This window comes from Alternaria infectoria, assembly GCF_024043175.1.
Source record: "Alternaria infectoria strain BMP 0036 chromosome Unknown scaffold_33, whole genome shotgun sequence".
In the NCBI taxonomy this organism is placed as follows: domain Eukaryota; kingdom Fungi; phylum Ascomycota; class Dothideomycetes; order Pleosporales; family Pleosporaceae; genus Alternaria; species Alternaria infectoria.
Genome location: NW_026250722.1, coordinates 1 through 245,879, shown reverse-complemented (window position 1 = coordinate 245,879; position 245,879 = coordinate 1). Strand labels below are relative to the sequence as shown.

The window sequence follows — 245,879 nt, the reverse complement described above, 5'->3', positions numbered from 1 at the left end:
CAAAAAATCCTGCATACTCACCAAATGGGCCGTCGGCATGGTGCACGGCGTATATATGAAGGGTACATTTCACCAGGCGCTTCCCCCTCCCCCCCCCCCCAAAAAAAACACGTCATCGCTAACAAACCCCCCACAGGTAACACCTTCTCCTGCTTCGGCTCCATGTACCTCTTCTGGTACCTAATGCGCTGGATGATCTCCCCGAGCCCAGAAACTTACAACGCAATCCCCGAATGGTTCCGCCCCACGCCCAACCAACTCTTCATGCCCCACATCAACATCGTCGACTTCATCGTCTGGCCCGCCTTCCGCGAACTCGTTACCCAGATCCCTGCTATGCAGGAGCGCATGGAGTGGCTCATGGATATGAGTTTGAATATCCAGTGCGATTGGAGCTTTGCGACGGACCAGGCGCTGTGTAGTAATGAAGAGACGGGCCAGGTGGATTTGTGCGATGCCGCGAGGGATGTGGTCAGGGAATTGGCGAGTTGGAGTCTGGGACCGAGTTTCAGGGGGTATGTTAGTAATGCGGATAGTTATGTGAGGATTAGGACGGAGGGGTACTGATGGAATTCGTGGTGTTGGACGGTGAGAAGATCGAGAGACCGATACGAATTACGTTATGCAGAAGGGTTGCGACGGGAGGGACGAATTGGCTCTGGATCGCTAAGCACGGCACGCTGCGGGGCAGTTCATTTTTTTCGCGATCGAGTGTGCCGCGGAGATGTCCGCGGAGATGAATGTTGTAGTGGGACGGGCCGGAACCTTGGCAACCCGAAGGGCGAATGGGGCGGACCACTTGTTGTTGTTACTAGCGAAGCATATTACACGGAGTTCGCTTTTAGTTCAATGGTCGCGTTGAATGAGAAGCTTATGGGGCGACCCGGCGACGATATACGGAGTACGATAGACGAAGAATCGAGGAAATTGAGTGCACTCTGCTTTTTATTTGCTGGTTTTGGTGCGGTTGGATGTGCTGCGTCTCTTGTGCTATATGCTGTGTCATGTATTTCGTGCATAAGTTCAGGGCAGCTTACGTGAGAATGAAGGCGTATGACGTGCTCACTGACACAAAATTGTCACCCAGGAACTTACTCGTATATCATCGCAACGCTCGAGATCCAAATGAATGTAATGTATTGAGCATACCAGTATTCGTAACCATCGTGTCGCGTTCAGCGTCATGAAAACGTATCCGTTGTGCGCGAATGTGTGCGTGTAGCACCACCATAAGCTCGTGTCGTGTCGTGAAAGTAAGGAAAAAGAAGAACAAGAAAGACAAGGCGCTTTTCCTCCACCGACCATTACCACTGCCATGAAGCATAATTCATCGCTGTCCATTACCACACTAACCTCTGACCATTACCATCATGCTCATACTCATCGTATCAACCGTTTGGAAAACACACTGGGATGCCACAGGCGGCAAAACCCTGTACACAACTCTCTTCCAGTATCTCTTACACAAACCCAGCATTATAGTCGTATCGTGATCATCGTATCATCAGCGTGGTACAACATCTCGGGGCCTCAGACGACCCAGGGGATGAGACCGTCGCGGTGGTACTTGATGCGGAGGTCCTATAGAGGTCAGTATGTGTCTCGTATTCCTTTCGTACAATTGAGACTTGCCTTGTCCATCAACATGTCCTTGACGGCGTTGATCTGCTGCATGTCCAGCGTTGCGAGCTCCTTCTGAGCTGGAGCTACCATGTCCGGGTGGGTTCTACTAGCGACCTTGCGGTAGGCGAGGTTGATACCGATGGAGCTGATCCTCCAGTTCTGGATACCAAGCATGTTGTAGGCAAGCATGTTGACCGGGGGGAGAAGATTGGCTAAGGAAGAAGCACGATCACGGCGAGGACGAAGAGCGCGCGCGGACAGCGGAGGAGGTGGGCCGACCGAGGCGGTGGGACCGAGGGGCGTGGAAGGAGGACCAAGTGGGGTCGAAGGAGGAGTCTCAGTCCAAGGCTCATAGTTCTCGGTATTCTCCCAGAGAGGGTCGGTAGGCGAGAAGCGGAACGGGGTGTCGGGAAGACGAGGAGACGGCGAGGGCGTTGAAGCAGTAGAGAAGGTCCTGTCGCCGAGCGGAGTGCGTAGGCTGTTGGTCTTGGACCGCTTGGGCGTCTGAATGGGCCTCGGGACGTCGTTGGCGGCCTCGGTGTCGACGAAGATGGTGAATTCAGGTTTGCGCTTCTTGTTTGGCTTTGTACTCGACTTCTTGGCAACGGGTGCGGAAAGGACAGTGGGTCGAACCGTGAAAGGTGAACGAAGTGCGGAGACTTGAGAGCGAGTGCGAGGTAGCGGAGGCGCGAGGTTGCCGTTGTTGATAGGGTCTTGACCCTCGATAGAAGGAAGCGGTGTTGCCGCCGCGATCGCGAAGAAATAGTTGTTGACAGAGTCCGACATCTTGACAAGCTCACTGTAGAGCTATAAACCACTGAAGCTCCGGCCAAAGCAAAACGCTGAACGCTAAACAGAACAGAACAGTACAGAAAAGAGGAACTTACCTAGAAAACGTAGAACAGAACGGTTGACTCGTCGTCTCCGGAACAGAAGCAAGGGAGTGGCCGAAGAAAGGGAAGACGACTACGGGAACAGCGGCCTTTATAAAGAATGACAAGAGGCTGAACGGATGTTTCGAAGCTGAATGAGAGTCGTAAAAAGAGAGTATAATCGAAGGTGACCGCGAAGACGAATTTGAACAGGCAGGGTGGGCGCTCGGGCACCGGACCCGAGCTACCGTGGTGAAGCCGACAAGACGCTTACAGAAGCTCACAACGCGTAAAAACGCGTAATAGGCGCGTGTCTTATGTTTCGAAAGCGTTTGTATATCCCTTAAATGGACTTCAGCGCGTCAGAAACAGACGCAGATGACGTACTGATAATCTTGATGGGCTGAATTTTGTCTTGATCAGGGAGGGGTCGACAGGTTTGGATGACTCAACGGGTCAGCCGTGACCGTGATTGTGAGGAGGTGATCTCTTTCTTTGCGGCAAAAGGGTCTCCTGATCAGCTAGAACCTGGGCGGCTTCCTATTCCAGGTGTGTAGTACGTTCTCCGGACATGCTACCAAAAGTGAAAGAAGCCACCGGCAATCGTTCTTCGACGAGTACTTTGTAATGATTGAGACATCCAGTATGATTACCGACTCGAACTCGGTTTCTTGTAGAAGAGGATGTTGTGTCGTTGGTATTGGATTAGTTCTGACTGGCTCGCAATATGCCGATTGTCGCGAACCAGAGGATGGCTACCAAGATATGGCAACGCCAACAGTAGGCGCACACAACGAGCATCCGGTATACGCAGCGAAACTGTCCATAGCTCAAGGTCGATCAGAGTAGCGCATTCTTTGATCTAGATGTAACTAGACGTAAGACCTCCGAAGGTTTGATGCGGAGTTGGCGGATGAGGCAACAGGTGCGATGACAAGAAGGCCGTCGTCCAGTAATACTGGCGAAATCAAGTTCATCGAGACTTGTCTCGGGAATGGCCATCAAGATCAATTCGTACTACGTGAAAGCCTACGTTGGGTGTTAGCTGTATTTAGCTCTTGTGGATGCAGGCTTAAGAAAATATGACCGAAAGCCTATAACCCCCGAGAATCAGTGAGGAGATGTATGGAAAGGTTGATAATGCGCAGTGATCGGTAGATGGGGGGATTATGGTAGATAAAGGTCGTAGCCGGTAGTCAGGTGCTTGGTCGTCTCTTACCATGACCTGTATCCTGGTTGACGTCAAGGATCGATGGCTTACTGCGACAGATGTTTTTGCCCGGCAAACGCCTGTGAAGTTCGTACATAATAGCAACAGTGACAAGTGGCGATGGTCGGGCCTCGCATGTCACATCAAGCGTACCTTATGAAACCACCCAGTGGATCCAGAGTAATAAAGAAAGATGCGTGTTGAGGCCGCTGTGTGTGGATTGAGTCCTGAAGTTGTTTACGAAGTACTGTTATCGACGTTTGAAGATAGACCTGAAGAAGGCGGCATGACATGTCATAGAGTAAAGTCAGCAAACGATCGTCAGTTGATATGCCTCACACGCAGAAGCTCAGTCGCGGTGAGGCAAGCTTTCCAAAAGCCTGGTGACCTTCTGTCAAGGTCTGTAAAGTAAGAGATGTGTCAGTCGGTAAGTAAACAGACCCACGTATACGGAGAAGCTGCTTTTCGTGATGCATCGTCAAACCTAGTCCGGAGATGTTCGCAGAAGCACCTGACGATAGGAGATCGATCTAAGGGGTTTGTGTACCTCCAGGCTACGGTGTGGTCTTGCAAACAACTCATTGGAGCCCAACCATCTCCATGTTGTGGGTGATGTACGCGAGAGGCGTACGAAGGAAGGAGCGCAATTCGTGTCGTTTCTTCGCCGTGATGACTAGATGAATTCACTTGTGAATGTCGATGCGCATCAGCGGCGGAAGTGAAAAGAAGGTTGTTGTTGTGTTGTTGGAAGGCGCGTTGGAGATCAGACGAGAGCATCGGTGCTTCGGCACTTCGGCCCGACCAGGTGGCAGTCGCGATGAAACATCGCAACATCACGCCCTGACGACGTCACAACACCGCTCGGGATACGTATCTCAGTCGATACCTACGATATCATCCATCGTTCCGTTGATCTCAATTGATGCTCTACTAATCCAGTGCACTAACATTGTAGCTTCCGCATTAGGACGTGCCGCGGCTGCTGATGCGGGGAACAAGCTACTCGCTGCTGAGCCGCTGAGCTCGAGTAAGCGTCAATGAGGCATTACGCGTCCCGAATCCATCGTCTCGCTCTTTCAACTGGATCGTAGGCCATTCGATAGCTCCTTCGGAAAAACCTCAAGCAGACATGGCTCTTGCTCCGGCACCAACGCGTCTACGCCAGATTGCACTTGTCGCGGAGGATATCGAACGCGCGAAGCAGCTTCTTGTAGGCCAACGATGCTAAGGTGGGCATATAGAGAACTAACGAAGATGCTAGACCTACGTTCTAGGAACAGAAGTAGTCTTCGAGGATCCAGCGGTTGAGCAATGGGGATTGAAGAACTTCCTCAGTACGTTCGCTCTCTCTTCCTAGCTCCAGCTACTAACATGACTGCAGTACCAATCGGAGGCGACTTCATCGAGGTGGTCTCGCCCATTAAACCAGGGACGACTGCCGGACGGCTGATCGAGAAGCGCGGTGACGGCGGATACATGATCATCATGCAGACAGAAGATGCGAAGAAGCGACGCGAATACATCGAAGCGAAGGGATTGTCCAGAGTCATCTTTGAGCATAGTTACGCGGATTCGGTGTGTATTCAGTACCATCCAAAGGGCATCAAGGGTACGCTAGGCATCTACCAATTGCAAGGTTATACGGCTAACGAGGTGACAGGCGGCATGATGCCAGAACTCGATTCCCACGTACCGGGTCCGAAGAATCCAACGCCAGTTCAGTCTCGCTTCTCCCCATGGCATGCTTGCGGTTCAGACATCGACCGCTATAGGGCCGCCATGGAGCGGACCGAACACCTTACGCTAGAGGGCTGTGTACTGCGCCTGCAGCCTGGCGACCTTGGCCACGAAGCGGCCGCACGGGAGTGGGAAGCGATATTTGGCGTCGTGCGAAGTCGCGACCTGCTGGCTTTCACGAACGCCAGGCTGAGTTTCATACCAGGGAGACAAGGGCATCCAGAGGGCCTTGTGTCGATCACGATCGGCGTCAAGGGTCAAGATGAATATGATGCAATACTGGAGAGGGCCCGACAGGCGGGCGTTTGTGGGAACAACGGGATCGACATGTGTGGTGTCAAGTGGTACCTTGCCCTGACAGGTCACAGTCCGACTAAGGGGAAGCTGTAGCTCCATGCACCATCACATCGCACGAACTCTGGCCAGAACCCGTTTCACGTTGCTGACTGCATGCAGCGTGCGATACGCTTTGACACTGCGTTGAGCGTGCCACGTACGAAGCCAAGATCTTATCCGAAGACTGTTGAGATAGCCGTAAGCGCCGTCTTCGAGCGTCACGGAGTCGGTACCCCTCACCCACCGACGTCATCCGTCGAACAAGATGAATTACCCGTCCTTCGCCAGCATGTTTACGAAGGACGCGTCTCGACCTTCGTTCGGGCATTGTTTCATGTTCAGAAAATTTTCATGAGCGAAGCCACGACGCCAAGTTGGCTGGCGTGCGCAGGACAGCAGTTGATGGAGATTACACGCTCCACCCACACCACCCAAGAAGCTTTGGTAAGAGTCCCCCAGCCTGGGCGCAAAGAGCTTCCCATAACACCAAACAGCTGCGCGCATTCTGAAAATTTGCCACTATCCTTCGCTGCTCCGCCTCCCGCTTGCGATCACGATAGGTCCACAGGTGCCTCTGTTGCGGTCTGTGCATTGCACACCCCGCTCGCGGTGACGCCAGGCACTCCCGCGCTCGCGATGGGGACGCGTCCATGCCATTATGGATCCTCTCATCATTCCTGCTGCATTTCTCTTGCCTCTGCAGTGCGGCGAGCGGAAATGAGATCTGAGGCGCAAAAGCTTCTATGCTTCCATGCTTCGTGGTTGCCTTGCTGTGCACCGCCTCGACTCGAAGCATACTAGCCTGAGTGGCTTGCGCTTTCCTGGTACCACGTCCTCATACGACAATTCCCTGTGACGTACAAATCGCGTTTTCCCCAGTCGCTGAATTGCTAAGCTCCCTGCATGGCTGCGCATTCGCCCCGTCCATCCCTCTACGAGATACCAACGCGCGACTTCAAATTGCCCGTCCTCATTGCTCCACCCTGCGAGGTCATCCTAGTTACGATCTAAGCTCCAAAGCCCTCGGCATCCTTCCGGCATCCTTCCCCTAGGCTAGCCCTACGAATTCTCCCCTCATACATCAGTCCCCGCACGGGGCATCGGCTAGCCTTCTTGTGACGAGCATGCAGCGTGGGAGGACGAGCAAAGGAGCAATTACACACTTACGGGCTGGAGGCGCACCACATTGGCTGTCGTTGGGACTGTCTCCGTTCACGGCTTCGCAGCACCTTTCCATGCATAAAGTCTGCTGCCCCAGCCCTCCTTCGGACGTTTGTTTCACCCACCGATGATGCGCCTCGACCAGATCGCATTGGACCAAACCGCGACACATACCTTCAAACCCTCCGCTGACCACCTTGGGTGGTTCACCCCCCTTTCGTCCCACCTCATACAGGACTAGAGGGAGGGCGACATCTCAGCATGTCGCCGCCGATATACCCCAACGATGATGAACGCCTCGAGCGTCCCTTGCGCTCCTCCATGGGCGCCGGCAAGTCGGCATACAACCTCACTGGCGTAGGGTCGCATTGTGTCACGGCACCTCCCCCTAATCCTTGGTCGCAGCATGGCATTCATGTAAGCCATTCTCTGCTTCGTTGCGCATCCATGACTAACCTCCCTACCAGCTCAATAACACGCCGCCTTCCGAACATCAAGCCAACGACATCCCTCCCACCGTACACGCGCACGCGAACTCTAGCCACGGCCTACCGCTGCAACTCACACAAGGCTCAGCCAATCCTCGACATGGTCAGCCGCTGGTCGATACAAACGCACCCGAGCACCTCATCCCCTCCACGCCTTCGCCGCCACCATCATCCCCTGATGAGATTCGGTGCGGACAGTGCAATGTGCCGTTCACTGGTGACGACATGACGAACAACCTCGCACGACACATACGGACCCAACATCCATCGGCCAATGAGAGCCCTTTGATGTGCAAGAAGTGCAAGGTCGTGTGTACTCGCAATGATGCCCTGTTGAAGCACGAGCGCAAGTGCCAGCCGGGTCTACACCCCGATCCCGTCAAGAGAAAGAAGAACAAAACGGACACTGCTACGACTCCCTCACGCAGAGCCAACAAGAGCTCTACACCTCGTCGCCGACCAGCCAAGAGGCCTACCCCAACCAAGCTCGGCTCGGCACCGCAGACCCCTCAAACCCATGCACCTGCAGCACACCCAAACCAGGTCTCGTATACTCTACCCGACATACAGCAAGCACCAGCTGAGGGTTCACTCGCACACGACTTTTTCAATATTAGGGGCGCTGGAAATGGGCTTTCGATACCATCCCAATCGTACGATCCTGCAGCAGGCGAGGACCAAGCCTTTCAGGAACTTCATAATGATCTTCAGCAAGCCGTAGAAGCGGCATCACTCCACCGAACTGTGTGGCCCTTCCAGTTCGGCCAACAGAATCTTGCGCCATACAATGCCGTCCGACAGGAAGGCTGGCCATCGCCTCAGCATTTGTATCCTCTTCGCCCTGCCCATGGTTTCGGGCACCCACTTTCGCCAGTAAATGTAAGCGGCAATCTTGGGTCGACGGATCTGAGTACCCTACCGAGCAACCAACCGTTCGACGCCGCCTCTTCATCGTATTTTCCTTCGACACACCTATACACCGGACCTACATCGATACACGGTCCAGCGGCTCAAACCCATCACAGCCCTCTAGCGTCGCCTTTTTCATTCTATTCAACATCGCTACATTCCGCAACATCACCTTACAACACACATCAGGACATTCCGTCTGCGCAAGGATCATTTTCCGGGTATCATCACCAGACTCTTCCAAGGTCTGGTGAAAGTTTCGTCCATAGTCAAGACGATAACATCTCATTCCTGGATCTATACCCATGGTCTCCACAGCTTGGCGAAGATCTAGGGCAGCAAAATTAGAGCGGTCACTAAGCAGCGTTCACTACGACCTCGTTCAAAGCAGAAACCGAACAGATGCTATGCAGTCTACGTCGGTATGAAAACTAAAATTATGAGATCACGAAGGCAATGTAGACTTCTGGGCTGTCTTGCAGGTGTGCGCTCATCCCCCGCATGGGGTCTTGTATTCTTTTTCGCATCACGTCATTTCATAGACTTCACCTCTTCTTGTATATATTACTTGCTCGATACCCCATCATCAATACATTCTTACATATTCAAATCCACGTCGCCGTCTAGCGTATTTCGGGCTCACGCATCACATGCTACACCACACTCATAACCCCACCCTGCACCAAAAAACGACTCAAGATGCTCCCGATTCGGGACAAACAATCTAAACTTGTAATACTAATCCTCAGCCAACTCCAACAGAATCTCCTTGTTGAAATACACCTCGTTGAAGAACGTCTTATCCGGCTTATAAACCCTGACATCGCGGCGCTGTTCCTCGAATCCCGACAGCGACATCGGACTATACGCTTCTTCGTCGTTGCGATTGGAGTAGGAGGAGGAGGAAGAGGGGGAGGGGGACGCAGGTGCAGCACACCATATCCATCGGATACGCCAGGGCTCTAGTTCCGCCTAGAAGAGCGTGTATAGATCATGTCGCGGCCAAGCTACATCATAAAGCGCCAACACAAGTCCAGGTATCGGCCCAATATCTGACGCATTGTAGCGATTCCAATCCAAGAGGATGTCGAAGAAGATGCGCGAGATGTTGTAGACAGTGTGGTCACTGCCGGCGTGGAAGAAGGTATGGGGGAAGTTGAGGTAACCGGCGACGTTGTGGAGGGACGAGAGACTGGCGTAGAAGACGACCCGGAGCTTAAAGGAGTCGGACATACCACCGCCGATAAAGCTATCGCAGAATAGCTGGGTTTGGTACCAACTTCAACGCAGTAGCTATGGCCAACTTGGTAATTTCCGCATTCACTAGTAAGGGAGGGGTTCTGTCATCTCATCAGCTCTTCCAAGTCATAAAGCGCATACACTAATACCGACCCACGCAAATAGTTCTTCAGTCGTGATGAGGTAAAAATAGGTAAGGATACAACAAGGGAGGCTGTTGTCCAGATTCTCGTGCCAATATGTGCACGCTGGATGCGCACCCGGGTCGACGATACCAGTTGGTATCTTGTTTCGGGGACTGATCCCCGTGCTGCGCGGGCAGGCGATGGTCATGTAGGCTGGGTCGGAGGATCGCGAGAGCATGTTGCTTGTGGAAGAGTTTGAGTTGTTTTCACCTTGTGTAGACGTGGTCTCTTTCTCAAGGTAGGTGAGGGACGACGGGGTGTGTTGACGAGCGATAGGTTCATCCTTCCTTAAGCACGCGGTACAGCCCTAGAGCAAACACAAAACTTCTATTGGTGCACAGCCGACGTCTTCCAACCAGATTGGCTGTTGCCAGACAACAGCGTTGGTTTTAGATTACGGGTAAATTTCAATCAAAAGAAAGGCTGCAATTATGAACAGAATCGTACCACGGGTTTCCAGATCGCTCTTCCTAGACGCTTTCGACATGCAATTACCCATCAGCCCAGTGGTATCGGGCCAAGTGCAATTAGGACACCTAGCTGCTATATTCTTCACGGCCTCCGCCCATCTCGTCACCTTTGCATCGATGGGTAGCGCACAAGTTTTCGTAGGCTGTACACCAGGGTTGAGAACCTGACAGTCTTGCTCCGAATTGCCGAAGGGCCGCTTCTGAACCCCAACAGACCCGATCGGCCTGCCGCAGCGCCCCTTCCTTGCGAGGTATAAATACTCGTTGTCTTCGTCTGAGTAGTTTGGCAATATCGCAAAGAAACTCTCTCCCTTAAACTGCACTGTGTTATCTGAACCATTTGTCGAGAGTCCAGTCGTGTTGCCGCAAGCGTAAGTTAGACCGAATGTGTAGCTCAGACGAAGAAGGTCCATGGTATTGTTCCATAACTGAGAAACAGGCTCAATTATGAGAAGTACATCAGGTGACATTTCTACGCCGATGGTATCGGGACGGCTTTGACCTGAGGCAACGACGGTGGTTGATTCATAGCCCTTGACGGTGTTAATCGCAACAGTAATGTTCCAGCTCCAGAAGAAAGTGTTCTGGCCGATGGCGGAGAAGTTGTGAACCGCAAAGATGACGGGTGATGGGTAGTAGGGTTCGATCAAGGAGTAGTTTGGGGGGAAAACGAGGTCAAATTGTACTGTAGCCGGTGGGTCTTCCGTTTGGAGTCCAGTACATGCGCCTAGGAGGCACAGCAAGGTTGGTACTTGTTGGACATGGCGGCGCATGATGATGCGATAGTGACACGGTGATTGGGAAGGCAAGGTCGGGAACGCAAAGCAGAATGATGGAATTATACAAGATGGATGGCGGTGGTTGTATACACATGTATGCGGCGCATCTGTGCCACCAACACGAGAGTATAGTGGATGCGCTTGGCGAATCCGTACATGGGCGTCCGGGTAAAGAGTGCGGCTTGGCTTATCTTCGCGTCTTCTCGAAGCATTCAGAACTATACCGAGTGAGCGGCCTGGTAGAGATAAGTGTCATAAGATCAGAGACCAATACGTTGTAGTTTGCCATTGCCAAAAAGGTCTTGGACCACAATTTGGGAAGAAGGATTATCTTGATACTTTATCGATAGACTGCCTGTGCTGACCGACTGTGTATACAGGCATGTTCTACAGCCTACATCTACCACATTTACTACAGCAGCCAAGGGCGAGGGGAAAAGGTGGACTTCAAAGTACTTGCCGCTGCGCTCTTATCCCTCGTGCCTCCGCCCGTACATCTCATCATGGAGCAGGGTCAAAATATTCTTCCATAGGAGGCTCTTCTACTACTGGCATTCTATTCGCCGCGTCTCCAAGCATACAAGGACCAGAGGAGCGTGGAAGTGGTGAGCTAAATCTTCATGTTACTGATACGGCTACTCTTCTTTGGGACCGCGGGCTTTGGTTTTGGTGATGAGCTGCCAGAACTACGTTGGCGTGAGGAGGATCTAGAGTGACTCTCTGAGCCACGGGCATAACCCCCATGTACCGATGTCTCGATGACTTTCGCCATGAAGCCGATCGCGTACAATATGAGGTGGATGAAGCGACCAAGGAAGGAGGGTTGCGAAGTGATCGCGGTACAGATCGAGACCGTGGCGAGCGCGGCGGTGATGGGATGAGCACCAGGAATGTACAAGATGCCCTGGTAGACTGCGAGTATGAGGAAGACTACCACTGCGACGAATATGGCCATGAGTAGTTGTGAGGGGGTGTATGTGCCGGACGTTTCGCCTTCTGGTGTCGGGATTTCGGAGCCTCGTGAGTCATTATCGCTTCGGTCGTCGGTAGAGGAAGCGTTGGACTCATCATGTTGGTGTGCTTCGCTACTAGTGTCGATGAGATTGGGATTCGTGGGTACGAAGGATTGTGGTGCCGAAGACTGGCTTGGGGTTGATGAACTTTCCATTTGGTGGCCTGCTTCTGTCATTGTATTTTGGAGTCTGCGAACTAAATTCATGGCTTGTTATGTATTAAGTATGTAGAAAAGGTGGTGGCGCGATCCGGTATACATACCCAGCTGACGGAGAAGTTTGCTTCGTCTCAAAGAGAACGCGCGATAAAGCGCATGGAAGATGAAGCAAACCATGCCACAAGCAAGTCAGTTCTCTGTCGTCCATTCAAGCATTGCGCTAGGGTGGGTAAAAACCGAGTGGCAGATCAGGTCCAGTTCCTGTAGACCTGAGTATCGGTTGGCGTTTGCATGCATACAATGCGGACCAGGCTACGCCGCATCAGGTCTATACAGCAACGTCACGAAGTCAGTTTTAAGTTAAGAACACCCGTGCAGCTAGTTACCGAGAGTCAGAGCTGTGTCGCGTACTCGAGGTTTGACAAGTCGACGACGCCAAACGGCAGGCTGACGACAAGAATGTAAGAAATAGACATCGGCCCCAGAGATGATCACTGATCAGGACCAGTAGTGATACCTAGGCTATCCATCGTAGCCCCATAGGTGTAGTAATCACCGAGCTTATTGCATTGACGCTGACAATGTCGAACGTTTGATTGCTCCACGGAAGTGCGGAACGCCCAGTCAGCAGCCGCATATTGTGGCACCGCCCAGGAAACACAGCGTTCGCTGCAGTGGACACAGGTTCGTTTCAGACAGCAACAGACAGCGGCGTCGGATGCGGGGTGGTTCTGCATGTTGGAAAGGAGGCGTTGGCTTATCGGGAACAGCGAAGATGTCAGGAGGCGGGATGGAGATGTCGAGTGGGGCGGGTAGCCAGGCGGGGAGATTACCAGTTTCTGGTAGGCGTCGCCCCAATTTGGACCCTTTGCCACCATCTTCGCTCGTCCGGTCGCACTGGAAATGGCCTCGAGCCCAACACGTACAACAATAGCTGTTCCATGATTCTCGGAAAACATCGACAGCTTCGACTTTGTCTATATTGATGCGCTGTCAGCCACAGCGGCACATGACCGCCAACTGCACTGTGATGCCGTGCCAGCCGTTTACCAGCGCGGCAGGAACCGTGCATCAACACCATTTGGAAAGATTCACGGCTCAGCAGCGGGCCAGCATCTGATTCGCCCCAAGACGGGATCCAGAAGCCACTTTAGCACCGCCAGTGGATCCAGGTTCGGGGGCGTCTGGCTGCAGGGACACCGCAAAAGGCTGAAGGGCCTGCCAAGCGCAATCTCGCCGGCCCCCAGCGCCCCATGCCACCTCCTGCGCGTCTTGGCTGGTGCTGACGAGCTGGCGGGTCTGTCGTCTTTTAAAATGTGCTGATCCCCCGACGCCCTGCCACAGCACGCTGTACCCCCTATCGCCATCGTAACATCTCCGTCTGCACTCTCGCGTCGCTCGTTTGGATCTATCCTCTTTCCTGGATCTACGCCGCCCAAGATGATGCTACCGTCGACTGGAGGTCGGAGCCCGTTGCTCGCGCTCTCGGTGAGCGCTGGCTGTGTCCTGGTATTCATCTTCGCCTTCATGGCTTGGCAGAGTCCACCCCGGGTGACTTTCCCACATGGCCAGTCTAACTTGTACGTGCTGTCATTTCATGGTTCTTGGGATGGAAGGGCCATGGCCTAATCAATGCTTTTCCGGCGGAAGCTAACAGACCCTACAGAGCAGCAGCCAGCGCGCAGACCGACTCGACCATTGGCGATGTCATTAAGCTACTGTACCAGAACCTGAAGGTGTCACCGACTGAGCCCTTCATTCGCGAACCAAATGGCAGCCACATCACGTTGCCACCGAACCCGCGCTACAAGAAGAACCTAGGCAGCGACGTCCTGATTCTGGATCTGGAGACCCGTCCCCTCAAGTCTACTGAGGAGTACGAACGGGGCGAATATGACTGGCGCAACATCAACCACGTTTCTGGCGGCATCTTCAACCACTACACGTATGCACTTGTCCACGGCTACGACTACAAGTTCGTTCAAGCCCGCGAATTCGAAGACCGACACGCTACCTGGATCAAGCCCTCTGCACTTGCAAACCACATCAAGGACTACAAGTTCATCATCTTCCTCGACGCCGATGCTGCTTTCCGCTTCCTGCACGTCCCTGTCGAATGGATGCTCAACCACTGGGACGTAAAGCCACACCACTCCTTCGTCATGGCCAAAGACCCTTGGAGCGCGAAAGAGCCCCAGTACAACTCCGACCGCTTCAACCGCACCTACACCAACACCGGCTTCATGATTGTTCAGAACAACGAGCAAACCCTGCCCATTCTCAAGGCATGGCACGAGTGCCCCGACGACACCCGCTACGCAAACTGCTCGCAATGGAAGCAACCCCGCTTTCACGAGCAATCCGCTTTCGGCGAGTACATCCGCTACGACTACGAGCAATACATCAAGGAGCTTGAGTGCGGAGAGGCCAATGGCTTCCCCGGTGTCGAGGTCAGCAACTGCCAGGGCAAGCTCATCCGCCATTACTGGTTCGAGAAGAGCAACGTCAAGATGGACTTCCGCGAGAACATCATGAACGCACTCACACTTCCGATACAAAAGATCTTCGCGCAGAACACGAGCGGCGTCGTATACCAGCAGGAAGAGAATGTCATACTACAATAGCAACGGCTTGCTCTACTGGCAAAGCAAAGATAATACGTTTACGAAGAAAGAGGAAAGGGCTTATCGCATAGCATAGCGTTGCATTATCAAGGCGTTTTCCAGATATAGGATGGGCAATCATTTGTTATCATGTTTTCGGTTTTGGTTCGGTTCGGGCTGGGTGGTTTTCGCCCCGATTCATTTTACCGTCGCACTTTCGATCTGGGTCTTCCGACGCGATGATACCCCAATACGAGTCTCCAGTTCACACAATCAATATTATTCACACAAGACTGATATCCCGTCCTTGCCCCAGATTACTTTGCCTTGTTTCGAGTTGCTGCGCTTGGCTTCCGACGCTGTGACACCCGGGGCCAGTGTCACCTGCCGAACGAGGTATACTCCCCCCAGCCGATCCTACAGCTTACCACGATTGAGACGCCCATCAAGCGCATCACCAACGGCACGCCTGAGAGCTACAAAACAGGATCTCTTGCCCAGCCCAGCCGCTTATCACCGCCACTTGACCCTAGCCACGCGACTGCATATCTGCCAAGGCGCTAGAACGTCGTTAGCGCCGATGATCGGCGGTCAGCCACGTCCTCGAAATTGGGTTCGGCTGGCAGGGCGGCGTCCTATGTAGGTTGGCCGACCGGAGTTGCGACGGCGCTGTTCAGGCGGTCTGTCTGCGGAGACTACTCGATCTGCTTTGGGATGGAGAATGGCGAGCTTTCGCGACAAGTGTCCCGAAATAGGCTGAATGCGCTTGTCGATCTATACGAGGCGCTTCGGATTGCGCCGGACGCTGGAATTGGCAGGTTTGGTCGGCGTACCCGGTCCCGGTGCTAGCAGGTTCTGACACGACGCTACTTGGCCTCTGGACGATGCTTCTTTTGGAGATGTAGCCTTAGGGTGGAGGCTAGGGATTTTGGTGAGTACGACAGTTGTGGAACTGTGAGCGGTACACGAACATTCTTAATCATATACCGGACGACACGCACTACTTACCACCAAACCACCTTTTCTTTCGCATCCAATTTCCGTCTCACATCAAGTTGAACTTCAACATTCGAGAAAGCCGCCACCTACTTACGCTTGCCAGAAGCTATTAGCGGTTCATGTACCCCGAGTTGCATCGGTCCTTGTCGTTTCCAAACTCCACCTTCAACACGAGACAAAGTCGTCATCCACATACGCATCCAAGAAGCTATTAGTCGTCCGTCTACCCCGAGTTGCATCGGTCCTTGTCCACCCTGCTCTTGTATCGACAATAAGCGCTTGCCCTCGTAACAAACTCGGTGTACATATGAAGCCGAAGTATCACCAACAATGCCCTGGTGGTCTGCGTCTCAGTGCTCGGAGAACCTTTTCCTTGGTAACTCCTACGCCTGAATCGTTTGTATATGCAAACATGGTTTCGGTTGGACTCGCTTCTGGAACGTGTTGGCCTGCGTTCATCTCTTTGGAGATTGATGTAGTAGGTAGGAACATCAATAACGTCTCGAGGCATGATACGTCTCCATTGTCCAGCTAGGTCCTGCGACAGCTTTAGAGACATGCTTGGAAAAAGAGCTGTGAACAGGAGACATTTGCTTGCTTGCTCGGGTCACCAGACACTGTCGCACACAACAATCACTAACCGCCGCTTAAAGCATTGTATGAAGTATTTCTTTCCCTACCCATTTCTTCCCACCTTTGCAGTCAGAAAAAGTCTTCTGAAAACACTACCGTACATCCAGGCATCTCTCACGCTTTCCACATTACACCGCCATTCACTATGGCATCACCCAACGAAAAACCCAATACCAGCCAGGATGACATCGATGCCACTGTGACATCACCCAACGCAGAACCTAGTTTCAGTCCAGAATTCCTAGCAAGAGTCGCACAGATTCTGAACCCTCGCGCAACAACGTTTACACCACAGGCACAAGCCGAGCCTTCCTCGGCTCACTCATCGGATGGGCGGGAACGACCTATACGTCAACCCACCATCCCACCCACAGCTGAAGACCTGCGAGAAGGCAAGGCAAAGAACTTTGTGTGGCCATCATCACAATCGAAAGACGCGAAAGGATGAACATCACACAACTTTAGATAAAGTATAACATAGATACATCAACATAGTAAACCCCATCACATCTCCAATCACAACCACTTATACCCTCCCTCCCCACCCGTCTGATTAGTAGTAGCACTAGCCATCTCCTCATACTTCCTCCTCACCTCCGCCATCATCTTCTCTCGCTTCTTCCTCGCCCTATTCTTTTCTCTCACGCTGCGCACTACTTCTACGATGTCATCGACGCGACCCTTTGCTGTGGTGTATAGGCCGAAACAATCTCCTCCGCCACCGCCACTGCCACTGTCTTTTTTGCCATTCGCCCTAGCAGGCACTATGAGTGCGCCTCCGTCAACATCAGCGGTCGCGCGTCTGCGAAGCGCGATCAGTTCCTCGAACGCTTCATCTGGATCGCGCATCCTGTTCACGGTGATGTGATGCGTGGCTCTGCGCTGAGGTAGTGTGGGTAAAAGACGAATGTCTGAATCCTTCCGCAGTTTATGAGAGCTTTTCTGCGCTGGAAAAGTTTGCGCGCGCCGTTGTTTAGTGATAGGCAAAGGCGGCGGCGAGCTTTCTTCTTCGAGAGGAGTCGCGCTCTTCCTGGGTAGCAATGGCTCTTCCAATGTGATACTCCTGCCTCTCTTGCTGCTTTTCCGGGGTATGGGCGGTGTCTCATTCCGTCGTTCTGGGACTTGCGGCAGAGGTCCTTGCGCATCTTTTGGCGGGAAGAGACTCCATCTCATCATAGATGCGCGTGCTGGTCTGTCCTTACGACCGTGCCCGTGACTCATGCGCTTCGTGTAACTGCGACGATTGGCGAGGGGCTCTGGTGCGGTTCTAGGCTCGGCGAACGTCGTTACGATCTGGAGTGAAGGACGGCCGCCTAGCTCTAGCTTGTTGTACTTGTGCGTCGGCGGTAGGGCGCTACCACGGGGTGAAGGCTTGGGCTTGCTGGGTATACGCAGGGGAGGTGGCACGGCGGACCGGGTAGAGACCTCGTCTAGCACTCTCTGACGCGGTAGTCGTGGCGCTTTACCGGTTCCCATGATCTCGCTGAATAGATCGGCAACGGTGTCGCGCTTTGTGACCTTCGACTTGACTTCGCTGTTGGCATCCTCCGATGTTGCTTCGCTGGAGGTTAGAGGGCTGAACACGTCGACCCCGCTATCTTGAACACTCTCCCGGAGAGCTACAAAGCTTCGTGGGGGTGATGAGGTCGACCTCAAAGCTGGATGTATGCAGCTGGCCGGTGACCTTCCCTCCCGAATTTCGCTTTCATCTATCGCCCTCATACTCTTCGGTGAGTATTCTTGCCTCAACTTATCTTCACGTGCCAATGTCGGCTGGATGCAGTCGTTCAGCATCCACTCTTTCTCCAAGGCAGACAGAGTGTCTCTTGTCTCACTCATCGCTGTTGAAGTAGACGCCGTCTTACACGGCTCGTCCTTTGGTGGAACCGGTGGCGCAAAGGGATTGCGCGCCGTAGAGCTTGTCGCCGTGTCGCGCTTGACATCACGGTCGTGAATTGGGATTGCAGCGGACTCGGATCTGCGGCGTGCTTGGGAGTGAAAGAAGTGAGCGAAGGGGTTCTCCGGCTGCGGCATGGCTGCGTCGTGCTGAGAGTCACGAAGATTGACAACGTGGGGCTTGCGAAGTCTGGATCGATCATTCCCCATATCGCTGACCGCAGAGAGCTACGGCGGGGATGATGAAGGGAGAATACTAGTGCTGCGAGAAGCTGATTAGCAATGAGGATGTAAGTTTATGGGAGTCATGCCCGATGACTCAGGTATGATGACATCGAAAGGCCGAAGGGAGATGGGATGGAAGGTATGTTTCCGATTGGTAATTTCTATAAAGAGACGTGGCGATTTCCGTGCCAGTATATCGTCGTGGAATGAAGGAAAAACGCCTTAATGCTGGTAATGGTGGCGTACGGGTATCCGATACATGTGAAAGACCAAGAAAACGCCGTTAACAAATGCTAACACTCGCTGGTGTAAAACGCGATGAGGACGCTTCGGTGCTGAAGATCGCTGTATGCTGAGTGCCGGAGAAAGGAAAGATGCCATAACCGCAAATTGCACGCGACATGCTCGCTGCAATCATGCCTAATCATGGTTGTTGTACAACACGCACTGACATCATGGGAAGTCCACCATATCCTAGACCTAGTAGTAGTACCACGTAAGCCTCATTCCAGATGACCAAGATTGTGCCGAGTCAAAAGCAGCTCAGGCGCAAAGTTAGTCATGTATGAAATATCAGCATCATTGGCAACGTGATGAGCGGTCTCCTCCAGATTGCCAAATATCGCCTCCATATCATCTTGCGATATGTCTTCCATCTCTTCATCCTCATCATCGTCTTCGTCTTCATCGATTTCGATGTCGTACGGGTGTTTCGGTTCTTCCTGTTCCGCTGCCTGTGTTGAGGCCTCCCATTCTTCGATGTCGGCGCCAGAGAAGAACGATCCTTCATTCGGGTGCTCCATAGACCCTTCGTCGTCGGTAGTAGTATCGGAGTTGAGATCGAACGACGTCACCGAAAACATGTCCAGATCTTGGAATGGTGAACAAATCGAGGAAGGAAGAGAAGATGGCGTCCGGGGAGTGTAAGCATCGTCCGAGCAAGCGTTGGCCATGACTTCGTCATCGACACCTAAGGTGGTCAGATGAGAGCTTGAAGAAACGCCAGTGAGAGACCTTTCCATGCTGAGTGGGTCCCTGATAGAATTGCTGCCACCCACGAACTGGAGCCGAGTGCCGTATCGTACGTGAAGATCTTGGGCGATACCGGGCGCGAACCAGACTTTGTGGAGATCGAGGCGCAAAACTTTTGCCACTCCAGAATCGAGCAGTCGTCGCAATGAAACCGTGATGGGATGGTTGGCGTGCAATACGGAGTCGTCGACGCGTGAATTCGTAAGCCTCGATAAGGAGGATTGAATGCAAATTTCCAGGTCCTCGAAGGCTGCGCCGATAGTAGCTAGTGATGCTATGGTATCGGCGATCTTGCGCTCTCTTTCCGGAATTGCTCTCCCAATCGTGACAGATACGTTGAGTCGACTTAAGAATCGAAGGTACCTATCGGCGATAGGAGGAAGCACGGTGGCGCTGGCGTTTACAGGCGATTCCGGGGCGCAGATGCTGATGGGATTGTTCTTGTAGAAGTAAGAAGTAGACTCTAGATGCACTTGGTGTGAGACGGTGAAGAGTGCAAGAGAGTTGTGAGTTGGCTGCTGGATATGACGATCGCGGAGAAGCTGGTCGTATACCATGTTGCGCAACTCTGCCGGGAAGTCGTCAAATCTCGCCATGACGGCTACAACGGGTTTGAGTAATTGTCGCGGTGGATTGAAGTACGTGTGAGAAAGATACAATCGGATCGGTGACTGGTGATGTCCTTTGACGATGTTCCTGTTTCAGGTGGCGCGATGTGGGGTGGGTTCAGCCAACGCACGACAGGGGTGAAAGCATGCGCTAATCGGGAGCACTAGGATTCACCAGGTAGAATGCCGCGACCACAGGGTGTAGTGTTGAGGGATAATGTCGTGCGGAAGAAGCAGGTCGACTGTTGCTTTGTGTGGGGTGCGGGATGCAGTCGTGCTTGACGCGACAGCGCGGGAGTTGAGCAGGCTTTATGTGCGTGGTGGCAGTGCGATGAGGTTGGAATCAGCGAGGACGGTGCGGCAGGTTGAGCTGTTATGCGGCTTCCGAAGACTGATCTACGCTAGCGTGCACACGTGAATGGCTTGGGTTCTGGCGGCTGCACAAAGCATTCAAGGGGCAGGTATACTCGCTAAGCCGCCTTTACCATGGAACGGGACTTTATATGTACTCCCCCACCACACTTGATGACTCCACGGTTCCACGCAATTCGACAGAATCTCAAATCGCAGCTGCCTGATAGGATATGCCGCATGCCGCTGGCCTATTCTGGAATGAAGGCCGTCAGGACTGAACGCTTTCTTTACTACTATATATTGAATGCGGAGGTATGCGCTGCATGCTGCATCAGGTTTGCAGCCTACATCAAGACGAAATCTTGCCGAGTAGATGACCTAACGTCAACGTAGGCATCATAGCGTCAGGTTTTTCTTCGAATGAAGTGTTGCCAGAATATTGCGATGCGCCAATCGGGAAGCGGGATATAGCAGGCGTATGAAAGGAGCATAGCACAGCCGCCCTTTCTGCCTTGAGGCTTCCTCGCTCTTGTCTGCTACCTGAATGGACGGCCCAACAAGGTGCGCTCCACACGGCGATTATCCAGCATGACTGGAAAGTCACCATCGCCGAATGTGTATTGAGGATGGTGGGGCCCGCCCTTTGGCGACCTCAGCGCCGAAGCAGCATGCATTCAGCATGATCTCCCGTAGCGATCTTGCGGCATTTACCAGCGCGAACCGGCTTCCCACCACTCGAGCGATATATTCCTATCCGAATGCGCTCGTATGAGCTAGGTGTACGAGACCGATGCGTCAGCGGCAAGCGAAAGGGACTCGATCGTGCGTTCCCGGCGGCGGAGCTGGTAACTAGCGGGACAGGAACAGGACAAGCGCGTGTCACCCGGTCAGGGTGTCACTCCATACGCGCACACTACCAGAGAAAGAGGAAGCAGGTGTCGTTGGCATATGGGCAGATCGCGATTGGGGACAAGGAGGATGAAGGCATCCATGGCACGCGTCGTGAGGTGACGTTTCGCGGTGCCCGCGTCAGGATGTTCCGGCGCTAGCTTATCGATAAACGTCCACGTGACGTCCACTTTGTCCACGCGTGTCCGAACACGCACCTGCTGATGCATCGTCCTTCAGCATCTCGATTGCCTCGTGTGACTCAAAAGCGGGCCGGCGCATGATCTAGCCGATTACTACGTCCCGCACACCATCTCCGATGTGACTCACGCCCTTGCTTCCCCGACTGTTCAATCGCTGGTGGGCATGTTCAGCGACACGACGTCATCGACATGAGTCGTCAGTGCCACGCCGCAAGCATACATACGACGTTGCGGAGTTTTGAGCTATCTTGCATGTATCGTCCGGTGGGAAGCTGTTATCAGCTGCGGGGTTGGCCTACAAGAGCGGCTGGGCATAATTCACCTGCGCCTGCGTCGGAGAGCCCGATGGAGATGGCACATGGAACTGATGAAGGGCGCTGACGCTCACATACTACTGTAAGCTACAGACGATTGCACCTTCTATCATTCATTTCTAGTAAACCGATCGTATGTCTTCCGGCTGGGATATCACAAATCATAAGAGCTAGAACTTTCCCAGAGCAACAATCTACTGAAGAGTGTTGAGCTCGTCGACATCTGGCTGCAACGGGAACCCATAGGATGTGATGTGCGATATCGAAGATCGAGGACAGATCTGTTACGACGCACCTGCTGATGGGCACGATCTCATTATGATACGTCACATAAGCTCGTCAATCGATACACTGCCCCTCATGATAAGTAAGGGGTTCACTGCTTTCGTGACCACCATTCACCTATACAGCGGTTAAATCGCGACTTCGTCCTTCACTCGTCGGCAAAGTCATATGCCGTGATAGCGCTCGCGCCGCGGTTGACGCATTATTACTGGTACCAGGAGCCTCCCAACTATAAGAAGAGCCTGCGCTACGTCTCTCCAAAGACAATCATCACAGCAATTTGGAAGAACTCAATCTTCAACCGAACGTCTAACCACCAGAACTTATTCCAATAATAGAGACCGACCATGCGCTTCCTCCCCATCATCACCACCTTCATGGCCACAACTGCCATCGCAGTCCCTGCATCATTAGCCCTGCGCCCCGATGTCACTGCAATTGACGCCGCAGTCGACGCGGCCGTCGCGGCCGAAGCCGCTGACGGGAAACCTCTCTTATGGTGCTACATCTGCGCACTCTGGTACGAGCAATGTCTTGATGTAAGTGACCTGCAATCCGGAGTCTCCTAATGTACTCTCTAATCAACACTAGACACAAGCTACCCCCGATATCTGCAGCTGTTTGACAGCTTATTACGGCGACGGTAGATGTCGTACCACGGATTGTGGATTTAGTTGCTAGAGAAAGGAGTGGGGAGATTGTTGTTGATGCATTGATTGCACATTAGAGGGTGTATTTGTTATGACCTAGGGTACTGGGCTAGAACTAACCCATAGAGGGTGGGCTAACTATTGTCAAAGTAGCCTTTAAGTTCGCATTGCTTTAATCCTCCCCTCGAATACCTGTCGATATGCTAGTACCTTCTCAGCCCACGAATCATATGTGATCTCCTCTTTATGGTTGACCATGATCTCCAGATCGTGACCCGTATGATAAGGGTCCATATTAAACTCCAGTAGAAGTCCAGCATCACAAAGTCTCCTGAACGTATCGAAAAGTCCGCTCTCGAGATCCTTGACAATCTCCAGTATCTCTGTCTCGTTGCGTGCCCAAAGACCCCATGCATGCGGTACCCGTGAGACTATGTTACGCGACGAAAAGGCGCTGCTGATGAACCTACTCCCAGGTGGTGAGCTGGTCCGGACCGTGAACTTGATCTTTGTACCAGGATTGAAATGCAGGAACTGCTCCAGTCCCTTGCGTAGCAGCGGCAATTGCGGTGGCGGAGCTCCCTGGCCATCTCGCTCAACGAAAGCCATGTGAATGGAGAACATTATAGTCTTGATATGGTCGCGTGGCACGATACCCAGCTGCCAACGATCTTGAATAGTGAAGTCCGGGATAAGCGATAAGTCATCGGGAAGCTCGATGGCGAAGGTGTTGACTCTGTACCAGTGCTGCACTAGTTCAACTAAGAACTTGTGACCGACATGCTCGCACTGGAAGATCTCTGGTAACCCAGACTGCTTGCAGAGGAAGTCGAAGCTCCAGTACTCTTGGTCTCGTGAAGATAGACATGCTTGTCGGCGGCTACCCACATATCTATGGTCTTTCTCACGCTCGTCCCTGAGGCTATCCGAGGACTCAACAAGCGTGACCAGACCAGGCTCAACCAGGTATCCGTATATTTGGTCACGAATCTCTTGCGCTGCGATCTTCTCGAGAAGTCCGTGACATACGTAACGACGTACTTCTTTGTTGTAGTTGTAAAAGCTGTATTTCTTCTTCAGTACTGCAACGGAGTTCTCGTACGGGAGGAATTTCGCGTGTCTCTTCCAGGCTTGCGCGGCGGCGTGTATAGCGGGTCCGTAAGGGGTGTCAGCAAGGCGCTTCGATCCACGCAACAGCGCGTTGGCAATGAGAATCGCTCGCTTCTGTTTGCGAATTTCGGTCTTGAGCTTCTTTCTGCAGGGCTCCGCATCAGACCAGTCCCTTTGGGCTATCAGCACAACACACGTGAATTGTGAAGATTTGTCTCACTTGTCGAGCATGTTACGGAATCGCTTGAGCGCTCCAGCAGACCGCACTGGATTCTCTGGGTGAGATATCGCCATAGTCGAGAGATGTAACTGTCTGAGTACACCAAGTTGCGCGCAAGGTGAACTCTGTGACATATACATATCCAGACTCCTACTGGGGTGCGGCGCAACTTCGGAAATGACGAGTTGGCTCATCGATCGGGTTTCGTGGTAGCGACATCCTATACAAGAAGAGATGTATAGCCCTCCCAGAAGCCCTCATCACATTAGGTTTTGGCTACTCCTTTTCGTTCATAAAGATGTAGACGGCAGCGCATCTTTTCAGGATCTCTCTTGCATACGTAAGATGGCAATGTCGTCTCGATCGCTCAGTCTGGACGTGCACCACATTGAGCAACGACGGCTGAACTTCGTGAGTGTTGCAACGTCAGTTGTCGCGTCCAATGTAGCTGATGATCGTGTTTGGGGGTGACTAGGCGCGTGATCACGTGAACAAATATCGCCAAGAATACTCCCATGATCGGCACTGTGACCTGTCAGTGGCAGCGGACACGAACGACGTCGTATTTGGCTGGACGATCGCATTTTCCGCCGATGCAGAACAGCTCCATGCGCGATTGTTGTCACCTCATCGATGGGGGGCAAAGAGAGCCCTTCGAGAATGTTTATGGATGGCCGGAGACATGCATGTGAATGTGAAAGCCTCGGTCTTAAACTTTCAGGGGCGATGACGCCATCGCAGGGGAGTCGCACCCCATCGCGCCTGCACCACGCGTCTTTCAATAATTCTCACGACCTTACTTCACCATCATTGCAGTGCGTTGTCGCATTGATCAGGCATTATTCATTGTTATGCTGTTTATCTAGCTTTTACTTTCTTCTATTGGGCCATCTAGATGGAGATCCACCTTCCCATCCAGGTATCCACGATTTGCTTCGCCTCGTCGACCAGACCCATGTCCAGCAGCAGTTGCGAAGTGCCGCGCACGGCGGAGTCAAGTGCTGAGAAGATCCAGGCGTGTGTGTAGCTGGTGTGCTCACCGATGAAGATGGTTTGGGCTTCGGTCTTGTAGTAGGCGGGCAGGAACAGGTCTTGTTGGCCAACGAATGGGGAAGCCCAAGCACCGGCTTGGTGCTCGTCGGTCTCCCAGCACTGGCGCTCGTATGCACCAGTCCACTGCTCGGAAGCCACATCGCCATGAATCTCCACCATCGCCCGCTGGACCATCGCTACGTGGTCTTCTTCGCTGAGCGCACCCACTGAGCGCGCAAGGGTACCAGAGATGTACGATCCGAGGATGACACCGGGCCCAGTTGAGTTGACCTTGTACGCGGGGTAGCAAACGCTGCCGATACCTGCGATGTCGACTGAGCCGCAGCCACCGATGATGGGCTCTGGGAGGTGTTCCCAGAATCGAGTCTTGTAGTGCAGAGAGACCTTGCAGGACTGCTGGTAGTTCATCTCGCTGATGGCGCGCGACAGAAGCGAGGAGTACTGGGGGAGATCCCATAGCCTGACCTTGGAGAAAGGCACCGCAACGACTGCGTAGTCGTATTCCTCGCTCTCCGGCTCCATGGCGAAAGGATCTTGGCGCCATTGGACAGCGATCTTGCCGGTGCTCTCATCGTGCTTCAGGCCGGTTACCTTGCGCCCTAAAGTCAGACGGTCCTGGACGTGGGGGTAGAATGCACGAGGCAATGACTCCAGACCCTTGTCAATGGTTCGCCAATCCGTGGCCTTGAAGTATACAGTGTCGTATTCCCAGATCGGAGCGTCGGCGTTGCCAGTGATGTAGTCCACAACATCATCGCTGGCGTTCAGCGCGTACTTGATGTACGCAGCCTCGGACCAATGGAAGAGACCCTTGTCGACGGCATTCTTATGGGCCTTGAAGACATTTGTGGCGATCTCACGCTCAACCTCCGGTGTGTATCCAACGAATTCTTCGTATGCCTCCTCCGCCTTCTCCACGGCCTCCTCATCTGGGCCCTCAGCTGCTGGCAATGTGTAGGCTGTTGCGTTGCTCTTGATCTGCGCTGCGCTAGGAATACGGCCGTTTGGCAGACGGTACCCATTTGAGTTAGCGGGCAGGTTTGGGCTTGATTGGATCCAGTTGATGAAGTTGACGGCAAGATCGCTGGTGTTGCCTCCGTTCATCTGGTTCAGGACGTCTCCGAGCTGGAAAACCATCTTGTGATCATTGATTTCCAGTGTTTCGTTCTGATCCGGGTAGGTGATGGAGACAGGGAATCGCATGGGCCCCATCTCCTGGTACTGGTATTGCTCGGGTGTGCTGCCTGCCAGGTATTTAGTCCGGATACGGCCACCGATACGCTGCGAGGACTCATGGATGTGCCAATCGTGGATGCCTACGGAGTCGAGGAGAAGACTTGTCATCAACCCCGACATACCTCCTCCAACAATGGCGATCTTCTTGCTCTTCTCGACTGCGGCATATGATGCGTTGTTTTGCTTCGCCTCCATGTAGGCCACACCGTCGAACCAAGGACCCATGGCGTCAGCCACGTCGGAGATCTCCTCTCGTTTCCTTGGTGGATGTTGGATCGAGATGGGCGCTGAGCGGCCAATCAAGTTGGAGCCTGAGAAGGCGTGAAGGCATCCGCCGTGGACAGCATCATCCGGCACGATCCAGACGAACCGCTCGGGACGACTTGAACGCTTGATGTAGTGGGATGCCACATCGTGGTGACCGTCGGCATGGCTCTTCATGCCGCATTCGCCATACACGAGACGAATTTCGCCCTCGAAGTCATCGTCTCCGTAGCCGACATGGACGTTGTGTACCGAGTTGGACGTGACAGCCAGGGGCTTGAAGAAGACAACTTCCGAACGAGGAGCAACTGGGCTGGCAATAGCACCACCAGCCAAAGACAGGGCAGCCGAAGAGGCTGTGAAAAGACCCTTCATCGTTGTGTAAAGAAGAGATGGATATGATGAGGAGTGTGAGATGAAAGGAAAGATGCCCTGCTCATATACAGATCTACATGCACGACAACAGCGGGCAGTACTGCACAAGCTTACACCTTCTTTCGCATTCTCGTTGGTCACCAAGCCTTATCGTCGTAGGGCGTGGCTATGATCATCGGAAGTTGTCGTTGCGACGGACCGTTTGCCGTTGGCCTAACAAAAAATGCTATGCATTCGGCCGCGATAAGGACCACAGGGCGTCGCCATGCGCGACTTCTACAAGACTTTTCGTAAGTAAGATGGGGTACGCGACACGCCCAAATGCCTGTTACAGTTGACCCGCAGTATACCCTCGAAGCGAGGTGCAGTAGCGCTATGCAGTACGGGTGATAGTGTGGAGACTCAGCTTACGGAAGAGATGGCATTGTGGACTGAGGTTCCTACCAACGAAAAGATAACCCACATCGGATAAGACAGGAGTCTCGGTTTAGCCACGACCGTCATTCCGAGCGATCTCGGCTCTGATACCAGCGCTGCGTATGCAACTTCACGATGCTACCTTGAACCATCCAATGCGGTCCTCCTCGACGCCAGATATCATGGACCGCCAGTACGTTCGAACAAGAACGAGGGACACTATTCTCACAGAACATACCTCAAGATGAAGGCTACACACCCTATCGACTGCGTTGTTGCGAAGGTGACACAGAAGCGAGGTGCGTGCGATGATGTGCATGTTCGTCCAGCGCGACCCTTCAACGCACTGAACGCGTCCATGTGGGGCTGAGCTACCAGCATGAGTCGGACACAGAATATGCCAAAAACGTGGCATAGAACTTCGTCCGGGAACAATGTCAAAACTCCGCAGGGAAAGCTTGTCCCTTCACGGTAGCAATAATTCCGACAGGGGTCTGGATCCTGTCGGCAAATGAGCGGCAAGCCATGGATACCCCAGGTGGAGCCACGATTGCGATAACGCGCAACGGCTGGCCTAAACCCCGACTCTTATCTCAACACCCTGCAGCCTTTATCTCACGTTACGTCAGGACGAATGCGCGCTTCACAATGCGCGTTAAACGCAGGATACAAATGCAGAGATATCTCGGCGCCCAGGCGAACTACATCTTCGACGGCCCTTCTCGCGATAGCTTAGCTGACCTCTGCTCCACCTCGCCACAAGTGCTATCCTCCTTCCTTTTCTAGTGCGTGCTGGATATCTACGCGATTTTGAACCCCACGATGGCGCCGAAACGGTTGCGCGAGGCCCTGCCGAGCTGAGTGTAGCGCAGGTAGTACAGTTCCTGGTGGACATTCCGGTACCTTGGAGCCGGCGGCGGACCGTTAACCATTACAAACGGGTCTGACTGTATCGCGGATCCTCAGCCGTGGCTGGAATCCAACAATACTGGCTGCATGTCGGAGGAGCATTGGCAACGAGCTTTACCTGGTACATGGACACTCGCAGCTCTTGGAAGCCATGGCATTCGGTACAACGCGGGCGGTCAAACTTGACCGAACACGAAAGAGTCGGGAGATGATGATCCGCGAGCATTGCCAACTCTTATAAGACTGTATAGGGCCAACGATATCGGAATACTCATATCATCATACTCGAGTATCTACGTTCATAACCTCGCAGAACTCAATCGCTGTAATTCATTCACCATGGTCTCTTTCACCTCCATTGTCACTACTTTCCTCGCCGTTACTGGTGCCGTAGTTGCCAAGCCAACACCAAAGCTCGCTGAGCAACCGGTTGTGACCTATCTTGGTACCCAAGGTCCCATTCTCTGTATGCTACCAGCCGATGTCTGATGACTACGTGCTAATGACTGTCAAGCGAGCGGCGCATGGACATCAAAGGGCATAGTCTACACCTCAGGAACAGTACCTTCGTTCAATGGATCGATTGTAGCAGGTGGCATTGAAGCCCAAACGGTACATAAGCCAAATAAAGCTTCATCCTGGACTCATACTTACGCAATACAGGCCCAAGTCATCAAGAACATTGCAGTCATCCTCGAAGAAGCCGGCACGTCATGGGACTACGTTATGAAGACCACCGTCTTCCTTGCCAACATGTCGGATTACAGCGCGATGAACGAGGTGTATGCTGCTATGCTGCCCACTCCCAAGCCAGCCCGCACTGCTGTTGAGGTTGGCAAGCTACCGGGTAACTTCTTGATCGAAGTTGAGGCCATTGCTGCCATTCCGGACTCATGAGGCGGAACAGTTGTCAAAAAGAGATAGAAACTAGAAGACAGTACTCAAAGCTGTACTGACAATGCGAAATCTTCCTAATCGATACGAGTCAATCTTCATTGACCTTCCGTGTGAGAACCGGATGTGACTGTTCAATATGGCGGTATTCATACCTCTCGAAGTCTTACATCCAAATGATCGTACGATGCAAATCTGTGCAGGTGGAATGCCAGTGGATTTGCTTTTGTTTCTAGGGCGGAATTGGCTCCGCTCACACATCGGTGAACCATGACGTTGGATGTGGGGTAGAACCACCACCATACTGCTGGAACAACCCAACGTGGTACAAGACCAACAGGCCCGATAGGATCGTACCCAGAATAACTGCAACCTTCTTGCAATGCCCGAAATACACGACCACGATGGCAAGCCCGTCCACCACCACATGGCACGTGTAAACGGCATCCGCCTGCACTACATCAAATCCGGATCCGGCCCACCCTTACTCCTCCTCCACGGCACACCCAAAACACACTACTACTGGTACCGCATCGTCCCCCTCCTAACCAAAAAGTTCACCATCATCGCGCCCGACCTCCGCGGTTTCGGCGCAACCGACAAGCCCCCCGCAAGCGAAGGCTACGATGGGCGCACCAACGCCAAAGACATGGCCGAACTCATGACCCAACTCGGGTACGAGAAATTCGCCGTCCACGGCGAAGACCGCGGCGCAACATATGCATTCTGCCTCGCGGGCCTGTATCCCGAACGCGTAACCCACCTCTCCTTCTGCGAAATGCTGCTTTCCTACGCCCTTACCAAACAAACTTTCTTCACGCGCAAAAACATCGCGGCGCAGTATAACCAGGCCGGTGTGTGGAACTGGCATATCCCTTTCTTTTGGCTGCCGCATGTACCCGAGATGTTGATTCAGGGGAAGGAAGAAGAGTTTTGGACGCATTTCATGAAGGCTGAGTGTTATAATCCTAGTGCGCTGGATCAGGTGGCTGTGAATGAGTGGGTCAGGTGTTTGAAGGCGCCGGGTGGGTTGAGGGGTGTGTTGGAGAGTTATAGGGCGCATTGGGTTAATGTCGATGTTGAGGAGGAGATTTTGACTGGGGAGAAGCTGAGGTGTTGTGTTATGACTGTGGGGGCGCCGGAGTAAGTTTTACGACGAGAAGATGTGTTGATGCGGATTGATGCTGACTAGTTCAGGTTCTTCGGCCCGCTGGTCAAGGAGCAAATGGAGTCTGCGGCGGAGAAGGTGCATATTTCTGAGGTTTTCGAGGAATGTGGGCATAGCTTGGCACTTGAGCAGCCTGAGAAGCTGGCCAATCTTTTGAAGAAGTTCATTCTTTAGACTCTATACGCCTCTCGCGTGATAGCTGAAAGATCAGTGTGTCCACGCGCACACCCACCTCATACACGAACAAACGTTAAACTGGTCTGCGGGCTACATTAAGACAAAATCCTGCAAAGTAGGTAGCTTAACGGCAACGTCGGCTCCAGGCTGTTCAGGCTTTTTCTAGGTTGGCGTGACTGACCTGTAATCCACATATTTCACTCCGTAGGTTGAGTCTCTGGCCCGTGTCTTCTTTCCCTTCACGTGCACTTTAGATGACTGATCGCAACGCCGCGTTGAGAAAAGCACCCACCCCTCGGTCCCTACAGTCTCAACTACCCGCCCCGACATTGCTTCAACCACCTTCTCTACTCACTTGTTATCCAGCCATCGCCATGGAGGTGCGCACTCCGCCCGCTGTAGGATTCTTTCTCGACCATGAATACGTTTCCCAGTAAGTTCCGTCCGAGGTCTACGAATCTAGCAGCTGCTGATAACTTCAGTACCCTCAGGCACATTCAGATTCTGAAACACATCGAAGTACCCGACCGAGCTAAGCTCAATCGCACAAGGCCTCATCAAAGGCGTAGTAATCTCACGTTGAAGACCCGACAACGATTCCAAAATCTCAAGCAGAAGCTGGCCAAAATCACAGCAAAACTAGACCAGCTCGAGAACGTTCTCCAGCAGTACTTGGAGGATTTCACCGCCTACCGTCAGCGAGTCGTTCTAGAACTGCTAGAGACGAAGTTCGCCCGAGAGCTTCGCGATGAGGTATACAGCTACATCATCGACGACCAGATGGCGATCAGTATCAATCATCATGACCTAATGGCGTCTGCTTCGCCAGCATTCGCCATCCCCGGTCACACGAGCGCAAGTCGTTCCAAGCACTTCCAGACGTCACTCATACGCAATGGCTACGGCCACTTACTCGAAGCGAGGGCAATACTCAAGGACACGATGTTGGAGCTAGCTCTTGCATGGTACAGACTGTCCACGTTTCGCTTCATGCAGGCCCACCACGTGAATTCGTTCCTTGAAACCGATTTTCATGGCTTCGGCCTCGATACGCAGAAGCTGATCCGGAGTATCGAGGGTAAACTAGCCGCCACGAACAGCTCTTAAGGTATTTTGCTAACTTCTTACTAGTATGTATTCTCCTTGCAATCAGATCATCACGAGACGAGCGCGCAAACAAGAAGATGTATTCCCCTTGCTACGCTTTAGCTAAGGCAATTTCTCGAACATCTTACTATCTGTGCTAACAGCTTGATAGCTGTTCACCCCTGTTATCTCGTCAGGAGATTGCGACAAACTAGCTAAAGACTTGGCCGAGCTTTACACGCTCAAGACTGGTGCCAACATTCTGCTCAGCTTCCAGGCTATACCGACAGACGCAGTGATAAGGGCAATGGCAGATCCCAGCGCAGCAGTCCCGCCTCCGGATCTTGCACTCCTATTCCCGGGCATCCAGAAGCTGGTTACAGCCGAATACCGCGTCACGGTGAAGCTGGGCTACCACTTGAAGTTCAAGGTTGTGAGCGAGGAGCTGACGGAGGAGTGTTGGAAGCAGAAACTCGAGGATCATCACAAAGTAAGTTACATGGTGTGGTGATAGACACTCGCTAAATTTGTCCCAGGTCATGCTTGCGAAACGCGCCCGCCGTGAATGAGCGGCCAGTGATTCGTATGATTCGTCTGACGAGTTTTATGAGTCTGTATTATAGACTACAGGGTGATGGAAGAGGAAAATGTGCAGGTAATAGCCTGTGTTGGAGATGACATGGCGATGCAAGGATGCGGCGGAGAAGATCCAAAGTCCCTGAGACGTTCCAGGCGTGGTTATCGTGTTTCTTAGGTACACCCTAGTACCTTTGTATTCTCCAGATCGAGTTGTACGATGACGGAATCGAATGCCAAGGTTCTGTCCAGGCTCTTACTACATTCATTACTATCACGTTACTATCACAAGATTCACTGTCCATTGCCACCACCCGACCGAAAGAATAGACTGCGCCTATGACTCAGACTGCGGTCTGGTTCTGATTCTGTTTCGGTGGATCAATTCAACCCAACCAAATATCTCAGAACTTCAACCCCATCATCTAAGCCCCCAAAAGGCGAAAGCAACATGGCTTACACAGTCGATTTGACTCGTGAAAACGTGTACATGTAAGTCATCTCAAAAGCCTCATACAAGAATCTGAACAGGCGAGCTGCAGCATACATGGGGACGGAAATGAAAATTGCGATAATCCCGAAGGCAATGTAGACACCTGGGTCATTGATGAAGTGGATGTTTAGTGCTAATATGAGAACCAGCACACTCAGGTATTGCGCACTTATCGACCATGTTCTGGACAAGAACAGTCCACTACTCACGGCGTCCCAAATCGCAAATCTGGATCGTACGCAGTCAGAATACGAAGACTTCGCCGATGCTCATGTCGAACACTACGCCCAGCAGTCCTGTCGAGCATTGTGTGCCTCCGTGCAACACAAGCTTCCCCTCGAGCTCCGGAACATGATATACGACCACATCCTCTCCCCTGCTCGAGATGAACCGATTTTCATCAACAACGAATACTTCGAAGACGTCGACGAGCCATACCGGGATATTATTGCGGGTTATGCCGAGGAACGCGGATACGGATACGCGCATATGTGTAGCGAGAAATTTGTCGATTTGGAGACTATGAGCGAGTTTGCACGTCGCTGGTATTATCATACCAAATTGTGGCTATTTCTCACACCTACGGAGGTCGCCGAGTTCTTCGAGACTGATATCTGGGGTCTCGGTCTGGAAGGCGATCGTCTGCTGCGCCATGTCGAGGTCGAGTTGTGCGAACAATTCGACGAAGACGACGCCACTCCACTCCGACAATGCCTATTCAAGCTCGCGCCTGGCGCATCGATCGTTTTCCACCTGCGAGTAGATTACCTTTATGGCCCAGGTGAGTACACGTATGACGAGGAATTCACCATGTGTCTCCTCTCCGAACGCGCGAGCGAGCTATTTCCTCTGATGCGGCAGCTGATCGAGGCTGGCTATGAGTTGTATGGGGCGCTGGATGGGTATGAAGACTTTCGCGTCACTCCCGCCACTCTGGACCGAGAAATTTGGAAAGACACGCTGATGGCGCATTGCGAAGGCCGTGATTGTGGGTAGATCCGCTGGTATTGAAGAGCTTTACTGACCACGAACAGGGGCGTGATCGACACGTGACTGCAGGTGGTCACAATGGGACTGGGAGTAAACATCCTCGCAGCTTACTGCAAGTGACTGGGTAAGCGCGATTGAACGGGCGTATGCTATATGTAGCGTGCAATCAACTACTTGTTCTCATAATCTCGAGGGTGTACGCGTATGTATGCGCCTTCCTCACCTAAGTGCTGCCATTTGAAAAGGGCAGTCGCGGTGACTACCTCCTCACTTCTGCATCGCGGCATCCATTTGCGCATGCCACATGTTCCAGGTCCAGCGCGGAAGGTGGAGGTGAAGTCGTCGCGTTGTCGCACGGTGGTTGGGTGGTGTCGGCGTCTAGGGCGCGAGGGGTCGCGAATATCTCCGAACGTAGGACCTGTTGACTCAGAAGGTATATTGGGAAGCTGCTCGCCAACATCTGCAACCACACACTCTGAATTATCAATTCAAGCACAAGATGGACTCAAAAATCTTCCAATGGGAGCGCACTCTCGCTTCGGGCACCTACCTCATATCTTCCGACCGGTCGCTCCTTCCGTACACCTTCGTCCAGGAAGCCTACGCGACGGACGCAATGTTTTGGGCGAAACCGCTCTCTTTCACGGACCTGTCGACCATGCTTGACAACAGTCTCACCCTCGGTGTATACTCTGTCTCGGATGGCGTCAAGAAGCCTATTGGCATGGCGCGCTTCATTACCGACTACACAACGCTCGCCTACCTCACAGACGTCTACCTTGTCCCCGAACAACAGGGCCAAGGACTCGGCAAATGGCTCATCGCATGCTGTCGCGAGATCTGCGCCGGAATGGAAAACCTCCGGTGGATGGTCCTGTTGACCGGCGGCGAGCAAGCGCAAGCGCTCTACAGGAAGGAATTGGGCATGACAAAGCTTGACGGGGTGGAGGAGGGGCTGGTTTGTATGGGGGCTCGGCGGGCAAAACTCACCGAAGCAGCGGGCGCTCCGCCCTCAGCATAGCGGGACCTAGCGGTTTGCCGTCTACGCACGTATGCAGTTCCCTACCTTAAACATGGACGACTATTCCTCGCGATCAGACGCTACAGTGACAGAAACGTGGTTTGATGGTTGGTCTCGACTGATGACAACGGCTATCTTTGCTTCCGGCCTAGTCGCGGGCCCATGCTGCATGCATGTCATCTCTAGCGTAGATATCGCCATCCATTTTTCTTTATCACCATAGACTACTGGTCTGGCTCGCGCCCTCGGCCTCCTGGTATGTTCCGAGTAAGCGGACGAGGCCTGAAGCCTGTTTCGAGCCGGCATGCGACGAATTGTCATCATGGAGGGGCTGCCAGGCCCTCCAGGGCTTGTTGCAACTCCGTCTGGTGGTTGTGTCGCGTCGCGCTGCTACATCGATAAGTGTATTACGCCTACTAAACTGGGATCCGCCTCCGATGCTGCCCGAGGAAGACTAATCTAGATCGCGCATGTGTAGACCTGTCGCATAGATCGCCAGGGCCTTGTTGATATACAGCAGCAGTTGACCCTGCGTTCACGTCACGTCCGCCGATCTTCCACATTCCACACCAACATGACCGCGACATTTGAGACCTCTCCACTATCACGCACATCGTCCCCGCCAGCATCACTGAAGAGAAAACGAGCGGGTTCTGATACCCAACCTCTTACCCCGCCGTTAGCCGCAAGCGACTCTGAAGGATCGCGTCTGCTCTCGCGCGCCGTCCACGTTCTTTCGACTGCTGCCACCGCGCTCTCGCAGGTCACTTTTCTCTATGAGTCCGACCATGTGGCGCGCGATGGTCTCCTTCAGGCCGTCGAAGTCATTACGAAGACCAGCCAGACTGGTGGTAAACTCATAATATGCGGAGTGGGCAAGAGCGGCCTGGTGGGGCGCAAGATGGTCGCGACGATGAAGAGCCTGGGCATAGCGAGTTCCTTCATGCATGCTGCTGAGGCACTACATGGGGATCTCGGTGACATCAGGAAGGTGAGTTATATCCAAACCCTAGATGTCAAGGGCTGTACTGATATAAGTAGAACGACGCAATCATGTTCATTTCCTACTCCGGCAAGACAGCAGAGCTCATGGCCCTCCTCGAGCACATACCCTCCCACACGCCCATCCTCGCCATCACATCGCATACGAAACCCTCAGACTGCCCGCTCCTCGACGACCGGCCTAACTCCATATTGCTGCCTGCGCCCATACATGAGTTGGAGGAGGTCTCATTTGGCGTCTGCGCGCCGACTACCAGCACCACTGTCACCATTGCGGTGGGCGATATGTTGGCGTTGACTGTCGCGGAGGCGCTACATCAAGATGAGACGAAGGCTGTGTTTAGGACGAATCACCCTGGCGGTGCAATCGGTGCGAAGTCGAGACGGATAGAGAAGGAGGATGATACCCAGGTGGAAGCGAAGGAGTGCGATGGGCTGGTTACGCCGCCGGCTACCTGATCGTGCTCAGGAGGAGATAATGCACACGGGGAGACCATGCTCAGGAAGATACCATAGGTGAGGCATCTGGAGTCGTGTAGATCGTGTAGATCATGTACATGCGCAAGGAACGGCCATAACGAACCAGGAGGACTTTTCCTCATGTTCTTCCCTAAAGACAGCACAGTGATGTTGCGACCCCGCGCGGCACCTTACACACAGGAAGATTCAATAGGTGCGCTACAGACTACATTGCCCACAGAAACGAAGGCCAAGAAGATTTCAGGGTAACGTAGACATCTAGGTTACTTACCCTTCTTATCGTCTCCAGGGCCGTAGTGGGTGTCCGGCTGTTTCCTTCGACAAAGGTGCAGGGTAGTGGGTGGTACCTTCCCGTTCTATATGCGGCCTGCACTCGCTGTCCACTCACTTTCTACCCTGTCCACTCCACTCCAGCTCACTTTTCGTATGCGTCACCATACAGGTTTCTCGCACACAGCCTGCATTACCGTGCATAGATTGGACGGCAGCGCTGATCGACGCGCTCACATTGGACAACTGCATGATTGCGGCACAGTCTCGCCATGGGTGGTACAATGAGGGGTTGTCTTGCGCGCCTTCCAGTTCCTGTTCCAAGTATCTTCGAATTTTCACACCCGCAGTGTACCCTCAGCTCACCAGAGCTGTAGCCTTTTGTTCCGGAATTGGACACTGGTTTGTTCCCTGATATGCCGTTCTAGCTCGCATTCCGCCCTAATACATGGAATTCTGGATCTCGCGCATCGCCCACCATGGAAGCCCTAACAGCGATTGGCTTGATCGCCAATATCGTTCAGTTTGTCGATCTCGGCGCAAAGCTTGTCGGCTCTGCAAGGGAAATGCGCGACTCTGCCAGCGGCATGACGTTGGAGAACAAGAGTCTGGAGGAAGTTACCATTCAGATGCGCGATCTAAGTTCGAGCCTGGACCCTCCCACCACGGACGCGGAAAGCTACGATGAACGAGTCCTCCGTCAGTTAGCTCAGGAGTGCCGTGAGCTGTCAGACCAGATCCTCCGCCTTCTGAAGAAGATTGCTCCAACCAGGCCGGGCTCGAGGCGTCAAATCGCAGGCTCATTGATAATGAATCAGAAGTACAGAAAAGAGAAGAAAGAACTCGGAGAGAAGCTAGCAGACTGCCGCAAACGGCTGCATCTGCAATTCGACAAGTTCACCAGGTTAGTCAATGTCACAATGTCGCTCTTGGGCCCTTTCTCTGATACGGGAATAGTTCGAAAGTACATGCGCAGCTCCAGGCCCTTGGAAATCATGCGCAATCAAACCAAGCAATCTTGCAAACGTTACCGCAACAGATCGAGCGTATTCGCCGAGGCACATGTGTTGCTTCCTTGGGTGTTGAAGCCCTAGATCAGTTGAAAGACCTACTTGGATTGACGGAAGTAGCTCAAGAATCGGTTGTAGCTCGGAGTTTCCTCAAGGATCTTGCGTTTGAAGGAATGGAGGCCAGAGTTGAGGTCATTGCGAAAGAGCACAGCGAGACCTTTCGATGGATTGTGGAGCAAGATGCAGACGTCGACGATGTTACATTGAAGACTGACGCTCGCGAACTATACCTTTCATGGCTACATCGTGCTTGTGGAATCTTCCATATCGCGGGAAAGCTGGGGTCTGGCAAATCCACACTCATGAAATTCCTGTACAAGCATCCGGAAACACGTAAACAACTGTTGGCGTGGGCAGGTACGTTGTTCTTCCCTGACGTGTAACGTGTCCATTGACAACCACAGATAACAAAACGCTGGTGATGGCAAGCCACTTCTTCTGGAAACCCGCGAAGCTGAATTTACAAAAGTCACTCACCGGATTGGAGAGATCGTCACTTTATCAACTGCTGTCATCCCACCAGGAGTTGACGAAGAAGGCATTTCCAGGAATTTGGGAACATAGGATGAGCATCAAAGACGGTCGGATGGAGCTACCACACAGTCTCTCCTCGGAGGAAATTCGCGATGGCTTCATGGCCCTCCTAAGGGATGAGACCGTTCAGCAATCATATCGATTCTGTTTCTTCATCGACGCTTTGGATGAGTACGAGGACATACCCCAATATGATCAGAAATACATGGTCGACACACTCCGCAAGTGGACACATATCTCTCCAAACTCCATCAAGCTATGTGTATCCAGCCGGGAAGAGAATGTGTTTGAGAACGCTTTTGCTGGAGATCCAAGGATACGATTACAAGATCTCACCAGGCACGACATGGAGTGTTTTGTACGTTCTAGGCTCGAATCTGTGCAAGAACACAACACCCGAGAACGTCTTACAAGTGAGATTGTCAAGAAATCAGATGGCATCTTCTTCTGGGTTGTACTCGTCACCAAACAGCTCCGACAAGCGTTGGAAGACGGTGATGATGCCTCTGTTTTTGAGAGGGAGTTGGCCACACTGCCTACTGAGTTGAAGGAGCTGTTCAATCATCTACTCGACTCTATCTCCCCATTGCGTAGGGAAAGAGCGCATCGAATCTTTGCTATGGTGCTAAAACACGAGACATTGCCGATCAAACTATCGCTGCTGTCTTGTCTACACCTTGATGCAAATGAAATGAACGCACCATCATCGGTGGAGGAGCCTTCTATATTGCCTGTCAGGGACTACCAAGACGGACAAGACCCACAAAATTGGTACGAAGAGCATGAAAAAAAAGCTCGGAGACAACTACATGGGTATTGTAGGGGACTGGTCGAGGATCGAGACCACCCTGAAGTCTGCAAGCAAGAAGGGGGGTCCGAGGACCCCAGACCTGAACCCGACCCTTCTAAACCCGCTGGATCGAGATGCATTCTGTTCGTACATCGCACTGTTATCGAATTTCTTGAAGAATCATCAATCCTGAAGCATGAATTGGGCGAGTTCGATGCGATTGACGCAATCTCACAGTCGCATTTGGCAGAATTCCAACGCATACCTTCTTCTCTTATCAACCCGCTGTACTGGGCATACCTATACGGGAAAATAATCGAGCTACGGTTCCACTCTGGAAAAGATAGGTCGCAGGGCGACTTCATTGTGCAGCTGGAGCATTTGATCTCACGAAAGTTCCCGGGTTGGCTGGAGAAAGAGCTACCTCCCTCCGAGGAATGCGTCGACGATGCTGCAGACGATTACTGTGCTTTGAGTATTAAAGGAACAGACAGTAAAAACACGTGGGATAGACGTACACGTAAATTCCGACCCAAAGCTCCGGCTTCGATCTTGGCCTGGCTAGGTAATACTTCATATATTCTTTGGCGGGTTTCAAGACTTGACGAACCACCGCTACCTGATCAGACCCGTGGCATCGTCCTACACTGTTTGATGAGTTGGTTGGACACGACCGAGAAAGCTGAAGAGCTTGAGAGAATCGTGGCCTGCTTTGGAAAACTCTTGGATGAACGCCCATCTCCTGTTACACGCTTCTTGTGGGTCAATTTTGTCAAACTTTGTTCTATATCCCTACGCCACAGTGATCCCATTTGGTCTCGTACTATAGGTCAACTTATCGTCCTGTTCTTGCAGAAGTACGAGAGGAACGTTGTCCACAAAACGAAAATTGAATATGGTGGACAGGGGGAATTCGGAGGATGGGAATGTACAGTTATGAAGGTAAAAGTACCAGGCAAGGTGTCAGCGGATATGATTTTCAGGGGTTTTACACCTGGAACTACTTGCCATACTATTAGCAAGGAACTCGGCCACAACGCCTCAATGGAGCAGCTGGTGAAGCTGTGGCATCTCGAGAACGAGCGAGAAATTCTCGAATTGCTAGAACAGGAGCGTAGGGCAATGGACAGGAAAGAACATGCCGCGGACCTGGTCGTCACGGCCAAGGAAACCTCCGAGAAAAGCTCGTCCGATGGCACTCCAGCTTCCGATACAGCGTCTAGGTCACTTCAGAGGGTTGACAGTGCAGCCGAGATTCGAAGCGAAAGTGGCGTAACGGCGTCTTGTCTGCCCATCGAAACCAAAGCAGACGTCGATCCACCCCAACCCAAGGCCGTCAAAACCCGCTCTATTCATGCACTGGGTATCGCGACAATCTTCGCCCTTCTAGGTGAGAAGATTCTAATGAGAAGCCGATGGAATTTCCCTGACATGAACTCTAGTGTTGCTGTTAGCTTTCCTCATCGCTCACCAAGAATATTGGGTCCGATAGTCTTCTAGCATGGTCTATAAGCCCGTCCACATCGTCGCAGAAGCGTACCATCAAGTCAACCTAGGAAAGGCCTGAATACCGTAGGGCCTACATCGACGTTGGGTCACTCACTTCGCATGTTTTTATCTCAATTTAGTCCGCAGACCTCTTCGGGTTTTTCCTTGTTTCAGGTACCATGCACTCGGGATAGCACTGGTGGTGAACGGCTTTGTGCTAAAGCGCTGATTGTCCGGGCGCTTTGACTCTGATCGAGTCTTTGTTGTCCTCAGCATGATAGTCGATGAGTGAAAGACGCAAAGCAGGTGAGCGATTGTCTGCTGAAGGTGCATAGTAAACAAAGACTTCAACATACATAGCAAGTGAGCGAGCGTCTTGTTCGTCGCAAGAGCATGCTTCTCGTATAGCGCATCTAAATCTTTCTGTATAGCAACGATCATCACCTCATCTTGCACTCATCATGGCAGAAGACCAATCCCCCCTTGCAGGATTCTCGCACCAGGAGAAGAGCGGTTTCCTCCGTGTTACTCCCTCGTCAGACAAACCAGTGGACAAAACACAGCCAACCAGTGCACAGCCCCCACCACCATCGAAAACCGGGAAAAGGCCATTCGGCGGCGGTGAAATACTCGGAGAACCTCTCATAAAACGATCCCGGGTGAATGAAAACGATGAAGCAAGGCCTTCCAAAGAGCGCAAACCAAGAGAACTAGACCCAGCGATGATATCCAAGCACTTCACCATGGCCAACAAGAAAGAGATCGAAGAAGTAAAAGCGCGTATCGCAACTGCAACACCTTCCAACCCCACTGGTATTCCGCCTCGCTCCACGCGTCACGCAGAGCCCGTGCCACTATCGATGACAACTGGGAAACCGATAGCATCAAAGTCATTGCGCGACGCACCTCCTCTTCCACGAGACACGCCGTCCAAAGAGCGGCGAGACGCAATGGTACCACCCCGAGAAAATACGTCGAAGCAACGTCAAGACCCTTCCGCTTACCACCAAAAAAGAATGGCGGGCGCACATCACGACACACCAACACCAACACCAGGCACAAAAGCCAACCCAATATCCTTCAGTTCAGGCCTGCACGCACTAGACCGCGAGTTCCGCTCTGGATCAGGCTATTACCCTTCGCAGCAAGACGACGACGACGCACTCTCTCTTCTCTCATACTTATCCTTGAGTGAAGGCCCGCGGGGGCCTAGTGCACGTCGGGGACTAGGGCGAGGACGGGATGGTCCTGGGAAAGGCTATGACCGCTATGGGAAAGATTGTGATCATTACCAACCGGCCCGGCGTACCACAAGGTCTGAAGAGAGGAGGAGGCGTGGGGCTCTTACTAGCGGGGAATTGGAGAGGATGGCGAGGAGACACCGGACGATGGGGATGGGGGGGAGTTGTGATGTTTCTCCTAGATCGGGGGATGGGAGTCGCAGTCGGAGTAGGAGTAGGAGTCGGTCGAGGTCGTTGGTAAAGAGGGATGATAGGTACAGAGGAGAAGGCCATCATGTAGAAAAGCCACGAGGACGCTCTGCAAGGCCTGATCGCGCTTCATCGCGACGGCCCCCACCGGTATCGCAACGGCCGCGTGAACAAAGTCCACCACCTTCTGGGCAGGTTAGGAGGGAGGAGGGGGTGAGGAGTAGAGGGGTGAGAAAGAGTCGAGAGCGGAGCCGTGGCGCAGACCGGCAGCGTAGTCGAGGGCGGGAAAGAAGTGCAGAGCGAAAGCGAAGTAAACAGCGGAGTCGCGGCTCTTCACATGGCCGTGGTAAAGATCACCGGCGTAGTCGAGATCGTCGAGACCGTCGCCTCAGTCAAGACCGTCACCACAAAAAACGCCGCAGCCGCAGCCACAGTCCCCATCCCTCCAAACCCTCCAAACAACCCCGTTCAAATCCCCCACACCCACCACCTTCCCCTCCCTCCCCTTCCGACTCCTTCTTCGGCGCGGATGAAATCCCCGAACCGCACGAGAGCCTCGGTGTGGGCGAAGGCGAATACACGCAAGAGCAGGAAATGGCGTTGTTTGATCTTGCGGTTACTGTGTATGTGCAGAGAGAGAGGGTGGCGGAGCTGATGTTGAATCGGACGAGGTTGCAGTTTGATTTGGATAATAGGAGGAAGAGAGAGGAGGGGGAGGAGGGTGGGGATGGAGATGGTGATGGTGATGGGGGTGAAGGGGATGAAGGGAATGATGGGGATGGGGATGGGGATGGGAATGGTGACGGTGACGGTGACGGGGAAAGGGAGAAGCGTGGAGGGGATGGGGCTGAGAAGGGTAGTAAGGAGAGGAGTAGTAGAGAGAGGGGGAGTAAGGAGAAGGATGGTGGAGGGAGCAAAGAACGTTCATAATATTAACTCCTTATGCGCTTGCGGCGTTGACTAGGTACATGTGTGTTAATGGCTTTGTATCGCTAGACGAGACGGAATCGAGCCTTGGTCGGGTATAATCGTTGACAAGACGTGTATAATTCCTCTACATACCTTCATTACCATTGCACCTCATCTCTTATTCGCCCAAGGCGCCTTCGTGCCCTCTTGTACACTTGGCGCATTTCCAGCATTCCCCTTTGCCCAGGGTGCTGCAGTACCACTTCCTGGCGGCGGCGGTGCAGGTGTCCTACTTGCCCAAGGCGCTTTAGTAGGCTGGTTCGGACCACTGGGTACACCTGCATCTGCACCTCTGGCAGTAGCCCAGGGCGCAGCAGTCGCAGCTGGCATGCCACCACCCGGCCTTGTAGTACCAGCACTAGCCCATGGCGCCGCGGTCCCAACCGTACCGCCAGGCATGCTTCTAATTGGCATGCCAGTCGCTGGCTCAGCCATCGGGCCTCTTAACGCGGGCTGCGGTCTTGCAGTTGGTGCCGTGTTAGATGGTGTACTTGACTTTGGCTGACTAGTTGTGTGGACGCTTGCTTGAATGGCCTTGGCGTTCGGATCGGCAGAGAAGGAGAACAGCGAGCCGAAGGGGAAGTGCTGAACCACAGGGAACTTGGACAGTACTTCTGCATTGTACATCTTGATCATTCCCTGATATTGGGGTCAGTCAATGCACGCAATCAAAGGTGTCGCGATACTCACCTTGTTGATCTTGGCCCATCCCGCTTTCACGCCAGAGACGTCGTAGAGAATATTGCTGTGTTCCCAGAATGGACCCTTCTTGACGTCGTAGATGAAACCTATGGCACTGAAGTACATATTCCGGTTTCGTTCGCGAGCTACTGCGGGAGCTTTTGCTACGTCGCCCGGGTGGGGAGCTGATGGCAATGAGCCTTCTGCTGCCACGTCTGCTGGTGTGTTGATGGCTGGTGAGAGTTGCGCGCTACCGAATATGTAAGGTACGAAAGAATGATCGTCTAGTCCCCATACACCATGCGACCCGGCAGGTTCAAGGGTGTATGTCAAGATGAGTCGGCGAATCAATTCGAGGTACGGTTCGATGACCCCAAGTACAATGCCGCGTTCTTGCTCGCCATCCTGCGACGCGGGAAAAGCTCCGAGTTTCCAAAGACAGCCGAGAAAAGCGAGGAAGCTCAGTTCATGACCTGAACCGTAGTCTAGGCGCTGAGAGCTTCCAAAACTGCCGATAAGATACGCTTCCAACTCGGTTTTGGCTGAGACGTCGGATGAGGATTTGAATGACAGTACTTCTTCCGGCAGATACTGATCCAACAGTGCAGGGACTCGTTCTCTAACGATATCGTACCACGTCCTGAAGCTTACATTTCCGAAACGACGCGGTCCGGGATCTGGTGGCGCTTCATCGATGATGGAGGTCAGGCTGGAGATAAGCTTGGCGAGGCTTTGCACAACGGGTGGATGGGGCACATCCGGGTCATGCAACTTCCACTCTTTCGCGGTTTCTGTGCTGTTATTGTCTTCGCTCTTGATCCTCCGTGGTATCATGGCCGTGTTGAGCTGGAAGATGAAAGTCATGATATCGGCATAGGCTCTGCTAGCCAAGAAGAAAGTGACGTCGTCGCCATCGTGGATGCGTTTCGCAGGGACTTGGAAACTGTGCGATGCATCTCTACTCAGTACTTCGAGTACAGGTGCTTTGGATGGATTTGATGACATGGCGGGGTGTGTGATGTGGTGGTTGTTTGGGGGTTAGTGGGCAGGGACGATCTCATGTGATAGCGTGTTTCGGGGATGGGCCCACTCTTTCGCGCCTTGACAGCGTTGGATGCTTTTGGCCGCGGGGATGACTTCACTCTCCCCCCACATCGCCGTCATCGCTCAGATATCTTCATTAGGACCGATGCGCTAGTTTTCTTGACGCTCACTATATGGCGCGGCTTAAGGATGCGCCCAAGCAGGCAGGTACGTCGTGTCGCAGCTGCCGTTGAGCTGGCGGGTAGACGCGAAGCTCTCCAGCATGCCCACCAGCTTTCATCCAAGCTTATATAAGCTGACACTCATACTACAGGTCCCAAGCCTTCCACGCCCTCCTCAGACGACAATGCTGCAACCCAACAGCTCCTCGCAGAGTCCAACTCTCCAAGCGCAAACCCACCCTCATCGTCCGCAGTCCTCGGCGCCAACCTCCTCAATGCAGCGCGCCCTGGAAAGCTCAAACGAGTCAGCATACTCCCCGAGGGAGCCAGACAGAACCTCGCGATACGGGGTGACCCATACGAGATTGAGTTGAGCCCTGAGAAGGGTCGATACGCGTTGCCAGAGAAAGTCAATCACAAACCGTTGAAGATCAACAGGAAGAAGAAGGAGAAAAAGAAGCCAGCCAAGAAGAAGGTGCAGGCCACTGTGGAGGTAGTCGAGGAGCGGAGTGAAGTCCCTGCGCCTTCGTCAGAGCTCCCGGTGCACCATGACGCTGAGCCGCAAGTGGATGAAGAAGAACGAGTGGAGGATCTGGCAGTAGCAGGACCCGAAATACGTTCCTCGCCGCCAGAGCTCGCACCGCCGGAAGACACCCCATCTAAAGCCGCCTCGCCCATACGCGACAATGTCGTGGTCAATCCCAGTGGTACGACAAGACTAGATGGAGAACCTGCTAGTGCGCAGGAGGACAATAGCAGTACACGACGAACGTCGAAACGGAAGTCAGAGTCGGACCACAGCGAAGAACAGCCCTCCAAGATCCCGAGGAAACAAAGGCGGACGACTGGCGAATCGAGCGCATCGAGAAAGAGTCACCCACAAGTACGCATACCGGTCCGGCGCAGCTCGCAACAGCAGGATGTGGCGACTGCAACCGGGCATGACGATGTTCAAAGCACGCAGAAAGGCGCCGAACGGACTTACGCGCAGAGAGAGGAGGATCTCCTAAAACTCCTAAATGGTCCTGCACGAAAATTGAAACCACGGAAACGCACCAACTATACCAATGAATCAAGCCAGCAGTTACCGGCTAACGTGAGAGGATTGCAAAAGCACGCAGAGCCGCCCAAGCAAGCTCCGGAAGTTGCTGATGCTCCAGAGACTGAGCACGCGCCTGTCATTGACGCGTTTGGGGATGATTCAGGCGAAGACGACGCTAGTAGCGTCGCTGAGGAAGCTGATAACATAACGCGCCCTGCAGGAAGGCCCGGGAGCATCGACGCCGTCTTTGAATCTCTCAACCTAGAGGTACGGCCAGGAAAGTGCCGAACCAAGCTGGCTACCACTATCAGACGCGCATGCAAGACATACAGAGCCCACCTCCAGGAAGGTGACCTTTCCATGGACACTGTCGTCGATGAAGCCGACGATTTACGAGGAGCGCTTGGACAGATCAGTATCGATGTCGAAAAGAAGGACCAGCGCGCCTTCAAACGAGATGCTTATCGTCACGTATTCCGGGCTCTTACACTGTATCTCGAAGCATTGTACACATGGCTACAAGACAACGTCGGTGAAGTGACAGATTCTCTGGAGGCTATGAGAATTTTGTCACCCCTCATAAACCGGATACTGGCTTTCAAAGACACCATTACTGAGTGGAATGTTTCCGTGCCTCAACGCTCCAAGGGCGACCGAGTCATCAAGGGTGTTGATATTGGTCTCATTGCTCATCTTCGACAGGTTGCCAAGACGTATCGCGGACATCTTAGTAGACTCGAAGCTAGGGAGGACCATCGCAAGATCCAAGAAGACTTCGAGCGCAGGATGCAAGAAAGAGAAGAGGAGGAGAGCCGCAAAGCCGAACTTGAGGAAGCACGAACGCAGCGGTGGAAACGTTGGCAGGCTCTACACATTGTACGCTTGACATGCGAGCCCGATGCGCGCAGAAGGAGTAAGCTGGCTATCACAAGGCTCGAGGACCTGGAGGAGAGAGACGCCAACGGTGTTATCTTCGAACGATTGCCGGTTTTCACGCCTCGCTCTGCGCCGCCACATCGTCAAGCATCGGCGTTGAGCAATAAGCCGGAGTGGACCGAACAGGAAGAGACTGCTCTGCTCGAAGGTTTGAGACATCTTGCCGGTACGTTGGAAGTCATTGTTCACAGCTTATCTCCATCACACTGACATGTACTCCAGGTTCTCAAGTCTTCGAGAAGATTTTCACGACGTATTGCCGGCCCGACTCATCTCATCCACTTAGCGGCCATTTGCGCGATCGCAGCGTCGCGGAGATTGTCACAAAAGCAGCACAGTTCCGGTCAGATTTCCAGAAGTTATATCAAGATAACGGCTGGGAGATCGAGGAATGGATTACGAAGATACCAGTATTGCCGTAAGTGCGGGTTACTTGGATGCTTTGATCCACCTCTGCTCCACACACGATCCCGCCCCTTTCCCGCTTGGCGAGAAGAGGCGTTTTATCAAGTTACGCTTTTTGTCGTTTGTCTCTTTATGATACCCCCTGTGTGCTACATTTCTTTGATAGCAACGCAAACGACATCATTGGTGCCTATGTCTCCACCAGCACTGACAGTGGCCGTCCATCTACCAAATCCCCCTGTGCTCCATATTCAAAATTACCACACAATATAGCACCCAACAATATGGGATAAGTACAGTTCCCACTGCATGTCTAGTGAAAGCCCGGATCTACCCTTACGCTCGTGGGGTACGTGGCCAGATCACTGGCCGTGAATGACAATTACGCGAATGCTCAACCGCCCACCGGTAGACATAGACTTTGGTACTGGTAATCTGCCTCCACTTCTCCACTCGCTATCGCACCTATACACAAAGCGCAATATTCAACCTGGATCGTTTTCACTTTGGGGGTTCAGCGCACGCGCCCCTCTACCGCCCACAGTCGCAAAGTCGCTCTCTCACTTTAAATTCCTCGTACACCCTTTCTTCCTCCTGACTACTCAACCCGCCTCTCACTTTCAACCAACCGCGACCAACACCTTAGCTTCAATATTCTCACAATCTCAAGTCAGCGATCCTGACGCACACACGCAATACCTTACCACAACACCAGCACCCACAATGTCTCCTCCCTTCTCCCACGCAGCCAGCCTCGCCCACTACGAGACCAAGAACTCGTTCGAGCTCATGGTCATGGCGAAGCTGCGTTGCGTTTCTGATGCGGGTGAGAACCAGGAGATTATCGCGCGGCTGATGGCGCAGGATAGGGAGAATGGGACTTGGCCTGGGAAGTACGAGGAGTCTGGGGCGGCTGCTGCGACGAAGACAGATGGCGAAGCTGAGGAGATGAATGGGGAACAGGGGGTTGTGGTGCCGGTCGAGAGAGTCTTGGGGAAGGAAGAGAGGACGCCTGAGACTGGAGTTGGTGGTGCGGGAAGGGCGGATCACGTGCCTGTTGCGATTGTCTCCGGAGATAGACGCGCGAGGGCTGCGACTACGGGCACCACTGCGACTAGCACGAGGAGCAGAAGCCCGATAATCCCCCTGTCACAATTGGCAAAAGAATGGGATCAGGATTGGGGCGCACCTTTCGCTTTCCCTCTCGCCGCTACCAACACCGGCTTGAAACTCCAAGCGAAGCCCCAAGCCAAACCCGTGACGCCTACCGAGAGTGTCTCCAGTGGCTCAAAGTCACCCGTTACACCCACATCCCCCGTCTCGCAAATCTCCCCCGTCTCGCAAACTTCTCGCATGTCCCTGGCAACTCCTGCATCGTCCCCTCCACCCATCCCGGCTTCGTTGAAGTCGAATCCGTATAACCTTCTCATGAGCAATGAGCAGGACGATGAAGAAAAAGAGGACGACGAAGAAGAAGAGGAAGAAGAGGAGAGTGAGAACGAGGGGCTCATCATCCCCCTGAAGATGTACACGGAGAAGGCCAGGGCTGCCGCCGAGTCTACGGGAGTTGAGGTCACGTATGCGGCGACGTTCAGTAAGGATACTGTCGCTGCTGCTACGGAACGACCTGAGAATCTCCCGGCTCCCGATTCGTTGGCCAGTTCTGAGCCGTCTGCTGAGGTTATGTCGGCGCCTGGGGGAGGTGTGGTTTTTGAGGCTCCTGTTGTTGTGAGGGACTTTGGTGCTATGATTTCGGCCTCGCCCTCGCGGTCATCCTCACCCGAAGAGGCAGCCCACAAGTCCGACGTAGCCGCATTCTACAACATGCCTTCCCCCTCGCCCGTTCAACCAGCGATGTCAACGAAGAACACGCCCGTCAAGATCTTGGTGAGCGCTCCCCCATCGCCACCATCATCGCCACCACAGCAAACTCACACCGTCCCGTCCTCTCCCGCGCCCACCAAAAAGACTCACCAGCCGCACAACGAGAAACGCAAACAAGACCAGGCTGTTGTGTCGTCGAATATGTGGGACGTGCTGGCCGCTGACGATATCGTTGACGCCAGTGACACCGCTTCTACTCCTGTTGCTGTTGACACTGATGGCAATGACGAGGACGATAGCGAGGACGAGGTTTCACAGGCTCCGAAAGCGCAGAAGAAGAAGAACAGGAGGCGCGGAAAAAAGGGTGGGAAGAAGGTGCAGGGGATGAAGCAGAAGGTGGAGCAGGCTGTGGAGGTTCCTGTTGTTGTTGCGCCTGTTCTCCAGCAGACGGTAGCGATGTCGGTGAAGATGGGGAAGAAGATGGAGATGTCGCAGGCGCTGGGTGTCGCGGCTATTGTCATGATTTTAGTTGCGCTTTTGGGGGCTCGCGTCCTAGGTTAGAGGTGCTCGGCGTTTTTACCATTTGGATGAAGTTTTCTGAGGTTCAGCGGCATTGTTTGGAGTCCTGGGGTTCTACGAAGACACAATGGTTGATGGGGCGTCCTGGCGCTCTGGTGGTATTAGCATAGTCATTTTAGACACTTCTCGTAACGCTTTGTGTGTGCAACGAAAAATCGAGTGTGCCGATGAATTAGACTGTGGCCTGGTTCTGATAGATGCCATTGACTTAGTAACATGGTCCTTTTGGTATCCAATATGACTCCGATAGCTTGATGTTGCTCGCTCGTGTGCTTGCCCAAGTGGTGTGTGTTTTGTTACCGCGATGAGCTTCACGCCACGTCGTTGGCGTTGTATCAAATCCGCGATAACTCGTGCGCCTTCGACTGCTCCGCATACCGCGTTACTAGGACTGCGTTTCAGGGCCTCCACGAATGCGAAAGAGAATAGGTGCGTTCGTCAAGTGCGACGGAATGGGATCGAACAGCACAATCATAACTACCTGGGCGGTGTGAGCTTAATCAAGCGCGCGTAGCCAGGAAATCCTGTCTCGTGTTGCGCGAATAATCAGAAAAGGGTGAGGATTCTAAACGTAAAGTCTTCCGTTCCTGGACTCGCCCTGGAGGAGATGGCTACGGCTGAATGGGATGCACTAGCACCGCACGTCGTGGCCCTTTTGCGGTCATTTGAACTGCCGTGGACACCCTCAAGGCCGTCACCAAGCAGTCATCCCACAGGTTCCGCAAGCCATCGCGAGCTACGCGCGACAACGCCTGCATTACAACCAGCGCAGCCCACGAGTATACCATGTGAAATAACACCCCCACCGTGCAAGCGATCGCGCACCTGCATACACGCAAATCAACCGACCAATAACAAGCTTTCACGCAGCGGGAGGGGTCCGCGCTAGTCCGCAGCCAGAAGCTTGTAGGCAAAGCACCGCCTTCCCACAACCACGACATCATCACAATGCGCGAATTATCCCCCCCTTGGCGCACGCCGGCGAAGCAAGTAAAATGTAGCCCATCCTACTTTCACGTGCGGTTTCGTCGCCGCAATAGGCAAAACCAGGCCCACGATGGCAGTGGCTGAGCAACACCGCTGATCGCGAGATAAATCCCTCATACAATTATTTCGCTGGGCCTTTGTACCCAGGCCGTATTGCGCTGTAGCTCACGTGTTTTCTGGGTGATTCTGCACTCCTCTTCTTCTCCTTCTTATTCCATTCCCAATACACTGGTAAATTCCTGTACTCTGGACTTTGAACACGAAAGAGTTATTTTCTTCCTTTCGCTTACCTCGCCCTTGCGCTTTCGTTGCGTTACTGCACGTACCGATAATCCCTCAGTGTGTCACTGCGGATTGAGCGCATAGCGACAAAGGCAATATGTGGAAGCCGCCAATCAACTTCATTACGCTGCATTGTAAGTTGCAGACGGTTCCGTCTGATCCGGGAACGGCATGGCTAACGGGGTGTAGATGCATACATTCTCAGTTTCGGGATTCTGGCCCTGATCATCATCTATCCCTATGGCAATCTCTCGGCTATCGATGCGTACTACTTCGGTGTCAGCGCGTCGACTGAATCTGGCTTGAACCCGTAAGTTTGGGTTGATGTACTGGGATGGGTGCCGTGCTGACAGTGCGTTAGTGTTGATGTCAAGGCTCTCAAGACATACCAGCAGATCTTTGTTTACATCACGCCTATCGTTACAAATCTGGGATTCATCAATGTACTCGTCGTCGTTGTGCGACTACGCTGGTTCAAGCAGAAGCTCAAGGGCATTGGTATGTTAGATGTCGCTCTGATCCTGCAGCTGAAGCTAACCCCCAATAGCGGCGGCACACAGTAGGCCCAAGAGCTTGCAGCTGTCTATGAGTCGGGCTCAAACAATCGACAATACCGCCGATACACGAAAGATCGAGGAGGGTCTCACCGGCGAGACCACGGTCTCGGAAAAGAAGCCTGTTACCACTACAGACGAGTCGAACGACCAACCTTCCGCTCCTGCTCCTCGCATCACGTTCGCCCCAGATCCTCGACCTCATGTCAACGAAAAAGGCGCGTTGTATGTCCCTGGTCCGCGAGAACGTGATAATGGCGAACACATCACTTCGATGTCAGATGGTAAGCTCGCCGGTTGGACTTCCATGAGAACATACCTAACATGATCGCTACAGAGGAAAGCGAAGACGAAGATGAAGATCGCATCAAGCCCGTCGCAGAGTCAAGCAACCCACTGCGTCGCCTGCGGTCAGAGACAAGAAGTATGAACACGCGTACCATGAGCAAGGCTACCTCCGTAGACCGCGCTGTATCCTCCATCTTCGTTCTCGGAAGTACCGCAAGCGGCGCCCGTCGTAGCGAAGACAAGCCGGCACGCAAGACACCCACCATTGACCTGAGCTCCATGACCCGGGAAGAGTTGGGTGGTGTTGAGTATCGCGCGCTGCAGGTCCTGCTCAAGGTCACCATTGGTATGTAGCAAGAGCGATGTATCTGGCGCGCTCATGCTAATCATCATAACAGGATACTTTGTCGGCCTACACACACTGGGAGTCGTTTGCCTACTCCCATGGATCCACAACGCACCTGCTAAATATCAAGACTACCTCGCATCACAGGGTCAAGATAAGACGTGGTGGTATGCTTCACCTCCTCCCCTACCGCATCGCTATCTCTAACATCTCCTAGGGCGTTCTACTCCGCTCAAACCATGGTCGACAACCTCGGCCTAACCCTCACACCCGACAGCATGGTCACCTTCCGCGACGCCACCTGGCCCATGCTAGTAATGTCCTTCCTCGCCTTCGCCGGCAACACATTCTACCCAGTCTTCCTCCGCCTGCTCATCTGGTCCATCTACAAAATCGCACCCGCCGCTTCTTCCCTCAAAGAATCCCTGCGCTTCCTCCTCGACCACCCGCGCCGATGCTACACCCTCCTTTTCCCCAGCACCGCCACCTGGATCCTCGCCTCCATCCTTTTCGCCCTAAACTTCATCGACACCCTCCTCATCATCGTCCTCGATCTCGACAACCCCGAAGTAAACAGCCTACCCGTCGGTCCCCGCATCCTCGCCGCTATCTTCCAATCCGCATCCTCGCGCCACACTGGTACCGCGACCTTCAATCTCGCCGCCGTCAATCCAGCTGTTCAGTTCAGTCTGTTAGTCATGATGTACATTTCCATCTACCCCATCGCCATCAGCATACGCATGAGCGAGAGCTACGAGGAGAAATCCGTGGGTCTCTACGCCGGGGATGAGAATCTCGATGAGCAGAAGGGGGGCAAGACGTACCTCATCAGCCATATGCGGAACCAACTCAGTTTCGATTTGTGGTATATCTTCTTGGGCGTTTTCATGATTTGTATTGCTGAGAGCGATAGGATTATGAGTCAGGAGGACTATGTAAGTCGATTAAATCCCTGAAGCGGGGTTTCTTGGTTGTTAGGAACGGTATACTAACGTTATGAACAGGCTTTCAACGTCTTCGCCATCTTCTTCGAAGTCGTATCTGCGTACGGTAACGTCGGTCTTTCGCTTGGTCACCCTTCGAATCTCACGTCGCTGTCTGGCCACTTCAACACGTTTGGCAAAGTGGTGATTTGCTTCATGATGCTGCGTGGTAGACATCGCGGTCTGCCTTATGCGCTTGATCGGGCGATCAATTTGCCTCATGACCTCATTACGGAGGATGAACAGGAGGACAAGTATAGAGATGAAGATACCACGACGGCTGGGGGCGTTAGTGGGTCTGCGAGCGAGAGTGAGGGGAGAGGGAGGAAGATGATGAAGAGTTTTACGCAGTAACATTCACATGGACATTTTCGATTAGAGGGGATTGAGAGGGCTTGTTGTATAGAATAGACCGCGATGTATTTGACGAATATGTTCACAGAATACACACGAATTGAAATGTGAGGTTTACGTTTGTCCGATGATACTTTGACTGCAAATAGCTGACTATCTGATCACAGAACTCCAAAGCAACGCGGCGATGAAGTACGAAGCAGCTTATACAAGCCCAACTTACCTACCGTTCAGACAAGACATGGAAAACTAAGGCAAAAAGAAGGACCAGGGTCTACGAGGGTTTCGCATCGATGGCCTTCCCGCCCATGAGAACCTACCAGTTCATCCAGCCAAACCCGCCATTGCTGAAGTTCGACCCCATCTGCGGCCGACGCTGAGTCCCTAGATGAGCTCCATACTCACCATCGCTACCCATACGGCGCGGCGCCTCGCGGCCCTCGCTACCACGCACTGCACTACTACGATACAAACCGCCACCACCGTAACCGCCAGACGTCGAGGGACGCTCGTATCCGCGATCGATAGTAAAACTAGTTTGCTGGGGCTCGCGGAAGCTAGAGGCGTACGACGGTGTGGCGTATGACGAGGAAGTGCGAGAGGAGGAAGAGGAAGTGCTGGGCCTACCCATGCTAGAGAGGAGACGGCGAGTAGTAGACGGTTGCTCGAAACGAGAGGAGCCTAGAGGGCTGACAGAGCGGTGGTCATCGTAAGAGTGCTTGTTAGTATAAGCGCGGGGGCGCTCAGAAGCGCGCATCGGGCTCAGATCACGGTACTGGTACCGACTATCATATGGATCGCGCTGGGATGCAGCGCGGCCGAGTCTAGAGCTACCCGTTGTCTCACGACGCGGTTGACTAGTGTAGTCGCCATAAGGTTGAGAGAAGGGCTCGGTCATTCTGCTGGAGCTGGATGCGCCATAGCCGTAGGGATCACGGCTAGAAGACTCATACGTGTCACGGCGTGAAGATCGACCGGAGCTAAAAGGGTTGTCGCCACCGAAGAAGGATCCGAAGGGCATGTTGGCTTACTGAAATCGGGATTTGGTTGGTGTGTTTGTTGGAATAGGTGGATGAAGACTGTATTGGTCTTCGAGGTGTGTAGGTGCGTGTGTGCGTTGATGCGATGCCTTCAACTAGGAGCCATACTGGGGACTCTTTTATACAATCAAGTCCATCGTATTCGTGACGAGACAGTGCGGGTGAGACCATGGTGTTGATGAACGATATCTTGGGCCAGCGTGTGGTGTCGAAGAACATACGGCAGAGTGCTAGATCAATGTGTCGTGTGAATGTATATACCTGCGCCACTGTGAATGAGGAATGTGTGTAGTGAATCAACGGCGGGAATGAAGCAGTGCAAGGTTGAAGATGCGGTTAGGCACTAGAAGGAGAGAGAAGTTGTCTCATCGAAGGGACAGTCATTCACTAGGTGATTGCGTCATGGATCAGCTTTGTGTTTGGCGAGGCTACGACGTAGTATTGTAGAACATAATACGCGATCCATCCTCGCATGTCGTTCAAACCCAAGTTAATACGAGTCTGCGATGGAAAGGGGCTTCCGTCTTCGGTCTTGTAACCAGTGGCCAGCTCATCATCAGAGTCTGGGATGACGGGTCGGTTCCTCTTTCCCCGAGTACGATGTCTGGGAGATGTCAGCGGTTATCGAACATGGTTGTGGGTATGTGCTTACGATACGGGCGTTGGGATGGTGTCGTGGTCAAGAGTCGCAGTAGAAGAACTCGAAGAACGGCGCGAGCGGCGCTGCGTCATAAGGCCACAACAAAAAAGGTCCATGGAAGGTGAATGCGGGTCGGTGCGCTCTTAATCCTGATCATAGGCTCGCGAGGACTCGCCAGCATCCGAGACTGGAGGGCGCGTGACTTTGACACGCTTGTTGGCCTTGGACTTCGTCTTCGTCCCAGGTGCCATTGTGTGGCTGTGAGGTTGTGAATGATTTGGTGGATGTGAAACAGAGTTCGAATGAGTGAGCTATACTCTGATAACGAGGATATCAATTCGGGAGTATCAAATAGGACGAATACGAAAGAGGTGATGGATGTGAAAACTGCGCAGGAAGTGAGGAGCAGAACCAGAACCAGGCTGCAGACGAAGACAGCCCCGGGGCCAGAGACTAGTGCCACAACCGCTATGACCATGCGTTGACGTAGCATCGGACGATTGCAAAGCGTTGAGGCAGACCATTGACCGTGTTGGGTTAGTGAATCGACAGGAGGCAGGTGCGAGCGATGGATGCGGCAGCGAGCAGCCTCGCTCACCCCGAGAAGCTGCTCGAACGAGAAGCGACCTCTGGTGCCAGGTACGCAATGTCTTCCCAGCTTCTAAGAGGTCCTTGATGCAGTTGTCGTGATGGGGAAGCGTTGTTAAAAGAAGTTGTAAAAGATATCGCATCGATGGGAAAGCGCATCCACTGGGCTGTTTGGTGATTGAATTTGTGTTCCTTAGGATAACAACATAGTCTTCGTAGGATACCGAATGCCCTCCGTCCCCGACTGCTCCGCGACGAAGATCGCTTTACACATATCCTCTCTACAACTCCAATACCCACCTTGCATCTACGTCTACGCAACATTCTCCATCAACCCCGCCCCCACCGTCCTCCCCCTCTCCCGAAGCACAACCCTCATCCCCTCCTCCACCGGCAACTCCCTCTCCAACTGCACCACCACCCTCGCCACCTCACCCGGCTTAACAATCCTAGGTTTCTTCTTCACAACCTCACCCGTGAACTTATTCAGCTTAGCACTCAGCGTCCTGATCCCCGCAGGCGAGTTGAGAGTACTCCGAAACACCTCTACAGGCATCGGCAGAACGTGTTCGAAAGCGAGGAGCTTGGATGTGAATGCCTTGACGAGTTTGACGGGGTCGCTACGGGCGCATACGATGTCGCCTTGGCGGAGGTGGACGGGGTCGATGTCTGTGAGGTGGAGGGTGGGGATTTGGCCGCATACGGCCCAGTCGACGGGGGCGTCTTGTACTTCGATTGACTTGATGGTGGCGGTTTCGTTGGCGGGGAGGGCGAGGATGACGTCGCCTACTTGCAGGGTGCCGGCGTCGATGCGGCCTGATATGCTGAGTGGGGAGCGAATGTCGCCGCGGAAGACGTCGGCGACGGAGAGGCGGAGGGGCTTTGTGAAGTTTCGGGATGGGAGGTCGATGCGTTCCAGAGCTTCTAGCAGGGTTTCGCCGGTATACCAGTGGGCGGCGGAGTTCTCGATCTTCTTGACGACGTTCTCTCCTGTCAGGCCTGCGAGCGGGATGAAGGTTATACGCTTTTCGAGGAAGCTGGCTTCTGTAAGGAAGGCAGTCATGCGTTTTGAAATGTCGTCGAAGCGTGCTTTTGACCATCCAACAGTGTCCATCTTGTTCACGGCCACGATGATATGTTGCATGCCCATGCTGCGCGCGATCAAGATGTGCTCTTTGGTCTGCCCCTTAAGACCAGACTCAAAGCTGTTCGTACTTGCGTCGATGACCAGGACGGGAAAGTCGGCTTGTGATGCACCTGATATCATGTTGGGGATGAAATCCTTGTGTCCGGGCGCATCCAGGATGGTGAATTTGGTCTTGTCGGTCTCGAAGTAGTTTGTAGCAATGTCAACGGTGACACCACGACTCCGCTCTTCGCTTGTTTCGTCCATGACCCAAGCAAGCGCGAACGAAGATTTGCCGATGGTCTCTGCTTCTTTCCGTAACTTGTCTATTGACCGCTGGTCGATGACTTTGAGATCGTAGAGCAACCGCCCCATGAGCGTACTCTTGCCGTGATCGACGTGGCCTGGCGAAGTCAACACAAGATTTTCATAGCATCAACGATGAACCTTCACTCACCAAGTACTACAAAGTTCGCCAACCGCTTCGAGGCGCTCTTCTCAAACTCATCCACGACGTTTAAGTTCTTGCTCTTCACTCTCGGTTCGTCGGCCACGGTTAGCTTCTCGACCGATTCGGTCAGGTCACCGTTCGTTTGCCTTTTCTTCTTCTTTGGTGTTGTTCCTGTATGATTTAGAGATGTTCAAAAAGAAGTTGTATCAAAATCTAGTGACGTCCGCCACCTGCGCCCTTTGCCTGTGCTGCCCGCACAATGTCATCCGGACTCGGCCCAGCAAAAGCACCAGTGCCGTCATACGATTTGTACGCAGCAAAAGGTAGTGGAACCTCTTGTAGCGGTGCTTGGGGGTGCTTCGATGACTCGTCAGAGCCGCAAAGGGTGGAAGCGAACATTGAGGCGGTGGCGCGTTGAGCTGGCGATTCGACGACTACAGCAGGCTGGGGTGCTTGGGGCTCTTCTATGTCGGGTTCTTTCGGGGCTTCTGGTGCTGGCGATGGCGACCGTCTGCGGATAGGGTATCGAGAAGGCCGAGCTGGGCCAGTGCCGCAGAGAGAAGGATTGCCACCCTCCTGGTTCTTCATCGAAAGCTTATCCAGCATGGCGATCGCCGAATCCGCGTCATTGTTGGCTTTCGAGGCAGCAGCTTCCGCGTCTTCTCGTTCCTTTCTCCGCTTCGCCGCAAGAGCAGCCAGCTTCGAGGAGCCTCCCAACAAGCCGCATTTGTAGTGTGGAGGATCGACGGCGATGACGCCCAGTCGCTCGGGTGGTACGTTGCCCCAGGGCACATCCCAGAAGAAGTCTGTGACAGCGTTGGTAGGCATCGCATCGAGATTGAGGCAACGGTGGAGGATGACAGCGGGGCAGCAGACGCGTCTACATAGCTAGAGTGGAGTGCAAGTGAAGAGATGAGTGCAGTGAGCGTGCTTACCTGTCGTAACCGGCGCCTTCTCCTCCGCCACACTAGCAGCCTGATCGAACCTCGACACCGGCTTAACCTTCTCCTTCTCCTGCTTGGCCTTCTCCTCCCTCGGTTCCCCCACCCCAAGCCTATTCTTCAAATAACTAACACTCTTCCCAACATCATAGTAGTAATGCCACAGCGCCTCTTGTATCTGCTCGTCGCTCGTAAAGTCGCTCTTATCCCCCAGCGCCTCGCGTACTCTTATGGTACCTGCACGCATCTGCTCTTTATCGTCTTCTGTCATGCCGCCGTCTCCTGCATCGGCTCCACCAGCTCCGGCTTCTTCTTCCTCGTAGTAATCGTCATCGTCGTCGTAGATGTCGTCGTCATCGTAGTCGACGTTGCGCGTGCGTGAGAAGCCGCTTTTGGGAGGCATCGTGGCGGTAGTATTACGCTAGTAAATCGAGGTATGTGGGAGATGTTGGTTGCGCGCGTCGTGGATGAGTCGTTTCGCAGGCGTGTAGAAATGTTTCGCGAGAGGCAGCTTTCTAGTGTGAATTATCGCGTCCCTTGGTTGACGTCGGTGGTGGGGCTTGCCTTGACGTTTAGCGCGGCTGCTATTTGCCCCGCGCTAGCTGGGAGCTTTGGGCAAATGCAATGACGATGATTCGTTTACTTTTCACTAAGACAAGAGAGCAGCAATCATCATGGAAATTGTTCGATTCAAGTTCAAGCTCGCCAACAGCTCGACACACCCGTCGAAAGATACAGCAGTGGGGTATAGTATTAGTGGAAAGAGACAATGCTGAAAACCCTGGCCCGACACTCGCCCTTCGCCCGCTGTATTCAAAAAGATTGTTTTTGTGGTTTTCTGACCCTTTTCTGATGCGGCGTCTCCTCAACTCTGCGGTGATGCCCAGTGGCTTCTCTTAAGCCGAGAAAGAAGCTTCCTATTTCTCCGCCTTCTCCTCAACGGCGGCTGGGGCAGCAGTGGTAGCGGTGGGCTCAGCGACAGGCGCAGGCGCAGGAGCAGCGGGAGTAGGATCCGCAACCGCAGGGGTTGGTGCAGGGGCGACGGGCTCCTCAACCTGCGCAACGGGAGCTGGTGCCGCAGCTGGTGCAGCGGGCGCAGCAGCCTTGTCCTCGCCAAAGTTGGGCTCGTCGAACATAGGACCGCTTGTAGCGCTCATGCCGGCAGCGGGCTGGCTGGTAGGCACAGCAGGCATTTCCACGGGGGCAGCAGGTGCAGGTGTATCGGTGGCTTTAGCCTCAGTATCCTTGGGGGCCTCGGTGGCAGTGGGCTGAGATTCGGCAGCAGTCGGGGGAGCGGGCGCGACGGCACCAACGGGTTCGGGGGCTGGAAGATGATGCGTTAGTCTGGGTATCCTGAGCGATAAAAGAGATATAAGAAATACTAGTGTAAGCAAATGTCGTATCTCGCATAAGTCGTAACGTGCTGGTGGAAGTGCGCTGATGCTAACACATAGCCATCCATCTGGTGCAAGAGTCCCACACCTAGATGGGGCCGTTCCACTGGTTGTCTAGGTCGACCTTCTGTCGCCGCCTAGAGCCATCGCAGGCTTCGTTCCCGCGGTACGGTAGTGGACTGGAGTGTGAACGAGATGTAAACCTACTGGACGTGGCCTTCTTGACCTCAGTCAGGGCCGCAGCTTCATCCTTCTTCACCTCGCTCTGAGCTGGATCTGAAGCTGGAGCTGCAGCGGGCTCAGCAGGCGCTGGCACTGGCGCAGCGGGCTCGGCGCTGGTAGCCGCGGGTGTCGTCTCGGTCTTTGCGGGCTCGGGCGCAGTCGCAGGAGCTGGGGCAGCTGGCGTAGTCTCGGTGGGCTTGGTCTGCGCAGGCGTAGCAGCAGCGGCTTCACCCGTGGCCGTGGGCTTTGGCTCTTCCTTCTTGGACTTCTTGCCCCTGAAGAGACCCTTGAAGGCCTTCTTCATCTGGTCCATGGCGTCGAGTGCTGTATGAAAGATGTGTCAGATAGCGATTCTGTGGGTGTGCTCGTGATCACACCGAATAGCGTGGACGATCATGGCTTGTGGGGGGTAGGAGTTTGCGCGGATACAAGCAGACATCCAAGTAGCCAACTGCCACGACAAAGTTTGCAAAGATGCAAGCGCATCGAATCCGGAGATGGACTCGATTTGAAGAGTGGAAATGGATGAGGATCGCACTTACGAACTCCCGGCATGCTGACGACGGTCCTAGCTAGCTGCTAGATAAGCTATTGAGGGTTGAGGGATAGCACAAGCGTGCGTAAAGAGAACCGGGAAAAGAGATGCAATGGATGAGTCGCTAACGGCGGAGGATATCTAGGTCGCGAAGGAGCGTGATGATGACAGCGAGGCGCGCGGAGGATGTCGAGTTGACGAAGCTCTGTTGTTCTAGCCGGGACCCTGACACGCTAGCCAATTCTCCACCTCCGCACTATGCACGCCAGATGCACACCATGCCACCAAAAATAGCGCCTTCATGCAACGGTGTCTGCACGCAATCAGCCACCGTTGGTGTTTCACCTGTCGCTCGAGTACACTACAGCCATGCAGGATAGCCTCGAGTTAAACCATCGCGCCTTCCGTTCCCAAGGCTGCCAACGAGGCCGCCGATGCCACAGAGATTAGACGCCGCTTCTGGTTAGCGCTGACTCGCCCTGCATCGACGACGATCGGAGATTTTGTGGTTTATCGTAACACGTGAGCTGCACAACACCACACACAATATCTTCCTCGAGGTAGTATACCTTGCGCATTGCAGACGTCTCAACATGTAGTGTTTTTGCGATGCTACTATAGCATCGGCTTAAGTTTACGCAGCACCGAGGATACACATGGATAACGTCACCAAGCACAGGGCAGAGGGCCTGAATTCTGGCTCATGCTGATGATGATGAACCGAAAAGGCCCTTTTTCTTTTAGATGTCCATCCGTTGCGGAGGCTACGGAAATGTCAGTCAAAGGATGCGTACTCTAAACTTGGCGAAATGTCGCCTTGCTATCTTTGGACTCTCCTTGCATTAAGATGACAATGTCATTGTAAGCCGCGGGGTATCCTCAAAAAGGTGTCCAGTCCAAGGCTCTCTTTGCAACGATATGGATTTCAGCAACGCGACACGGGTGGACGATCACTTGAGGCCGGCGTTTGCAGTATTGGAGAGCAGCCTCATCGTACAGTGCGTCGTGGCCATAGCTGCGATATGTGTCTGCACGAGGATATGGTCGTCGTACGTCTTCAGATCCATCAAGTACGGCAAAGGCCATAATGTGTTACCACCAACACTGCCGTATTGGATTCCAGGGCTCAGACATGCTTTCTCTATGGCCTATGATTCACATGGCTTCCTGGCCAAGTGCATGCAAGTACCCATGGACAACTGTGCTAAACTGTCACATCATAGCAGAACTAACATGGTAGCAGGAACGAATACGGCGACGGCTCACCCTTCTTCCTTTACGGCGCGGGCGAAAGACTACTCTTCATCCTCGACCCCGAGCACATCAAAGGCGCCCTCAACAACTCCGCCGAACTAGACCCTAACCCCTTCATCCACGACAAGATCATGGGCGCACTAATGAGCAGTCCCAAAGCCGCCATCGACTACTACAACTCCCCAGAAAGCAACACAGACTACATCCAGACGACACACATCCGCCAGCACACCACTGGCTCCAATCTCGGTCTCCTCGTCCAACGCCTCTTCGACGTCATGAAGCGCACCATCTCTGAAACCCTCGCCGAAACCCCTGATGGCACATGGCACGAAATCCCCGACCTTTACGCCTTCCTCGAATACCATCTTTCGTATGGCATAACCAAGACACTGCTGGGCAGTTCGATTATCGAGTCTTATCCAGAAATTATAACAGATCTCTGGATCCACATAGAAGCCACTGATCAATTCTTCATGGGCCTCCCCCGTTTCGTCATCCCAAAATCATACGCCGCTCGTGACCGCCTCCTCTCCGCAATCCGCAAATGGACCATAAAATCCGAAGCCTTACGCCAGGCCAACGCCGTAAACACCGTGTGGGACCCAGTCGCGGGTTCGGGCTTGCTCCAAGAGCGCGAGAAACTGTATAGCGAAATGCCTGGCCACGGCATCGAAGGCAGGTCCGCTCAGACTCTCGGTTTACTCTACGGCGGAACTAGTTTAACCGTACCAGTCACATTCTGGTATCTATTCGAAACGCTGCGGAATCCGGAACTACAACAGTGTGTGTTGTCTGAGATGAAGAACCACGTAGACGAGGAGACAAAAGCGTACAACTTCATGCAACTCACCTCGCGCCCGCTGTTCCAGAGTCTCCACGCCGAGACGACACGGATGTACAGTTCCAACCTCGCGGTTCGAGAAGTAACGAGTGACGTGTGGAAGTTAGATGGGAAATACACCGTACCCAAAGGAACCCAAGTCTTCATCAGCCATAAATTCGCCGGCCAATTCACCCAGGGTTGGCGTTCCATCCGCCCTCAAACTCTTGCCAAACCTCTGGATACCTTTTGGCCTGAGCGGTATCTCGTCAACACCTCCACCTCCACTCCCTCCGACAAAACCGATAACCGCTCAAAATTCAGCGACGCAGGTCTAAGCGGTAGCTGGACTTCTTTCGGCGGCGGCGAACATAAATGCCCCGGTAGGCATTTCGCACGTAACATCGGCATTGTGACGTTGACGGTTTTGATGGGCGTGTTTGAGATTGAAGTGAGTGATTTGGAGGCGGCGAGGAGGTTGGATCCGGGGAATAAGAGGAAGGCGTTTGGGACGATGAGGCCGAGGGAGAGGATTGCGGGGAGGGTTAGGCGGAGGGTTTAGGGGAGGGGGTGGAGTGGGGGGAGGATGGGGTTCTGGGGTGAAGTATACATGATCTTCTCCAGCTCTCAATAATCAAAGTCTTCAAACACCACTTTCTGTCCATCCAGCCACCCAGTCACTTCCTTTCTCATCCCCTTTCCAGCACACACATACCACGTCTCAGCCTGCACATCCTGTACATCGCTTTTCATCATCCTCCTCTCCACCACATCCGCCTGCGCCTTGATCTCATCTCTCATCGTAGCAAGCTCACCCTCTACAGCCCGGCCAGTCAAGAACACCTTCGCACACTTCCCCAGCCCAGGATACCGCTTGAATGTATCCAGCACCAACCCCACATCCTCCCCCCTCACCGCCCACAGCAACACGAACCCGCCGTTTTGTAAATCCAGCCCACCGATTTGACCAAACAGCGGCGTGACACCCACACCCCCAGCCACAAACACGTTTCTCCCCTCTCCAGCCCTAGCACTCACGACTTTAAACTCCCCTCCCACCCCCAAAACACCCACCTCCAGCCCCGCCCGCTCATTCTGCTGGAACAGAAACTTAGTCACAGCCCCCACTTTTCGGATGGTAATCTCAAACTCCTTCTCTTTACCCGCGTCTCCTCCATCCCGTGTCGGTGCAGAGGAAATCGTAAACGTCCTAACAAAATCATCGTTCAAACTCGCCGGATCCTCATCCCGCATATGCTCATATCCCACATCGAGGTCTTGGCTGAAATCCAGCGCGATCCACTGACCAGGCGCGTATGTGAGGCCGCCATTGACGGAGAAAGTGAAGCGCGCGATGGTTGGTGTGAGGATCTCTTTTTTTGTGAGGAGGGCTGTTTGGCGCGTGGATTGGGAGGTGCTGGATAGTGCGCCGCGGATGTTGCCTTCGGTAGCTAGTGTGCGGACGAGTGGGTTGTACGGACTTGGTGTTTTCTTTGTGCCGCGGAATGGTAGACCGGTTTTTACATAGCGGCATTCTGAGATTGTGATTGTAACGGCGAGGTTGCTGCCTGGGAGGAGGGCGGAGGCGTCTGCGCCGGCGAGGATGGAGGTTGTGCCTGTTATATACACAACATCTCCGGTCTCGTAGTCTGGAAACACAAGCCCGATTTTCGGGTCTAGCATCAGGTTGCCGAGGGATTGGTAAAGCCGGTTCCCAGAATACTCGGGGTAGGCGAGGGTAGTTGGGGAGATGATGCGGACGAAGCCCGGTGGGCCGCCGCGGTGGTTGACGTCCATGTCGTCTTCTGTGCTGGTGGAGAGGAAGAACATGTCGGATCTGGAGATCAACGTCGTTCCTTCGGCGGATAACGATGAGTCTTGTGATACGAGTTCTGGGTTTGTAGGCATGGGTCGTATTTCGTACTGATTGAGGTATTTTGGGCAGTTCCCGAGACTTTGTTCGATCTTGGTAACGAGTTGGAGTTGTGTTTGTTTCCTGTTTTCCTCGCCTTCTACTTCGACTTCGACGTCTTTTATCGTACCTGCGATCATGCGTCCAGCGGTTTTGACTCTCTTTCTTGTCATCAGGTCGATGGCTAAACCTGCTACTAGCTTCCCACCGTCTTTCGCCTGAGTTGTCTTGCTTTCCCCACCTTTCTCGCTACCGCCCACGAGCGCTTGCACAACAGGATCATGCTTGCCGTCAACCAGAGTGCGCGTACCGATGAACCCACCACCAAGCGGCTCTGAGAAACCAGGTTCGCCACCCCATAGTGTCGTCCAAGGTCGATCCTGTGCATCTAGAGTCCCGAATGCGAGCAGAGGAGCGCGCTGGAACATGAACGCTGCTTGTGGTGTGAGCATGGCTGATGTTGGATTGTCTTGAGGCGGAATGCGGAGGAGGCGGTGCATCTTCTCCTCGCCCTCATTCCAGGGCATGCCTATCGAGAAAGACATGTTGATAGCTTGTGAAGTGAACCTGAGGGACGTTTTCGTGGTGTGTGAGGTCAGTTGCTCGGAGTGTTGGGTCCCGGCTCGAGGTTATATAGCTTGTGCTGCTAGAAAGAACCATTGGGTGTTATGCTCTGGCGAAGAGGCTCATCTATTGATGTTGGTGCCGTCGGCATTCATTCTAATAACGCTTTGCATCGACTTGTTGAGGTGTCATCCGCAGGGCGCATTGGTGGTGATGCCGCGGCATGTCGCCATCGGCGGCATCTGAATAGTAATGGTTAAGGTCGGCCCTACATGCGGGGGAAGGGAAGCTAGTCCAAACTAGTGGGGAGGCCTTACAAGAAGGAAGCAGCACGCTTATGAAGCATGACCGGCATGGAATAACGCGTCAATTACAGACACCTGCACCTTATACAAGGAAAAAGCCGAACATGTCTGCAGCCTACATTAACATGAAAACCTGCAAAGTAGGTGTCCTCACGTCGATGTAGGCTCTAGACCTGTTCAGATTTTTCTAAGGTTGGCGTGCCTGTGAAATCTGGCGCAGCTGTCTTGCCGCCCAGTCAACATCTTTGATCGAAGTATCGTGGACATATTCACTGACAACCTACCACCTAACTATGCTCACTAACAATCATCTCCGCAGCCCTCTCCGCAATCCCATAAACAAGCGTCTGCAAATGCGCACTCGGCAAAAGAGGAATAACACTCGCATCCACCACCCTCAACCCCTTAGTACCATAAACCTTCAACTCCGCATCCACAACACCGCCATCCTTCTCCGGCAGCAGCGCCGCAGTACCAATAGGATGATAAATACTCAACGTATTCGCCAGCGCGTATTTGCGCCAATCCGCATCCGTCTGCACAGCACTGCCCGGTTCGTACTCATTTGTCCAGACCTCGCTCATGGGCGCGGTGGAAGCGATCTTACGCAGGTATTTAGCAAGGTTTGTGGCGGCTTCGAGGTCGTAGGGGTGGGAGAGGTAGTTTGGGTTTATGAGCGGTTTGTCGCTGATGTTAAGGGAGGAGATGTGGACGTTTCCTTTGCTGAGGGGGTGTTGGACCACGCCGATTAGTGCGAATGTGCCGATGCCGAATTGGGTGGAGTTGGCAGCGGGATAGCCTTTCAGGCCTGTGTAGCCGTCTGAGAAGATGACTTCTAGTTGGGGTACCTTTGTGCTGAGAGCGGGGGAGAAGTATGATTTCTTCAACTTGTCGGTTGCGGACGTCAATCTCGCGTCGCTGTCAACGAGGTTGCGGAGCGTGGATGCAGTGGAGTTGCTGACGGTACCCCATGGGAAGTATGCGTACCCGCTGGCGGTGTAGTCGTAAAGTGAGACCTCATCCGCGTTGTAGAGGGCTAGCTCGGCAGCCGCGCGAGTGGCGTTCTTGAGGACGTCGAAGGAAGAGTATTCGGGTTTCAGTTGGTAGGAGATTTGGATGCGGATGTGGTCTTGGAGGTTCTCGCCAACCGAAGGTAGGTGCTTAACAACGGGAATACCGAGCTTCTTGAGCAGAGTAGAGTTGCCGACACCGGAGTGTTCCAGAAGACCAGGAGTTTGGAACGATCCAGCCGAGAGAATGACCTCCTTTCGCGCGGTAATTGTTGTACCGTCTTCCAGGGTGACGCCAACGGCAGTCTTTCCTTTGAAGTTGATCTTCGCCACACGCGTGTCTAGTTTCAAGACGAGGTTATCCTTGGCGAGTTTGAGGTATTCTGGGGCGTAAGAGCGAGTGTAGTTGGGGCTGACGTTGCTCGGTTGGGTCGAGACGCCGATGGGGTTACCGTTTAGACTCTCTCGGTTTGTCGCCAAGCCGAGGCTGTTCATGGTGGGATACCATGAGGACTGGTGACGGGGAAAGATCCTGTTGATGAGCGTGCGGATGGGCCCCGTTGTGCCGACTCCCTCGGTGCCGTAGGCGGGCGACGGTAGGAATGTCTCGCACTTCAACATTGCAGCGTACAAGTTCTTCCAGTTCCATCCTTTGTTGCCTAGCTGCTTCTCCCATGCGTCCAGTTCGTACTCGGAAGTCCTGTCCCATGTCATGAGATTGAGCGCAGAGGATCCTCCGAGGACTTTGCCACGGTTCTGCGCAAAAACGCGGTTGTTGGCGCCGGGTTGGGCAATGGTAGTGAAGTTCCAGTCATATTTGCCACCAAGTGTTGACCCTTTTCTTCCTGGGACGCTGATACCTGGTTCCTGACGGCCATCGGGTCCAGCTTCTATGACGAGGACGTTGAGATCTGGGAGTCCGAGACTAATGCGTGAAGCGACTGCGAGACCTGCAGTTCCACCTCCAATTACAACCTACATCGTCTGTTAGATCATCTTCGGAGTTGGGATGGAACCTGTTTGCCTCGCGAGACAACATACAAAGTCATAAGAGCTGGCATTAACCTCTCCCTTTACCTCCCGCTCAACAACTGCAGCACTACCACACTCCAACAGCGCGAACGCTAGCAAAGTGGACGTTTGTAACTTCATAATCGCGTCCCGTGGAAAAGCAGCACTCTCTCAAAAGACTGAATAGCCGACGCAGGACTTGGAGACCGGTAAATCGCCGCCCTCGAGCATACCAGCAGAATATAAATTGCTTGTCAGCGCTACTGAACTAGGAAAAGCATGCTAGCGACATCGAGATCTTGGGCCGAGATTCAAGATTCCATATGCAGGTGCGGGCCTGATATCGTGTATCCATTTTATCCGATGCGAGACGGGACAGGGGATGGGCACAATACCCACTCTTTGCCTGCGTCCTTACGCCGTCTACCGGGGATCTCGTATGAGTAATCCGGATGCTTCATGGGAGCTTCAGTGCTTTCTGGTGCTCTCGAAGCGGTGCGGTCGCGATCCCTGGCGTTGTCGCTATGCTGAGAGCCATCCCATCGGGAACATGATATGGCGCCCGGGGACATGGTGAAGACTTGTTCGACTACTCAGCCGCAATGTGGGTCCGGGAGTTGATGAACGGGAACTAGACGCTTTATTGCATGATGCGTGAGCCGTATTCCACACTGGTGGCAACGGTCCATGGTTTTTGAACACCCCCAAATCTGCCGCCAACGCTACGTTTCCGTTGTTCCGAGCATGCGCGAGCGGTAGAAGTGCGTGTAGCAAGAACGTGGTAAAGAGGCAATCATCCGTCAAATGAAATCATGATCAAAAGCTGTAGAACACCGAAACGCCCAAGGGGGGAGGCGCGCTAGTCGGGTGCCTGAGATCCTCTATCAGCAGGAACGAACAAGGCTATCCTCACGACAATACACCGCAACTGCGAGACAACATTCTACCATGGGATATTGATACACTTATAGCTGTTACACATGTCTACCGTCCAAAAGGTAGCATCTCGGCCCAACCGCCGCAACACGAGAAAACTGAGCTGCCCAGACCAGCCAGCTGGACCCCTAGTTTAGTCAAAACTCCGCGTCTCAACATGGACATGACGGAGATGCGATCTTTGCTCTACCACTAACACCTCTATCATTGTCTTCTACATACTTCATCTTTGCCGACAACGCCAAACAGCACGTCACATTCTAGCCCACGATGGCACCGCGCAAGACGCGGGTGAAGCCCACAGCCTACCCATTCCTACCCTTCCACGTCATACGATGCGCGCAACTACTTTCTTCGCTCGTAGTAGCGAGTATAATGTTTTACTTCCTGCGTGAATTGGCGCATGATGGGTATAGGTTGCCGTGGACGTTTATCTTGGTGAGTCGTTACCTTACTTCGTCCTGGCTATTTACCTACTACATGCGTTTATTGCATTACTAACTCCCACCCAGCTAATGACTGTATCCCTCCTCACCCTTGCCGCACTCACAACCACGATCGTCCTACACTTCCGCCACGGCCTATCCGCGTCCCTCAACCTGATTCTCAATAGCGTCCTCACGCTCCTCTGGGCTGTATCATTTGCTTTGCTGGCGTGGTGGTGTTCAGGTACATTGGCACACGTCTGCGACGCGGACAGCTGGGAATCAGACACCGGGGTTAGCGTGTGCAGGATGTACAAGGCGCTATTCAGCTTCGCGTTGCTAGGCTTTGTGGCAACCGGGTGCGCGTTAGGGTTGGATGTCAAGGTCATGAGGGGCACGAGGACGAGGGGCGTGTTTCAGCAATTGGATGTGCTAAATGGAGGGGAGGCGAAGAGAGATGAAGAGGATACAGGAAGGGACATCAACCCTAATCCCATCGCTGTGCGGGCGCAACGGGGTAGAGGCGGAGACGGGTACGCGCTGCCTGAGGAGCAGTTCGAGTACAACGACATTGGATATCACGGGGCAGCGGGCGAGGTTGGACAAAGCAGGATATAATCCCTATAAAAATGCCATGAAAAATAATCTCATCTACTCAAATGCCATCTCAACGCCGCCCAAATGCTGGCCTGAAGCCGGGTATCACAGTACTAGAAAACTAGAAAACGTCGTCCATGATGACATCTCTGCTCATGGCTGCCGTCGCGGCATGCTCAGTGCCCACATCCGCATCCATGGACATGGACGGAGCTTCGCGCGCGGGAATCTCGTCCTCGACAAAGACACCCAGGCCACCGAATGCTTCGCGTAGTGTCCGACTGCAGTAGTCTTGCAAGCTGTGTCCTCCCACCAGATGCGCCGGATCTCGCTTCATACGCGCGTACCAGTCCACCTCGTAGCTGTCCTGGAGGACGTAGTATTGTGGCGCGATGGTGTAGCCGCCGAATGGGTCGAAGGGTGCTTCGACGGGTGGCGCGACGCGCTTCTTCAGTCCGCGGATTGCGAAACCCGGGTCCACGTCGTCTTTGATGCCGGTGCTCTTGTTGCGGGCGGCGGCTTCTAATTCGGCTTTTTGGAGGGCCTCGAATTTCTTTAGTTTCGCCCACGTTGCGTCTACGTCGATGTTGAGGATGAGGTTCCAGTTGATTTCTTCGACTTGCTCGAGGTAATCGTTGTAGTCGCGGAGGGACTCGAAGTCGTCTTCTGTTTTGTGCATGCTGTAGTTTGTTAGCCAGACGTCGTTGTTATGCGTCAATAGCACCTACATCTTCATGACCTTCTTCCTCAGATCCACCTCCCGCTCCACCTTCAGATCCTCAAACGTCGCCCTCCGAAAGTTCCGATACGCCAGCGTCTTTGCACATCCAGCAACAGGACATATACTGTTGCCCTTGCCAAAGAGCCGATCCACGCAGGTATCGCACATTTTGTGGTAGCATATCGGGTTGATCTTGAACTGCATGTTGGAGTTGAGGAAGCGCGACGACCTGCATACGGGGCAAGAGTCTGATGCATCGTCAGCGAGGGAACGTGGGGGTTGTGACTGCTGTAAAGACAAGTTGTAGAGGGTTTTGGAGAGAGACGCACCGCCATCTGGTTTGGACGCGTCGGCGCCGCGCGCGGATTTCGACATGGCGGGTATGAGGCGGAGGCGAGGGAGCTGCGAGGATGGGGCCGAGGGATCTTGAGGTTTGGTGCTGACTCAGCGGGTGGAAGTCGCTGGTCGTCTTACGAGATTGGGAGCATGACTAGAAGTAGATAGAAATGTAGACCAGGGGAAACAAGACTGAGTCTGAAGTCCAGGAACCGCTCCTGTCTGACAGACGACATACCGACGATCTGTATGCGTGGCTTGCATGGTTTCCCTTGTGGGGCCTAACGCCAAGACAGACGCTTTTTCTCGTACTCAAAATTCCTGCACCTTTCCTTCCTCTCCAACCCACTCACCACATCAGCAAAAATGGCAGCCTCAACACAGAGCGCCCTAGAGGAGATTGAGCGCCGCCGTGTGCAGCTGCAGCAAAATGTCGATAAGCTGCGCAAAGCCCTCTCCCACTGGACGACCTGGGAGGCTGAGTATGAGGCGCTCAAGGAAGAGATCCAAGGCGCCAGCGACCCTTCACCCTCACAGATACGTGAGATGGCACGCGACCTCGACCTTACCCTGCTGGACCACAAGGAAGTCGAGGAGCTGCTTTGCAAGAACTCGCCCAAGGAACGCACTGCTAACCAAGTTATTGACATGATCTCTAGACGCATTGACTATGTTCGGACGAGCAGTGCTACTATCGAAAAGAACCTTGATGCTGCCGAGAAGAAGCTTGCTGGTGTCGATGTTCTGTTGGAGCCAGGCATGGACAATGAAGAGGGCGAGCCGATGATGGACATTGAGGAAGAACTGGATGACGAGGGCAACGAAGTTTCGAGCTCTGTGAATCAGACGGGCAAGGCTGCAGCTGAGCTTGTTGAGGTCCTACGCAAGGCTGGTGTCCAGAAGGCGGAGCTAGAGAAGAAGAACGCAGCAGAGGCGCAAGAAGCTTCTCCAGATGCGCCGTCCACGTCTACGCCAACTTCACACACCACACCAGAGTCGAAATCTAGTCCGTCCTCCTCCGAAAACACGCCCACTCTACCCTCCTCCCAACCCTCAGACCCAGAGCCTGTCAAAAAGTCAGTGTCTTTCGCCGAGGAGATCGACGTCGAACCCACCCCGAAAGCTACGCCACAACCTGCACAACCTGACTACGAAGCAAAATTCTCTGTCGATGAGGATCTCACGCAGGACGACTACGAGAGCTTGGCCAATGCCATTATACCAGACGATGAGTCTGCAGAGGAAGCTGAGCTGAGACGGCAAATGCTTCAGTATGGCATGTCGGAAGTCGGACAGATTGTCGCTGAACTCGACCTGGACCAGCCTACTGCGTCATACTCTGACGAAGAGGATGATGACGACTATGGCGACTACGACACTGAGGACGACGAAGAAGAAGACGAGTATGGCCGCAGCACCAAGCCTGTCATCACCGAGGACTATCGCAAACAGATGATGGAACTTGAGAAGAAGCTGGGCGCTCGCATGCTTGAGAATGTAGGGCCTGAGTCGGGCAAGCCATCTCTCGAAGACCACATCGGAGACATTCGCACCATGAAAGTGAAGAGCGACGATCAGTTCGATGAGTCCATGGCTTCTCCTGCGACAATGCCGGCGCCGGCTGATACAAAGGACTCGAAGAAGAAGGGAGTGCGCTTTGCCGACGACCTGGACATATCTGAAGCGCCAAAGCCAGTACAAGAACCAGCTGGGGCCGCGCGGTTACCTATTAGATCGACAACGACCATATCCGATACCATTGTCGAGCGGTCTGCCGTCCCTTCAGCCCCGGTAGAGCCACCCAAACCCGCCAAGGTGTCCAGGTTCAAGAGTGCCCGCGCTGCGACGAACACTCCTCCCCAGATGCTGCCAACACCTCCGGTTCCAGAAGCACCGCCTGTGCCAAGTGGCCCTGCTGGACGAACACTAGCCACTACCATTACCGAGCACGCCCCTCTTCCCTCAGAGCCTCAGGCACCTGATGAGTTTGATCCAGTCCTTTTGGACCGCGAGATCAAAGCAGAGTATCACAAGGCGCGCAATCGCTTCATCCAGCGCCAAGGCGGATTCAAGGCAACTGAAGAGGACGAAGAAAGTCCCATTGTAGAAGAACGAGATGGCAAGACCAAAAAGGTGAGCCGTTTCATGGCGGCTAGACTCAAGGCCGAGGGTATGTAATATTCCCGTACAACGTCGTCACCACGTTCTCATCGTCGTTCCCTTTCTATACTTTCACCACCGACCCTTGTGAGGGTCACGCGTGCATGCTTAACGGCACAGCGCAAAGCTGAAAGGCTTTGCCAACGGAACAATTCATGTCCGTGGGAGATACTATTACCATGTATCATGACCACATTACATTGCTTCCAAGATTGAGACAAGCGGTACCACTAGACTCGCCGGGCCAAATACTATGCCTACTCGAGGTTCATATGCTCCGTACATATCTCGTAATGCCAGTATTGGTATGAATGAAAAATGTTACAAATCGACTTTTTATGATTTTGATGCGAGTAAACACGTGAATGCAATGAGATGACCTAAGAAGTCTCGAGTGACTGCCATGGACAGCTGAGGGAATCGCGACCTCGTCCTGCATACGTCAGGTGGGGGGGGGATCAGGTCCATGGTGGGGCAACGTCTTGAGGCGACAGTAAATTTTTGGTCAACGCCGCCGCCATCATGACCTCCGACTCGAGCTCCTCCACGCACTCCGATTCGCTGCCTGCTGCTCTGCATCTCCCCTCGCCGTTTGCAGACACGGGCAAAGAGACTGCCCACCTCGCCTTTGCACCCATAGCGCTGGCGCAATACCACAACATAGTCGAAAAACTGGCCTCCAACAACGTCTACCGCATCCTCCGCGCACCCGGGCCCATTCGTGTATGGGTCTACCGATCGCTACTCGCCGAGCACCAACTGTGGAATGACTGGGACCGCCGCGCGCCATCACCGCCCGACGTGAAGCCTGAGACGGAGCCCGCCATGGCCGAAGACAGCATCAACGACACGGAGAGCGTGGGCGACTCGGAGCGGCCCGAGAGCTCGTCCGGCATGACCGCGCGCCCCTACCTCACCCGCCTACGTCTTGCGCTCGCGCCCTATACCGTGCATTTCCACAACCCCGGCTATGTCCGCGACGATACACTGCGCATGCTAGAGCGCGACGTGGTGAAGAAGACGCTGGAAGAGTCGCGGAAGAGCCTCGAGTTGCGCGAAGAACTCGGCCTCTCGTGGGAGTTCTGGGACGATCTCGCGGGCGTGCTCAAAGCCGCTATCCCCTCGCTCGAACGCCGCTGTTTCGCTGCGCCGGATCCTGCTGCGCCTGAATATGAGGGTCTGTCGGGTCCGCTCATCGCAAGCTATTCGCCGAGTCTGCTGAGGGATTTGGAACGGCTGAATCAGCTTGTGTGCATTGCAAGGAATGTGCAGGTACATGGCGAGCGGGTGCAGAATTTGAGTGCAGACAGGCTCTTTGACAAGGACATTTTTGCATTGATCAATGTCTGCGTGCGCGTTACGGCGCGGGGCTATGATGGCGAGGCTGGAACCCAGGACGAAGACAAATGGCAGGGCGTCATTAATGCGTACAAGAAGCTCCTCATCACTTGTTTGCAGTTCCTCAACAATCTCATCGCGCGGAACGAGCAGCGGAAACTGATGCTCTGGATCGAACTATTTGACAGTCATCTCGACAATGAACTGCCCAACTTCGCAGACATGAAGTACAAAATGGACGAGTTTCCACAACAAGATCAAGGCCCGCCACCGGAGGAGCAGCCTCTGCCGACTCATGCAGCGCGAAGTCTGGACGCGTTCAAGATTCCTCAGCAGCCTGCGTCCTCGCCATTCCTGCTCTACATTGGCGAGACTGGCAACGACGTCAAGAAAGCTCTGATACATCATGGTGTCAAGGCGGGCGCAAACGAGATTGCTGCCGAATGCAGGCGGAGGTGGCAGACCATGGGCGAAGAGGAGAAGAACGTAAGTTACGTCTGTCGTATGACCTGATTCCTGCTAACACTGTCAGAAATGGAATATGCTCTATGCAGACGTTGTGGCTAGGTACCGCGACCAAATCACTCAAACCAGCACATACCGCAAAGTCGTGGATCAGCATGCCAAGAACGAAGAGAGTGTACAGGCGCTGGCGAAAAGCATCAACCAACTCCAAGTGGAGGTCGACAGGATGCGGTCATCCATCACAGCTCTCCCTGGCGACGAGTCCAACAGCGAACAACCATCCCAACCCACAGCGGAGAAGCAATCCCCGAAACCAGCATTGGATGACTCGTTACTAGATCCCAGCATCAAACGGTCTCCCCCGGCAGGTGAGATCGATTTCCGTGTGACATACCCGCCATCCTTCGGTGCGGAGATACTCCAAAATGGCAAAGAAGATCTGCTTAAGCGGCTGGAGCCAGACCCCGACCGTCCATCAGGGCTAATCAGTGACGTAGCGTCTCCTACCTCTCCTCCGCCAGAGGATGACGATGACAATGATGACGACTACGATGACATACCTGGTGATGAAGGCCGAGGGTTGCTCACAGATGTTCCGCTTATTCTGGGTCCTACCGAGATTGAGGTTCTACCCATGATCATCATGGCTGGAATCGTTGAGCCTACGGAGGGACAGCCTGGTCATCATTCCGATCCGACTGTTTTCAGCAGTGTCAGGAGCATGCATGGGGTTCGGTGTCATTTGCTTCTTGCGCAGGACAATGGCCGGAATCTGCTGCGCGAGTTGTTGATCTTTGTTGCTGCTTGGGATCTGCGCGAGGAAGAGTTGTACTTCAAGTTCATGGTCAAGATCATGGAGGCTATTCTTGCGAACCAGCTACTGCCGTTTGCTTACCATGCCTTTAGAGAGTCTGAGTAAGTGTACCCGTTGGAAGCAAAAACTTTGGCTAACATTACGATAGATCCAAGGACATCATCTCTCCGGCTCAGGCAGTCATCATGAAGCTCCTCACAAATATATTCCGCGCCAGACAAGCCCGTGCTCAACCCACCAAGGGCCATCTCAAGGCGAACCACCCGCAAGTTGACCAAGGCGATGTCCATATGGTCAACTTTCTACTCACCGAGTTCCGTCGCCACATCATTCCCCAAACATGCGCCCTGATTTTCCTGCAAGGGCAGATCCGCGCTGGACACGCGCAACCCGAAGACTTCCCTCTCAATCTGTGGGACATGGAACGCATGTATGAGGGCGTTTACCAGTACCTAGAGTTCTTCGCCATTCTTACAGAACACGAGACATGGAAGAGAATGCTGAGCAATTGGGAAATCTCTCACGAATTGGTGACCTTGTTGAAAGAGCTAGATGCAGCAATACCCAAGGGTCAGCTATCGCCGCCTCCTCTGAGGAATGTCCAGCACGCGCCACCACCTCCAGCCCCAATAGAGGTCCACATCCCTCCGTCGCACCAGCAGCAAGACCAGCAGCAGCCACCACAACCCCAACCAGTCGCCGTCGAACGACCGTACGACACCACAGCCGGCGCAGCCGAAGCCTACATCCCTCCACCCACCTCACCCTCACCCCGACCCTACATGGACGAAGCAGCCGACGAGCCCTCCGACTTCGAGTGGCGCAATCTGAAGAAGCTCGCCGTTCTCGTCCTCAGCTCCCTGGTCTGGAAGAACAAGCACGTTCAAGATCAAATACGGCCATTGGGTGGTATTGAGGCGGTGTTGAACTGCTGCTCCTACGACGAACATAACCCTTATATCCGCGAACACGCTATCATGTGTCTCCGGTTTCTTATGGAAGGCAATAAAGAGAATCAAGATCGGATTCACGCGCTGGAAAAGTATAATCAAGATGCCAATGCGAAAGCGAAAGCCCCCGCCGCCCCAGCTGCGACGTCAAGTCCACATCCAAATCCGAACCCTGCTGTCCCAAGCGAGAGCAGCGGAAGTGGCAGTGGCAGTGGCAGCAGCAACCGATCACCAGTCAACGTCCGCGTCCCCGACGAAGTGCTCGACCAACAAGGGTACGAAACCTACATGGACAAACAAGGCCAGGTCATGCTGAGGAAACGTCAACATGTGCCGCAGTCTTCGGCGTCGCATATGATGCACCAGCAGCAGCAGATATTGCCGATTCAGAATACGGAGCTGACGATGGGGACAGATAATGGGGGTGGTCAAAACGTGAACAACAATAATTCCAACCCCAACAGCAACAACCTCACTACTACTATCAACGCAAACAGTAATAGTACTGGTACTGGCAACACTGGTAATGGCAGTCCAAGTAACACCAACACTCCCAATACCACCACCAAAGGCAAAGCCAAGTCAGACTCCGCCCAAGCTGTCTGGGATAACATGCGCGCTACTGCCCTGGGGGGTATTGGCGGTACGATGACGGGTGTCGGGGGTGGTGTGCGTGATCCAAAGGCACTGGAGGAGATGGTTGAGCGCGTTATGCATAATCTGCCCAGGTTGCAGGGACTGAGGGGTGGGGAGGAGAGGGCGGTGGAGGTGGAGGAGGCGCTGAAGAAGTTGGATAGGGGGTTTGATGGGGGGAGTTAGGGGGGAGGGGTATGGGGGGATGTGAGGGGGGAGGGGAGGATGGGAGGGAGACGGGGAGGGAGTTCTGAGAAGCGTTGGTGTGCACTGGGCTATGGCGTTCATCGGGATTGGTTACTTTTGGGTCGGTTTGAGATCGATGAAGGCAGGGTCTTAACGCCTTCAAAGCCTATGATTGGGCGAGTGCCGGGAGATGAAGCTATTCCTACATTTGTATTTGCATTCGGTCGTAGATTTTGAGCGCACGATGATCACATTCATTTACGAACTATCAAGATCAGTGTTTCCCTTCGTAGACAGTTTGAAGATGGAGACAAGGCGCTATGGACTCTTGACGGCTGCTCGACTCATGACTCCCGCAATACATCACCACCACATACTCAAAGATAGTTCTCATCAAATGAGAGAGATCTCGATCCTCAGACTCCGTCCTTGTCCTTGGGGCGGCTACTGAGCATATCATACACAGTAAGGTTTAGTTGTCTTTGTTGTTGAAATTGCGAACGTCCACGGGTAATCTGGCATGCTGTCGGCTATGACTCTTCCAAGCACAGTCCTGTTTTCCACGGGCTCAAATCTCTCTATAGAAGCATTTCCGCCTTGCTTTTTGCGCTCCACGACTTGAGCGGTAATGAGTATGGGTTTTTGCATGGCACTTACAATCCGCGATGATAGTGCAGTTTCATGTTAGTAACCACCATCCTCACGAAATTCGTATTCAGGTTGACAAGTTACATGAGGAGAGTGCATCGCGCGCATGCTCTAACTGGTTCAGATTTCTCGATGTATCCAGGTATGATGAACAGTAAGTAGCCCTAGGTATGTAGGCATCTAGGATGCGTATTAACTGACGTTTAGATACCTCGCTCGCGTGCGAATTCTCCAATCCATGTGTAGGCGGGCCGCGCCTGTTCCGCGTCCAGCCTAGCCAGCCAGATGCCTTATTAAGTTGCTTATGCGTACGTTGATGCTCAGATGCTCAACCACCACTCACACCTTGACACGGTCCTGGAGAGCGCTAGCGTAGGCAACGCGAACGCCACAATCAACCCCGCCATCACCATTCCGCCTTGCCGCAGCACATTTCTAGTACACAGCCTTCGCTGAACATGAACATGACTTTCATCGCTCATTCTTGCGACCTGACCTTGGGAGCGTCATTCTTCGCGGAACTAAGCAATGGCAAGCTTCGGGTTCTCCATCGGGGATATCATCCTAATCAGCAACTACGCGTATTCGGTCTACAAGTCGTGTCAGAATGCTGGTGACAACTTCAGAGAGATCACGTCAGATGGTGGGTATTGCCCGTAACACGATTCGTACAAGCACTAACGCGGCGCACAATAGTGGCTTCTCTACGCACACTCCTCATCGCTCTCGACGATGAGTGCAAGAACCCCCTGTCTTCGTTCCAGCAGCTTCCCCTCGCGCAGAAGGGCGAGCTCGCTGCGCGCCTACAGGACTGCAAAGCCGATCTTCGCTCGGTCAAGAAGATACTGCACGACTTCCGGTCGCTCAACTTACGCGATGCGCGGTATTTCGATCGGCTCGCTTTCACGACTGGGAAGCAGGCGGCAATACGGGAGAAGATTGCGACGCATAGTGTTCGGTTGCAACAGCTGTTGACCGGCATCAACGTCGGCACGTTTTCGAGAATCGAGAGGAATACTGAGGCGCATTATCTGTCGCTTCTCGAAATCCGGGCGAAATTGGATCGGATTCATATGGACGTGCTCGCGGGTAGACGTGATGCCACGGCATTCGTAAACTCGGAGGATGTGGTAGCGTTGGAAGACGAGGTCCTCGACGACCATATGACAGAGGTTGATGTTGACGTATCATATGAAGTTCACGCCTGGGTGGAACGAGTACACGCAGAAACCTCCCAACCGCTATCGATGCCAGACAACGATGTCGCCGCTATCGAGGGTGATGGCACGGCAACAAGCAGCAGTTCGGACACATGTAGCGTACAAGAGCCGTCGAACACCAAATCTTCCAGAAACGACAGTCACATACGCGGCGACAGCCCCAACTCTTCAGGCGACGGGTCTGACACGGATGAGCAAAATAGTCAGTCTGAGGATATGCAAGAGTCTCTGGAAGCCCATGAAGCTCCGGAGGGTGGCTATACTCCGCGCTTTCTTTGTGAATCAGAACGACGCGCACTTCAATACCAGACGGAGACCACGCCCAATGAGAAATCCGGAAAGGAACTGCTCGCACTCGGGTACTATATGAAGAGTACGCCGGCTGAACCATTCAATCTCGAAACCCACGAAGCTCCAGAGGATGGCTCTACTCCACGTCTGGTTTCTGATCTAGAACAACGCGCACTCCGGTACCAGACGAGTAGCAAGCGCACAAACCCATCCGAGCCAACTGAACATGAAAGCACGCTTATCGACCTGACTAATCATGGGTGGTATTACGAAGTTGTGAAATCCGAGGAAATATATCACTTTGACGAGCAAGATAGGTGCTGGGTCGACCAAAGCCTTTGCCACGATAAGTCGCGCGGGCCACGTGTGGTCCGGGAGTATGTCGATGTAACTCTTGAAGAGGTATTCACCGGAACGAGCAAGCAGTTCACTCTCCGGCGCAGTACTGTCAATCCAGAAACCCACGATTCGGAGTCCTTCGAAGACATCGCGATCAGCCTACAGATCAAGCGGGGAGTGCTCAACGGAAATGCGATCTGCTATGTTATGCAAACAGACCCACACCTCAAGCTTAAAACGTCCATCGTGTTCAAGATTCGACGTGTAAGTCTCAAGATCCTGAGACACGAATTCGACATACTGATGCTTCGTAGAAACCGCATTTGCTATTCCAGGATCTTGATGGAGATCTGGTCCACACAATCCACCTTACATCAGCAGAAAAGAAAAACGGCTGGAAGAGGAAGATCCAAAATGTCGATGGTAAAACTATACTGCTCCATGCGGAAGGGCCAGTGAAAAAGAAATTCTTGACTTTGAGAGGCCAAGGACTTCCTCGTGAATCGAGAACTCACAAACGAGCATCACTCTATTTTCGGATAGGGTACCCAGCCTATTACGAACACTCCCATTTCGGGAGCAGCTCAATTTGGAAATTCAAAAATGATAACGGATTCAGCGCGCAGCTGGACGAACCAAACGCAACAGCGATGTTCTCAACAGCTTCGCTAGATTCGCCATGGCATATGCATGTATTGACTACCGTAAAGAGACCGAAGTAAGCATCCAGGACATCGGCAATCAGCTGTAGGTTGCGGCGCAGGCATAGTCACGGGTTCTTTCCAAAGACATGCCTTTTTTGGTTGTGCAGAAGACGACGGAAGACTGTTCGAAACAGACTTTGCAACGGTATAGATAGCAGGAGCTCTTTCATGCCCTTTGAAGGCTCAGTATGTCTGAGGCCAGGTCAATATGGCACATACCTAGGTACGTCTAATACTAGTGGACCAGAGTAGGCAAGCAAATGCGTATGCAGCTGGCAGGACCGCATTCTAGTGAACTATCGCGACAATGATATTCGACTGTCATGGTCAACCCGTCTCTTTGACATCGATACCGCCGTGGCTTGGGTGCTCGGCCCCCGGGGTTTCGTTACCCGGACCCGGCAAACTTCCGCTCGCGCAACCTGCATCTCCCAACCTCACCACTTATCCGTCCTCACTTATCAACATCCGTTGCCGTCGGATGCCATCCGATCGGCTGTCAGATAAAGTACCGACGAATTGCCGATGACAGATAACAGCCGACAGAACGCGTATCTCCGCGTTGTCGTACGTCGCCGCCGTATGTAGCAGGTACCAAGACCATCGCGTCGTTGATTACTAGGCAGATTGTGGGGTAGTGGAGTCGGGAGTGGAGACGAACGTCGATACGAATGCAACGCAGTGCATGGTATACGACCGATCTCGGAAGTATAGCATACGTCGGATGTTGGTATATGAGCTTCCACCATGGCGCCGCTGGACGTAGCTTCAGCGTTGTGCGAACGCGTCGCGTCAATCCTACATTCCCGCATCGACGCCATCATGGGCCACACCAGCATGGCTCAGCGACTACTCACCAGCTTCGCGCTGCTCACGACCAGTGTGTCTAGCGTTTCTGCAGCATACAACACCTCATCTGCAGTCACGCTTCCTGGCTACGGTACCTTTGTCGGCACTACGGTCTCGCAGACTCTGACGAAGAAGCCTCTACCACGCGCTGTAGACGCCTGGCTCGGTATTGACTATGCTTCTCAGCCTATTGGAGAGGCACGATTCGCGCCTGTTAGTGCGCCTGAGCCTTTCCATGGGATCAAGAATGCGAGCAGTTATGGATACTCGTGTTTCCAGGATCCAGACGAACTCCCATACGAACTGGATGAGGCGTGTCTGAGCATGAACGTTTTCCGGCCGCAGGGCGTTGCGGAAGATGCGGAACTACCGGTGCTGATCTGGATTCATGGGGGTGGCTTCGTTGCTGGAAGCGCGAGGAGCTTTGACGGTGCTTCTTTCGTGGCTAATTCGAGGGAGCCGCTTGTTGTTGTCACTTTCAACTACAGGGTAAGCATAGCTATCGTCTTCACACGAGTCAGGCTAATGTCACCCAGGTCAACTCTCTGGGTTTCCTCCCGTCTCCAGTCTTTGAGCGCGAGGGACTTCTCAACCTTGGCCTCCGCGATCAGGAAACCCTGTTCAAGTTTGTTCAGAAATACATCTCTGTTTTTGGAGGCGATGCTTCTCGCGTCACGATTGGAGGTCGCTCAGCTGGTGCGCACTCAGTCGGCATTCATCTCTTCCACAACTACAACAAAACCGAGGGTGCACCAGCGCTCTTCTCGCAGGCTCTTCTCCAGTCCGGCAGTGTGACTGCTCGAGCGTTCCCGAACGCATCTTACCCACTGTACCAGGAGCAATTTGCGCAATACCTTGGCTACACAGGATGCAGCGCAGTAGCCAATAGCACCGATGCCGAAATCCTCAGCTGCCTTCGATCCGTCCCCATCGATGCGATCCAGAACGCCAGCGCTCTGCTGTGGCGCGCTTCAGAATACCCCATCACGTGGCCATTCCAACCCACGCGAGGCGGTCCTCTCCTCGAGCAAGCAGGCTCAACATCCGGGATCAACGAACAATTCTACCGCATACCCACCATCACTACCAACGTTGTCGACGAAGCAAAGTATTACTCTCCAGGCGACATATCCACCAACGAAGATTTCCTCGCCTTCATCAAGAACCTGATCCCCGGTCTGACCACCGAGGATCTATCCGATCTCGAGGAGCTATACCCTGACCCAGCGGACGACATCAACGGCCCTTACGCCCACAGCCCTAATTCCACACAATACAACCGCCTCTCCGCCGCGCTTACCGACTACATGTACGTCTGCGCGGGCCAAGAAACCGCCATGCGCATGTCGTCTGCCTCAGTTCCCGTGTACAAAATGGTTTTCGCCGTAAACAACACATTCCCAACCTGGAAAGGAATACCCCACACCGCCGACACAAAGTACACATGGGCTGAACCCGCCGGTAGCGGTGGTGTACAGTACCCAGAAGTAGGCAAGGAGTTACTCAATGCGTACTTCTCCGACTTTGTTGCCTTGGGCGATCCAAATGCGGGGAATAGGACTGGTGTACCGGTTTGGCCGAAATATGAGGATGAGGGTGAGGGTAGGCCGGGGTTGCAGTTGAGGATGGAGGCTTTTGGGAATAGTAGGGTTGAAGGAGATGCGATTAGGAGGCGTCAATGCGAGTGGTGGAGGGATGAGAGTAGGGCTGCGAGGTTGGAGAAGTAGGTTGATAGGATGGAAGAGTTGGGTAGTTGACTAGATTCCGTAATGTGCTATCAGACTTGCCTTTTAGACAAAGCCTATGAACGGCTTGGTCGGCCATGTGCTTGTCTTCCATTTCGAGTCCTGAATTTAAAACATATGACCACAATCGCCGTCGCACCAGACCGATCCCTCTTCGCATACCGTATCGTCGTTCGCGGGTTACCACGCGGGGACGCACCAACCCACGCGCATGCGCCCCGCCCCACATGCGCTAATCGATTGGCGCAATCCCAACCGATTACACCTGCGCGCGCGTTGAACGACACCCGCCTATCCTGCCCACGTGTGACTGCAACCTGTCGGTGTCTTCCGCTTTGCACACCGTTCTTGACGTAACTAAGCTTTTCTCACGCTGATGAAGCTCACGCAAGCTTTTACCAAGCTTTGGCGACTGGGGTATATCCCACTACGTGCCGCGCACATGGGATAGATGGATGGCTAGTACGCGTCCGTTCCTGCAGCTTATGGCTAGGGTTGTGGATTGGGCGCGTTGTTGACGTAGGGGATCGTTGGTTAGCGAGCGTAGGCTGACGACGTTGGGTATAAAAGATGGATGACTTTGGCTGGGATTGAGGGGTGGTGTGTTGGTTTCTTCTCGTCCTTTTGTTCCTACAAGAAGTCACTTTCTATTCGTCAATAATATGAGCCAATTCCTGGTACTGGGTCTCGCTGCTACAGCTCTGGGTTACCCGGCTGTTAGCAAGCACCATCATACGCCTCTGGAAAATGCGACGGATTATCTCGTTTCTGTCGGGCCGCGACCGTACTACATCATCAGCAATATGACTGATAGTCCGTTGAAGCGGAAACTGCAGTCGTGTGAGAATACTCCGGTTTCTATCTCCCCATTCACAATCGGTCACCGCGGAGGAGGCACACTCCAATTCCCAGAAGAGTCGATCCGGTCTCAAGATGCCGGTGCGCGAATGGGCGCCGGTATCTTGGAATGCGATGTGGCATTCACAAGCGACAGGGGATTGGTGTGCAGACACGATCTATGCGATCTACACCGAACAACAGATATCCTGCTCAGGCCCGAATTAGCAGCAAAATGTACCACGCCATTCACACCAGCGAATGCAACGAGTCCTGCGAATGCGTTATGCTGTACCTCCGACATTACGATCGATGAATGTATGATCTCACCTCCACCTCAACAACCCGAACCCCCAACCTCTACTAACAAAACAAAGTCACCACCCTCTGCAGCAAACAAGACGGCTTCAACGCCTCCGCCACAACCCCGCTCACCTACCAAGCCGGCACCCCCCTCTGGCGCACAGAACTCTACGACACCTGCGCACAGACCCTCACTCTAAACGCATACATCGACCTCGTAGACTCCTACCCCGGCTACCGCAACTTCACTCCCGAGTTAAAAACCCCCCCTTCCGCAGTCCCCATGCCTTTCCAGGGAAACTACACTCAGGCTCAATACGCGTCCGACATGATATCTGCGTTCCGTCTGAAGGGGATAAGTGCGGATCGCGTGTGGCCGCAGAGTTTCTTGTTTGAGGATGTGGTGTATTGGATTAACAATGATGAGGAGTTTGGTGCTCAGGCTGTGTATTTGCAGGAGTTTGATACGCCGGCTGATCTTGCGGCTGGGTTTGCGAATCTATCCGACGCGCGCGCTGCGGGCGTGAATATCATCGCGCCTTCCCTCCCCATGCTGCTCTCCATCGGCGGATCGGATAACAACACGATTGTGGAAAGCGAGTACGCGAAAGCGATTAAGGCGAATGGAATGGACATTATTGCTTGGACGTTTGAAAGGAGCGGGCCGTTGGCGAATGTGAAGAGGGATGCGGAGTATTATTTTGCGAGCATTGCGGATGTGGTGGATCATGATGGACAGTATTATGAGGTGTTGGATGTGCTGGTTAGGGAGGTGGGGGTCAAGGGGCTTTTTACGGATTGGGCGGGGACTGTGAGTTATTTTGCGAGTTGTTTTGGGTTGGAGGGGCCGGTGGGGGGGAGTTATCGGTGATTGTTGGGGACGGGAGGGGGTGTGTGGGAAGGGAACATGTTTCCAAAAAGCGAATTGGCATGTGCAAAGACACACGAAATCAGAACTGAAGACAGTGCAAAACTCCAGGAACCCAATATAATAGATCGAGAACTCCCTCGAAGGCCTCTTGTTTCCATGCCCGTCGCCAAACTGAGCACGTGCGACTAGTCGTCAATCCAGCAGGACAGTCCATACGATAGACTACTGCAAACTTACATTGCAACATATACGAAACAACTTAGAAACCTCTCTTTCAGTCTCTATTGCGCAAGCAATGCCATCAGCGTGCCTCCATCGCAACTGCCAAAACTACATCCAACCGCATTTACCTACCCACAATCATCACCAACCCTCATCTCCCCACTCCATCATGCCAACCCACTTCCGACAGCCCCATTTCGACTCAATCACGAAAGCGACCGTACCCACCGTAAACCGGATATCACCGAATAGTTCGCGGTTCCGAGACGGTCAAAGAGAAAAACAGCCGAACATGTCGATCGCTATTACGGCAGCGACCGAAAGAAAGAAAGAGTGGACAAAGCATGAGCTAGACGATTGCTAGCACCAGGGCACGGAGGTCTAGAAGCGAGACTGTGGGGAGGTGTTCGGCTATGGGTGCCGAGCGGATAGGAGGATGGGAGATTGATGCTGTGGTCGGTTGGGGAGTAGGTGAGTTGAGGTGAAGGATAGGCGGTGAAGATACGGGAATTCTGGGATCACGATGTACTTTTTTCTGGGAAGCATGTGATCACATTGATGAAGAAAGAGTCAAATCGATGGAACAAGTAAGTTCTTCATTCTCAACTATACTATCCTATCCTATCATCTCCTCCACTCTCTCAAACAAAAACACCAAGCTAAATCGCACTCTCAAAAAAAGTAGGTATCGGGGTATCACCAAACTCCAGCTCCACCAGAGAAGAAGGCAGCCGCAAATCATAGAGACCGCGCAGAGAAATCAAGCGAAGACAGACACACAGTACAAACGAAGAGGTGCGCGGCAAGCCGCGGTCAACCAGGTACAAAGTATGGGACCTCCAAGTAGTACGTGTGTCGTGTGATGAGATATCGCATTCGCATAGCAGCGTCCTGATCGCGCGCCTAAAAGGGGGGTATAACAAAACAGAGTCGAACCAACGTAACAAAAAGGAAAATGTTGGTCGACTACAAACAAAGACAAGATTCCAAAGCTCCAGTATTACCCAGTAGTTGTTGGTATAATCCCACGAAGTTTCGTCAATCGTCGCAGACAAGAGAAAGATAGTGTGATTACAAAGGAGTGTGTGGGTAATGTGACGGGAGGATTCGGGTAATCCTAGAAACGTGAATGTAGAACAAAGGTCCCGTGGACAAGTCCAGGGAAAGTAAAAAGGGGGTATGATGCAAAGGCGCAAGACAAGACGTAAACGGACATACATCCTCGTGATATGGGTTGTTTAGAAAACGATGTAACATGAGAAAAGGGTTTGGGTTGAAATCAAAGACATGCGCTGCCAGTCTCTGATGGCGAAAAACCATTTCTCTCACGTTCATAGAACGAGGTACCCGACACCAGCCGCGAGCGCAACAACCATCCCGTTGATCTGGAGCGACGAAGCAGCGCCCTCGAATTGAGGGGGCATGGAAGCGGAGGCGCTGGCCATGGGGCCGGAGGCAGTGGGCATGGCCATGCTGGCGGTGGTGTTGCCGGCGTTGTACGAGGGGACGATGGTGGGGTGCGTGGCGGAGATGGTGCTGGTGCTGTTTGCGGCGGTGTAGCCGGCGGGGGATGACGAGGACGCCGTGACGGTGTTGACGCGGTAGACGGTCGAGGTGATGTAGACGGTGGCGTCGTACTGGTCTTCCTGGGCGAAGGCGCAGACGAGGAGCGCGAAGAGCGCGGTGATGATTTGGGTGAAGGAGCGCATTTTGGTGGTTGATTTGGTGGTTGGTGGTGAAGGAAGGTGGTTGTTGTGGTGGTTGGATATGCGACTGTGAATGCGCAGTGCTTCGATGTCGAATCAGAAGAAGTGAGGGTTGCAAGTGTTATGCAGGTGCGTTTAAGATGAGCGACAGTGCTTTGTTTTTGTTTGGAATGCGAGAGAGCAGTGTGGATAGTCTTGGACCAAGTGATAGAGAGAGTGAGATATCAAGGATAGTACTTGTCAATGTAATGAGTGTGGGTAAGCCTAAAGCTTTAAAAGATCGTGAGTCTCGAGGATGAGAGAGAGTAAAAGAGGGTTTGTCTCGCAACGTTTGAGGAGGGTGAAGGGGAAACAACGGGCAAGGCAGGGAGGGCAAGGTGGGCCGCCCCCGGCGCCTTGTATCGTGTTCCTAGCATCCTTGCCGCCAGTGCAATTTCCCACTGCCAAAGCGCAATTTCGGTCCCCCTGGGCGCGCTAACGCAGGTTCGGGCGTGCTAACGGGAGTACCTGAGCAAGGAAGCTGCCGATCTGGCGCTTGGCAATGGGGCCCACGGCAAATCTCTGCACTGCATCCCTGTCCGCGCGCGCTCCTGTGGTTGGCCTGAGGTGCAGCGCTGGGCCTGAACTACCGAGGTACCCACTCTATGGCCAACGTGCTGCACGCTTGCTGCATCCTCGTGACGGGCGGGTGGTGACCTCACTTCTCACTCCAATCGCTAGGGGCAACCTTGGGAAAGTCGCTGCCCAGGTGAGATGCTGTCATCGCCCATCTGCGAACTCAAGGTTCACGCCCCATGATCCTCACCATGCTCAAGACCAAGTTTCAACGCCCATCACCCCAGGCAACTTCTCTCACCCCATGCGTTCCACGTTCCTCTCCAGCCCGAGTAGCCTGAGTCCACAGTGTCGCGCCTCAAAGCACGGACGCTGAAACAATGCGCAGCGAATCGAGGCGTCTGTTCGGCCTCCAAGGCGGAAACGCGACTGGAGGCAGCTAGGCCAGCACGACCGACTGCTGGACGCTGTACACCGGGGCGAACGTGACTGGAGCCAGCACGACAAATCTCGTCTAGCTATTACACCGCACCTTTCTCAGCTCGCGCACTCGTGGCACGCTACCCGTTGCGACATGTGTTCTGAGTAACACCATCAGCCAACCAGCGCCCTTCGTCTCAGACCCATCCCATCTATACCCATCTATAGCCCTCGGGGTGAGGTTAACAACGTGGTCGGCGGCAAGACGAGGCTATTGTTGCCTGGACACCTTGGCGCGCTGTGCTGGACGCGGAAGAGACGGTACGGTACAACGAAGCGATGGAGAGAATTGCTATGATGGTGGTGTGGAACTGTGTAGAGAATTTCTTGCAAAGAGTTTTGCTTGCGTAGTACTGCCCAACATATGCACGCAATTGCATCTTGTGACTCAAAGTAATCTTCACAGCAGCATGTGAAGCGTCCAGATGCGCTCGCCAACACATCCCCATCAATGCAAACTCGCATGTATCGTGAGGAAAATCAAAAAACCAACCCACTGACAGTGACACACAGGAACAAGTAACGATCTCCGCGCTGCAAGATTGAAATTACAATTACACAAGCGAGCATGGCGCATGATTGGCTCCCTACCTAGCCCGCACACTACCCCTACCATTACTAGTACACAATATGGGCTTCTTTCTTGTCTCATTTCCGCCTTTCGCATCGTGACCCATCCATCGCATTGAAGCGCCATTGCAAATCCAGCTCCTAACTTCCGCTCTTTCTCAAATGAAAGCAAACCAGGCCAAGCAAGTGCGCGCCTGTGCAATGCGACCTAGGAGGCTCGCATGCTTGCAATTCGGTCGGACGGCGCAGATTGAAATCGAGGGTGCGCGCGCGCGCAAATTTGACAAGAAATCATCTCAACCATCGCACTCGCTTTCGTTTCCTCGATCGAACCAACGGTCGTGTGTTGTGTCGTGTCATGCCAACGCCCCTCCGCCAGTCGCAAGGTTTAGGACGGGGAACCACGACTCTGTGCCACGCGCAAAAAGTTAGTTTGAGCGCAAAATGCAAATGCAGCAACAGCAACGACCACCACCACCACGACTTGATGCATGTCTCTTCGGCTTCATTGCCGGCGCGACAATATTCGCAAATGCCCTCTTCCCCAACACCATGCTGTTTCCAGCCAGACTAGACAAAGCCCCCTTGCGCCATAGCAACCCGTGTGTGCAATCCACGATGGGAGAACAAAGACGCTCATTCCCTCATCCCCCAGCGCAGACTACGGCAAAATGCAGAGAAAGGGAAGCAAGCGAACGCACGAACCTGCACAGTAAAACAGTCTCGGCAATCCCCTCACACAATAGTCGCAAAGACGCAAACAGAGGCGCCGCGCTGCGAGTCGTGAATGTTTGATCAGCGCCGTGCGCCAAACAAACCACACTATTGTCTTCAGTCGGCTTCGACTACTTCGGCACTCTCCCATAAACGGCGACAGATCTCCTCGGCTTCGTTTCGGCTGCGCGCCTGGTCACTCTCGAAACTCTGTTGGAAGTCGTTCTCGTCGCGACTAGTCTTGCCGCGACCTGCATCATGGTCGAAACTGACTCGTGATCTCCGCGAGCCCGTCCCATCTGTTTCGACGCCGCTTTCGTTGAAACTTGTGCTCAGGCTGCTGGCTCCTGTCGTGAAGCCGTTTGCGCCGTGCGACTTGGGTACGCGGATTTTGCGTGACATGCCAGGCGTTTGGTAGATTCTTGCGAGCGCGTCTGCAATTGGGTTGCGGTATCTTCGCACGACATTGTACTCAACCGCGACGTGGTTGAACTGCTGCTGCAGGCGTGGATCTAGACGCCCCTCCCCATTGCCATTGTAGTGGATGCTGGACTGAAGGTATGTGGGACCGCCCGTGCGGGGTAGCGTTACGGGAACGAGCTTCTGCGGTTCAATGTTGGACGACGCACGTTGAAGCATGAGCTTCTGCTGTGTCCGCGATGGGGGTAGGTTGGTTGGCGTGGTCGTGCCAGAGCGCTGAGGCGTCTTGGAGGGTGTGTCCGCGCCGCCCTTGAAGTTTGGCATGGACTTGTTGCGCTTGATCTTGTCCACCTCCCCTTCATCGGTGTCGTCTTTGAGCTGATGCGCAGCCATGTACTCGCCATCGTGAGGTGTCCCAGCAGAACCATCTCCGTCCATGAAGCGCGACACCAGGTTGTGCCCCGGTGTGTCGACCAAGGTAGATCCAACAGACCCAGCTGTGTGACTGAGCAGATTATGACGATCGGAGGAGGATACGACGGTCGCAGCGACTGACGATGTCTGAGGAGCAACATGGTGTGAGGCGCTGCGCTGTAGTAGTCGCGATGTGATCATATCAGCATCTGGAGGCCGAGAATGTTGATAGGAGCTCCCGCCGTTGACCTGCGTGTTTGTGCGCGTGCGGTCGGTGAGCGTTTGAGTCGCCTGGCTGGGCGCTTCTCGAACTATACCAGCCGACTGTTGCGGCTCTCCTCTATTCTTCTCCATGTTGATCTCCGCCGCTCTGTGTTGTGCCTCGAGTATGACCGAGTTGGAGCGCGTGTTGGATCGGGTAGTAGTGGGCGACTGTGACGCACTCTCTTCGGTCCACCCGCCCTCGTCTCCTTCCTCGTCGTCATTGGGCATGTCAAAGTGGACCGCGGCGTGTGGCTCCGGAGAACTTTGCCGAGACCGAGAGGGAGTCGCGAGCGCACGCTTGGAAGTAGCGTTCTCGTTCTTGGACCCCTTGAGCGCGTGTTTCGCATGCCCTTGCCGCGGCGGGAGATGGCCGCTCGAGTGGTTTTTGCGCAGATTCGCTTGCTGCGTGTTTGCTCTCACAACGGCGCCGGAAGACGCATGGCGCTTCATTCCGGGACGCGCGTGTGGGCTGCTGGGCGCCGAAATGGAATTGCCCGACTGCGAGCGGCGGTGGTGTCGCCCGGTGTTTTCTGCGCCCTGGAGCGCCTGCTGGGCCTGCTTCTCGGCTTTGCTCAGCTTGTTGAGGTTCTTGCCGAAGGACGTATTCCGCTGCACGCGTTGGCCGACGACATGATGGCGCTGGCTCTTGTGATGGGCTGAGCGCTGGGCGCCCTCGGACGGCGACTGCGAGATGTGCGACTGCGACGACGACTGTCTGGTCATGGCGGCTGGCCTCTGGGGCCGCGAATTAGAGTCGTCTGCCGAGGCCATGCTTACGTTCGCCTACGCGGGCGCGCGGCGTGTCGAGGGAGGTGAGGTCGGGGAGCCGTTTGGCTGTGGGAGCTGCACGTAATGATGCAAGTCTGCGGATCGTGGGAGTCGAGTGGAGCAGCCAGCTGGGTTTCGTTGTGCTGGCAGGCGAGCGGATCAACGGGCGGCCATGGAGATTCAATTGTGTGCGTTGGAGCGTTAGACGTAGTACAGCGTGCCACGTTGGGCCCAATGATGTTGATGGAGATGGTGGAGTCCATGCCCGGCCATCAAATGAGTAGGCGGTGAAAACGCCCCAACCGCTTTAGGTTCACCGCGGCCCGTCCCCACGTCATATGACCGTGCTCTCACCTCTTCACTACCGCGCATTCCAACATCACTTCACGACACATCCTGTGCTGTATCTGCATTATTTATTATAAACTAAGGCCCTACGTTATATCTGATGCAGTTGTGCTAAATACCGCGCGCCTGCGCATCCCTCAGTGTACCGACTGACAGAATGAACCTCCCTGTTATGGGTATGAAGATGCCAGCTCTCCAAGGTAAACAGTCGTATAGTCATGTACTCGTATATAGTATATGTCTTCCCGTCATCCCTTCTTCAGTCATCATCGTGGTCTCGTATTCCACCCTGTACAAGTCGTTTGCTGCTGCCTTCACCTCGCTCTCATGTTGCAAGTCCTTGAGCGAATCTCTTCAGCTTGCACCTCATTCCCCGTTGTAGTGCCGCTCGCTGCTGACTGATCTGTCGTTGTGTAGGGTTCATGCCATCGATGCAGCCGAAAGAAGAAGTGCTGAGCAGAGACTCAGGGCGCGACCGGTAAGAAGGCGGTGGAGGTCCCGAGAAGTATGTCGGGGCATCGGAAAGGTCGCCCATCGAGTCTTCGCGGATGAGACCGGCCGCTGCTGTCGATGGCCGGGTACTGTCTGCGCTTCGTGCCGTGCGCATAAATATGGCATTGAGACGGCGCTCAAAGACGCTCTCTGTATCGCCGAGTCGTGCACTCGCTGGCGTGCCCATCCGGGAGGGTAGCTGCGACTGTTGGTCGATTGACAGAAGCGCACTGGCGCGCGTCGAAGGATGTCGTGTCGATGGCCTTGTGACGGGGCGACGAAGCGATCCAGATCGGGACATGAGCATGGTACCAGGGGCTTCCGCAACGTCCTCGTAGGAAATAGCTAAGAGTGGCATCGATGCTGACTGTCTGTTGATTTGCTTCCGACATGCCTGGCGCTGAGACTTGGTTCGTAAAAGCGAAGGCATCTGAACCTGCATCTTTTTGGCGCAACGAAGGAACGACTTTCCGTGTTGACTGGTGGCTGTGGATGGTCTGACGACATCGGGTGCTCCAATCACGGGAATAGCATGCTGAGCCACGGCTGAGTCTTTGGCTCCTACATTTGTCGCTGCTCTCCAATACGAAAGGCCTCCCATGAGCGGGGGTGAAGGCGTGTTCATGCTAGCATCGAGCCATGCATTGACGTCCCGTCTCACGCCAGAATCAGGTCTCGCTGGGCGAAGAGGAGGTAGAACCGGCGGTCGAGGCGACACCCGCTCTACAAGTATCGGGAGCGGGGGTACTGCTGGCGCGTCTTGCAGGCTCGGTGTCGCTCCTGTTGAAGGTGCCGTACGCGGCCGCCTGACTGATGGTTTTCGCCGTATCTCAATTGGTCCCTCATCGTTCTTCAAGGTCTGTCGCGATGCCACTTTGCGCAGATGCCGTTGCAGCCACTTCTTCGCCGTTCCATGCTTGCTATTGGTGGTAGTAGTTGTCTGTTCTGTAGTGGTAGCCGTCATGCTGTGTGAATTTGGAGGAACTGTTTGCGAGAATGTCGTACGCTGAGTGATGCACGGCGGTAACAGTAATGTAGAAGAGGTGAAGGCGGAAATGCGGAAGTGACTTCGTGTGGGTTGAAACGGTTGTCGTCCATTGCGGAAGGTGCAGATGAGCTGCCATCGTAAGTTTCGGACGTCATGAGCCGAATGAGGAAAATGCTGTCATGGAGTTGTTGAAGGGGCAGTCACCCCCAACGATGAGGAAGGCACATTTCGGTGACCTTCACTTATCGGCGCAGTGCCTTCCTTATCAACATTGCAAGAGCTCAGACACTCGCGAGAGACGTGATTATCTTTATACCTAGGTATGACGAGAAGGCTTAATCCAATTCCACTGGAAACAACGTATGAGATACCGATCTAACCACGCTGAATGTCCTGCATCGCATCGCCCAGGTTTGGACCGGACCATGGCGGGACCAGCAGGCCCCTATTATGCTCATTGATTTCCTGCCGTATCTTCTCTTTCTCCTCTTCAGTCTTGTTTGGATCGTAGACATTGCCATCATCACCCTCCGATGAAGCCGATGGAGTCGACAAGGAGTTCGCGCTTACTTTGCGAAACGTCCTCTCCGTAGGATTGGTCGAACACGCTACTCTCCCAGCAGGTCTGGCAGATGGAGCGGCAGATGGGGTGACAGATGTTGGTGGTTGGTTCAGCGGCGGTGGACGTGGGTTCGCTGCTGGTGATGGGGGAAGTGGAGGGAAAGAAGAGAGAAATTCTCGTTCTTCTTCGGGTGAGCGTGAACGACTGTGTGTTGGGATAGGACGTGCGTGGATGCTGTCCCGGCGTGGGTGCTTCGGTGTGGGACGTAGCAGCACGTATGCCCTTCTTGCGGCATCTCTGTAAAGATCTCGTTCAATTTCTGTTTGCCGCCTCTTCGCCAGTCTGTCAGCCCGTGGCCCTGTGGGTATTCGGTGTTGGTTTCCCTTGAACCGTTCGTCCTCGGGACGTGCATCCTGTTCTGGAACGAACCTGGCTTCTGCCTGCCGATTCCTAGCCAGTCTGTCAGCTTTGGGTTCCGTAGGTATGAGTTGTTGGTCCTCCTTGATCCAGTCGTTCTTGGGACGTGCAGCTTGTTTGGAAACGAGCTTGGTGTCTGCTTGCCGACTCCTTGCCAGTCTGTCAGCTTTGGGTTCCGTGGGTGTTGATTGTTGGTTATCTCTGATCCCGTCGTTCTCGGTACGCGTGTCTTGTTGTGGAACGGGGTCAGTTTCTGGTTGCCGACTCTTTGCCAGTCTGTCGGCTTTTGGTTCCGTGGGTATTATGTGCGGGTTATCTTTGAACCAGTCCTCGATCTGTGCATTTTGTTCTGGAACGGATGAGGGCTCTCCTCTCCTAATACCGCGTCCCATGCCTCTGATCGGAAGGCCGTTGCCAACTCCTCTACCCCTTCCACCCTGGGAAGTATTGAATGCTCCACCAGTCCAAGTGTTATTGAAGTTTCCTCTACCTATTTCACGGAAGCCGAAGTCAGTGGAACTTCTTGCTCTCCGGTCATTGCTGTTTCCCCGGTTTCCACCTCGTCCGCGCGGCGCTCCGGACATGCCGTCAAGTTCTCCAATTCTGATGTCAACCCAGTTGAGATGGACCAGCGGTAAAGTATGTCGCTCCAACTATAACAACGATCAGCGACTTCCATTCAGCAGTTTGTATCACCAGCCCATCATTCCGGTGCCTTCGTCACCGGTCCACGTCTCACATCACATGCAATACCCAGCCGCTTCTCCACGCACCCAGCAAATAAGTGCAAGGCCTCACCTATCTATTTCAGATGTTAGCTGCCTTCCCATCCACCAACTCTCCCCTACTCTACCCTTCCACATTTCCCCACTGCCTCTACACGCTCCATACCACCATGGTCCCCCTCGCACATTTCCGCAAACGCATCCTCTACGCCCGATCAACCCTCCGCCTCACCCTCTGCGCAGACGGGAAACGACGCTGCCGTAGAAGACGACTCCGCTACATTATTACCAATTTACCTGATTTACGCGATGCAGCAATGAAGACCGCTGACTCCGTATCAAGGCAGCTAGACCACCTGTTGTGCTGAGATGAGGGTGGGTATGCTGGCGGCCATCTTGGTCTTCGTCACAGGGCTTATCTTCTTGTACGTGACGGCTTTACTGTTGACGGACTCAGGATGAATGCGTGGGGCTTGTTTTGATTCTGGATGTCGTCGTTCGACTGAGCTATTCGCGTCGGAAGTATGAAGGTGGCATCTGTGTCCACCTAGAGTGGATGATGTTGATGAAGAATTCGGGCGCCATCTTAGCTTTGTTGTCGAATTCGTTCAAACTGCTCCGCGTTGGCGGTAAATGGCGGCTGCATTCTGAATATCTCATCCCGTTCTGTGCGACATTAGCAGTACACGCGAAATCTCCATAGCCCCAAGCCAAAAGAATAGACACATTCAAAGATTTTAGTATATTCGATTCTTCCACCCACTCCACCCCCCATCCTATCCTATCCCCCCATATTTCTCTAATATCTAACAAGTGAAAAGTTTGGTGTTGGGTATATACAACTTGAAACAGCACAAAAGACCTCCCAAGATACGGTGCAACAACGACATTTGCCCGCCAGTGCCAACGAAGGCATATTTGTGTAGACATCTACATAGGAAAAACAAGAACGATGCTGATAACAATCTCGATGCTGAGTACAAAAAAGGACAAGAGGAAAAAGAAGAGGCTTATTAGTACGTATATATGTGTAAGAGATGTTGCGGTAAGTAAAAGTACCGTTCTGTTATTGATAAAGGAAATTGAACTGGGGGTATCAAGCTGTCAAGGCTGGGTATAATGGGTATAGCGAAAAGCCGAGCTGAGTAGTAGTAGCTAGAAAGATAAGAAACGACAAACGAAAATTTGCGGTAGATATGAGATATGTCGGAAATGGAGAAAAGGGAAATATCGCAGTAGAGTGTGGACTGTTCCGTGTATCGCGTTCCGTGTATCACGTTACGCCTTTGCCCGAAGAGTCCGACGCCGGTTTGTGGTGACAATTTCTGCTGTTCTATAAACAGCATCAAACAGTTTCGAGAGTTCGATCAACCCATCGAGACGCTGGGGTCGTTGGAGCCGACAAAGCCCGTTGACATGCCCATGTCCATGCGCAGGAATTGGTCTTGGTGGCTGTCGAGGCCGTCCATGCCGCTTGACATGCCCATGGAGTTGCCCATGCCGCTCATGTTGTTTTGGTTCATGGCGTGCGGGTCCATCATGGCTAGCGATTCTCGGCGACTGCTGTCAGCTGAGCCGACGTGCTGCACATGGGGCGAGAGCTGGTGCTGCTGGTGGGGCCGGAAGTCTTGGTTGCGCGACTGGTTCATGTGCTGGCGTGCGGCTGCCCATGCTTGGGCTTGAGCCTGCGCTTGGGCAATCTGGGCTTGCGTGATGTGCTGGGTGGGTTGCATGTGTGGCTGAAACTGTTGCGAAGGATGCGGCGGGGTGGGCTGGAGGGGTGCTCCGTGGTGATGTTGGGGCTGGGGGTGGTGCAAGGCCTGTTGTTGGGCCTGGTGCTGCATCTGATGCATCGAGTCGTCCTCCTCAATGGTTTGGGGCGTCAGGTCAATGTCGTCGTCGTCATCGTCGCCTTCCGCATCAACCTGATCGCAGTCTCCATCACCACAGACGGTGGGCGGCGCGCTAAAGGGCATGTTGGACTCCACCTTGATCGGGCTGCCTTGCCTGGGCTGGTTCACAGTAGCGAATTGTGGTGGGATGCTAGCCATGGAGCAGCTTCTGGTACTGGTACCACCGGGCAATGGCTTTTGCGCGCCCATACCGGAGACCGAGGCCCTATTCTCGCGTATAGCGGTCCGCCACTTGTCGATGAGGCGGTCGTAGTCCCAGTTGCGGTAGTCCATGCCGTGCTTAGCAAGCTCCCTAGCCGTGTCGGTACCAAGATTGATGCTGATAGGCGATACATCGGGAGCGCCTGAGGTCCAGCGGTTGGCTTTCAGGTATTCAATCTCCCTGCGTGCGTTCCCCAGCTGCACCTCGGCTTCCCGTCGCCTGTCGTCGGCACGGGCATAGCAGCGCAGTATCTCAACCTGCCAGCACTCCTGCCTCGTCTTATCTGACTGCTGTGTCCAGTGGTGGAAGGCGTCTGCAATGTGCCCAAAGAGGCGTTGGGGGTCGTGGTCGAAGAGCGGTGGGGTGGGCAGGGGCGAGGTGGTGGTGGAAGGAGCAGAGGAGTGCGAGCCCGAGGGATAGACCTGGTTGATCTGGCGCTGGCGCTGGTAGGCAAGCAGACGCTCGCGAACCTGCTTATTCAGCGCTTCGAACTGCTTCTGTCCCGGCGGGGTGATGGACCATGACTCGGACGTGGGAAAGGGCGTGGGGGAGAAGAGGGTAGAGGGCGCGGGGAGGATCTGAAGGCACAGCGAGGGGAAGCTCTGGGTGTAGGGGTCGAATTCGAAGAGGCCGGAGCCGGATGCTTTTGCGCTGTCTCTGTTAGCAGGATATATGGTGAGTGAATTGAGGACATACTTGGCTACTTGCACACTCTTCAGCAGCTCCCGCAGTGTCATCTCGGTGGCACTCGCAATCTCAGTCTCCTCATTCGACTTCTGCCTCTGGTCCAGCTCGGCCTTTCGCGACTGCCGCGATACGTCCCGGCGTGGGTCTGGTGTTTTGGTGTTGAGTCGTGAGGGCCGGTGGCCGCTTCCCCAGCTGACATCCTTGAACTGCCCCCTCGTCTTGCCCACCTCGAGCGGCTCATCGTCGTCTTCCGGGCTCTGCACGAGGACCGAATCCTCGCTCGCTATGCGCTTCTTGTTCGCGGGCGTGCTCGTGCCGCTGTCATCTCTCCGCGGTGTTGACACGCTGCCCTTGGCCTGCCGCCGTGTGATGCCGCCGCGCAGCTTCCGTATCTCGTCGACATTGTGTACGCCATCGGGCGCCTTTGGATTCTTGGGGCGGATGTACAGGTCCAGATGGCGTCCCAGGCTGGACGAGGTGAAGGCCTGGCCGCAAAAGGGACAGTTCTTGTCCTTGGCCGCCTTGAGCTGTGGTTCGGCGGTGGAGCGCGGTGTGGACGATTCGGTTTCGCCCATGATGGCTTGCAGATATTATTACTCAGGGTTCCCAAGCTCGAGCTTATCTCGATACGCAGAGTCGTTCATGCGTGCCTTGGGTAGAAGGATTATAGCTGCAGCTATGACATTACTATTACGGTCAGAAGGGGTAGTATACAAGGAAAGATGGGCATAGTGCACGCCAATGGCTAATGAGAGGAGACCAATTGGACGCTGCAGGCAAAAGGAGCGACGCGTTCGTTGGAGCAATATTATCTCGCTGCGGCTTGGCGCGAAAAGCTGCCCCTAATGCCTCTGCCGGGCACTATGATGCGCGCGCAGGAGGCGCGCAGTCAGCCGTGCGTGCAGCGGGAAGCCAGCCCGCCCGAACCAAAGGGCCCGACCTGTCTGACAGGACTCTACGGACTCTGGACGCGACGCACAAATTGCACTCGCGTCTATTTTGGCTCTACTTACTTTCCGCCCTGGCCAGCCTCGCCGCTGTCCGCGCCGCAATGTCCTCATACTCGTCCATGCCGCCGTCAAGCTTCCTGAGCTGCCCTCTAGTCAGCCGAAAAACGTTCCCCGGAGCTAACCCTGGCGCTTCATCCTCCGACTCGCTGCTGTCGTCAGCCTCGCCCTCGGACGCGTGAACCCCTGGCGCTAGCTTGTACGCCGACTCCCTCTGCACCACCGTTCTGCGGGGTGTTAGTAAGAACTCTATTTATTGACTGCAATAATCTCACCTCATGAAGAACCGGTCGTGTGTCACTACCAGCAGCGCTCCATCGTACTCTCGCAGCGCCATCACGAGACCCAAAATAGTATCAGCGTCCAGGTGCGTCGTCACCTCGTCGAGAATGAGCAGTTGCGGCGGCGGCCATAGCAACTTGGCAAGTGCGACCCTGACCTTCTGCCCTCCCGACAGGAGCACGAGCGGAACATCCGACACCGTCTGGCCATGGAGTCCCAGTCCACCCAGCACTGTCCGCGCATCCTTCTCCTGTGCGCCCTCGCCAATACTTTCCATCACGTGCCGGAGCGCTGTCGTCTGAGGGTTGGCAGCCGCGGTCGCAGTGAGCTCTTCGACCGACTGCTGCGAGAAGCGGCCAATCTTCACCCTTGCATGGCGCGCGACACTGCCAGATGTGGGCTTGAGACCGCCCTCGCTATCACCGCCCATTATTATGGAGACCAGCGTCGTCTTCCCTGAACCGTTCAGGCCTGCTAAACCTACCCGGTCCCTCGGATGTATGGTCAGACTGACGTCGGTCAAGATGGGCAATTTCTTTCGCCCAGGGTATGCAAATGACACCTTCTCTATACTTACCAGTGCCCCGGGAAACTTCAACTCGGCCGGCTGGTGTGGGAAGGAGAGGTGCACTGGGGGATCAAAATCAGGTATCTCAATCTCCGCCCGCTGCGTCGTGTGATAGCCTGCGAGATCGCGGTTCAGCTTGAAGCGACCACCTTTGGCACTGACCTGCAGCCCCATTCTATCATCAAGCTTTTTCTTCCGAGACGCAGCCTGTTTCAATTTCTTGTCGTCTCCCTTGTCCTTGGCGGCCTTGATGTTGCCTGCGATGGTCTTCTCAATGTGCTTCTTCTGCTTGTCCTGGGCATCCTTCATCTTAGTCATGTACCTGACCTTCTTCCATCTTTCGCGCTCGTACAGACTGAGGTTACCGCGGAAAGTCTCGAGAACCTGGTTGCGGAGGACAATGAGCTCTTCGGCTACCGCGTCTCCAAAGTCGCGATCATGGGTCGTTATGAGGACAGTCGTGCCTTTGAGATTGCGGATATAGTCTTGTAGCCAGATAATTGACGGCAAGTCTAGGAAGTTGGTGGGCTCGTCCAGAAGTAGTACGTCCGCATACTGTGTGAGAGCACAAGCTAGATCGCACCGCGTCTTCCATCCTCCTGATAGTTCCGACACGGGCCTGTCGATGCGATCCACCTTGAAGCCAAGGCCTAGCAAAACCACGCGCGCTTTTGCTTCTGCCTCAGCTGCATCCATGAGTTCGAGAGATGCTTGCACGCCAGCAAGCAAATCCGCAGCTGCTTGTGTCTCTTCGCTGAGCTTCGTGGCATCGATCTCGGTCTCTTGCAGCCGCTTCTCAGATTCTTCGAAGCGCTCTTCAAGCTTAATCAGCTCCTTCCTGGCTGCTTTGCCCCGAGCACCACTCCTCCTCTCAGCAATCCGATGACCCTCTCTCAATTGCAAACCTAATCTTTCATGCCCAATACGCCTGTACGCCTGAACCGGTGCCATGGAATCAACAGAGTTCTCGACCGCCTCACTAAGCAATTTCGCTTCTCGCACGTAGCGCTCTCGAACCCGATCACTCCGGACAACATGCTGCAGGACAGTCTCGCTCTCCAGGCTCAACGCAGTCATCTCATCTCCCAAGTCGTCCTCTCTCGTCTGACCTAGAAGGAGAATGCGCGTACTCCATGGTATACCCGGAACCAGACCATCGGCGATGGCTTTGAGGAGTGTTGATTTTCCTGTTCCGTTCCGACCTACCATTACATAGTGGCGTGCTTCTACCAGGTGAAGCGTCGTACGTGATAGTAGTTCTCGGTTGGCGACTGTGATGGACAGGTCTTTGACTAGTATCTACATGGTTCAATATGGTGTATGTGAGAGGGCTCGGCTGCCTGCTAACCTCTTTTGACGCAGGTGCATCGACAGAATCGACTGCGTACCGCGATTGCTGCGCCGTGACTGTTATGTGTCCACCGCCGTGATGCTCTTCCGCGGCTGGTGCTGCCTCTTTCCCTTTGCGTACCATTGTGAGAGGGATTGCCGACTGTTGAGCTTAGCAGTGTCGTCGCTGCAATGCAGTCTTCAGGTTTGGTTGTCTTGGGCATCGGCGACCTTCTTGCTCATATACACGTAAAAGGACATGGCCAAGCAGGGCGCGGTGCTAAGATGGATGGCGCTCGGCTCAGGATGAGTCGACGCCGTGGCTTCTGATTGGCTAGATGGATGATGACTAATTGTGGAGAGAAGGCGCAATGCGACGACCAGCGACATCATCTCAACGCTTGCTTACGGCTACCGACAATTTCTCCTATTGATCTCCAAACTCTTCCTTCAGCTCCAAAAATTCTGTTATATAACCCACCAGCTCCTTCAACTCCTCATCATTATCATCCTCGTATGTCGCGTCTTCCGGCCACCTCCCTCCGGCTCGCAAGATGGCGCTTCTCGACTCTCCGGTCTCACGTACTCGCTCTTCCCAGTATGGTTGCTCTAGTCTCTCTTTCAAGAACGTGTAGCGTTCTTTTCGGGCCTGCTCCTCGGGAGTGGTGATGGTGTTCGAATTCCGTGATCCTCGTCGCGCCTTTTTCCTCTTCTTCTTCGACGTGGCGTTGACTTGATTTGTATACACCGCCCATAATATACGACGTTGCTCCGAGGTATGGACCTCTTCCCAACCTGGGATACCTTCAGGGAACTCATATCCCATGGAAAGTGCTTGGCGCTGTAGGTCCGCGATATGTTCGAGGTACTGCCGGTCTGCTTCTCGTTGCTGGATCGCTTTGAGTCGTTTCGTTCGGGCCGCTAGTCGCTTCGAGGCCAGCGGCGTCTTCTTGCCACTGCTTCCATCGCTTTTAGGGGAAGGAAGAATGTCGGTGTAACCCATACTAGCCAACCAGCCATCCCATACCTCGACATCTCCTTCTAATCGCGTCACCTCCACATCCTCCAATACTTCGTAGCCAGGGATGTTCAACGGGAAGGGTACCTTACCCTCCTCAGCGTCTTTTCTGTACCCCGCGAGTTTCAACATCCACGCCCTTTCCACTTCAGCATTTCTATCCAGACTCAACGCCTTCCTCGTCGCATTCTCGTCTTGCACGTCCGAAAAGTACGGCGCATTACCTTCCGGGATCTGCACCCCATTCTGCCTAGCCATTTCCCGCCGCTCTTGCTCCCTCGCCTCCCTCAAACTATCATTCTCCCACGCCTGCTCCCTAGCTCGCAGCAGTCGACGCCGTTCGTCCGGCGTTATTGCCACGTGCGTACCAGACGGAGTTAAGGTACCGGGTGGCCCGGCGCCACCTGTACAGAGATAGTCTTCATCGGGGTCTTGATTTGATGTGTAGGTAAGGAGTGTAGCTGGTTGGCCGTCGATGGTTGAGGTGTAGATGTCGGGAGATTTGTCATACGAAACTATGCCTTGAGCGTGTGATTTGGGTGCCGGACCGGGTGGGTAGGGGGTTAGACATGTGGTGCAGAATGGGGATGTTGATGGGCTGTCGAGGTTGCAGAGGGGACAGCGGGTTGTGGGTAGCGTGGGTTGGCTTGATGGGTTTGACGTCTTCGCGTTCGGTGCATCCCGCTTCCGAGACCGCAAAGCCATCAACTCCGCATCAGAAAAAGGCGTGAAAATCATCCCGCGCCTCCGCTCTTCTCCCATCTCTCCCATCTCTCCCTTCCGCATCCCTTCATCCACCTCCCTCCTCTCACTCCTCGTAACAGCATCCCCCACCCCCTTCCCTCGCTGCTTATCCCTGCCCTTCACACCCTCCCCATCCCCATCCTCCCCCCTCCCCGCCAAATTCAATTCCCTCATCTCAAACACCCCCCTCACCACACCCGCCCTATGCACATCCCTCACATATCCCGGAATACCCCTACAAATACCTCTACACACCCTAGAAACATGTTTACATACACAAACGCCCATAGCGGTGCTTGTCTTCCCCAGGTGCGTGATGTGAGCGAGGGTACAGCGTGCGGTTGCGGGTATGATGCCGAAGCGGGCGGTGGGGGAGGTGGGGTAGAAGGAGTTGGGTATGTGGCGTTTTTGGCGTTTTTGTGGGGGTTGGGAGGGTTGGTTGGGTTCGGAGTGATGGGAATAGAATGGTGCGTATGGTACGTATGGTGGAGGGGGTTTTGAGGGGGCTTGGTGGTGGTGGTGGTGGTGGTGGCTGTGATTTGGGGTGATGTCTGGGCCGGGATGGTCGTCTACGTCGGTTCTGGTTCTCTTCCGTGATATTTTCTGGGAAGGAGGAGGGGTGTAGCTTCTGAGAGACGCCGTGGCTACTTCGGTCGTCACGACATTTGGGGGTTTCCTCTGGTACAACCCAACACCGTGGTCTTTGCCAAACGCAGCGTCAACATCCGCTATCGTCACGTTTCGTACGCGACTCGCATCAGATATCTTTGGAGGAACATGTACCCTTGAACTCGCGATGCTTGTCAACCGAGCGTATCTCCTCGCGTAGGGGTCGCATGGAGCGCTGCAAATGGATTTGGCTCGTCGTCGTTGGGTCATCGTACTGGCAGTGAGAGGATGTAGGATGAGCATTTCGGTACCATGGCTCACGAATGTTGGTGATGCGTGCTAGATCGGGATAAAGGTGAGTGTGTACAAAGACTTTGTATGATATAGCGCGAGTGATAAGAGTGGCGAAATCGAACAAAGGGTGGTTTGGCAAGACAAAGGGAACAAAAGCCTGGATAACGGAAAGATGGCATAAGCCTCGTCGACGGGAGGCACTAGAGGCAGCATAGATTGGTGTCGTGATTCTAAGGTTTGCTGCATACACACTTCTATGTCTCAAAAACTAGATAGTCTCTAATGTAATGTATACTTCTAGCTATATCAGCTTTTCATCTTTCTTTGCAATGCGACAGGCGAAATTCATCACAGTGAAACGAATTATCGGGGTAATTACGAAACCCTCAACATGAGCGAAATCTCGCCAACGCAACACAAGACAAACTCCCTACTCCTCCACAGCCACTCAACTCCCCCTAGCCCTCAAATCCGCCTGCCTCCCCCTCATACTCTGAAAGAAGCCCTGCATCAAGCTCTGATCAATCCGACTAAACTCCCACCACCCCTCCTGCGCCGCATCCGTAGTCCCCACATAAACCTCCCTCGGATGCAGTCTCGCACAGGGCCAAAGTCCAAATGGACGGACAGACAGCGTCGCAAGCAGCGGATACACTTCTTCCAGAAGCAGGCTCGACAAGATCTTCATCTCTCCTCTGTATCCCGGCGATACCTGGTCAATGAACTCCTGGGAAAGCAGGTCTAATGTTGTGTCTACAAGGCGCACATGCCCGCCATTACTTCCCCACGACGCGCCGTACGGCGGCGGGGGTCTTGTTTCCTCGGTTGGGGGGTCGACATGCGATTTGAACGCTTGCTTGTCCACGACGAGGAAATCTTGCGTCCACATACGACCTAGCGTGGGTAGCATGGTGAAAGTCCGCTTGAAATGCTGTTTCGCAGCCGCGATGTCGCCTTCCGCGATCCCAGCCTCCCGGCCATCGATGAACATGATTTTGGCCTTGCTCTTGATAGCGTCGAAGCCTGAGATCCACGTCCCAGATCGCATGACGTCTTTGGTGAAGTTTTCTTCGAAGGTAGCCCATTCTTCGTCGGTTTGCTCATAGGTGAGGCGGTAGCATACGAAACCCCATGCATCGGGATTTCTCTCGAGATTCCGTGGGTTCTTTGCGTAAAAGTCCATGCGTTCGCGTAGGATGGTGATCCAATGTTCTTGCGCGACGGGCTTGGGTGGACCGCAGAGGGCGAGGCGGGTCTCATCGCGGTTCTTCTTGCCTTCCTCGTAGTGGCCGAGGAGGTTCTCGGTGTCGCGGAAGCGGGGGTGGGCTGGCTTGGTGAGTTGGCCCATTATGTCCATTTGTTCTGCTAGGGAGGGTGGGTTGGCGGCTTGGTCGGCGGCGGCTTTGTCTTCGGCTTCTAAGATGGCTAACTGGTGCTTGAAGGACTTGCTTCCCATGATTTGGGACCAGGTGTTTTTTCGTTGGGCTACGGGGAGGTCGGTGAAGGCGTTGGTGGCTGTGTAGCCCTTGAAACCGGTCATCGGGACGCCGATCGTGTACTCGAGTCTGGTGAGCATCCCTCTGAGATCTTGGACACACTCGTAGTACTTCTTGCCGGCTTCGCCTATAGCTACTTCGTCGGTTCCAGCGGTTTTGAGTGCCTCTTTGTACTGCTCGAAGGCACGTGCTTGAACTTCATCCACGCGATCTACAACCCATTGATGCGTTCGCGTTGACATGTTTGTCATCCCGTCGTTCCAGTACTCTGCCCACATGCCAGCAAGATCCAATCTCTCTTCGACGCCATTTTGTTCGCGTCGCAAATTGGCTGCCTTTTGGAATTCGACATATCTGTCGACCATCCAGTTGAAAGCGTCGCGAGTCCGGGTGTGGACCTCCTCGTGACTGAACCATTCAAATATCTTGGTGAGGTCATTGATCAATTCGAAGAGGTTCCTGTAGTTGGCAGGATCATCCATCTTGCGTTCTACCCAGCGATCTCCGCTGATTGGCACCATACCAAGCAAGAGCTTTGCTTTGAGAGGGCGTAGACGCGCGAGGAAGCCCATGTGTGGTGATCTTCGGAGCTCTGGGATTTCTTGCCTCTTCATCAGCGGTGCAATGCGGTCCATGCAACTGTAGTTGTTTCTGTTGAAAGGTGCAGGAGCCCATTGACTGTATGGCGCGGTCAGCAGCCCGTATTCTTCTTGTGTCATGAGTGGGAAAGACGGACGGCCGCCGCCGGGTCTGCGACCGCCAGTACTGTAGTCACTAAAGCCCTGTAGGTTTCGCACTGATACGAGGTCCTCCTCTTGTATTTGTTAGTGTATGGTCATGAGTTGAATGAAGGTTTAGTACCATAAACAAGATTGAGCAGCTGCTCGTGACTCCATGATGCATGGTCACCGAACCAGTCCTTCATGTGCTTCTCCGCCGCATCAAGATTCATATTGCGAAGACTTTCTTCCATTGTCTCTTTCCCTGCAGCGGTAGCGGTATGTGACGTTGAGGTGAATTGTTGATAGCGGACTATGGGAATCTGTCTTTGCATTTGTAGACTCGAAGACAGGTACGGTGTAGAACGAGCTATGCTACATCTGGGCACGCGCCAGGCTGCAATGCGCGAGGCCTGTCGGGTCAGCCTGAACGAAGCCATGAATAGAATTTTTTCAAGGCAACGAACGCTCGAGCGCGGAGCCCAGAAGACGTTCACGGGCGGCTGCCTCAGGGTGAATGTAAGGCGTGCCGCGTTATGACTGAAAAGGGAAAGGCGGATCACCGCTAGTTACCGCGGCGCCACTAGGCAGCGATCTGGACCCAGATCACTTCCCGTCCCAAATCGCTCATTGCTTTTCCCTCGCGAGAGATGCTCTGCGGATGCACACTTCCACTCTCACCCATGCGACGCGTAATGGGTATCATATATGCGGTTTCTGGAGTGCCCAGCTCGTAATGGAAATGTATTGTCATATCCGTGTCTTCCCGTTCACGATATAGCCAAGTTGCTTGCCTTCTCCGTTGCTTCTCTAAGCATGCAAGATGGGGAAATAATACAGACAGCACACTCTGACCTCAATGGCTAATTGGCGCAAGAACTCTCGCAAAGCTATGCTTTTGTCTATCTCTTTTGCTTAGCACCAAGCTGTCCAGCTTCATTTGTGACTGCGACTCCCAAATGAGCTAGTGTTGCGTCACGAAGACCGCGATATCCCTGCCCATCTTGCTTTCAGGTCGCACAAAAGCTTCCTCGCTTTCATTCCCAAGGTCTGTGAGCCCCTCAATGCCATACTTCCTATTGCTGTTTGACTTGTTCGACGAGATGCCAAAACGCTTCATCTCAAACTTGCCACTACGCGATCGGTCGGACTGTGTACGTCGAGATGTGCCAGAAGCCTTGTCGTGACTTCCGGCGCTGCTCCAGACTTTAGGAAGGTAGGTCTTGATGAGAACTTTGAAGGTGGATGCCGAGCTGCAGATGATAGCTGCGAAAACATAGAGTTAGCCTTGAGGGATCTCATCAAAGATATGAGAGGAGACATACCTGCGTAGATCTCGATGCTACACCAGTTCAACGAATCGGCCATGTAGTACCAAATATCGGCTTCATCGGAGAGAAACAGCACGTAATAGAATCGCACACAGCCAGCTGCAACTGCGACCAGTCCGACACCCAGAAGAGCGCACAGAGCGATCTTTTGACCGCGCGGCATTTGGAGCTTCCAGACTATGTGCATTGGTAGGATGTATATGGCGAAGTCTTGAACGATGCTGTAGGACGCAAGGGTCAATCAATCTGCATCCAGTCGGGATTTTGGTTGCAATGCTTACGTCATAATGCCGTTGATGTTGAAGAACACTTGCTGCGTGTCCTGCTTGAGGCATTTCTCTGGATGCAGAGCCTGACTCTCAAGGTCCCAAAACAGAGATGGCGGTGTGCAGACGAATAATAGCACAAAGAAAGTCACAATAGATAGGGCGGCTACCCATGCCATTAAGAAGTACACAATCCACCTCGTGGGTCGTCGAGGGTCTAGTCGGTGGTAGAAGACGAGTATGCTGAACTTGACGAGACATATCGCTACAACGTAGAGTAGGCGTGTCGCGAGATTTGCCTTCAACATAGGAGTGAGGTCTTCGTTGGAAATGTCGGGTGCTGTAAGATCGTCAGCTGAAATTCGAGCAGATGATCGGTATTGACTGCTTACTGTGCTTGCCTACACCGTACCAGCCGCCTACGAACGGGCTGTTAGTCAATCTCAAGCTCGATCACGCCTTCGATGTGAGGTTCGTAAACTTACAAACCATATTAGCGACTGACAGCGAGATGGTGAAGAACGCGCCAGAGATTATCAAATCTGAGTTGAGCTCTGTCAGTATGCCGTTTGCTACAGTCAGCTATTGGGTGGAACTCACAGTCGTCGGTAGCTAGTTTGAGCCGTATCAAGCGTACACGAACATAGACGCGTAGGAATACTATGACACTGGAGATTGCGATGAAGGGGATGCCGATTGCGAATAATGAAGACTGCTTGGTATCACTCTCGAGCCCGCGAGGCTGCATTTGACGAGACATGTTCTGCAGTGGAGACATCTGCGGTGGTCAAACACCAAAGAAGAACTGATGCGTGTGGAGAAGATGTCCTATCCAAAGCCAAGTGCCACTGCAGCCACAGATCAAGACACAACTACAACTATTGGCCTACTCGGGGCCACCCGCCGTGCCTCACGGCGTGGGAGAACAGGCTGGCGATCGTTATGTCTGTTGGTAAATCACATGGTAGTCGTTTCGCCCCGGTGCAACGGTCTTGGACGCCTATGCAGTCGCGGCTCGAAATGGTATCTCTTTCGTGTCTGATCACCATCTCACTGGAGCAAGTATGGCTATCCCCTGGCCGCGCTAAAATTGCCGTTGCATTATCTGAATAGAAGCAACTCTTGGTGGTCTGTGAAGCTCGGTTAGAATTTTGACGCAAAGATGAGCTCATACTCGGTAGTGTCGCATAAATGTCCACGCCGCACTGACTCGAGGGCGGACATTACCCCACGCCGTATGCCGTGGCTAAATCCTACACAAGGGACCTGCCGCTTAGGATGGCAGGCAGCTCCGATGGGATGTTATTCCCGACTGAAGGATTCGTGAGCCGCGTACGCTGTTGCATGGAACGTGTCGAGACTATCCTGAGCAGGAAGCGATTTTCATATTTTGCAGACATGATCGCGATGAGAACGAAAGCGGGGATGTCGGAACGTAGTTCTATTCGCATTTTAGGATCACCAGAGCACCCCATTCAAGGGAAAACCCGAACGCCCAAGAGCCTACATTAAGATAAAAGCTTGCGAAGTTAGTAGCCTAACGGCGACGTAGGCTCCTAGGTGTTCAGTTTTTCCCTTGTATGAGGTGAGAGGAACTTCAGGATGGCCAGCTGAAAGAGACCGTCCATGCGCAGTATGGATCCTCTCGCTCCATGAGCAGGTCTCGAAGATGGCATGCTCAATGGAAAGCCCACCTCCTCGGTGCTCACTTTTTAGTCGCACCGATGCAGCTCTCCATAGTTACCATGCGTCTGTTCTCCTTCAGTGCAATCAACTCAGCTTGAAATTCATCTTCCCAAGCATCTTGCTGTCTTTTTGGCTTCCAGCCCAATAGCTTGCGTGCAAGTACAGCTTTCGTAGCTTTATGTCCACCCCAACCCCGCTCCGCAATATCACGACGACCCGCAGTGAGCTTATCGGCAATCTCGTACAGCGGCACAGACCGAATCTCCCTCTCCTTGGGGGTACCTTCACGTGGCAAGATACCGTCAGCGAATGCTGCGTCCAGACACCCTTGGTTGATGTCCTTGATGAGTGTGCGCCCGACGGCCGCGAACATGACGCCGTTCTTGCCGGATGGGAGGTAACCGACGCCGCGATCTTCGCGTTCGAGGATCTTGCGTACGAGAAGAACGTAGATGTCGGCGAGATCGATGACGTGAACCCAATCGAAGTTCGCTGTTTCATTGAGCTTCCAACCGTACCCATGCTGTACAACGTACATCATGATCAAGGGAATGACCAGGCCTTGCTTGTTGAACAAGCCGGTGCCTTCGCCAAAGATGCATGGTGTGTTGATACTGATAGCTTGTACGCCAGTAGCATCAGCAGCCTCCAAGACGCCCACTTCTGTTGTCCGCTGTGTGTAGGGCTCCATCTCATCGAGCGCTCTCATGAAGCTGAAGATCCTGCCTTTATCCGTCTCGTCGTTCCATTCTCGTATGGGTCGTGGAGGTTGCGATATGGGACGGTCGGACAGATTGGTGCAACCTGATATGTGCAGTATCCATGGCGCCGGCTTGCCAGCATTGATGCCGCGAGCGAGTCCATTGACAAAAGCAATGGCGCCTTCGGGAATGAAGCCAGAGCCTGTGTTGATGATGATGTCGTAGTTGGATGCTGTGTCTTCGATGAAGGCTACGTCTTCCAGACCGGACCACTTGATAGTGTTTACACGGGAGCCGTATACGGTTTTGAGCTTCTGAGCTTGCGTTTCGTCGCGGATGAGGAGGTCAAAAGTGAGATCTTTGATACTCGGTGCTGTGCTTGCAATGAGCTGGGCGAGAACAGTGCCGCCAACGTATCCTGTAGCGCCCGTGAGTAGAATCTTGCTCATTGTGAGATCTAGAAGGATGTCCAACAGGTTCGAGAGATGTATTGATCAACCGAAATCCATTTGCTCTCTCAACCAGTCTTGTCTGTCGAGACAGCTCCTCGGAAACTGACTCGTACTCATGCTTCATAGTGGGTACCATGCTGGGGGAAGCGACCCCGGCCATATAGAATCCTTACACATTTGGAAATAACGACGTCGCGTGGGGTTGGGCAAGGAGCTGAAAGGATTCTTCCGGTTAACCGAGTTGCTTTGAGCATGCATCAGCCGCCTGTTAACTTCCGATATGCGCCTTGAATCAACAGTTGTGACCGTGGGAGGACATGACCAGGTAGCCGACACTCAGAGAAAGAACGGAACGTCTGGTCGTTGCGGTCAGGCAAAGGGCGGCTATAAATGCGAGCCACATCTTGTCTACCAGACGGTCGAGTTGTGGTCGACTTCTGCCTCAACACACTGTTGAGCTGAACTGTATGAGGCAAATCCTCCGCTATTCCAGGGGGAGATGCGTTCGTGAGGCACAGCAAGATCGGCTCATGTGAGAGGGACGGGGTGCACGACCGTCGCTAGTCAGAGTCGAGCTTCCTGGTCGCGGCAGTGACATCGACGAAGGGTTGTGGAACGCCTGTGATGTTGATGTGTCGGTTTCGCGAGAGCAAGATGAGTAGACGAAGGTTGGATCTCACTACCGTGTGAGGACCAGTGGCCGACTGGACTCTTTCGCGTTAATACAGCCGCAAGCCACAACAGCTTTGGAGTGGTCGCAAAGCAGCTTCAAACGAAATAGCATCCGGTGGTTGATTGGAGTTATTCCCACCATTTGCCCTTACAGAGCGTGGACCGGACGCCGCATGACCATGCATACTTTATGCATGTTGTCGTCCATCACAACGCGTTGTTATCTGGGTTTCTCATCCCATATTTGGTAGAGTAATGGCGTAATGCGACGGTTGCGCGTGCTGGGCGAGACAAAGTCTGTCGTGTAGATGATGGTTTGAGATGGATGAGCGATCGATCACACGACGCGTCTCCTTGCAAGCCGACTAGCGCGACACTGGTTCGCGTCAACATGACGTAACCGCCGAGGCTCACAAAGCCACGAGGTGAAAGTGATGAATACTCACCATACTTCTATACTTATATCGCGTCGGATGATGCATCTCAAATCCAAACATTGGAACCAAGACGATAAGTAGCGAACAACAATTGCCGTGCGCATCGCTCAGCAGAACTGTTCACTTCCTTATGAGAATTGACCCTTTCTTCTTGCTACGCTTACCTGTCTCTTTAGTCCAACTTCGTCCTGAAGTACGATATCGCGCTTCGTAGTGTTTATCGCATAGCTGCATCAGCGTATGTTCGCAAATCCTGCAAACCAGGCCGACAACTCTGACGAGTGTCTCTAACCGTGTAGCGCAGTGTGCTGGTGGTCTTGTACCACATCCAATGAATGTTCAGCCTCCCATGATGTCGAAAATCAGGAGTGACACTAGATGCGCCAGGAGAACGAATTGTCTCGAGAAAACGGGCGGAACGGAATTGGAGGAGAGGCGAACTGCCAGATCCTGAAGCGGTTAGACGATGAATTAGCGTCCGCGCTCCTGCCGCCGACTAAACCAGATACCAGTTAGACTCTTCCCCAACCTCCACAGGTTGACCAAATCCACGGCATCATCTGTACGCTTGCACCCACTTATACGATTCACTCATTCAACATACGGTTGTCGTTTCTTGTACAATTTGCTGGAAGCAGCAGCTAAGATACATACCCGACGACAACTTCGCTATACCTGCCGTCCTTGCCGGAACCGCCATCAATCGGCACTCACATCCGGAGAGATCCACACAACACCGTATTGCCAAGCCTGTGACAGCAGTCAACGTCATATGTGTAGGACATGCTTTTTCATCATTTGCCATGCCTTCAAAGATGGGGTTTGCTCTAACTTTGCTGCAATCCAACTTCACTGAGTCGAACCACCTACACGCTTTGTTACACAGCGTGCCATGTCCAACATCAACATCACCAACGAACGAGAATCCTACCAAGCCGTTTTCGCCCTCGATGTCATCACCGCAGCTGGCGCCCTGATCTTCCTTGGTCTAGCTTCGAGACCTACCTTCCAGCGGATCAAACAGCGCCGCTTCACCGCACCGGGCAAGAACAGCGCGCGTGATGGCCCGCTGAAGACAACACTGGGAACTTATCTCTTCCTCTGGCCGGCGCTTCTCTGTCTCTTCGTCGCGTACCTATGTCGCTTCATATCCGATGTCCTCAAGACGAGCGGGACGATCGACTACGATGCGGACCTGGGATGGAACGGCCGTCGCGGCTACACTCTCACAGGCAGCGACTACGCTTCGAGTATCTCAGCGCTTACTTTCGCTACGACGCTTGCAACCATCTTCTTTACCGTGCTGCTCAACGGCGGCGTCTGGATCCATTCTAGTCATGTCCAAGAGAACGGTACTGGCATCTCGACGCCGAAGACCATGTCGCGTATCTGGAACACGTTCATCATGCTTGCCATGTTGGGTACCGGTATTGCAGCGTGGGGCCTGGGTCTAGAGGCACGAGACATCAGTACCGGTAGCTCAGGCCCGGATGCGCTGTTATCTTGGTCGAACGTCATGCACCATGACCGTGCGACAAGAATTACCTACATCGTGCACGAAGCTATCGTTGTCGCAGCCAGTCTGAGTGTTTCCATCGAAGTGTGGAGGGAGTATGGTACCACGAACAAGAATGCTCATGGTGTAAGTCTCTATTCTATAGTACTATATCACGTTCCGTCACTAACGCTCTACAGTCACCCGAACGCAACGATCTCGCTCGTTTTGTTTTCACCGTTGTACCTCTCATCTGGCTTCGCGACATCTTCATCATCTACGATATCATCCTCCTCTACGTCGACACCTCCGGATGGTCGGACAGTTCCGTCTTGGCTACGACCTTCCTGCTCGTCATCTGCAGGCAGTTTGCCAACCTAGCGATCTTGGGCATGGTGCTTTGGGGTGCTTGGCGAATGGGCCGCAGTGTTAGTATGTTTGGTGGAAGCTATGCTTGAGTGAAATGACTACACGTTGCTTGAAACATTGCAAGACTACGGTCACATGTCACAGTGTTTGAGACTCTCGATCGGAGACACAGCAGAGCGGTAGATACTCTTCTTTGTATGAGTAGGTGCGTGGGATACTTATGATACGTATAAAATTGTAATAGACTGTGGTTGTTTCATTGCTGCATTGTCATGTGATCCTAAAGTACGCCAAAGTGAAGCCTGGTGACATGACCGAGCTTTAAGACAAACGAAACATAGCCTATACAAGACAATGCTGTCTCGATATAGCACCTCAGTCGACTTTAAATACTTCACAGAAACTGTCCTCCTTCAGATATTCACTCCTGTCCACATCAGCTACTCAAATCATAAAAGCACCATCATCCACCAAAAATGTGCGACAGCGAGATGACCGACCTAGCGGACCAAGTCAACGATATCGAGGTCCCGTTTACCGCTCAAAGCAAGGCACAGCGCAAACGGCAAGAAGAAGTTACAAGCCTCCTCGGTACCGACATGGCAGGTCTAGCGGAGGAGTTCATGGACATCGCAACAGTCAGCCACCCTTCTCCGTCCTCCGAATTACATGACCACCAAGATCTAGACTCCTCATCTGCTCCGCTCTCACCCCTAGCCATCGATCAGTGGATTAGCGAGTCCGAAGATGACGGGCGAACGCCGGAGGAGGACACCGAAGTGCTAGAGATGGCGTTGCGGGAATTAGAAGAAAAGCGAGCTAAGTCGCGAGCCAAGGAAGCGAAGAAGCGTAACTATGGTCGAGTTGGTCGGAGCGGTAGAGTCACGAAGCTCGCAATTCGAGGTGGGCCCCCGAGGGGAGTGCAAGATAGCAGCAAGCTGCACACGGAGAAACGTAACTATGGTCGAGTTGGTAGCAACGGTGGAATTATAAGAGAGACATGGTTATTCGTGGTGGGCGCCCAGGGAAGGTGCGCAGTGAAACTAAGGTTGGTAGTAACGGTGGACCTACAAAGACAAATTTCGTAATCCGGGGTGGGCGCCCGAGGAAAGTGGAGGATGACAGTAAGGTGCACGCGGATAGGCGGGCAAGCCAGGCACCAAAGGGGGCTGACCGCAAGCGAATACCTCCTTTGGAGCCAGATGCTGATTTTAACTGGGAGCCATCGGACTATGAAGCGATGCAGCTTCGACGGGGGTCTCACTGGTCTACTGAAGCAGTCGCTGATTTTGGCCGAGACGAGAGGGACGTGTACGCGTGCTTTAGGTAGGCGTCTTCCCTGGGGCAAGGAAATACAATATTGGTATGTTGTTTGCTGTGTGTAGCGTAGAAGAAACACCTATGGTTGAACGTTGTTGAACCACGGATAGATGTTCTTACCATGTCCCAGTTGGTATTTTCTAGCGAACTTCACTGCGCGTGCTGAAAACGCTGCGTATAAATCATGCTCGCCAACATCTGCAATCTTATTAGCAACATTTTTTTTTAACCTTACTGACATATCTTTCCCTGGTAATCTAACCATTCAAGATGGCTCGCAAACGTCGCAGTGCAGACTCGACACCACCACCACCGCGGCGACAACGGCCGCTTCTTCCGGGATCGCCAAGGGCAAGACGGGATGCCCACGGTAACATTACAAATGCAGCTTACCTGAGTGAGGCCACACTCGCGCGCGAGCAGGGGCTGAATAGGCCTCAGGTTCTGCCAACCAACGCGGCTCCTGGTCCTCCTGCTCATAGCCCAGCTTTTCGACAACAGTTGGCCGCCATCCATACGCGAGGAGAGCATGTGCACCACCCACATGTAGCGACCAATGTGCAGTATGGTCGTAGGTCCGCGCCGCAGAATAACGTGCGCAGCCAGCGATATGCTCCGTATTCGCTTGCACCTCGCAACTCTTTTGCTGCCCATCCCAGAGCGGGATATGCGCCGCCTGCCGTTACGGCACCAGCCTCGCACATGAACTTCGTGGAGCCACAGCAGCAATACCAGCAATACCAGCATTACCCGCAACATCATTTTGCTAATGTCCTCCCTGATACAGATCTGATGAGATTTCCTTCAAACTCGAGTCAGGCTACTTTGGGCCATTGGCCTTCGAATGCTTTGGGGCCTCTGCCTTCAGGGAATACCGGCCAGGAAGATGCCTTGCGAGCCGAGGACTTTGAGTCAGCCGGACTGAACTTGGACGCAGTTCAGAGTGAGGATTTGGATCTATCCTGGGATATGGCTGCTGTTGGACCGGCGAACGGGTGGTACACCCTCGATCAAATGGCTTCCCGTCCAATCTTCTACCCGATGGAGCCACCCATCTCTGCTCCTGTACCTGCTCCTGTACCTGGGTACCACCAGCCTCATGGTCACTATGGGGTTCTCAACCAACGTCCCCTTCCGGAACCCACCTTTACAAACTACAATGTTCCTGGGGCTTACCAAAGTCCATATGCACCTACCATGTATGCTCCACAGCATGCGCATTACCAGCCTACTTTCCAGCCGGTCCCGATGTACACGCCAGGCCCCATCAACAACGTCGTCATACCGCAGCCAGGCTTGATGTATGCGCAGAACTTCGTCAATAATTTCCCGCCACAACAGCATCAGCCCACCATGCATACGCAACCATACCCGCGACACCCAACCGCGCAACAACCCCAGGCCAACTCCAACTACCCTGTTGCCGCCTACAACCCACCTGCTCCTTACACAGGACCGTCTTCACACCAGCCAGGAACTTACAACGGCAGCACCGGGCAGGCACAACAGCAGGATGCGGGACCCAGACGACGGTCAAGCTTGTACCTTACTACTGAGGAATGGGTTGAGGCACAACGCAGGCAGCATCCTTCTAGTGAGGATGCGGATCGACGAGCTGGATGAGAAGTGAACACTTGGGCATGGACGCGGGATAAACCTTGGAAGGAGACAGTGGGAGATAACCATGTGGTGTATATGACACGACGTCCTAGAATGGATAAATAACGAGAATTGGAGAAGGCTAAAGAAGAGAGAGAGAGAGAGGGCAGACAAGACACGAAGACATGCAGACGGGAGCTGCGAAACTGGAGAGGATTCACGAGGAAGATGGAAGGAAGAGAAAAGAAAGACGACGAGTACACACCACTCAACCATAGCCAAACGAAACACACGCCCCACATACGAATTTCAGTGCATCAAGAACCAAAAGCTGATGAATATGCGATAACCTATATCGCGAACCTGAGTGCGACGTTCGACATCGTGGTAGCGAGCCGATATCGGGACGCTCGGAAGAGCTTCAACCCCCGTTTGGATTTAGTGCTTGGCAGTCGCGACAGCCAATGAGGTTGCTGTAGTATGTTGGGTCTTTTTTGGGTTACATGCTGGAGGCCGTATGAACGTATCAGGGCAGCTTAGGGTAGCTTTGGCTGAGCTATGTCAACGGTATGGATGCTATGTGACAACAGGCTCAGTAGATCTTTCATTACCAGACAACACGTCTTCCACATGTCCAGATCAGTAGTATGACTTTTATCATTGGTATCTATTTTCATCTCATCATCGTTCTCATCATGAGATTGCTTCCCCCATCCTAACCCGCCTTCCCCTTCGGCGTAACCTCAGGCGACGCATAAGTAACCTGATCATGCATATTCTCACGATGAAGCCACCTCCGCCAGTACGTCAGCGTCGTATGCATATCAGAAGAAGCCTTCTAAGCCCTCGACATGTTCTCGCCCTCCTCCGCCTTCTGGAGACCGTACTTCTTGAGACTATCATGTGTTAGCGCAAATGCCCATCTACCCGCACCTATGCACCGGACGTAAACTCACCGAATGCTCTGAATAGCAATAAAGCCCGTAGTATCCATAGGACTAAAGTTATCCAACGTATCCATACTAGCCTCCTCCTCAGAGTACAGCTTCTCCGTCTGACTGGACCGACCAAGCACATACGCGTTACCCTTGTACAGCTTCATCCTGACCTCGCCGTTGACCCTGCGCTGGGAGAAGAGCAGGCTGTTCTCGATGAACTCGCGTTCGGGCGAGAAGTACATGCCGTTGTAGAGCTGGTAGCTCCAGTTGTGGGACACGAACTGGTCGCGCAGGTTGCGCACCTGGGCGTCCATGACGAGGCCCTCGAGGTCGAGATGGGCGAGGCGGAGGATGGTCATGGCGGGCGAGTCGTAGCAGCCGCGGGATTTGAGGCCGATGAAACGGTTCTCGACGATGTCGATGCGGCCGATGCCGTGGGTGAAGCCGAGTTTGTTGAGCGCGGTGAAGAGCTCGACGGAGTCGGTGTACGTCTTTGAGGGGGTGGTGAGTTTGATGGGGATGCCCTTTTCGAAGTGGACGGTTATGTCGGTGGGCTCGTTGGGGGCGTTGAGGGGGGAGTCGGTCATGGTCCACATGTCGTCGGGGGGAGACACGTCGGGGTCCTCGAGGATGCCTAGATTATTAGTTTCATACGCAATCTCTAAGTATGTGCTGTCTTACCGGCCTCGTAACTGCAGTGAGCCAAGTTGGCGTCCATAGACCAGGGCTTCGCCTTGGTAGACGTGACCGGAATACCATGCTGCTCAGCATAGTCCAGCAGATCCTGCCTGCCCTTGAAGCGGTCGCAGAACTCCGGCAGCCTCCACGGCGCAATAACCTTGATAGTAGGCTGAAGTGTGTAGAACGCCAGCTCGAAGCGGACCTGGTCGTTGCCCTTGCCCGTGCAGCCGTGCGAGACGAACCCGCAGCCTTCTTGTTGCGCGACGCGGATCTGTGCGCGGGCGATGACAGGGCGGGCCAGCGAGGTGCCGAGGAGGTAGCGGCCTTCGTACGAGGCGTTGCACTGGACGGCGCGGAAGCAGAGCTCCTCGACGAATTCCTTCTGCAGGTCTAGGATGACCATCTTCTTCGCGCCGATCTTGAGCGCCTTCTTCTCCACCTCGTCCCACGGCTCTTCCTGGCCGACGTTGGCGAGGAAGCACACGACCTCATAGCCCTCCTCTTTGTCTACGCGTTAGATTGTGTGGTGTGTCTGAATGTGCTTCTGACGTACCGATGAGCCATTTCAGGATCGTGGAGGTGTCGAGACCGCCTAATGACTCGGGTTAGTTTATTGGCTCTGAGCAAGGTGAACGTAGGTGAACGCAGTCGAACGCAGTGAGACGCCGTTGAACGCATTCAGCGTGGAATTGTTAGTTGCAGAAGTACTCACCAGAGTAAGCAAGGCAAACGCGTCCCTTTGACATATCTGCAAGTGTTTGGGTATAAGAAGTTTCGAAGGAAGAGTCAAGAAGAGTCAATTGAAGAGGGGTTGCGGCGTCTGGGGAACGACGTGTGGAGAGTCAGAAACCTTATCTTATCGCACAAAAAATGTTCGGCCCTCACCATCCCTGCCGCCCGATCATCGGCTGTCAGCCTCACGACGACCTGAACTATGACATTAAGGTAGCTAGAGTTCGTGTCGCAAACATCACAGTAACTTTACCCATAAACGTAACAAGCCACTGCTGCGTCTCAACGGAATGATATTCAACAAGGTATATAATCCCAACGCCAAGTATGCAATGCCCCGTTTCGTCCCAGAGACATAATTCGTCGCACGCGCAAAGTATAATCTTAACAAGACTGTCGCTTACCCAAACTTCCCAAGATGCAGCAACAAAAGTCAAATAACGCGTAAAAAAACTTTAGGCTGGAGCGTTCAATGTGTTTATGAACAGACGCTGTGCTAGAAAGCACCACCAGCAACCCTCTCCCTCTCATAGAAAACAATATACGCCTTCTCGTTCTGCAGACGGTTATGCGGTGGCAGGTTCCCGGGATCAAAATCCGTAATCTTATCGTCGTTAAAACTGCGCCAACATCCCCTAGACTTGTCCTTGACAAAAGCGATGTAATGCCCGCTTCCAAGCGTAGCACCAATATGCCAGATAACAGCGTAGGCGTTATAGACATACGGCCCATTCATAGTAGGATCGCTCTTGACACCAGCAAGTTGCGCAGGTCCATCTCGGGCCTTCTCACTCACGTATCTTTCTTGTTCTGGCGTCATGGGTGGTTCGACAAAGGGACCCATGTCGAGGCGTTGGAGCGGGAAATTAACAGGCGTACGGACTTTCCGGGCGCTTTCCGTGCGTGAGGCGCTGAAGCGTTTGAAGTGGATGACGAGGGTGTCGGGGGCGCGGGTAATGGTGATTTTCTTTACGGCTTCGCGGTCTTTCTTGCAGCGAGGGCAACGCCATAGTTCGTCGCCTGCTAGACGCTCTGGTGCGCAGTATGAGTTTAGACAGTGGCGTAGATCGCATTCGCCGTCTCGAGGAATCTCAACGCTGATACTCCAGAAGGCTTCGTATGTTGTACTTGTCACGCCGCATGTCTGGCACGTAAGCTGCGAAGCGTGCTGGCCGGCAAACAGGCCACCGATGACCGACATGTCTCGGTGCTGGTATCGCCGCCATTCGATCATCGCTGAATACTGCCTCGGGAATCTCTCTCGTTGCAGCTCTTCCTGGTCCGAAAGTGGCTTGAGTGGCGGTTTGTTCCAGGTCAGGTTGAGGTCTTCGTGCATGTAGTCTAGGACAAATTCCAGGAACTCCTTGGCGTCTTGCTGCTCATCAATGCCCCACTGCGAGTTGAAGTGTCCGCAAATGCGCTGTTCAAAGTTAGCAATGCCTAGTTACTGTTTCCATTTCTTGACTTACCCTGAATGTGCTGGGGCGCACGGACGTGACATCCCCCTTGTACAGATTGGACAGCAGCGTCGCGTACGCCTCTGGTAATATCCCCTTTGTTCCCTTCCAGTTATCTCGTTGAAGATCTCGCTGATATCGTCCGGTGAGGAACAGGTCTGAAAGCAATAGATGCCCACTGAGACACTGCACCACCGAGTTCATGTAGCACGTGACGCCAAAGTTCAGCAGGCCCGTCCTATGTAGCCTCAGGTTACTAAACTGAGGTTGTCCGTTGTAGACGACATTGCGGTTCTGTTCTTGCCGATCGTGTACGCCACTGTAGCTCACCCTAGGAACAGAAGGCGGCGGCCGCGAAGGTGCAACAGGTATGGCAGGTGCGACGTATTGATTGGTCGACTGGAACTTGGACGGGTACATCATGGATGACTGCTCGGCTTCAACATCGGGGTATCGACGTAGGAACTCTTCTGTCGAACGGTAGAAATCCTGTGTAGGCTCTTCTTCCTCTTCACCATCTGCCGGAGGCACTTCGACTGCAGCACGCCCCTTTCGAGCTTCTTCCAGCCACTGTTGCTGCTCTTCTTGGTCCATTGGAACGTATTCGCGTTTCGATCTTCTCTGCGTATTGTTTCTCGCGATATGGCTGGCGGCTGGGGATCGTCGTATGGCCCGAGCCCGCGTCGGACCAGCAGCCACTTGTCCAGCAGTGTTCGACGTCTTCAAAGCCTGTGGGCCCACCAGGTCCATCCAAGCGTCAAGACCGCCTTTGAGCAGAACCGGAGGACGCCTGAGCGGTTTATCGGCGTTGAACTCGTGCAGGGTATCGAATAACCGCTTCAACGCAATTTCGCTGTCAGATCGGTTGTGTCTATGCATGAAGTCGATGTTCTTTGTCGACTCATCGTAGTATACAACCACGTCGAAGTCGGCTCTCTTGTCGAACATGTCTTGTTCCTCATCCGGCGATATGATGAGACGATCCAGAAGCTGCTCGGCGGAGTCGCCATCGCGCAAGGTCAAGGGCTCTATGCACATGATGTTCCGCACGAAGATGTGTCCCGCGTCGAAGTCTGTCCTGTCTCGTACGTCGATGGTGAGTACATTGTACATGCGGTAGTAGTCGTAAAGCATGCTAGCATCAATCTCAAGTTCGACCGTCTTGCTGACAGACCTTGTCCTTCCATTGCCGTCTCGGAGGGTCTGCGCGGGAAAGTATGAGTCGGGCACACTATTCGCATTCGGTGCATACGCTGATGCACTGGACGCGGCGAGTGAGTTGGTACGACCCCCGGTTCCGTTCAAACTCCTGGGCGTACTCCGAGGTGCGTTGATGCTCGAAGGACCTGAGATGTTCCTCGCTGGACTATAGGTAGGACTAGGCTCTTTCGGTAGCGAAGCCGCGAATTGTGTATCTAGAGGCAGTTTCGGCGGCGGCGGAGGCATGTGAAGGGGCGGTGGAGGCATACCCCGCGGACCCATAATCCGGTTTGTAGAGTGGTAGTCTGCAGGAGAGGGCATCTTGACAGACAGATCTTGGCTGGGGCGAGGCGATGTATCAACTAGCGGACCGGTCCCTCTAAGATTCGCAAACCGCTGAGCAAGGTCATTCACTCCATTCACATTCGATATGCTCTGGTGCACAGCCCGCCCATGCAGCGATTGTGGCTTCGGTTGCACGGGGGGTTTTCTCCGTGAAGAATCCAGAGAGGCTGCAGGTGACGCTCGACCGTTTGGCATTCCGGTGGGGACTTCGGGAAGCATCAGCTCGTCGTCTTTGCGCATCGCAATCATGCCATTGCGATTGCTCTGTGTTGTAGAGGGGGGTGTAGAGGTCGTCCTGTGGTGTGCGCCGTTCCTCTTGTTGTCGTTCTTTATAATGTCCTTTATGCGCACAAACCGCTCTTCGTTTGACTTGATCTCTTTCATAAGCTCGTTGAAATCGCGGTGGATCTGGCTTCGGCTGCCGTTGATCTTGTCATAGTAGTCGCGGTGGGTGGGTATCAGTTCGGCGACGATCTGGTATGCGACAATGTATTCCCAGTAGGCGCCGGCGGGAGAGCGGTTGTTGAGCATGTTTTTGGCCGAATTGAAGTGCCCCCTGGCTCGTTCGAGGAGGAGTTTGATCTGTGGATGGTCAGCGACCGCATGGTGATCGTGTTACCTATGAGGCGGTGTTGGATGAGTACCGAATGGTGTTTTAGCGACTCGGCCGTGTCTGTCGCAGAGGCTATGATTTCGGCGATGGGCGGGAATGGGCCAACTGGGCCTCTGGAGTCCCCAGCGCCGTCGCCGCTTCCCCATCCGTCTGCGCCGACGCCGTGCGCGCCATTGGTGTAGCCGTTCATGGCGGCGGTGGTGGTGTGGGTGGGCGAAGGAGGTGCTGAGGGCGGCGGAGGAGGTGCCGCACTCACAAACACACTTTAGTCGGCGGGCAGGCGTGCATGTTCTCGAGTCCGAGCAAGGCGCACCTGGAGTCGAATACGCGTACGTGTGGCCAGAGAGGCAGTGTTGATCGGGAATGCGGGGCGGATCGGGTAGCGCGTGATTGGGCAGTGGCGTGCAGTTACGGGCGGCGATTCTACAGCAGCGGGCGGGATCCAGGGGAGATTTGGGTATCGTGAGTGAAGGCGTTGGGCGTGTATGGCCGTCCCGCGATTCGCAGGGTTGAAGCATGCGTCGGTGGATGCGGCTCAGAGGCGTCCGGCGTCATCGCCAAGCCCTCACCTCGGACAGCTTGCTACCTAACCACCACAACGACTATCCCCACGCGCTACTCGACACCCAGCCACAACTCTAATTCGAAGTCGAAGCAGCTATCAAGATACGTTGATTTACATCTGACTCCCACAAAACCCACTGGGAGCGCCCTACATCATGGCGGGCTGGTTCGGGTCCTCGACCACCGGCGCGCTCGACGAGCAGATCGAGCGCGCCACCTCTTCGAGCTTGTGAGAGATGAGCCGAGACGTAATTCATGGAATTATACATGCTAACATACGTCAGAGAGGACATGCCCCTCAACCTCGAGATCTCCGACGTTATTCGCTCCAAGACTGTGCAGCCTAGAGATGCCATGCGCGCATTGAAGAAGAGGATAGGGAATAAGAACCCCAACGTCCAGCTTGCCACTTTGAACGTACGAATTACCCTCCAGGAACATCACGAGCTCTGCTAATCGTCTCAGCTCACAGACACGTGCGTTAAGAACGGCGGCGCCCACTTCATCCAAGAGATAGCTTCCCGCGAGTTCCTCGATAATATGACGTCCCTACTCAAGGCACCCCCGACCGTCGCACCCAACAACGATGTGAAGAACAAGATGCTCGAGCTTATACAATCATGGGCGACTGCCGCTGAAGGGCGCCAAAACCTCAGCTACATCAACGAGGTCTACTACAGCCTGCAACGGGAGGGCTACCACTTCCCTCCAAAGGAGAACATATCCAGCAGTATGCTTGACAGCAGTGCAGTACGTTATCAATACATGCGCAATTACTACGGACTAACACATTCCAGCCTCCCGAGTGGACCGACTCCGACGTCTGCATGCGATGCCGCACGCCCTTTACCTTTACGAATCGGAAGCACCACTGTCGCAATTGCGGAAACGTCTTCTGCGGCGCGTGCTCGAGCAAGAGTATTCCCCTACCCCATCTCGGCATCATGGACCCTGTGCGCGTCGACGATGGCTGCCATGCGAAGCTCACCGAACGGTCGCGAGGAACACCGCTCCCGAGAGTGTTCGACACCCCCAAGCCACAGAGGACGCTATATCAGGGCTCGATGGAGCCGCGGAATGCGCGCGTGGAGGACAGCTTCGATGCTGACTTGAAGCGAGCGCTGGAGATGAGTCTGGACGAAGCCAAGGGAAACAGCTCTTCTGGCTTTGTGCCTCAGTCGCAGTTGCAGTCACAGTCCAAGCCAACGAATGGAACGAGCAAGAAACAGCCTGAAGAGGAGGAGGATGCTGACCTGGCTGCCGCTATTGCAGCTTCCTTGGCTGACATGGAAGAACAAAAGAAGAAGTATGCCACGACCTTCCGGGAACAGGCCTCCAATGCGAACGGATCAGCACCTTTTGTTGCGCCTAAGAACGATTACGAGCTCACGCCTGTCGAAGCCGAGAACATCAACCTCTTCTCCACATTGGTCGACCGGTTACAACACCAAGCGCCTGGCACTATCCTGCGGGAACCACAGATACAAGAGCTGTACGAGAGCATTGGAAAGTTGAGACCGAAGCTTGCCCGTACCTATGGCGAGACTATGAGCAAGCACGGTATGTTACACCTCCCCGCCATCGGAACTGTACTAACGGGAGCAGACACACTACTTGACCTACACGCGAAGCTGTCAACCGTCGTTCGATACTACGATCGCATGCTCGAGGAGAGACTTTCGAGCACATACAACAACCAGACCAACGCCATGTACGGTCTCCCTGCTTCATCACAACGGCCGGCATCCAACCTATACCCAAGCATACAGCAGTCAGGAGTACCGGGATCCGGTGAGAACTACTACACAGGAAACGCAGACCCATCCAGTGCATACGGACAACCGCAATCGCAATACGGTGGCGGTTACCAAGCACCCTACCCACAGTTCGACAAACGACCACAGTCCTACGCTCCACCGCAAGATCAATATCAACAACCCTCACAACCATACCCCAACCTCGCACAACCGCCACCTAATACTTCGTACCCGTACCCTGCTTCACCACAACTCCAGCGTCAAGTATCAAATCAACAGTACCCGCCACAACAGTCCTCGGGATATCCATCGCAAGCACCTCCGGTGTCTGACGCAGAGAGCGCTAGCTTCTACTACGGAGACAACGCTGCAGCCCAATCTTCTCAACCGCCCATGCAACGAAGCCAAAGCTACGGCTCTCAGCCATCCCAACAACAGCAACCCCCCTCTCCACAAGCATACACACGAGCTCCACCACAGCAGACGCCCATCTCACCACCCGCACAACCTACGACTGCGTGGCAGAACCCGCCGTATCCCAGGCAAGATCAGCCACAGGCTCAGCAGCAACAAGCGCCTCCACCACAGCAACAGCAGCAGCAGCAGCAGCAGCAGCAGCAGGCACCTCCCCAACAACAACCAGCGCCGCCACCCCAACAGTACTGGCAACAGCAACAGCAAGCGCCCCAGCAGCAGCAGTCTTCGGCGTGGCAATCTGCGCCTTATGCGACGGGTGGGTATGGGCCTGAGAGTTTCCCGTCTGCGCCGCAGAATCAGTTGCCGGTTCAGCAGCAGAAGGTTGTTGATGAGCCTTTGATTGATTTGTAGGTGATTATATCGAGATGGGCTATAGTATGCGTTGAGCTTTATTTCGCAGAAGATTCATAGTCTAACGCACCCATTCTACGCGCTGTCATCATGGGACGGCACAATTTGATAGTCATTAAAAAAGGCCAGGGACAGGATTGTTCACTCAGGCCTTTGTGCGTTTCATGCGTCAAGAACGACCTTCATCGTCGCTTATAGATACTGGGATATCAGAATAATTGCAACACTAAGATATGTCACGTCTATCTGCAGTAGGACTTTGTAGCACAAGTCTCATTTTCAATGCTGAAAAATCAGATGCCTAAGTTCATTGTCTTTCCTGTGAAGAACGACGAGACGATACTTGCATATTTGTTCCCTTCATAAGCGAACAAAGCCATACGATACGCCGGATCTGGTCAAAATGCCGCGACCTCCATTGACGGACTGATCAAACAACGAGAAACCACAAAGACAAATCACTTTACTTGTCCAACATGCACAATGCAGTCAGCTCGCATCGTTGAATTGAAGGATGACTACAATACGCCCGTGGCATACCCATCGCGACACCAAGAAGACATCCACACACCGAATCCAGCATGGCAACAACAACAACAATCACAGCCGTCCTAACAACAGCAACAACCTACGTCGTAGACCACGCAATCCATCCCGGTTCCTCCCAACCCTCCCAACCCTCAACCCCCCTCTTCACCCTACCCACCCTCCTGCACCTCCTCATCCTCCTCTCCATCCCCCTCTTCCACTCCCTCGCCTCCACCCGCCGCCTCAAAATCACCAAATCCGACCAAGAAGCACACGACCTAGCAACCGCATGGCGCGTACCCTGGTTAACCTCCGATTGGACGACGTTATACGGGTTGATCGGTCTGGCGCAGAAGGGCGAGATAAGAGTCGAGCATACGCCTTTCCATCACGAACGTCTCTCTACGATGCAGGGGCGGTTGAGGAATGAATACGGGACAAATAGGAAGTACCGGTGGGCGTTACACCGGTTATTAGAACGGGGTGTGATTCCGCTGAGGGTTCAAGATGGTGGTATAACGACGGAGTGTACGCGGAGATGGGGTGTGAGTTTGACGTTCCCCTTGGTGATATTGCCGCGATGGCAACAAACCAAGAAGAGGGGGTTCTTTGAGTTTTTGGTTCCACATCCTGAGCGTGTGGAAGTGCGTGCGTTGCTGGGGTTGTTGGAGGAGAATCAAATGAACTACAGCATCTCATGCCGTACGCACAACCTGAAGACGAAAAAGCCACGCACTTCGATTACCGAACCGGCTGTGCTGCATCGGGGACATCACAATCCCAGTGAGCCCATCCCTTCTTTCCCGCTTTCCGTGGGCGTGGAATCGAGTTGTGAACTCCTCCTCCCTTTCCTACCCGACAAAGAAGTGGAAAGTGCGCGTGGGGAGCGGGTAGCTGGGCTGGGTGATTACATCAAGGAAGGGGAAGGGACAGAGGGGAGGCCGCGTGTCCCCTTGTTGCACTGGAGTAGTTGGGCTGTTATCAGGGTTGAGGCGGCGCATTGGGGGTATGTGGAGTTGGATCATTATGTGCTGGGTGCTGTGCAGGATACTGGGATGGGGGTTACGTATAAGAGAGAGATTTGTGGGAAGACGAAGAAGATGGTTGTGAAGGAGGTGGCTGCGTGGGAAAGAGGTGTTTGTGAGAAAAAGGCGCTGGGGGAGATTGAGCGGTGTGGACTTTGGTTGTGAGGGGGGGGGATGGATTGGGAGATATTGTGATGTTGGTTTTTTTGATCGTCTAGAAAGAACCAGGTTCTAATTGTTTCTTCATCCATGCTCCGATTTCTTCTACTCGTGGTCTTGTTGCTGGATCGGGGTCTTGTTGAGACCAAAGGCCTACGCCTTCGTAGGAGGTTAGTTCGACTCTGTCTTGGGCGATTTCTTCGTATTGCTTCTTCTCTGCTGCGTCGTGCCAACGGGATCGCCCAGAATGCGTTTTCAAGATCTGGCGGGCGATACTGCGTCGGAGATGCTTGGCTAGATCATTTGTGGTATCGTTGAGCGGACTCTGCAGTCCGGTTGTGACGTTCCAGATGGGCAGACTGAGCCGAGTACCTGCTGGGGGATAGTTGCGGGCGTAGGCGCGGCATCTACTCAACGTTGGTACTGCCGGTGGGGCTTTGATGGCATCTTCAAAGGTCGCATAGTGGTTCATGGCCATCTGCGTCTCGATGTCGAGGAGCTCGTCTGGTTGCTGTGATGCGAAGATGTCGTCTTGTGGCGGCAGGGTAAGTTGCGCATGAGGAGAACGGAAGAAGTGCAATGGAGATGCAAATCGGTCGAAGTAGTCTTGCGGCTTCCTAAATAGAACGTCACGCCTTTCCGACAAAATCATCGTGGGTATGATTTCGTTCTCTCCATAAGCTTGCCAAGATGTCGGCGGCGGTATTTTGGGCACTCGTTTCCTGCCACGCTTCTTTCCAGTTTGCAGATTCTCTATAGCCTCGCGAATCGCCAATGAACCAGCCATGTCTTCATCAGCTGGAAGTTGGGTTTCGTCGCCATATTGCGGCTCGGGGAGATCCTCCGGCTGGACGACTGGAAGCTCATCTGGGAACACCCAATCTACAATCGGGTTGTTGATGGCTGCAGCGCCGATTCGACTCTCCCCAACACGACACTCTGTCAGAGCCAGCATCGTTGCCAATGAGCCGCCTACTAGTTCTCCGCATACACCCATGCGAGCTAGATAAGGCCGTTCGAATTCATCGATAAGGATATGCTCGCGGACCCAATCGTAGCCAAGCAGCACATCGTGACATGGGGTCGGATACTGATGCGCCGACGACGCGCGGTAGTTGATACGCACGATAGTCCCAGCACTTGACTCTTTTAGCGTTGTGATAACGCGCTCGTCTTCATCTGAGCTCTCTGGCACTACTGGTCCTGGAGGCAGGTAAAGCAAGACCGGAGCTTTAGATGCTGATGCATGGAATACGCTAAAGAGGGTTAGTACTAGAAGAAGCCAAGATGATGCCCAGAAACTGCGATCTGAGGTATGCTCGCTTAGGGCGGGGCATGGTGTTGGATTGCGGAGGAGCAAAGCGCTGTGAGGTCATCGCACAGCAGGCGGAGGATTCCCCGGGCAATTGCAACGACGAGAGGCAGGATCGAAGGACACACAACGTCATGTGAAGACGAGACGGAAGAAGACTTACTCAACCGTAATGGAGCCGTTTGACCGACAGGGGATCTCGATGCGTTCACATCGTGGGAGGGCGGTGACGGCCGAGTAAGGTCGTCTAGGGGCGAGGAGAGATAATCGGGGCGGTGATAGGGCAGTGAAAGCCTTCAGACAGGAGTGTCGCAGCATTAATGGGGACCATGCAAGCGATGGTGGGCACAGGTGTAGTCACAAGTCACCAGGCGGGCAAGGCGTGCAAGATGAGAGACCTCAGTTCGCTTGGGGCTGTCGCTTCCGCATGGGGACGGGAAGACGGCCCTAGAGGAAGGAGCCACCGCCGCGAGGAAGGCGCATCAACACAGCACAGACGTGAAGGGACGGAATGCAGAATTTGCGTGCGCGATATAAAAACCGGTGCGACAATAACAAAAGCCGTTAGCAGAGCTGTCAAACATCAACAGGTGTGCGGTAGTGCTCAGGGGGAGTGGTGGGCGGGTCAGCATGGGGCGCGGCGTGCAGGGAAATTAGGCTAGCTGCTTTGAACCCCGAACTGTCGTGGTCTGGTGCAGTCCACAACCCGCAGCCTGATTTCATTTCTACGCCGCCTCCGCTCCTTGGTGCCGACCTGTCTTTCATTCCCGTCTGTCCTTGACCGTTGTGCACTGTGCGATCCTGCCTGTGGTGTCGAATTCCCCGCAGGCCCCTCGAAACCTATCACGCTCACGCCCATTCGCGCCTACGACCCGCTTTCACAGCCTCCCAGACCCGCGTAGGACCAAACTCCGTATCACCTAATGCACGCACCTGCACGCTGCGCCCGATAATCCTCCCTAATATATCCTTTTGCGAAGAGTGCGTTGTGCGACAACATCGTGTTTCCAACATTGCGACCCCAACGCCTTATCGCGAGGACCTCGACCGCCCTTTCAACACGTGCGCCTGCTAGCCTCCACCTGGGCACCGCAATCCTCGCACCTCCACCGAGCCTACACCAAACCTATACACCAACGCGAAACTGGCGACTGTCGAATAATACCTGGGAAACGCTGCTTCGGGTCGTCGCCCGTTAGCCGATCGATATGGCGGAAGGATCCAAAGTCCGCGCAGTCTTCACTCTGTGCAAGAACCTGGTACTGGCGGCACTGCTCTATGCTGCTATCTACGGCGTCATCACCTTTATAAACGACCCCTCCGTTGCTGCGAAGGGCAAGATTGGCATCCCCGCCTTCCTGGACAAGGCTGGACCCACGGAGCTGATCGAGACGACCAAGGCGGGCGTCAAGGTCAAGTTCGCCGGCACCACCAAGACTGTCACGATCAACCCGCACGCCAATGTGTTCAACCGCCCCATTACCGCCGTCAAGAACAAGGACGACTACCTGGGTCCCCGCCCGCATGTCGATACCGAGGCCGACATTGACATGCTGATTGAGGAGTGCCGCGGCACCTATGCTGGCATTGAGAAGATGAGGAAGCCCTTTGACTGCCTCAAGTTCTTTGCAGAGGGCGAGGACCGCTACTACAGCCTCCCAGAACCCACCGCCCGCGCCAGCGCCCAAGACCCCCGCAACGCCGACTTCATCAACGCAGACGGACACGGCAAGACGCTCGAGAGCTATACCCCTGTAAACGACGCGATTGCTGCCAACGGAACCAACATCGGTACCTGCCCCGGCCCTATCATCCCATACCACACCTACTGGACTGGTCCCGCGACCTGGCGAGTCGAGGTCTTCATCAAGAGTTACCTCTACACTCAGAACCTGGCTTGCTCTCGTCTTTGGCTATGGCTTGACACCGACCACAACCCGAACGCCGTCGAACACATGCTGAACAAGGATGCTCTATTTGCCCGTTTTCTGCCTCTGGTCGAGCGAGGTGACATTGTTGTCATGCCCTGGAAGTTCCCTAACCGCATCCCACTGGCTACTGACAAGGAAGACAAGAACGGTTTCGACTACTACAGCAAGCCCGGCGCCGTAAATGCCAAGGGAGAAAAGGACGTGGCCGAGAACATTATTGAAGACAAAGATGGCCAGCAGTGGCTCGTTCTGACCCAGAAGCAGATGACATTCCTTCCGGTCGCTGTATCCGATGCTGTTCGCTTCATCGTATTACACATCTACGGCGGTGCTTACTTCGACATGGATGTTCTGATGCTCCGGGACATGCGACCACTTCTACTGCCGAAAGAGCATGCCTGGGCAGAAAGATGGGCGGCACATCCTCACCCCGGTGATTACAACACCGCCATCATGTCCCTCTCGGCAAACTCCTCCCTCTCATCCTACTTGCTCTACGGCGGTATCAGAATGGGCGTCAACTTCCATCCCCGCGTGCTTGGTCGCATGGCCTGGAAAGACGGACGCGACCAGGAGTTCAAGATGTTCGAGACTGCCGCTTTCGATCCCATCTGGACAGAGTTCAACTGGGACCGCGAAGGACGCTGCACAGTGCCATGTATCCGGGACTATAGCGCAGTCTTCAAGGGCAAGATTGGTGGCGTCAAGGACGAATGGGAGAGCTACGACGGCCCACAGCTAAACCGCATCGACCTCAAAGACGCGCAACGCAAAGAGCTCAGAATGCCTGCCAGCGACTCCTTGGCCAAACGCGGGGAAGAGAACGTACCCGCCTCCGCTGCCCTGCCAACTCCCAATCACGGCGACAAAGAGCACCCCGATTCGTTCCAAGCCACGCTTGACGAGGAGGCTGAGCTGCGAAAAGCTGGTGTGATTACTGACTACATCTTGTCGGAAGACAAATTCCCTCCCAACAACCGCACGCTGGAGAACTTCTTCCGGGGTGCCTGGACATATCATATTCACAACCAGGTAAGTCTCAACAGAATTTCCAACATGTTGTTCTGTTGCCACCCCAACCCCGCTTCTGCGCATCTACATAGTCCGATGTCCCTGCAGCAGTATCTTGGCAACGGCTTCTTCCCCACATAAAAGACGGAAAAGCAAAGAACCACACGCTAACAATGCATCGCAGTGGATGAAGCATCCCGAACCCTCGTCATGGATCTCAGTCCTCGAACACGCCCACGACGGATTCATTGCCGGCAAGCGCACGAACCCTTACGGCGAGAAATGGACGGGACCTACCCTCATGCCATACAACTACTGGCCTGAGTACGTGTGAGGCCCCGGCACCCACCGAACCTTAACCCCCCCTTCTGCGACATCGAGCTATACCAGCCGATGCGCAGAGGTTGCCGTGTCGAGTGCTGTCGCTTCGGGAGAGACAAACAATCCCTCTTCGTCAGGCGAATGTCCCATCGGAGAATTTGTGGTGGCCAGCTACAGATCCCCCCCTGTGGCTTTCTGCTATGGAAAAACGGCCAGCGCACTTCGATTACCCCATTTATGGATCACGATACGCTCAAATTCATTTTTCGTCAAGAACATAAGCGCAGCATAAAAGCCAGATTCACAATATATCTGTCTTTTTGGAGTTTCTGGTGTTGATTTTAGTACTACTTCTTCAATTGGCTCGCTTTCGCGGCATATACCCTTCGTTTCTTGTTAATTGTTCTTGACTTTCCTCGGCCAGTGTGGTACTTGGTGAGGTCCTTTTTGGTGTTGGAGTATTTTTTTGGCAATAAGCTATGGTTGCTGGGTAGTAGGGTAGGCAGATCTAACGATGTGGCGTCATGGCCAGAATTGAGGGATTAGAAATGGAATGAATCTACAGAGTTTGTTTGAAGCTGTTATTGTGTACATGTGTGGTGATTGGTTTCCCTGTTTTTGAGTATTGTTTGTGTGGGATTCTGCGTGACGGGATGAGATGGTGGTCTTTGAGTAGGGGAGTGTTGATGCACATGGTAGAGCTTGAATATTGACACGGGTTGAGTGATGCCACATATACATGTAATGTACGTGTATTTTCTATCTTTCTGCTTTGACATGGGTTAGCGTAGCTTACCTTGCTCTAAGTACTTAGACTCGCCGTGTAGATTGCAGATTAGAGCTACTAATCAAACTAGATTGAACAACAAAGAGGGGTAGACGCTGGAGTCGATGCAGATTGATAGTTTAGATACAATAGACGCTGAAAGTTAGCTTGTATCTCGACCTTATTACGGTAGAGTGTTAACGCAGAGTAGAGCAACAAACGCAGTCGGACACCTCTGTATAGTAATCGTAATGCAAGTGCATCTTCTAAACACCTTGTGCTTATTGTATACAGGTATCTCGACCTTATAGAAGCCTCTTTGCTTAGTAATTAGAGTTAATTCGGAAGTAGAGTCTATAATGTGGTGAAGTTTTAGAAGAGACAGCATTCGGTACTTAAGAAGCAGCAGACAAACAACTTTAACTCGCACATTATTCCCGTTCTTAGAAGATAACTAGCGATAATATATAATCGGCTTTCTCTATATATAGATCTCGTAGCTAAAAAGAGAAGCGTAGAAGTCTCTTTACAGGTTAAAAGTGTCTAAATAAGGCTTTATTTCCTCGAATTGTTTGTAAGAAGAACTACTCGTAATTTATACAGAGCGTGTAGTAGCTGCAAGCAGCAAATTGTACTTGCGACTTTTCTTAGTTGTAACAGCATGTAGCTGCAAGCAACATGATTACAGACTAGATATTTAAATAGATAAATCTTAATTAAAGCACGCATATAGGTTAGAGAAGTCCAGGTACGCATATCTGAAGCATACTTGTTATTCGAGCCGGGTAAGCGAGGTCCAGAAGTATGCAGTCTGGCCCAAGAGATCGCCATCGCGGTAGCGATTCGTCCAGGTTAACATACACTCTGTTATGTCTTATAGGTACTATTACACGCGATACTACCCGTCACACACCTTAGTATCGTTATACTTGACGTGATGCGAAGATACATAGTTTCCGATTATCACGGCAATTGTACGAGCCTGCTCAAAGTCCTCAACCGGCGACTCTTCTGATGGTAATAAGCCTTGACAGCAAAATCTACTGCCCCCTACCGACAATACGAGGTGATGGCCCATGCAAGGAGTAGCAGACAGGGAATTTTGCCTACATCGTTCTTGTCCAGAGAAAAAGAAGATAGCAGCCATAGCGGTCACGCGGAGTCGGAGTGATATCACCAGAGCCGCACCACAATTAACCAACGGGCATCGGATAAAAGGCCATGGTCGTGGAGCCGCACACTAACACATCATCCAACGGGACGCATGCGAACAGCCGAGAGTATAGAAGGTTTTCAAGATGAAACAGTATCAAGTGCCCAAGTCTCAGTTGGAACAATACGGAGTATCGTCCACAGGTATTATGTTTATGACCTGCCTGTTCGCGATACGATCACCCGATGGGCTGCAGTCCGCCTCGTGACGAGCCCCATACAACGCGCTTCTATGCCAGCGGAAGAGCGCGATACTTTGTAAAGGTCCGAGAGTGTTCCCGTTGATACGGCTACAATACGGCTACGCAATGCCATCCCACACCAATCTGTCCATGATCATCGTCTCACATGCGTCAAGAGATCCTGGCCATGTCCCGACCCCCACGCGTGTCAAACGGGTTCCTCGTGCCTTGCACCGTGGAAGTAACGTTCCAGAATGAAATCCGCCTGTTCTCCGGAGTCACTTGGTAGGGTATCCTTGCTGTGGAGCCAGATCTGACAAGCGCTTTTCCCGAGATTCGTCCTGTACCTTGCTGGTGAATGCCAGCAGGGATGGAGCATGACAAACGTCTCGAGTGATGCGTGCCAACATGTCAAGCGGATCGGCATGTACTGCATTTTAGACTTCCGTCCCGGTGCTTTGGTGGCGGTGCGGCTGGGAGAAGGGCGTTGCAAGCGTCGTTGAGCGCAGCTCCTACCTTCGTGGACGTTGAACCATCGCGTCTCTTGGAACAATGCACGTCGCCGAGGTACCAAGTAACCAAGACCCGGGGACACCGACGTGGAAGCTGATCTTATATTCTTTTGCGGCAGGGACTGACGTGAGATGAAGCAAGTCGGGATGTGGTGGGAATCGGAGATCGGTTAGTAGACGCCGTAAGGACACTAGTCCCGAAAGGGGATCGCGCAGACTCTATCAATTTAGTTGACGTTTTTCCAGAACCCAACCTGCCAGCGCGGACCGATTCACTGACACTCCTGCCTCAGCTTTCCCACGCGAGGCGCTCTCAAGCACGACTGTCACATTCCATGGTTTGATGCATGCCGGGAAGTGACGGAACTCAAATACGCTTTTCACCACTCAGACGGACGAGATCTTCACTATGACGTCCAGAAGAGTTTTGAGGCTTCTCATCCTCGTAGCTGATCCTCCGCATGGGATAAGATGAATGCGAAAAAGCGGGGTCGCGGCAAGGGCCTGTACGCGTCCGCGCTTAGCAATATTCGCATACCGGGTACCATGTATACACTGAGGTGTTATGAACGGCTATCGCCAATTTATCCATCTTCACCCCAGGGTTCCATCGTCTCCTTTGTTTACAAACTTGGACCGCAACGATGTTGAAGACGTTTGACAGCAGCACTATGAGTGAGGTGACAGGTAAACCTCATTCAAAGGGTTCCGACAATTCGGCGACGCCAGCGAATCCATCATCCGCGGTCCCACAGCCTACGGCACCTCCCGAGCCCCCTCGCCGCCAACAGATGCGCAGCTGCGACTCATGCAAGCGCGGAAAACGAGCTTGCGATGCAGACAAACGCGTCGATTTTGCGAACCAGACATGCTCCAACTGCCTTCGAAAGAACCAAGTTTGCACCTTCAACTGGTTGAAGACAGCATCGGTGACTCACCCAGAGCGAGAGAGAAAGAGGAGGCGCTCAGAGGAGAAGAGTGATAGCGATCAGCTCGAACAACATGCAGCAAGTAGCTCTGTCAGCTATCAGTATCAAATACCACCTGGAACCATCGCGAACGAAGCTCAATACGAACTGCAAGATCGAGGCACACAGTGGTCATCGTCTCAAGACGAAGACGAGACGCGCGAGGACTACTTCAACAACCCGCCGAGTGACGACGTGGATAACATATCCGACGAATCGATACATTCGCTGGATCTAGACTCAGTGCAGTTGGGCAGGAACAATGAGCAAGGATTGCTCCAGCCGCGATACTCGCGGAGAAGCTCTTTCGCTCTGCGTCCTCATCGTCGAAGCCAGAGAGACGACGCCTCATCTCCATTCATGGACATACTGTTGGGGGAGAGAACGTCTCGGGGGTTTGTGACCAACGGGCTATTGCGCATCTACAACGACAGCATGGAAAACTCTCTTTCATGTTGGCTCACAGAGCACAACTGCCCGTACACGATGACGCGCTACAAGCCGTCTCTCCTCTCGGCGAGTAAGGCTACACGGGAATGGAGTGGTACCTGGTCAAACAGAATGTACAACCGTGTACTTCAACTTGATCGAGCCTACGCATCCCTTCGCATACGAAAACCAACAAACGCGGAGGAACGTACAATCTCAAAAGCGCTCAACATGGTCATTATGTCTTTCGCGTCACAATGGGCTCAAGCGGGCGAAAGAGGGGCAGGACGTCGTGCGACTGACCCCCAGTTTACGGCTGACAGGTTTCCTCAGTCGAATGAGTTTGAGCGATCCATGCAAGAGACACTCTGGCATCAAACAGCTAAGCTGCTGCATCAGGCTGCTGACATCGGTTCTTTCCGTGTTATCTTTGCCTTGATCATCTTCTCGCTGACCCAACGGCCATTAGACACCACTCAGCTGCATACACGTACGGATCCAAAGCTCAGAACGCATTACGAACATTTCCAAGCCTTGGTACAGGACGATGACGCTCCCATATTCTTGGAGATAGCTTTGCGACAGCTGCTCGCCCAACGACGGAGACTGGAACGCGTGGAACAAGACCTGGGACGAGACCCTCTTCAGCAAGAGGACCGAGATACTTTCAATCTGTTATACTGGTTTGGCGTTATGTTCGATACCCTATCCGCAGCGATTTCCCAACGACCAGTAGTGGTCGACGATGAAGATAGCGAACTACCACCTCCGACCAACGACGCATATACCGAGCCGTTCACGTGGCCTAACCCTCCTACCACTTACACGGACCAATTCGCAATGCCGACACATCTTTCCAACCTTCCCACTGAGCCTCCAGTGACTCAGGCCCAGGAAGGCAATGCGGTGTGGGGTGATCTCTTCACACGCGATGGCACATTGGAAGTGGACCCTGGAGCGGCGCGATGGCCATGTAGCTACAAGGTCGCCGCCGCAACACTCAGCTCCGCCGCACCAGTGAAAGTACTACTATACAGACGCGTCGCACATCTCCAAGCGTTGGTATCGCGGAAGGTTTCGCCAGCTAGGATTGAGGTGAGTACAGAGATATGCCATTCCCTTCTTCGTGGCCTCTAGCTGACAATCTCACGCGCAGTCAGGTATAAACGGCGCATTCCACGTCTACAACCACTGGCATCGCACGTACGCGCCCTTCTTCTCCGACTGCGTAAAGCACCACGCCACCCTCCCCACACGCGTACAATCCTGGTACACACTGATAGCAGGCCACTGGCATCTGGCCACCTTCCTGCTTTCCGACTTACTCCTCACAATCGACAAGACGAAACTCTCTTCCCCGAACGAGCGCACCCTCCGTCAGTCATCAAACCTCGTGGATACGCTGCGCCGCCAGAACGCACTGGCAGTCGCCGACCTGAGTCTTGCCAGCATACACAGCGTAAAAGAAAAGGAAGGAACGGATGAGTTCCACTTTGCGCTCAGCCAAGCCGCGCTGTTGACAGAGCCGTGGACTGTGGCTTTCGTGCGCTCGTTATGTAGAGCAGGCTACGTCTTGGTGCAGGTCGTGGCGTCGGAAACCATCGAAGAGGAACGCGATCAAGCGATACGGAGATGTCGGGACTGTATCGAGGGTCTCTGGTATCTGGGTCGCAAATCAGACATGGCGTTTCTTGCTGCGCGCTATCTGTCGGATATGCTGGATGAGGCGATACGCGATACGAGTGCACGCACGATGGCGGAGGAGATGGGCAGTGATTCTGCGACTGTGTCGTCTCAGTTTGGTACGAGCTCGAGCCCTGGGACGGATGCGGGGATACCGGGGTATCAGCAGCCGTTTGGCTCGATTGGTGCTTTTCCGTCGTGGTCGGATGCGGATTTGATGGGGAGTTGTCAGCCGGGTACTAAGATCGACGAGGGCGATGTGTTGAACATGGAGACTCCTTTGAATGTTGATAGTGCGTTGCTTTGGGACTTTAGTCTGCAAGGGTAGCAGCAATTGCCTGACGAGGCTAGAAACATCTGTGAGATCTATGAACGACTACTTCCTTCCAGCGTGTTCACGACCGGCAGAGCAAACGACGCAACGGAAAAGCTCGGCCATATATATTTGCACTCTCCAGATTCTCTGTTGAGCACCGCAGAGACTACGTAATACCGATAACACCATGCCACTAGTCTTTAATTTCTCCTTTCATGACGAGCGCTTTAGCATGATCAGAACCATCAAATCTCAATGGAAAGTCGCAAACCCCACAGACGTCATCCCAGCGGACATGCGATACCCTGGACTCATTGGCACCTGGCCTCTACCCATCTTACGAGCCATAACCTATCTAGCCCGTAGGATGCCGGGTGAGGAGGGACGGGACCGATTTGTGAATCTCCTCAACACCGGCTACCTGGAGAGGAAGGCAACCGCAGAACAGTCGGCTACTTTTGAACCGCAGCTACAGCTATCTGATCTGGAGCATGTCCGGGAAAGCGTTGAATTGGAAACAGCGGGCGAGAGTGTGGTCGAGGCCGATCAAAGTTCCAACCTTGAAGGGAACAGTGATGCTGCAAGCAAGTCTGGCAAGCCTTCGAAAGATCCCACCATACAGCAAAGAATTGACAGAGCCGCCTCAGTCCAGAATGATGTTGCAACCCCCCAACAGCGTCCAGAACGAATACTTTCAGAAGATGAAGATGAGCCGGAGACTTTGAAGTTGAAGTTAGATCTGTGGATCCAATACTACTGGAACGTCACTGATATCAAAGCCCTTGTTCCCCCGAAGATGCGGCAGCTAGACAAATTTGGAAAGCCGACCAATCGGGCGCTGCACAGCTCCAGCGACCACAAGGATCTGTTGAAGGTACTTTACCAGTTAGCTCGCATCACAAAAGGTCGAAAGGATGCAGCATGGGCGCAGATGGAAGAGGCGTGGAAGGCAAGAGGAGGCAAAGCGTTTGCAGAATCAGACGTCAAAGTCGCTCTTGATTACTTCCGTGACCTACGTGAAGAAGAAGAAGACGAAGACTCTGTTACCAACAGTCGAAAACAATTACCTATTGCACCTTCAAACCCCGACGGCACTACCGGCGAGGAGGGTCAGGATGGCGCGATGAACACCCAGCGGGGAATCCAGCATCGCGATGGAAGGCAGCGGAAAAGACGACGACGCGAATCTCGAGCCACCGAACCCGACGCCCACGACAGTGCTGATCACCAAACGCTACTGTCCGACGTGGACGTCGCAGAGGCGGGACTCTCGATGGCTCGCAGCCGACGCTCGTCAGTCATGGTAAGACGTGACAACGACCGCACGAGCATAGCGACCCACGACGCTACGGTTGACGAGGCCGCCTCGAGCTCAGAAGGTGCGCGTGGAGCATCGACCTTACCGCTAAAGAGGAAGAGACGGTATTCACTAGACGGAGATGAGACAGATGTTGTTGAGGAAGGCCGCAAGACGGGTGATGACGGAAAAGATGAGCGTGAGCATGCGAAACAGGAGCACGATGAGCTGGAGCCAGAGGAGATTCTCAAATTGCCAGAAAACTAAGCCGTGTTATCTGAGACAGAGAACGCACCGCAAGATGAGGACGTCGGGGATTAGACAAGAAGTTGAAGTAATGTAGATAAGACATACTGCAAATCATGTCTCAGGCTAGTACATGACATAAATAGCGGTGCCTGCGACTGTCACGTGTAATTGTAGCATTCTAAGTTGTTTATTACTGTGCCTCAATGGCGAGTGGGGCTTAACCGATCCCGATATGTGCCAATAGACGTGTAGCACACTGCAGATCCAATGTCGCACAGCGGTAAGAGTACGAACATGACCAACTCGAAGCCTCTATGAGCTGTTTTCTCCAACGAAGCGCAAGTTTGGGGGTTGGAAGCGAGTTACCCCGCATTATTCGCTGTTTCGCTCTTGCCAAAACCCCAACCGCCTCAGCTTCAGAATGACGAGCGAGAATCCCGCCCCAAATACGCATACACCAACTCAGGTAAACAATTTTGGACCTCAAAGAAGCGGACGAGACTGATGCTATGCTGTAACTCCGCAGCATACACTTTCAGAAGTGGATACTACACCCAAAGATACTCTTGTCACGATCGGAGATGTCAAATACGATGTCGACCTCTCGCAAATACCTTACCTGTCGTCCTTTGCCGACTTCCAAGCCAAAGCCCAGCCGGACGCCACCGAATTGGTCCACGGCCCAATACCTCTTTTCGACGTAGCTTTGAAGGGCATTCAATCAGGTTATCGACAATGCTTCAGGAATCTTCCCCCCGAACTTCAACAGTACCACGTTCTATGCGAAACATACGAGTTTCTCGGCATTAATGTCCTCGACAAACGACGTATCGACCAGATCTTTAGCGATCTGAGGCTCTGCAGGATAGATTGGGACCCAGAGGATGAAGATACCAAGGGTGTTAAGTCGAGAGCACGCGACGCTGCTTTCAGGTTGCTGTATCTCATCCTGCTGGGCGAATTTGAGGATGATAAAATGAATGGCGACAAGGCGTACAACGCAGTGTTGTTCGTGTTATCCCATCCCGCGACGTTTAAGTCAAGAACAAGAACCGTAGTTCGGGCGGCGTATGAGGAACGTTTTGTTGTCTCGCGGAAGCAGATAAAGAGACTAGATCAATGGCTGAAAGGAGATCCTGCTGATGATAGCGAAGAAGCTACCACTACAGACGAGGAACCGCTCGAGGATTCGGATGAGTACTATGGATCGGATTGGTTGTAGGGATTGCGGAAGTTTGTGCGACGACTTAGGGAATCATGATTTCATTGTCAAAGCCCCGGCGGTCACGTTCCTTGATCAAAAGAGATGTGATACGTAACCACGGATGCTTGTTGTCTTCTCAGGTAGTCACAGTCTTTTGCATTATCCCGCGTGACAGTAGCAAATAGAATTCTGCCATCTTACCCATCTATATCAGTAGTAGGAACGCTCTCCTGTCAGTATCAAAATCCTCATACACTGTCAATAGCACCATGTATCTACCAAAAGAGCATCCCGACCGTCAAGAGCGACTGGATCTCGAGAAGAAGATCACATCTCAATGGGAAACCACTACCAAAAGCACTGCATGTATTCCTTCATCTATGCGCTACCCGAAAGACCTTCAGTGGTGGCCCATTGAGATCTTGCGGGCCTTGGGTGAGCTCGCCGACGAAATGCCCGGTATCGACAACTGGAACAGCGTCTACGATCTACTTGTAGAGGGCAACAAAGAGAGGTTAGAAGACAGTTCGAACACTTTATCAGCAGAGATACAGCTGAGCGACATATCGTATGTTCGAGAGCAGAGATATAACAAGGGAAAGCAGAAGATGATTGACACAACTACGGATGATGACGGTATGTTCATATCTCATACAACGTTCGAAGTCGCAAAAAGAGCTAATGTGTGCAGAAGCAGATATAGCTGAGCTCACATCTGATGATGACGATGTGGTCGATCTGGCTGCTGATACAGACGACGTAGATGACACCATCAAATCCGGTGAGACTTCTGGAGTAGCTGCCACACTAGACACGACCGTTGCAACCATCAATCAGCAAGATGACGACCCAGATGCTCTTCCAGCTGATATACTCCCCACGGATAGCCAAGACGTCAAAATCAAGAAGTGGAACCTCTGGATCAATCATTACTGGCAAGAACGAGACTGCAGGGTCCTGATTCCCGAAGAAATGCTCCAAAGACATAACAACAAGAAGACAATTCGAGGTCGGGAGTTGAAAAGTTACGGAAAGAAACGAAATGGTGAGGTCAATGAGCTGCTCTACGAGCTAGCCAAGATAACTCGAATGCAGCGGAAAGATGCAGCGTGGGCGAAGATTAAGGAAAACTGGACCAACAGGAAAGCAGGCACAAACGGGCACAAGGCGCTTTCGGCTGGAGATGTCAAGTCCGCTCTTGATTACTTCCGGAATCTACCGCAGGGTGAAGGAGAGGAGTCTGCCGCTAGTGGTGGACTGGCATCTGCGGTGACGTCAAGTGACATCGAGCCTGAAGATCAGGGAGGACTTGGGGAGGAAGCTTCGTTGGCTGGAGACAATGAGCAGTAGGAGTAGAGAAGATGCGGAAAAGAAAACCAGAGATCAGCTGGTGACATTACATGGGTGACGCAGCGCTTCACTAATCTGGCAATTTGCACCACATTCTGAAGACTATGTCGTTAAACTCGGGATATTCGTTCTACGACGAGTTAGAAGATGGCTGATCCACAGGCCTTATTTGAACTCACCTTGTTCAGGAATTCTGTCCAAAGATCCGCAGCCTCCTGACGTCCTGTCTCTGGACCTACTTCATCAAGCCATCGCTGCTCGTGCTGTCGTAAGAATGTGCAAACGGGTCCTTGGCCAGAGTATAGATGAGCCGTGATCTTATCTTTGCTGCGTATGGCATGAGATGGCCAATAACACGCGAGGTAGATAAGATGGATTCCACCGTATGTTTCCCCTCGTCGATACGGTTTCTGATAAAACTGTGATAGCAACTCCATGGACCGAGCTACTATAGCAGCGTGAATGACCTTTTGTCCTTTTGGGAATACGATCTTGCGAGCGTCACCTGTGAGATAGTCTTTCGCCGACTGGTGGACGAAGACGACCCTCCCATTGTGGAGCGACAAGAACGATCCACAGGCGCCGAGTATATCCCTTGATTCCGCTTCTTTATCAGCGATATGGTCGAGCTCCTTCAAAAGGCTTGCTAGTTCTGAAAGATGCAGAGGTCGGACGGCTATTGTTACAACCGAGAGTACGAACTTGCAGAGATTTGCTTCGGGCTCGTCCAAGCACTCAATCTGCTGGAGCATCCTCTTGTACAGCTCTTTAAGCCCAGGGGGAAAGGCTTGCATGATCTCTTTATAACGTACGCCCGTATGGCCTTCGAGCTTCTGGCAGACCAAGGCTACCCACAAGAATGTCCCTCCGGCATTGTCAATCAAGTAGTCCCGGATAGCTGCTTCGTTCGACGGATCCAATCTCTTCTTCTTAGCCAAAACCCTAACTTTATACTCGATGTAGGTGTTGATCGCCTCCAGGGTTACTTCAGATTTAGGATTTAGTGCAAGGCGAAGCATGGGGCGATGATCGGCAAGCACATCGCGAATGTCGTTCCAGCCGCGTGAAGAGATGATCCACTTGACGTGTGGAAGCTTTCTGGAAAGCTGCACAATCAACTCCAGAAGCCTTTTGCGATCTTCGGACACGACGCATTCATCAACAGCGTCTACCATGAGGTAGATGTTGGACTGGCGTATATCCCAGTCGTCTAGCATGTTGGTAAGAATCCTGGATAGAGCCATCCATGAGTTCTTGTCGGTGAATAAGTTTTGGCCCGCATGATCATACTCCAGTCGTACATGGCGTATAAGCGATAATCGTTGACTGATGAGATGGTGAATGAGACCACGCAAGACTGCACTGGCATCGTTGTTGCGTGGCTCCGAATTCTGACAAAAGAAGAACGATAGTAAATCAGCATCTAGTACCGTTCGATTCAGAACGCCGATGATTCCGCACATAAGCATGGTCTTGCCCTGACCAGGTGCGCTGGATGGCATTAGCGCCTTTCCTAACCATAGGATCGCGGATCACTCTCAACTTACCCTTCAATCCATAAGAGTCGCGTATCAGGGTCTTCGCACCACCGCTGATAGATCGCGTTGTCCAGAATCCATCGAAAAGAGCCATCTAGTAAACCCCCTTTCGCATCTTCCAGACGTTTCTTGTCGTCGCTGGGATTGGTCAAATACAAGTCACGAAGACATGCGTTGTCCGCAGCAGTCTTCGTATCTTCCACAGCGCGCCTTGTCTGCTCTTGGATACTAGACACGATGTTATGCAAGCTGGTATCCTGTGATTCGGCCTTCTTGGCGATAGTCTGAAGTTGATCGCGAATCTCAAGCGTGTTGAATTGCGCTGCGTCTTGCCGTATTGACTCTTCCGTGTCCTTGATCGCTGCCAGCTCGCCTTCCCAGTCATCCCACTTGATAAGGTCCCTTGCGAAGACGATGCCACGTCGCCGATGGTACGTGATTATGCTCTTTATCTGGTATTCCAGGAGACTGGCGTAAAGTTCCACGAGACTCTTCTCAAGTTGCTCTTGCAGAGGCTGTGATCGTTGTACTTCTTGATTGTTCTCTAGGAGAAGATCGGCTAGGTGCCAGTACCAGTCCATTCTCGACACGACGTAGGCGATTCCTTCTCTATTTGAAGAAGCTTGAGTGAGCGGGTTCAAAAGTATCTGCATAGGATCAGCCACCTGCTCACATCATCAAAGTTCGCCAGCCATACGTCAAGAGCAAAGCAGATCGGTACCCAGGCCACGGAAGCTTCTGGTGAGGCTCTGGTAGCTGTTGCGACGCTATCCTTGACAACAGCGAATATCTGCAGGCCTTGCGCGACTGCTTCTTTGGTGGCAGCTTCCTTCTCTGTTCTTTCCAAACTGGTATCGACAAGCTGTTGCATTTGAAGCGATCTGTGAAGCCCCGAGCTAATCTTATTGGTCTGAAGGTCAACGTCTGTTGCATCGAGCGCTCGATCGTCGAGTCTACTTGAGAGTATAACCTCATAGTGTTCGATCAATCTGGGGTTCTTCGCTTTGAGCTGATCATAGGCCAGATTCCAGAGACGTCCGGGTACGCTCTGCGCTGCGGGTTCCGGAGTCCCGGTGCTCTTAGAATGAAGATCAGTCGTGACGGAACTTTTCGGCCGCTCCTCGCTCCGCTCCTCGCTCCGCTTCTCTTGTGAGTCGTCACTGATCGGCACAGGAACCGGCGGTATCGGTGTTCCAGGTTTCTCTCGCTGCTTTCGACGTGGAAGCTTGAATATGTTACAACACCCCATAGTAGCGGAAGGAACTAAAGGTGAGCACGCCAACCTAGAAAAAAACTGAACACCCTGGAGCCTACGTTGACGTTAGGTCACCCACTTTGCAGATTTTTGACTTAATGTAGTCCGCAAGCCTGTTCAGTTTCTTCCTTGATGGAGGTGTGAGTAGGAAGAAAGGGGACTGGAGAGGAAGTGGCAAGATGCAATACAGCCTTGCAGCGACTGTGCCGCATGAAGCATGTATGCGGGGGCCTACCTCGACATCATTGGCCGTCCACCCACCATCCGATAGCATGCATAGGGAAAGTATGTCGTCGCAAATTAACCAAGGCTGTACTCATCCGATTTAGCATTCGATGATTGGATCAGAAGGGCTTGTACACCGAAGCGTGCATACATGCCGTTGACTTCGGGTGCAGTGGACGCCACCGTCGAAGAGTGCGCCATTTTATTGGTGTCAGATCTTGCGCTGAAGTTGGATGCCGTCGCGCGGTGTTGGGGTGATCGAAGTGAACGACGTGGACGCGTCGATGTTGTCTGAGGGTTGCAGCGCGACTTCCTGCCCATCTTATCAGCGACTAGCGGCGATAACGTCATCGATCACCAACACCGAGCCTCACGTATCCCATCCCATCCACACCGAGCCAGCTAATCATCCCACAACCAAGATGTCGCCCAATTCTTCCATCACAGAGAAGATAGCCCAAATCTACACCCCCAACCCCTCCGGCACCGAGCCCGCCAGCACCCAAGCCGTCATCTCAGCCCTCAATCTCCAAGTACACGTCGAAGGCGGCTACTATGCGGAAATCGATCGTAATCCGCTTACAATTCCCAACCCTTTCTTGGCAAAGAATGGAGGCGATGAAGAAGCGGATGTGAAGAATACAGCGGAGAAACCCATGTCAGGTGACAATGCGATCAGGAACGCGAGCACGAGCATATACTATATGTTGAGTGCAGTGAATCCGCAGGGACACTTTCATCGGAATAAGGGGAGAACTGTACGTATGACCCGACCATCATTGCCTACACCTGTGCGCGGCAAATGCAAGGCGTTGGGGACTGTACCTTCATTAAGGTTATTGTGTCAACTTGCCTGGCCGCGTCTTGCGGCCCTGCCCTGTATCGTTGTTGCTGGAATAACCCTATCATCCACCGCTTGACATGCGTGCGGTGGTTGAAACATATTACCGATACTAACTGCCATATGAAGGTGCACACCCTCATCTCAGGCCGAGGTCGTTACGTCCTGATCCACGCCGATGAGCCTGGCACTAAGAAACGCATCGAAACGTTCGTTGTTGGGACCGACGTCACGAAAGGAGAGAAGAGTGTGTGGATTGTTGAGGGCGGAAAGTATAAGGCGAGTTTCCTGCTTGACGGAGCGGAAGGGAAGAGGTTGTTGATTAGTGAGGTATGTGCTTTCACACATGATCGTTGACCACGTATTTCTGACTAACGCGACTTTTCAGACTGTAATACCCGGCTTTGAGTTCTCGGATCATGACTTCTTGACGATGGACAAGTTCAAGCAGATTGTTACGGATGAACAGGCGAAGGAATTGGAGTGGTTGGTGAGGAAATCATGAGACCACACCCAATATCAGACGCATCACGTCGGATATGCAGATTCACCTGCAAAAAGCAAATGCGACGCTGATAACCTGCATTGACTGCCCAGGTGTGGCGAAACGCGATGTCGCGTCTTCACGTGTGCGTGATGAAATAATGGCGGGGCGCTATCGATAACGGGCAAAATTATCGATATTCCGTCACGCAAACCCACGCTCAGCGATTCCCTCAGCAACACAACCCAAAATGACTTCAGCATTCGGCCCAATCGCAGGTGAGTAGTCGCGCCGATTTACACACTCATTTTCTAACGTTCCCCGCAGAGCAACACCAGGACAAATTCGACCTCGGAATCTGGCACGCGCTCTTCAACTGGAACAACCTCACCGTCGCCGTCCAAAACCAATGGGGCGGCCCCGACTCCTCGGATAAGCGCGACTGGCTCGCAGGCCAAATTTCCGAACTCTTCGCCGCAGAGCCCCTCACAGACCAAGAAGATGTGGAAGTCGTCCTACTACAAGTCCTCGAGGACGAATTCGGCGTGCGCGTAGAAGACGAGACCGAAGTCGCTGTTGCGCGCGAGATCATGGCGATACGGAAGGAGATTGGCGAGGGCAACACAGCGATGGTGGATGCGCTACAGAAGAAGTGGGAAGATAGGAAGGGCAAGGAGGTTGCGACTGGGAGTGTTAATGTCAAGGAGACGAATCAGGATTTTGAGGGGGATAGTGTGGATGAGGAGACGGATGAAGACGAGGACGTCGATATGGATGATGCGCCTGCGCTTGTGCCTGCGAAATCGAAGGCTAAGCCTGAGCCTGAGATTGATGAGGATGGCTTTGAGACGGTGGTTAGCAAGAAGAAGAGGTGAAGCGGAGGGGCGAGGAACGATGAGCAGCGATACCAAGCCAGCTGAGGCAGTCGAAGTGTTATGGATGATGTGGGTGGCCACTACATAGATCCCCATCTATGGGTGCACACAACAGACACCGAGCAGCGAGCAGCGAGCGCGCACATCAGCAGCAAGTGGCGACGCCATTAGGCCGGTGTGATGACCACCTTTGAGCACATCAGAAGAGGAAGTTCAGATTCAAAATGAATTCACTATCGTCGCGTCAACAGTCCCGACCATCGTTTGTGTAACGCGAGCGTGCCTGAGCTGGTGATGTCCGCCCAACTGCTAGCGGCAATTGCGGAGCTTCATGCATGGCCCCGCCCGCATTTGACCTGCACCCTTGATTGACCCAACCAGCCTGTGTCTCACGACCACAACAACATCCTTAGCCCCCACCCTATACACAACCTCCCCTACACCTCGCCTCCCTTCTGGACAGTCGTAGCTATGGATTCCGCCTACGATCACATCCAGGAGGAGAGCTACCCGCAGGACCCCACCAAGCAGTCCGCCGGCGGAGATAACACCCACCAGGAGACGACCAACAACTTCAACGCCGAGTTCCAGGATGCTTACAAAGCTATATCGAGCAGCCCATGGGCGGCGCGTTTGGGAGGGTTTCTAGGCAATGTGCGGAAGCAGGTAAGACAGGCGTGTGGGATCCAAGCTACCCTTCCTGACCATGTGCGGTGTAGGGCGAGCAATACTACGACAACGCAAGCAAGCAATATGCGCCACAGGTCAAGAACGCCTCCGCCAGCGTCTCCAACATCATCAGCCACGCGCGCAAGATCTCCCTCCAACCCGGCGACGCCTCGAGCTCCAAATCCGCGTCCACCTCCCAAGACGCTGCCACCGAGAAAGCGACCGAAGACACAGAAGCCCACCCCGACCGACCCGAATCCCTGACCGCAGACATTGTAAAGGAGGCAGAAGGCATACTATCGCGCTTCCGCTCCGAAGCCGCAAAACGGCTCAAAGACGTCGAAAAAGCCGAAGACGCCGCCGACGAAGCGCTCCTCAAATTCGGCAGCAACATCCGCAACTTCCTCCGCGACGCCGTCACCATCGCGCCTCCCGAAGCCGGTTCGCAAGCCGCCAAAGACGGCGACGTGCTATTCGAAAGCAAAGACAGCAGCGGCAAGAAGGTCGTTCACGCCACGCGCTTCGACGCCCAACTCCACGTCATCCACTCGACGCTCGATTCCTTCCTGAAAGACCCCGCGAGCCCGGAGTGGGAGAACTGGAAGGCGGGCTTTGATGTGGAGAAGAAGACGGAGGCTATTGCCAAGGATTTGGAGAAGCACGAGGAGTTGAGGAGTGCGATGGAGAAGTGTGTGCCGGAGAAGGTGGAGTATAAGGTGTTTTGGTGCAGATATTACTTCTTGCGCCATGTTATTGAGAGTGAGGAGCAGAGGAGGAGGGAGATGCTCAAGGGTGAGTTGCATCTTTTGCTCTGAAATGGGGTGGTGAAGCTAACATGTAAACAGCATCCACACCCGCCGCCGACGAAGAAGTAGCCTGGGACGAAGACTCGGAAGAAGAAGACGACGATGACGAAGACGAAGAAGAAGATGACGACGAAGACGATTCCTCCGAAGAAGACGACTCAGACGACGACTCCGACGACAACGCCACCGTTACTAAACCTACAACTAAATCCACCACCGCCACCGCCCCATCTACCACAACCACAACCACAAAACCAGTCTCCTCAACCAGCACAACAACCAGCACAACCAAACCCCCAACCGACCTCGCGGCCTCCGTCAAAACCCTCAAACCCACAGACGACGCTAAGCCCGCACCTGCGCAACCCCGCCGATCAAACGATGAGAAAAGTGTCGCGGATAGCGACGCGAGTTATGATTTAGTTTCTGGGACTACGACGAGGGCGCCGGGGAGTCCGCAGGAGGGAAAGGATGGGAAGGATGGGAAGAAGAAGGTTGTGGCTGAGGAGAGTGATGAGGAGGAGGACTGGGAGTAGGATGTGTCCGGATGAACTAGGAATGAACATGTGAATATGAATGGCGTTTTCGGGGAATCTGGTGTTGTTTTTTCGTTCATTTGTTGTGTGTTGGTTTGATGGGTATGAGATAGGATGATGGGTATCTTGATAGGACAGTAAAGTTATCTGACATTATCTTACTTTTTGCTATTCTATGGAAGATGATTGAGTGAGGAGTACTCGCTCGCTATGCTACGCTAAGTCATACTTAATTGAAGGTGCATTCTGTGAACGAAAAACAAGTGGTATCTAGAACGCCATTCTGATGCTGGAAATCGCTCCCTCTTTTTGATCTGAATATGAAACGATCTGCACACATTCGCCCATGATACTCTTCTGTCATCGTAATCGTCGTCTCATAAGTCTCGAGCACTTCTAACCCAGCCTAGCCACACTACTAGGCGGAGTATCAGGCGGCACACTCCCCGTACGCGGTATCGCTGTGTTATTACTTGACCTCCGCGAGAAGTTGGGCTGTTTCATCTGATTGAGGTGCTGACCCGGTTGTGTGGTTGCTCGTCTGAGGAGAGGGCTTGGCGAGGAGACGTTACCCAGACTATGTCTTCCCGAGAACGAGATATCGGCAGATGATCTCGAGCGGTGATCTGAAGAAGGCATAGGCGTAGAATTGGACGGAGTTGGTGTACCGCCACGTGACCGCGAGTACGGCGATGAACCGCGCTGACCAATGGGATAGCTGTCGTAATCGTAACCCCTACCGTCGTTCGCAGTTGATGTATCTGTCCATCCATCGCGGTCGTGGTCGTGTACTTGGTCATGGCCATGTTCGTGTAACTCATGCTCTAGGTATTCTTCTCCTCTCCTTTTGATCGGACTCTCGTCGTAGGGATCGAAGCCGACTCTCATTCTCGCTTCTCTCCTCACTCGTCGTCGTAACTCAGCATCACCACCGGCGCCCACTGTACTGCTATCCGAGAGGAAGAAGTTGAGGAACTCATCTGGAATGGCGAGATGGGATGATTGCTGGAACTGCTGGAGAGCGGTCAAGCGGATGAGCATTTCCAGAAGAGACAGCGAGGTTTTGATAGCAGGGAGGGATGTCGGGGCTTGTTGCTGATGTTGTGGAGTGGGCGCAGAAGCCTTCTGCGGCGAGGGAATCATCTGGTTGCTGGAATTCGGTTGTGGGGAGGTGGGTGTGCTAGGTCGGAGATTGAGGTTGGAGAAGCGGCCGAGGAAGTCGGGTGGTGTAGGTGTGGCTGCTGGGGATGGGGGAGAAACGTCTTCAGTGAGGTCTTCTGTTTCGTCGATCTCGGAGTCGGTGGTGGGGTCTTCGGTGTATACTTCAAAGGCCATCCACTCCAAGTCCAGCGTTGGAGGTAGTCGCCAGGGGTATGTGGACTGTTCGGGCTCTTGCGGGGTGGGCTCTTGTTGGGTGGGCTCTTCAAGGTGCGGTGTCGACTCGCGTCGCAATTGCTCTTCCAACTCTGTTTGCTCTGGATCTTCTTCATCTTCAGCAACGGTATGTGAGTCGTCCGACTCATAGCCGGGCTCCTCGGTATCGCGCTCCATCATGCGGCGTGGCGGTGCTGCATTAACGTCTCGCTTGAGCAGCAAGATGGGGTTGTTGCTTTCGTTGTCGGAACCGATGTTCAGTATCTTGCCCGTGTCGGCGTAGAAGATCTTGGACACTTCATGTATGGGTATGATCTCACGTACGCCTGCTTGCTCGACACCGTCATATGGTCCTGGCTGGGGTTCGCCGTCTTCGAATTCATGCATACGACCGTCGTCCAAATCTTCAACAATGAGCAGCTGGTAAGCAAACTCCTGCAATACGCTGTCGGATGGGATGTGACGGTGGTTAGCCTCATCAGCGCGTCGACTGTCCTGCCCAAAGGGCGTCGGATAGTCATAGACATTGTCCAGTGGAACTCGCATCAGTGTAACACGCGCCTTATGCATGACCTCCTTCCATGTTGTCTCTCGCACGTCTTCTTCATGAGCTCGATGCGCGTAACCAGCGAACAACATGTACATGGAGAGTGTGAAGGTCGGACCAATTTGCTGAGCCCTAGGCTTCGATGCGCAATATTGCATGTCGCCCGAAGTGAGAAAGGTGCTAGCTTGTAGAAGTCGTGATGGCGATACAGTAGCTGGGAGCGTAGTTGAGAGACTGGTACCGGATGTGGTGATTGCCAAATTTATCAGCGGCACCGCGTCTTCAATCCGCTCCAGCAACCTCTTCATCTCTTCGATGATGATCTTGAGCTCGGTGTCGTTTTGGTCGCGTGACTTTGCTTTAGAGCTGCCTCTTCTTGCAAGCTGCTCTTCAGCGACGGCCTTCTCGACACGACTCCCTAAGGTCTGGATGTCCCACCGAAGAGATTTGGTGAGACCCACTGCGGACTCAAGCGAGGTGTTTCCGCGTGCCGCAATCAGTTCAATCATATCGATTGCCGGTGAGATAATCTTGATCTTGGAGTCGAGTCTAAGTTGCAGAGTCGCGAGTTCCTGCTTTTCTCGACCATCGACCGTCTTCATCAGTCGGCCGCATTGCTTGAGCGCATAGTGGCTGGTGATTGCTATGCCGCTTCGGATAGCATAGCTCATAGCCTGTTGGGTGACCTATCACGTGTTAGCATAATTCAAGAATACGAGAAGATGACTCCCTGTCTGCTATGACGCGTTGGGGGTCAGAGCATAGTCATACCTTTGCTAAGATTGCCTCCATCTTGCCCTATGGGTTGGGCTTCACCCTTGTATGTGAGGAAGGGGCGGTTGATGAAGTGGTTGGGAGAGAGGAACCATGAGGTCAGATATCAGGTTGCCGGGGAACGCAACCGGGATTAAGTGCGGCAAGTGACGACAAAGTGAATGTTTGAGGCTGGTGAGTGCCTTTGTTGCTGGGCGCCCTGGCCAATGTTAGGCAGCGAGGCAGCGAGGCGTTGAGTCAGCCCCACACAGCCACCCAAAGCAACCCCGCCAAATCCTGCGTGGGCAGCAGCGACCCGGCACATTTTCACTTTTCGCCGACGACACTCGACGCCCGTCCGCTTATATACCTGACAGTCGCTCCCTGGCCGCGGGTCGACTTCACACATTCTCCAATTTACGAGCGACTCGACCGCACAAAATTCGCACGCCGTCGCACTACACCACCCCGACGACACGACCCATCCCCGCGAGACCGACGTCACCATGGCCGACAGCTGGGAGCAAGAGGAGGAGCGCCTCGCGCAGCAGGCGCAGGGCATGAACCTCAACAACACGCCCACGTTCACACCAGGCGCCCAGACATTCACGCCCGGCGCCAGCACATTCGTCCCCGGCCAAGCCTACGGAGGCTACCAGGGCTACAACCAGTATGGCCAGCAGCAATATGGCGGGTACAACCAATACGGTGGCCAGCAATACGGTGGCTACCAACAGCAGCAAGGCTACCCGCAATACGGGCAGCAATACGGCGGCCAGCAAGGAGGATACCCCAACTACGGACAGCAATACCCCCAGCAACAAAACTTCCAGCCCCAGCAGGCGCAGCAAGGCCAGGCGCCCGTACGGATAGCGAAGCGAGGCGACACCGATATGGCTGGCTCAGAGGGTGCCGCACCCGCCGAGGCTAAGAAGGAGGCGCCCAAGGCAAAGGTTCTCTCGATTGGTGGCGACAGCGCGCCCAAGGCAAAGGTCCTCTCCATCGGAGGCGACACCACAACACCAAAGGTCGAGAAGGCAGGCGGCACCAAGGTCCTGAGCCTGGGCACCCCCGCCGCTCCATCGGCAGCGAAGGAGAAGGCAGACAAGGAGAAGGGCACCGCTGATGCCGGCACCAAGGTCACCGCTGCAAAGGCCATTGAGAAGACTGGAGAGCCCACCCCGGCGTCTGGAGGCTCTGGCCGAACCTCGCCAACACCTTCCTCTGGCCGCAACAGCCCGACACCGAAGGAGAAGGCTGCCGAGAAGGCCAAGGCACAGGATGTCGAGAAGGAAATGGACGAAGTCGTTGATGAGGCCACCCTTGCCGAGATTTACGGAAAAGAGCACGTCAACATCATCTTTTTGGGTCACGTTGACGCAGGAAAGTCCACCCTCGGCGGAAGCATTCTCATTTCCACCGGCATGGTCGACGAGCGTACACTAGACAAGTACAAGAAGGAAGCCAAGGACGCTGGTCGTGAAACCTGGTACATCTCGTGGGCGCTTGACTTGAACAAGGAAGAGCGACAGCAGGGTAAGACTATCGAAGTCGGCCGAGGTTTCTTCGAGACGGAGAAGCGACGATACTCCATCCTGGACGCGCCAGGCCACAAGACATACGTACCGAACATGATCAGTGGTGCCTCGCAAGCCGATGTTGGTATTCTCGTCATCTCCGGACGTAAGGGAGAATACGAGACAGGTTTCGAGAAGGGCGGTCAGACCCGAGAGCACGCCATGTTGGCCAAGACACAGGGTGTCAACAAGATCCTCATCGTCGTCAACAAGATGGACGACCCTACTGTTGAGTGGTCAGAGGACCGTTTCAAGGAGTGCACCAGCAAGGTGGTCATGTTCTTGAAGGGTCTCGGGTACAACCCCAAGACAGACATCAGCATGATGCCAGTCAGCGCGCAAACTTTCACAGGTATCAAGACCCGTGTACCCAAGGATCTGGCTCCCTGGTACGACGGCCCATCTCTGCTTGAATACCTAGACAACATGCAAGCGCTCGAGCGTAAGCTCAACGCGCCTTTCATGATGCCCATCGCCGCCAAGTACAAGGACATGGGTACCATGATTGAGGGCAAGATCGAGTCTGGTATCATCAAGAAGGAACAGAAGTAAGTCCCGGTGTTATCAGATTTGATATACTTTGTACTAACGATATCAGGTACCTCATGATGCCTAACCGACAAACCATCCACATCTCCGCTTTGTACGGTGAACAAGAAGAGGAAATCCCAGGCGCGACCTGCGGTGACCAGATTCGTGTGAGGCTTCGGGGTGTTGAGGAGGAAGACATTCTGCCTGTAAGATAACCCAGATGCTGTTTTTTGATCGCTTGCTAACTTCAACGTTCAGGGATACGTGCTGTGCTCACCCAAGCGCCCCGTCCACTGCGTCTCCCAGTTCGAGGCCCAGGTCGTACTGCTCGACATCAAGTCTATCCTAACAGCCGGATTCAACTGCGTGCTCCACGTCCACGCCGCACAAGAAGAGGTTACCATCACCGCGCTGTTGCACAAGCTGGAGAAGGGCACTGGACGGAAATCGAAGAAGGCACCAGGTTTCGCTACCAAGGGCATGAGCATCATCGCGCGCTTGCAGATCACTGGTACAGCCGGAAACATCTGTGTTGAGCGATTCGAGGACTACCCACAGCTGGGACGTTTCACTCTTCGTGACCAGGGTCAGACAATCGCTATTGGCAAGATCACGAAGCTCATCACCGACGAGGCTTAAATGGTTGATTAATCCACGCATGATGATCCCACTAGGAGGAAGAGGAGGAGTCGGATATCCGTATTGACGAAAAGCTGTCGCCATTGAGGCAACATAGCCTGAGGTTCCACGGCGTTTGGACGCAAGGGTAGCATAGACCGAGCATCCGAACAATGTGATCACGAATATTATTCCATTTCTAGTGATCGAAGTTTCTGTCGTGGTGATTTGCATGTATGGATTCTAGGGCTCGGAGATAGGCGTCGCGGGACGACTGTGAGACAAGCCTTTTAGTGCCGCAATCAACAGCAACCTTAATTGACCTTCCGAGTCAGGAAGTTAGATGCATGTGCATAGAGGGCTAGCAAGCCGCACATGCAGAAGTCAATGACGTCACGCCGCGTCTATCAGTGAAAGAGCCTCGTCGCGTGACAATCGCGACACAGTCCTAGATGGCAAGGCTATGCTTACGTCATCCACTCCCGCGGCCAAAGTTCGCGACACCATCCATGGATCACTCACGCAACAAAGTCTCCACCACCACGAACCTGCGCACACCGCGCAAACCTCCCTCCCCCACCCCTCACGATGCAGGGCTTCAACATGGGGCGGTACTACCCGCCCGATGCGTCGAACCCACCCAGCTTCAACAACTCCTCACACCCTCTCGGCAAACGCGCCAACAAGATCACCCAAGGCATCCTAACCGTCCGCTTCGAACTCCCCTTCGCCGTATGGTGCAACCACTGCACCCCACCCGCCATAATCGGCCAGGGCGTCCGATTCAACGCTGAAAAGAAGAAAGTAGGAAACTACCACACCACCCCAATATGGAGTTTCCGCATGAAGCACAGCGCGTGTGGCGGGTGGTGGGAGATACGAACCGATCCACAAAACAGCGAATACGTAGTCGTTGAGGGGGCGCGACGCCGCGACTATGGACCTACCGTCAAAGACGATACAGCGGATGGCGAGCTGAAGTTTCTGACAGAGGAGGAGAGGCAGAAGAGGAGGGACGATGCTTTTGCGAATCTAGAAGGGAAAATGGAGGATAAAGGGGTTGAGAAGAAGAATAGGGAGAGGGTGGAGGAGTTGTATGATAAAGCGGAGGTTTGGCGGGATCCGTATGATGTCAATGCGAAGTTGAGGGAAGTGTTCCGGGGGAAGAGGAAGGTGTGGAAGAGGGAGGATAGGCACAAGGAGGGGATGCAGGAGAAGTTTAGTTTGGGGCTGGATATTGTGGATGAGACGGAGGCGGATAGGACGAGGGCTGGGCTTGTGGAGTTTGGGGCTAAGGATGTGGGTGTGGGTGGGGAGGGGGAGGGGTTGGCGTGGAGGCCGCTGTTTGGGGAGGCGGAGGTGGGGGATGTGAAGGCTGTGGAGTCGGCGAGGAAGACGAAGAAGCTTAAGGCGGAAGTTGCGAAAGAGAAGTCGAGGCTGGGGTTGCAGCAGACACTGGTGGGTAATTCGAGGGCGGTGGTCGATCCGTTCCTGAACAAGGAGGCTTCAGCGACACCGAGGGTCAACCTCGGCATATTGAAGAGGAAGAGAGTGGCTGAGACGAAAGACACAGTTGCGATCCCGACAGCATCAGAACAAGAGACGGAGAAAACAGAAAGCGTTGTGCCGACGAAGAAGCAGGCCTTGCTTGGGGCCTTGGTGGGTTACGACTCGGATTGATCGCTCGCCTACGCATTGATTCACGGCCGCCTCTCGACACTACTCTTGCATTTACTGGCGTTTGGGTGAAGGAGCATATGATACCTCATTTCCTTTTCATTAATTATCAGCAATCTACGCATACCGGTCTTCTGTTGCAGGTCGGCTTTCACACCTACTGCGGTCAGGAAGCTTCACACAATGACATCAGCTTACGTTCACCATTGCAGTCGCCTGCTCTCTGTTCATCTAACACGATGTTCAAGATCCCTCCATCGCCTTTACTGCTGGTACAACCTGGAAAGTTACACTCGCCAATCTTCCACATCGTCAGCATCTGGCCAATACCAAATCCTTAGCAGTCATGAGTTCAACACCAACTCACGATGATAACACACTACAGGTAACCACTGGGCACTCACCTAGGGGTATCGGGGATCTACCACCAGAGCTGCTTCTGAAAATCGCCGACTTCGCTGCAGTCACCGATGCGAACTCCAAGAAAGTTCTCTGCAAGCTCTGTCTAGTCAAGCCTCTCAACCCAACCGCGACGGAAGCGCTTTACGCCAACATTCATGCCGGTGCCGACTTCAACCCCGTCCTTCTCATACGAACCCTCCTCAGTCATCCCTCTCTCGCCGCCCTGGTGCGCTCGCTCAAGCTAAATGCAGTCTGGAACGGGTATCGGAACCAGAAATACCGGATAGCGATACTAAACAGCGATGACCCTAACACCCCTCCAGTAACCCTCGAAGACTTGCAGGGTTTGACTACAGATCCCGTTGTAAAACGGTTGCTCCAAGCTCCAGATCTTCACTTCGGGGCTGCAGCGTGTGCATTGCTATATCTCCACACACCAAATATACATACTTTAAAGTACGCCGTAGAAGGCCACTACCGAAAACTCAAGCTCCCAGAGCTCTCCATAATGGTATCAACGCGACCATGGGAAATCCCCTTTCTCCCCGGACCGCTCTTACAGACACCACCAAACTACAACCTCCTCAAAAATGTCACCATACGAACCCCCCACATAGACATCGACCGCATCGCAAAGCTCCTCCAACTACCCAACCTACACCAACTAGAAGTCTGGAACCTGCGCGAACTCCAACCTCGTCATGCCTGGCACTGGGACGCTAACCTCTTCCCCGAACACACATCCACGGTCCGCCATCTCACTCTGCGCGGCGGCTACCTCCACACCGATGTTTTGAGTCTGGTCATACGGTGCTGCAAGTCGCTGTCCCACTTTGCTTACCACATGGCGCGGAATCATAATCACCGGTTTCAGCTGTGGACTAAGTTCGACAGGTTGACGACTATTCAGTTTGGTGTTGTTGTGGATGCGCTGGGGAAACATCGGGAGACGCTAAGGCATCTGGCGCTGTATAACACCGGGGCGACGGATAGGCGTGTGGCTCCGAACTGGATCCCCGCGTCACTCGCTGACTTGTACAAGCTTGAGAGTCTGTGTATAGACGCCAGCGTCGTCTTTCCCCGCTACGCATGGGGGAGGCTGCAAGATTTACTTCCTGCCTCGCTCAAGCGACTGCATCTGCTGCATACATGGTATGACCTGATGACAGACTGTGTGTTTGTCAGTGGAGCGTTGTATAAGATGTATGATCGGTACCTTTTTCCGAGCTTGAGCTTTGTTGAGATGGAGGTGAGTAGGGAGTTTTGGCGTTGGGCGGAAGAAACGGAAAAGGAAGATGAGGGGTTTGTTTATAGGGCGAGCGCTGTTAAGGCGTTGAGGGAGAAGGGGGTTAGGGCTGTGTATAGGACTCGGGAGGATGGGGAGAATGCGTGGGATGTTGTTCGGGGGTGGGACGGGGAGTGATGGGTGTGAGCAGGCGGAGTGGTTTGATGGGAGAAGATGTTTTGGCGCATTTCGAAGTTGTACATTGCGTTTTGATACAAAATGCGGTACTATAAACGCCGCGGAATAGCGTCATGCTTCGTCGAGGGCTGAACTGCACTTCTTTTACACCTATGCTTAGTGTCGGTGAAAGTGAAGGCACTAACTGCTCCTTCCTCTTTCGTCTCTCGGGTGCACCTCGGAACCTTCTGCCTGATTCCGTATCACCAGTACGTCATAACCGCCCGAGCGCAGCAGGCACGAGCTTCGCCAACCGCCAGTACATAATCTGCTCGTCCCCCACCACCCTTCTTCCCCTCTCATTCCTGCCGTTTACAGTTACGAAATGGCGCACTCTTTCACACACCCCTCTTCACCCTGCTTGTAATGGAGCTTTCCAAATAACAGGGGGCTCTCCGCCTACAAGTGCGAATTAACGTTTGCGACCTTTGGGGAGGATCGGAGGCTTATTACTTGTTTTTGCACTCTATCAAAGGGCGGCTGCGGCTGCCCGCCACTGTCTTCCTCCGAGGACGGTGGCTGAACTTTTTTTTTGTGAGTTCGACTCTTCTCATTTGTTGTTCTTGCGAGATGCTAACAGCTTTATATTACGATCTTGTCGGCTTCCGCTCTTATCACTAGTGGCGATTGGATGATAGGTGAGAGTGACGGACAAGGTAAGTGCTGACTGGATGAGCGGTGCTAGATTGCTACATATCCTCCTCATACTCTTTTTGTGATCGATACATGCCACCCAGGAAGTAGTCGCAGTGATTCTGTCCAGTGCAGATTATCATATCGTGCTAATGTCTCTGCCTGGCATCCGTTTGGAGTTACCACGCACGCCTTTTATGGTCTATGTAGAAGTCTGCTTGTGCATATTCATCATGTCAATCTGGCTACTCGCTGCTTATTCTGGAAGTGACTGCTGAGTTAGTGGGGCATATCCTGAGATGGCTACTGCAGCCATGAACGAAATCGACGACCCGCCGGTTATGGCAGACCTTGATTGAGCGCTCAAGGTGCCTGATCTCGAGAACGTAGCCGAAGGGTTTTTCACCCTTGGATTTGATGACAGGCGGAAGTTGGAGATGGTCGCCACCCAAGACACCTAGGCCCACGTCCAAGAACCATTCCGTGGTCAGTATCAGCATCTAAGACGCCTCAGTCGCTTGCGAGGCTTCATAGAAGAGGACCATATCGAACTTATCTACATTTGACAGCCCTAGAATACGCTGAATGACCTCGCGCTGAGAGGCTGTGGAGGTGGCAGCGACTAGTTTAGGCTTGCCGATGCATGCCTTCATGAGCTCCCAGATGGCTGAGCTAGGAGACACTGTAGCGCCAAAGATCTTGACCTGGCCGGTTTGGAATTTGCGTTTCTGCTCGGCTCTCGCGTCGGGGTTCTTGGTGTAGGGAAGGCATGACTCCTCAGTCGGGTTAGAGCGAGCGTACTTGGCCATCTTGTACGCGGAGCAGTCGGGGATGTTGGACGCGGTAATGGAGCTCATCAGTCCACCAAAGGCGCCGTCATCGTCGCCGGCATCGCCCCAGTGACGCTTGAGTTCCTCGAAGAGCACCTCGTCGACAATGCGAGCTGCCACGCGACACAAAATGCGTTCCTCGATCCATCGCGAGCGGTTCTTTCGTGTGCATTTGGCGAACTTCTCGGAAATCGCGTCAAAACCATGGTTAGATTGGGTGTTGATGAAGGCGTGGTAGCGGTAAGCCATCGCGATAGCATGCCGTGCTAGAAGACTACGTCCATCTTTGTGTGTGTTGAGGTAGATGGGAAAGGTGGGATAGGTAGCCGCAAATGCGCCTCTGCCTATCGAAATCTATGTTGTGTGGATGCGAAGTGAGTACATTGGTGCCAAACTAGAAGGTTCAATCAGTAAGTTCGCTGTGAGTATCTTCTAGATGCTTTGTGTTTATAACGAAAAGAACGAATACGATGCTACATATCATCCCAGCAGAAAGGACTGTACCATCACTTTCGATCAAGCAAAAGGATACATAGGAAAACAAAGGAAACATGTACCAGTCCAATGCCACCGTCCCGCACAACACACCTTTACAGCGCCACATCACCAAGCAACCCCCAACACCACAACCTACTCCCCACCCAACCCCAGCTTCCCCACAACCCCATCCACCAACCCCCCAATACTCGCACTCTGCAAAATCTCAAACACACTAACCGTTGCCTTCGTCTCCCTCTGAATCCAGTTCTTGATCTCAACAGCTACCAACGAGTCCGTCCCATAGCTGTTCATCGAACGCGTAGCATCAAGGTCCGATACATCCATCATCAGACTGCGCGACAACTTCTTGAGCAGCGCTGCGAGGATAAACTCCTTCGCTGCCTCCGCAGACGGACTGGAAGAGAGCTGCGCGGAAAGCGATAGCGATGTAGTCGTCGTACCATCGTCTGACGTTCGAGCAGGCGCATCGATCTTGAGATGCGGGCGCAGGTACGGCAAGTGACTCAACACGGGATCTCGCGCGAAGAATGGCGCTTCTCCATCATCCAGGCTGCTAATGTCGAGGTCGGAGTCGAGACCCGTGACGACGTGCCCCATCATTGGTTCACGAATGCCCAGCTCGATGAGCGCCAACATCTCCTTCTCGTGAATATGTTTGAACTCCTGGACTTGCACTTTACGACCTTGAACTTTCTTTTCGACGACATAGCCCACGTCGCCGACGATACCCAGATCGATGGCTGTGGCTGGCAGACTGAGCGCGTTGCGGTATTTGGCTAGTGCGACTTGATACGCGCAGCCTGCGGCGTAGTTGGATTGACCGGGGTTGCCGATGAAGGAGTGGAGAGAGGAGAGGAGGACGAAGAAGTCGAGTGGTTGGGATAAGGTTGTCTCGTGGAGGTTTTTCGAGCCGTGGACCTTGGGGAGGATAGTCGAAGTCCATTGGTGCGAGGTCATTGTGCTGAAGAGGGAGTCGTTGAGGGTCATTGCGCCTTGTATTACACCCTTGATCGGTGGGAAGGAGCGCAGGGTTTCGGAAAGAAGGTTGGAAAGTTCGAGTGCGTCGGATACGTCGCACTTCAGAATGGCAGTGCGGACGCCCGAGGTGTGCAGGGATTCAAGGAATGCTTGCGCTTCTTCTGATACTGCGCCGAAGCGGGAAATGAATATGAGGTGTTTTGCGCCGTGGGTGACGAGCCATTGCGAGATGCTTCGTCCGAGACCGCCAAGACCGCCAGCAAGGAGGTAGGAAGCTGATGGATCGAAAGACATAGCGGGTGGTGGTCTCTGGGCAACCTGAAACTTGTTAGTCGCATCTTCGAAGTTGATACATGGATGGTAACTTACAAGAACTTGATCGTCAGCCTGCGGCACCATTACCACCTGCTTATCGTGACTCGCATCTTGCAACGTCTTGACAGCCTCATTCAGTTTGGACCAAGGCAACACACCCGCAGCGCTACGGTCGAGCATCTTCATCTCGGTGGCAGCGCTCATAGCCTCATGGAATGCTCGACTAGCAAGCTTGGGCTTCTGCGTATACAGCAACGCCATATCGACCGACGAGAAGGATGCGTTGCGGCCGAACGGTGCCATTTCCAGTCGGCCAGTCCCTGGTGCATTGAGATTTACGAATCTGCCAAAAGGCGCGATGCAGCTGAACGTCGCTTGTAATGCCTCGCCAGTCAGGGTGTTCAGAATGACATCAAGACCGCGGCCCTTGGTCGCGCGCCGAAGTGCAGTGACAAACTTAAGATCAATACTGGAAAAGATACATTCTTTCTCGATGCCGAAGAGCTCTGTGAGGTAGCTCTTCTCTTCGTCGGATCGCACGGTAGCAAAGACTTTTGCACCCGCCTTCGAGGCCGTCTCGATGCTAGCCTGGCCAACAGCGTCCGCGGCCTCGTGGATGAGAACAGTTTCTCCGGAATGTAGATGCGCGACGTGGTTGAGCGCATAGTGAGCAGTCGCATGCGCCTGGGGCAATGTAGCTGCGACTTCAAAAGCCATGCCATCGGGAATCGTGTGCGTAAAGGCTGCTGGCACGCGCACTTGGGTGGCGAACGTGCTTGGATACCATGCTACCACTCGATCGCCAACCGAAAGGTCCAGCACTCCATGGCCAAGCTTTGTGATGACACCCGCACACTCTTGGCCAAGCTTGCCATTGGAGTGTTCAGCATCCAATATCTCGACGTCGCTGGAGCTGAGACTCGTAGCGCGAACCTCGATTTCGACTTCGTCAGCTTTAATGGGTCGCGCAAAGCGCACATCCTCTTCGAAGACGGCCACGTCTGATGCGCCTTTGCTGACGTTGTTGAGTTTAAGTGGACGACCATTCTGAAGCACGTTCTCCATCTGCGGCCGCAAAGCCGTCGCATCAGTCCGACCAACCAGGAACTCATTCGACTTCTCATCTTCAATCGCACGCTTGATGTGAAGAATGCCGTCCTGCTCGACGAACTCGCTGTCGACCAGGGTAGCGCTCTTCTCAGTACCGAGCTGCTTCTCATATATGCTGAGAAGCAAATCCGCGACATTAGAAGCAGGTAGGTTTCTTCTCGCGTCCAGGTCCACTGTAACGCAATTGAAGCTCTCATTCTCAGCTCGTAACGTACGCGCAAGGCCTTGGAATACGGCCAGTTCAGGACGTTCAACATCCGAAGATGCCGCGCCTCTTGTGACCCAGATCAGACCTGCCGATGCATCGGCGATGTGTTGGAGGGTTTTCATGTCTTCTGAAGTGGGATCAGCCAAGAGAGGCTCTTCAAGCTCGACAAAGCTGACGCAGATGGTATGAGCGAGATCGTGTTGGCCAAGCTTGGAAAGTGTCGCGAGTTGTGCTTGAAAGCCAGCTTTCTCCAGTCTGCTCTTGAGAGCCAACGGCATGTCCAATCTGCTCATCCGGATGCGTGAGTCGGCACACAAGATAACGAAGCGCGGTCTTTCTGGTGGAGTAATCACACCGTTCGATAGGGTCGGCTTTGCTTCAACCGCAGTCGCAATCATCAGCCTTGTACCCTCCTCGAGCGGGTCCAAAACGTCTGGGCTACTTGCTTGAAGAGTACTAAAACCCGTAGATCGCAACACATTCTCCCATTGGCTCTCAGTGAGCAGAGGCCCACCAGTCCGCCATTCTTCGGACGCATTCCACCATCCAGGTAAGGTGCCGAAGATGACTGAAGCAGCGAGTAGACGATTGGTCATCTCAAGAAGTATGAGTCTTCCTCCTGGTCGGAGAAGCTTCCGCGCATGCGTCATGGTACGGTGCATGTCTGATGTGGCGTGGAGCACGTTCGCAGCAACAATGACGTCGTAAGAAGCTGGCTTGAAGTCTTGCGTCTCCGGATCATGCTCAACATCCAGCTTCTTGAAGTTCATGAATTGTGCAAAGTCTTCAAACTTCTCCGCGGCGCGCTGGAAGAAGTAGGATGAGATGTCTGTGTAGGTGTACGACTTCAAGCGAGGGTATGTGTGAAGGTCTTCGCAGCCACTCAAGCCTTTCAATGTCGGAACTGTCGCGCCGCCGGTTCCAGCGCCAATCTCGAGGTAGTCCAGATTGGGGTACTTGTGCGAAAGCATTGTAGTGTAGCGTGAGATCTGGGCATATGTGTTTGGCATGCCGACGGCAGTTGTGTAGTAGTCCTCGAGTAGGTTCTCGTGCGTCATCAAAGCGAGTGGCTCAACTTCCTGTCGGAAGACGGCTGGCAGGGCCTCACCGACTCGGACAAGAAGCTTGCCATCGTACGCCGTCTCATGATTGCGGTAGTGTTCTACCATGGCCTCAAGCTTCGATGCAACTTCCGGACTGTGTAGCTGCTGCCACTCATCTGTCTGTTGGGGATGCGTCTTCGCTAGCACCGCGTCACGCAGCTCGCATAGGTTGCGATAGAACTTTTGATGATGTGGCAACATTGTGGACTCCTCGTTTGCGCTGACTTCTTGCAGTGCCTTGTCGATGAAGTAGTAAGAAAGCAGCTCGAGCTCTCTGACAGTCTTCGGACGGTTATCTGGTTTCGGTGCTGCTTGCAGTTCGCGGTTGAGATGCTCACGATCGATAAGTTCAACATCTGGCTCCCACACCGCCTTGTAGCAGTGCCTGGGCGGTGATACTTGCTCCTCAGATGCGGTGTTCGTATTGATGGCGACGAACTTGAAGCCGTCCATGAGAACAACTGGCTTCAAAGTCATCGGGTCCAACGCGAATATGTCGCCAGTAGCTTGTCGAGCGCCGCAACGTTGAGCATTTGCTACGACGTTGAGACGGTCACCAATTTGAGCTGCTGTATCTGCGGATATGGAAATTTCTTCGATATACGTAGGTACCATGGCGCCCTTAAGTTGCTTGAGCTCAGGACCACCCAGCGCAGCCAGACCTAGCTGCAAGAAAGTGTCCAAAGTAGCAGGATGTAGCAGTCGGTCATACTCATATCCTTTCGGATTGACAGACTTGGTGTCAGTGACCTCAACCACTGCGGCAGCTTTGCCAGGCAACCGACGGTCGACGCTAATCTCCTTGAGACCCTGGAACATCGGTCCGTACGTAAGGCCAATGGCGTCGACACTGCGGTAAAATGATTGAACGTCCATCTGGTCTGCGCCAGCTGAGGACGAGGCGTTCCAATCATTGGCGCAGTCCTGAGCGAGCTGTTCGTCCGATGTAGTTTGGCCTGATACCGAGACTAAGCCACGGCAGTTCTCAACCCAACCTCCATCTGCAGTGTAGGAGAAGATGCGAAAGTCGTGCCAGATCTCCGAAGATGACCCATCCGGGCTGGTGTTGCATCTCATCGACAAACAAGTCTCAACCCCCTCATCAGCCTCCGGTACAACGAGCGCTCTCGAGATATTGACCTCGCGAAGTCGATATTCAGCCGCACTACCAACACCCTGCGGCAGGAAGGTAGATGGTGAGATCTTGCACATCTGCCGACACGCCTCAATAGCCATGCACAGATACCCACACGCCGGGAACAGCACATCACCCTGAACGACATGATCCCGCAGCCACGGCTGCTCGCGCAGGCGCATAAAGTTGCGGAACCTGGGCTCCATTGGGTTCCAGTCATTGACCGGCGCGCCCAAGATATCGGTCCTACCAAACTGTCGGAAACGGTAGTCTCGGCTAAGGCGCGACTCCCACCAGTAGCGGCGGGTGTGGTTCCAGGGATATTGGGGCAGATCGGTGAGCACGGATAGTGGCTGCTTGGGTTCGGTCGGGAAATTGATGGCGTGCAGATCGATCGGATATCGGTGGGCGAATAGGTGGCCGGCCGCTTCGAGTGCGGTGACATCTGCAGGTTTGTTGCGGATGAGAGTGGAAAGATACTGTATCTGCGGTTTTTGATCGAATGTAGCGTCGAGAATCTCCTTGACTGGAAGTTTGAACAAGGCATGTGGTCCAACCTCCAGCAAAATGTCCACAGCGTTCTTGCCATCCTGTGAGTCCGAGGTACACAGCTTAGCCAACGCTCCTGAGAAGCGGACGCTACCGACGAGGTTCGATACCCAGTAGTCGGCACCTAGCTGGTCTGGATTGATTACGTCTTCCGTCACGGAAGAGTACATCGTTACCCGCCCATTGGTCTTGATTATCGCAACCTTTGTCTCTTGGAGACGGGCAAGATACTCCTCCGCGATCGCCTGCATGTGATGAGAATGATACGCGGTATCGACTTGAAGCAGTCGCGCAAAGATGCCTTTGGCTTCCAGAGCCTTCTGCAAGTTCTCAATAGCAGCGACATCGCCGGAGATGGTAACGCCACGCGGACTGTTCACACAAGCTACGACAGCTTTGCCGAAATCATCACCCAGCTCGGCAATCTCGGTCTTTGCATCATCTTCGGAGAGGCCAACCGCCATCATTCGTCCCTCAAGGCCCATACTCTTGACTTTCGGCGACAACAAGCCTCGGAAGTATGCGACAGTCATCGCCGACTCAAGGCTCAGAGCACCGGTGGCATATGCAGCAGCGATCTCACCACTGGAGTGGCCGACTACACGCTGCGGATGAACGTTCCACGATGCGAGCAGATCCACCAGCGCTACCTGCAACGCAGTGCAAAGTGGCTGGCTAAACGTTGCTTCGTTGACCCGCGAAGTAGCTTTGTCTTTCGACAGCTCTTCCATCAGTGACCACTCTGCACCTAACCCAGTCACGACAGACTCGCATCGTTGCAGGCTCTTCCGGAAGACTGGGTAGTGGAGTAGCTCTCTACCCATACCCCACCACTGAGCACCTTGTCCAGTAAATATGAAGCCTATTCGCGGTGGTACTGCGCCACTAGCAGACTCTGGTCGTACTTGCTGCAGTCTGGTTTGCAGATCGGACTTGTCTGTCGCAACAATCGCGGCGCAATAGGAAAGTTGTGATCGACGTTCGTACAACGTGTACGCCAGATTATCAAGTAGCTGCTCCTCGTTGAAGACATCCTGGCGTTGAAGATGTTTCGACAAGTCCTGGCCCATCTGGACAAGACCTCGCTCATCGTTGGCGGATTGGAGGAAGAGACGCGATCTTGGTGTGTTGCTAAAGGATTCGTCACTCATAGGGCTGACGAAACCCGAATCGTTCCTTCTGTGACGAGCCGAGCGATGATATCGTTGGAGAAAGTGATGTGCATCGTCAAGAATGACGTGCGCATTGGTTCCACCGTAGCCGAAGGAGTTCACGCTTGCGCGCCGCAGACCGTCAAGGGGCCACTCTTTAGGCTCTGTGGGCACTTCGACCCGCCATCCTTCGAAGTCGATCGCTGGGTTGCCCCGTTGAAACCAGAGATTTGGTGCAATCACACCCTTATCGACGCTTAGCATGGCCTTGATAAGTCCAGCAATGCCGCTAGCTCCCTCCAAATGGCCCATGTTTGTCTTGACCGAGCCAATGGACAGAGGAACGACTTCCTCGGTTGTCGCAGAGATGCGGTGGGGACGGCTCGTGGCAAACACCTCGCCAATTGCTCCACTTTCTATAGGATCACCCGCAGCCGTTCCTGTGCCGTGCGCTTCAAAGTATCCCGTCTCGCTTACGTCGATCCCTGCCGCACGGTATGCGGAGCGTATAAGGTTGACCTGCGCGTCTTTCGAAGGCATCGTGATACCGGGCGTTCGTCCGTCTGAACTGGCAGCCGTGCCGCGAATGATGGCTCGAATGGGGTCGTTGTCGCGTATAGCCAGATCTAGTGGCTTAAGTATGATTGCGCCAACACCTTCTCCTCGCGCATAGCCATTGGCTCGATCATCGAAGGCGTGCGATATTGAGTCGGGGCTCAGGAAGTGCATGTCACTCATCTCGATCTGAATGTCAGGACTCAATATGAGGTTACTTCCTCCTGCGATCGCCATGGAGCTTTCACCAGTGCGCAGGCTTTGGCACGCCAGATGCACAGCAACGAGTCCACTGCTGCAGGCTGTGTCTATGCTCACACTCGGCCCCTTCAGGTTGAAGAAGTAGCTCAGTCGGTTCGAAAGCATCGTTTGCGAAGCCCCGGTTGACTGATACTTTGGCGCTAGCTCCATGTCTCGCCGTTGCATCTCCTCGTAGTCTTTTGTGAAGCAACCGACATAACATGAAGTCTGGGATCCAGAGACTCGGGCTAGTGGCGTTCCTGAGTTCTCTAATGCCTCGTATGTCACCTCTAGCAGTAACCGCTGCATGGGGTCCATGGCCATCGCCTCGGCTGGCGATATCGAGAAGAACGGCGCATCAAAAAGCGAGACATCTTCAGCGAGATAATGCCCGCCGCGGTTGTTGCACTTAGAACTGGGTCAGCGGAGCGGTCCGTACGGTAGATGGCGTAAGCTTACCGTCCCAAAACGATCCCCATCGGGGTTGTAGAATGCATCGACATTGAAGCGGTCTGGAGGTACCTCGGTACGAGCCGACTTCTTCTCGACCAGCATCTGCCATAGCTTCTCACCGTTTGTAACGTCGCCTGGGAATCGACAGCCAAAGCCAACAATGGCAATGGGCATTGGCTTGGTATCTTCATACGCCATTGTCGTGAGAGATCATGAAAAGTGTTGAACTTTGTGGACGACTTAGCACGAAAAGATGTTGAAGCAAACGCAGCTGGTCAATGTGGCCGTTGATAAGATGGCATCGAAGAGGCTTCTAAAGGTAGGATCAGGAGAGCCCTTGTTAATCGACACGAGATACCCCCAGACGAGGTTCGGCGATGAGGAGCCACACTGATCACTGGGGTTTTGCGTACGTCGCGGAAAGCGGCCCTCCCTGACGCGCTTAGCTGCACAGTGTTAATCGCATCCTCTGCCACGCGTAAACCAACTGCCTAGTAATCAAGCACAGAGACGAGAACGCTCCCGTACAGTACATGAGGCCAGGGTATATCAGTAGCGCATCCTTCGCGCACTCGGTTGTCGTGGAGCCCATGGCGAGCATTGCGCAGACGCATCCGTCGACAACACAAAGAGACATCGATATCTGCATTCCAAGTTTTCTCTGCCCAATGGTTGTTGCTCTTTCGGAATTCCATCCTGTTATTGACAAATCCTGGTCAAATCGGGAAAGGCTGTGGAGGCTACCGCCGCTCGATTCCCAGAACAGACATCATGCTAAGGTCATGCATGCGTAGCCACTTATTTGGGACCTTGTTCGCTTGAGTAAGGTGAACGATCAGACTATCGCGATCTATCCTGTTACGTGGCTGTTAGTTGTTGGTCGCTACCAGAGGTAGTGGCGGGAGAGCTTCGGCCTGAGATAGATCAGTGGTGGAGTAGCAACTTCGTCCTTGACGTCGGAATCAGCGACAACCGCAACAGCCTATCACGGGACTTCGCCAGGCAATGGGAAGCCACCCGAACGCCTCAAGCGTGCCGCCCCGAAGGAGCAGGAAGCAGCGGTGTAGCCTGCAGAATGCATGGCGTTTAGGAAGACGCGAAGGATTTCACCCATGAATGCGATCCTGCAACTGTGTGTAACTGCAAGGGAGTACAGAATGAGCCGAAGTGGTGTGGAGCTGCCCCGTTATAGACGAGCCGAAGTGGAGCGCGTGCATGCCCGTCATCGAATAGCAAGGTTACCGCTGCTTGTAGCGCGCTTCGTTCCTGTTCGTGTAACAAATTTTGCGCGCGTCGGGTGACATGGCTGCGGTGCCATGTCGGCCTGAACGCGTGGGGTGGATGAGGATGGAAGGATTGAGGTTCGGCGCGCGCAGATGATGACGAGGGGCATTTTCAGGCTAAACCGCTTGGCAGCAAGCGCCACAGCAGGCACGCCCCGATACGAGCAGTCGCAGACTTCACAACCTGCAGTCGATTCTTTGAAGGGAAGGGTAGCCGCAGAATACGTGTTTTTCATCCAAATGAGGTATCTGCAAGTACATGGCCTGACTCGTCTTCTCCCAACTTCACAACGATTGGCTAGGGTAAATGAATGCTACATCGGAAATAACATCGTTGAGACTCTCCTTACATGCGAGACGCAGTGCGCTTGGTACTTTCCTGAGCGGGTTCTCCCTGCAGCTGTTCGGCGTCATCCTCAGCAGCCGAGCTCTTGACATCAGCCGACTCTTGCGCTGCGGGAGCGCCCTCAGCGTCGAGATACGCCTCAATCAAACTCATGTTGCCTTTGCCGTGAATGGCCTTGATCTGCGAGACAAGTCAGTACCGCGCCACTTGTATGCTGTTCACTGATAAGCTCACCTTGAGGCGTGGGTCGGCATCTGAAAGCAGACGACGGAATTGTTCCTCCGACCGTTGTTTGGCTCCGAGCATCAACATCATCATGAGATCGACCTGGCGCATGCGGTTGTCCGTGTATCGAGAGGCTTCACCAAGGGCTGGCATGACCACATCGTTGATCAAGATCGGCGTCCCGGCAGGGCTCTTCTCCAAAGCAGGGACTAGTGCTCTGAAGATGCGAATGCAGTCTTCGTCACTCCAGTTGTGAGTGATGTACCGCAGGAGATACGCCGCTGCACCCGATACAGGCTGCTTGGTGAAGAAGTCGTGTGGCATGAACGTGACTCGGCCATTGAGATCCGAGAAGTCGTTTTGTGATGCAGACGACAGCATGGTCAATGAGTCCTGGACGATGAGCTCCAGGTTGGGGAAGGTCTTTGCATAGTCAGTAAAGCGCGCATAGTGTCTTCGGCATCTTATCCGCATACCCGAGCAAGATTGACGCTCATGTGGCCGCTTCCACCTCCAACATCAATGACTTTTCGGCCACTAATCTTGTCCCATGGGAAGCTCTCTTTGAGGTTGTCAAAATGTCTCTCAACTGCGTCGTTTAGTTATGAGCTTGTACAAGGATATCAATGACTTACGCCTTGAGACCCCCGCCATTGCACTGGCAAAGCGAGCTGCTCGCTTGGGATCTTGCTTGTAGTAATCGAAGAGGACGGTACCATGTCGCGTCACAAATGCATTTCTCTTGCCATCTGTCACTGTTGGTGACTCCTTGATGCTCTCCGAGGTCTCTGAAGCTGCCCTGAAGAACTCATCCAATCTTCCAACGAGTTAGCGTTGGATCGACTTGTAGAAGATTAGTCAAACACTCACTGGTAGGCCATGACATCGCGCCACTGCGTGTCCTTCAAGTAAAGTACGCTTCTTGACGTGTGCTTAAACACACCCGGCTCAACCTCTTCGAAGACGCGATCGGAGGACAGCATACGGAGGAAGCGACCGATGCGGTCTTCGTCCATGCCGGCCTTCTCAGCAATCTCTTTGGTGGTAGCTGATCCATCTTCTGGAATAGCTTCAAAGAAGTTGAACTCGCATGCTACTTGCCAGGCCGCCAAATCATATAGATAGCACACGAATGTTCGTGCATCGTTCCTGGGGCCGTTGACAAGACGGAGTAGGTCACGAGCAGCATCATTGAGACTATCGCGCAACTTGATGTGCTCCGGAGTTTCGGGAATGGTGTCTGAATCGATGGCGAATGAAGGCTCCGGCACCTTCTTCTCGGTCAAATCGGCGACGATCTGTGTGGTCAACTGCTGGACTTCCTTGGCCAGCTCAAGCAGGGTGGATTTGTGTTCAGCAATCATGTTGTCTAAACGTTGTGTGCACTTGAAGCAGTCGTCAAGAGGAAGATGATGTGAAGTGAAGCTTCCCGTCTTGCGTTCAAACTACCCATTATACTTCCGCTTGGTCGGGCTCATGTTGCTTACACGGCGGCGTTATGCAGGACGATGTTCTCGGAGTAGTGCTTGATGTGTCAGCTATCTGGAGCATTTCACTGGTGCTACCCAACGCCCTTGACGATGCTCGGCTGCACGCTGGAACATCCCGCATCGTATGGCAGGGCCCAATGGGAAGGACCCTCGCGCACCGAGAGACCAGATAGGATACGGAGTACGTCTCCTGCATGCGCGTGCAGCGCACAATTCGGGCCTCTAGCTGCATGGTTCCTCGTGCGCTCACGCGCATGTGATTTTCGAGCAGAGGTCATGAGAGACGTCTTTGGAAGGCCGTGTTCCGATTCAGCGGATTGCACTCAGGCCCAGAGGCCTGCTTTCTGACTTCAGGCGTCCTCGCGTCGGCCCGGCGGAAAGCCAGTAATCTGAGACAAAGATCTTGACAGCGGGAGGCCTCGGTGACTCCCGTCCTGCCGACAGTTTAGGTATGTGCCTGAGTCAGGTCGATGCAGGATAAATAGACGCGCTGCAAACCCTGGTTGTGGACGTGGCAGATGCCCCGCTCAGGTGAACCCGCCGCATGCTGCGCTGTAGGCGCCGAGAGCAATTATCGGCTCTACTATTACGCTAACAAATTTCGGTATCGTAACTGGTGCGATCAATTCCATTTTCTTGATGACAGCCGTTGGTCGGCGAAATGGGTGAAATGGGTGCGCGAGGATGGTGGAAGCTCCTGCAACAAGCTGTCCAGGTGAGACGAGATGTTGATGACTAAGCCCGAGATGCGCTAGCACTATTTCAGACGGCACGTGTCGACGGGCTAACTCCGGTAACACGTGAAAGAGGTCCATGTCATCTTCACTATTCGACAACACAAGTGCTTTTGCGGTCGCATCATGCAAAAGCTGAGACGTGAATTGCACACTGTCCTTACTCGAGGGCTCCGTCTTGTCGTACGAAATACTTGCCATACTACTAGCCAAGCGCGACTTGAATGCGATCTTGAAACAGCGCTACCTCGGAGTACAACTAAAGTGCTTGCAATAGTCTTGACCCAATTATGCTCTACTGGACCAAGGCTTCCTCTTTCAAGCAGAGCTTCGTATCGCGTCATAGTCACTTGTTTGATAAACGATCGACTGCCGGATTGGATTAAGATGGCTGATAAAATGCTGATGACGACGCTCTCAAGCTGATGCTGAGCGCCGGGCATGGTAACGATCAACTGCCATCTCGTGGTTCACACGCTCGGATAATGTAGAAAAGGGTCTCGATGACGTCGTACAGGCGGGTCGTGCAGGGGTTGGGAGGTGCACCGAAAATCCGGGGGACCATCTCCACTCCCAACCCCTAAGGCTCACGAAGCTTTCCCTGTGTTTCTCACAACTCGTACATTTTCCTTTGTTAGAACGTGTTTCTGTTATTCCCGGCAGTGGAAGATTCTCAGCATACCATCCAAGTTCCCACGCGACAGTCGTTGGGCGCGTCTTACGCCACCTCGGATAGCTCCGCACCCCTGAAGCCCGAGTCGCGATGCCTGTCAACACCATCTCTGTGGGCGCGGCTGTGACGCCCACGGTTATCCAGACATATCTCTCGCATTACCTCAATCGCCGACCTCTTGCGCAAAAGCCCACGGCGCACATCTCGTACCACGAAGGCCTCGAACTCATCCGCCGCTTTCTCCACTATGCCTCCTTCCACACGGTCGACGAATTGCAAGCCTTCACGTCGCAATGGGTTCCAGTGCCGCGCTGGGTGCACGTGAATGTAGTCGAGGTTTCCGCGACTCTACTACAGCGCTCAGCTGAACTCCTCAATGCACAATTGGGGCCTGAAGGCATCAAGGCAGTCGGAGGAACAAATTGGTGGCAGTGGAGACGCGAAGGCACAACCCTCAAGGCCGAGTGGATCGAGATGCGCAAGGACTACGACGCGAGGAAACAGCTGGCAATCACCAAAGGCGACCGCATAATGCTCTATGTTCATGGCGGCGCATACTTCTTTGGCAGCGTCGACGAGCATCGCTATCAGATGCAGCGGCATGCGCGCAAGCTCAAGGCTAGGGTGCTGGCGCCCAAATACAGACTCGCGCCTCAGTTTCCTTTCCCATGTGGTCTGCACGACTGTAAGTGGCTTGCTCGATGTCAAGGAAGGAATACTAACACCTCCAGGTCTGGCCGCCTACCTCTACCTCCTCGAGCAAAAGCACGACCCTACGACCATTATACTCGCTGGCGACTCGGCAGGTGGCGGCATGGTAATCAGCATGCTCGTGACAATGCGCGACCAAGGCATACCATTGCCCGCAGGAGCCATCTTGATCAGTCCATGGGTAGACTTGACACACAGCTTCCCTAGTCTGGGTGGCGATGGCAAGATGGACTACATTCCCTCACACGGCTTCATCCACAAGCCGAGCATGAGCTGGCGTAAGTTGGTCGTGTCCGTGTCGACGAGCTACTACTGACCCCATACAGCACCTCCCAACGCAGACGATATGCTGGACATCGAAACATCCCTCCAGGGCTCGAACAAGAAGAAGAACAGCTCAGACAAGACGGAGGACAAGGCAGCAAAGAAGGAGGCGGAGGCCGAGCGCGTACGAGGTTACTCCGTCCAATCTGGAGATCGACCACCTCTAGAAGAGGTCGCGGATCCATCAGCTACAGGACAAGGCATGGGTACTTGGATCTCGTCCAATGGCAAATACAGCATTGGACCCAAGAGCCAGCTATCAGTCCAGCTGGAAGATGAACGCGTCGAGATCAAGGACCAGATCCAGATGTACGCCCCGAATCATCTCTTGACACATCCTCTGGTATCGCCGGTGCTGCAGCCAACACTCGGAGGGCTGCCACCTCTCCTCATCCAAACGGGAGGTGGGGAGCTACTCAGAGACGAGCAGATCTACCTCGCCCACAAAGCTGCGCAACCGCTGGCCTACATACCACCACCTTCAAACAACCAGACTGCTGAGTCCATACAAGCCCAAGCCGCCAGCTACAGGCCCACGAACGTTCAGCTCCAGGTCTGGGATGATCTATGTCACGTCGCACCTACGCTCAGCTTCACCCGCCCAGCAAAGCACATGTACCGTAGTATAGCCCAGTTTGGTGCTTGGGCGCTTGCACGCGCCCAGAAGAAGTCCATCGACATCCTCGACGATGACGACATCTCCTTCATGAGCAGTGACTCAGGCACTTCGTCCGAATCTGACAAGGCTGGCTCCGGTTCTTCGTCCGACGACCCCAAATCATCGAACAAGCACCCCAAGCCCACCAAAGCCGAGAAGAAAGCCGCTCAAGATGCACGCGTTGGCCGAGCTGGTGACGCGATTCCGCCATTCGAGCGCCATATGATTCGCCAGCGCATCGATCGACACGGGCGCATCTATGCACTCGCTCCAAAGGAAGAGCTTGTTGCACTGAACATTCCTAGCGTTGATGTGGGCGTGCCAAAGACAGGACCCGTCAGCAAATGGATGAAAGCGCAATCCCAGTGGAACAACAAATTCTCCAAGCAGAAGATCAAGATCCAGAAGCAGCGTGTTAAGGACATGCAGAAAGGCTTCGAAGGCTTCGAGGGCGAGACACCCCCACCGACTGCCTTGGCTGGTAGAAGGATCAAGGGCATGAAAGCCGAGAAGGCGAAGAAGAGGAGTTGGGGTATGTCGATGTGGGCTGGATGGGGCAGTAAGCATGACTCAGCTACTGTAAGTGTACTCACTCTCAACGTCAGCCACGACAACGTTACTAACACGCCCCAGATCGTCCGCGAAGAGAAAGCAGACCAGAACCCCGACACCGAGGCCTCAACCTCTACTCAAGATCCAGCCAATACAGCCATCGACGGCACAACAGAAAGCGCGCCAACCCGCAGCCGAGCCAACAACCTCACCGCCCCAGCCGTAAAACGCTCACGCTCCCACTCCCGCCACTCCGCCGTAACCGACAAAGGCCAAACCGGGCTTCCAATGGACGACCTCTCAAAGATCGTCCTGCCCACCCCGGGCCTCGCAGACGCAACAACCCTCGCCCCTGAACGCTCTGCCTCGCCCCTGCCCTCCCCCACTAGCGAACTCAGCTCCCCCGGTGTCCCACCCAACATCATCGTCTCGGACAACCCCGACAACTCCAGCACCATTATTCCTGAAACGGATACCCTGACTACGCGGCCAACGGCTGGCGGTATCGCGTATCCGTTTAGTTTGAAAGTTGATGGCCCGGATGGAAGGGATGTTAATGCTAGTACGCTTACGCTTGCGAGTGTGAATGTTACTACGCCGCCGGCTGTTGAGGGGGATGATGAGGGAGAGAAGCAGCTGGGTAGTATGTTTCCAGCTGGTGAGTGTAGTATGGTGCCTGGGGGTGCGAGCGTTAATGAGCAGGTTTTGAAGGAGGAGAGGCCGGGTGTTGAGCGCTTCTTTACTGCTGGGGCTGGGGCGGGGCTGTTTAGTGATGGTGTGGTGGAGGAGAGGGCGGAAGAGGGTGAGAAGGTGGAGAGGCCGGGGGTTGAGAGGTTTGAGACTGCGATGGATGTGTTGGGTTTGGGTGGTAGTGGTGATGGTGGGAAGCCGTGATTCCTGCAGCTAGGGAGAGAGATGGGGACAGATTGAGGAAGTTTGGAAGAAGACGTGACAATACGGTAGATACCCAATTTTTTCCTTACTGTAAGTAATCTTAATATAAACGTACACATTTCATCACATGCAACCTTTCGCAAGTTGTCATTGGCGATGTGCTCGGGTATATACATGAAACATGTTCACAAGAAGCATTGCGAAAATTGTGAGCCTCTGGTTACTTAGAAACAGTGTAGCTGGAAGGTGTACACGCTATCGAGTTTGCGTTATAGTTCACACCAAGTTCCGCACCGGAGATAACATAACCCCGCATGACATCACCTCGGTATCTCTCGAAGACGACCGCACCACGTCCTCCCCTTCCAATTAACTGACTATACACCCTCAACTCAATCTCCCAGAAAACCTCAACTTCTTCTAAAAGCTGAAAATGTCCGTCTTCCGCCCCTCAGCCCACGCCCTCATAACAGGCGGCGCATCCGGCGTCGGCTACGCCGTCGCCCAACTCTGCCTAAAACACTCAATGCGCGTCTCCATCGTCGATTTCAACCAATCCTCGCTCGAAATCGCGCGCAAGAACCTCTCCGGCGACGTAAAATGCATCCAAGCCGACGTCTCCTCGCGTTCAGACTGGTCGTCCATCCGCCAACAAGTCGGCACCGACGTCGATTTCCTTATGCTGAATGCGGGCATTGGCGGGAAAGGGACGTGGGGCGATGAAGATTACTTTGATAAAATCCTGGCTACGAATCTAGGGGGTGTGGTGAATGGTTTGAATGCGTATGTTCCGAGTTTCAAAGAGAGGGCGGGGGAAGACAGGGAGGGGAAGAGTGCGATTGTGATTACGGGGAGTAAACAGGGTATCACGAACCCGCCTGGCAACCCCGCGTATAATGCTAGTAAAGCGGCTGTGAAGACGCTGGCTGAGCACTTGAGCTATGATCTCAAGGACACCAGTGTTGGGGTGCATTTGTTGGTTCCGGGGTGGACGTTTACAGGGCTTGTTAGTTGCGTCACTCTTGTTAATTGGCAATAACTAATGCGCATCACAGTCAGGGAACGAGCCAGGCTCGACGAAAGCGAAACCGGAGGGTGCGTGGTCAGCGGACCAAGTAGCAGATTATATGTACACCAAGATGCAGGCCAAGAAATTCTACATCATCTGTCCTGACGACCAGGTCACGGAGGAAACAGACAAGAAGAGGATGTTGTGGAGTGTAGGCGATATTGTGAATGAGAGACCGCCACTAACGAGGTGGAGAGAGGAGTACAAGAAGGAGGCTGAGAAGTGGATGGCGGAGCAGAAAGTGTAGATGTACATGCTAAACGATAATGAGTTCACTCTCCTTGGTCTGAGACAGCTCCAGTCCTCGTCCGCTGATGACTCCGACCCTCTCATAACATTCACTGTGTGTCTTTGACTTGACCAGTGCGAGACAGGCAACTCGGCGTTCAGAGCTCGTGTCATAGGACCAGGTCTCTATAACCAATAGCACCACACTTACCACAGTCTTTACCAGCTCAATATCACTCGTGATGTCGAGGTTTGCTGACCTCTCTGGTGCCTCAGAGTTCGGGTTTTCCAGGAAGACATCGTAGCGTGTGGCTTCGGATACACGATCTGTGCGCATCAGGGTCGCTCCTATTGTCGGCCCGGATATGTTCAATCGCCCATCTCGAACGTGTCCATAAGGATTTGCGGTCTGTGGTGTACATGTCACATCTATCACCTGACAGACTGATACTGTGGACTTGGCCGATGGATATTTTTCTTTAAGAGCCACGGCTGTAAGTGTCGACGCCCAAGACCACGTGGGGGCCGCATATCGCAAAGGTCTTGGAAGTACCCATGGACGGTCAATCACTCCACCTACCGTGTTCCACAAGAGTGCTTCAGGGAGTTGAAATTCCCATAGACCGGCCAGATATCTGCCCATCGATGGTAGCGCAATTTCTTTAGCGATTCCAGATATACCAGGAAGTCGATCCGTGCCGAACGTTAATGCCCGCTGAGAATACTCTCTCACGACCTTGTCCCATGATGTCGCCCGTATTTCAGGGTCTATCGATGCCATCGCGGCGGCGTAAGAAAGCTTGAATGTGTCTAGTTTCATTGTCAATGGATTGTCGAAACTGGACCTTGCCGATGGATCGTCGAATTGGATGAGCTGGCATTCACACCAGAGCTGTTCTTGACATTCCCACATCATCTCGCTTTCGGTATAGTGAAGTATCCGGGAGGCGAGCAGCCGCTCTTGAAAACACCACGCTCGATCCAGAAGAGGCATGTCGATACTCTCTGCTTGCCATTCAATGATTGTGCGGTGAGATATCTGTCGTTGTACATGAAAGCTACCATTGACTGGGTCAGATAAGTCGTGGCTTGGGACTCTGGGACGAAGACATCCATCGTCGCCATTCTTCGAGCTTGTCGCAGCGATGACCAGGTAGGCGTACTTGTAGACTGATGCCATACGCGAGGCTTCTTTAGCCCAGTCTCCTTGGTCATCTTGCACAATGCATAATGAGTCGATCCAGACATATGGGATGCCTATGTTCCTGGTAATCGTAATAGCGTCCTTGAACGTGTGCGTGAGCTCGTCCCATGGTATGCCGAGCATGCGAGTAGAGATGTTTCCAGTCAAGAGCAAGGGCATGGCTTTCCTCCGTTCTTCCTTAACACCCCAGGTGTGGCTCAAGGCAACGTATCGGCTATCAGCTGGTATATCCCCCAAGCTGCAGAGTTTGATGTCATCTGATGATGAACCGACTGAGATGAGCCTCGTTGGTGTCGTTGACATATCTGTTCGGGGAGAGCATTGTGGGTGCAGAGTATGACACTTCCTAATCCATTCTCTGACTACGTCGAAGCAAGCTTGGGAGGCAGGGTCAGCCGTAATATGTCCTGCTGGCTGAACATCCGAAAAGTAGGGTGGCTTGTCTGGGAATAGTAAGTGCATGTCGTGGGTGCTGTGGTGATAAACGAACCGGGATGAGTGTAGAAATATAACTCCATGGGTAAACTCCCCGATTTACTTGCCATGCCCGTGTATTGCACTTCCACGGTTAAGGGTGTGTCTGGATTGTTGCGGACGTTAACCAAGAGACGCCGATCGGGCTCGTACTCGCTCAGAGTGGCTTCGGTAGTTCGATGAGGACGGTAAGGAGGAAACGTGTATATCTCAATTCCTCGAAGAAGTAGCTTGCATCGAACGCAGCCATCGCGTGCAGCCTCGCGCACGTTTGACAGGGTGATATTCCCCTGATGATTACCGTAACTCCAGTGATGCCAACCATGATCCCAGCTACAGATGCTGCGTTCAGTTTGTTCTGACCATGAGGGCGCTTGAGGTAACGTCGGGTTCATATCGTGGTGACAAAGCGGGAGTATCCGTGAGACGGGGTGAACAGTGTTTGAAGGGGCGGCATGAGATGTGGTGGGGTTCGCGCCTGCACTCTGCACAAGACGGCAGGCGCGATTGGAATCTGACAACAAGCGAGACGGACAGGCATAGCCAGCTTACGTGCAGCGAAGATGGGTAAGCGGGAAGTTCTTGTTTTACAACTTCCACCAGTCACTGTCTTTGATTCTGCAGCGCGTTGTACGGGTTTGTGCGCTATGTCTCGTAGATACATTGTGCCTTCGTGTCTGGCAGGCAAGAGCTACCCTGTAGCCTGGAGCTATACACTGTCTTCCGTCTACTCACTGCATCGATGTCAGATTCGGCGAGGACCTCCTGGGTCAATCATAGACAGGCCCTTCGATCAGATAGAGACCTACGTATGCATCAAGAACGAGGCGTTGACGAGCTTTAGGGGTCCGTGTTGAGCAGGCTACGTCATGCATGATTGCGTCATCGCCTAAGAACCCACCAACCCCGAGCCCGAGCTATCGACACCAGGGCTGCCTTCCTTCTCTACACTACCCTTTCGCACATGCGCTTCCACTGCATATACATTCACTAACAGGCACGAAGCTGCTCAAACTCCGTCTCACCCTCGTAAGGCTGCAAACAGTTATCTGCTAACCACTCATGCATCCCCTCAACCACGCCAAAGTTGAATGCGACACGGCTCTTTCCACTCTCATTGGCTTCACTAGTGTGCATGAGATTACCATGCATCAATATCAGTGTCCCCGCTTTCACCTCGAGTTGTTTGTATACGAAATTTCCTTCCACATCCTTCTCTGGAGCCGCGGCGTTGGCCGACAATCCCTCAACGCTGGCATACACTGGCTTTGCCAAGTCAGCGAACTCGGGTAAGCCGTTCTTACCCACGCGACATCTTTGCGTGAGAGGCTGCGTTATATGACTACCTGGAGCGACAGCCAGACATCCATTGTCTATGGTCGCATCTTCGAGGGCGTACCAGAATGTCGTGCAACTGGGTGGATCGGTGAAGCCTGAACAGCCGTCCTGATGAGGCACAACTTTGGCGCCGACTTGAGCTGCTTTGACGATGATGAGACTTTGCACGATCCGCGGATCGATATATCCAAGTGCCTTGCATATATCGACATGGGTCTGGCTCATGATTGCGTCCCGGAACGACGGCATCAGGCGATGAATGCCGGACGCTAGACGCTGGATACGCTGTAGGTGTTCGATGCAGGGTTGTGGGGCCACCGGATTCATCAGCAATCAGACCCGCTGGATTACGTCTGCGTTGAGATGCTTACCTTTCGAAGGCAGCGCCAGAAGGCGACCTATAGGCGAAACATAGTGATCTTGGCCCTCGTCGTACGTGTGCAACTTGACACGCTTGTCATCGGAGTTCGCCAGGATCTCCGCGCTCTCGTGGACACTACGGAGAAGCTCGGCTACGTCTTCCGTTGGCAACGCATCTGGGACAACGAGGTAGCCCTCGTCGCGATGGAATTGGAGCTGCTCTTCACTGAGCCGGTCAGGGTATGACTCGGATGAGAGACCGCGTAGTCTCAACACTGGCTTTACTGTTTATGGTGAAGCGATCGATTCCTTGACAGCAACACTGGAGAACTTTGCAGCCTTAGCTTTCATTGTCGACCTTAGGTCTAGAGCATCGGGCACTGGTTGAGGTTTGTGCAGCTCCTTGTTGAGCGGCAGCATTGAGGTTGTTATTTCCCATGAGACGCGCGAGAAAAAGAGAACCGTCATGACCACCTCCCATCTGGACATCTTGCCTCAAATTGAGATTGTCTGGCACTGGTGCTCTGACGAAGTCGATGTTTCGTGTTCCACTGGTTGATCTTCTACATGTGGATATGCCTGTAGAATACACGACGACCCAGGTTGGAATTATCTGCATGCGCTCGATAGAACTTAAATACGCATGCTTCTGGGCGTGTCGCGAAGTCGGTTCTGTCGCGTGCAACGGACGCGTATGAGCGCGGGATATTACATCGTTCGATGCAACACGCGAGTAACAGTATTGGGACTTCAGAGAGTCAATCACCAGGTGACTGCGTCGTCGATGTTATTTGCAACCTTTTGTAATGAGATACGAGCATCGCACTTTATAGCCCATGGGAATTGATGTGCAATGCCTTGCGTCGAAGGATGCAGGTGCCTGGACGTGACACGCCCGTGCCTCCCTTAGCGTGCTACGCCCCCGCAAGGACGTCACCGTGGTACAACTTCCCTCCCTGTCAATCCAGCAACACCATGGACGCACCAGTGGGACAACCGCTCCGAAATCTCCCTCTAACAACGAGACGCATCGATATCCAAGAGTACTTCACAGCATTGACAGGCCGTGGTGCTGACACTCCTACGACTAGGGTGGTAGACACTACGCGACGGGAGCTACTTCGGTGAGTACCTAGCCCTGGACGTAACAGGGTAGACTACCGGCGCGCCGGCATTAACACGCTACCAGTGCCATTAAAACGCGGCAATACGTAGCGGACTGCATAAGAAAAGTTCGCAAGAAGATTCAAAAGTCCATCGATAAAGCCGGAGAAGGCGCTAGCTGGGACGAATGCTACAAGCCCGTTCACAAGTACCTGTGCTTTAGCTCCGCCCAGACGCGGGCGTATAACTCAGCCACCGAGTATGAATAGGTTCCTCTTGAACTTGCCTGACAATGACATTAATGGATGGTATAGGGACCTGAATCGTGCAGTCTATGACTATGGCGCGTTGTCTTGCCGAAGGCTGACTGGTGAGATCCTGAATCGTCTACCGGAAGATGTTCGAAGCAAAATCGCTGGATACTTGACGGACGAAGGCATACCAGTCGTACTGCGCGTACCGCCAGTTGCGTCTGATCAGACGTGTCCCGGCAGAATTAGCGTCCGGGACGCGCTGGCAAACATGGTGACGGACGGCCGCAAACACCATCTCAACTGGAAATACATGGGCTACATGACACACCACGTCGTAACGACCTGGTTCCGCGTCAACACCTTCCTTGTCCACGACTCCGTGGCGTTGGATACTTTCTTCCGCGACATCTGGCTTGGCGACCAGGTCTTCCCTAGCATCGTACCTGCGGAGCACTTGCGTTGTCTAAGCGTGGTGTTACGGGGTGAAATGAAAGACTACGAGCCTCAGAAACGTGAATGTACGGGGAGGACTCTGTGTATTAGGCCAGTGAGGCCAGCGGAGGTGTTTAGCGAGCATCTTGAGCTTGTGCTTAAGATGAAGGAGCTTCGTGGCTTTAGACTGCATGTTATGATCCAGGCGTCCGAGCTGGAGAGGGTCGAGGAGATTCTGAGCGCGGTGAGGGGCGTGAGGGCGAGACTGATGAGTAAGGGTGTGAGGGTGCTGTTTGATTGGAGAGGCGAGGAGCTGGATGGGTATTTCAGGGAACTGCAGAAGATTGGGGTTTGATGTAGCGATTTGTTGAGTAATAGTGCCTCTGGGGTCAGTGGACGACTAGCGCTCTAGTCCAATGAGACCTTCCACTTCTTGTGCAATCTTACCAAACGCCATAGCACGCTCTCCCTCCGGTTCCGCTACCACAGTCGGCTTCCCACGATCAGCATCGTCGCTGATACTCGCATGTAACGGGATCTCGCCTAGCATGTTCAGGTCGTACTTCCCGCACATAGCTCTAATCTTGTTCATATTCCCAAACACTTCATGCACGTCTCCGCAACCCGGGCATTTGAAGCCCGCCATGTTGCACACCAGACCCAGTAGCTTCACATCGACTTTGCGGAACAGTTCAACGCCCTTCACCGCGTCTTTGAGCGACAGATCCTGGGGCGTCGATACAATGAGTGCGCCGTCTAGGATGAGCTGCTGGGTGATTGTGAGTTGGACGTCGCCGGTGCCGGGTGGCATGTCGAGGACCAAGACGTCTAGACCACCCCATTCGACTTCGTGGAGGAGTTGCTGTAGCGCTTTCATGACCATTAGACCGCGCCATGCTACTGGTGAGGATTCTGGGATGAGATAGCCCATGGACATGGATTTTAGGCCGTAGTTGGAGAGCGGGAGGAGTTGGTTGTCTGGGTTGTGAGATTAGAGGTTGATGGGTAGCTGGGTTGGTGTGAAGACTGACTTGCTGACAGTCGTGGTTCGCCAGATAGATTGAGTAAGGTTGGTATTGATGGGCCGAAGATGTCGGTATCGAGGATGCCGGCTTTGTAACCACGACGCGCAAAGCTCAAGGCGAGGTTGACTGCAACACTGTTTCAGTATTGCGGATTGGATTTGGTCATAGACGGTAAGATATACCAGCAATAGTACTCTTTCCAACTCCACCTTTTGCAGAGGAGACAGCAATCACTTTCTTCACATCTTTGATATTCCGCTTCTGTGGCAAGCCTCGCTGCATCCGCGGCATTTGCGGAGGCGCGCCTGAGCGCGGAAGGCCCTGCGCCCGGCATCAGCTTTTGCGCAATCAACCATCCCAGCGTATGACATACGAGAGGGTTCTCATGCTGCAGGCACCGCAATGTCGAGAACAACCGTGGCTTCAGCATCGTCGTGGTAGAGACGGGGGTTGCGGAGTTGATGGCGGAGGTGACGCGCATCGGCGTTTCATTTAGCCGATGTCATTGAACTTTTTTGTGGGGCACAGAGTGAACTTTCTCTTCCGACGCGCTTCACCAGCAATACCAACACCAAACCGCTTGTACACTATGGGGAAGTCCAAGATTAGAGGTATGAACTTTCGATATATGCGCGACCGGATTTTTGCTCACATGACGACCAGATTTCGATCCCGAGTCGCTACTCGACCCTGCGCCGAGCTCCAGCGAAGACGAGCGCTCCGACGCCGAACTCTCCGAAGTTGAAGATGACAATGCCGGGCGCGAACATTATACGTCGGTCGGAAAGAGCAAGCTGAGGAAGCCGGTTGAGGTGCCTCTGGGCCCGGAGTACGCTGGGCGCAAGGTGGACCGCAAAGCACTCGAGGACAGCGACAGCGACGATCCTTTTGCGAAGGGCTTCGACGATATAGACAGCGAGGCTAGCGATGATGACGAAGAGGATGGCATCAATGGCATCGAGCTCGGCGGCGAGGATGATAGCGACCAAGAAGATATGAACGGCGATTCTGACGAAGACATGAGCGACGAGGACGAGGATATGGGAAGCGCAGGCGAAAGCGGGAGCGACGACGAGGCCAACGATCTCAAAGGCTCAGATGACGATGAGCCCGGCGCCGAAGCCAAGACCGACGCGTCCACGATCCGCGACCTCATGTCCGCCAACAAGTCTTTCACATCGGGCATCGCTGCTGGCACGCAGTCCGATGTCGCCAAGGGAGAAGCTGTAAAGACCCAACGGAAGACATTTGATACGCTACTCAACTCGCGCATTCGACTACAAAAGGCCTTGATCTCGACAAACTCCTTGGCTGCAGAGCCTTACAAGACAGAGACCGCAAAAGATGCGCCCATCGAGGCAGCAGAGGCAGCCGCATTGACACTCCTCAACAACCTCACGAACCTGCGTCTCTCCCTAGAAGAATCGCGAACGGGTACGAAGCGGAAGCGCCCAACCTTCGACTCCGCGACCCCATCATCCGAGATCCAGGCCGCCATCCAAGCGAGCGAGAAAACCACGCTCCCCCACCGCAAAGCCGTCCTGGAGCGCTGGTCCAACAAAACCAAAGCCACAACCGTCACAAACAACAAAGCACGCCTCAACGCATCCGCCCAGCAAACCCTAACCGAAGTCCTAGACACGCAGCTCTCATCCCCCCACCTGGTCCTCCGCACCCAAACTCCGCGCTCTTGTGCCCCCCTCCAATCCTCGACCAAGACCCCCCAACCCTCGCCCGCCATCTACGACGACGCCGATTTCTACGGCCTCATGCTCAAAGAGCTCCTCGAGCAGCGTTCCGCCGACCTCAACGCAAACGGGACCGCGGAATTCGTTGTGCAGGCGCCGTGGCAGGTTGCGCGCGAGGCTAAGACGAAAAAGGTTGTTGATACGAAGGCGAGTAAGGGGAGGCGGTTGCGGTATACGGTGCAGGAGAAACTGCAGAATTTTATGGCGCCCGAGGAGAGGGGGCAGTGGGGGGACAGGCAGAGGGATGAGTTGTTTGGGAGTTTGTTTGGGCAGAGGGTGGGGCTTGGTGAGGAGGATGGTGGGGATGGGGAGAGTGAAGGGGAGGGTGTGGATGCTGGGGAGGCGGGGTTGATGTTGTTTAGGAGTTAGTGGGATGAGTAGATTCGAGGCAGATTCATGTTGCGCAGCTGGCCTGATGTTGTTCGAAAGTATATTATACTTGCGATTTCTCTCATTCGTGAGAGGATCTCTTCGTCAAGGTCGTCTATGTTGCGGAAGTTAGATATAAGTGGGCTGAGGGGATTCGAGGCAGATCAGTTCGCGAAGATCTTGGTTTGTCTTCACTGTCTTTGCTGTCCTTGTCCCCGGGCTGCCGTTCATGGTGGTTAGGCTTGATCGCGCAGTAGTGAGGCGTCTTGTTGGCTGCTTTACGGTTTTGGTGGCGCATGTCGGCGAGCTCAGCCCCCAATCTGCATGCGCATCTTCGTTGGCGCGACCAATCCCATCTTTTCCTTCCAGCCACTCGCTCAGCCATCGCTTCTCAGCCTTGAACTATCATGCCATATCTATAAGGTAGCCTTCCCGCGCTCTTGATTGTGACTTTGATTCCATCCGACATCGAACTAACATGCCACCGTTCAACGCGTCGCACTCACACCTCGCGCACAATGCAACGTTCAATGCCAGCGTCCCTACGAACACGACTTGCTGTATGTTGCGTTTCAGTCCAACCTCATCAGTATTCTAACTGACGTACTGACAGCCGATGCTTCATTGACACACGGCGTGTCATGGCAAAGCGCGTACTGGTCCGTCATGGCCTGCTCTCTAGCCGTCCTCCTACAAGAGACGGGAAAAGTCGTCAATGCACCATACCGTATCAGCTATGCTCTACGCGCATCTCCGCTTATCTGTGCGATCGACACTTTCCTCATGTTGGTGAAGTTCGTAGTCCTGATGGCTGTGGGTTGCTCGCCTCGAACTGCAGTCAAGCATGTCTGGTATGATCGCTTTGTGGAAGATGAAGATATAGGGGATGGGTCGTGGGTGGTTTGGGTCTGGCGGGACTTTTCGCGGAAAGTCCTTGAGAACGACACGACCGAAAATGACCCCTCCCAGATTGTGGCGCCACAGATCAATGTGCCTCCTGTCGACGCCGAAGCCTGTCATACATGCTCGGGCGCTCTTCCTGGTCACGACAGTGAGGAAATACGTTTAGCCGACGTGCAACAACCAACCACTGTAAGCGTTAGCCAAACGGTCGTGCCTACCCCAATAGCGACTCGAAGGAAAAGCCTAGACTCCATTAGTGCGTCACATAGGCGTTCCAGAACACTTCCTATAATAAGGAGCGATAGAAGTGCTACAATCGGTCTTTCGGCAAACCATTCGCCAGAGTTCAGTGCGATACTCATACGCCATCCAACACAGCCTAGTACTGTGGTCACATCGGGTGTGAATCAGATTGAGACCATCGTAACGCAAGGACTTGAAAGACCAGACGGTGGCGATGTAGCTGCTGCACGACCCAGCGTCTCGATTGTACACGAGGAACAGTCTCCAAACTACGCCATCGACGGAGCCCCAGCCACAATCGGACCACCTCTTGATAGTCCCAGCCCTTCAGGACATTCTGCGACGTACATGACGGCGCTACCCGGCTGCGCCGTCGATCGCAGCTGGAGACTGAGTATGGTTAGTTTCATCTTCGGCGCAGTACCGCAGGCTGTCAAGGTATTTGCCATGCAAGGAATACCAGTAACACAAATCACGGTCGCTATCTTGCTCAGTTCGTTTGTCACTGCGGAAGTGTTTCGCTCCATTGCTGGACCAGTCGGCGTCTCCAATCTCCATGGAGGACCAGCCGTCCTTCGTTACAAAAGGCTCTTGTCATCTACGCACTTGACGAACCTCGCGATCATAGTAAGCTACTTCCATCTTACTCTCTTTACATTTATTCTTGTTCTTCTCATGGTTCCTGGCCCGTCGGGCTCGGGACGCGGCGGTGTATTTGCCTATGGTATTCCCCTCTGCTTAGCAGTCACATCGTGGGTCTCGAATCGCGTTGTAGACGTGTTGGAATTCTATGTCTTCCCTGAGGCGTTTACTTCTTACCTCAAAGATGTTTCACTTCATACAAGCCGCTACAGGGTCATTAAGGAAATGCGTGGAAAGCTAACGTCGCTTGTTCCCGATTCATTCATGCTAGGGCCAAGTCGCGCAGAGTCGCACATTCCGTATTTCGTTGTCTTTCCAGGCATCTTTGTGGTCATCTCCTGGGTCTACTGGCGGTTTTCAGCCTTGATAGATACCTTCCGTTGGAGCCTATTTGCAGGTTTCATATGCCCTGCTTTTGTCCTGACGCCGGCGTGCGTATTGATAATGTTGCACGCTGTGTACGACGCTATATTCGCAAGCTCCCTTGCGACTTATGTCCGCTACGTATGCGGCGTGTACGGCACACTCGATGGATTCGCAACAGGGACCTTCATTCTTGTCAATTTGGGGCTTACCCTATTTCTCTACAGTGTTACCACTGGATTTGACAACGATTCCACGTTCAAGCCTGGTTGGACGGACGTGCTAGGCTGAGCGAATATATTATAACGTCCATTGATGTATTCAAACGCGCATTGGGTGGATAGCAAGTAGTGAACTGGATTAAGAAATAATGTAGGTGGCTCAAGACATACGCACTAGATCCAACCCCTAAATCGGCGGCTTCTCCTCCCCCTCCTGATACTCCACAGCAATCTTCTTCGCCCCCTTCGACGGCTCAGGCCAACTGGTCCTCCTCTTCGCCCTAACATAAAAGTTCATCGGCCTGATAAGCTGAAACTCAGGGTCATACGTCACCGCCTCCTCCCCCTCCTTGCTAAACTCATATCTATACACCAACTCCGGAAGCAGCACTTTAACCTCACCAAGCGCAAAGTTGAAACCAATACAACTACGCGGGCCGGTCGCAAAAGGCATGTACGAGTTCTTGGGGCGGTTGGAAACCTCCTCTGTGCCCCAGCGGTCGGGGTCGAAACGGTCGGGGTTCGACCAGATAGACGGGTTGTTGTGGATGGCGTGCAGAGCGCAGATGACGACGGAGCCGGCGGGCAGTTTGTAGCCGCCTGGTACGATACAATCGACCTTAGCGGTGCGTCCAGGTTGGAAAGAAGGGTTATGCAAGCGCTGGGTCTCCTTGACGAATTTGTCGAGGAAAGTGAGGCCGTCGGAGAGTTCAGGTGTCCACTTGGTGTTCTCGTTCACGCCGGCGTCGACAAGTTCCTGGAGGAGGCGCTCTTGGTTGCCTTCGTAGACGCAGAGGGAGTAGAGGAGCCAGGAGAGGAGGGAGGAGGTTGTTGTGAAACCTGCGCCGGAGATGGGGAGCATGTTGGGAATGACGAGTTCACGGGGGAGTTTGTTGCCGTTGTCGTCGGTGGCGCGCTTGAGGTAGTCAACTACGCAGCTGGCTCCTAGGGCTGCGGACTGCAGGGGTAGGTCGTCTTCGTTGCTTCCTTTGGGGGCTTGGTCGATTGCTTGGTTGAGGATGGTCCATAGCCTGTAGCGGATCTTGTCGAGGTCGTATGCTGCTGTGAAGGGGATGGCGCTGAGCTTTGCGTACCAGGCTCCTCTTGACGCGACCTTCTTGTTCAGGGAGAGTGATTGGGCGATCAAAATGACTAGCTCGCTCAGCGGCGCATCTGGGTTGTCGAAGTGGTGGGCGTCGTATCCGAGCGCAAACTTGAACACGGTCTGGGATGCGAGCTTCAGCATGTACTGGTAGACGTTCCAGGCTTCACCCTGCTCATCGAGCTGGTCAAAGACCTTAAACGAGTCCTTTACCGAGGCTTCCATCAGAGGTGTGTAGTGTCTGATAGCCTTGGGTGCCATGGAAGGCGGGATGAACTTATGCGCTTGCCTCCACGCATCGGTGTCGGTGTCGCAAATAAACAACGCCCTATTATCCTTGATACCCGCCAAAGGATGCTCGGGAGTGATGTGTTTGCTGAAGAACGCCGACTCTTGGAAAGCCACGGTCGCGATGGCAGGGTCATTGGTCAAGTAATTTTGCTTGCCCATTGTCTCGTACTTGATCAAAGATCCGTACTTTTGGAAGAGACGCGCATGATTTCCCTGAGCTAGTTAGTGGTAGTTCGCACGCTTCTCAAGTTGAACTCACGAGATGATCGGGAAAGACCTCGTAGTAGCTTCCCACGAAAGGAAGACCCTCTGGCCCTGAAGGGTCGCGAATGGCTTGACCGTCGACAGTAATGCCTATATCCTCGTCGCAGTCCAATACATCGTCCAAGTCTCGTAGTTCATCTCCTTTGGGATCCTGCAGCCCGATGCCTGATGAGATGTAAGTTCACGTCCATGTCAATTGCATGTATCTGCGTACCGGTCGATTGAATAATATTGTACTGCTCCGCTACAGCAACCTGCAGCGCCTCAAAGTCATGATACTGATCAATGTGAATATCCTGACGAAAGACATTCTTGTCCTGCCCGACGAGGTAAAAGCCCTTGATAGTCATGGTGCGATGCAATGAAGTTTGGAATAACGGTTGAGCGTCGCAATCTTGACAGGACTACAACGCGACTAAATGAGAGCACACCAAACTACGTATCCATCCGCAACCCACCACCTGCAGGTCTCGTCTAGTCTGTAGAAATGACGCATCGCCACAGACCAACCTCCGGCATGCGCTCCATCGTACGAAAAAAGCGCCGAAGAGCCCAATGCACCCTTCAACGCGCGCCAAAATAAAGCAAAAAACACTGCAGGTCGTGCGAACCCAGCCCGGCCGAAGCCGTTGATCGAAATTTCGTTCGAGGTAACAGATTTAGCAAGTATGCGTTGCGCGGAAGAAGCTTGGACAGAGGCCACTCGCGTGGTGGCACCTCCGATTGTCAGCGGAGGCTTGATTGGTTTAAGCATCGAGATGCCGAGGTAAGTGGGGGGCTTGGCTCCACCAACACCGGACACCTCGTGGTAGCCGCTGCGAATAGCGCTGTCATTTGTCATGGCGCAACAACAGATCCTGATGCTGCGAATGTCCGAGATCTCGGTCGCGGCGCATGCGTAGTGGATCGGTATGCCCGTTGCGCATGTGCTGGATGGGGCTATTGCGAGGATGAAGGGTCTTGGCCCAGGGTTGTTCTCATCGTTGACATTATTGTCTCTGGCGCCCCTTTAGTGACGGACGAAACGCATCTCTCTCTTTCATCTCATTCAAGCCATGGCCGACGGTGTATACACTCTCCAGGAGGTAGCGAAGCACACCAGCAGGACCGATCTATGGGTCACCCTCTGGAACCACGTCTACAATGTAACGGACTACCAAGAAGACCACCCTGGTGGTAAAGAGTTCCTACTCGAAAACGCCGGCACAGACGCAACGACCGCCTACGAAGACATCGGCCATTCCACAGACGCACGCGAGATCCTCGAGAACTTCCGCATCGGGCGCATCGCAGACGAGGACTGGACGGACCATGAAGCCGCAAAGATGCCTACGATCACGCCGAGCAGAGTGCATGTTGTTAACAACTTGCCGCCGCCGAAATCGTGGCGGTTGCATCTTGGAGCTATTGGCTTCGGTTTGACATCCGTCGTGCTCTCCATAGTCGCAGGCCGACGCTTCTCGCCGCTGCTGCACCGTCTCCAAAGCGCTGGTTTCTGGAAGGGCTTCGCCGTCTCTTCCATCGCGAGTATGGCCCTAGCCGGCTACGCCAGCTTATGGGCAACCAAGAGCTTCGACGTTGCGCACAAAGACTTCCAATCCTACCCCGCGCACATCAAAGCAAAGTCCATGTCGTCGAAGCCAACGAAGAAAAAGGACATCAACCTCGGCGTGCTCAACGCCCGCGTCTACCAGCCATTCCCGTTAATCGACAAATTCAACATCTCCCACGACACCATCCGCTTCGTCTTCGGGCTGCCGAATGAGAACTCCGTGTTGGGGCTGCCGACGGGCCAACACATCGCCATCAGACATGAAGTCGACGGAAAGCAACTCGCACGCTCCTACACGCCTACATCGAGCAACAAAGACCGCGGACGTCTGGAACTGACTGTTAAGATCTACGAAGGCGGTAAACTGACACCCTGGTTGAGCAAGCTGAATGTCGGCGACATGGTAGAAATCCGTGGACCCAAAGGCGAGATGAAATACCACAAGAACCTCGTCAAGGAACTCGGTATGATCGCCGGCGGCACTGGTATCACACCCATGTTCCAGATCATCCGCCGTATCTGCGAGGACCCGCGCGACGATACCAAGACGACGCTGCTGTATGCCAACAAGACCGAAGAAGACATTCTGCTCAAAGATGAACTCGACAAGTTCGCGGCGCAGTACGAGCAGTTTGATGTGCACTACGTTTTGAGCAGCCCTTCGGAGAGCTGGAAGGGCGACAAGGGCCGTATCAGCAAGGAGATGATTGAGCAGCGTTTGCCTGCGCCGGCGGGGATGGATAGCAAGGTTCTTGTTTGCGGGCCGGACCCGATGATGGACTCTATGGTTGGCTATTTGCAAGAACGCGGCTTCAAGGCACCTGGTATGTTGACACCATTTGACAACCTCCGATGCAAAATCCATGCTAACTCATATCCAGGCAAAATCTCGAAGCCCCAAGATGAGATCTTCACTTTCCAGTGATTGTCTCAATCGGCGTGCGGAGGCTCAGCATAGCGATGGCGGTGATGGGAGTGGGCGCTATTGGACAGATGCCTGGAGCAAGAGCTTGTTTTAGATACATCTTTCGTAAACTTGTGCAGTTGTAGTCACTACCAAAATAAACTTTACTTCTCTCAACCAATGCATTCACTTCCATACTCTACTCGCGTGTCCGAGGTATCTTGAAAAGCGCCCATGTGAAGAACGCCTAAACGCCATTCAAGATGCAGTTCGGCCGACGAAGCACCGCGCGTCTCGCATGCATTGGCGCACATGCTGCGTCTCGCACGATACAAAAGCACCGTACGAATGACGTCGATACCCGATCGGCACTGCACGGATGTGTACCAGGTCGTTGGGCGAGTGACGCAACTCCTACATGTGTCTAGTGCGCGTTAGCGTGTACCGTCAATATACATCATGCATCTAGACGAGCTTGAGAAGGAAGCAGAATCAGCAATAATCAAGAAACAACGACGACTGTTGTCTTGACTCAGACGAACAAACAACGGAGATGTCTCTTTGCGCAAGACGACTATCAAGAGGCGTTCGGCGGGTCTCGGCCGAGCCCTCTGCGAGCTATGCGACGACGCGATGTTTGAGCACGCGTATAACTACATTGGAACCAAGAGTGAAGAATGTCAACACAGCTTTCCGCACTCGAACAACACCCTTATCATACTCAATCATGTCGAATACGCAAACACGAGCTGCGTCCAGCAGCACACAACCGCAATGGACGGCACCAGACACATCATCGAGACCAGTCGCCGTTCTGGGCGGAGGAGTCCTGGGTCGAAGAATCGCTGCTTCATGGGTCGCTGCTGGCTATGAGGTCGTATTGTGCGATCTCAGCGACGAGCAGAGGAACGCCGCGACACACTACATCGAACACCACATGGACGAATTCTCGAAACTTACCGGCAACACGCGGAATCCAACGCAATTCAACACTGTCAAAGACATTGCAGAGGCAGTCAAGAACGCGTGGTTGGTGGTTGAAGCATTGCCAGAGAAGCTTCCGTTGAAGATCGACATCATGGGCCAGCTTCAACAACAAGCACCGCAGGATTGTATCCTTGCTTCCAACTCTTCGTCGTACAAGTCGCGGTTCATGCTCGATAAGGTGGACGCGGGTAGTCGGCATCGCGTTTGCAACATGCATTACTACATGCCTCCGGGTAACAACGTTGTCGAGCTTATGACGTGCGGTGAGACGCATGCAGACATTCTGCCGTTTCTGCAGAGCAAACTTCATGACGCGGGTATGACACCAGCCATCGCGCGCAAGGAGTCGACCGGTTTCATCTTCAACCGACTTTGGGCTGCCATCAAGAGGGAGAGTCTGCTCATCATGGCGGAGGGTGTTTCGGAGCCAGAGGAGATCGACAGGCTGTTCTTGACGATGTTCAAGGATAACCCGGTTGGACCTTGCGGAATGATGGATGCGGTAGGACTGGACACGGTTGCGTTCATCGAGAACAACTATGTTGAAGAACGCGGCGGCGACCCCACAGCGCGGGACTGGGTCCAGAAGAACTTTGTCGACAAGGGCAAGCTCGGCGCGAAGTCTGGCAAAGGCGGTCTGTATCCCGCTGGTGAGACGACGCGGAGCTCCAAGGATGAGAGCGGCTATCACGACAATCTTGCGGCGCTCAGGCTGTACTTCCTCGACATTGGCATTGGGGGCAATGTTACCGACTTGCAGAAGATGGCCACGTCTGGCAAGATCATGACTGCTTCAGCGGACGGAAGTAACGTACGCGAGATCGTCGGCGGTCAAGCCATGCCCGATGGTATCGACGTGTCCATCTCAGCTGGTCGCATCTTCTGGACGAACATGGGCGCGTCCCCCGCGAAGAACAACGGCAGTGTCATGTCCGCGAGCCTCGATGGCACCGACGTCCAAGCCATTATTCCGGAAGGTCAGATCCACACACCGAAGCAGCTTAAGATCGACCACGAGAACAAGAAGCTGTACATCTGCGACAGGGAAGGACTCCGAGTCCACCGATGCGACTTTGACGGCGGCAACCACGAGATCATCTTGCAGACCGGCGACTCCAACTCAACGGAAGGAGAAGACCAGACAAACTGGTGTGTTGGTATCGCAGTCGATTCTCAGGGCGGGAAGTTCTACTGGTCTCAGAAGGGCCCGTCAAAGGGCGGCAAAGGCCGTATCTTCCGCGCAAACATGCAGATGCCTGCCAACGAGACAGCATCCTCCCGCTCCGACATCGAACTGCTCTTCGACCACCTCCCTGAACCCATCGATCTAGAGTTCGAAGCTGAGAGCCAAACGCTGTACTGGACCGACCGCGGCGAATATCCACTAGGCAACACGCTGAACAAGGCGTATGTAGGTGCCGAGACGAAGGAGGAGAAAGGTGTTGTGACGCTAGCGAGGCATTTCCACGAGCCGATTGGATTGAAGATAGATGCTGTGAACCGTCATGTCTACTTGACTGACCTTGGTGGTACCGTGTACAGGTTCGACATGGACGGAGGGAGGAAGAAGAAGATCTATGAGACGGACAGCGCGTACTCTGGCATCGCACTTGCGCACCTGCATTAAGTAGACATATAGCTTTGTTGTTATTACCAGTAATATGATCGTGAAGATGAATTCGAGGCGACCGCAGTGATGAGATGATGAGACGATGATGTCGGTGTCTGAGCGAAGAGCATTCGCCGACGCACCCTCGGCATCCAAAACCCACCGAGGGTCCAAGCTCCTCAACACCAAAACATTCCGACCACCCCACGCGACAATCCCGCTGCGAGCGCCGTCCCTCTCCTTCCACTCCACCCAGGGCGCTGACCCCAATTCCTTCACTACATCATCGCGCAACATCGACCGCCACGATGAACACAATCTCGAAACCCCCAACAATAAAACGCATCTCAGGCCCCAAGCGCTTCCTCGGCGTCCTCGTCGGCATAACCGGCGGCCTCTCCGCCAACGTCCTCCTCGCCTACAGCGTTTCCTCCTTCTACACCCGCAACACAAAATTCGTACCTTACGACGCCTCCTCCCCCGACCTCACCACCTCCGTCTTCCGCGCACACAACCCCAACGGCAACCCGCCCGGCTGCATAGACCATGCGGTAAAGACGATTCCGTATGGGAAGTTGCCGGAGAAGTACTGGGTCAAGGGCGATGGCGGTAGGATATCGGTTGATCAACCGGCTTTGACGACGGACTTTTGTAGGGGCATTTGGAGCGGCGTGGCGTTTAGGGTGCAGAGGAGGTTGTTGGAGAAGTGGTATCGGAATGTGGAGGGCAGGGAGACGCATCTTTGGGATGTGAAGGAGTTGGCGAAGAGCGAGTATGGGGTCGGGACGAAGATTGTGGATCACTTTGAGGTTGTGGAGCATAAGGATGATAAGGTAGGAACTTCATGCGATCGCATTGGGGTGCATTGGCTGACTTGGTTTGTGCACAGGTTATTGTGCGATGCGGCGACTCACCACACGTCTCTGAACCCCGACCCTCGGATGGTCTCTTCTCTATGGAGGTCTCGAAAGACGATGCTGCGCAAATGGCTACTTTCCACCTCAAGTCGGTCTTTGTAGATACGACGCCAGAGGGCAAGGACGCTGGGCCGCAACCAGGCCATATTCAGTGGCTGCATAGGCTGTACACCAAGCTCTGGATGGAGAGTGCGACGCGCAAGTTGATCAAGGAGGCATAGACATGATACCATCGCAATGCAAACTATTCTGGTTATGAAGTACCCTCAAAAAGTACAGGACATACCACAGTCCTCTTACTTCGCCGTTTAAACCGATGCGCAACTCTAGGCTTCGCGCGCACGGAATTGGTAAGGATTGGAGACGCTGTTCGCGATGCAAGACCAACAGGCTTGGATGATCGGCGCGCGGAGCTCACCCCGCCCGTTCGGTCGTAATTCCTGAGCAGCGCAAAAGCAAGGCTACCCGTAGCTCGAGCTCGAATGCGGGCATCACTCATCGTGACATACGTCAGCGGATCGGCGTGCGTCGAATCGCCGGTTCTCATGCGAGCACCATAACTTGAGATTCTTAACTTCGCACGCCATTTCAATCTGTCGCTCTTCCACTTCTTTCAACCCTAATAGCTAACCGCAGCATCCTCGCCCTTCTTCTGCGCCCATCCGCTGGCTACGATATCCTTACCTTAATACTAAACAAGAACAAAAACTGTCTCGTTGACCACCTAGGTACATAGATACCTCTTCTACGACAACACTCTCAACACTTCCAGCATGGGCGTCATGAGCGTAACCTCCGAGACCATCTTTAACTACCCACCCGAGATAATCTACGACTTCGTCTCCAATCCCGCCAACTGGGGTCGAACATACGGCGGCAGCGCGGGCTTGCCAGAAGGGCAGAAACTGTCTCTCCCCCTCAAAGTCGGCGACGTCTGGACCGAAAAGGTCGCTCTGCCAAACAACACCTACCACCCCAAATGGACTTTGGAAATCGCCGACCGCGGCCGCAGATTCGCCTTTCGCCAAGTCAATAACATCGCTGCGGGGGAGGATGGAAGAGGTGGTGTGAAGGGCTATTGTTGGATCACGTATACGTTTGTGGAAGCTGGGTGTGGGTTAACGTTGTTTACACGCAATTTGACGTGTGAGCTTGAGAAAGGGGTGGATGTGCCCGAGGACCTTTGGGTGGCGATGAGCAGGCCGAGTGGGATTGATAGGTATCATGAGAAGATTAAGGGGTTACTTGATGAGGAGATGGGTAAGCATCAGATTTTTTCGGTTTAGAGTGGGAATGATATTAAGAGGGGTAGTGCTTGGGAATAGAAGAATCGAGTTTGTGCAGAAATGGTTTACGTTTTTAGGCAACCGTGGACTTCTTCCTCTCTACACCTGGGCAGTGTTCGCATAATTCTGCTAGAGAAGACTAGCGGAACAGAGAGGGATACCCGTGGACACTGCTCGAGACGGGTGGGGTGTAGAGGCGGGGCGAAGAACTTTACGCTAACCTACATGCGGGTTTGGCGTTGTCGCTGTAGATCCTAGGCACCCAGGCACTCGCGACCTCACGCCCACTTTGTAGCATCGTCTTGGGATCTTACTATGTTTAGTCTCGAAGTAATGTATACGGAAGCGCACCTGCTTAGCTCCCTCGTACAAAATGGACATAATGCTTACAGTGGTACCAGCACGCAATCGCAATTCGAGTGGACGCATCGTTGTTCTGTCATTGCAGGTCGAGGCCTAGCTCGGCCGGCACCTTGGTCATCAAGTACGACCATGTACGACAATTATACGCGCTGAACAATCAGAGAAAGATAGGAACATTACCATCTGAACAGCTCATCCGGAGCGTCATTTGATCAATCCATTAGTTCACGACCTCGGGGATGTGGTACCCCGCAACAACCCCGCACAGTATCGACTGGACCATCAATCACAGGTCAACGTTGCGGCTGTGACCCTTCGCCCCGGTGTATGCTGTCCTACTAAATCGTCCTCCACGGAGCAGCTTTGGGTCACGCACAGCTGTCAGCATTGGCGACTAATACGCGCGACGCCCGATGCCCGCTGTGATGTGAGATGACATGTACCCGGTGTCGATCTATAAAGTCGTGATGCTTTTCGTTGCGCTTCGTTCTTCCATCAGTCTCTGACAGATCTACGACAACTTTCCCAGGCTTTAGTCGTATCATAGCTCCAAAGATGGCGCCAGATCTGAACACGATGGGTAGCGGCAAGCAATGGGACTACTCAACGCCTGGTTCTGGCGGCTACAGCGTCCCAGACATCGTCTACAATGTGTGTCCCGATACCCTTAGCTTCTATCAAAGAACTGATCATCTTCCAGGACCCTTCCTCTCGAAAGCTCAAGGTGTTGACCATTGGAGCCGGCTTGTCTGGCATCCAAATGGCGTACCAGATACAGAAACACACGCAGAACGTCGAGCATGTCATCTACGAGAAGAATGCCACTCTAGGAGGGACATGGCTCGAAAACAGGTATCCAGGTACAGACCCTAGTGTATCATCGCGTGAGTGAGCTGACACTTGAAGGTTGCGCCTGCGACATCCCATCGCATGCCTACACCCTCAACTTCGCTCTCAACCCAGACTGGCCGCGCTTCTTCTCCTACGCACCAGACATCCAGAAGTACCTCGAAAAGGTCTGCGATGTATTTGACCTGCGCAAGTACATGACATTCAACACCGAAGCCGTGCGAGCCGAGTGGCAAGACGACATCGGCAAGTGGAAAGTCACGCTCCGCCAGACGTCATCTTCCGGCGAAGAACGAGAGTTCGAAGAGAAATGCGATCTTCTTCTCTACGCTTCCGGCATCTTGAACAACTACAAGTGGCCTGGTATCAAAGGCATTAACAGCTTCAAGGGTCGCATCGTTCATACCGCAACATGGCCGAAAGATTATCAAAGTGAGCAGTGGAAGGACGATCGCGTAGCTATTATCGGCTCTGGTGCTTCTTCCATTCAAACAGTACCGACTATGCAACCACATGTAAAGCACATGGATATCTTCGTCCGTACCGGAGTGTGGTTCGTACAAATCGCGAACAACTATGGCCAGAACAAGGAGTACTCGCAAGAAGAGCGGGATGAGTTCCGGAAAGACCCACGTAAGCTCGTTGCGCATGCCAAGGATATCGAGAACCAGGTTAATGGACTGTGGGGTGCGTTCTACGCCGGAAGTGAAGCGCAGAAGGGTGCGCAAGAGCTGTTCAGGGAGAGGATGAAAGAGTTTCTGAAGGATGAGCGACTCTTGGAAGGATTCACCCCGAAGTTTGAGGTTGGCTGTAAGTCGCATGCTACCCTCCACTGATATTTTGACTGACTTCACATAGGCCGTCGCATAACCCCAGGCGACCCCTACATGAAAGCCATCCAAGAGCCCAACGTTGACGTCCACTTCACCGCCGTAAACGAAATCACCTCAACCGGCGTCATCGGCGCAGACGGCATCGAGCACCCCGTCGACACCATCGTCTGCGCCACCGGCTTCGACGTAACCTACCGCCCCCGCTTCCCCATCATCGGCCGCAACGGCGTCGACCTCTACGAAAAATGGAAATCAGAACCCGAAGGCTACCTCGGCCTCGCCTGCCCCGACATGCCCAACTGGCTCATGTTCGTCGGCCCAACCTGGCCCGTCGAAAACGGGTCCGTCACCGGCCCCCTCCTCGCCGTCGCAGAATACACCATCCAGATAATCAAAAAGATGCAACGCGACCACATCAAATCCTGGGTGCCCCGCCAATCCATCACGGATCAATTCAACGCCCACGCCCAGGAATGGATCAAACACACCGTCTGGAAAGGCAGTTGTAGATCTTGGTACAAGAACAACGAGACCGGGCGGGTCAACGCCGTTTGGCCCGGATCCTCAAACCAGTACGCCGAGGTTATTGAGACGCCGCGGTATGAAGACTTTGATATTGAGTATATGCATAAGAACTCTTGGGCGCATCTCGGTATGGGGTATGCGATGAGGAATAAGTTGTTTCCCGAGGCGGATGTTAGTCCGTATTTGGCAGTGGAGAATATTGATCCGAAGTGGTTGAAGGCTATTGGGTATGAGGAGTCGGCGGGGGTGGTGGAGGAGGCGAGGGAGAGGAAGGAGGGGGTTGAGGTTGAGAGGACGGGGGTGGATGGGGGGATTGGGGGTGCGGATGGGAATACGCTGACGTGAGGGACGCGGTGATGTTACCTCTAGAGACGTATCTATTTGAGCTAGGTCTTGTTCCGTTCTCTGTCTCTGGGGAGTCCAAACCTATACACGTCCTATCGGCGCCAGTGAGGTTCCCTGTACCGATGGTTCCGCGGATCGAACATTTCTACAAAGTGAAATTGCACCGCTGCGCTGTAGAGAAGTTAGTAATAAACCAAACATTAAACAACATTAAAGGCGATGTATACTTCGATGGTGTTCAATCCTTTCCTACGTGCGCCCCGTTGGGGAAAGCTAGCTAACGATATCTTCGAGATAACATGAAGAAGAACAAAGACTGTTTACGCGGTGATCACCCGCTTGACTACATGCTCTATGGTGAACCTGAGTACGTAATGCTTTGAATTGGGGGCAACAGCCATCTTCCCGGCAGGTCGTAAGGTTACTCGTATGTGCGATTCTTGTTCCACGCCGTCTGTCGCATGAGCCATGTGAAAACTTGCGCGATCAATCCATTTCCCTCGACGATAGTCCAAGTTATCCATAGAGTCGACATCAGGGTCAGTCTTAGGAACAATTCTAGCGAAGAAGCAAGGTACTGAGTTTAGGCTAAGTAGAACCTCGAGGTCTACACTGGCGCGTGGACCGAGCTGAAACCGTAGGACATCGTATGGATAGTAGATAGGTACGTAGCACAAGTCTGGGAGATGGCCTGCTATGCGGGAACAATTCGATATCGCCCAATCTTTCCCAAGGCCAGGATAATTGTACGGATCCGATGGGACAATAGTCCGGGTCAGCGTCTTGGCTTTGGGCAAACGTAAGCCCAATCGCTCTGTCCCAAAAGCTCTTATATTGAACATCGTGGAAGCGATACACGCAATGTCGGGTAGTAAGGCTGGATCAAGCGAAACACGCACTATTGGTGGACTGTAGTTGGTGTTGTCTGGTGGGTAAATGTCCTTGAGGTTTCCCTCGTATGGGTTAATATAAATAGAGGTGTATCGAAATTGTTGCAAAATATGCCCAGGAAGAAGCACGAGACTAGACTTCTTCCGGTCCCAGGCCTTCTCGTATCGGTTCCCATGTTCAGTGATTTTTAACAACTCTACGCATAAGACGTAAGTCTTGCGCTGCGGTAGCTCTAGCAAAGTAAGTGCCCCGTACCATCTTGTTCCTTCATGAAGCAGGAGTGGGAGTGTAAGATGAACACCACGACTAGTTAGTCGCGGGGGCGAATGATCGTGTGGTGGATCAAGATGTGTGAAACACGTTCGTGACAGGGCTTCGCGAGGATAATCATGGATAGTCTTGTAAGGCTCGTTTTTGCGTATAAGTCGGTCGAGTCTTGGCGTGAAAGTACGAAATTGTCGCGCCGAACTGGCCAGAGCACTACCGTTTAATGACTGAACATCCCAAGCGAAGAGAGTGTAATCCTCATTAGTGCGGAGTATCTCTTCTTGAAGTCGCAAGAAGGCGCCTTCACCTTCGCCGTACAGAAGTGGCATGTTTACACCAAAGATCCCGAGAAGGCAGTAAGCTTTGTCCTCTTCTCGGGTGGTTTCCCGGCGTGAAGCCCAGAACATCCTCACAGCCACCGAGAACCAGGAGGGTTCTCCACGCATAAGCATATCATGGTGGATACCCGTGATGTTCGTTATTCTCTCTCCGAGACTTCTGCGTGTGCCGATCTCTACCCAGGACGCCGTGTAGAACTCCACAACCTGTGGAGCGATGAGTTCCTGTAGGGTCCAACCTCGCGTAAACCAACGTGAGCTGTTAAACGCTTCGTAGTCGTCTAGTTGTGGGTCTTCTAGCACGTCTTCCAAGTGCACATAACAAACACATGCGCCTTTATACCATTGATACATGGAGTTGATTGCCTCGGACAGCTCTGCACTGGAAGTTTTGTCGATGCAACATGTGTCAATCCAGCAATATGCAAACCCATCTTCTTTCGCTTTCTTGCAACAGCCCGTGAGTTTTGCGAATCCTTTCTTCGATAGTGCTGCTCCAGTATGTAGGTCGTTCAGAGTGATCTCTTCCTCTCTCCAGGTATGCGACAAGATGGCATACTCTGGCGCTTGGTCTTGAAGGAACTCCTCTACCTGTAGCGTGGATGTATCAAGTAATCGCATGCTTGTGGTTGAGATCTGAAGATGTTCTACCCGGTGCAGCTTCAAGAGCCGGTGGCGAAAGACCTAACAAGTACTGAACAATGTTCGCATCGGCTGCAAAGAATGATGAAGACTTCGAGAAGATTCAAATCGAGAGGACCACGTTCGTGTAAGCATAGCGGGGGAGCAACAGCTCCACAGCTTGAGATGACAAGAAGAGGCAGGTGGGGTGGAAATTCTCGCGCTAAATCATCTTCGGCGTTAGTGCTATCTCTGCGAATCCAAGGCCCCCAGGCAACTACACGCCCACTTCGTAGCATTGACTTCGCATCGGAATGCAAGTTACTAAAAGGCTTACCATCTGGATACCATGACTGAAAAGCGAGCCGCGACCATAAGCTCCGATGCTCACGTTAAGCCCCGCATCATCATCCATGGCGGTGCGGGCAACCTAACGCGCACCTCGATACCCCGTGATCGCTACGATGAGTACCGCGCATCGCTTCTCAACATCTTGGAGAAAGCAGAAGATCTTCTCCGCAAGCCAGGATCGACAGCGCTGGACGTTGCGACCTACGCCGTCACGCTTCTGGAAGATGACCCGCTGTTCAACTCCGGCAAAGGCGCCGTCTTCACGCGCGAAGGCAAGAACGAACTCGAATGCAGCATCATGGTTTCGAACGGCTATAAGAAACGAGGCGTCGGATGCATGTTACTCAGACACGCCAAGAACCCCATCAAGTTGGCGAGAGAGTTGCTTCTCAAAGGCGAAGAGGCTGACGGTGGTGGTGCAGCCGACCACTGCCAATATAGCGGAGACTTCGTAGAGAGACTTGCCAAGGACTGGGGGCTTGACATCGTGGACCCAACCTACTTCTTCACCCAGAAGCGATGGGATGAACATCAACGCGGCCTTGCGGAAGACGCGAAGAAAGCGCAGATGGGCGTCAATGCAGACGCGATGAGCGACTGGGAAAAGGCCAACTACATTCCGCTTGGAACGTGTGGCGCGGTCGTTGTTGACAGCTTCGGGACTGTCTGCACGGCAACATCGACAGGTGGGTTGACGAACAAAGTTCCTGGGCGCATTGGAGATACGCCGACCATCGGTGCGGGGTTCTGGGCTGAGGAGTGGCACGACGAGAAGGTTGCTGGACCGCAGATGTTGTACCAGCCTACTGCCTGCGCCGCCTCGCCGATCGACAAACTATCACGAGGCGATATACGTGGGATATTGGGCGACTGTTTACCTTTGCTTGGATCCCCCTCGACACGAGCAGCTACATCATCGCCAGCACAGCCATACGAGAAGCCCGTGTCGACGCGCCACGCCGTGGGTCTCTCAGGGACAGGCAACGGCGACTCGTTCCTTCGCACGTGCGCGGCTCGCACTACAGCTGCCAGATCAAGGTTCTCGGGCTCATTGCTTTCCAGCGCAACAACGTGGATGGCAGGGCCTGACGGCGAGCTTCAGCGATCTGCTGGAGACCGTTGGGGCGCAACCCATGAAGGCACCGGCGGAATCATCGGCATAGAACTTGTTGATAGCAAAGTAACGGTAGTACAAGACTTTAACTGTGGAGGCATGTTCAGAGCATGGACTGATGACGATGGTAGTCCAAGATGTCTGGTGTTCAGGGAAGATGGCTGGGAGAGTGGGCCAAAGGATTGGGATGATCGGCGAGCGCATTGAACTCCGCAATTTGGCGGCCCGTGCAGATGACAAGCTCCAAGTCTTACTTGCTCACAATCGTCTCGTCACTTGTGTAGAGCATTGCGCATGCCAGAGCACCTAGAAGAGAAGACGCGCCTTACATTGCGTGGACTGCACAAGTCGCGAAGTCGAGACTTCCAACGAAGAAAGATCATAATGCGCCAACGTTCGGTCGGAGCGACGCGGCCACTGCGGCTCCCATCGGCGCCACTCCGCGAGGCCGAGATGCAACATCCCGACGACGCTATACAGCGCTAGAAGGTCCAGAAATATTCTATTCAAGCTTTCAAGCACGGACGCGTGTCAATTGCGGAGGTAGCTTCGGCTCTTTGGGCATCGTCATTCGCGGTAGCCCCGTGTAACCGGCACCTTGTGGCGAATTGGAAGGCTGGTTACGAGCGCTAGGTGCTAGCTGAACTATCGTCGTCCAGGTACGACAGCTTAAACCGCGCAACAACACGAGGACTATGAGTATATGGTCTCACTCTCGTTCGCATCGTTCTCTTCTCCATCACAACATTATCACATCATCACAAACATACGACACTCGCTTCGTTCATTTCAGTATCTCAACACTACTCTCTTCACGAAGCATCATCAACAACAACAGCAACTAAAATGCGTTACACCATCTTCACCATCGCCGCGGCCGCGACCCTCGCCTCAGCGCAAACCACATCCACACCCGCCGCCGCATCCCCCACAGGCACCACCATCCCCGTTGGCTCAAACTGCACACCCGGCGGCGTGCCCTGCGCCCTCGGCGCCAACTGCTACGCCGTAAACTCGGGCCTCATCCCCGTCTGCGGCAACTTCCAAGCCTCCTGCACGCGCGACGAGCAATGCGCCTACAACACGTGCAACCTGTCCGACGGCCTCTGCAACGGCTTCCTCGCCTCATCTTCGGCCCCATCGTCGGCGTCAGCAATGCCCACCAGCGGCGCCGTCACACCCACCAACCAAGGCCCTCAACCCGCGCCCTCACCCACCATCGTCGCGCCCGCTGGTTCCCTGCCTCTCGGCGCGGACTGCAATCCCTACGTCAAGCCAGACCAGTGTGCCAACGGCGTGCAGTGCTGGGCTAGCAACGCGATGCTGATGGCGCGATGCGGAAACTTCAACGCCGAGTGCAGCAGCGATGATCAGTGTGCGTATAACATCTGCAGCGGCGGTCTTTGCAGGGGTTTCAAGCCTTCCAGCGAGTTTCCTGTTATGTCGTCGACGTCGATGGATGGTATGCCTGCTGCTAGCACCATGACCGGTTCGGTGGCGCCTATGCCGTCTGGCACGATGGAACATATGCCCTCTGGTATTGTGCCCCCGCATATGGTTAACGGTACTATGACTATGGTGCCTACCGGAACTGGTGCTGTACCCACTGGCCCTGCCAACGCTACTTCAAGTGGCGCTCCTCAGTTCACTGGCGCTGCGGCTGTTGACCGTGTCGCTGGCGGTGTTATGGCTGTTGTCTTCGGTGCTGTTGCTTGGGCTTTGTAGATCGAGGGGCGCGCGCTGTCGGATCTTTGATGCATTATAGACTAATCTACTGTATATATTTATCTTAACGTTGGAACGCTACACACACATAATGCTAAACGAAGAATACATCTTCAAATTCTCTTGCATATCTTGTAATAACTACTATCTTGTTCCCATTGATCGAACGCGGTTCTAGCTCAGCAAGCTTGGCACCCTTTTCGAATCGGCCTCCGCTGCGCCACATCGCAACAACGTTACCATACCGCACTCTTCTATCGGAGATGGAGTATACGAGCTGGCCAGCAATCTAGCGAGACGCACTCTCCCCCGACCCGCATGTTAGGCTAATATTCGCTTGATCGGGTCGATGATAAGCCGAAGGGTCTTGTGAGTCACGAAGTAGTAAGCATATAGCAGTTTACACCTTGCATCCAACATTAGAAGACTCGCATCAAAAACGCATTCAAAAGCCCAAACTTAGTACCAAGAACCAAACACCCACCCCGACAATGACAGACGTCGAAAACGCCCTCCCCGTAGCCTCACGAGCAGACCTCCGCCGCACAATCGCATCCACAAAAGACGCCTACATCGCCTCAATCCCCAAAGTCGAACTGCACGTCCACATCGAAGGAATCATAAGCGCCGATCTCAAATGGAAATTCTCACAACGAAACAACCAAACTATCCTCAACCCACGAACCGGTCAACCCTTCGCTTCACTCGCCGAACTGCGAGATTCCCACGATACCTTGAAACCGCGTACGGGGAATCGCATGGATAACACAGAGGAAACGCTATCGTTCTTCGAGGCGTATTACGGTGGTTTTGAAGTGTTGAGGACGCAGCAGGATTACTACGATCTTGCTATGGCGTACTATGAGCGTGCTGATGAAATGAACGTGCGGTATGCGGAGATCTTCTTTGATCCGCAGGGGCATACGCGTGTAGGGACGAGTTGGGAGATGATGATGCAAGGGTTTAGGGAGGCGACGTGGGATGCTGAGCAAGTTCTTAATGTACGTCCGCCCCGAGACATCCCTCCACGAGAGAGACATGTCTTTGCTGATTGCTGATTGCGAAACGCAGGTCAAGTCCAAATGGATTATGTGTTTCCTGCGCGACGAATCACCGGAGTCCGCGATGCAACGCTACGAGGCTGCGCTTCCTTACCGCGATGTGATTGTTGGTATCGGGCTTGATTCAAATGAGGTGGACAGGCCGCCTGAGCTGTTTGATGATATCTTCAAACGAGCAAGGAAGGATGGGTTTCGGATTACTGCGCATTGTGATGTTGGGAAGCCGTATCCCCTCGAGCATATCCGGCAGGTGGCATCGAGTATCGCGGGCACAGGTGCGGATCGAATCGACCACGGGCTGAATGCTGCTGGTAATGCGGAGCTTATGGCGTTGATCAAAGAGAAGGGGCTTGGGATGACGATTTGTCCTTGGAGTTATATTCGGCATCAACCGATGGACGAGGTGTTGAAACGTATTCGCGCGCTCTTCGACGCAGGTATCATGATCAGTATTGCGAGTGACGACCCGGCGTTTATGGAGGATACGTGGGTGTTGGAGAATCTGCTGGTGGTGAAGAAGTATTGCAGCTTTACCAATTTGGAGGTTCAGAAGTTGGCAGAGAACGCTATTAAGATGAGTTGGGCGAAGGAAGAAGTGAAAAGCCATTTATTGGAGTTGTTGTATGGTATCGACACCAGTACATAGATGGTCTGTGATGAGGTTGTCTTGCGCTCGTGCAAGAAGAAAATGATTCGATCATGACGTAATCATGAAAACGTGAACGTTGCTCCCCTAAGTAGAAGGGCTCATCACAATCGCTTCAAAACCTTGGTGTCCAAACGTAGGCGTGCGACGAGGACAAGCAAAGTAGCGAGAGCACCCGTGCCCGCAGCGTACAAGATAGCAGCCCTGTACGGTCCAATCGACGTAGAGTCCGCCGCACCAGTCGCTTCAATCAACAGGCCCGCAAGGGGAGCGCCCAGAAGATAACCCGGAGTCCAGAAGAAGACCATCAGAGCGATGGACGCGGCTGCAGAATGTGGGGCGACGACTGTGACAGCAACCGGCAGACTGACAAAGAAGCTGCCATTCGCACAACCGTTTACGATAGCGAAGACGGACAGGGGAGCCAACGAGGTGCTGACTGGCCAGATGGCTAGCATGCTGACTGAGTTGACCAGGCAGGTGATCATCAATGTGTTGAAGGCCCCGATCTTATCGCAAGTCCATCCGCCTAGGATACGACCGACTGCTGTTGCGGCACCGAATCCACCAACTAACCCTGCACCAGTTCCGGCTGACAAACCAATCGAGCTCGCAAACAGCGGTAGGAAGAAGGGCGGTACGAAGAGTGCAAAGACGCCGACTGCACCGGCCATGGTCAGCGTGAGGAAAGGGACGTTCTTCAACAGCGACCAATCGAACCGCGAAAGCGTGCCAGTCGTCGCGCGTTCCTTCAACGCCAATGTACACGGAATCCCAGTCGCCATAATAAGGATGCCCAAGATGCGAAACGTCCACTGCAGTCCAAACTTGTCGATAAGTGCCTGCGAAGCAAGCGGAAGGACCGTCGCGCCAACACCACCACCAGCCTTGACGACGCCATTGGCAATACCCAGCTTAGAGCTGAACCACTGCAACGGCAGACTATTAGTGGCCGCATACAACAGCGACGTCCCCACGCCCATCGACAGCCCCGCAATGCAGAACAACCCGCCCAGATGATCCAAGGTAAAACTCGTAGCAACCAGACTCATTCCAAAAAGAATCGTCGCAGCAAGGCCAGTGTATCGCACACCGAAAGACCTCATAACTCTTATCCCGCCGATGCCAAAAGCAACCATGACAGCCATGTACAAACTGCCGACGAAAGTGATGGTGCGTAGATTGGTGTTTAGAGCGGGCGATTTCAAGATGGCGGTTTGGAGGACGCCCCACGCGGTTGTGTAGCCGTTGATCCAGAAGAGGAGGAAGGAGCAGGATGCGACGACGGTCCAGCCGTAGCCGCCGTCCGGGATGGCCTCTGCTGCATCGGCAGGTGGCTGCTCGGAGTCTCCAAGGCCGGTTGAGTCAGGTTCTTGCGAGGGTGGAAAGGAGGGTTTGCTGGGGTTGAGGTGGACTTGGGAGTCTGCTGGTGAGGAGAGGTCCCGCAGGGCGAATACGGTTTGGGTTGTTGACATTTTGTGTCGGTCTTGTCGTGTTGCACGGGTAGCGCCAGGCGCGTTCTTTTATGTCGATGTCAAAGCGAGAGGATCGCGGTATTTGTCTACGTCATCTGGTTAACATGTAGGGCGCAAAGATGAACGCCAGGGCGTGCCTATGCAGTGCTGACTTTTCGCTTCGAGTCACAAATTTGTAATGCGCTACTATAACTGTACCAACTGATCCTTCGCGGTAGCGCGTGGTGAGGGAGTTAGCAAAATCGGGTTTAGTGCCCGAGAAGAGTAGTAATCAAGATGCTGTAGCTTCTGTGAGTACCGTATTGTTTGTGGGTCGCATACGCAGTTTCTGCGTCTATGAGTCTACCATGCGTTTTGCATGGGCGGAAGATTCCAAGACAGTCTCGCTTGACTTGAAGGTGACTCAAAGTGTCTCGCTGAATCTGCCGCATCTCGTCTTACCAGTCGCGAGAGTCAAAGGCGACGCATGCCAGACGTACTCCTTGTTCAATGTGGTTCGAAAGGCGATTCTAGCTTGTAAAAGTCGTGGTCTTGTGTGCGCTCAACACCATATTGACTACATGCTGTAGATACCCATGGACAGCGATAGGCAGAGCACGTGACCAGATACAATGCGCCCAAGTTGAAGTCTCGGCGGCAAGAACGTAGACGCTAGAAGAGTGCAGGGTTGAGTGAAAGCGATACCTGACGCGAGCCGCAAAGAGTCCACCCATCGCTCCTTCCTCTCACGGGTGTCCGTGACGATGCGGGGTTAGCGACGTTTGAGTGCGACGGACAGGCTGGATGAGGGTAAGAAATGCGAAAGCAGAGTTAGTGGCGCAGCATGTCCAACGTGCCACACTGTATACGTGGACGCAGATGATTCATTTGCTGGGCACTGGGTGCGAGTTGATGAGTGACGGTTGCTGAGTGAAGAGGCGACCAATTCCTATGAAGTTCAGCTTGGCGTGAGCGGAACGCGTCATGGTAGATCAATGGCTCATGCGACAGCGGCAGCGACGATGGAAAGTCTGTGAAGTGAGTGAATGCATCCCCGTGAGATGTGGCGATGTTGTCAATGTCGTGTCGTGTCGTGTCGTGTTCTTGATCAAGGTGTTGCCAAGGGCGGACGCGTCGGGTGGCAGACACAGCCATAAGCAATGACATAATCCCCGCCTCGGCCGCCCGCCATGCTTCCTGCCCATCGCCATCGGCAGCGCAGGCATAAGCAACGCAGCCGCTCTTTTCTCCGCCCTAATACCCCAACTACCTCATCTCTCTCCCCCACACGCGCGCCAAGATGGGTTTCAGTCTCAACAACCCGCTGCCCTCGTCCATGAGCAGTAAGTCAAGTCACATGCCGCCCGCTTTGTTTAGGCGCGGCTCGCGGTCCGGTGACGTCGCTAACAGCTGTGCTCGCAGGCGAATGTCGCAAGACAGGAAAGATTCTAGCATCCTTTGTCGACCCCAGACAGGCCTTTGGGCCCGATAAGATTATCCCGCCCAATGTCCTCGCCAATGCAAAGGTAAGGACTCGATGCGCATCCGGTGTCACGAAGCTGCCCAAGCAAACACCACAGCAGACAACAACACATGATGAGATGCTGACACAACCCAGGGCCTCGCAATCCTCACAGTCTTCAAGGCCGGCTTCCTCGGCACAGCGCGATTCGGATCCGGCGTCGTCGTCGCCCGCCTCGCAGACGGGTCGTGGTCGGCTCCCACGGCCATCGGAACCATCGGCGGCGGCTTCGGCGGACAGATTGGCTTTGAGCTCACCGACTTCGTCTTCATTCTCAACGACGCCTCCGCCGTCCGTACGTTTGCGCAGGCCGGCTCGCTGACATTGGGCGGCAATGTCTCCATCGCGGCGGGGCCCGTCGGTCGTAATGCCGAGGCTGCCGGCGCGGCGAGTCTGAAGGGCGTGGCTGGTATTTTCAGCTACAGCAAGACAAAGGGACTGTTCGCCGGTGTCAGTCTGGAGGGAAGCGGCATCATCGAGCGGAGAGATGCCAACGAGAAGCTGTACGGCCGCCGATGGACTGCCCGCGAGATCCTCAGCGGACAGGTTCCCCCACCACCAGCCGCCGCGCCACTCCTGCAAGTGCTCAATTCGAGAGTCTTTGCCGGCGTAGGAGGTGCGCAGAACGTTACCAACGACGCCATGTACAACGACATCCCCGTCTACGACAACTCGCGCGACAACGTAGTATGGCAGGGCCGCGAGGGCTCGGCCATGGGCGAAGGCGTGCGCCGTGACCGCACTGGCTCCATGGGCCAGGCACCCAATGACTACGAGTACAGAGACCGACCGCAGCACTCATCTACGTGGGCGGACGACGTATACGACCGACAGCCATCCTCGGCACCCGGCGGCCTCAACCGCTCCTTCTCCACGCGTGCGAACCCCACCGAGACCTTCGACCGCATGGACAACCGAAGCCGCTCCTCCACGTTCGGCGACGACTACTCGTACAGCGACCGCAAGCCTGGCCGACCGACGGCGCCGAAGCCAGTATTTGGACAGACTACGGGGCAGAAGAAGGCAGGACTGCAGTCCGACCAGGCAATTGCCAAGTTCACCTTTGACGCGGACCAGCCGGGCGATCTCGGCTTTAAGAAGGGCGAGATCATCACAATCCTGAAGAGGACGGATAACGAGACAGACTGGTGGACGGGCAGAGTCGGAAGCCGAGAGGGCATCTTCCCAAGGTAAGTCGCACAGGCCATGCCATCATGAACACTCCACTGACCGCCACAGTAACTACGTCGAGACCGTATAAGTCGTTCCTGAGATACCACAACCCCGACCACGTAGACTGTGACACCTCTTTTCATTTATAGTCTAGCGACATTCTTCAACTCCTTTTCGAGCGGTCGGCATTTAGCACCTTGCTTGCTTTCGCATGGCCTGGCGTTCTTCTTTGAGTTCGTTATCAGCTCTCCTTGTTGCCTTCATCCCAGATACCTACGTAGCGAAAGAAGTCGTTGAATCACGAAATACACTAAGATTTGTTGTCTTGCGTGGAGTATGGACGAGAACTATTTGGAGTTACCCCGATTGCCGAGGTGGAGCTGGTCGGCTGAACATCGTATCTATGACCCAGCGATCGCTCCAACCCCCGCCTCAGGCTGCCCCTCACGTTCACCCTCTGCGATATCCGCATCGGCAGGACAATACCCTGCATTAACCTACCGAGACATGTCATGAAATGTGAAGCTACGCTAATGTGGAAGGTGCTTAGAACAAATGCTCGATAGCTACCCCACTTGGCCGTTGCGTAGCTTCGAAGCTATCAACGGCCGTCCACCCCTAACGTCATTCCCGCGGCTGCATACCTATCTTAACTCCGGAACCGCTCTCGTGCCCAACTTGCTGCAATACCTCCCCCCAAACACCAAATCCTTGCGATTAACTGCCTATTTCTCTGCCATCAGCTCAAATCGACATCATGACGACATCATCGTGGGAAGAGACCGCTAGGAAGAAGCGCGAAGCTATCTCGGCAGCCATACCCTCGGAATGGCGACTAGAGAAGTTGCCATCGGTAGAAGAACAGGTCGATGTCACAGACTATGTGAAGCAGTACTTCAGCAAGCAAGAGCTCGACATTACTGAAAGCAGTGCCGATGTGATCGCAAAGACTGTGGCTGAGGGAAAGTGGACTGCTGAAGAGGTCACGAGGGCATTCTGTCACCGAGCTGCAGTTGCGCATCAATTGGTACGTCGCACATCCGATACGTGCAGTGAATGATGCTAAATGGACAGCTGTCATGTCTTCACGAGATCTTCTTCGATGCCGCCATCCGGGATGCAAAAGAGCTCGACGAGTACTACGCAAAACACAAAAAGACCACCGGTCCCCTCCATGGCGTACCCATCTCACTTAAAGACCAATTCCATGTCAAGGATGTCGAGACCAGCATGGGCTATGTCGGCTGGATTGGCACCTTCGAAGGCAAGAAGGGTACTGGAAAAGAGAAGGTGTTCGAGAGTGAGATGGTGAAGATGCTGCGTAAGGCGGGAGCTGTGTTGTACTGCAAGACCAGCGTGCCGCATACGCTGATGAGCGGGGAGACGATTAACAACATCGTTGGGTTTACGCTTAACCCGAAGAACAGGAATCTGACGGCTGGTGGTAGCTCCGGCGGCGAGGGCGCGTTGATCGGTATGAGAGGATGTAAGTGGACTACCGTCTGAGTTATGGCAATCGCCATGAGCGTTCGCGTTTCAAACGAAGAGATCGTGGGTCGCTGACATTGAACAGCGCCATTAGGATTCGGTACTGACATCGGCGGCTCCATCCGCATCCCCGCCGCCTTCAACGGCCTCTACGGCATCCGCCCATCCACAGGCCGCCTCCCATACGAAGGCATGGCAAACTCCATGGACGGCCAAAACACCGTCCTCTCCGTCGTCGGACCCCTCGCCACAAACGCAGCCTCCCTGCGCCTCGCCTGTCAAGCCCTGCTCGAACAAAACCCATGGCTCCACGACCCGCTCGTCCACGAGATCCCATGGCGCCCGGGCCAAGAAGCCAAGGTGAAGTCCGCAAAGAAACTCTCCTTCGGTCTGTTAATGACGGATGGTGTTGTGAACCCCACGCCCCCCGTCCGCCGCGCTATTGAAACTGTTGTTGAAGCCCTGCGTTCTGCTGGTCATGAAGTCATAGACTGGACACCACCATCTCATCGCACCATCAACGACGTCGGTTTCCGCCCCTGGATCTACGACGCGGGTAAAGACGTTAAATCCGCGTTTGCGCTTTCGGGCGAACCCATGGCTCCGCAAGTTACGTTTTACCAAGGCGTCGAGAAAGAGTTTTCGGCTACGGATATCGCGGCTACGAATGTGGAGTTGAGGGCCTTGAAGAAGGAGTATATGGAGTATTGGAATGGTACTGTGGATAAAACGAGTACAGGTAGGCCTGTCGACGCGGTGATTTGTCCGCTTGCGCCTTTTCCGGCGGCGAGGAGGGAGAAGTAAGTTTTGACTGGACGAAGTGCATGTGAGACATATACTGACTTCTACCTCTACTCCTGCAGGTTCAAGTATTATGGTTATTCGACTTGGGTTAATGCGTTGGATTATACGAGTGTCATTGTGCCGGTTGCGACTGTGGATAAGAAGGTTGATGTGAAGGAGGAGGGGTACAAGGCGCTTGATGAGATAGATGGGGGGATTCAGGATGATTGTAAGTGCGCGCGGAAATTTCTGAGTTTGTGGAGTTGTTGTTGCCTCGCGTGGAAGTTCGTTGGGTTGTCTTTGTCGCGCGTGGGGAGCGGAGGAATAGCGAATAGTAAAGAAACTGGAGTGCTAACACGAGTACAGATGACCCTGAGATTTATAACGGTGCGCATGTTAGTGTGCAGCTTGTTGGACGGAGACTGCAGGAGGAGAAGATGATTGCTGTTGCGGAACTTGTAGGTAGTGTTATCGGAAAGTAGAGAGCAGGGTACATTGCCGCGACGCACGATTCATATGCTTCTCGCCAAAGATGATTTCGAAACCCCTCTGTCCTGCTTATCGGTACTGAGTCTTCCATCCGCGGAACTCTCCACCCGAGAGTATCTGGTCGCATAGACATGGTAAGAACCTAGAAGTTGCAAGGCCTCGCCCAAGACAGGTCATCACAATTCGCCGTCGCGACTGGACTAGAGTCGGGATCATGATGCTGTTGCAGACCCTAGTGTTGCGAAGAGTGTCTTGATTGCAAGTCTCCAACCACTCTCGCGACATGGTACTGTGGAAGAACTGCTAGAACTGATAGTTTGATAGTGACATTTACTAAGAAGACTACAGAATCGAAAGAAAGATGGGTATAACAAACATAACGCACCCGGTAATTCCTCTTTACTAGTGTCCACTAAGCTAGATTTGACATGTGTCTGGTACTATTTGAGCAGAGTCTTCTGACTGTGTATAGAGGAGAAGCGCATTGCAAGGTTCCCGAGAAGCGTGTCAAAGGGTGGGTCGTCCAGAACGTAAAGACGTCGCGCGACGCAAGCATCGCTACCAGGCACGGGAAACGAGAGATCCACGAAGCCACCGGTAGAAACGAAACGCTTCGAGTCCCATACGATGGACTTTACCATCGCATTATCGGAGCGGGTAGTGAGTTCAAGACGATCAACGACCTTGGAAGAGATGAAGTTGTCCTGGACTTGTCGCGGAGAGATGACGCAGATAGCGTTAGGTTTCTCGCTCAATTTAGAGACGACTGGAACCTTTCGCATCGCTTTCAGCAACGGTTTGATCTCTGCACGAGAGACCTTGCGCATTGTCAGTGACGGCATACCCGCGACCAGTGTGTTGACTCACAATGTTCAAGTGATTGGGACGTTCTACCGGTTCTGACAGACGCGCCTGTCCTGACGCTGAGATGGGTAACGCACTACCCGACGCTATGCTCGCCATAGCCTTTGCGAAATCGCCATGACAAGAGAAGACAGCGTACTTTCTGATTCTTTGTCAGCGAGTCCCACAAATTGGCACGAAAGGCACTCACATATAATAGCTGTTGACCTTATCTGCGACGTGTCCGTTGATTTGCAGCGTGTTGTCGAAGGCCTTGTTCCCAACAACTGCTGACTGATGCGTCACTCGCTTTGCGCCTCCAGCACTCTCTAACACAGACATCGCTGATCCATCCTCGCCTCTGGAGTCGCGAATGGTACGGCCGACATCACTTCTGTAGAAGCTGCTCATAGTTCGAAGCGAGAGTGCAGAGCAGAAGGGAAGAGGGCAAAACGACGGGCTGGGCTGAGGGCGGCCAGCTTTGCGAGTCCCGGGGGCGCATCCGGTTCATGTCCGCAACGAACGCGGGATGTGGCAATTTGAGAGACCCTACAGGTCGCCCAACACGCATGCGCGTAATCGCGGGGATACGCTATCACGTGGGTGGTTCCACCCTTTAAATGATTTGCCGGGTCGCTACCGGTGAATTGAGACAGGCATAGCGCGTAACAGGCACGAGCGACGCCCCTGCCACTTCCGGTCGCGTTGATGATGCGCAAGCTGGAGATCTGCCCCACTTCATCTTTCCAACGTGCAGCAGCGCCCACGCGAACAGTTCGATGTACAACCCACATTGCAATTCCACGGAAACAGATTACACACACAAGATCAGCCTCGCGAGCTCTTCGCGCATCATGGCCTCGAAGTAGAGCGCCTCTCTGGCTACGCGCCCACCCCAGCGCTGTCGGGCGCATCTTGAAGTTGCGCGCGCCTACAAGGCTGATTGCGACGGAATCGCCTCGGTTCGCGCACGATGGGTAACACCTACGACTTGGTGCAACAGCTTCTCAGGGACCATCCTTCTAAGGCGGCCGAGCTCCTGATGATCTACCTTCAGGATGAAGAGAAATGCGCAGCGGCGGAGCGTTATATAGGGCAGCACCAACCGCAACGACTTCCCGAGGCGCCATCTGGACAGCAGTACGAAGCTTTACCGCCACGCGCACATCATCGCAACTCGTCTCTACAGCAAGCGTCGGCACGGCACAATATTCAGAATGCCAGGCACATCATGCAAACTCCACCCACCAGCGCGGGCTCAGTCAAATCGGCCACTTCCGGTCTTGCGGCCGCCGGCATGGAAAAGATATCTTTTCTCTCATGCGACGACGATGGAGCGGATCAGCCAGTCATAGCAAGACGTGCGCCAGGGAGATACAATCTGATTGGCGATGGAGTGGCGTACGGCCGCGGCCTCAGTGCCGGTCAATTCGAGGTGGACGAGTCAATACTCGTACACACATCTGCTGGAGCCGCGAAGTGGGTGGCTGTCAAGGCCGCCGTGAATCTCACATGGCGCCGTCGCAATGAGTTCAAAACCAATATGGATACATTCTACGTCGTGTCAGCAAGACTGCTCGATAGCGATGTCGTTTTGGGATCTGAGGAGTCCATGGAGCGCCAATTCCCCTCAGGTCAGTCCCACACGTTCCGATCAGTGTCCGCGCAGCCAGGCTGATCTTGTCTGTCGCGACAACAGAGGTTCAAGAAGCGCATTCCCCGCAAGGTCGCTACCCACCAGGCTTCGTCACCGTGGACGAATACGATCAAGCAGTTCCGCCGCAAGCGCCGACTGCGCCGATACATCCATATCAACACCAGTATCAGCCACCGTCTCCCGAAGTTCAACGGGCATTCGGGCGCGTCGGTGCAATGCACGAAGTACAACGCATGCGAGGATCCGAGCCACCCGCCCAAGTTGCACCATCAGCGCCCGCGAACTACAGTCCGCAGAGTGACGCACCTATACCAATCCCAAGCCAAGGTGATCCGAGCGACGAGCTCGAAATTGAAGGTTACTGGGGCAGAATGCCGATCAGCATGTCAGTCGATATCAGCGGTTCGGGAGAGCAGTTCTTCCAAGCCTTTCAATGTATGGCCATAGACCGGAAGCGCGGTGACAACCTGGACAGGCAGAGACTGGCGGTGTGGTTGAGAGCGGACGAGGATGGTCCCGAGGATGAAGCATACTACGTCAGTCTTGATCAAGGTGCACTAGAGAAGCGCTGGAAGATGGTCGTGAGATGGATTCGAAAGAACAAGAACTCGGAAGAACCGCATCTGTATGCGACGGTCGAGATTGCGGACGGGTGATGAATTTCATGTCGCGCAGTTCTGCCAGACATCGTCAGGCCACCAGATCCACAGGCACAGAGCGGATCGGCTCAAGACAGATTACCACAATGCGCACGTCAGCGTTATTGCGCGCGGCGAGCCAGGCGCACGAAGTTTAGGCCATCGCGCGCAAGGCGACCAGTCTCAGAAAGCGCATCGCGACCAGAGCGAAGACCAGTTTAGAGAGTGCTGCTCTACACACTATTACTGCCCTACATCGCGCAAAAACGTATAAGAGTTCAGAACAAGGCGCACAAAAAGAGAGGTACGCGAAGAAGAGAATCGCAGAAGACAGCGCGTAAGAAAGATGTAGAACAAAGACGTAAGAAGAAAGTATAGAAGAAAAGAGTAGAAGAGAAGGTAAAGTGCGTAAAGGTTAGCGTGTATAACGTATAGTAGTACTATTTAATATAGAATAGAATATATTATACTTTAGACTATAAGTATAAAAGTAAGTACTAATATAGGTATATACTCTATAGTCTAGTAGGCTTTATAGTCTACTTATACTAAAACTTTACTAAAACTACCTCTACTCTTACTATAGTTAGAAATCTAAATAGAGTCTATTTAGGTTATATAGTCTATACGTAGATTTCTATATCTAACTAATATAAAGTAATAAGAATATATATTCTTACGCTAAACTAAGCTAAGCGTTAGAGCTTACTAATCTAGAATAGTAAAATCTAAAAGTATTTTTATTTAGTATTTTTATAGATATTACTATTTAAATTCTATTATTTTTATACTATAGATTAACTTTTTACTATTAGAATATATCTTTTAGATAATAATACTAATAATTATCTACTATTATATATTATATTAAGCTATAGAAAATATAAAGTTTTTATAGATTATATAACTATCTAATATACTAGCTATCTAAGAAATATTAACTACTATAATAACTATACACTATCTATATAATCTATCTATATTACTTAATATAATTAAAAATATAATATACTATTTATATAAGTATAGAATACTTATTTATAAGTAGTATATAACTATACTATAGAATCTTAATATATATCTATATTAATATTATAGTATTAGTAGCTAGCTATAGTAGTAGATTATTATAAGTTATAATAATTATAAATAGATTTAGAATCTTACTTTAGAGTTAATACTATATATACTATATATATATTATATCTATAAGTATATTTATTATACTAGCTCTAGAAGCTATAATATAGTAAGAGATCTAGAGAGTTAGATCTACTATAAATAAAAAAGACCTTTCTAGTTACTTTCTTAAATAGATTTCTACTACTACTATAATTACTTATCTATATACCTAGTACTAAAAGAATTATAATTAAAATTATATTACTTCTATCTTTTTAGAATTTACTATCTACGTACTATTACTTTATTATACGTAATATAGTAGTATAGCTATAATATATCTATACGCTTTATACGCGCTAATTCTAAAGTAGATTATTTCTAATACTTTAATAAACTAAATATTTAGCTTATAGATAAAGCTACTAATATTATTATATAGTAAAGTGTATAGTACTAAAAGAATTATAATTAAAATTATATTACTTTTATATCTTTAGAAATTAGACTTTATATACTCTTATAGTATTATATACTTTATAGTAGTTTAGCTACTATATATCTATACGCTTTATATACGCTAATTCTAAAGTAGATTATATCTAATACTTTTTACTTATATACTTTACGTCTTTTTCTACTTTATATACTTTTTATCTTATACACTCTTTTATCTTTTATACTTTTTTATCTTTTATACTTTCTTATCTTTTATACTTTTTTACTTTTTATACTTTCTTATCTTTTATACTTTTTTACTTTCTATACTCTTTTACTTTTTACTTTCTTTTATATACTTTCTTTTACTTTCTCTTTTACTTTATTTTACTTTATCTTACTTTCTAAGTAACACTAGCGTATCTTATAGACTATTACTTATACTTTAGTATCTTTATTTTTTTTTCTTTTTTCTTTTTACCTTACTATTTATTAAGTATATAGTAAGTTAATTATAAGACTAAAGATTATCTTAGACTCTAATACTAATATATAGCTAAATTACTAGTAGTTAGAAGTTTAATAATATTAGACTTTACTATATTAAACTAACTATCTTCTACTAAAGTAGAAATAATAGTAGAAATATTATATCTACTAGATCTAGGTAATAAGCGTTCTTATATAAAGGTAATTACTATTACTAAGAATATAATCTACTTATATTATTTTAAGAAAGAACCTAATAATCTAAATAATTTATACTACTTTATCTATTATATTTATAAACTCTTTCTAGAACTCTAGAATAGTATATATAAGTTTTACTTTCTAATTAAACTAAATACTTAAGTAGTGCTAGAGCTATTACTACTTAATAATTACTCTTTTAGCTTAGAAATTATTAATAAGAAAATAGTTATATACTCTATATAGAAGTTAGATCTTACACTATATTATATATTACTATAGATCTACTTAGAATTTAAGTATATTCTTAAGTAATAACTTTTTAAATAGTATCTATTATCTATATAAATAGCACTAAGCTATAAAAATAAAGAATTAGAACCTACTTATCTATAAAACTATTTTTTCTATACTTTAGCTTCTTTACCTAATTATAGAAGTAGTAAATTCTCTCTAATCTTATAAGCTAAAACTATAACTAGTCTACTTCTACTAGTAGCTATAAAGATATTACTACTTTAGAATAGTTACTATACTATAAACTTTACTCTTAATTTTAATAAAGTAATCTATCTAACACGTTTAGTTCTCTTATCTTTAGTTCTAGAATAGATTTTACTAAAGAATAAGATTAAATATAACCTTTATAAACTAGAGCTTTCTATCTATTTCTTTCTTTATTATATAATAATATATCTTTTACTTAATAAGAAAGTTATAGTATACGTAGTACTACTACTTTTAGATAATATAGATAGATATAGAACTCTAAACTTTATATATAATATATACTATTTTACTAATAATAGAATTATAAAAGTAGAGATTTATATTTAGACTAAGATTTTAAAGCTTAAGAAAAAAAAATAGATTTAGTTCTTTATAAATAATAGTAAAAAGATTATATAGGTTTTCTAAGTAGCTTATAAAGTAATATATAGAGATAAGTATAAGTATAAAGCTTTTTAAGCTTTAAATACTACTATATAGTATCTAAGAATAGCTTAGTATATAGGCTTATAAAAAGATTATTTTTACTTTACTAGTATTAAATTCTATAGTTAGAAATATACTCTAATCTAAAAAATCTATATATATATCTTATATATAATAAGTAAGCTTTTAATATAAGTATTATAAATTAGATTAGTAGTAGATATATAGAGTATATATATACACTACTTTTTTATATTTCTAACTAAAAGCTTATACTATAAAGATTCTAATAAAGTATTCTAAGTAATCTAATAGATATAACTAATAATATTATTAGTGCTAAATCTTTATAAGTAATTATCTAACTAAATAAAAAAAAGTCTATATATCTAATAACTCTTATAGTACCTAGAAACGCTCTATAAAGTAGATATAAACTATTATAATAAATATTAATATAAATTAAAACTCTAAACTATACTTATAGAATTATAACTAATTATAGTATAATCTATACTTACTTAGTAGAGAAGTAACTAAAAAGGCTATTTTAGTAGTATCTACACGCGTTCTAAATACTACCTAACTATTATCTACTAATATATTATGCTATATAATACTACTTCTAAAAAAGTTTTTTTAGATTTATTATAATATACTTTAATACTAACTTATATCTTAACTATAATTATATTTAAGAAATATATATATAGTAAAGAGCTAATCTATAAGTAATAAAAATTTAATTATATAACTAAATATATTATAATAAGAATTTTTTTCTTTAGTATTAAATACGCTATACTATATAAAGTATAGTAAGAAAGTAATCTAAAAAGACTTTTTAGGTTATCTAGTAACTTAGTTCTTATTCTACTAATATAGTATAGAATAATTACGCTAGTAGTACGCGCTACTTTCTAAATATATTATAATAAAAATATTTTTCTTAAGTATTAAACACGCTATACTATATAAAGTATAGTAAGAAAGTAATCTAAAAAGTCTTTTTAAGTTACTTAGTAACTTAGTTCTTATTTTACTAGTATAGTATAAAATAATTACACTAGTAGTATACGCTACTTTTTAAATAAGTTATAATATAAATATTTTTCTTTAGTATTAAATACGCTATACTATATAAAGTATAGTAAAAGAGTAATCTAAAAAAACTTTTTAGATTATCTAGTAACTTAGTTCTTATTCTACTAGTGTAGTATAGAATAATTACGCTAGTAGTATATACTATCTACTAGCCTCTTAAAATAGAAGCTACTACTAAAGTATAAATTAAAATATATACTATTATATCTTCTACTACTATATAATCTCTATTTCTATTTATTAATATATTATATATATAAGATTAACACTAACACTAACTATATTAGAATTCTAACTTCTATACCTAAAGACTATAAAAACTAGTTAAAGCGTTTATTCTACACTAGACTTAAAATAGTATAGTATATAGTAAAAGACTCTACTCTACTAGTAAAAGACTTCTAAATTATAGTATTAAGCTATATAATAATATTATAATAAGCTATAAAAAAGCTTTAAATAATACTATATAGTATAATACTTTAGTAAAAGGCTTCTACGTTCTAGTAAAAGATAAGTAGAATATACTAAAAGACTATACTAAAAGGCTATATTAAAAAACTATATTAAAAGACTACTATATCTAAGTAAAAGATATCTAAGGTATAGCTACGCTATATAATAAAGAACGTAATAGTAACTAATAATCTAATAGTCTATCTAAAAAAGTACTAGTAAAAGACTTATTATATGTAGGTTTTCTTCTATATAATATAGTAAATTTCTCTTCTATCTAAGAAGCTAGATATATAATATTACGTATAGTTTATTCTATTCTAGAGATATATAAAGTAGCTATTTTATATCTATTATCTCTTATCTTAGATAACTCTAGGCTTAGATAGTCTAATCTATCTACTTAAATAAAAGCTTAGAGTCTAAGTTAAATCTATTCTACTTCTATAGTTCTATATACTATAATATATTATTACTAGTAACGCTAGTCTTATTAGTGTTATCTAACTATATTCTTTAGCTTATAACCTTTATAGTCTATTCTATAATACTAGCTTATATAGTACTCTATTAACTACGCTATACTAGTTCTAATAATAGTATTTATATTATAGTCTATTACTTCTTATTCTTTATATATATTACGTTTTTAAGTCTACTCTACGTAGTATATATTACGTGTAATATTATATTATAAGGCACTTTTTATTATATAGTTATCTTCTTTAGTCTCTATCTATACTTTACTCTTTACTTTTATTACTATTACTAGCTATATCTATACTATCTACGCTTCTATAATTATCTAAATTATGTACTTCTACTATTTAAAAAAACTATAACCTATTCTCTACTAGCTCTATTAGTAACTCTACTAAATAGTTTTCTAAATTACTTTTATAGATTACCTTAAGAAATAGCTACTTAGAAGAAAGTTTCTTTTATATATAGCTTATAAGTAATAGTTCTACTACTTTATAAAAACTACTAATATTATTATTATATTAGGTAACTATCTCTATCTAGTTTTCTAGTTTTAGAATTAGCTTTTACTCTATAAATAAATTTAGAATAAACGCTTTTAGTAGTAGTATAAAGATACTAGAACTAAACTTTTACTTTAGTATCTACTAACGCTTTCTATATTCTAAGTACTAGTTCTAGTTATAATACTTAGCTATATACTTAATCTATATTAACTTTTTATCTATATTACTACTAATCTTATAGAAGAGTTATTCTCTAGTAACTATTACTACGCTTTACTTTCTTATACTTATAAGCTTTCTCTATTTTCTTAGAATATTCTCTAGCTATTTATATTCTAAGTAAAAAGTAGATATTACTTATTAATACTATATATTACTTATAATTTCTATAGTTTTACTATAATATATAGTTACTAGTAGTATATAAAAACTCTACACTTTACTAGTAGATAGCGCTCTTTTAGAACGCCTACTCTTTTACTATAAAAGAATAAGCTTACTAGCTTATAAATTAGAAATAATATCTATTCTTTATATTATTTATAGCTCTACTCTATATACTAGAGCTAGTACTATAGTATTTATAGTTATAAATAGTTATCTTCTACTTCTAGCTACTTTCTTCTATATTTCTAATACTACTCTCTATTTTCTTAAACTTTCTACTATTATAACTACTTTTATATAGTTTATTATTTTAGCTATCTTACTTACGCTAATCTTCTCTAACTATCTTATAAAGTTATAGTACTTAATCTTATAGTTTAAATATATAATCTTATTTTATTATACTACTACTAAGTCTTATATACTAGTAATAGTTTCTACTAGCGCGTAGTCTAACTATTTCTTTAATTATTAATTAGTCTACTTTATTATTATTTTCTTTCTTATTTACTTTAATAGCTAATCTAACTTTTTCTTATTAGATAAGGTATTTCTATTTAACTATAGGTTATTATAGGTATAGTTAATAAACTATACTAAGTACTTTTTTATAACGCGCTAATAGAGCTACTATATAGTATTTTCTAGTATATATATAATAAATAACTATATACTTTCTACTATATCTAGAAGAATATAATAGACTATATTATCTAGTTTTATATATTAGTAGATCTCTTATACTATCTTACTTATATCTTTATTTTTCTAAAGCGCGTTAGGTATAATTTCTAGTTCTTTAGTTACTATTATATAGTTTTTACTATTCTTATCTTAAACTCTAGAAGCTTTAGATAAAGATAGAAACGTAGACTATTTTTATTTAGTATAATATAGTAGTAGGTCTCTTTAGTCTAAATACTACTTTTATATACTTATTTAGTTTATAAATTTAGAAATATATAAGAATAAAAATTTTCTTTAAACTTTTCTTCTTTCTCTATTCTATTTTATTTTAATCTACTACTATATTCTTATCTATATCTATCTATTAGTATATTTCTTTTTAACTATATCTTCTAAATTAATATAACTAATAAGCTTATTATTTACCTAATACACTAGTATATTATACTCTCTAAAGCTATTAAAAAGTACTTCTAAAGGTATTATTCTAAAAACGTCTAATCTAAGAATTATACTATTATATAGTAGAAGGCACTAGACCTTATCTATATATCTAGCTTTAAGAAAAACTATATAAATTTCTTCTTTATAAAGCTAGATAGCTTTTCTCTTAACTTTATTTAGTATCTCTTTATATATCTAGCGCTAGTATATACTATCTATTCTAATTTTATTTATATTTACTTTAAGAAAAGTAGAAACTATAATATAAAAGATTATCTATACTTTTAACACTAACTTTAGAGTTAATACTATACGTGCTATATATATATTACGTCTATAAGTATATTTATTATACTAGCTCTAGAAGCTATAATATTAAGTTAAAAGCTAATTAAATACTTATATATATTTCTATCTCTATTATAATACTCTACTTTAAATTCTATATATTAGTCTATAAGTCTTGTATAGAGTACACTTTGCTGCTAATACCTATATTACTAATAATACTATCTTTCTATAGATTACTTATAATTAGAAATAGAATACTATACTTATAACTATCTTTACTTTATACTAAGAGTAATAGATTCTATAAATCTATAAAGATAGACTAATACTATAGAAGTTTATCTATTTTCTCTTTATAAATATTCTACTAGTTAATATATATTATCTTAGTATATAAGAGCTACTTATCTTTATATATATCTACTAAGCAGCGCTCTAAAATAGTGTGTATTTAGTAGCCTAGTATTAGTGCTTTTAAATAGAATATACTATAAAGACTACTATTTAGAGCTATTAGCGCTATTAAGTAGAATAAGTAACGTATAGTTAACTTCTTAACTACGTTCTCTACTAATACCTTATATAGTTTATAGTTTTATACTACTCTAAGTAGATATTTTATAAATATATTACTAATATAACTAATTATAGATATAGTATAATATACGTATAGAATAATATTAGCGTACTACTAGGCTAGCGCTTATTCTAACTATACTATAGCGCGTTTTAGTAACTTAAACTCTAAAAGCTTTATCTAAGAACTTCTTTACTTTATTAGCTATATCTTATTTTACTACTTTTATAATATATCTTATATAAATAAAACTAAGATATAAGTATATGTAGAAGTTATATTAATTAATTACTACTAGTAATAATAGCTATAGTTCTAGGTATTATAGAAAGTCTATAAACTCTATTTAGAAAGTAGACTAAGTTAAGGCTAGTATTATTATAGTCTATAGTAGAAGATTTATAATAAAGACTAGATTATCTATTAAAGTAGTGCTTATATCTATAGCGTTCTTAGTACTTTTATAACTCTACTCTACTATAGTTATATTTACTAAAGTTATAACTAGTCTTAAAGTAGTATTTATTTAGAATAGAACTATAAACTTTATATAATAAACGCTGCTTATCTATAGCTATAGTAGATAATAGATTATTTAGTTTACGTACTAACGTAGCTTTACACTACTTTTACTTCTTATAATTATAGTCTATCTACACTTTAGATCTATAATTTATATTAACTTAACTAAATTAAGTTATATTATCTTTATTAACTAAGCTAGACTCTAAGTAAAAAAGTATAGAAGTACTTTATCTATAGACTTAATATTAAGTAATTTACGTATAGTAATATCTTTATATTAAGAATAGTATAATAATTACACTAGGTACACGCCTAGTAAAGAGAATAACTTAGGTTTATAGTAATAACTAGAGAGATACTATAGTGTAAGGTTTTTATATTATTATTATATCTATAGATTAGATAAAGTATTCTTCTTATAAAGCTATTTAGCTAGATAAAGGTACTTATCTACTAATAGACTAGATAGTGTTAAAAGCGCTCTACGTTGCACTAAAGATTTATTATTCTAAGTAAGATTAATATAAACTATATACTATATCTTATTAGGCGTAATTAGTAGCGTAGTACTAATAGTAGCTATACTATAGAAAGAAATAAGTAGATACTAACTTTAGTTCTTTACCTTCTATAATAATTAGAGTAGTAAGCTTTATTTTTAATACTAGTGTAATTTACTTATTATATTCTATAGTGTAGTTCTTAATTATACTATATACTCTATATAAGATAATATCTCTTACTATATATATACTATAACGTTTTTGCGCGCTCTATATTTAGCTCTATTACTTTTATAGCTACTACACTATATTAAACTACTACTAAACTTTATTACTACTATAGTAGTCTAATGTTCTATTACTTCTAGAGCTAAGGTCTTATAGTAGTGTTAGCACTTATTACTCTTATAGTACTATAGTATATAGAAGTTATATAACTATCTTTACTAAAACGTAAGCACTATCTAGAATTATATTTTCTAAGTAGTTATAAAGAGAGATAGTCTTTAAGTAGTATATTTATAGTAAGTAATAGAGCGCGCTCTAGACGTAGACTCTTATATAGATTAAGATTATACCTAATTTATAAAGTAAAATAATAGAGCTATTTCTATTATAAACTTTTTTAATATTACTTATAGATTTATTAGGTTACGTTCTTATAGTACTAGGCTATATTATTAGTAGGCTATCTATATAACTACTAACTCTTAAATTTTCTATCTTTTAAGTATATATAAGTAACTTTATAACTACTATATTCTATATATTACTTTTATAATATTAAGACTACTTTATAGCTAGTAATATTTCTCTAATCTACTTACTTTATAGTACTTCTATAACACTAGCTCTTACGCTAATATCTATAATTCTAGTAGCTTTCTAAATAGATAAAGTTATATCTAATTCTTATTATTTATACGCGTATATTATTAATATAACTATCTACTTCTATTATAAAGTACTACGCTCTTTACCTTTCTTACGTTAATATTATAAAGTTAAGCTATTTATTATACTATTAAAGCTATAGTAGAGAAGATAATAAAGTTAGTATTTATATATATACACCTACGTAATCTATAATAGTAACACTTCTTTACTTATTAATACTATTAGTATTTCTTAGTACGCTATTTACCTTTTATTCTCTAATATAAAAACTACTATCTTAAGTACTTAACCTTATATTAGCTTATAAGAAATAGTGCTTTCTATCTTTATTCTTCTTAGAGAAGAATTATTTAGTTACGTCTACTAAGCGCACTATAAGATCTAACTCTTAGTTATAACCTTTTCTATTATACTTTTTTCTATTAAGTATATATCTTATTCTTTTTAAAAAGGCTTTAGTGCTTAGTAATATTAGACTTATTAACCTATTTATATTTATACTATCTAGTAGCTAATTCTATATATTCTTTTATATTATATAGATTATTTATATATTTATAATAATATACTACTATATATAGCTATAGCTACTATACCTATTATAATAAGGCTTAGAGGCTTTATAACTATAATATCTTATATAGTACTCTATCTTCTAGCTACTTTTTTACTCTACTTTTATTTATAATTATAATATAATTCTATAGTCTATAGTATAGTATATACCTTAATACTTTACCTTAGTATAATTTAGCGCGTTTTTGCTATTAAGTATATAAATAGCATAGTACTCTACCTAGAATTCTAGTATTAATTACACTTACTAGTATCTAGTTAGCGTATCTAGGCCTCTCTATACTACTATCTATTACTAAGTATTTTTAATTCTAGTATAATTATTATCTATAGATATAGGTTATATTACTATAACTAGACTCTAATAGACTAGTAGAAGTATTATAGTTACGTTCTTATTAATAAAAGTATACTACGTACTTTTTCTATATAGCTATAATAAAACTAGCGTAGATAGAGATTACTATATCTAGATTCTATAAGATATTATAAGTAGCGCTTACATTTTCTTAGATAAAGAACTAGTAATCTACTTTTAACTTTAAGTAGATATTATCTATAAGTAGATAGAGAAGCGCTGCTATAGCGTTATAAGTAGAATCTATAGCTAGCTAGAGTTCTAGCTCTAAGATAGTAGTATTAGAGACGTACTTAGCGCTTAGACGCTACTATATTCTACTTACGCAGACTCTTATATAGTAGATATATTACTTTATTATTTCTATAATACTAGCTCTAGAGTATCTACTATACTCTTCTCTACTACGTTCTTATTATTACTATCTACCTTATCTAATTCTTTCTCTTTACCTAGTAATACTTATAACCTAAGGCTAGCGCTAAGCTAGGCGTAACGTATATATATATTATAGAGCTACTCTATACCTATAATATATTTCTTATATACTTTATTTCTATCTATATATATATTAATTACCTTACGCTAGTATATAGTATCTACTACTAGTACTATTAACTAAGTAAAGCTATCTATTATATATTAGTTTTAGACCTATACTTTTAGTAGTAACTTACTATTTATAAAGTACTTTACGTCTATAAGTATAATTACTTCTATATCTTAGCTATCTTAATCTATATAACCTACGCCTTATATAAATAGCTTTAGTAACTCTAGTAGAGTAACGTAAATTATATTATTAATATTACTTATATCTAGTAAATACTCTACTACTATTATTATCTATAAGACTATACTATCTATATTCTAAAAGCTATTAAGAACCTTTTGTTTTCTTTCTAGTAAAATATTTATATAGTATATAAAATATTATAGTAAAGTGCTAATCTTATTATTTAGCTTTAGTTTACTATCTAAGAATATAATTATTTTATACTCTTTTCTATTAGCGTTACGTCTAGCGCTTAAGTAATATTTATCTATAAAATTAGCTACCTAGTCTAAGCTATATATACTCTTTTAATCTTTAAGCGCTTTAAGCGCGTTTCTTACTAAATATACTATATTATAGCGCCTAGTAGACACTTATAGAGTATATATAAAGTAAAGTTTAAGTTTTATTATTTTAAATAACTTTACTTCTTAATTAGAAGAAAGTATTACACTAAGAAATAGTAGTTGTATACCTAGTTCTATAAAGATAGATATATTAGCTAGCGCTTCTTTTTAGTATCTTACTATTAGTATAAGATAAACTTTATTAATAACTACTTACTCTAAGTACTTTACTATAGTAAGAATTCTTAGCACTACTCTAAAAGAGAGTTTATTAAGATACTTTACTATTATAACTACTACTCTTCTATTTAGAAATATACCTAACTCTAGTTCTTTAGAAGAGTTCTATAACGTATACTTAATATAGGCCTATTTATACTAATATATAATATTATAGTAAAGTATAATAAAAAGCGTAATTACTATTATTAGGTACCTTTTAGAGTAAAGAGTAGATAGAAGTAATAGTACTATTTTACTATCTCTAGTTAGCTCTACTACTAGTAAGTACTTTCTATAGCTATTAAATAAGGTATTAAGAGTTTTCTACTACTACTTCTAAAAGATAGCTATATTATTCTGCACTAGAGTACGTAACTAAAATAGTATTTACTTTTCTACTACTTTGCTTTTCTTAATATAGCTAATAGCGCTATTACTATTATCTTTACTTTTCTTTACTATCTTACCTACTTAAATTACTTTATAAAGCTCTCTAACTCTTAGCTTTACTTAATAAGCTTCTTTATATAACTCTAGCTACTATCTTTTTTAACTTATATACTACGCTACTAATATATTATAGTATCTTAGCGCTAAAGAGAATTATAAAAGCTTATACTAGAACTTATCTACTACTATCTATTATAATATTACTAATTTATTAATATTAAAGTAAATACTTTTATTACTATTATAGTTATCTAGCTCTATTTAGAGAGAGTAGTCTAATTACTCTACTAAGCGTAGGCGTCTTTATATCTTCTAGCGTACTACATTAAACTATTCTACTCTAGTAGTAGTAATAGTTTTCTTACTTATAATACTTACTTATAATAGATTACGCCTATTAATATTATTACTATCTTCTTTAAATTTAAATATATAGAGCTTATAGTTACTATTATTCTTATTAGAGCTACTTCTATTATTATAGTAGTACTCTTAACTACTAGGTACTTTCTAGCTAGAATTATAGAGATACACTACTACTATCTACCTTCTCTCTTTAAGCTTATCTACGTAATACGTAAGCTTTTATAAATTAACTATATCTACTAGTATATACCTAAGTACTAACTACGTAACTAGTTACCTTATAGACTATAATATTATTTCTTAACTAAGAACTCTAGCTATAGACTAACTTACTACTAGCAACACCTATTCTATTATATTATTTTACTTTTCTTTTAGTATATAGAAAAGAAAACTTTAGTTCTACTTATTATCTAGGTGTAGATAGAATACCTATAATAGCTTCTAAAATAGTAATACTAGCTAAATATATAAGCTCTATACCTCTACTACTTTATTAGAAATAATATATATAGAGGCTTTATATCTAGCCTAAGATATCTTAGTATATTTTCTAACTAAAGTTAAGTAGCTACGCTACACTACTAAGTTTTACTTCTTACTACTATTATTACTATTACGCTAGTAAATTACGCTAGTAGTTATTACTTATATAAATATTATTATACTAAGAATTAATTATACTATATCTAAAGATGTAAATTTCTTTATACTTATATAGTATTAGACTACTATCTTCTCTATTATATATAATTTAGTAGCGTTTCTAAACACGTTTAGGTATATAGTAGTAATATATTTTATAAGCTAGTTATAGCTAGACGTAAGTACTACTTAATTAACTTTAGCTATCTAGTAACTACTAAATATATTATCTTATATAATATTAACTAGCTTATACTATAGTATTAAGAGCGTATTCTCTAGCTTTAGAATTTATAGTAACTTATTATAAAGAATTTACTACTACTTCTTTAGTATACTTATAATAATTCTATAAAGGTAGTAGAGGCTAAGCTTATATTTACTATATAGAAAAGCCTTATTCTTTTTAAGCTATATTATCTTTCTAGATTAGTAGTGTGTAGCGTAGATCTAGTATACTAACTTCTTCTTATTAATAATCTAGGCTATTAGTGTATTACGCCTTATTATTATAGCTTTCTCTACTATAGCTTTTATATTATCTATTAACTAAGTATAAGCGTTAATAGCGTATTACGCTATTTTAATAAAGTAAGTTATTATTAAACTATACTTATTTACGCTCTAAAATCTATTTTCTCTTAGTATAATCTCTAGTGTAATTAATACTACTATAAAGCTTAACTTAGTAGTCTTTTTCTCTTTAGTATACTACTATAGAAGTTAGATAAATAACGCTAGTATAAGTCTCTCTACTAGCGTAAGCTAAACGCTTTTAGATAAGTATTCTTAGCCTTATATATAGACTATTACTTTATACTCTAGATATTTACGTAAGTTAGTCTAAGTAGTATTAATCTTAGCGTTAGTTTTGTATACTAGTACTACTACGTAAATCTTATATTACTATTATATTTACGTAAAAAAGAATAGATACTACTAAATTACTTTTATAGCTATCTTAACTATAGTAGATATCTAGTAGCTTTTAATAGACTAGATAGGTTACTTTCTAGAATTTACCTACGCTAATACTTTTTTTTAAAATACTTCTATTTTCTTTAATACCTTATAATACTTAAGTAATAGTGTACTTAACTTTATTAGAATTAATAATAATAGACTACTATTATATAAAATATAGTACGTACGTAGTAATCTTATAGTATAATATTACTAGTATATAGTATAATATTAGTAGATATAGAAGTAATATTAGCTATAGCAAGTGTAATATTAGTAGGCCTAGAAGTAATATTAGATAACTAATATTACCTATTTTAATCTAAATTTATAATTTAAATTATTTTGCCTATAACGTAACTATATAAATAAAACTATTCTCTAAATTATAAGTATTTTAGAAACTTTATAATTCTAGAAGTACTTTTTCTTACTATATTACTTATAAATATTAATCTAAGTTAAGTTCTATTAAATATTAAGCTATATATAAGTATAGTTTTAGAATTATATATATTCTAAAAATCTTATAATTCTAGAAGTACTTTTTCTTAATACGTTGCTTATAGATATTAACCTAAGTTATAATCTATTAAATATTAAGTAGTAAGTAAGTATAGTCTTAGAATTATATATATCTAAAAACTTTATAATTCTAGAAATACTTTTATTATAACTAATCTATTACTATTTTATTTACTTTCTAGTAATTTTAAGAACTATAACTTTATAATTTCTAAATATAGCTTTCTAAGCTAACTTACTTACTACGCTAACTTTATTAGATTTATAACTTTTGCTATTAAATTTTATAAAATTTAGTCTATATACCTTTATATTCTAGCACTAGCCTTATAGCTTAAGCTAACTCTAGAAGCTTATTTAATACTATAAGCTAACTCTAAAAGCTTATTTAACACTATAAGCTAGCTCTAGAAGCGCGTTCTCTACTATAATTATACCTAGAAAGTGCGCTCTATAGCGTAAGCTAACTCTAGAAGAATACTTAATAGCGTAAGCTAATCTTAGAAGAATACTTAATACTATAAGCTATATATAGAACTACGCTAGTAGCGTAAGCTAACTCTAGAAGTATAGTTAACACTATAAGCTAACTCTAGAAGTACGCTTAATACTATAAGCTAACTCTAGAAGTACGCTTAACACTATAAGCTAACTTTAAAAGCATAGTTAATACTATAAGCTAACTCTAGAAGTACGCTTAATACTATAAGCTAACTCTAGAAGTACACTAATAGTGTAAGCTAACTCTAGAAGTACGCTTATTAATGCAAGTATTATAACTTCTAGGCTTATTTTCTACTATCTTATAGATAGAAACTATACTATTAGATTACCTCTATATTTCTAGAATAAAATTTAACGTTCTATATCTATAAATTTCTAGGTATTACTAGGTAAAGTTCTAACGTTATATATATATAAATCTCTAGATATTACTAGATTAACTTAATCTTTTATATCTATAAGAACCTGCCTATTTATATACGTAAATTAATAGAATTTTAATAGTAAAGTATATCTAGAATTACCTATTCTCTTGTATTACTACTATTTACGCTAGTAAATTAGGCTAACTTATATTATCTATTAAGTTCTAAACTACCTTAAAGTTCTATTACGTATTTTAACTAAAGGTAAGTAGATTTATAAAGGTCTAATTAATAAGATTAGACTTCTTAATAGACTTTAGTAGAAGTTATATTAGTAGAAACTCTACTCTTATACAACTTATAAAGATTAGTTTTATAATCTTTACTATCTTTATAGTATTACTATTATAGATTATAACTATATTTATCTAGTTCTATAGATGCGTAATTAGTCTCTATTTAATAAATAAATTTAGTACTTTACCTCTTAGTAGTAAGGCAAAGATTTCTACTCTAAATCTCTCTTAGAGTATAAACTATTACTTTTTATATTCTAACTATCTATTCTATATATAAAGTATAACGCTACTAATCTTAGTAAATAGCTACTCTTACACTACTATTACTATACTCTACTCTTATATACTTTTTAGATTAATTCTACTATATAAAAGATATTCTAGACGTTTGTATTTAGCGTAGAGTATTTATATATTCTAGTAATACTATATATTACTAAGTATATCTATAGTTTCTCTCTTTTATATAGTTATAACTAATCTCTAGATTTCTTTAACTTTACTTGTAGTTAGTACGTTAGTTAATATTCTACCTACGTTAGCCTAGAATAATACTAGCTAGTTATTTTATATATTAGAAACTATATCTATATTATTACTTAGTCTAGTAGTTATATCTTCTATAATATTATATCTAGTTAATTCTGTAGTTACAAATAAATAGAAACTTTCTTAATATAACTACCTTTACGTACCTAGAACTACTTTCTATTCTTATAAATAGTTAACTATAGTAACTACCTTTATATAGTTAATTATTTTAGCTATCTTACTAATACCTATATACTTAAATATCTTAGCTATATTCTAGTACTTAAGCTTATAATTAGAATACGTAATCTTATTTATTTTTATAGTAACTATATTCTAGAAATTTACTACTATTTCTACTAATATATAATCTAGTTAATTCTTTAGGCGCTTATTTACTTATTTTATAGTTATTTTCTTATATACGCGCTTAGAGAAACGCTTATAGTTCTTATTAGTTAGATTAGTAAAGGCGCGTTTTATATCTACTTAAGAATTATTATAAACCTACTAAATATACTTTAAGAGTTATTTCTTACTAACTTATTAATAGATTTAGTAGATTATATTATCTAGAGAGCGTATAAGAAAGGTCTAGATAGGCTCTACTATGTCTAGTAGAACGTAGAATACTACTATATAGAGTTCTAATATTATAAAAGTATTCTAGACTAGTAAACTAACGTTATTATTTTTATTAATAGAGACTAGAATAAGATTAAGCTTTTATAGCTATATAGCTATATTAGTTAGTATATATATACGTAATAGAGATAGTGTATACTATTAAGTATAAGATATTATCTAGTATCTATAGTATAGATAACGCTAAGAACGCTAAGAACGCTAGAGCTTAGATTTTAGAATACCTAGCCTTTAATAACCTAAGCGCTACTTAATATATAAAATTAATTTAGCTAGTATTTCTAACTATATATAAACTAAAGTAATAGAGCTACTAATAGTAGTATAATTTTCTATAACTTAGATAAAGAGGTGCCTACTCTATATATTCTTAGAGTATAATAGAATAGCTTTATTATACTACTTTATAGCTAGTTTTCTTCTCTATATAGATTAAAAGACTTTATTCTCTTCTTAATAATAGCCTCTAATATATTTTACTATAATATTATTACCTAATCTCTCTACCTATTTATACTAGTGTTATATTATATCTACTCTACTTAATATATTTATCTTAAATACTAACTATAGTATTCTTATCTACTCTTTTTATCTAAAAGTTATACTACTACGTAGTATTAAAGCCTATCTTAATAAGTATTATAGTTATAATATTAAGGCAAAGTAATATACTAGTATATAAGTAGAAGCTCTTACTCTTAAAGCATTATACTTATTAAAAGCTAATTATAATAAGTTCTCTTTTATCTAGTCTAATAGATAGCTACTTCTATAAATTAAGTATCTCTTTATATATAAAGGCTATATATATAGTATATATAAGTATATTACTATCTAAAAGAGTACTAATAAGAATATAAAAAAGTACTTATAAAAGGCCTATAGTATTTATATAGCTAGTAAAACCTAGAGTACTTCTCTACTATAAGAGTATACGTAAACTATATCTACTTAACACTATTTTAAAGGCGTATCTATAGACACTAATACTACTATATAATACTTTTTTAAAGTAATATACTCTACTTACACTAGAGATAAGCTTCTACTAATATAGGCGTATAGCTCTACCTCTAACATAAATAAACGTAATAATAAATATACCTCTCTAAGTATCTAGCTATAGTATATTAAGCTACTACTTATAGCTCTACTAAGTTATAATAATAGCGTACTCTATAATATAGAAGAATAACTATAAAAAGTAGAGATATAAGTAAAGAAAGAACATTAAGCCTAGCTTATAGCTATACTCTTAGCGCTAACTATATAAACTAGCCTATAGCTATTCTATATACGCTTTCTTAAGATACTACTATAAACTTAGAAAGAGGCGTATACTTTAACTAATACACTAATATAGGTAACTAAGCTATTTTTCTTCTATCTATATAATATAGTTAAAAGTATAGTACGTACCTAGTAGAATTTAATAACTAAAGTGTTACGCTATACTTATATCTATATAATATAAGAAAATAAGTAATATATATCTATATACCTACTTAAGGCGTACTAGAATAAGTTACTTTAATACGCTCTTTCTCTATAAAAAGTCTTTATCTTTTTATTTTAGGTACTAGTATCTAAGAAGTCTAGTTCTAGCTAGCTTATACTATCTACTATATAATAATAAGCGTAGAAGCGCGTAGTTAAGTAACTAGATAGCTACTATAAAGTCTTTCTCTTACTTAACGTAAGATATAACTATACTAATCTAGAAGCTATAGAATAATAATACTATAAATTCTAGCTAACCTTTATTAAATATACATCTCTCTAGAATAAGTTTAAGTATCTACTTATTATTACTACTAGCTTCTAATATATTTTCTAGAAGTGTTAGAGACTACGTAAAGTATATAACTTTACTATAGATATTAGCGCGCTAAAGAAGATAGTTTATCTAGCTAGTATTTAAAAGTTTAGAGAATTATTTACTATATCTTATCTAGTATAGAAAGAAGTAAACGTAGATAGTGCTATTAATAAGAGTAAAATATACCTATTAATCTAAGAGAGTAAGGCTATTATAGCTTAAAGCTATAGAGATAATTATAGTAACTAGAACGCTGTAGACCTTTTTAAGAACTAGATCTATAACTATCTAATATAAAAGCACTAAACCTTTATATATTAGCTTATTAACACTACTTAGTACTTAAGCTACTTCTAATATAAAGAGAACCTTAACACCTTTATAAACTAGAATAGTAATACTATAACTCTTTATAGTATCTATATAATACTTTCTAAGTATACGTTTATAGTCTATAACGTATATAAAGAGGCTACTACTTTTATACATAAGCTTACACTTATACTAGACTAGAGGTCTATACTATCTATTCTATAGAATAATATTATTAAAAACCTAAGTAACTATAATATAGAATTTAGACTATTTAATTCTAAATTACCTACTTTAGTATTATAATCTACCTTTATCTATAAATAACTATTAGACTCTATTTATACTTAGCATAAGAACGTTCTTCTTAATAATCTTTAGAACACTACCTAGATTAAGACTTACTTAGATAGTGTTTAGAAGTTTCTAAACTTTCTTTTTACTTTTATATATACTACTAGTAGCTAGCTAGCGTAAGGTATAGAACTACTTAGTATATACTATAAAAATCTAGGTAATAGAGAACTTTATAATATCTTTTTATATAATAAGCTTATTACTATTATACTATAGTACTATAAAGAGTATAACGTAGATAAGACTATTAAGATTATATATTAGTTTCTTCTCTACTCTATTAGTAGCTTATTAGTATAGTATCTTTAGCTTATTTAACTCTTTTATATTCTTCTCTAGTATATAGTACTAACTAGTTTTAAAGAACTATATCTTCTCTAGACTACTAGTAGTTTTCTTTAGACTAATAAAGATAGTTAGTAACTAACTAACTTCTAGCGTCTATCTAGTGTTATTATTAAGGTTACTAAGAAGTAGATAAAGTACTATATTAGTATTAATATAATGTAGCATCTTATTATTATATTTAGATAGAAGTTTAATATAGATAAGTGTATACTCTAGAAGCTTACGCTAGAAGAGATTAATAAAATAGTAAGTGCTATAGATATAGAGAAATATAAAATATAGATAAGCTACTCTACTAGAATAGAAACTACTATCTATAGTTAGACTATTATTACTATATTTTAAAAGAAATTTAAATATATAAAATTTTAATTTAAGGTCTTTATTAAATAGTACTTTACTTTAGAGTTTAAGTAAAAGAGTAAAGATAGCTACTCTACTTAGCTACCTTCTACTTTAACTAATAACCTATAATAGCGTATTTAGTATAACTATAAGAGCTTATTACATAAAAACTTTAGTAAAAAGGCTATATTTTGCCTAAAATAAGAAGATGTTATTAAAGCTATTATACGTAGTAATACTATTATTATATATATTACTAGTATAGAGGTAGGCAAAAGCCTAGTATTTCTTCTTTCTTACTATTACTATAACTACTAGTAGAGTATTATTATTATTCTACTTACTATATTAAAATAAGATATTACTATACACTATAAGACCTACTATATTTATACTAGTATTTAGAAAGATAGACACTATAACTAATCTACGTCTATTATTCTAGTAATACTAGAAGTACTTACTAAACTCTTCTTTATAGAAATAGTGTAACGCCTAAATAGTTATAGTAACTTAGAGCGTATTATACTAGATAAGGTTTATTTTATACTCTTAAATAATTATATATACTAATCTTATCTAGGTAAATTATAAAGAGTAGTAAGATTTAGTATTTACTTTACTTTTCTATTAGTAATAATACTAGTTAAATAGAAAGTTAAGTTTTTCTAGTTACTTTTTCTACTAATAGATACTATTCTCTTCTATATACTAACTAATTAGATAAATCTAGCTTAGTAAGTGTATTACCTTATAATAATAGAAGGTAAAGAGACTAAAATTCTTACTAGCTATATTTAAACTAAAGTAACCTAAGCTAAGAAGCTTCTTATCTACGTACTCTTTATTAAAATAGTAAATAATCTAGATATAGTATTAAATAGCGTAGTATATTATAGGTAAATAGATATAGAAGACTATAAGGCCTTCTAGATAAGCTTTTCTTCTTATAGTATAGATATACTTATTATAATAACTACGTTCTTAGTTAGTATTTATATTTCTAATATTAATAGCGTTCTATAGATAACTCTTTCTAACTATCTTATTAATCTAGTATAAGAACTAAAGCGTAGAGGTAGAGATAAACAGCGCTATTTTATATAAGTACTTATTTTAGTATAGTTATTTAACTTTTATTATAAGAAAGCTTTATAACACTACTACGCTATAGTTAACTAGTTTATATAGCTTAATACAGCTTATTCTATATATAGGTAATAAGTTCTTATATAGTACTTTAATAGTAATAAAACCTACTTTATATATAGAGATAAAGAAAAGTATTATAATATATATATATAATATAGTAAGTATACACTATAAGATAGCTTTAACGCTACTACACTAGATAGAACTATAGTTTGTACCTCTATATAGAACTAAACTCTATAGTCTCTTTCTATATCTAATATATAATATACTCTCTAATTTAATATAGCTTCTTTTCTAGTGTATAGAATACTATTATTACGCTCTATACCTAGCTATACCTTCTTTTATTACTATCTATAGTTTATAGAATCTTCTACTACTTCTATAGGCTCTATTAAAATATTTTATAAGAAAAAATACGTTAACTATCTACTACTACTAATACTATCTCTCTTTTCTACTAGATAGAAGCTAAACATATTCTATATATTAGTAAAATAGAACTAGTAACTTAACTTCTACGCTAGCACGTATAGTAATAAAATTACTAAATATAGTAAACTCTTCTTTAAAGAGCTTTCTACTATATAAAATTATTAGATAAATTATTACGTAGTATACTTTATAGAAAGACGTTTCTTTAATTATAACTATACCTTATATAATTATAGGTTTATTAGAAAGCTTATTAATAACTAGCGTAGAATAAAGATAAAAGAAGAGTTTAGTAAAGGTATATATTAGTTCTATCTTATACTATATAACTACTACCTCTAATAGAGCTTTAATAGAACTAGTTAGATACTATAGATACTAGATAAGAGTGTTCTATATATTAATAGAAATATAATTCTAGACACTTTTATTATACTATAGTTAAAATATTCTAATACCTACGTGTAATAGAAAGAAAGAATTAAAAAGATATAACTAATATTTAATAGAGATAAAGACGTAGATATACGTAACTATTTTATATATATAGAGCTATATAAAGATAACTTTAAAGCTAATTAACTAGTACTTAAAGTTAACTAGATTATATAGATATTCTTTCTTTATAGTTATAGGCCTAATACGCTCTTATTTATAGATAATAAGAACCTATAAAATAAAGTATTTATAGAGCTTTTATAAAAAACTAGATAATTCTATATATATACTTTAAAACCTTTACTACTAGTATAATAATCTCTAAGACGTTACTTAAGGTAACCTATATAATCTCTAATACTATAGAAGTCTACTACTTATAAATTACTAGAACTCTATAAGTAGAATAGATATAAACTAAAAGTCTAATATAAGATAATCTAGTCTATATATATACCTATAAGAGAGTAGATAAATCTAGTTTTATAAAAATATAATAGAGTAAGCTAATACTAAGTAAAAAAAGAAATATATAATAATAAATATAATTATATAATCTATTCTAGCCTAATTAGATAAGATTAAAGCCTAGCACTATACTAGCGTGCTAAGACCTAGAGGTAGTAAGAGTAATATCTTTTATAATTCTACTCTCTTATACTTTCTTTTTCTTATTTACTCTACGTAATATAATAATATTAACGTAGAAACTATCTAAACTAATACTAGATAACTAAATTAGACTAAAAAACTACTAATACTTAAAATCTAACTATAGAATAGCTTATAGCTAGAAATATCTACTGCGCTATAGTATAAGCAAGAGAACTAAAACTAAGTATAGACTACTATAAGAAGGCTAGAGGTAGTGCTAGTAGAGTTTATAATATAGATTTTATAATTTAGATTTACTACGCGTTTAGAGCTAATTGTCTAGGTTATTTATTAAGCCTATAACTAATTTCTTTAATACGTAGCTATACTAGAACCTAGTTAAGTCTAGTTTCTATACTAGAATTATCTAGAAGACTCTTACTAAGCTTTATTCTTATAGTAGAGAGAGCACTAGTACGTTATTAACTAGAATTGCCTAGCTTTCTAATACACTACGCTAACTATAATTTATTATATAGCTACTAGAAACTACTTTACGTAATAAAGTTATACTAGATATTTCTATAGGCCTCTACTATATACCTAATATAGTATGTATATATCTATTAATACCTACCTCTCTATAAACGTATACTAACGTAGTACTCTAAACTATAACTATAACTAAATAGATAGTAATTATAGGCTTCTTTATATAGCTCTCTATTAATAATATATTCTATAACTATAAGGTAGATACGCTAGACCTATTAGTAACGCGTTTAACGTATCTTTTATTTATATCTATCTAGACCTAGATTACTATACTATAAAAGTTTAAAGAAAGATATCTATATAATTTCTATTAGAGTCTTATACCTTTTTTTAGTTATACTAATAAAAAAGCTTTTAAAGCCTATATTAATAAAGCTAAGCCTATATTTACTACTATCTAAGTAAGTATATAGAGGTGTATTAAGACTAGACTTCTAGAAGATAATAAGTTTATATCTCTCTAGTTTCTATTAGTAGTTATAGTGCTAGAAGATACGCTTTTAAAGAATAGCTACTTATAGAACTTTATTACTAACGCTAACGTAAGCTATATAAATAGCTAGAGCTCTTTATAATAGATAGTGTACTTTGTTTATATTATATATAGAATTCTTTTTAATAATAGAGATTCTATATTATTTACTTTTAGCGCTATTCTATATTGCCTATATAATAACTAAGTATATATAGTTTATCTTCTCTTTAATAAGTATTATATAGAGGTATAGTAAGCTACTAAAAATAGATTAAAGGTAAATTTACAGAAACTAAAGAAAGTAGTATAGTAGTAGAAGGTAGATATTAAGAGTAAGAGTAAGGTAAAAGATAGAAGTAGTAATATTAAGATATAAGACGCTAACACTAAAGAAGAGCCTAATAATAACGCTAAAGAAGAGCTTAATAATAATAAAGAAAAGTCTAATAATAATAAAGAAAAGCCTAATAATAATAATATAGAGGCTTTAATAAGAACTAGTATAGCTAACTTATATAGAAGTATAGATAATAATACTCTACTAAACTTTTATTAGTAATACTTTATCTAAGAAGTAAATAGTATAGCGTATATTATTAGAAGTAAATATTTTTTAGACGTAGATATTAACGTAGAGGTTAATTAAAAAGACTAAGGCTATATTAATCTAAAGAATAATATATTAGAATTAGTTATACACTATTTCTAAGAGCTATACGCGTCTAATCTAATAGCTACTAAAGCCTACTATAAGTACCTAAAGATTATTACTAAGACTAATATCTTTTTAAAGAAATATTTAGTAATAATAAATAATAAAGAGATTAATCTAGTAAATAATAAGAATACTATTATTAGTAGTATATTTCTAGTTAACTACGTTGCAGCTTAGTGCTATAAACTTCTCTACTATCTAACTAGATATTTATAATACTATACTTATCTATAGAGTCTAATATAATAGAGTAATATACTAGAGAAGTAGAATTTAGTAGACATTTATAACTCTATTATATATAAAGTAGAAGATAGTCTTACTACGTACGTAAACAAAACGTTAGTACTAATTAATATAGATAATAAAGAGTAGCGTAAGTAGTAGACTATATTATTAAGTACGTTTATAAAGAGTATAATTCTAATAGAGACTTTCTATAACGCGCTTAGTAAGCTATATATTACCTACTAGTTCTACTCTACTCTACCTAGTTAGAGTAAAAGATTATTATTATAGCTATAGGTTTTCTTTATCTATAAGTATACTATAGCTACTTAAAAACGTATTATAACTAGTATAGGTAAAACTAGTAAAACCTACGTAGACGTAACTAGTATTAGAAAAACTATTAGTATATTAGGTACTATTTTATTAGTAAGTAAATTCTTTTCTTTTCTTTTATTATTCTCTATTCTATTTACTTAGTATTCTTTATAAGTACCTAGCTAAATCTAGCCTAATAACTAGAATAAGCTAAATACTTATATAGTAGAATCTAAGAACTATCTATATTCTCTTTTTTTTTCTCTAGTTATAGTATTAGACTATATATTATAGTTACACGCATAGTACTCTACTTATTCTATTCTATCTATAATTACCTAAACTATTATAGTTAAGTTACTCTACTAACTAATAATATAGCTTATTAATAAACGTTAGTTTAACTAAAATAACTACTATAAACGTAAGAACTAGACTAGTTTATTCTTCTATATAATAACTTGCCTACCTAAGATTAAGTTCTAGATTATAGATACTTATTTACTAGAGTAGGCTACTAATAACGCTGTAAAGTTCTTTATAAACTTTATAATCTATATATACTATAGTAATTATAAGAAAGATAGTATACTATCTAGTAGTATTAAGATTCTTATAAGCCTACTTACGTTCTATTATAAAATCTTTAATAATAATAATATTATTAAGGCTAATATAATTATTATTATAAGTAAAGAAACGCTTACTACGCGCTATAGACCTAGCGCTACTACTAACTACGCCTATAATTATCTAGGTCTAAACTACGTTATAACTAAGAGTGCTATAAGTATATTATCTTATCTACCTACTAATTAGAAGCGTTTACTTAAGAGTTACGTAGATATTATTATTATAAATAAAGCTTATAACATTAGAAAGTAAAATATTAATATCTAGGTTACTATCTACTAGCTAGTAGCTAACTTCTATATTCTATTAACTATAACTCTAGTGCTATAGAGAAAGAAGAAGCTCTTACTTATACTTAAAGTTATATAGAATCTAGAGCTAAATAAGAAGGCTTAATAGAGTATACTAGATAGATTAATTAATAACTCTTACTACGTTAACACTAGCTCTTATAATAAGCTCTTTATAAGCACTACTACTATATATAGTACCTACTTTAATTACTATAAAAACGCTATTTAGTAAAGCTATATTATTAGAATAGCGCTAAAGAGCCTATTAATTTACTACACTTACTAGTTATTCTATAAGACTTATTCTAGTAGTAATATTTACTCTATATAAGCTCTTATACTACCTAGTATATCTATCTATATTAATATTCTTAATATAACTATTACCTAAGAGGTTTAGAACGCTAAGGCTCTAGCCTATATAAAGAAGCTCTATTACTAGAATAAGAATACGCTATTTAATAATAATAATCTACTTATAAATAGTAAGTATTAACGTATATTAAACCTAGTGTCTTTTTACTATCTACTATTCTTTATAGATATAATCTATAATATAAAGAATAATATAGAAATTAATAAAAAATACTATACTCTATATAATAATAATAAGTATCTTAACTATCTATAGAAGCTACTAGTAAATATCTATATTACTAGTATATATAGTAATAGCTATTAGAGCCTATTTCTAATAGAGTATAAGAGTAGTGTCTACACTATACCTAATTATTCTACTAGTATTATTCTCTACTACTTTATAGCCTAATTAGAGAGAATTTATATTATACTTACGTTGCTTATAGACTAGGTAACCTATTATAGTAAGAAAGTTATTATCTAGTATAGTTATCTAACTAAATAAGAAATTATAAACTTAATCTTAAACCTTATAGATATTTAATTATAGGCCTTATTATTACGCTACTCTTTATCTACTTAGAGTAAGATTATTAAGACGTTTTAGAAGCTACTAGCTAAGTACTATAGTAGTAGACTATTACTAGAGAACTATAATAAGAAGATTAAGATGTTATATATATCTTAAAATAAAAGTATAGAAATAAACTATTAGGTAGTGTATAATAAGTGTATCTTTCTAGAACTAGCTATATTAGATACTATCTACTATTAATACTATAGCTATATTATCTATATTAGGTAAGAGAACTATTACGTTATTACTAAAGTGTTTAATCTATACTTATTTAACGTAATAACTTTAATAAAAGTAATTAAGTAATAACTTCTAGTAGTTACTATAAATATTAATATAGAGAAGCTTACCTAAGTTTTTAAAATATTAGATAATAAAGAAAATAATAAAAGTAATAGAATATTAGTAAAAGTGCTAAAAAGCTTCTACTTAACTAAAGGTAGAGAGATTATATATAAGTTAAATCTAGACTACGCCTATATACTTAACTAGTATAAAAAGCTATCTCTAACTAACTTTCTACTTACGCTCTATAACATAACTATAGTTATTTTCTATAGCTTTACTATAGAAGAAAATAGTAGTATATTAGTTAGAAAGAACTTATACTAGAAGGTAGAGTTAAAGCTTCTAGCGCGCAATACGCTAAAAAAGAACCTAGAGATTAAGAGTAATTAGGCTCTTATAGGTGCTAATTTTAATAACCTAGAAATTAGCCTACTAGGCCTACTAGTCTACTAACACTTTAATAAGTTAGAGGTCTAAGATATAGAAGTTAACTACTAAGCTAATCTACTTTTCTAAGCTATAAAGAATAAGTAGCTTTAACGTAAAAAAGTGTAGTATAAGCACTTCTAAGTAGTAGAGTTTAGGTCTAATAAGAAAAAAACTAAGAAGATTAAGAATATCTACGTAGAGGCTACTAAAAAGATAAACTTTAGCTTTTAGGTATATAGAGAAGCTAAAATAAAGTTTTTATAAAGAGTTATTAAGCTAAGAAAGAAGAATAAGTAGATAGAAGATAGAGACGTAAAGATAGAAGAGAGTTATAATATTAATATAGTTTTAGATAGTGCTAATAACTATAACTTTAGCTATTAGTATAGTAGCAGAATTTTAAGAGATAGTAGTAAAATTTTAAGAAATAGAGAGATAGTAGTAAAATTTTAGAAGAGGTTATAGTTTATATAGTTAATTCTATAGTTATATAATAAGATAGTAAAATCTAAAGTTAAACTTCTAGTTAAGTGTATTTACTTATAGAGTATTAGTAAATTCTAGACTACTTCTTTATAGTCTATCTAAGTAAATTTATATAAGTATAAATATTCTTTATATAGTTACGTAGTACATTATATATATAGTTGCCTAGCTAGTACCTACTCTTTATATTCTAAAACGTACTAGTAAAGTAAAACTATATACGTATTACTTTTATAATAGTAAATAAATAGTTATATAAGTATAAAAGCACTAGCGCCTTAGTATATTAATAGCTTTCTTATTATTCTTCTCTCTCTCTCTTTTTTTCTCTCTACTCTATACTTTTATTAAATTCTACTCTACTACTATTATTATTTAACTATAATAGTAACTACTCTATAAACCTTATAACTACTATTAGTACTACTCTCTAATATAGATCTAACTATAGCTATATTAAGTAAGTTTACTATTAGTGCACTAAACTAGCTATTAAATAGCTTTCTAGTTATAATACTTTAAATCTATAAGTACTTCTCTTAAAACTAGAATTCTACGCTATCTTATATATAGTTTATTATATACCTAGATAGTAAACGTATATAATAGAAGTTACTTAGAGCTTATATAAGAAACTATATAATACTAGTCTTATATATAAGTAGCTATATATTAGATACGTAGCACGTTATAAGAAACTAGATAATTCTAGTCTTATATTATAGTGTAATATACTAGATATATAGTACTTATATTTACCTAACTTAGTATATAGTATAATTAGAACTAATATATATATTAGTTAAAGTAGCGTTCTCTTATAACGCGTCTAGAGATAATTCTACGTTTAAGACTATAGTTTATATTCTTACTATATACTCTTTAGAGGTTAAGATTACTATAGTAAAAGCTCTAATAGTAAGTATAAACTACGCTAATAATAAAAGTAAGTATAATATTATACGTAGATAGAAAAATAAGCTAACTAGGTAACTTAGATACTAGAGGTACTAACTCTTTTCTTTTTAACCTATATAAGCTTAAGGCTACTACTAGTAAAACTACCTCTACTAAGACTTCTACCTCTAGAGCTACTTCTACTAAACCTACTACTATTAAGACTACGCCTAGCTTAGATATAAATAACTAGATAATAGTAAAGTTAAAGATTAATACTAAGAAGAAGTCTAATAGCTAGAACTAGACCTTTACTACTCTATAGATACTTATTAAAGCTTTCTATCTAGTTTCTACCTACTTCTCTATTAAGAAACTAGTTTCTTCTAGCTCTAATAAGGTTTAGCTATCTAGTGCTAGTAGTAAAAAGCGTAGTAGAGGTACTAAGACTAGTAGTTAGAGTGCGTTAGGGTTAGGGTTAGGGTTAGGGTTAGGGTTAGGGTTAGGGGTAGGGTTAGGGTTAGGGTTAGGGTTAGGGTTAGGGTTAGGGTTAGGGTTAGGGT

The 245,879-nt window shown here is 49.9% G+C and overlaps 81 protein-coding genes across 81 annotated transcripts; 46 read left to right on the top strand and 35 right to left on the bottom strand.

The window, feature by feature from the left end:
• Positions 1-1,590: 1,590 nt before the first annotated feature.
• Positions 1,591-2,409, bottom strand: J4E92_010277 (uncharacterized protein; the record flags this gene model as incomplete). Its single annotated transcript, XM_051501616.1, has 1 exon — positions 1,591-2,409. The coding sequence occupies one exon, from the start codon at positions 2,407-2,409 to the stop codon at positions 1,591-1,593; it is 819 nt and encodes a 272-aa protein (XP_051348247.1).
• A 2,425-nt stretch (positions 2,410-4,834) lies between these two features.
• Positions 4,835-5,832, top strand: J4E92_010276 (uncharacterized protein; the record flags this gene model as incomplete). Its single annotated transcript, XM_051501615.1, has 3 exons — positions 4,835-4,915; positions 4,967-5,039; positions 5,087-5,832. 3 exons carry the CDS (start codon positions 4,835-4,837, stop codon positions 5,830-5,832), a joined length of 900 nt encoding a protein of 299 aa, XP_051348246.1.
• Positions 5,833-7,200: 1,368 nt separating this feature from the next.
• Positions 7,201-8,460, top strand: J4E92_010275 (uncharacterized protein; the record flags this gene model as incomplete). Its single annotated transcript, XM_051501614.1, has 3 exons — positions 7,201-7,356; positions 7,407-8,306; positions 8,434-8,460. 3 exons carry the CDS (start codon positions 7,201-7,203, stop codon positions 8,458-8,460), a joined length of 1,083 nt encoding a protein of 360 aa, XP_051348245.1.
• A 614-nt stretch (positions 8,461-9,074) lies between these two features.
• J4E92_010274 (uncharacterized protein) lies at positions 9,075-11,003 on the bottom strand (the record flags this gene model as incomplete). The annotated part of the gene is made up of 3 exons (XM_051501613.1): positions 9,075-9,198; positions 9,394-9,585; positions 10,492-11,003. 3 exons carry the CDS (start codon positions 11,001-11,003, stop codon positions 9,075-9,077), a joined length of 828 nt encoding a protein of 275 aa, XP_051348244.1.
• A 641-nt stretch (positions 11,004-11,644) lies between these two features.
• J4E92_010273 (uncharacterized protein) lies at positions 11,645-12,198 on the bottom strand (the record flags this gene model as incomplete). Its single annotated transcript, XM_051501612.1, has 2 exons — positions 11,645-11,695; positions 11,758-12,198. 2 exons carry the CDS (start codon positions 12,196-12,198, stop codon positions 11,645-11,647), a joined length of 492 nt encoding a protein of 163 aa, XP_051348243.1.
• A 1,422-nt stretch (positions 12,199-13,620) lies between these two features.
• J4E92_010272 (uncharacterized protein) lies at positions 13,621-14,804 on the top strand (the record flags this gene model as incomplete). Its single annotated transcript, XM_051501611.1, has 2 exons — positions 13,621-13,760; positions 13,847-14,804. The coding sequence occupies 2 exons, from the start codon at positions 13,621-13,623 to the stop codon at positions 14,802-14,804; spliced, it is 1,098 nt and encodes a 365-aa protein (XP_051348242.1).
• Positions 14,805-16,931: 2,127 nt separating this feature from the next.
• J4E92_010271 (uncharacterized protein) lies at positions 16,932-18,449 on the bottom strand (the record flags this gene model as incomplete). The annotated part of the gene is made up of 1 exon (XM_051501610.1): positions 16,932-18,449. The coding sequence occupies one exon, from the start codon at positions 18,447-18,449 to the stop codon at positions 16,932-16,934; it is 1,518 nt and encodes a 505-aa protein (XP_051348241.1).
• A 590-nt stretch (positions 18,450-19,039) lies between these two features.
• On the bottom strand, positions 19,040-20,164 carry J4E92_010270 (uncharacterized protein; the record flags this gene model as incomplete). Its single annotated transcript, XM_051501609.1, has 1 exon — positions 19,040-20,164. The coding sequence occupies one exon, from the start codon at positions 20,162-20,164 to the stop codon at positions 19,040-19,042; it is 1,125 nt and encodes a 374-aa protein (XP_051348240.1).
• A 2,862-nt stretch (positions 20,165-23,026) lies between these two features.
• On the bottom strand, positions 23,027-24,274 carry J4E92_010269 (uncharacterized protein; the record flags this gene model as incomplete). Its single annotated transcript, XM_051501608.1, has 2 exons — positions 23,027-24,152; positions 24,201-24,274. The coding sequence occupies 2 exons, from the start codon at positions 24,272-24,274 to the stop codon at positions 23,027-23,029; spliced, it is 1,200 nt and encodes a 399-aa protein (XP_051348239.1).
• Positions 24,275-25,091: 817 nt separating this feature from the next.
• J4E92_010268 (uncharacterized protein) lies at positions 25,092-27,128 on the bottom strand (the record flags this gene model as incomplete). Its single annotated transcript, XM_051501607.1, has 1 exon — positions 25,092-27,128. The coding sequence occupies one exon, from the start codon at positions 27,126-27,128 to the stop codon at positions 25,092-25,094; it is 2,037 nt and encodes a 678-aa protein (XP_051348238.1).
• Positions 27,129-28,793: 1,665 nt separating this feature from the next.
• Positions 28,794-29,351, top strand: J4E92_010267 (uncharacterized protein; the record flags this gene model as incomplete). The annotated part of the gene is made up of 3 exons (XM_051501606.1): positions 28,794-28,920; positions 28,969-29,066; positions 29,118-29,351. 3 exons carry the CDS (start codon positions 28,794-28,796, stop codon positions 29,349-29,351), a joined length of 459 nt encoding a protein of 152 aa, XP_051348237.1.
• A 379-nt stretch (positions 29,352-29,730) lies between these two features.
• Positions 29,731-30,690, top strand: J4E92_010266 (uncharacterized protein; the record flags this gene model as incomplete). The annotated part of the gene is made up of 2 exons (XM_051501605.1): positions 29,731-30,491; positions 30,546-30,690. 2 exons carry the CDS (start codon positions 29,731-29,733, stop codon positions 30,688-30,690), a joined length of 906 nt encoding a protein of 301 aa, XP_051348236.1.
• Positions 30,691-31,067: 377 nt separating this feature from the next.
• Positions 31,068-32,348, top strand: J4E92_010265 (uncharacterized protein; the record flags this gene model as incomplete). Its single annotated transcript, XM_051501604.1, has 4 exons — positions 31,068-31,126; positions 31,176-31,771; positions 32,001-32,269; positions 32,316-32,348. The coding sequence occupies 4 exons, from the start codon at positions 31,068-31,070 to the stop codon at positions 32,346-32,348; spliced, it is 957 nt and encodes a 318-aa protein (XP_051348235.1).
• A 638-nt stretch (positions 32,349-32,986) lies between these two features.
• J4E92_010264 (uncharacterized protein) lies at positions 32,987-33,844 on the top strand (the record flags this gene model as incomplete). Its single annotated transcript, XM_051501603.1, has 1 exon — positions 32,987-33,844. One exon carries the CDS (start codon positions 32,987-32,989, stop codon positions 33,842-33,844), a length of 858 nt encoding a protein of 285 aa, XP_051348234.1.
• Positions 33,845-34,337: 493 nt separating this feature from the next.
• Positions 34,338-34,859, top strand: J4E92_010263 (uncharacterized protein; the record flags this gene model as incomplete). Its single annotated transcript, XM_051501602.1, has 1 exon — positions 34,338-34,859. One exon carries the CDS (start codon positions 34,338-34,340, stop codon positions 34,857-34,859), a length of 522 nt encoding a protein of 173 aa, XP_051348233.1.
• A 574-nt stretch (positions 34,860-35,433) lies between these two features.
• J4E92_010262 (uncharacterized protein) lies at positions 35,434-36,320 on the top strand (the record flags this gene model as incomplete). Its single annotated transcript, XM_051501601.1, has 2 exons — positions 35,434-35,850; positions 35,901-36,320. 2 exons carry the CDS (start codon positions 35,434-35,436, stop codon positions 36,318-36,320), a joined length of 837 nt encoding a protein of 278 aa, XP_051348232.1.
• Positions 36,321-37,090: 770 nt separating this feature from the next.
• J4E92_010261 (uncharacterized protein) lies at positions 37,091-40,505 on the top strand (the record flags this gene model as incomplete). The annotated part of the gene is made up of 5 exons (XM_051501600.1): positions 37,091-37,515; positions 37,569-38,038; positions 38,086-38,986; positions 39,038-39,471; positions 39,835-40,505. 5 exons carry the CDS (start codon positions 37,091-37,093, stop codon positions 40,503-40,505), a joined length of 2,901 nt encoding a protein of 966 aa, XP_051348231.1.
• A 2,498-nt stretch (positions 40,506-43,003) lies between these two features.
• J4E92_010260 (uncharacterized protein) lies at positions 43,004-44,578 on the bottom strand (the record flags this gene model as incomplete). Its single annotated transcript, XM_051501599.1, has 2 exons — positions 43,004-43,531; positions 43,583-44,578. The coding sequence occupies 2 exons, from the start codon at positions 44,576-44,578 to the stop codon at positions 43,004-43,006; spliced, it is 1,524 nt and encodes a 507-aa protein (XP_051348230.1).
• A 212-nt stretch (positions 44,579-44,790) lies between these two features.
• On the top strand, positions 44,791-49,546 carry J4E92_010259 (uncharacterized protein; the record flags this gene model as incomplete). The annotated part of the gene is made up of 5 exons (XM_051501598.1): positions 44,791-44,824; positions 44,931-46,922; positions 46,979-47,174; positions 47,479-47,510; positions 47,832-49,546. 5 exons carry the CDS (start codon positions 44,791-44,793, stop codon positions 49,544-49,546), a joined length of 3,969 nt encoding a protein of 1,322 aa, XP_051348229.1.
• Positions 49,547-50,930: 1,384 nt separating this feature from the next.
• Positions 50,931-53,358, top strand: J4E92_010258 (uncharacterized protein; the record flags this gene model as incomplete). The annotated part of the gene is made up of 8 exons (XM_051501597.1): positions 50,931-50,967; positions 51,023-51,143; positions 51,195-51,331; positions 51,381-51,671; positions 51,725-52,021; positions 52,074-52,188; positions 52,239-52,956; positions 53,026-53,358. 8 exons carry the CDS (start codon positions 50,931-50,933, stop codon positions 53,356-53,358), a joined length of 2,049 nt encoding a protein of 682 aa, XP_051348228.1.
• A 2,581-nt stretch (positions 53,359-55,939) lies between these two features.
• Positions 55,940-58,547, bottom strand: J4E92_010257 (uncharacterized protein; the record flags this gene model as incomplete). Its single annotated transcript, XM_051501596.1, has 4 exons — positions 55,940-57,156; positions 57,210-57,374; positions 57,425-58,009; positions 58,139-58,547. The coding sequence occupies 4 exons, from the start codon at positions 58,545-58,547 to the stop codon at positions 55,940-55,942; spliced, it is 2,376 nt and encodes a 791-aa protein (XP_051348227.1).
• Positions 58,548-59,061: 514 nt separating this feature from the next.
• J4E92_010256 (uncharacterized protein) lies at positions 59,062-60,073 on the bottom strand (the record flags this gene model as incomplete). Its single annotated transcript, XM_051501595.1, has 2 exons — positions 59,062-59,468; positions 59,746-60,073. 2 exons carry the CDS (start codon positions 60,071-60,073, stop codon positions 59,062-59,064), a joined length of 735 nt encoding a protein of 244 aa, XP_051348226.1.
• A 1,075-nt stretch (positions 60,074-61,148) lies between these two features.
• J4E92_010255 (uncharacterized protein) lies at positions 61,149-62,934 on the top strand (the record flags this gene model as incomplete). Its single annotated transcript, XM_051501594.1, has 2 exons — positions 61,149-61,156; positions 61,539-62,934. The coding sequence occupies 2 exons, from the start codon at positions 61,149-61,151 to the stop codon at positions 62,932-62,934; spliced, it is 1,404 nt and encodes a 467-aa protein (XP_051348225.1).
• Positions 62,935-62,999: 65 nt separating this feature from the next.
• J4E92_010254 (uncharacterized protein) lies at positions 63,000-64,829 on the bottom strand (the record flags this gene model as incomplete). Its single annotated transcript, XM_051501593.1, has 1 exon — positions 63,000-64,829. The coding sequence occupies one exon, from the start codon at positions 64,827-64,829 to the stop codon at positions 63,000-63,002; it is 1,830 nt and encodes a 609-aa protein (XP_051348224.1).
• A 611-nt stretch (positions 64,830-65,440) lies between these two features.
• J4E92_010253 (uncharacterized protein) lies at positions 65,441-67,212 on the bottom strand (the record flags this gene model as incomplete). The annotated part of the gene is made up of 2 exons (XM_051501592.1): positions 65,441-67,088; positions 67,205-67,212. The coding sequence occupies 2 exons, from the start codon at positions 67,210-67,212 to the stop codon at positions 65,441-65,443; spliced, it is 1,656 nt and encodes a 551-aa protein (XP_051348223.1).
• A 1,168-nt stretch (positions 67,213-68,380) lies between these two features.
• On the top strand, positions 68,381-69,153 carry J4E92_010252 (uncharacterized protein; the record flags this gene model as incomplete). The annotated part of the gene is made up of 2 exons (XM_051501591.1): positions 68,381-68,548; positions 68,623-69,153. 2 exons carry the CDS (start codon positions 68,381-68,383, stop codon positions 69,151-69,153), a joined length of 699 nt encoding a protein of 232 aa, XP_051348222.1.
• Positions 69,154-69,253: 100 nt separating this feature from the next.
• On the bottom strand, positions 69,254-70,228 carry J4E92_010251 (uncharacterized protein; the record flags this gene model as incomplete). The annotated part of the gene is made up of 2 exons (XM_051501590.1): positions 69,254-69,812; positions 69,861-70,228. The coding sequence occupies 2 exons, from the start codon at positions 70,226-70,228 to the stop codon at positions 69,254-69,256; spliced, it is 927 nt and encodes a 308-aa protein (XP_051348221.1).
• A 327-nt stretch (positions 70,229-70,555) lies between these two features.
• J4E92_010250 (uncharacterized protein) lies at positions 70,556-72,367 on the top strand (the record flags this gene model as incomplete). Its single annotated transcript, XM_051501589.1, has 1 exon — positions 70,556-72,367. One exon carries the CDS (start codon positions 70,556-70,558, stop codon positions 72,365-72,367), a length of 1,812 nt encoding a protein of 603 aa, XP_051348220.1.
• Positions 72,368-72,871: 504 nt separating this feature from the next.
• Positions 72,872-76,735, top strand: J4E92_010249 (uncharacterized protein; the record flags this gene model as incomplete). The annotated part of the gene is made up of 3 exons (XM_051501588.1): positions 72,872-74,173; positions 74,220-75,067; positions 75,115-76,735. 3 exons carry the CDS (start codon positions 72,872-72,874, stop codon positions 76,733-76,735), a joined length of 3,771 nt encoding a protein of 1,256 aa, XP_051348219.1.
• A 1,176-nt stretch (positions 76,736-77,911) lies between these two features.
• Positions 77,912-79,984, top strand: J4E92_010248 (uncharacterized protein; the record flags this gene model as incomplete). Its single annotated transcript, XM_051501587.1, has 4 exons — positions 77,912-78,026; positions 78,080-79,497; positions 79,548-79,656; positions 79,860-79,984. The coding sequence occupies 4 exons, from the start codon at positions 77,912-77,914 to the stop codon at positions 79,982-79,984; spliced, it is 1,767 nt and encodes a 588-aa protein (XP_051348218.1).
• A 700-nt stretch (positions 79,985-80,684) lies between these two features.
• Positions 80,685-82,513, top strand: J4E92_010247 (uncharacterized protein; the record flags this gene model as incomplete). Its single annotated transcript, XM_051501586.1, has 2 exons — positions 80,685-81,275; positions 81,323-82,513. The coding sequence occupies 2 exons, from the start codon at positions 80,685-80,687 to the stop codon at positions 82,511-82,513; spliced, it is 1,782 nt and encodes a 593-aa protein (XP_051348217.1).
• Positions 82,514-83,334: 821 nt separating this feature from the next.
• On the top strand, positions 83,335-84,542 carry J4E92_010246 (uncharacterized protein; the record flags this gene model as incomplete). The annotated part of the gene is made up of 2 exons (XM_051501585.1): positions 83,335-83,686; positions 83,746-84,542. 2 exons carry the CDS (start codon positions 83,335-83,337, stop codon positions 84,540-84,542), a joined length of 1,149 nt encoding a protein of 382 aa, XP_051348216.1.
• Positions 84,543-86,095: 1,553 nt separating this feature from the next.
• On the bottom strand, positions 86,096-86,473 carry J4E92_010245 (uncharacterized protein; the record flags this gene model as incomplete). The annotated part of the gene is made up of 1 exon (XM_051501584.1): positions 86,096-86,473. One exon carries the CDS (start codon positions 86,471-86,473, stop codon positions 86,096-86,098), a length of 378 nt encoding a protein of 125 aa, XP_051348215.1.
• A 2,433-nt stretch (positions 86,474-88,906) lies between these two features.
• J4E92_010244 (uncharacterized protein) lies at positions 88,907-90,610 on the bottom strand (the record flags this gene model as incomplete). Its single annotated transcript, XM_051501583.1, has 1 exon — positions 88,907-90,610. The coding sequence occupies one exon, from the start codon at positions 90,608-90,610 to the stop codon at positions 88,907-88,909; it is 1,704 nt and encodes a 567-aa protein (XP_051348214.1).
• A 718-nt stretch (positions 90,611-91,328) lies between these two features.
• Positions 91,329-91,853, bottom strand: J4E92_010243 (uncharacterized protein; the record flags this gene model as incomplete). The annotated part of the gene is made up of 1 exon (XM_051501582.1): positions 91,329-91,853. One exon carries the CDS (start codon positions 91,851-91,853, stop codon positions 91,329-91,331), a length of 525 nt encoding a protein of 174 aa, XP_051348213.1.
• Positions 91,854-95,554: 3,701 nt separating this feature from the next.
• Positions 95,555-97,564, bottom strand: J4E92_010242 (uncharacterized protein; the record flags this gene model as incomplete). Its single annotated transcript, XM_051501581.1, has 2 exons — positions 95,555-96,953; positions 96,999-97,564. The coding sequence occupies 2 exons, from the start codon at positions 97,562-97,564 to the stop codon at positions 95,555-95,557; spliced, it is 1,965 nt and encodes a 654-aa protein (XP_051348212.1).
• Positions 97,565-97,994: 430 nt separating this feature from the next.
• J4E92_010241 (uncharacterized protein) lies at positions 97,995-100,320 on the bottom strand (the record flags this gene model as incomplete). The annotated part of the gene is made up of 3 exons (XM_051501580.1): positions 97,995-98,223; positions 98,272-100,145; positions 100,195-100,320. The coding sequence occupies 3 exons, from the start codon at positions 100,318-100,320 to the stop codon at positions 97,995-97,997; spliced, it is 2,229 nt and encodes a 742-aa protein (XP_051348211.1).
• A 282-nt stretch (positions 100,321-100,602) lies between these two features.
• J4E92_010240 (uncharacterized protein) lies at positions 100,603-101,451 on the bottom strand (the record flags this gene model as incomplete). Its single annotated transcript, XM_051501579.1, has 1 exon — positions 100,603-101,451. The coding sequence occupies one exon, from the start codon at positions 101,449-101,451 to the stop codon at positions 100,603-100,605; it is 849 nt and encodes a 282-aa protein (XP_051348210.1).
• Positions 101,452-103,288: 1,837 nt separating this feature from the next.
• Positions 103,289-105,232, bottom strand: J4E92_010239 (uncharacterized protein; the record flags this gene model as incomplete). The annotated part of the gene is made up of 2 exons (XM_051501578.1): positions 103,289-105,101; positions 105,228-105,232. 2 exons carry the CDS (start codon positions 105,230-105,232, stop codon positions 103,289-103,291), a joined length of 1,818 nt encoding a protein of 605 aa, XP_051348209.1.
• A 787-nt stretch (positions 105,233-106,019) lies between these two features.
• On the bottom strand, positions 106,020-106,549 carry J4E92_010238 (uncharacterized protein; the record flags this gene model as incomplete). The annotated part of the gene is made up of 2 exons (XM_051501577.1): positions 106,020-106,321; positions 106,381-106,549. 2 exons carry the CDS (start codon positions 106,547-106,549, stop codon positions 106,020-106,022), a joined length of 471 nt encoding a protein of 156 aa, XP_051348208.1.
• A 114-nt stretch (positions 106,550-106,663) lies between these two features.
• J4E92_010237 (uncharacterized protein) lies at positions 106,664-107,144 on the bottom strand (the record flags this gene model as incomplete). The annotated part of the gene is made up of 3 exons (XM_051501576.1): positions 106,664-106,992; positions 107,045-107,071; positions 107,138-107,144. 3 exons carry the CDS (start codon positions 107,142-107,144, stop codon positions 106,664-106,666), a joined length of 363 nt encoding a protein of 120 aa, XP_051348207.1.
• A 1,213-nt stretch (positions 107,145-108,357) lies between these two features.
• Positions 108,358-109,488, bottom strand: J4E92_010236 (uncharacterized protein; the record flags this gene model as incomplete). Its single annotated transcript, XM_051501575.1, has 1 exon — positions 108,358-109,488. The coding sequence occupies one exon, from the start codon at positions 109,486-109,488 to the stop codon at positions 108,358-108,360; it is 1,131 nt and encodes a 376-aa protein (XP_051348206.1).
• Positions 109,489-111,492: 2,004 nt separating this feature from the next.
• Positions 111,493-112,553, top strand: J4E92_010235 (uncharacterized protein; the record flags this gene model as incomplete). Its single annotated transcript, XM_051501574.1, has 2 exons — positions 111,493-112,242; positions 112,296-112,553. The coding sequence occupies 2 exons, from the start codon at positions 111,493-111,495 to the stop codon at positions 112,551-112,553; spliced, it is 1,008 nt and encodes a 335-aa protein (XP_051348205.1).
• A 387-nt stretch (positions 112,554-112,940) lies between these two features.
• J4E92_010234 (uncharacterized protein) lies at positions 112,941-115,407 on the top strand (the record flags this gene model as incomplete). Its single annotated transcript, XM_051501573.1, has 2 exons — positions 112,941-113,102; positions 114,055-115,407. 2 exons carry the CDS (start codon positions 112,941-112,943, stop codon positions 115,405-115,407), a joined length of 1,515 nt encoding a protein of 504 aa, XP_051348204.1.
• Positions 115,408-116,221: 814 nt separating this feature from the next.
• On the bottom strand, positions 116,222-117,748 carry ARG1 (argininosuccinate synthetase; the record flags this gene model as incomplete). The annotated part of the gene is made up of 5 exons (XM_051501572.1): positions 116,222-116,279; positions 116,340-116,955; positions 117,003-117,503; positions 117,556-117,594; positions 117,715-117,748. The coding sequence occupies 5 exons, from the start codon at positions 117,746-117,748 to the stop codon at positions 116,222-116,224; spliced, it is 1,248 nt and encodes a 415-aa protein (XP_051348203.1).
• Positions 117,749-118,230: 482 nt separating this feature from the next.
• On the bottom strand, positions 118,231-121,539 carry J4E92_010232 (uncharacterized protein; the record flags this gene model as incomplete). Its single annotated transcript, XM_051501571.1, has 3 exons — positions 118,231-119,154; positions 119,204-121,318; positions 121,381-121,539. The coding sequence occupies 3 exons, from the start codon at positions 121,537-121,539 to the stop codon at positions 118,231-118,233; spliced, it is 3,198 nt and encodes a 1,065-aa protein (XP_051348202.1).
• A 529-nt stretch (positions 121,540-122,068) lies between these two features.
• Positions 122,069-124,498, top strand: VPS27 (Vacuolar protein-sorting-associated protein 27; the record flags this gene model as incomplete). The annotated part of the gene is made up of 5 exons (XM_051501570.1): positions 122,069-122,142; positions 122,198-122,330; positions 122,379-122,663; positions 122,711-123,473; positions 123,519-124,498. The coding sequence occupies 5 exons, from the start codon at positions 122,069-122,071 to the stop codon at positions 124,496-124,498; spliced, it is 2,235 nt and encodes a 744-aa protein (XP_051348201.1).
• A 1,767-nt stretch (positions 124,499-126,265) lies between these two features.
• On the bottom strand, positions 126,266-127,547 carry J4E92_010230 (uncharacterized protein; the record flags this gene model as incomplete). The annotated part of the gene is made up of 2 exons (XM_051501569.1): positions 126,266-127,440; positions 127,484-127,547. 2 exons carry the CDS (start codon positions 127,545-127,547, stop codon positions 126,266-126,268), a joined length of 1,239 nt encoding a protein of 412 aa, XP_051348200.1.
• Positions 127,548-128,730: 1,183 nt separating this feature from the next.
• J4E92_010229 (uncharacterized protein) lies at positions 128,731-130,798 on the top strand (the record flags this gene model as incomplete). Its single annotated transcript, XM_051501568.1, has 2 exons — positions 128,731-130,485; positions 130,649-130,798. 2 exons carry the CDS (start codon positions 128,731-128,733, stop codon positions 130,796-130,798), a joined length of 1,905 nt encoding a protein of 634 aa, XP_051348199.1.
• A 3,450-nt stretch (positions 130,799-134,248) lies between these two features.
• Positions 134,249-136,865, top strand: J4E92_010228 (uncharacterized protein; the record flags this gene model as incomplete). Its single annotated transcript, XM_051501567.1, has 2 exons — positions 134,249-135,949; positions 136,011-136,865. The coding sequence occupies 2 exons, from the start codon at positions 134,249-134,251 to the stop codon at positions 136,863-136,865; spliced, it is 2,556 nt and encodes an 851-aa protein (XP_051348198.1).
• Positions 136,866-137,040: 175 nt separating this feature from the next.
• On the top strand, positions 137,041-138,417 carry J4E92_010227 (uncharacterized protein; the record flags this gene model as incomplete). The annotated part of the gene is made up of 1 exon (XM_051501566.1): positions 137,041-138,417. The coding sequence occupies one exon, from the start codon at positions 137,041-137,043 to the stop codon at positions 138,415-138,417; it is 1,377 nt and encodes a 458-aa protein (XP_051348197.1).
• A 403-nt stretch (positions 138,418-138,820) lies between these two features.
• J4E92_010226 (uncharacterized protein) lies at positions 138,821-139,621 on the top strand (the record flags this gene model as incomplete). The annotated part of the gene is made up of 2 exons (XM_051501565.1): positions 138,821-138,865; positions 138,926-139,621. 2 exons carry the CDS (start codon positions 138,821-138,823, stop codon positions 139,619-139,621), a joined length of 741 nt encoding a protein of 246 aa, XP_051348196.1.
• A 251-nt stretch (positions 139,622-139,872) lies between these two features.
• J4E92_010225 (uncharacterized protein) lies at positions 139,873-140,953 on the top strand (the record flags this gene model as incomplete). The annotated part of the gene is made up of 2 exons (XM_051501564.1): positions 139,873-140,239; positions 140,295-140,953. 2 exons carry the CDS (start codon positions 139,873-139,875, stop codon positions 140,951-140,953), a joined length of 1,026 nt encoding a protein of 341 aa, XP_051348195.1.
• A 140-nt stretch (positions 140,954-141,093) lies between these two features.
• J4E92_010224 (uncharacterized protein) lies at positions 141,094-143,740 on the bottom strand (the record flags this gene model as incomplete). The annotated part of the gene is made up of 3 exons (XM_051501563.1): positions 141,094-142,444; positions 142,501-143,138; positions 143,189-143,740. 3 exons carry the CDS (start codon positions 143,738-143,740, stop codon positions 141,094-141,096), a joined length of 2,541 nt encoding a protein of 846 aa, XP_051348194.1.
• Positions 143,741-144,393: 653 nt separating this feature from the next.
• J4E92_010223 (uncharacterized protein) lies at positions 144,394-145,317 on the top strand (the record flags this gene model as incomplete). The annotated part of the gene is made up of 3 exons (XM_051501562.1): positions 144,394-144,729; positions 144,942-145,142; positions 145,201-145,317. The coding sequence occupies 3 exons, from the start codon at positions 144,394-144,396 to the stop codon at positions 145,315-145,317; spliced, it is 654 nt and encodes a 217-aa protein (XP_051348193.1).
• Positions 145,318-145,546: 229 nt separating this feature from the next.
• J4E92_010222 (uncharacterized protein) lies at positions 145,547-146,171 on the top strand (the record flags this gene model as incomplete). Its single annotated transcript, XM_051501561.1, has 2 exons — positions 145,547-145,574; positions 145,624-146,171. 2 exons carry the CDS (start codon positions 145,547-145,549, stop codon positions 146,169-146,171), a joined length of 576 nt encoding a protein of 191 aa, XP_051348192.1.
• A 471-nt stretch (positions 146,172-146,642) lies between these two features.
• Positions 146,643-148,182, top strand: J4E92_010221 (uncharacterized protein; the record flags this gene model as incomplete). Its single annotated transcript, XM_051501560.1, has 3 exons — positions 146,643-146,837; positions 146,891-147,632; positions 147,686-148,182. The coding sequence occupies 3 exons, from the start codon at positions 146,643-146,645 to the stop codon at positions 148,180-148,182; spliced, it is 1,434 nt and encodes a 477-aa protein (XP_051348191.1).
• A 577-nt stretch (positions 148,183-148,759) lies between these two features.
• On the bottom strand, positions 148,760-150,895 carry J4E92_010220 (uncharacterized protein; the record flags this gene model as incomplete). Its single annotated transcript, XM_051501559.1, has 3 exons — positions 148,760-148,918; positions 148,975-150,789; positions 150,875-150,895. 3 exons carry the CDS (start codon positions 150,893-150,895, stop codon positions 148,760-148,762), a joined length of 1,995 nt encoding a protein of 664 aa, XP_051348190.1.
• A 467-nt stretch (positions 150,896-151,362) lies between these two features.
• Positions 151,363-153,603, top strand: J4E92_010219 (uncharacterized protein; the record flags this gene model as incomplete). The annotated part of the gene is made up of 3 exons (XM_051501558.1): positions 151,363-152,981; positions 153,032-153,170; positions 153,223-153,603. 3 exons carry the CDS (start codon positions 151,363-151,365, stop codon positions 153,601-153,603), a joined length of 2,139 nt encoding a protein of 712 aa, XP_051348189.1.
• A 567-nt stretch (positions 153,604-154,170) lies between these two features.
• J4E92_010218 (uncharacterized protein) lies at positions 154,171-155,262 on the top strand (the record flags this gene model as incomplete). The annotated part of the gene is made up of 1 exon (XM_051501557.1): positions 154,171-155,262. The coding sequence occupies one exon, from the start codon at positions 154,171-154,173 to the stop codon at positions 155,260-155,262; it is 1,092 nt and encodes a 363-aa protein (XP_051348188.1).
• A 2,994-nt stretch (positions 155,263-158,256) lies between these two features.
• J4E92_010217 (uncharacterized protein) lies at positions 158,257-158,835 on the bottom strand (the record flags this gene model as incomplete). Its single annotated transcript, XM_051501556.1, has 1 exon — positions 158,257-158,835. The coding sequence occupies one exon, from the start codon at positions 158,833-158,835 to the stop codon at positions 158,257-158,259; it is 579 nt and encodes a 192-aa protein (XP_051348187.1).
• A 381-nt stretch (positions 158,836-159,216) lies between these two features.
• Positions 159,217-167,082, bottom strand: J4E92_010216 (Type I Iterative PKS; the record flags this gene model as incomplete). The annotated part of the gene is made up of 2 exons (XM_051501555.1): positions 159,217-166,839; positions 166,891-167,082. 2 exons carry the CDS (start codon positions 167,080-167,082, stop codon positions 159,217-159,219), a joined length of 7,815 nt encoding a protein of 2,604 aa, XP_051348186.1.
• Positions 167,083-168,513: 1,431 nt separating this feature from the next.
• Positions 168,514-170,102, bottom strand: J4E92_010215 (uncharacterized protein; the record flags this gene model as incomplete). Its single annotated transcript, XM_051501554.1, has 5 exons — positions 168,514-168,693; positions 168,748-169,161; positions 169,215-169,327; positions 169,374-169,555; positions 169,609-170,102. 5 exons carry the CDS (start codon positions 170,100-170,102, stop codon positions 168,514-168,516), a joined length of 1,383 nt encoding a protein of 460 aa, XP_051348185.1.
• Positions 170,103-171,725: 1,623 nt separating this feature from the next.
• J4E92_010214 (uncharacterized protein) lies at positions 171,726-174,774 on the top strand (the record flags this gene model as incomplete). The annotated part of the gene is made up of 3 exons (XM_051501553.1): positions 171,726-172,320; positions 172,367-172,624; positions 172,673-174,774. 3 exons carry the CDS (start codon positions 171,726-171,728, stop codon positions 174,772-174,774), a joined length of 2,955 nt encoding a protein of 984 aa, XP_051348184.1.
• A 433-nt stretch (positions 174,775-175,207) lies between these two features.
• J4E92_010213 (uncharacterized protein) lies at positions 175,208-176,090 on the top strand (the record flags this gene model as incomplete). Its single annotated transcript, XM_051501552.1, has 2 exons — positions 175,208-175,741; positions 175,830-176,090. 2 exons carry the CDS (start codon positions 175,208-175,210, stop codon positions 176,088-176,090), a joined length of 795 nt encoding a protein of 264 aa, XP_051348183.1.
• A 5,547-nt stretch (positions 176,091-181,637) lies between these two features.
• On the bottom strand, positions 181,638-182,692 carry J4E92_010212 (uncharacterized protein; the record flags this gene model as incomplete). The annotated part of the gene is made up of 4 exons (XM_051501551.1): positions 181,638-182,215; positions 182,269-182,388; positions 182,445-182,583; positions 182,636-182,692. The coding sequence occupies 4 exons, from the start codon at positions 182,690-182,692 to the stop codon at positions 181,638-181,640; spliced, it is 894 nt and encodes a 297-aa protein (XP_051348182.1).
• A 159-nt stretch (positions 182,693-182,851) lies between these two features.
• On the top strand, positions 182,852-184,379 carry J4E92_010211 (uncharacterized protein; the record flags this gene model as incomplete). The annotated part of the gene is made up of 2 exons (XM_051501550.1): positions 182,852-182,873; positions 182,926-184,379. The coding sequence occupies 2 exons, from the start codon at positions 182,852-182,854 to the stop codon at positions 184,377-184,379; spliced, it is 1,476 nt and encodes a 491-aa protein (XP_051348181.1).
• A 2,559-nt stretch (positions 184,380-186,938) lies between these two features.
• Positions 186,939-188,758, bottom strand: J4E92_010210 (uncharacterized protein; the record flags this gene model as incomplete). The annotated part of the gene is made up of 3 exons (XM_051501549.1): positions 186,939-188,357; positions 188,404-188,573; positions 188,623-188,758. The coding sequence occupies 3 exons, from the start codon at positions 188,756-188,758 to the stop codon at positions 186,939-186,941; spliced, it is 1,725 nt and encodes a 574-aa protein (XP_051348180.1).
• A 705-nt stretch (positions 188,759-189,463) lies between these two features.
• J4E92_010209 (uncharacterized protein) lies at positions 189,464-190,885 on the top strand (the record flags this gene model as incomplete). Its single annotated transcript, XM_051501548.1, has 2 exons — positions 189,464-190,784; positions 190,842-190,885. The coding sequence occupies 2 exons, from the start codon at positions 189,464-189,466 to the stop codon at positions 190,883-190,885; spliced, it is 1,365 nt and encodes a 454-aa protein (XP_051348179.1).
• A 706-nt stretch (positions 190,886-191,591) lies between these two features.
• On the top strand, positions 191,592-193,478 carry J4E92_010208 (uncharacterized protein; the record flags this gene model as incomplete). The annotated part of the gene is made up of 1 exon (XM_051501547.1): positions 191,592-193,478. The coding sequence occupies one exon, from the start codon at positions 191,592-191,594 to the stop codon at positions 193,476-193,478; it is 1,887 nt and encodes a 628-aa protein (XP_051348178.1).
• Positions 193,479-193,768: 290 nt separating this feature from the next.
• J4E92_010207 (uncharacterized protein) lies at positions 193,769-194,598 on the top strand (the record flags this gene model as incomplete). The annotated part of the gene is made up of 2 exons (XM_051501546.1): positions 193,769-194,293; positions 194,350-194,598. The coding sequence occupies 2 exons, from the start codon at positions 193,769-193,771 to the stop codon at positions 194,596-194,598; spliced, it is 774 nt and encodes a 257-aa protein (XP_051348177.1).
• Positions 194,599-195,150: 552 nt separating this feature from the next.
• On the top strand, positions 195,151-195,663 carry J4E92_010206 (uncharacterized protein; the record flags this gene model as incomplete). The annotated part of the gene is made up of 1 exon (XM_051501545.1): positions 195,151-195,663. The coding sequence occupies one exon, from the start codon at positions 195,151-195,153 to the stop codon at positions 195,661-195,663; it is 513 nt and encodes a 170-aa protein (XP_051348176.1).
• A 918-nt stretch (positions 195,664-196,581) lies between these two features.
• On the top strand, positions 196,582-198,578 carry J4E92_010205 (uncharacterized protein; the record flags this gene model as incomplete). The annotated part of the gene is made up of 4 exons (XM_051501544.1): positions 196,582-196,677; positions 196,727-196,886; positions 196,933-197,685; positions 197,734-198,578. 4 exons carry the CDS (start codon positions 196,582-196,584, stop codon positions 198,576-198,578), a joined length of 1,854 nt encoding a protein of 617 aa, XP_051348175.1.
• A 2,466-nt stretch (positions 198,579-201,044) lies between these two features.
• Positions 201,045-202,367, top strand: J4E92_010204 (uncharacterized protein; the record flags this gene model as incomplete). Its single annotated transcript, XM_051501543.1, has 1 exon — positions 201,045-202,367. The coding sequence occupies one exon, from the start codon at positions 201,045-201,047 to the stop codon at positions 202,365-202,367; it is 1,323 nt and encodes a 440-aa protein (XP_051348174.1).
• Positions 202,368-203,006: 639 nt separating this feature from the next.
• Positions 203,007-203,885, top strand: J4E92_010203 (uncharacterized protein; the record flags this gene model as incomplete). The annotated part of the gene is made up of 1 exon (XM_051501542.1): positions 203,007-203,885. The coding sequence occupies one exon, from the start codon at positions 203,007-203,009 to the stop codon at positions 203,883-203,885; it is 879 nt and encodes a 292-aa protein (XP_051348173.1).
• Positions 203,886-204,376: 491 nt separating this feature from the next.
• On the top strand, positions 204,377-204,852 carry J4E92_010202 (uncharacterized protein; the record flags this gene model as incomplete). The annotated part of the gene is made up of 2 exons (XM_051501541.1): positions 204,377-204,774; positions 204,819-204,852. The coding sequence occupies 2 exons, from the start codon at positions 204,377-204,379 to the stop codon at positions 204,850-204,852; spliced, it is 432 nt and encodes a 143-aa protein (XP_051348172.1).
• Positions 204,853-205,696: 844 nt separating this feature from the next.
• J4E92_010201 (uncharacterized protein) lies at positions 205,697-207,067 on the bottom strand (the record flags this gene model as incomplete). The annotated part of the gene is made up of 1 exon (XM_051501540.1): positions 205,697-207,067. The coding sequence occupies one exon, from the start codon at positions 207,065-207,067 to the stop codon at positions 205,697-205,699; it is 1,371 nt and encodes a 456-aa protein (XP_051348171.1).
• Positions 207,068-208,346: 1,279 nt separating this feature from the next.
• J4E92_010200 (uncharacterized protein) lies at positions 208,347-209,829 on the top strand (the record flags this gene model as incomplete). Its single annotated transcript, XM_051501539.1, has 4 exons — positions 208,347-208,389; positions 208,469-208,572; positions 208,665-209,758; positions 209,808-209,829. The coding sequence occupies 4 exons, from the start codon at positions 208,347-208,349 to the stop codon at positions 209,827-209,829; spliced, it is 1,263 nt and encodes a 420-aa protein (XP_051348170.1).
• A 669-nt stretch (positions 209,830-210,498) lies between these two features.
• On the top strand, positions 210,499-212,494 carry J4E92_010199 (uncharacterized protein; the record flags this gene model as incomplete). The annotated part of the gene is made up of 5 exons (XM_051501538.1): positions 210,499-210,768; positions 210,816-211,227; positions 211,315-212,029; positions 212,093-212,241; positions 212,379-212,494. The coding sequence occupies 5 exons, from the start codon at positions 210,499-210,501 to the stop codon at positions 212,492-212,494; spliced, it is 1,662 nt and encodes a 553-aa protein (XP_051348169.1).
• A 447-nt stretch (positions 212,495-212,941) lies between these two features.
• J4E92_010198 (uncharacterized protein) lies at positions 212,942-213,464 on the bottom strand (the record flags this gene model as incomplete). The annotated part of the gene is made up of 2 exons (XM_051501537.1): positions 212,942-213,319; positions 213,369-213,464. 2 exons carry the CDS (start codon positions 213,462-213,464, stop codon positions 212,942-212,944), a joined length of 474 nt encoding a protein of 157 aa, XP_051348168.1.
• Positions 213,465-214,317: 853 nt separating this feature from the next.
• J4E92_010197 (uncharacterized protein) lies at positions 214,318-215,657 on the top strand (the record flags this gene model as incomplete). The annotated part of the gene is made up of 2 exons (XM_051501536.1): positions 214,318-214,978; positions 215,044-215,657. 2 exons carry the CDS (start codon positions 214,318-214,320, stop codon positions 215,655-215,657), a joined length of 1,275 nt encoding a protein of 424 aa, XP_051348167.1.
• Between the last annotated feature and the right edge of the window lie 30,222 nt (positions 215,658-245,879).